The 287,538-nt window shown below is 46.3% G+C and overlaps 4 protein-coding genes, 1 long non-coding RNA gene and 3 pseudogenes across 11 annotated transcripts; 6 read left to right on the top strand and 2 right to left on the bottom strand.

Moving 5' to 3' along the window:
- The first annotated feature begins 35,338 nt into the window (after positions 1 to 35,338).
- Positions 35,339 to 70,941, top strand: ENTPD4 (ectonucleoside triphosphate diphosphohydrolase 4). Of its 4 annotated transcripts, none has more exons than XM_045852967.1 (14): positions 35,339 to 35,517; positions 41,292 to 41,390; positions 43,378 to 43,575; positions 44,085 to 44,290; positions 47,366 to 47,516; positions 48,006 to 48,109; positions 58,353 to 58,412; positions 58,688 to 58,818; positions 58,972 to 59,076; positions 60,652 to 60,818; positions 62,244 to 62,568; positions 64,629 to 64,714; positions 65,614 to 65,775; positions 66,845 to 70,941. In XM_045852967.1, the coding sequence occupies exons 2-14, from the start codon at positions 41,383 to 41,385 to the stop codon at positions 67,071 to 67,073; spliced, it is 1,932 nt and encodes a 643-aa protein (XP_045708923.1). In that variant the 5' UTR covers positions 35,339 to 35,517; positions 41,292 to 41,382; the 3' UTR covers positions 67,074 to 70,941. The 4 variants fall into 4 exon arrangements, with proteins under 4 accessions (XP_045708923.1, XP_045708924.1, XP_045708926.1 ...); XM_045852968.1 differs by having other exon boundaries at positions 58,923 to 58,997; XM_045852970.1 differs by lacking the exon at positions 58,972 to 59,076.
- A 37,645-nt stretch (positions 70,942 to 108,586) lies between these two features.
- Positions 108,587 to 205,754, top strand: LOXL2 (lysyl oxidase like 2). Of its 2 annotated transcripts, none has more exons than XM_045853134.1 (14): positions 108,587 to 108,719; positions 144,052 to 144,493; positions 151,497 to 151,672; positions 165,718 to 165,929; positions 174,000 to 174,222; positions 177,034 to 177,214; positions 183,158 to 183,309; positions 187,987 to 188,154; positions 190,321 to 190,483; positions 194,368 to 194,611; positions 199,864 to 199,979; positions 201,086 to 201,222; positions 204,168 to 204,279; positions 205,008 to 205,754. In XM_045853134.1, exons 2-14 carry the CDS (start codon positions 144,094 to 144,096, stop codon positions 205,085 to 205,087), a joined length of 2,364 nt encoding a protein of 787 aa, XP_045709090.1. In that variant the 5' UTR covers positions 108,587 to 108,719; positions 144,052 to 144,093; the 3' UTR covers positions 205,088 to 205,754. The 2 variants fall into 2 exon arrangements, with proteins under 2 accessions (XP_045709090.1, XP_045709089.1); XM_045853133.1 differs by having other exon boundaries at positions 177,031 to 177,214.
- Positions 135,309 to 135,977, top strand: LOC123828588 (annotated as a pseudogene).
- A 26-nt stretch (positions 205,755 to 205,780) lies between the features above and the next one.
- On the top strand, positions 205,781 to 206,812 carry LOC123828587 (annotated as a pseudogene).
- Positions 206,813 to 207,757: 945 nt separating this feature from the next.
- On the bottom strand, positions 207,758 to 222,076 carry R3HCC1 (R3H domain and coiled-coil containing 1). The gene is made up of 9 exons (XM_045853636.1): positions 221,993 to 222,076; positions 216,194 to 216,304; positions 215,667 to 215,794; positions 215,116 to 215,253; positions 213,761 to 214,358; positions 212,291 to 212,463; positions 210,971 to 211,041; positions 209,630 to 209,725; positions 207,758 to 208,692 (listed from the first exon to the last, which is right to left on the bottom strand). Exons 1-9 carry the CDS (start codon positions 222,074 to 222,076, stop codon positions 208,556 to 208,558), a joined length of 1,536 nt encoding a protein of 511 aa, XP_045709592.1. The 3' UTR covers positions 207,758 to 208,555.
- Positions 222,077 to 239,299: 17,223 nt separating this feature from the next.
- On the bottom strand, positions 239,300 to 252,320 carry CHMP7 (charged multivesicular body protein 7). 2 transcript variants are annotated; one of them, XM_045853225.1, is made up of 10 exons: positions 251,963 to 252,320; positions 249,554 to 249,725; positions 243,837 to 244,022; positions 243,582 to 243,715; positions 242,526 to 242,574; positions 242,180 to 242,299; positions 241,808 to 241,906; positions 241,526 to 241,586; positions 240,945 to 241,124; positions 239,300 to 240,707 (listed from the first exon to the last, which is right to left on the bottom strand). In XM_045853225.1, exons 1-10 carry the CDS (start codon positions 252,244 to 252,246, stop codon positions 240,655 to 240,657), a joined length of 1,338 nt encoding a protein of 445 aa, XP_045709181.1. In that variant the 5' UTR covers positions 252,247 to 252,320; the 3' UTR covers positions 239,300 to 240,654. The 2 variants fall into 2 exon arrangements, with proteins under 2 accessions (XP_045709181.1, XP_045709180.1); XM_045853224.1 differs by having other exon boundaries at positions 251,793 to 252,217.
- Positions 252,321 to 252,399: 79 nt separating this feature from the next.
- LOC123828344 lies at positions 252,400 to 275,808 on the top strand. Of its 2 annotated transcripts, XR_006787461.1 has the most exons (4): positions 252,400 to 252,682; positions 263,476 to 263,599; positions 273,862 to 274,047; positions 275,505 to 275,808. It is a non-coding gene; the product is annotated as an uncharacterized LOC123828344 (long non-coding RNA). The 2 variants fall into 2 exon arrangements; XR_006787460.1 differs by lacking the exon at positions 273,862 to 274,047 and having other exon boundaries at positions 252,416 to 252,682.
- Positions 253,556 to 254,472, top strand: LOC123828343 (annotated as a pseudogene).
- Positions 275,809 to 287,538: the final 11,730 nt, after the last annotated feature.

The raw sequence follows: 287,538 nt of genomic DNA, 5'->3' as shown, positions 1-287,538 counted from the left end.
CTGCCTTCAGGGGGGAAAAATCAGGCATATTCACAAAGTGGCCCTGCATGAAATCTAGGCCTACTCACAGAGCCTTGGACCTCGGTTTTCTCTGTTACCCTAATTCCTGGTATTGACCATGGTCAGTTAGGTCAGAAACTAATCTCTGGTTTTCAGGGGAGAGAGGAGGCGGGACGAGGGATAGGGGAAGGTGCACCCTCATTGAGCTTCTATTGGTAGAAGAGAAGCTAGGATCTCCCAGCACACAGAAGTTTCTTCAACTAGTTTGTTGTCAGTGGGCCCAGCCCACCTCCCCTTTTTGGGGGCGTTGTTTTCTATTAATCTATCTCTTATAACGTAAAATCTACTCTGGAGTAAACTACATATATCCCCTTACACAGCTGTTCTTCCTGGCAAATTAAGTCATTGAAGAAATACAAAGAGCAGCCTAACTTTCGCCACCATATAGGGCAGAAAGAAGATGTAGAAAAAGAGGCACTTTCTCTCTGCTGCAGCCAGCTGGAAAGCAGGTCTCCCTCCTCCGAGTGCACAGCCCAGCACAGGCCAATGGTTATAAAGCAGAGAGGAAGGAGGAAAGATAGCAGAGTACCGTGCCCTTCCTCTGATCCAGGCTCAGCTCGGAACCCCAGGACCCTCAGGTGTGAGGGGTGGGAGTGGGGAAAAAGTAACCACTCTGAGCTTCCACTTCCCTCCTCTGCCCATCCCTCCCTCCAGAACTCTAAGCCTTGGTCAGAGGACGCAATTCTTGCCCTGCTCCCTCCTCACCCCCCAGCCTCCAGGAAGGTTTGGGATGTTTGTTGAATTGTCACCTTGTGCTGTTAATTTTTTATTTCTATACAGACACACCTTGGAGATATTACAGGTTTGGCTCCAGGCCACCACATTAAACTGAGTATCACAATAAACTGAATCATAATCTTTTTTAAAAAGATTTTATTTATTTATTTTTAGAGAGAGGGAAAGGGAAGGAGGAAAAAAGGAAGAGAAACATCTATCAGTTGTCCCTGGCCCAAAACTAGGCATTTGTCCCAACCGGGAATCAAACCGGCAACCCCTAAGTTTCTAGGACACCTAACTCACTGAGCCACCCCAGCCAGGGCATGAATGGTAATCTTGCTGGTGGAGGATCTGGATTTCCATTTGCCCAAATCCACAACATCTGTGAAGTACAATAAAGCCAAGAGTAATAAAACAAGGTCTGCCTGTATCTTATCTCCCAAACTCAGTGGTGTCTATCACGAGTCATCCTTGTGCTCCAGATGAAAACTAACAGTTCTTAGATGAATAAACAAACCTCTGAGGTTCCCGCAGAGGAGCTGGGCCCTTAGGAGATGTTTCCATGCACTAGCAACACTGGGGAAGCATTTTGGAAAACTGCAACCAAGAGTTGGGTCAGTTTCTCTGTTCTACTCTGAACAATTACACCCTAGGTTGGAATAGCCCTGCAAAGGGCATTTGTGAACTGTCCAATAATTAAACAATGTTTTAGTATGGCAAACTCCAGGCAAATACATATTTGCCCCCTTCTTTAACAACTTCAATCCATGGCTGATTTAGTATCATTTATACTCCACTCATTTATTACATACTGCCCCCTGCCACAACCATGATAATTTTGAGGCAAACAAAACACATCATGTCATTTTGTTTCTAAGTATATGTGTGTCTCTGAAAGAAAAGACTCTTGGTTTTAATAACCACCTGTGTGCCATTATCAAAGCACTCCATCTTTGGGGCTGAGCCTGAAGGCTGATGAGCTCCTTTTAGACAAGCCTCTGTCCCGCCCCTATTAGCATCACACGGGATGTCAGGATGTCCTGGGGGCACTGAAACCCTGCTTCAGGCCCTCCGGCACTCTCCTGCCTTTTCCCTGGGGGGAGCAGGCCCAACAGGCTTCCTTGCACACAACAGGCTTACAGGCCAGACTGGTTTGAGATTCCAGCTTCCTCACTACCTGGCTCTGTGGCCTTAAGCAACATACCTAACCTCTGTATGCCTCAGTTCTCTGATCTAAAAGCTAAGATAATTAATAGCTCATACCTCATAGGGTGGTTCTAAGGATTCAATGTGATAAAAATAAAATGAAGCTCTTGAAATAGTACCTGGCACTTAGGAAGTACTATGCATTTGCTTTGTTTTTTAATAATTCTTTGCTTAGTACATGCACCATTTCCATGGACACCAACTATTCCCTGAATTAAGCGACAAACACCAACAACCCCTCAGACATGCAGAGCAGCGTGAGTATTTCTCAAAGCACTTCCACGCACATTAACAGGTGCGGTCTTGCCATAGTCTTCGAGGGCACCAGGCCGGGATCCGGGCAGTGCTATGCATGGAGGTGGTTCCGATTGGCCCTCCTTATGTCAGGCAGGGCTTAGAGCCAAATCAAAGCTCTAACAGCTGGGGTTGAAAGAGCCAAGCATAGAGCATCTGTGTGTTCTGTCATCACACATACAGCAAAGAACACTTAATGATGTACAAAGCATCCATACCAAGTTAAGTGAAAGAGGAAAGTTACCAAAAAGTAATTAAAATATAAACCTACTGTGCTTTTTTCCTCTTGTGCTATATTAACACTCATTACAAAGTCTAGAAAGGTAACATCAGAATATTAATGCTTGTCATTTCTCAATGGAGCAATAAAAAGTCATTTTCTTCTTCGCGGTTAGATTTTCTGAGTGCTACCTAATGAGCATGTATTACATTTACAGTAACGAAAGGTTATTGTGTTAAAACAGGATGCATAATTGTATATGCAGGGTGATTCAGTTATGTAAAAGATATATAAAAGCAGCAAGATATTATTGGGAGAGTTGAGGGTGACTTTTTCTTTATATTTATCAGGCTTTTCCAGATTTCCTACTCTGAGAGAAATATGTTGTTTTTAGAAAGATGGTTCAGCTAGGGAAATTGAGGCACAGGTGGGCAGGCAGGCTCTCTAATTCCACACGCATCCTGCCCAAACTAGAGCAGGTGTGGTCAGTCCTCCCTAGAGATGCCCTTTGGGGTTCATCCGTCACCTGTGACTAATGCTCCAGGCTGTAAGTGACTGTTGCATAATTTGAGAGTGCAGTCTCTGAGCCTCTCCTCTCATTCCTGACCAAAGGACAATGAGAAGAAACCACCGGAGGAGAAAAGAAACTGGCCGCAGGGCCCTGTGTGCGTCTGGGACGAGGGTGGGGATTCTCGGCACCTGGCCATCGGTAGGGGCAGGGAGGCCAGGCCTCAGCTGGGCCATGCTGCAGCTGGGCCTCCGCAGATTCCGAGGCAGCCACCATCTGCCCATGCCAGATGTCGGCCGTCAGGGAGGAGGTAGCCCTGCAGGCAGATGTGTCTGTAAGTGATAGCAGGCAGCCCACCTAGGCCAGATATTTGGGGCCTCACTGATCCACTTCCCCAACAAGTGCATCTGGAACAAAACCAAATAGAGGCAGGGATCAGAAAAGAAAAAGGAGAATGAAAGACAAAGTATTTCCAGGATAAAGTGGCTGGATTTGATGGAGGCAGCAGGCAGGGTGGTATGGTCTCATGGTCAAAACTGGGGTTCAGAAGCCATGGACCAGGAGTTTCTGCTTCACCCACTGCTTAGACTGTATGATCCAAAGCATGCACCGCCCCTTGCCAGGCAGTGTCCCTTCTTCAAGAGGCAAGTGTCACTACAAGGAGAAGAAGGTTTCCTTGCTCCTGGGAGGGGGCTTACCAGCACATGTCTGCCCAATACCCACAGAAAGAGCGCCTGGCATGTCCTTCCTGCACAGGCCTGTCAGGAGCCAGCTGTCAGGGCAGATGTGCAAGTGAGGAGACAGCACCCAGTCCAGTGCTATGACATGGGCTCCCGGCCTGGCCTTGCTGTGTGTGAGAGAGTGCAGGCCTGGACCCCTTCCGCACAGTCCACTCTGGGGAGCTCAGTGGCCCACGGCCACCCTCCAGCAGGCCCATGCTGCCCAGGAGGACATTCATACACCTTTCCATTGGCCTTGGTGTAAAGCGAACTTTGGGGACTTTTTTTTTCCCCAGGTGGAACAGAATCAAAGCCAAAGTATCAGTGGCCTATGGCCGTTAAAAATGTTACCTGTGGCCCTGGCAGCTCTAGAGACACTTCCAGTCTGTTTGACGGAAGTTACTTACCTGACTTTGGACAAAGGGGAGTCTCTAGCAGTGATTTCAAGACAAGAATGTGGAAAGAGAGCAACGGTCAGGATTTGGATAGTAGGAATCATTCTCCTTATCCACTAGCTTTCTAAGGTTCCTTCTTGGGTTGTTATCACTGTGTAATCCCACCAGACCCTCCCACTGGCCTCCACAGGGCTTTCCAGATGGATTCAGCTTTAGGTGTACCCTCAGGGCCCAGCACTGGGCAAGGTGCAGAGGAGGATATAACAGAGGAACTAGACTTGGTCCTGGTGGCTCCCATCCAGAGGTGTGATAAAAGTCACACCGTAAGCTGACCCTGACCAGGGGGTGGTCCTCTGTCTTAGACTGTAGGAGATACAGGACGACCACCCAGTGCCAGGCCTGGGTGCTCTGGGTGTACATTGATGTCCTCCTACAAGCAACACCAGCTGGGCCTTTTCCAAATGTACCTGGCAACACTTACATATGTTCTACCCCAAGGATAGCATAGGGCAGAGTAGCTACTGGGACCCAAAATTCACATCAACAGTATGCAAGCTACTTCTGACAGGGTGCCAAGGCAGACCTCACCCCTTCATGTCCAGCTCTCATGTGCTGGGTGCATTCTTGTAACTGACAGTATTTCTCTCTCTTTCAAAAGTCCAGTTCAAACCTTGCGCCTTCTACTCCTCAGCCATGTCTCCAACTGCTCTTCCGATTCTGAGTCAGCATTGTTATACTAGAACTGGTTAATAACTCATATTCTATGTTTCATACTTTGTTTCTATTGTAGCCCAGAGGGTGTACAAGGTGACACTTTTCTGAGCCTCGAAGCTGACAGTCTTGCCACCAAGAAAAGATTGGTGAACACCATTCTAAGTACGTGGTGATTCTCCACGGTCTGTCAGTTAACTTCCTGTTAAATGAGCCTGGGGATCACCTGCTCAGCTGCTTCTCAAATACTTAATGAGGGCCATGGCGTGTGCCACCTCCCATGCCAGCTAGATATTTGTGTTATACTGCTCAAGTCCATGTTCACAGGCGAGGGTGTTAGATAGGTCAAAGGTCTGGAGGTCTGGGCAGTTCTTACTAAATGTTAAAATGTAGCATGGTATTTTGCAGATACAGCTGTTAATCAGGATGAGCTTGACAGAAACCTAATAGGATCAAGTGTAGCCAACTGCAAAGAAGAAATCAATACGTAATTAACAAAATAGTGTATATGAGTAATGTCTAAGCCTCCCTTCCAGGAGACATTGCTGTGGGTGTGAATTCTGTCTCCTTTACTTGCTACAAGTAAATAAAACTACCTAACAACAGCCAGCCTCTTTCTTGAAGAGCATACCCCAACCAGAGAACTTCTTGAGTTCGGTAACAAAAAGATTACAATTAAAACAGTCATTATTACAAATAGCAATTTGCATAGTCAGTGGTAATTCCAGCCAGACAATGTGTGAGATAAACATCATCTTTGTGAGTAACAATTATACAAAAAACAGAAACACATCCAAGAGATATTGCAAGGCTGAAATCCACAAGCTAACTTCTTCTGGGAGAAGAATAAGCAAGCCATGAATTTTCTTTCTACTTACACATCTGGTCCCAAAACTAAAGGGTTGATGTGTTTGTCTTACTATACTGTTTAGAATGATAAGTTATGTATATCATGCATATGAAGCTGAAAAATTACATTATGTACCAAAAAGATACATCTCTATGTAGACCTCTTCATCCAAGACAGAAATATATAACTGAACAATAACTGAACAAATAATTATTCACCAGAATAGAAGTGAACTCAAGAGTAAAGTGCAAATTCTTTCCTCCTCCCCAAGTATATAGTATTTGTGTTCCAGGTACTAAGTGTGCTTCCTTCTTAGATCTGCTGAAGGGGGTCAGTTTGATTGGCAGAAGTTTGAAACAGAAACTTTAAAATTCACTTTCAGATACATAAACAAAAGTTCCATATCTGCAACATAACATTAGGTCTTGCCATACCTGGCCTAGTATAGTTTGAGTTTATTAGTAACTTAAAATGATTTTAAAATCAAATATCCAGAAGCCAACCAAGCAAAGCAACCACGGCTTCTGTTTCCAGTGAATAACTGTAGAGAATTTACACTTGAAAGGATACATTTTAAGTGTTTCAATTTATTTTCTTAAGTAGGCAAATAGTACTTGTATTGTTTCCTGTGGCTGGTCTGACTAATTACCCCCAAATGGTGACTTAAAATAACACACATTTATTCTCTTTAACTGGAGCCACAGAGGCCAGAAGTCTGAAATCAGTCTCACTGGGCGAAGTCAAGGTGTCCAGACCAGGAGGAGTACTGCAAGCTTTTAGGGGTGTGTCTCCTTGCCTTTGGCAGCTTCTGGAGGCACGCTGCATTCCTTTGTCTCCCACCCCCTGCCTCCCACCACTGCACCCTCCTCTTCCTTCCTCACATATCCTACCTCCTCCTCTACTTGTTGCCTCCTTCTGGACGGATCCTTGTATTTAGGGCACACCTGCATAATCCAGGCTAATCTCCCCATCTCAGGCTCCTTTGGTTACCATACCTGCAAGTCCCTGTTACCATATAAGGTTATGCTCCCGATCCCAGGGATTACGACAGGGATATCTTTGGCGGGGAGGATATTACTCAGCCTCCTGCACTACTCGTCTAACCTTCTCTCCAGGTGCCTTCCTTTAGAGATGGAGAAAGATAAACTCCAGACCGTGGGGCCACAATCACAGTCTTGAGTTGTGGTGGAGGCCGGTGCTGGGTTGGCAGCGAGGAACCCAAGTTTGAGTCACATCTGCCACCCCCACGGTAGGGTGGCTAGGGAACAGACAGCCGTGCTTTGAAATCCTGGTTCTGACTTATTAAACAAGTGCCTTTGAGCAAACCACTGAGCTCATCTGGGAAGCAGCCACCCTCCAAGGCCGGGTCCCTGCGATGAAGTGACTTGCTGCGTGTGGAGCACACGGCAGGGTCAGTGTTGGGAACCAGCTGCCGAACCCTGGGTGCCCTTCCCACTCCAGCCCATAGGGACCAAACGACACCTGTGGTTTTTGTTTTTTTTTTAATTTCTAAAAGTTAAAAGGATCTCACAAATATAAATTCACAAGACAATCACAGACAAGGTCAGTTCAGCCCATCCTTTGACCATTTTCCTCCTAAACTGAAAGCCAAGTTTAGGCCATAGAAAGCAATGTCTCCTCAGTCTTTGGAGGGGTGAGTGAAGTTCACATATGGAGCAGTTTTGGGTATAAAGGGTGCAAAGGGGTGAACAAAAAAGAAAAGAAACAGGAGAGAATATGGGTCTGTGGGGTTTAACAAATCAGGAAGGGTTATCAGAACCCACCCCGCCCCTGCCCCGGGGGTCCCGGTGCAGGATTTCAGCGAGGCCAGGCCTTGGAGCTCCAGGGTCCCTGTCTGTGAGTCAGACGTTATGAAGAACATCCCATCTGGCTCTGATGATGTACAAGTGGTAAGTACACATGCATCAAGATAATGTATGTGCGGCAGCGTGTAGGTGGCACTGTGCCTTATGAACTTCAGGTGGCATCATAACGGAATGTCAGGAGACACGGTCAGGAGGGGCAACAGTCTTACCTAACTCCAACACGTACATGCCTCTGGAGCACCATGGAAACACAGGTGACTGAGAAAAGGAATTTGCAACCAAATATGCAAACAGGCCACTCAGGTCTCCCAGCCTCATTTTTCCCCAAAGCACCCATGCAAACACTTCCTTCTTCAGGGCCTCAAGCTGTGTGCATTCTTACCCTGCTGCCTGGAAGGCAAGGCAGCCTGCCAGATGAGTCAGTCACTCGTCTCCAAACCTTCAGGTGTCTCATCTCAGTCAGTCCTGCAAACTCTAACACCGGTTCTTGCTTGTTTCTAAGGAAAATGGCTTTGAAACAGCTCTGTGGTCAGGGCACGGATGTGGCAGGATCAGAGGCATCCAACTCATTCTTCCTGGAGCCCTGAGACTAAGGCAAACCCCCAGCCCCCAGGATGAAACTCCAAAGGGCTGAGAAGCAGAGCACTGCCTCCCCTCTTGCTGGGCCACCTGGGCTCATTCCTGGGTGTCAGTCCTATTCTCAGGAACAAACCAATGTTCTCCTGAAGGTCAGATCTCTTGGTTGGCTTTTCTGGCTTTGCTCTAGCTGTTTCCTGGGATGGTCCTAATCCCTGGTCTTAGCGTCCCCACCTCATTAAGTAGGGTATGCTACTGATCACAACTATTTGTACTTACGCCCCTCAATCTGCAGGTAAGGAAGCTAAGGCCCAGAGAAGGGAAGTGACTTGGCAGAGGTAGCACAGGTTGTTATGTATGAAGGTCTGCGTGTCTTTGTCTCCTCAGCCAGTTCCTCAGCAACTCAGGTGCCCCAGCCTAAAGATACTTGTTGATTGGGAGGACTGACTGATGGAACACGGGACTGGAGGGTCTGGGTGGGGGAAAAGATGTCCGGCATTCCAGACTGTGAAGCAGGTGTGGGTGGGAGCCCTGGGCAGCTGCTTACCAGCTGGCCACGTGGGACAAGTTTCTTGACTTCTCTAAGCCTCCCATTCTTCAACTATAGGATGGGGCTGATGGTACCTACTCCCTCTGGCTGCAGGAGTTCATAAGATTTAATAAGCCTGATATGTTCAGTAAACACTAGCTTCTTTTTGTTGTAATTATTATTGTAATTAGGTGGGGCCAGCACAGGGCGACCAGGGAAGGCAGGGAAACAACGAAAATGTAATGGAAAGATGTGGTAAACCAGGAAAACCAGTCCCTCGCTACCACTCCGGAGGCTGGGGTCAGAGAAGGACTGGAGCAAGCGCCAGTGGGTCTGGCAGAGAAGGGGAGGGGCGCAGGGAAATGAAGCGCCCCTGGTGCTCGTGCAGAAAGGAAGACCTTTGGCTCACACACCTGCAATTAGCCTGGGAGCCCCACCCTGCCCCAAAGCAGGCAGAGCTGCCCCTCCTTGCTTCCACTCCCATCTTCAATGGGGGTGGCACTTTTAGACACCTCCGTCACAGTGCTAAGTGTTCTTGCTGAGCCAGGTTCATCTGGGAACAGAGGGGCTCAGGTCAGAGGCCATACTCAGTGTAAGTTCCCTCCTAAAAGGGGAGCTCCCCTGGCAGCTGGTGCCTCCAGACTGTCTGCCTGCGACTCTCCGACAGCTCCGGCAGGATGCTCAGAGAACGGGGGTCCCCGAGGCTCAGCTGGGCCTTGGAAACAAGACAGCCAGGCACTCAGCTGGGTGGGCCACCCTGCCAGTGGAAGTGAAGTGATGCCCACATGCCGCCTTGGCAGAATTCCCTTCTCACCCTGTGAGGATGCAGTGGCAGAGTGGTTGGTTGCAAGGAAATCGCTGAGGACATCTCATCTCTGGGCACAAAACTTAGGTGACAAAACCTAGATTAGCTCAGAAGACAGTCTCCCTGGTGGCCCTGGCTGACATGGGTGCGGTTCTTCCCAAAGTGGGGCCCTCTCCCAGGTGTCAGTCCTGTGACCAATCACAATGGAATTGCCTTCTCAGGAAAACCTCCAATTATGCTTGGGAGAGTGTGAGCTGATGATTAAGTGGAGGCAATGACCAAACCAGAGGGATCTGCCCTTTTAGTGGAGGCGGGATGAAGAGGGAAGCCAGTGAAAGGAAGGAGATTAGCTCTGAACCCCAGACTGGGGTCTGAGCTCCAGCTGTTCCACTGAATTGTACAAGCTGCGTTTCTTTTCTGGGACTTAGTTTCCTCCTCCAGGAAATGGGAACAGCAATCATTCCCAGGCCTTACGGCTGTGCTGAGGTCCAGGTGTCATATTTTCTGTAAAGGCACCTGGGGAATGAGGTACCTTCAGGCTGCACACTCATTGAAGGCTGTTATTGGCAGCTGCCCCTCTCACAGTTTGTTTCAGGTTGTTTAGAAGTAGAGGGGAGTTTGCATCTGTCAACCTCAGATGACAGAGCTTGGGACCTTCCACCCCTGCTGCTTCTGGGGACATGTGCCCTCCAGCAGAGCCCTTTAGTCCAGCAGCTGCACACTTGCTGGGAACCAAGCTGACATCCTCTGACCCGAGAGAAACCGAGCTGTCAGGGAATTGGGGCGGGCGTGCTGAAAACTGTCCCTCTGGGCAGGAGAAAGGGTAAACCTCTGAGGATCTGGTCCTGGGCTGGCCCCAGGCCACTGAGCCATTCCTGGGCTGGGCCGCACTCTCTGCTGGGCCCCCTTCCCCGCTGGATGGCCCTAAGCCTTGAGGATTCTCTGAATGTGGGAGTAAAATAAGAGAGTGACTCTACTACCTTCTTGGAGGTGCTATGTCGGCGTGGTGGTGAGGGTGGCTGAAGGGAAAACGTGTGTAAGTGAGTGAGAGAGAGAGATATGACTGTATACAGAGTCAGTGGTCAGTAAGGAAGATGGGAGAGAAAGAGAGGGGAAGGAAGAAAGGAGAGCTGGAAAGCAAGGCTGTGGGAAAGAATATCCAGAGTGCTAGATTCCGTTCCAGAGGGAAGGCTGGAGGGCTCTGGTGGGTGGCTGTGTGGGCAACCCCTCCTGTGAGGTCACTCTCCTCCTGGGGTTTCCTTAACCAAAAACGTGTACAAAGAAATTAAAGGGGCTCTTGCCTGGACAGCAGCAGCAGCCCATGCCAGTTCCTGACCCTTAGTAATAATGCTCAGTAATAGGAACAGGAGGCCACAGTGGCTCCAGGAAGCAATTATCCAAAGGAAGCTGGGTCTATGTCGGACCAAGTCTGGTAGAGTCTTGAAGCCCAACTCAGAGGCCTAGGACTACCCCAAGCCAGCGGTGCACACAGGCACACAGGCTCACGCACACACACTCAGAGGCCACTGAGATTGCTGCCACTGATCTCTGGGAGCTGGAGGAAAGGATGACTGGAGCATGACGTAAGAAGGCCACAGTTGGTGTGAATGATGAGGTAGCTCCTACGGGGCGGGGGGGTGGGGGGGTGGGGGGGTGGGGGGGTGGGGGGAGCAACGGGATAGCCCAGAGCAAGGGCTGGGCATTCATTCAGCTGAGCTAAGACATTGGCTCAGACTCTGGGCTGGAGACAGTCAATGGGACTAGCCTTTTCCTAGCTGTGTGATCTCAAGGAAGCAGCTTAATCTCTCAAAATCTCAGCTCGCTGGCTAAATGAAGATAACCATACATGTCTCAGAAGCTGTGTGCAGGCCTTATATTGTGAGGAGTCACTAAAATACTCTAACAGGACTGGTGTGCTGTGGGAACTCAGTAAGCTATTGTCCTGCAGCAGCAAACTCATTGCCATTGTGAACATTAATAAACAAATCTCATCTAAAATGGAGTCAGGAAGCTAAGGGAGCTCTCACACACCTGTCACTCAACCCACACTACAACCTCATCTGGAAATGGTACACCTGGCACCCCCAGCAGGAAATGACAGTAATTCACTACTGCAGCAAGGGAAAGAAAAGATTCCTCCTCGTCTAAAACAACTCAAACAATGGGAGACTACCACAATTCACCCAATGAAAAGTCACTGTACTTGCAATGTTCACTTCACTCTCATGCACTCTTCCTTTCCAACAGCCCCTCCCACATCTATAAAAGACCTTTCTCTCTGTGGTTTCTCTGGACTTGCACTCAGTTCATTATTAGACCACGTGTCCCGAATTGCAGTTCTCCGTTGTTCCCAAATAAACCCGTTTTGCTGGAGAAATATTTGGCTGTCTATTTGTTTAAGATCAACATTATCAGAAGTGCCCCAAGGAGAAAAAGAAGGTGACAATAATAGAACAAGGGGATTTCCATTTTTCTTTTCTTGAAGTATAATTAGCAAACAACATCTTTTTAAAATTTTTTTCAATTACCTTTATTTTTTATTATTTTTAACATATTGTATTGATTATGCTATTACAGTTGTCCCATTTCCCCCCTTCACTCCCCTCCACCCTGTACACCCTCTCCCACCCACATCTCCCCTTTAGTTCATGTCCATGTGTCATACTTATAAGTTCTTTAGCTTCTACATTTCTCATACTATTCTTACCCTCCTCCTGTCTATTTTCTACCTACCGTCGATGCTACTTATTCTCTGTACCTTTTCCCCCTCTCTCCTCCTCCCACTCCCCTGTTGATAACCCTCCAGGTGATCTCCATTTCTGTGGTTCTGTCCTGTTCTAGTTGTTTGCTTAGTTTCTTTTGGTTTTGTCTTAGGTGTGGTTGTTCATAATTGTGAGTTTGCTGTCCTTTTACTACACATGTTTTTTTAAATCTTCTTTTCTTAGATAAATCCCTTTAACATTTCATAAAATAGGGCTTGGTGATGATGAACTCCTTTAACTTGACCTTATCTGAAAAGCACTTTATTTGCCCTTCCATTCTAAATGAAAGCTTTGCTGGATAGAGCAATCTGGGATGTAGGTCCTTGCCTTTCATGACTTGGAATACTTCTTTCCATCCCCTTCTTGCCTGCAAGATCTCTTTTGAGAAATCAGCTGACTTCTCTTTTGAGAAATCCCATCAGTCTGAAGGGAACTCCTTTGTAGATGACTGTCTCCTTATCTCTTGCGGCTTCTAGGGTTCTCTCCTTCATTTTAATCTTGGGTAATGTAATTATGATGTGCCTTGATGTGTTCCTCCTTGGGTCCACCTTCTTTGAGACTCTCTGAGCTTCCTGGACTTCCTGGAAGTCTATTTCCTTTGCCAGACTGGGGAAGTTCTCCTTTATTGTTTGTTCAAATAAGTTTTCAATCTGTTGCTCTTCCTCTTCTCCTTCTGGTACCCCTATAATTCGGATGTTGGAACGTTTAAAGATGTCCTGGAGGTTCCTAAGCTTCGCCTCGTTTTTTGAATTCTTATTTCTCCATTGTTTCCTGTTTGGTTGTTTCTTTCTTCCTTCTGGTCTACTCTATTGTTTTGAGTCCCAGTTTCCTTCCCAACACTATTGGCTCCCTGTGAATTTTCCTTCATTTCTCCTATTGTAGCCTGCATTTGTTCATCTAATTTGTGACCAAAATCAACCAATTCTGTGAGCTTCCTGATCACCAGTGTTTTGAACTGTGCATCTGATAGGTTGGCTATCCCTCGGTCGCTTAAAAGGATGGGTTCTGGGGCTTTGATATGTTCTTCTGTTTGAGCCATCTCTCTCTCTCTTTTTTTTTTTTATTGGTCTGGTCATACCTGTTACGGTAAGGGGTGGAGCCTTAGGTGTTCACCAGGGCTGGGCACCCCATTCGCTGGATTGTGACATTGTATGTGGGGGCGGGGTCGAGAGGGAAAAATGGCAGTTGCTCCATTCTCCGTGGGACCTCAGTCCCTTCTGCTGCTTCCCTCAAGCAAACTAGGCCCCTCTGGTGCCAGTTCCTGTGTGGGTGGCCTTTGTGCACACCGTGGGACCTTCCAAGGACCTCCCCTGTGAGGCTGAGTGTTTCTCTATGTGCCTCAACTTCCACAGGTGTCCTCAGTGTCCCGAGGCTCTATTTCCCAGAGCTGGGATCCTGGGTTGCACACACCGCCTTGCTTTACAATCACTGTTTCACTGGGTCTACCGGTTGCCACCCCTTGGCCAGGGTCTGCCAGCTGCTGTTTGCGCACTCAGGGTCCACCCGCTATGGTCTTGTGCACCCCCAGATGCCTTACGTGCCCAACTCTCTCTGCTCTCCACACCTCGACCTGTGCCTGGCTGCCCGTTTCCGCACCTCCTACCAGTCTGGATGAATGGGTCTACTTCAGCTTCTTGGTTGTCCAACTTCCATTCAGATCAATTTTCTGTCAGTTCTGGATGTTATTCTGTTTCTAAATTGTTGTTCCAATCTTGGTTGTGCGTGGAGGTATGGTGCATCCACCTATGCCTCCATCTTGGCCGGAAGTCCAGCAAACAATATCTTATTAGCTTCAGGTTTACATCACAGTGACTTGATATTTATATCCATTACAAAACAACCCCCATCATAAGTCTAGTTACCACCTGTTAGCACATGAAGTTATTACAATGTTATTGACTATATTTGCTATGTTGTACATTACATCCCCATGACATTATTTTATAACTGGAAGTTTCTACATCTTAATCCTCTTCACCTTATATCCATGAGTCTGTTTCTGTTTTGTTTTGTTTTGTTTCAAGGGTGGGAGTTGTTTTGTAGATTCCGTATGCAAGTGAAATCATACAGTATTTGTCTTTCTCTGTTTGACCTATTTCACTTACATAATACCCTCTAGGTCCATCCATGTTGTTACGAATGGCAAAATTTCATTCCTTTTATTGCTGAGTAATATTCCATTGTATATACACACTATATCTTTATCCATTCATCTACCAATGGGCACTTGCATTGCTTCCATATCTTGGTTACTGTAAATAATGCTGCAATGAACGTAGGGGTGTTATGTATCCTTTTGAGTTAGTGTCTTTGTTTTCTTCAGACATATACCCAGTGGAATTGCTGCATTGTAAGGTAGCTCTATTTTTAATGTTTTGAGGAACCTCCATACTGTTTTCCATAGTAGCTGACCACCTTACAATCTCACCAACAGTGTACACGGGTTCCCTTTTCTCCACATCCACACCAACACTAGAACAAGGGAATTTTTCTGGTTGGGGTAGCCTGAGGAAGAATGAGTGGGTGGAAGGCCCCCTCTCTTCTATTTGGGGATTTCAAGCAACCAAGGAAGAGACCCACATCCTGGGTTGGACTTCCAGGGCCTAGGCTGCATCCAGCTGGGTGGGAATGTGTTCCATCTGACAATGAGTAACTGGGACTGGGGGGCCCCTGCTGTGGGGGTGGGGCCTCTGGTGCTCTTGAATGAGGATAGTGGTTTATCAGCCTGGTCCCCACCCAACCCCAAAAGCCTCCCCAGAATAGATAGGCTTGACTCATCAGTCTCCCTCCCATACAGCAGGTAGTTTTTAGTTTAAGATAATTGTACTCTTTTTATATTTATGCAAATAATAAATGTTTACATTTGAAAAGTATAAAAAAATCAAAATAACATTTACAATTACCCTAAGTCTTGCCACCCAAAATAATTTTAGTGCATTATTTTTTGTTTTTTCATAACATAGTTGTAATCAAAATATAATTTTATTCTTCTTTCTTGCTTAACATTGACTCATAAGCTTTTGTTAATACAGACTTTATATACACAATTTTAAAAGTTCATCTTTGATTGTAACTAGATGATGTGTTTTTATGTAATGCTTCTTCCTTGTTACACTGTATCCAACTTTACAGTAATATAAATTGTATCACATTAATATCTCTGTATGTAGTGTATTCTGTAATTTGAATTACTATATAGATTAAATCCCCCAAGTGGAACTCATATAGTTAAAAGCATGAACATGTACAAAGTGACTTATACATGTATTAGACACCTCAAAATGTTTTCCAGTTTTTTTTTTCTTATGAGTAAAATATACTTACACAAAAAATGTTAAAATAGAGAGCTAAGTAGAATGAATGAAAAAATGATTAATGATCCCACCAAAATAACAACTAAGGGCACTTCATATATTTCCTTCCACATTGTTTCAGGATTATTTTATAAATAAAATAACATTTTACCTAGTTTTCCACACTTTAAAGGAGTCTTCCAAATGTGATTTTCAAATGCTGTGCAGTGGCCATTGTGCCTGCATTACAATTTATATCTTCTTGGTGGTAATCTGGGTATCCCCCCAATGCTTCATTGTTATAAATGACACAAAAGCAGATGCTAAAAGCCCACTTCATTCATGAGGAGGGCCTGACCTTAGTGGGAGTCACAGATTCATAGATCTCTGGCACTCATGTACCTCAAGAGATTCACTCATCTGCCACCCTGCAGCTAGACTTGAAATCTTTTATATGCTCATTTTACTGATGTGACAGACTGCAGTAAAGAATGTGAGTGGCTGGACAAGTTCATAGATCTAGAAAGTATCAAATCAGATAAGAACTGAAACCTAATGTGTCGGGTCCACTGCTCCTTCCACACAAGATTCAATTTGATCATTTGTAATTCTGAAACATTCTTGTTTTTGTGGGTTTTTTTTTTTTTAGTGTTTTGAGAGCCTGGGGTGCCTAAAATGATAATATGCTCAGGTATGCCTAAGAGGATTAATCTTTTACTCAAGACCAGCCTGAGGGAAGGTCTCTGTGGGTGTGTCACAGTTGTCTGACCTTGACCTTACCCAGTCTAACATTTCCATGAAGATGCACAAAGCAGGATTACAAAAATTTCAAGGAGCACATACTTACTTAATATGCTGGATGGCAGCAGCAACATTCTAAACTCACAGACCTAAAGGATGGACCAAACTCTTCCTATGAGGAAAAATTATGATTTCTCTTCTAACCAAAAAAATTAAAAATAAAGAAAAGGAAAGGAAACTATAACAGAAAGGAGGAGAACTGAAATTTTTGAAAGTGCAGTTAACTCCCCACTCAGCGCTGGGGAACCATGAAGCACAGGGAGCCACCGAGGGCACAACTCCAGGGGGCACCATTCACAAGTACTTCAGTGAGACAGCCTGGAATACGGCTTTGGAGAAGCTGCAGTGATTTTAGGCTGTATTAATAAGACTCTAGGATTGTTAAAATTTTTTCATGACACCTGTTACAGACAGTAAGGCAGACTTTATTCAAGGGGAACTACCATAATGGGGTGTTGTAGCAGGGGGGAGGGAAGGGCTCAACTCTGAACCCAAAAAGGATGAGTGGAAAGTTATAGCCAAGGAGCAGGGTCAGACGCTGAAAAATTACTAAGAGGAAACAGTGTGGGTAACAGGGATTCCTGCTAAAACAACCTGACAGCAGTGCTGCTGAAGGCAGGCCAGGGTGCTGAGACATGGAGGGATAAGGAATCTGGTCAGAAATCAAGGGTGAGGGATTTTTGCTAAACTGACCCAACAGAATTCTTACTAAAAGTGGAGCAAGCAGAGATGAACACAGAAGCCAAAAAATCAGATGAGAAGAAAAGTGGGAGGAGACCAATTAGAATTAAGACCAGCCCAGACTCTTTGTCAGAGTCCATATTTGTACTGGGATACCGGCCCACCTGAGTGTGCCCAAAGAAAGCTAACTGGGACGACAAGAGGCCAGGGGAAAGTGTTGTCCTTATCTTTCAAAAGACATTTACTGAATACCTACTATGTGCCAGTTGAACAGTGTGGACAACAAAAACTAGATTCCTGTCCCAAAGAACCTCACATTTCAGTGTGAATATAGGAAGAGACTGAAAATAACCTAGTCTCTGAAAAAAATAAGCAAGATAATTATGATATGAAAGAAATAGAGGGAAAATGGTGGAGAGTTGGACAGAATCTGTAGAGCAATTAATGAGGCAGAAGACAATCAGGAGTTTGGAGTGTCACAGAAACAGAGAGCACACTCAGAAACTGAGGGAGAGCGTGGTTGTGTTGGGCGCTGCTGACAGCCCGAGATGAGAGCAGAGAAGAACCACAGGATTTGGCAAGATGGGTGCCATCCGTGACTGCAACACAAGAACAACTTTGGTTGGAGTACTGAGAATGGAAACCTAGTAGGAATGGATTGAAGAGACAACGGGAAGTGAGAAAGTAGAAACAACCCTTCCCGGAAGTTTTGCTGTGAAAGGAGAGCAAAGAGTAGGGTGGTAGCTACTGGAGCATATAGAGTCAAGGAAAGATACATTTTAAAGGTGGGAGGTATTAGGACATAATTATGCGCTAGTGGGAAGGATCCAGTAGAGGGAGGGAAAGTGATAATTAGGAGAAAGGGAGGATAAACGCAGACACATAATCTTTGAGCCAGCAAGTGGAGGTGGGTGCAGAGCACAGGTGCAGGGCTTGGCCTTTTATAGGAGCAGGGAGACAGAATGCTTACAAGGAAGGCATTATAACTGGAAGGAACAGAAAATGTGAGTTCAGTTGCCAGTAGGTTTGTAGACTGGGTGATAGGAAGGTGTCAAATGCTTCCATATTCTTAAGGAAGTTTGGACTGAAGGTGGGTGGGGCAGAACTCAGGTTGTTGAAGAGAGGAGAGATACAAATAACTGGCTTGGAAGGTAGGACTCCATATGGACTAGGGCAACATAGCGGGATAGTTGGGCACAGGAGAGTGCCCATCTGAGGTTTGTGCAAGTCTCAGACATTGGCTCTGGCTAGGTGAGGCTACAAATCTAAATTGGAAGAATAGGGTTTACATGGTCACAGGAAAAAATGAAGGAGTACCAGGGACTAGCTTAGCACCAGAGATGACAAGCAGGAACTCATGCTTGGCAGTTCTAGAATGTGGCTGTTGGAATGAATGAGTTCTATCCCTCCACATTCAAATTCTAAGGAGAGGGCATCTGATTGGCTAGATTGAAGCAAAGAATAATTGGACTGAAAGTCTCACCGAAACTGTTCACTGGGGGGGTGGATACTTCACCCAACAAAATTGTGATGTTATTATACAAAGAGGAAAAGGATTCTGGGCAGACAAAATCAGGCGACTAGTATGTGTCACAAATTACAGTGCAGCCTATAGATTGTGTTTTTTCTCCAGCAATATTCAGCCTCTCTAGGGCAAGCTCAAAGAAGGCGGGTCATTGGCATTGCGCTAAGTAAGCATTGTGGATTATAGTAATTAGACCTTACACATCATGGGAGGGGCCAGGGAAGTAAAAGTCCAAATTCGGAGCTAAAGGATCAGAGAAAAAACTACTTGCCAAAGCCCTGTCATGGGGCATGAGTGGGCATTTGCTGGAATCCTGGAAGCTTGCCACATCCAGCTGCTACAGTAGGACCACAAAGGACTAGCGTAGGAGCCGAGGACCAGTGTCAGATCCCCATAGCTATGGCCTCCGGGTCTGGGGTGGGCCTGGGGTCACTGTTGGTCAGCAGGCCCAGCAGATGGGAAGAGAGACAGAGAGGGGGAAGAATAAGTACAAAGTGGAACCTCTGGCACTTCTGTGCCTGCCTCTAAGTTCCCAGTATGAATAAGTCATCAATATAAAATTACGGCACAGTAAGTATAATGGTCAAAAAGACCAACAAAGGAATTTAGGGTGTTTTCAGGAGAGTGACTATAATGATGGACCATAGGATCCAGAATATGGGGATCACATGAATGGGGAGTCTCAAGGTCAAAAAAATTTTTGCACTGGGGATGCTGGAGCAAGTGAGTTGTAAGGATAAAAGATGAGTAAGTGGGAATTTGAGATTTCAGATGTGGTGTGGTAGCATAATAGTGAGAAGGAGGCCTCAGGTGGCTGGGGTGATGGAAGAGTCATTCCTGTAGATGTTGAACTTGTGGAGGGTGGTGGCTGGGAGTGGGCCACAGAGAAATTCAGTAGGCCTGGAGCTGAAGTCCTCCGTGAGGGTGTGGCGTGGCTGGCTAATCCTTAAGCACAGTAGTAAAGGTAGGGGCAGACCAAGCTTGAAAGAAACTGGAGAGTTTGAAGCAGAAGGAAGAGAGTGGTTTTTAAATGGCAATACGGAGCAAGGAGAGTTCCCACTCACTTCATGGCCCAGAGGTACCGGAAGGTGAGGGGGAAAGATAGACTGTGTCCAGACAGCCCTGCAGGGCAGCCAGTGTCCTGAAGGGGGTGCCACACTTTACTTAATGGGGTGGGAGGTGCCTTCTGGGAAGAGGTGAGCACGCAGGAGAAGGGACCTACCACTCCACGTGTGTTCCAAGAGGGCACAATGTCATAAATGTGCCCCCAGAGGGGAGGGGTAAGAGGTGAAGCAGGTTAGGGATTATATTAGGACTTCCCAGTTTCAAATGTCAGAGATCCAACTCAAACTAGATAACGCAAAGGAAAGAAGATTCAATTGCTCACATACCTGGAAATCCAGCAGGGAGGCTGGCTTCAGTCCTGGATGCATCAGAGATACAACACGTGTCCTAGGGTGCCCTCTTTCAGTGTCTCTGCTCCGCTGTCCTGGGTGGCTACTTCTCGGACAGCCTCTCCCCACACAGCAGCGCCTAGTGCCCAACAGCTCCAGGTGGACACGGTCCTTAGCACCTGCCTCTTCCCCCATCTCATCAGTGAAGTCCAGCCTGCACCCTGCGGTTAGTGCGGGGGGCATCTCTAAGTGGCCGGGCCTGGTGGGCGGAACCCACCAAAGCCACCTGCTGGCAAACACGGGAATTTGCTCTTCGCGGGAAAACTGCGATGCTGTCATCAAGAGGCCAGGGTACTGGACAGCCAAAGGCTCTGTGTTCCTGTCAGGGACTCGTCAGGGTGATGCTGAATAACTCCTGAGGCAGGGATTTAGACTTCTGGTGGTCGCTGAGGGAAACAGTGATACGAGGCATGATGGGGTTGGCACTGATAACTTCTTACGGAAAGTGGACAATCTTTGTTAGTCCTGAAGACCTGGAGCACCAGAATGGGGCCTTGGCCATAGTGCCATCTAGCGCTGTGTCGCGGCGTAGCAGAAGAAGCCAAGGAGCAAAATGGCCTCTCTCCAATGCTCACCTGAAGTCTCACCAGATTTGGTGCCAGAGCTCAAGAGATCTTGGCGCCACATTTCACAAACTCTAACCCAAAATATTGAGATATTTTGTTAGATTCGTACGAATGTCAGATTTTTCGATAGCGGCTCTGGGCAATTTGAATAACTGACGTCTTGGAGAGGGCGGAGACATAATCCACGTGGTTCCAGCGCAGAATCAGCACCAGGGTGCAGAAAATAAAGGAAAGTTTTGAGCTAATGATTACAATTAGAACTGTGTAATGAAGAAGAAAGTGTTTATGCAATGACTTGAATGCCTCTAGTCATAGATAGTATATTAAAGACTTCTATTTGGGGTGTGAGATCAAGTAGCTCCCAGATTTAAATTCCATGACTTTATAGTCGGGAAGAAGAAATAATCATCAGCCAAATAGTGCAGTGGTTAAATGCTGTCTTCAACATCCTCTCATCTCCCTTTTTACAACTCCTTTTTTTCCATTTCCAGACACCTTCATCCCACCCCTAGGAGCCCAATGCTTTTGCTAGGGGAACTCAAGAGTTAAAGATTTTAGCTTCAGTCATAGTCAATAGGCTTAAGTGATTAATGCATATTCCAGGAACTGGAATGCAAGACTACTGACTCCAGAAGGCTGACAAACCATTCAATCTCCAGCGTCAGGGGCTCTGAGAGTGATGGAGAAGGTATCTGAGCATTGTGTTCTAGGGAAGACTCAGATAAAAAATTGTTGATGAGCAAATAAAGAAGTACTAGGAAAATCACCAATTGGAAACTCTTATCCAATTAACCTTTTTTTCCAAACCACTTACCTACCCTTTCTTCTCCTTATAAAAGGGTCAGCTTGAGATAAGATGTTAAAGTTTTGGGGCCTACATAAGTCACTGTCTTCTCAGATCACAAGCATCTGAATACAATGCCCATAAAGATTCAATCCTTCTTTCTACTTATTGGTTCTGGTAGTGACAGGCAGTACGAACGCCAACCTTTCTTGTTTCACTTTCATGGCGCCTCCTGGATTCCACCCAGCTCTGCCTTTGGGTGCAATGTCCCTGCTGCAAGATTCTTCCTCTTTCCCATCCAAATGCCCAGGATCTGACAAACAGCCCACCATCCATAAACAGCATAGATGTGAGCTAACCCTGTGAATGTCAGATTTTGAGACAGTGAGCAAGGAACTATTTGAGATATAGTTCAAGGAACTATAAAGTTAATTATAAATAGTCTGTACCATGCACTTTTAGTCATTTTTATTTCTTAGCTTCTGTGTTCACTGTTAAATGTGTTTTGATAGTTTTGCCTCCTCCAATCAGATTGTTAGGAACCTCAAGCAGAAGTTTTATGTTATAATTCTCTGAATCCTCCACACAACTTGGTATTTCAGTAATAGCAGATTAGTTGATTTAAATCAAGGTGAGTAAGCTCTGTTCATGAGCTATTTTCTTCATTTGTCTGAACACTGCAGAGAACTATCTATAAACATCAGGCACTATGATGCCAACAGTGTATGGAGCTGAGTAGGACAGGGCCCCTGCTCCACCTGGGGAAATGTGCGACAGAAAGTACCAACTAAGGGCTGGGCACCATGTGACACACATTGCATCATTATCACAGTTTACTCTTCCCCCAACCACATCAGGCAAAGGTGATTAGATTTGTTTTAGAAGAAAACTAAGTCCCAGAAAATGAGAGCCAAAACTCAAACCCAGGCCAGTCTGGCTCAGTGCTGCTTATAAACAAACAAAATACAATCACAAAGCAATTCAGTTTTCTGTACGAAAATGTACTTTTTCTTTTGGGAGCCACAGGAACAAAAGGATTCTTTTTTACCCATGATTGGACCCGCAGAATAGGGCAAAAAGTGGCTAGTTCAGTCTAGGAGGACCCTGACATGGAATTCAGCAAAACCAAGGACAGGCATGGTGTGTCTTATTAGGTGGAACTCGGAACGACTCTGTCCAGACACGTGCTGGGCAGACTCCGCAGAGGTGTCCCAAACCACCCAGGGTCTGGCAGGCTGGCTGCACTGTGGTGGGGAGCCACAGCTCGGGTGCCATCTAGTGGTGAGTTTGAAGCTTTGCTATAGGGCCTGAAAAAGCATCTGGTGCCAGCATGCCTTCACGGTGGGTGAAGAGCTAAGATTCAGAGTCAGCTGTAATGTGTGGGTCCTGAAATCTAGGCCCAGAACCCATGGTAGCATTCCCCAGTCCCCAAATATTATTTGTTGCCTATGTTGCCTCAAGATCCGTATCCCTGAACTCAGTGGCCTGTCTCAGCCTACACCTTCAGCTCCCAGGCTTTCCAGGAAGAAATTTGAATGCTTTCTATACTCTTTCTATTTCTATTGGCATTAGTGTCTCTCTCTCTCTCTCTCTCTCTCTCTCTCTCTATCTATCTCTCTCTCTCTCTCACTCACACACACACACACACACACACACCCCACATGTTGTCAGGATCAGTCATCAGAGAACCTCTCCAGAGAAAGCTATTTCTAAAAACAAGATTCAGGCAGGAAAAATCCAGCAGCTTAGAAAGGCAAAGGGATGAGGATGACCAAGAAAGAAAATGCTGTTCTTACAAAAGGAACCCTCTTAAACAGAGCCTAGGAAGCTGGGCATCCTCATCAGCCTCTCAAGGTACCAGGCCACCTTCAGGGCTCCCTCCTTCTCTCTTGTCTCTTTTCTTTGCCTGCAGTGCCACATCCCAACTCCAGCCCCCCACCCCTTCCCACAGAGCAGGCTGTTGTGCAGAGCCTGAACCTGGAAAGGAAGGGAGACAGGTGGCTTCGAAGGCCCAGATGTGTGGGCTTGACCTGGTGTCATAGGCAGTGGAGAACATGCGTGACATTGCAGGGTGTGTTTTCTGAATGCCAGTGGGTGATGGAGTGTTCTCTGAGCTCACACCTGTGTTTACAATTGAGTCACCCAGTACAGTCATGCACTATATAAGTGAATAAATAATGCTATATGTTTTGTGAATGCATATATTTTTAATTTAAAATATATCTCCATTCTAGATTTTGTGGTTGGCAGGATAATCTATCTCAATCCCCAGAATCTGTGAATATGTGACCTCATGTGGCCAAAGAGACTTTACAGATGTGATCAAGGTTAAGGACTTTGAGTTGGGGAGAGTGTCTTGGATTATCTAGGTGACTCAATCTAATCGAATTGGTCCTTTAAAAGCAGAGAAATTTCCAGGCTATTGAGCTGGGGGGTGAGAGGGGTGCAGCAGGGAAAGAGAAAGAACGACAGAAGTTTCCAAGAGAGATGTGATGTTGCTGGCTTTAAAGATGAACAAAGGGGGTCATGGGTGAACCAAGGAATGTGAGCAGCTTCTGGAAGCTGGAAAAGGCAAGGAAACAGATTCTTCCTGGAGTCTCCAGGAAGAATGCAGCACTGTGGACACCCTGAATTTAGCCCAGCGAGACCCATGTCAGACTTCTGCAAAACTGTAAGATCGTTTGCAATGGTTTAAACCGCTAAAGTTGTGGTGACTTGTTAGAGGAGCAATAAAAGCTAATGCAGGGAGTCAGTCTTGAGATCTCCAAGTTTCATTCAGCATCAAAGCAAGAACTGCCTTGAGCTATGCTGACCCTCAGAGACTTTACTCTGATAGGGGCCATGTGTTTTTAATGTTGCTTGAGGATCTAGGAGAAAGGCACCGTTTCAGTTAATAATCTATTTTATTACCCCAAAACCAAAAGATCTGTGCCACCTAGTGGGCCTTTAGTGAATGTTTTCAGACTTCTCTAAGAGCTGCTTTGGGGACTCTTGGGAGTAGCTTCTGTGCCCCTCATCACTGGCTTGGGCACACTGTGGAAATAGACATACTCCCATGAGTATGTACTACAGAAAGGGCATGAATGGATTGTCTCTACCAGGAGGTATTGGCACCTAAAGAAATACTCACTGAATCAGAAGTTTGTCCAAACCTCTTCAGTGCAGTAATTCCATTCTTGAAGTTTTTTTATTTGAAATTAATTCCAAAGACACTAAATAAAATGTGCATGGAAATTTTTATAAGATTATCTATTAATGTAAAAGCAACAACAAAGGAAACAGTCAAAATTCCAACATAAGAAAATATTTAATGAATTACTATTCTGTGCCAATACAGCACCATTAAAAATTATAATTATTCATAAAATGGAAGCATAAGAAAATTTCTTATTATGCAAAATGAAAATAATATATTATAAAATAGTACTTATTCCATAACCCTTTATTGACCACATGCTATGTGACAAGGATTGTACCAAGTGCCAAGTAATCAAGGGAGACAATGTACATGTACTCTCTGCCCTTGTAGGCTGAGGTTCACCATGACTGCAAACATGTGAAATTGTCTACACACATGGAGGAGATGTAGAGAAAAATGAAGGAGGTGTTACCTTAGGGCATGGTAAATATTCTACTCAACCTTCTTCAACTGTCTTTTCAGTTAATAATCATTATATTAAAGGATAGGCAAAAGAAATGCAACACTCTGGCCCTAAGTCCCAGTGCAAAGTCAGAGTGGTAGCAGGCTCCTTGCCAAGGACACAGGGTCTGAATATCCTGGTGAGAAATACAACAAACAACAACATGGCAGGTCAAGAGGCCAGGCTCCTCCCCAGCAGGGGAGCAGGAATCCAGCTGTACACACAGGTCCTGCCGAGGTGGGGCCAGCTCTGGGGCCACACTGGAGACTGACCTGACACCTGCTGTGTATTTGGGAAACTTTCACTGCACTAGGCATGGCCCTGAGAGATGACAACACCCATCTCCACCTGTCTCCTCAGCTGCTGAGGGATTAACTATGAAAGCAGATGCTGCATTGCTCATGGTTTTGTTGCCGTTGCCTGTGTTGGGCCAGCCACAACCTCTAGGCCTGACTCAGTGTTCCTGTGTGAACAGGGGAAGGCAGGCCTAGTCAGTTTCTCAAGTGCCTTCCTAAGACCGCAGCTGTGGGAGCTGTGCTGGGCTCTCGGCCAGCTCAGATGACATCTAAGCAGTCATGGTGCTGGCCACTACCATGTAGCCAGAAGACACTTCTACAGTGGTGCCGGGATGAAGAATACTTGGAGGAGTGCACAACTCCTGAGGTCCACTATAAGGCACTTCACTGTCCTTCTTGCTCATTTCAAAGTAGCTCTGCTTCTTCACTCATCCTCCCTTCCTTCCCTCCTAGCTTGAAAAAAGAGGAGTCTTCAAAACCACAATCAGCTCCCACCTCACAGCCAACCAGATGGCTACTATGGAAAAGGACAAGTATGGGCGAGGATGTGGAGAAGACGGGACAGGACTCCCGTGCACTGTTGGTGGGTATGCAACATGGTGCAGTCACTGTGGAACACAGTGTGGAGGTTTAATGAAAAGTTAAAAATGGAATTACTCTATGATTCAGCAATCCCACTTCTGGGTAATTATCAAAAAGAACTGAAAGCAGGGTCTCAAAAAGATATTTGCACACCCATGTTCATTGTGGTATTATTCACAATAGCAAAAAATGTGGAAACAGTGAAAATCAATGAATGGCTGGATAAACTGAATGTGGTGTGTGCATACAATGGGATGTCATTCAGCCTTAAATAGGAAGGAAATGCTGACTGATGCTACACCATAGATGGGCCTTGAGGACATGCTGCTTGGTGAAGTACGTTAGTCACAGAAGATAAATACCATGTGATCCACTTCTGTGAAGTACAGAGAGGAGTCACATTCATAGAAACAGAAAGTAAGATGGCAATTGCGAGGGGACTGGAGATGGGGAATGGGGAGTTGTTTAATGGGGGCAGAGTTTTAGTTTTGCAAGATAAGGAAGTTCTGGAGCGTGGTTGCAAAACGACATTACGATACTTAACATTACTGAACTGCATACTTTAAAAGGTTAGATGGCAAATTTGATGTTGCATGTATTCTACTACAATTTTTAAAAAGTAAGGAGTCTTTCCTCCTCCTTGCACTAGCTGTTCTCTTTGCTTCCTCAGTTCTATCTCATGCCACCTTTTCTAGGAGGCTCTTTCTTCTCTTTTCTCTCAGGATTGCCACACACCACATTTGTAGGGTTGAGAGCAGACGAGAATACTGCTTATGTTTAGAGATGTTTAAGATTATAAATCCAGATAACACACAAGTAAATAAAATGTTTTATTGTTCTAACTTCAAAAATGTATCCTTGTAGCAAGAAAATGGGAAAGCGTGTAAAGCTGGGGTTTCTATAGCACAGTAAACTATCAAGGCTCTGGCCCCGTCCTTAAGCCGGGCTCTTTGCCCACCCCAGCCATTTCTGCCAGGCAGGGCAGACAGGGCCTGACAACACTCTCCTGCCCCAGGGGAGGCTTCCTCAGGTGAAGGCCTGCAGAGTGCCCCAGCAGATGTCCCTGCCAGCAGCAGGCCGTGCATTCCTGCAGTAGCTTCAGGCAGAGCTACACAGGCCTTGTGTCCATCACATGAGGCCTGGCACTTAGCCCTGCATTTGGTTCCAGGTTCTGTTGTTGCACTTTTGAAATTCTTAATAATTTTCTGACAAGGAAGCTTTCGTTTTCATTTTGCACTGAGTCTGCATATTATGCAGCTAGTCCTAGGTAGCCATCCCCTCCTGGAAGAGCTCTGAATCTCAGCCTGGGATGGGGCTGGAGGGGGCCGGGGGTGCTCCCCAGGGCCTCAGTTCCTTCCTGTCCACTCTCCCGCAACCTAGAGGTAGTACCTACTTTTCTGCACCTGCTTCTTCCAGACTTCTTTGTGAAACCTCTTTTCTTTTTTTAAACCTCTTTGAGTAGTTAACCACCTTCCATTTTACATTAAATTCTTTACATTAAAAATTTTTAATGTTAAATTAACAATTCTTTATATTAAATTCTATGTGTTCAAATAGCCTGTATGCTTTCTGCCTTTTAATGATACGGGGTTAGATAACAACAAAATAAATAGATAATGATATGTGCTACAGAGAGAAAGTTAAGCAGGAATGAACATAGAGTGTGGGGCCAAAGCAACAGCAGAAAGATGTTGGATTGAAAATTTTCATTTGACTCCTTGTTCCAATTCCAACTGAAAATATCAAGAAAACGTAAAAGTGGGGTTTGATCTGCAACACCTAAGTGGAAGATGCTTCATCCAAGCCCCCAAACTTAAGGAATTTCCTGCTAGGCCCATAAGGCAAGTAGGATCAGAACACCGCGAGGAAAGTTGTAGCTCATCTCTGGATCATCCTGCTCTCCCTCCCTTTCCAGACCACTCTCAGCAGTGACTTTGAAGGGTAGCAAGCAGACAAGTGACCTCTCTTGTGATGCTCTAGCTAACTTCATAAATGTCTCCTCTGATCGAGAAGGAAAATAATAGCATTCTCTCATTCATTCATTCACTCACTCACTAATCACTTTGCAAACATGTTCTGACCACCTCCTATGTACCAGCTCTGTACTAAGCACTCCAGAGGGTATGAAGTAGCAGACACAGTCCCTGTCTTCAAAGCGATCACAGTCCAATGGGAAAGGTAATGGAAAACTGACATGCAGACAACTAAATATTATTCAAAGCTAAAAAGAATAATGCATTGGATAAGAAAATATGAATTCCAATGATTCTGAGAGATGAAACTGTTAGCCTTACTTGAACAAGGTAACCTGTTCAATTCAGTTCAAGGAGACATTATTGAGCATGACTTCTAGAAAATACAGTGTGATTTTCAAAGAGGAATGAATTTGGAGATGGGGCAGAGAAGCATTGCAGCAGGATTGGGGTCACACCTATTTCTGCCTGTGGAAGATAAGGGAGCTACAGTCTGCTTAGTTCTGCAGGGCTTGGGAGGAACAGGTCATGGGCATACAACACGAGTTTGTTGAATTGAGCTCACATTTGCTCCAGGCAAGCAATACACAGGGGAATAAGATAGCAGCAAAGACCAACAGCAGTTAAACCGAGCACTGGCACCAAGTGATAAAGGAGAGACTCTTTTGCTTGGGAAGGTTAGGGACAACTTGACCATAACACAGCTGAGGAGCAGCAACTAGAAGGATGAGTAAAACTTTTTTTGTAGGCAGTTAAGAAAGAGGAAATTATTTCAGTCATAGGAAACATGTGTAAGACACAAATGCATTAAAATAAGGAACAAGGGGGGAAATTGGGACAACTTTAATAGCATAAACAATAAGATATAATTTAAATTAAAAAGTAAAAGCTATTTTCACTGGAAAAAATAAAACTAAGAATAAAGTAAGAAAGGATTTGGGAGCCAGCAAGTGGTAAAGTGTGTCAGAATATAAGAACCATGTGGGGTGGCATTAGGACCTGAGATTAAACAGCTGGAGGGGTCTCAGTCATGGCCTTGGGGTGTCACGCTAAGGAGGTGGGTGTGAGGCCAATCTGCCAATGACATCAAATCACCCCACTGATTCCCACAGTTGATTTGCTAGGAATTTCAACTCTAACCTAGAGGTGAAGAATGCTGGGAAGGAGAATGGTATGTAACAGGGGTGAGGAAGGAACACAGAAGCATCGAGATTCAAGGGGTCTAATCAATAACCTACTGCTTCCTGCCCAAGTCTGAATGATTTGAGAAGTGAAACAAAAACTACATGAAAATGAAAACATCTTTTTTGCAGATGAAGTTGCTTGTGAAAAGTGTCGCTTATACTTAACCCAAACAGCATGGTTCATGTGCTGACCCCGACAGTCAGGAGATGAAGGCGCTCTGCTTCTCCAGGCCCGGGCACGCTCTGTGATCCAAACGGACTCTGTGAGAGAGGCATGTTCCTCTGGGAATTTAAAGTGCTGTTACGAAAACCAGAAAAGTGTGTCCTGTCATCTCCCTCAGAAAAGTGTGTATGTATTTAATGATTCATATACCATGTGACCCCTTTAGGGTACAATTGGTCAGAATTTAGGGGTTGAAAAAAAAACCTAATTCTGGCGTTGTTTTGAACAAGTTACTTTCTCTTTCTGCATCTCAAGTGCTTGCCAGCCCTAACAAAACATCATAAAATAAGAATTCTCTTGGCCCATTCCCTGCCTTAGGGATGTTGGGCTCATAAATGACATCATGTCTGTAAAGAGCTATGATCTTCTTGAAGACAAATGCTATATAAATATATATGATTATTAGCTAGGTCACCCAAAAACTAGTCTGTGCATGAGTACTTTGGAAGTCAAACAGGACTCCTCATTTCCAAGGGCCACCCGATGCCTTTGTTTCATGATATCTAGTACCTCACAATTGCTTCCTCCCAGCATCCACATACTGCCGGGGGGCGGGGGGGGGGGGGGACAGGGTAGCCATTTAGTCTCCCTGGAATAGTGGGTTAAACATTTGGAAAGCAAAGCCAGCAGAATTCCAAGCAATTGCCACTTTGGAGGGTTTTTAGAAAGAAATCCTGTTTGGGGTTTGAATACTGATGGTTGTTCATCTGCCCTAATCCATTCATTAAGGTTCCCACATGAACAGTTTTAAAGGAATCTGGAGTTTAATTTTTTTGAAAAAAAGAAAGGGTTCTCCTATCTTATACCTGATTTGATGAGGGGAGGAGGAAAGAAGAGAAGGGGGAAGAAAAGGGGAGAGGGGAGGTGGAATGGGAAGCGCTGTTCCTAGTTTTCTCTTTTGTCTCTTAGATACCATGATTTCAGACCTTAAAAGGAAACTTGGAGATCAACCTAACCACAGAAACCACTTTGGGTTTTTTGGATTCCCTATTCCATTTTAAAAATTATATGTGGATGCTGAGGCCCAATGATGTAAACTCAATTTTCTAAGCTTACACAGTCAATCAGTAACGTAGCAGGGACGAGGACCCATTTCCACCTCCCAATTTGGTGCTGTTCACATTTAATCATTCTGTCCCTGTTCCAGTTTTAGGAGCTTGAACAAGTCATTTTGCTTCTCAGACCTCAGCTGTCTCATCCATAAAATGTAAATGAAGCCTAAACAAATGAAAGAAAAACAGCTAGGAAATATGCCCACTTGAGGTTCCTTCTAGTTTTTAATCAACTAGTCCACAAATATTTTTAAAGACCTAACAGCAAGTAATGGGCTATCCAGGCAAAAGTAATTTAAACAAAGGCTTTATTTGTCTCTCATAACAAAAAGTGAAGCAGTAGATCCAGTAGCTGGTATTTGTTCAGTGCCATGGCAGACCTGAGTAACCCCACCTGCCTATTTCATCAGGTTTAGTATTGGCTTCTTGTCTGCATTACCATCACCCTGTGGTTGTGGGAAGGCTTCTGCAGCCCAGATGTCACTTTTCCCCAAACCCTCACTTAGTACTTTAAAAATAACAAACCTGTAATGAGGTACTTTGGTCTCATTCTTTTGCAGACACCTTATTGAACTGAAGATCATTTCCTATATGGTTGATAAGAGGTTTTTGGGGGGGTTGTTTAAATCATAAATGAGAGTTGAATTTTGTAAAATGTTTTTTCGACACCGAGAGCATATGAATGACATGAATTGTCTCCTTTATTCTGATTTTAAAGTTGAACCAAACTTGCATTTCCTGCAAAAACTGCACTTAGTTAAGCTATCTGATGCTTTGTAGACATTGCTAGATTTGATTTGCCAATATTTTGTTAGAATTTTTCATCTATGTCTCTAAAAGGTATTGATATATAACTTTATTTCTTTTTTATTTCTTGGTGTCAAAATTATTCTGACCTTATATTATGAGTTAGAAAGTGTTCCCTTCTCTATTTCTTTGAAATAGTTTATGTAAGATTGGTATTTCTTTCTTTCATACATGGTTGATAAAATTTATTAGGGAACCCATCTGGGCCTGTAATTCAGGGATGAAGGGAACCTTAAAAACATAGAGCTATTTAGATTTTTCATTTTTTCTTACATCAATTTTGGAATATTATGTTTTACAAATAATCTTTCCATTTCATTTAAATTATTAAAATTATCAGTGTAAAGTTTTCCATAATGTTTTCTTATTTGTTTAACTTTTGTAGGATCTGTAGTGATGTTTCTCTTTTATTCTTGATATTCATTGTGTTTTCTTTCTTTTTCCTGACCAATCTCACTAGGAATTTATCTATTTTATTAATATTTTCAAAGAAATAACTTGTAGCTTGTTAATTTTGTCTAATTTATTTTTAAAAATTGTTTTCCTTCTACTCACTTAGGGTTTAATTTGCTTTTCTTATCCTAACTTCTTAAGGTGGAAACTTAGATCATTGACTTCTGATATTTATTTTACTAAAATATGCTTTTAAAACTATAACTTTCTTGGTAAGTACTGCTTTATCTATATTCCCTGAATTTTGATGTATTTCATTATCACTCTATTTGAAATGTTTTCTCATTCTCTTAGAACTGTGCCTGGCATAAAGTACTCAGGGGGTGGTATCTCCTGTTAGCTTGGTTGTTTTTTTTTTCTCTTGTGAGAGTAAGTAGATGGATCACTCTGACAGTTGCATTCCATTCCTTCTGAGCCTCTGCTGTTTCCACTGCCTGAAGCAATACTCCTTCATATGGGCCCAGACTTCCTCCTTCTTCAAGTTAACTTCTATTCATCTTGCAGGTGTGACCACAAACATCATTTCCTCAGAGAAGCCTTCCCTGATGACCCAGACTGATGTGGTCCTTTCATGTACTGGGTTGAATAATGTCCCCTTAAAGTTCACGTCCACCCAGACCTGTGAAACCTGTGAATGTGACCCTATTTTCAAATTGCAGATGCAATTACATTGAGAAGAGGTCATACTGGATTATAGTGGGCCCTCAATTCAATATGACCCATGTCCTTATAAGAAGAGGAATATCTGGACACAGAGACACACAGGAGAACATCATGTGACAACAGAGGCAGAGATAGGAGTGATGTGTCTACAAACTGAGGAGTGCAAAAGATTGTCAGCAACCACCAGAAAAACTAAGGAAGGATCCTCGCCTAGTCTTTCAAAGAAGCATGACCCTGCCAGCACCGTGATTTCAGACTCCTAGCATCCAGAACTGTGGAAGAATAAATTTCTGTCATTTTAATCCACCAAGTTTGGGGTATTTTGTTACAGCAAACCTAACAAACTGATACACCATGTTTCATATTTTCATCCTTCTTTATACTTTTCTTTCCATCAAATAATTATTTCTCATCAAATAATTATTACATACAAATTATCAGGAAATACTGATGGGGTAATATAATAATACTAGTCTGGCATTTTAGTGGAGGCCTCCTTAAGAGAGACTGTCATAATCTAAACCATTATGTCAAATGGTAAGGACTTTGAAGGGCACATTCTTTTGAAAGAGCATGTCAGTGGCCAACTACTTCAGCTTCTCAGAGCTAGCCTTAAGTACATGTCACAGAGGTTTCTAATGTGTAAGCCACCAAACTGGTCATTTTTTTTTAAAGCAACAGATTGCCTTAGAAGGGGCCTGAGGTAGGAGTCAGAGCCATTGTTTCTGCTTTCCTCTTTGCAGGGACCAAAGCAAGTCACTCAGCCTCTCTGAGTTCCAGATTCATTCACAAAGGAGGTGGTTTGGACTAGACAGTTCCTACAGTCCCTTGAGCTGGAACATTCTGTGGTTTTATGACTGCTATGTGGAGCAAGAGGAGAGAGACAGTATTTAGTTCTAAAGCACAAGGCTCCTAGTCACTGCTGGCCTTCTTCCATGAAGAGTATCTGAATCCAGGGATGAAACATTTCCACAAGGAAGAGATGACCCAATCTGGTGCTGGCACAGGAAGCATTCTGTGCCAGGAAATGTATAACTACCAGTGCTGCCCAAGCTTGTTTTACTTGACAAAAGTAGTGAAGTATCTCTGGTTGGGTGGCTCAGTTGGTTGGAGTGTCATCTGTACACCAAAATATTGCAGGTTTGATTCCTCATCAGGGCACATACCTAGGTTGCAGGAGGTGGGTCACATCTAGGAGGCAATTGATTGATCTTTCCTTTCTCTCTCAAATTGTTACAGAACAAACAAGGGGTGGGGGCCTGGGACGATATACTATTACCCGAAAGAAACCCCCAGGTCCATTATGTTCGCTGCCTATAGGAAAGATGTCTCTTAAAGCCAGAGATTCGTGAAATGAAGGAAATATTCGTGAAAAGGAAAGGAAATGTTTATTTAATGCTATACAAACTTAAAGTAGTGACCTAATGTCTTCATCAAATCCCAAAGCCCCTGAAAACACCCACAAACACGCACAGCCCTTCCTTCCCCCTTTGCCCAGTCTGGGGTACCGTATAACAGGAAAGGAAATAGAAGTCCATGACTCAGGCAGCCCCCGGATCTTCCCAGTACTCCGTGCCTGGCTGGTAGGCCTCCCTCAGTTCCCAGCACCCTCGGCTGTGTCGCAGGGATCTCTGCTAAAGCCGGGTGGTAGCTCCCCCTTCTAAAGCTGTGGGGTTCCTCACTCTGGCAAAGGCACATGGTCCTCTCTCCCAGGGTCATGGGAATCCCCACTCAGCCAAAACCTCGTGGTTCTCCCCACAAATCTGCGGGGTGGGGGGGGGGGGTCACCACTCTGCCAAAGCCGAGTGGCGATTCTCTGCTAAAGCCACATGGTGATTCTCTCTCGCAGGGCTACAGGAGTCCCCACTCTGGCAAAGCTGTGTGGCTCTCCCTCCTCAATGGCTGCTGCATCTGGGTTTAAATCCCTGTGCCAGTCTTCCTCTGCAGCCCCATTTCCGACTCCTCCCACACTTGGCCACACTTGCCCTCAATCTGTTGTCCATTCCAGCTTTACTGGGCTGCCATTGTGGGTCTGGGCAGATGCGGCCCCATGTCATGGAGCCAATCTTCTCCAAGCTCCCATGCAGGCACTGTAACTCAGGGGACCTGGCCCCAGTCACATCTTGGATGGGAGAGTCCCTTTCCATCCCCCTGGCCCAGAGCATGGCCATAGCTATTTAGCATATCTAAGTGACCAGCCAAAGGCTATAGGTATGTTAAATGACTATGCCATGGATTAGCTGCATAACTGCCCTGCATGTTCTTGTTCTGTGTGCCCCTTCCCCCAACTCACACCTATGGGGGAAGGGGTGAAGACATCTTAAAAACTCCTGAACACCTGAGTTCTGGACCCCATTTCAAATGCCCATTTGGGGTCCCCCCTTTTGGCTGCATCTTGTAACAAAATCAACAACAACAATAATAAAGGTAATGGAATAGACCTTTCTAGGGCTCTCATTTAAAAAATTTTTAAGTGGCTAACCTAGATGGTCACTTCCTTTTTCTGGAAAGCAATTTATTCACCTGTAACAAAAGGGGGTAAAGGATAAAAACCATGATGATTCTCAAGGTCTCTTCCAACTCTGTAACTTCAAGGCAGTTTTTCCTCAAGCTAGAGAGAGAAGCCCTGAGCTAAGTATCAGATCATGGGGTCAATCTCAGAAATCGATGTTGTTCACCTCACTGGTTCTCACAACCACTGCCTGTTTTGGGGCCATCAGCCTTCCCCAGCATAAGCGCTGATGTGGGTGATGTTTGGCTTTTACTATTTATGTGGACTTCAAGAGACTCACTGAATGAGCTTGTCTCTCAGTTTCCCCATCTGTAAAATAGGTATAGCTACTGGCAAAGTTGTAAAAATATCAAAAGTTGGGGGAAAATATCAAGCGTTGAGCAAAAATGACTAGTTCTTGTTAGGTTGTGGTATTTTCCATCATCCTTAGGAACACAAAGTAAACTACTATGTCATAAGCACATTGCGGCTCGCTGACAACCATACAACTAGGGCGGGCGGTAACCAAGCCACAGTACTAGTTACTTCTGCGACGCTGCTCTCACGCCATTCGCTGCACCAAGCTGTGCCCCTGCGATCACGCAGACGTGCGCTGCACGTAATGCCGGTCTCTCAGCACAGACCCCGCCCCGTACGCAGGCCCCGCCCCGACGTGCGCGCTCCCGGCGCGGCGGTGACGCAACGCAGGTGAGGCCAGCGGGCGGTGTGGCTGCCCGTGAGGGGCGTTGCCTTCGGAAACGGGGTCCGCGTTGCCGCCCCCGCCTCCTCTCTGTGGTGGCCGCTATGTGCTCCGCTCGCGGCTCTCCGCCCCTGGGAGCGTCAGCCGCCGAGCCAAGCGCTGCAGAACAGGTGAGGCGGGCTTCCCAGCGCAGTCTTGGGGAGGGCGGCCGGCCCAGGCTGAGACTGTTGGGCCGTGGGGCTCAGCCGGGGCGTCGAGAACCGCCGACGAGCCCATTGCCCGCGAGCCTCCCGGCTCCTGCCGCTTGTCTTGTCTGCGCCCTTGCCTGCCCAGACCACGCAGCCACATCCGGGCGCCCGGGCAACCAGTGCCCGTGACCCTGGGCGGCAGGTGCTCTCCCCCAGCCCCTAGGAGGAGAAGCCTGGCTTCGTGTTGTCGCGCCGGCTCCGATGACCACGTTGGCTTTTCCCTCTAACACGTAGTGTGGGTGGATCCGTTCCACACCGGGGAGGAACCTGGCCAAGGAGAAGGGAGATTTAGCTGCAAAGACCAGTGAGTGGTTCTCGCCGGACGCCTTATCATAACATTTACACGTTCATCGTCGATTTTGCTTTGCTCTGCTTTTACTAAATTTCATGCTTTAGATTTCTCCTTGGAAAAAATGGGCGATAAAGTCATGATGCGAACAGTGTTTCTCAGACGTGAATAATGCGTGGACACCTTTTAAAGAAACAGTTCTCTTGTTCTCTAGAATATGTACCAGAACCAGTTAGGGGAACACCGGTGCAGGGCATTTTCAGAGAACATGTATCATTGTTAGGAAAGAAAGAGATGCTTTACAATTCAGCAACTTCTGTGCTCGAAGATAAACTAGAGGTTATTAAAGAATTCTAAATTAGGGACTCAAATCCCTAGTTTAATTTCATTTTGCAGTCTTGACTCTATCCTGACGTGCATAACAACAATGCCTAATTCTCCAGCCCTGGAGAGACCTAAAAGAATCATATTCTTTATTGTCTTATATTTGGTATTATCTTATATTTGATGTTATCTTGTCTTTGTGTCAGGTTTGTTAATCGTTTTACACATTAAAAGAATTATAAAATGGAATACTAGTTTGTATAAGTAGTTTATTTCTGTATTTACTTGCTTTCTGTGTTTCTGTGACTGCTGCTTATTAAATTTGTGTTTTGCTTTCTTCTATCCCTAGAGGTAATGCATGACCTCAGCCCTTGTGTATGCAGTCTAGAGGGAAGAAACAGGCATGAGAGTTCATCCGAGCATTTATATGTTTTATTTTTATTCTCTACATATTTATTCAGCATGTTTTTTTAAAAAAATGAACATAGGTGCAGAGTGTGGGAAAACATTAGAAAGTATAACAATGTAAACTTTGCAAAGAAAAATATTGACCCCTGCCTTGAAGGAAGTGTAATGTTGAGAGCAGGACATATTAGGAGGAAGTGACATTAGTAAAGGCCTGAAACAAGAAAGATAACAGCTTGTGGGGTGGAGAAGAGACCTACCTCACTAGACCAGAAAGATGTTATCTGGGACTGAGGGGAGAACGGGGAGGTGAAATAAGATGGGATCAGTGGATGGATGGAGGTATCAGGTAGCACACAGGAAAGTAGGTGTTGGCCCCACAGGCTCCAGAAAGTTCTTCAGCTGGTCATATGTTGAAGGTAGTGTTTTACAAGAGTTGTTTCGGAAGGGTGGTGTTCACGGTGAAGGCAGAAGGAGGGTGACCTGCCTAGAGGTCTGTCTGGTGATGTCTTCTGTGGTCATGTTAGATATGTGGCTTCTTTGAGGACGACTTGATGGGACCTGAGGAATGATACCATATGTCAGCACACAGATAAGCGGGAATCAAAGTTAAGAACTTGGTGACTCCAGTCAGTGGTGATACCCTTCTTGGATGTGGCGAACTTGGGAAGTGGTGTTAGTTTTTGTCAAAGATGGTGACTGCATACTTAGACTAAATGTGTTTGTGATGACAGCCATCAGTAAACTCAGAATGTGGAACTGGAACTTGAGGAAAGTCAGAGTTGCATATTTGAGAATCTGCACAGGTGATTCAGAAAAAGTGTGACAAGAAAAAGATCTCTTAAAATGGGGACCAGAATTTTCCAAATGAATAGGGAGAGGAAGATGTTTGGGTAAGACTTAATATTGAAAAATAAATTTTTTTATTTAAAATTAAATACTTAAAAAGTATTGATCAGCGCTTGGCTGGTGTGGCTTAGTGGATTGAGTGCTGGCCTGTGAACCAAAGGGTTGCTAGTTCAATTCCCAGTAAGGGCACATGTCTTGTTTGCAGGCTAGGTCCCCAGTAGGGGGTGCTTGAGAGGCAACCCACACATTGAAGTTTCTCTCCCTCTTTCTCCCTCTCTTCCCCTCTCTCTAAAAATAAATAAAATCTTAAAAAAGAAAAATAAAATCTTTTTAAAAAGGAAAATATGGATTATAAATGCAACTACATGCATTCTTCTTAAAACGAAGAATGAATCAAATTGTTTTGATGTATTTTTCCCACAACTGAGTGCCACAGAGTATCCTTCACTTCACCTTGGCCTCTCACTCTCACAAAGACAGTTACTTACAAAAATCTACCGAAGTGTTTGTGGGTGTCTTTGATTTTTCAGGGTCCTCTTGTAACCTTTGATACTCATATCATTCTTTTTTAAAGCATCCATCGTGTCATCACACCTTTTTTTACTCAGAAGTCTAGCTCTTCCAGAGTCTTACATGTCTATGATTTTGTTTGCATATGATGAGAATTTGCTAATGTCTGTCTTACTGAATTATGCACTTTCCACCACAGGAACCATTTCACTTGGCAGGTGATTTATATTGTTTTCACTGGTTTTCTTAGGACTGTCAGTGAGAGAAATAGATGTATTTTACTCCACCAAGGAACATTGAGCTAAGGAAGGCTGCACTAGCTGAAATCGTAATGCAGTAAATGCATCTCTCTGATGATCGATGGGTCTAACACAATTTAGGTCTTTAAAAAAACATGGCATTTTATGTCATATTACTAAGACTTTGCCTCCCTAAACTTTGGAGCCAAGATTCTTGGCTGCATATACAATGAGAGTTTACATTTTAAGGTCAAATTGCCATAGTGTTTACTGCTGGGGTAATATTCAGCCATACTTTTTTCCTAAATAGAAGTAATTACTTCAGCAATTTGTAAGCTGTCCCGTTTTCTCTCTGTCCTTAAACACAAGTTTTGTAACTTACAAAAATATGTTTATCCTTTTTGTGGAAATCCTTGCATATCTCAACACAAAGTCCTAAGACAAACACCAGATTAAATAACACTTACTCAGATTGCTATGATCTTTCTAACAGTGCATCTTCTCTTTTGAAATGCATTCTCTGCTCTCCCCCTTCCAAAGTTGGCCTCTGACCTTCTGGAATCTGTTCCTATTTATCAGCCTTCATCAACTCTTCTCTCAGATCTTATAGTCCAAATAATGTAATATTGCCTTCTCTTATACTCTTGATTATTTCCTGGGTATTAGTATGTTCTCTGTGACCAGTCTGCAGACTCCTTGAAATCCAGAGTCAGGTGTGATATTTCTCAGTGCCCTTCAGTCACTTCATAGTCCTCATCATTGCATCATTAAAGGCCTTGCTTCCCCCAAGGACCTTGACTTTAGGCTGTTAACTAAAGCTTTTTTGTTGTTGTTTTTCATTTTTTAATTTTAGTTCAACTATCACAAAAAAATGTTCCAATCAGAATTCCTATATCATGAAGAGTTTTTAAGCTAGATTTTCTTTATCTGTCCTGAAGAGGATTTGATGCTGGAAACTGAAGATGTCAGTCAAAGGTAGCTTTTTAAAAATAGTTCCGTTGTTTCTTATGATGAAATTAATACACACCCTTTAAAAAATATAGACAAGCCTAGGGAACAAAATAAAGATGATCCATTATCTCACTACTCAGAAATAACTAATCACTGTTAACAATTTGGTTTCTTTCCTTCCATTTTATGTACAGTGTAAATTTTTCACTTAATATATCATGGACATCTTTCCATGTCAATAAATAGAGAGCTGCATGATCACCTTTAGTGGTCACATCATATTCTATTGCATAAATGGCCATGTTTAACTTAACTCATCCCCTGTAATAGACATTAGTTTTGAAACAGTGTTTTGCTATTATATACAATACTAGGACGAACATCTTTATACATATTTTAGTTTTAGTTTTACCCTGTTATTTTGAAGGATGAATTTCTGGAAGTATGATAGGTTGAATAGAGGGTAAGTATGTTAAAAAATTGCCATGCCTGTTACCAATATGCCCCCAGAAGATTAGTACCTGTTTAGGTTCTTCCCAGTGACCTAGCCCTCCTCCCTCCCTTGTTTGCCAAGTGTTAGCAGTCCTTAATCTCTACCAACCTGATAGTGATAAAGTCTTGTTTTTATTTATATTTCTCTCAAAACTAATGAAGCTATTTTATCAGCCATTTATTTTTCTTACTGAATTAATTTCCAGTTATCCTTGCCCATTCCAGTGTTTCTCTTATGTATTTTATTTTATGAACTTTTTATATGTAAGATATTTACCTTTTGTCACATACGTTACAACTAATTTTCCCAAGTTTTGTGTGTTTGGGAAAGGATTTTTATTTTTAAACATTCAGAAGTCTTTAACTCATGTGTAGATGTATTTTCTTTCTTTTATGGTTTGAGACACTGATATCATTGTAGAAAAGCATTACCCACTCTAAGATTATGTAAATACTTACCATATTTTTCAGACTATAAGGTGCAACCCCCCCAAAATTTGGGAGGAATAATGGTTGTTAATGCTGCTGTTGAGTTCTGTTTACATTTACATTGGTAAAATATTATTTATGTTATTAAATATTTTACCACATTTTTTGCTTCAGAATTTTTTTTCCTATTTTCCTTCTCTAAAACCTATGTGCATCTTACGGTCCAAAAAATACGGTGCCTACATTTTCATCTTACATGTTAATGGACATTTTTAATATTTAAATCTTTAAGCCATTGGAATTCTAATAAAGATAGAATGTAGTAATCTCACTATATTCAAATGCTAAAAGTAGCTTCTTTATAAAAACACATTAAAATTCATTTAAGCTCTTAGGTAATTGACATACTTTTCCTTTTTGCATAAACCTTTAAATCACAAATGTTGTTTGTCCTAAGTTTTGTGTCTGTGATACAATGTGGACACCATACTAAACCCTGAACTAATTAAAGGGATTTTTTCGCCTTTGCCAGGCAGGCCTCTGTGTGCGTGTGCGCATGTGTGTATTTCCCCCTCTACTGCATTATAAATTTAAGGGCTGGATCCATGTCTGATTCATCTTCGTATCTCCCGTTCCCAGCCATCCGTGAAGCAAACAATGGTTGTTCACCACTTGTGTGATAGGCACTGGTCACTGGGGAAACAGAAGACTAAGGGACTGTCCCTGCCAGTGAGGGGCTTGCCACGTGATGAGAAAGTCTGCCAGCCACAAGTATAATACTGCAGCCCACTACTGTGAGGAGCAAGTACTTTGGGGAGATGAAGATTAGAGTAGTCCTCACAGAGGAATTGTGGCTGACATGTGTCATGAGGATTACATAGGAACACCAACAGGTGGACCCAAAGGAGTCATTCTAGACATGCAAAGGAATGCAAGGCATTTCAGTAACTTGCAGCTTGTGTTTAATATGGCTGGAGCATAGGGTACAAATCTGTCTGCCTGTCAGGGGATGAGGCTAGAAAGATAGTCAGGGGCTAGATCAGTGCTAATGCAGAAGCTACTGCTCAACATAAACCCTTCTTAACAGCTTCAGTACAAGGATAAGGTACCAGATTTTGTGGGTTTGGATTTAAACATGCAATAGATAAAGAACATAGGTGTTTCTTGGATTGGGCCATCTTTGTGATTTTTCTTACTTCCTGGAACAGGAGGGTTCTGACTCCGGGAAGACCCCATTGTTTCTGTAATGGTGGAGGATGTTTGACTCCCAGAACACTGCCTGACCTCTGTCCCTTCAGCATGGGGAGGTGAGTAATGGTGCCTAATCCCTGCATTGGAAAACCCAAGGTTTTGGTGCCGCCGAAACAGGTTTTGAGAGGGGGAAATAATCTAAATCCCAAGTGAAAATTGTTCAGAGTTGTGCTACACTTCTATTTAATACCTTTGTTCTTTCAGGGCCCCATGGGACACCTGTCACAGAAAGAAAGTCATTAAGCCAGGTGGATTCTACAGGGTTAATGTAGTGTGTCAGAAAGGACATGTGTGTTGGCGTCTGCGAGGGGTTGTATTAAACACAGGATAACTGTCTCTAAGTCTCAGAGGTGTGGGGAAGGGGTCATAAACTGCACGGACTGGCCCAAGAGCCCACATGAACAGTAGAAACTACAAATGGAAAATTCTACTAGGTTAATAGAATACCACCTCCTTCTGTGAGTCCATAAAGCACTCTTTAAAGGGAAGTGTGTAGAAATTAAGTGTACAACCATAGAATGTATCCTAAAGTTAGCAGTTTTTTTAAGCCTAATAAAGTTTCTCTTTCCTGACATAAACTGAGAAGAAAAGTGTTTATTTGCTAAAGTGTCTCAGGAATATTTCGAGAAAAACAGAATATACATAACTCATTTATTGACTTTGTTATGAGGATGTTGTTAAAAAAATACTAATTTTCACTAAGCATCAGGGAGAAATTTGCCTTTTAATTAATTGTTAAGAAAATCTTGTTCCTTCTAAGCTATTTATATGTTTTTAATATAATGGGCAATGTGTTGGCCATGAGGATGCTCAGCCACCTATGAAGGCCTACCCGATTACATATATTCATATGTACTAAATTGTCTTTTGGTTTTATCATTCTTAAACCTGATTTTATTACAGATTTATATATGTATGTTACTGATCTCATTCTTATAAGCTGTCTCTAATATTTTGGAACAAAGCGGGATACAAATAAAATCTGCATAATTCTTTGAAGAAAGGGAAAACAGAAGGGCTTGATTCTCACTCATCTCATTTATAATATATTCATATGCTGCTTAACAAGGAGGATATGATGGGAGATATACGTTGGTAGGCCATCTCGTCATTGTGCAAACCTCACAGAATACACTTACATAAACCTAGACGGTGTAGCTACTACATATGTAGGTTATAGGTTATATTCTGTTGATCCTAGGCTGTATACCTGTACAGACGTTACTGTATAAAGCAACACAAGATTGAACCAGGCACAAGAGAAAATGATACAATCAAGGGATGCAGTAGACACGAGATGTATGAGGCTGCTGTCTTCATCACATGGGAGACTTTTTTATATAAGTAGAAAGAGTACACTCTAAAGTAATGATAAAGCCCTGACTAGCATGGCTCAGTTGGTTGGGCATCGTACTGCAAAGTGGAAGGTCACTGTTCAATTCCCAGTCAGGACACATGCCCAGGTTGCAGAGTTGGTCCCCAGTTGGGGCTCATATGAGAGGCAAGCAATCGATGTTTCTCTCTCACATTGATGTTTCTTTCCCTCTCTTTCTCCCTCCCTTCTCTCTCAAAATAAATAAAAAGAAGTCTTTTAATATGTCAAGTGATGATAAAAAATATAGTATAGTAAATACATAAACCAACACCATAGTCATTTATTATCATCATGTATTATGTATTGTATGTAATTGTATGTGCTTCACTTTATATGACCAGCAATACAGTAGGTTTGTTTATTACTCACAAACATGTGAGTAATGAGTTGTTGCACTATTATGTCACTTAAGCGATGAGAGTTTTCAGGTTTCATTATAGTTTTATGGGATCACTATCATATATGCAATCCATTGTTGACTGAAACATCATTACGCAGTGCATGACTGCAATGAGTTACGTAGCAAAATAGCAATATGGACAACACTGGGTTATAGATACCCACCGGCGGGGATGTAGGGACAGCTCAAACTGAATGTCTTGCTTTTGGATCAGTTGAGGTGAAGTTTGGAGCAGATTGCTTTAAAATCTGTTTTTTTGAAATTTCAGGATTGGCATCTCCTGTCTTTTTCCTGCTTCCTGGCATTTTAGCATCTCTCCTGTGGGGTGTCCTCGAATTCTGAATACCAATTTACGCCAAATTATTGTTATTAGTATTCTGGCTGCTGCTGTTTCACTTTTATACTTTTCTGTTGTCATAATCCGAAATAAGTATGGGCGACTATCCAGAGACAAGAAGTTTCAAAGGTAAGAGAAAAAAACATTTATTTTCAAGATGGATGTCATATATTCATTTCATGGCTTCAAGAGTTTGGGATGAGGGGGAATTTAAGGAGGCTGTGGCTACACGAAACAGATGCTGTGCTGAATACAGCAGGGCATGAAAAATTAAACTATTTGATACTGTTTAATCATTAACCACCAAATCCACATCCTAAGAGGATTTAACATAAGCTTCTTCTGTGATATCTTTAAGCTGATTTTTCAGTTATTGTTGATAGTTTGGAAGTAGTTTTGCTCTTCAGAACTTGTTTGAACTTCCTTAAAGGAATAATGACTGTATATCTGATTTAGATTATCTTTATTGCTGTCACTGGTTTTCTTCTGACTCTTTAATTTGGCAGTTGAGAAAATGGTATATTGGTGCTACTGCACAGCTTAGAAATCACTGATTTGGTATTTGTTTATTGCACTGACTCTTACGTTTAGGGTGCTTTCCTCTGTCTCAAAAGTATATGTTTATTTTTGTGAACAAGGTACTTGGCACGAGTTACTGACATTGAAGCTACAGACACTAACAACCCCAATGTGAACTATGGCATCGTGGTGGACTGTGGTAGCAGCGGGTCTCGAGTGTTTGTCTATTGCTGGCCCAGGCATAATGGCAATCCTCATGATCTGTTAGATATCAGACAAATGAGGGATAAAAACCGAAAGCCAGTGGTTATGAAAATAAAACCAGGTATGTAAGTGACAACCAGGTTCTGTCCTTTTGGCCTTTGTGGTGTCTTCCACATTTTGCCCTTTCATCCCCACAGTCATCACCCTAATTCAGAGCTCACAGCAACTGAATTGGTCTTCCTGTTTTACTTTTTTCATTTCCTTTTCTCTTTTCTATCCTCCTTGCATAAGGTGACTAACACCTTAATAAAATATCAAAAACCGTGTCTTTCTTTTGTCTCCTGCAGCATGTACCATAGTTCCTTATTCATGGTGTCTACTCACATGTTTGCGAGTTGATGTTAACTATGGAGGGATTTTTTTTTTCTATTTGGTAGCCATTGGTCTCTATCCTTAATGACAAGATAATTTCAGATAATTCATGGAAATCTGTGTTCTAATACATTGGCATATGCTTATCATTTTAAAAATTGCTGCCTCGGTATATTTCTAATCATCTAGATTATTTAATAAGGATGACCATAGAACTTAAAAGAGCTGATCTCATTATGTCCAGTTTTTAAAGATACTGCAATTTCTAAGTCAATGTGTTACAGAAAAATTGGGATGTGTCTTCCCCAGTTTAAATCAGTAGTTTTCAACCTTTTGTCTGTATCTACATCATTTCCTTGGGCAGCACCCTTCTGTAAAGAGCATTAGGAATAGAAGGTGTCAGGAGTACCTTGAAATAGGCATTTTATGTCTTGATAAGTTGATAATCACTAATGTAAAACAGTAAACCATACATCTTAGAGATTCAGCACTTTAATTTTATCTTGCCAAATGATTTAGAGAGTAAAATATTATATGTAAACAATCCAAGGAATTTATCTTTTAAAGTATTAGAGGATATTGTTAAAAAATAATTATCATAACTTATCTCCTATTTCAAAAATAAGTGAAAAGGAGCTTCAGTTTTAACATGATAGAATACCTGCCCTCATAAAACAGTTCCTAACTGCATAGACTGTGGGCCCTAGAGCCCTTCTTATTCTTCATTGAATATTCAGGCTCCGCTTCCTTCTCCGGGAACTCTGATGTTTAGGCAGCGAGGCACCAGCATAATACTCAGAAAATTCAAAAACTCAACTTCATTTTTCAGGATAAAGAGGAAACTGAATCTAAGTGTCTTATACAGGTGTTATTTTGATAGCGGAGTACACTTTTGTTAACAAAGATCATTTTTTCCTCTAAGCCTTAGTGAATGACTTAATTTTTACTTCTCTTTTTTCCATCCCTGGAATTTGTGTATCCCTAATCTAGAATTATTTTCAGTGTTAAAGTAATATTGATGAAATAAGAAATTCACCAGGATTTTAAAAACTAAAACTCACTAAAGCACCTTGCATTTCATCCAGCTTCACATACCAGATTCCATCAGTGATTAAACTACTCTCATGGAGTAGGATGAACACTTCCACACCTTGGAGTTTCCCTTTGAGAACCATAGGACAGCTACACCAGCATCCTAGGGTAAACACCAGACCCTCCTTAAAATGAGGCTTAACTTCAGTCTCTCTGATGCTGTAGGAAATGCTTTAAGTGGAAATTCAAGAACATTTTTACAGCTTTTCTCTGTCCTGAAGTATAGTCTGTCATGTATAGCATTACAGCAACACTCTAGAAATTTTCTTAATAGATTCTGGATAGTTTTGGGCTTGATGTCCATTGAAACAGTATTATATGTGGAGTCAAAAAAAGACTGGCTTTTAGTCTGTTTTCTGTTCATTGCTTTGACAAATAACTTAATTTTTCTGGGTCCATAATTTCCTAGTTTGTGAAACAGGAAGATTTGGACTTCCAGAATTCCCCTCATCTTTAATATTGTAGGCTCACTGACAAATAGAAATACTCACTTGTTACTCATTCAGCAAGTATTTGTGGAGCACATACTATTTCCTAAGCCCTGTATTAGTGCTGAGAATATACATTTGAACGAGACAGTTTGTGCCCTTGAGAAACTTGAAATTGAAAAGAGACTAGCAAGTAAATAGGTGATTTGGACAAGGCAGTGAGTGCTGCAGCTAGAAGTGAGCACAGGAGGCAAAGAGAGCTTGTCTTCAGGGTTCTGTTAGGGAGACTTCCCTCCACAGAGAAAGTAGCTCTGTGGATAAGGGGAAGTGGGTAGGGAGGCAGTGAAAGAGAAGGTTCTTCCTGGTGGAGGCAGGAGCCCTAAAGCCAGAGTGTGATGTGTTAACAGAAATTCTGTTCAGTATGGTTGAAGCCAAATGGAAGGAGTGTGGGAGGAGATACGATGGGTGAGTATGCGGGGAGTTCATGCCATTCTAGAGTTGCGCTTTATCTGGAGGGCATTGAGGAGCCCCAAGAGGATTTTAAGCCAAGAAGAGACTCCTTTGTGTTAAGGAATGGTCAGGGAATTTCATAAATGGAAAGTAGGATGTGTAGGCTGGTAGAAGGTGGAGGTATTCAGAAGAAATGAGAAGTGTAAAAACATGAGAGGAACCAAGGAGACCCAGAATGAAATCAATGAAACCCAGAACACATGCTGGAGGGAGGGAGAGGGATTTTATTCAGGATACCAGCTTGAGCCACTGGACAGCTAGAGAGAGTGGTCACTGAGATAGGTAGCAGGCAGTAAGAGCAGGTTTCCAGTGGTCATTGAGTTCAGATATGCATATGTTGAGTTTTGGAGGGCTGTGAGGACAAGCAGATGGCCTTGTCCGGTGGACAGTTACTACATACTGATCTGCAGGTTTGGGAAGGGATCTGGGTGGCTGCTGATAAGATAAATCCAAGATGTATTGATGGTGATGGCAACCACAGGAATAAGCTTGCCTGAAGAAAGTGGGAGCACATTTCCCAAGGGCAGGGATGAGCTCGTGTATAATCAATTCTGAGTGACACATAATAGGTGCTCAATGAGATCTGTGACTTTGGTGAGTGAGAATAAGAGAGAATAGCACTGAACAAAGTGTCATCATTTAAGGAAGAGAGACTGAAAGCTGTGTCAGGTGGGTGGGAAAAAACTAGGAGAGTATGGTGTATAGCTCGAATTGCTCTCAGATTAGCCACATTGAAGAAGTATAACTTACCAGCTAAAATATATACTTGTTAACAGAGGTGTCCTTTTTTGTAGGCATTTCAGAGTTTGCTACCTCTCCAGAGAAGGTCAGTGATTACATTTCTCCGCTCTTGAACTTTGCTGCAGAGCATGTGCCACGGGCAAAACACAAAGAGACCCCTCTCTACATTCTTTGCACAGCTGGAATGAGAATCCTCCCTGAAAGGTGATCCTCCATCCACACAAGGCAGTCTAGGCTGGTGGTGATGGTGGTTTATTTTCCTCCCTGTTTCCCTCTGTTTCCCCCTCCCCTTCCTCCTCTTCCATCATCATCATCAAAAGGAAGACATTAAACATTATTTTTTCAAATCTGAAATAATATCACAACTATTCCCTTAGGTAGAACTCACCAAATATTTTTTAATATGTTTATAATTGTAAGTTAATAGTAAACTATAAAGTTGTCATTAAAAAAACTGAGTGTTCATTTTATTAGTTTAAGGATTTGTAGTTTTAGGTCTAGGAATGCCATAATTCACAAAACTCTTGAAAATTTCTTCCTAAAATAAACAATCTTTTCAATAAATTGCTTTGGTTTTAAAAGTTTTCATTTTCATATAGGATATGCCAGAGTCAGAGTAGGGTTTTTTCCCTCCTTTAAAACAAAAACTTACTGTATAATATTTTGATATGTAAATTTTTTATTGTCTTACAGCCAGCAGAAAGCCATTCTGGAAGACCTTCTGACTGATATCCCTGTGCACTTTGATTTTCTGTTTTCTGACTCTCATGCCGAAGTAATTTCAGGGAAACAAGAAGGTTGGTATATTGGTCTTCACCTTAAAATTTGAGAACTGTTGCCTTAAGTCCCCCATTTCCCCCTGTGTACAATTTATTAAATTACTCCTAATATCTTAACATTTGGAAAACCATAGCCTTGAAGTAGTATAATTTTTAAATGGCAAAATTAGTTTCTTACATGGCTGGCCTTTGTATTATACAAACATTTAAGCCATTAAAAACATAATTTAGTTTGTCTTCACCACACTTGGGAAACAAATTTTGGATTTGTTGTGATAGAAAAATTTTATGTTCCTTGCCTAAGTTATACAGCTTTCTGGAATTATGATAATTACTGAGCTATTAGAGTCTTGTGTTGACTTTTTCTGTAGGAAGGGGAAATTATTCTTGACTTTGATACACTGAGAAAATACTAATTCTTTTTTCAAAGAAATAATTCTTTTGAGAGTTAAATGACAAATCAATGATACTATTTGGGGAATAGCTTGCTAGAAATGGAGAGCAAAAAGACATTTGAAAATCATCTAAAATTTTAGCAAAGACCTCCTCTTTGAAAGACACTGTAGAAAATACAAACCTGGGGCAAGATGGAGGAATAGGTGGACGCACCATACCTCCTCGCACAACCAAGATTAGAACAACAATAAATTACGGTCAGCATAACACACAGAACTGACAGAGGATTTATCTGAATGGAAGTTGGACAGCCAAGAAGTTGAAGTAGACCCGTACATCCAGACCGGTAGGAGACGACGAGCCGAGCGGGCGCAGGGATGGCGCGGGTCGGCAGCGTGCGGAGGTTGGGGAAAGTTTGGTGCGGAATCGGCGTGACAGCCATCTGGGGTGCAAGAACGCAGTGGTGATCCCTGAGTATGCAAGCTGCAGCTGCCGGACCCAGTGGGGCAGCGATTGTGGACCAGGGCAGAGCTCGCAGCCCAGGAGCCCGGGGAAGGGTCTGGGCCCAGGAGAACTGAACTGCCACCATTGATTCCCTCCCATCCCCGCTCCCGCCCCCCAATATAACGTCACAATCTAGCGACTGGGGCGCCCAGCCCCGGTGAACACCTAAGGCTCCGCCCCCCACCGTAACAAGAGCGACCAGACCGGGGAAAAAAAAAAAATTGGAGAGACACGGAAAGACATAAGACATGTGTACAACAGAGCAGATCAGTCCCCCAGGACTCATCCTTTTGAGCGACCAAGAAATAGCCAATCTATCAGATGCACAGTTCAAAACGCTGGTGATCAGAAAGCTCACGGAATTGGTTGATTTTGGGCGCAATTTAGATGAAAGGATGCAGGTTACCATAAAAGAGATGCAGGAAGATACGCGGAGGAGAGCCAATAGAGACAGGAAGGAATCTGAGTCTCAAAACAATACAGTGGACCAGAAGGAAGATAGAATCAATCAAGCAGGAAAGCATGATGAAATAAGAATTCAAAAAATTGAGGAGAGCCTTGGGAGCATCCAGGACACCTTTAAACATTCCAACATTCGAATTATAGGGGTACCAGAAGGGGAGGAGCAACAAGTGGAAAAGTTATTTGAACAAATAATAAAGGAGAACTTCCCCAATCTGGCAAAGGGAACAGTCTTCCAAGAAATCCAAGAAGCTCAGAGAGCCCCAAAGAAGTTGGACCCAAGAAGAAACACACCAAGGCACATCATAATTACATTAGCCAAGGTAAAAGCGAAGGAGAGAATCCTAGAAGCAGCAAGAGATAAGGGTATAGTAACCTACAAAGGAGTTCCCATCAGACTGTCAGCTGATTTCTCCAAAGAGACCTTACAGGCAAGAAGGGGCTGGAAAGAAATATTCCAAGTCATGAAAGACAAGGACCTACATCCCAGATTGCTCTATCCAGCAAAGCTCTCATTTAGAATGGAAGGGAAGATAAAGTGCTTCTCAGATAAGGTCAAATTAAAGGAATTCATCATCACCAAGCCCTTATTTTATGAAATGCTAAAGGGACTTATCTAAGAAAAGAAGATAAAGAAAAGACATGTATAGTAAAAGGACAGCAAACTCACAATTATTAACAACCACACCTAAAGCAAAACCAAAAGAAACTAAGTAAACAACTAGAACAGGAACAGAACCACAGAAATGGAGGGCACATGGAGGGCTAGCAGCAGGGGGGGGGGTGGGAGGAGGGGAGGGGGGGGGGAAAAGGTATAGAGAATAAGTAGCATAGAATGTAGGTTGAAAATAGATAGGGGGAGGGCAAGAATAGTACGGGAAATGTAGAAGCTAAAGAACTCATAAGAATGACACATGGACGTGAACTAAAGTGGGGGAATGTGGGTGGGAGAGGGGGTACAGGGTGGAGGGGAGGGAAGGGGGGAAATGGGACAAATGTAATAGCATAATCAATAAAATATATTTTAAAAAAAAAGAAAATACAAACCTGGGTGAAGTTCACATAATGCCAGGTGCACAGTTAATCACAATATGAGGTACAGTTTTAGGTACCGAAGGAAGATAAGGAAAAAGTATCATGGGAATTTGAAAGAGGAAGACATTTTTCTAGCTAAGGGCATCATGGAGAAAATGACATTTGAACTGTGCCTACTGAGTCGTTATAAACATAGCATACCAGAGCATGGTATAGATGGGGCTCTGAGAGAGGGATAGGAAGCACATTCCAGGCAGAAGAAATTATTTGAGTTGACACAGGTGGAAAAGGCTGCACTGTGGTTGGAGGAGCAAAACTATTGTAGTTTGACTGGATTATGGGCCTTTTGAAAGGTGTTAACAGTAGTAAAAGTTGGACAGGTCTTGGTGTCATCATCATAGGAGTGTCACTTTTTTCCTCTCCCTTTTGATTTATAATCAGACATTCATAACCAAAACAAAAATAAAAAGAGAAGCACTTACGCACAGCACACCAGGGCACCCAAGAGATCTGTTCATTTGTTGACCCCAAGTGGGTGGACTGAACCTTAGATGAGGCTGTAGAGCCAGGTGAGTGTTGGCAGGGGTGGCAGCAGACTAGCATGACCTTTCTGGCAGAGAAGGTGGAGGATGAACATGGTGAGCGAGAGTCTACCTGGACACACATGCTGCAGCTGGAGAAACCTGTTCCTGTCTCTGAGAAGACATCACAGTGACTGGGGGCAAGGGAAGAATTGGCAAAGAGAACTGAAGGAACGTGCTACCTGCTGTCTGCCACAGGATTCTTGCAAGAGGACCACCTATGGACATCTGGGACAACCCCTACTCAAGGATGCCCCTCTCTGGTCTGTGGACCCAAAGTACCAACACCTGCCCCGACTCTCTGGCTACCCTTTTTTCCCCTCTCCAACAACATTTTTTATGAGTATGCTCCCAACCTACTCAGCTCTAATAGGAGAAGCCAAGAAATTGTGCAGTAGTAACCTTCTGGAAAATAAAAGTCTCCTGTTTATAAACCTGTTGAATTGTTAGAATCAAAATAAACCAAGCTTTACCTAAATAAGACTGCTACTTGAATTGCAGTAGCAGAGGCACTTTTCATCAGACACTATGAAAAATCACAGTAATGTGGCATCACAAAAAGAAAATGACAATTGGATAGTACTCGAACCCAAAGACATTGACTGTTGTGATCTAACTGATAAAGAATTTGAAAATGTTGTGAAGAAATTCACCAAGCTACAAGAAAACTCAGGAAGGCAATGAATGATTTCAGGAATAAAATTAAAGAACAGAAGGAGTACTTCACCAAAGAAATTGAAATTCTAAAAAAAGAACCAAACAAATTCTGGAGCTGAAGAACTCAATAAAAGAGGTGAATAAAGTGCTGGAAATAAAGCATACCAGATGGAAGAGAGAATAAGTGAGCCAGAGGTTAGAAATACAAAAATGTTTCAGATAGAAGGTGAGAGAGAACTAAGATTTTTTAAAAGCGAAGAAATCCTACAAGAACTATGGACTCCATTAGAAGAGCTAACATAAGATTAATGGGCTTACCAGAAGAGAGGGAGAAAGCAGCAGAGTGTGTTTAAATAAGAGAACTTCCCAAACCTTTGGAAGGAACTTAAGTTACAGGTCTACAAAGCTGGTAGAACACCCTATTATTTCAACACAAAAAGATCTTCTCCAAGATACATTATATTAAAATTGTCAGAAATCAATGATGAAGAATTTTAAAGGCATCCAGAAAGAAAAAATACAGTAACCAACAAAGGAAACCCCATTAGGCTGTTAGCAGATTTCTCAGCAGAAACTTTAAAGGCCAGGAAAGAGTGTATGACATACATATTGAAAGTATTGAGAGAGAAAAATTGCAGGTTAAGATGACTACATCCTGGTAAAGTTCTTCATGAAGATATGAAAGAGAAATGAAGGCTTTCCAAGACAAGCAAAAGCTGAGGGAGTTCACCAGTCACTAGACCTGCCTTATGAGAAATGTGGAAGTCTTTGAGTGGAAATGAAAAGACAAAAGTAAACAAAACTCTGATTAAGAGTAAGAAAACTATTTTTTGATAACATATCAAACAATTATAGCATAAAAGTCAAAGGGAAGCATTAAAAGTAACTAGTTACTCTACTGCAATTGGTAACAGTAACAGCATAAAAAGACAATTGGTGACATAAAAATATAAAAAGGGAAGGTAAAAGGATGGATGGAACCTTTATAGGCAAGATAAATTGCTGTCAGCAAAAAAAAGGACTATTTTACCTATGAGATACTTCATGAAAACCTTGTAACCATACGTAAAAATCTACAGCAGAGACACAATACAAAACCAAAAAGGAGGCAAAACAAGTCACCATGGAAAACCACTAGTTTACAAAGGTAGAAAGAAACAGAAGGATAAAAACAGTGGAGAGGCAAAATAATTAGAAGGCAAAAGACAAAAATGGCAGCAATAAATCCTTACATGTCAGTAATCACCTAAAATGAAAATGGTTTGGACTCATCAGTCAAGAGACACTGACTAGATGGGTTAAAAATAAACAAGACCCAAATATATGCTGCCTGTAGTAGACTCATTTCATTTCCAAAGACACTCAGGCTCAAAGTGAAAGGATGGAACTTCGTGTTCTCAGCAAACAAACAAAAAGAAGGCAGGTGTAGCCATATTTAAACAAAATAAACTTCAAGACAAAAAGGGTAAGAAGAGATGAAGGTCTTTATATAATGATAAACAGGTCAATACATCAAGAAACTATGACAGTCCTGGCTGGTGTAGCTCAATGGATTGAGAACTGGCCTGCAAACCGAGGGTTTGCCAGTTCCATTCCCAGCTAGGGCACATGCTTGTGTTGCAGGCCAGGTCCCCAGTAGGGGGTGTGTGAGAGGCAAACAATCTATGTTTCTCTGGTACATTGATGTTTCTCTCCCTCTTTCTCCCTACCTTCCCCTCTCTCAGATAGATAGATGATAGATAGGCAGGCTATGACAGAAATACACATGCTCCAAACACCGAAATATGAGGCCTGTCCAGAAAAAATCCATTTATTGTTATTATAACAAGAACAGTTTGCAACATTGGTGTAACCTGGCAGCCAAGGTGAGTGGACTAGAATGTGCATACGTGAACAATGACAGCTTCACTGTACTTGTCAGTGGGGGCGGTAGAGACGCCATTGTGGAGGCCTATGTACTGTGTGGCCCTCACATTCAAAATGAGTGAGTAGAACAACAAATTTGAATCAAATTTCATGCTAAACTTGAACATTCCTCCATGGAAACTGTTCGGATGATTCAGAAGGCTACAGCTATGGGCAACTGATGATTGGCAGCTTCATCGTGACAGCACGCTTGTTCATGTATTATGTCTTGTGTAGAGTCTTTTTGTGAAACAACAAATCACCCAGGTAACTCAGCCCCACTACAGCCCAGACTTGGTGCCCTGTAATTTCTGGCATTTCCCAAAACTAAAATCATCTTTGAAAGCGATGAGGTTTCAAACTGTTGATGAGATTCAGGGAAATCTGAAGGGGTAGCTGATGGCGACTGGGAGAACTGTGTGAGGTCCCAAGGTACCTGCTTTGAAGGGAACTGAGGCATCATTGTCCTGTGTCCAATGTTTCTCGTATCTTGTGTGTTCTTCAATAAATGTCTCTATTTTTCATATTACGTGTCTGGGTACCTTCTGGACATACCTCATTTATTAAGCAAATATTAGCAGATCTTAAGGGAAAAATAGATAACAATACAGTAATAGTAGGGGACTTCAGTACCCCACAATCAGCAGTGCATAGGTTGTTCAGACAGAAAATCGGCAAGAAAATGTGACTGGACCACAGCTTAGAATAATTGACCTACCAGACATCTTCAGAACATTCCAGCCAACAGCAGCTGAATGTGTATTCTTCTCAAGTGCAAATGGAACATTTTCTAGAATAAACTATATGAATTTTAGCAAATTTTAAGAAGAATGAATCCCTACCAACTATCTTTTCTGACCACAGTGGTATAAAAATTAAAAATCAGCAACAAGAGACAAGTGAGAAAATCTACAAATATGCAGAAACTACACAATTCTAAATAACCAGTAGGTCGAAGAAATCAAAAAGGAAATAAAAATTATCTGAAACAAGTGAAAATTGGAATACAACTTGTCAGGTATTGTGGTGTGCAGCACACTCTTCTAAAATATCAAGGTGGAGGGAATAGTCCAAAACTCAATCTACAAAGCCAGCATTATCTTAAAACGAGATAAGGATTACAAGAACAGAAAACTAAACCAATATTCTGGATTAACGTAAATGTAAAAATTCTCAACAAAATATTAGCAAACCAATATCAAGAGCACATTATACACCAGGACCAAGTGAGATTTGTTCCTGAGACAAAAAGCGTTCAGTATATGCAAATCAGTAAGTGTGTAGTACATCACATCAATAAAGTGAAAGATGAAAATCACACGATCTTTTCAATAGACACAGAAAAAAGCATTTGACAAAATACAACATTTGTTTAAGAACTCTTAACATACTGGGTATACGTCAACATAATAAAGGCTGTATCACAGCTACCATTATATTCAATGGAGAAAAATTGATAGTGTTTAAGATCAGGAACAAAACAAGGATGCCTACTGTCATCACTCATATACAATATAGTACTAGAAGTCCTGGCCAGAGCAATTAGGCAAGATAGAAAAATAAAGACATCCAATTATGAAGGAAAAGATACAGCTATCCTTATTTGCTGATAAGATATATACATATATTTATATATACATATACATATACATATATATATATATATTCCCAGAATCATTCAGAAAATTGATAAATCATTGAATTAATGATGTCCATAAAGTGGACATTTTATGGATGCCCAGTCAACACACAGAAATCAATTGTATTCCTTCACACTAATGATGAAGCATCTGAAAAATAATAGCATTAAAAACAAAAATACTTAGGAGTAAATTTAACCAAGGAAGTAAAAGAGCTGTACAATGAAAACTACAAGTCTTTGCTGAAAGAAATTGGAGACAAACAAATGGAAAGACATCACATGTTCATGGATCAGAAGAATTTATATTGTTAAAATGTTCACACTGCTCTAAGCCATGTACAGATTCAACACAAACCCCGTCAGAATACCAAAGGCATTCTTCACAGAAATAGAAGAAACTGTTCTATAATTTGTGTGGAACCACAAACCCAAACAGCCAAAACAATCCTGAGGAAAAAAGAACAATGCTGGAGGTATCCCACTTCTCTATTTCAAACTATACTACAAGCCCAGAGTAACAAAAACAATATGATACCATTACAAAAAAGAGACATCAACCAAGGACACAACAGAGAGCTCAGAATTAAATCCCTGCTTATACAATCAGCTAATAAGGGAACCAAGAACACCCCGTGGGAGAAGGAGATAGTCTCTTCAAGTGGTGCTGGTTGATCAGGGCACATGCATGGGTTGTGGGCCAGGTCCCCAATTGGCATGTGAGAGGCAATTGATTGATGTTTCTTTCACACATTGAGGTTTCTCTCCTCTGCCGCCCTCCCTTCCCCTCTCTCTAAAAATAAATAAAAATCTTAAAGAAAAAAAAGGTGGAGGGAAAACTGGAGAAACACATGCAGAAAAATGAATCGGTCCCCTGTCTCATACCGCTCACAAAAATTAACTTAGTGAATTCAAAGACTTAAACATAAGGCCCAACACCATACAATTTCTAGAGGAAAAACTTAGGGAAGAAGCTCCTCAATACTCTCCTGGCAATGATTTTTTGGGCATGACCCCAAAAGTGCAAACAAGAAAAGCAAAAATCAACAAATGGGACTACATCAAACTCAAAAGCTTCTTTACAGCAAAAGAAACAGAATGAAAAGGAACCTACAGAAGGGAAGAAAATGTTTGCAAACTGAATATCAGGTAATGGGTTAATATCCAAAATATATAAAAATCACGTACAACTTAGCAACAACAAAAACAATGCAATTAAAAAATGGTCAGAAGAATGAAACACATTTTCCAAAGAGGACATCAAAATAGCCAACAGGCACATGAGAAGGCAGTTCAGTATCATTAATCATCAGGGAAATACAAATTAAAGCCACAATGAGATAATCACCTCACACCTGTTAGAATGTCATCAAAAAGATGAGAAAACAGGTGCTCATGAGGATGTGTTGTATAATATAAGGGTTTTCTTTTCATTAGTGGGAATGTAAATTGGTCTAATCACTATGGAAACAATATGGATGCTCCTCAAAGAATTAACAATGGATCTACCATATGATCTACCAATTCCACTTCTAGGTATTTCATTCCCAAAGGAAATGAAAATAGGACTTTGACACAGTATATGCACTCTTATGTTTATCACGGCATTATTCACAATAGCCAAGATATGGAAGTAACCCAAATGCCCATCAACAATCAATGGATTCAAAAGATGTGGTGCATATGCACAGTGGAATATTATTCTGCTGTGAAAAGAAGGATATCCTGCCATTTGCAACAATGCAGATGACCCTTGAGGACACTATACTAAACTACATAATTCAGAGAAAGACAAGTATGTATAATATCACTTATTTTTGGAATCTGGAAGCAAAAGATAAAACAACAACCCTGTAAAAACCAGAGTAGCCCTGGCTGGTGTGGCTCAGTGGATTGAGTGCTGGCCTGTGAACCTTAGGGTTGCTGGTTTGATTCCCAGTCAGGGTAATATGCCTGGGTTGCGGGCCAGGTCCCCAGTAGGGGGCGAAAGAGAGGCAACCACACATTGATGTTTCTCTCCCTCTTTCTCCCTCCTCCAGAGGATGGGGTTAGGGGTAAGATTGATGGTATTTAAGGGCACAAACTTGGGATGAGTGATAAATAAGCAATAGAGATTTAATGCACGATGCAGTTGACCCTTGAATATTGTTAGTTTGAACTGCTCGGGACCACTTAACAGCGATTTAAATTCAGCTGTATAATGAATATAGACAATAATATTATACATTAAGTAGGTAATATAAACATCACTGTAAGGGCAATTATAATATAATATACACATGTATCAAAGTAACACACCATTCCTACAGGAGGTTACATGTCACATTTTTTTCAGTAAAAAAAAACTGGACAGGTCTTGAATTGTCTGGCTGGGAAGTTTGGACTTCGTTCTGTAGATCAGTTGGTTCAGTAGCAGAAAATCGAGTGGGTTGAGTGCAAGAGTAGGGGCTGGAAGATTAATTAGATCTCTGCACAGCTTAAATAAGGATAGTAATGAAATGGGTAAAGATTGGATGTAGGAAATGTAAAAAGAGAATCAGATGTGGCAAATGAGTGAAAGTGAGGGATAATGGAAAGGGAAGAGCCAAGTTAACTTGTTTTTAAAATCTTGGAATTGATAGGTTTAATTTCACGAAAAGTAAAAACTCCAGTATTCGAAACAGTCTATAAATTTCTAAGGAAGACTAGCCCACCCTGGCTGGTGCGGATCAATGGACTGAGCACCCGCCTGTGGACTGGAAAGATTTACAGTTCAGTTCCCAGTCCAGGCACACCCAGTTGGGGATGTGGAAGCAGCAGCCGAGCAGTGTCTCCCTCCCTCTCTTTCTCCCTCCACATAAATAAATAAATAAATAAATAAATACCCTATGTAAATGATACAAAACTATAAATTGTAAAGTTGAGAGTTCTTGGAAAGCCACTAGGAAAAGATACATCAGTAAAAATGTGTTATTTCAGATGATGTTTTCACAGGTTGTCAGAGAATAAAATAAATGAGATGTTTGCACAGGCAGCATTTATCAGAGTTATACACAATATTTTAAAATTCTATTCTTATCTTTACCCTGTGCAATGTCTATAGGTGTGTATGCTTGGATCGGCATTAATTTTGTCCTCGGACGATTTGAGCATATTGAAGATGGTAAGTATGTTTCCAGCTAATGCATCTAACTGGAAGTTATGGCCTTTTCTGTTGGTTCTAAGGGCTAAAAAAGGAGCTAAGCGTTGTGGCACAGCTAAACATGTAGGACAGAGTGAGAGAAGCTGCTGTCTCGCACAACTTGGTTATAGTTGGGAAGAGGAGGCTGGGTTTGCTTAGAAATGTTTGAAACGCACCCTGGAAACAAGATTACACCTCCGAAGATCCCAGTTCTCTGGATTTGTTCCACACCCACAGATATGTCTCGTTCTCTGCAGATGACGAAGCAGTGGTGGAAGTGAACATTCCTGGTAGTGAAAGCAGTGAAGCCATTCTCCGCAAAAGAACTGCCGGTATTCTCGACATGGGAGGCGTGTCAACTCAGATAGCATACGAAGTCCCCAAAACTGTAAGCTTTGCCTCCTCACAGCAGGTATTATCTGTACAAGTTTCCTTCTTTTTGATTTGGTTTTATTTAACATGTTTCCGTCCATTTCTGTTTTGTTTTCTGAGTCCGAACACGTCTTTACTGTGCTTGCTGAGGTACCACCTTCTCAACCAGGAGAAAGCAGACAGGAGGAAGCCAAGGCAAAGCTCCCCTAAGCCATTTGTGTGTTCATTGAACTCGGCTGGTTTGTTTTCTGAACTCACGTGGAGTTTTTCTTTGGTATACATGTCAGTCAAATACTTGAGTTTTGTTTACATTTTCTCTTCAATTACTCTTTTCTCAACAGGGATTGTAAAACTTAAATAGAATAGCATCAGATTTCTTAAGTTACAATTGGGGAAAATACTTTTTTATTTTTTTATGGCTCTGATAGTTTTTGACTTTTCTGGAAAGTACTGCTTCCACGTTTCTGAACTCTGGTTCACTCTGTCTTTCTCTGTCCTCTCGTGCTCCCTGTCAGTGTAGTTTCCCAGTCGGCTGTGGCCTGTGTGGAGAGCAGCGGAAGGGTTTCCAGAGGTGCTCCTGATTCCCATGTGCCTTTATCACTCTCTGTCCATTCTGCTGTACACTAATGCCAAAGCCTGGTTTCCTACACTTTCCCGGAGCGTAGAGTGGTAGTTAAAAAAGACTGGTGCATCATCAGTTTGTCCTCACTAATTGTGTGTGTGGCCTTAGGCAGAGTCACTTAATTTCTTTGATCTGGTTTTCATCTACAAATGTGACTGCAAGTGCTTCTAACATAGACTTACTATTACGTTTTATAGGATAGTGTATATAATATATCTAATGCATTGCTAGGCACCTAGTGTTCTTGCAATAAATGATACATTAAACTCCTTAGAAAAAAAATTTTTTAAGGATTTTATTTATTTTTAGAGAGAGGGGAAGAAGGGAGGGAGAAAGAGAGGGAGAGAAACATCAATGTGTGGTTGCCTCTCACATGGCCCCCATTGGGGATCTGGCCCACAACCCATGCATGTGCCCCGATTGGAAATCAAACTAGTAACCCTTTGGTTCACAGCCCAAGCTCAATCCACTGAGCTATACCAGCCAAGGCAGGAAAATTCTTTGTAAATTCAAGTATTGCAATCTGTGTTTCCTACTTCCCATCCAGACATGCCTCCAGAAACTATAACAATCTGTAAAAAGTCACATTATTCCCTTCAAAATAAAGTAAAAAAATATATAAAGCAAGCTTGGAAAAAAATAGTGAAAAGGCAGGATTAAAATTTCCCATGAATGCATCATTGTGAAGAAAGCATTTTAGCATTTTGATGTTTTTTTTTCATTCTTTTTTCCCTATTCATATTTTTTTAATGTGGTTTTCATAATATTACTGTTTATTCAGTTTCATGACCTTTATTTAACAGTGCATAAGTGTGTCCCTCCATAAACTTCACTAGGATAAATTACTAAATCCTCCTAGGAGTTAGGACATCCAGCTTTTTCTGTCCCAGAATTACAAAAGACATCTTTGTGTATAGAGACTTTTCAATGTTTAGGATTATTTCCAAAGCATAGGATTCCATAAACAGATTATTAGGTTAGCAGATGTCAACTATATTGCCAACTTTCTTTATCAGTAAGCTGTAACAATATCACAGATGGGTAGTGCATCTGAAATTTCCTAAGTCAGAAATGTCACATTGATTTGGGAGGGATGCCTAGAAGGAAATACAGAAGCAGAAATTTTTGGTCCATTTAGATGAGAGTCTTTTGACGTTTTTCTTTTTAAAGAAGGTAGTTGTTTTTGTGTTGCTTAAAATATTAATTTTGTTATTCTTACATCATCAGGAAGAAGTGGCTAAGAACTTGCTGGCTGAATTTAACCTTGGATGTGATGTTCATCAGACTGAGCATGTGTACCGAGTCTATGTGGCCACATTTCTCGGGTTTGGTGGCAATGCTGCCCGGCAGAGATACGAAGACAAGATATTTGCCAACACAGTTCAAAAGAACAGGTAAAGCACCTTTTCTTGCTTAGCAGTCAAATTCAAATCCATGTCTCTCCTCCTGAAGACCTACCCAGGCAAAGCAGGAATACCTCAATCAGCAGAAGCCTGTCAGCACTGTTAGCTTTTTATTCCTCTGCCTATTGAGCTGGGAGAGGACATAGAGGACAGTGGGGTCCGGCCCTCAGCCCCGCACCCCAGCAGACTCCCAAGAAGGCTCGCTGACCCTCAGACCCACGCCTCCCTGATGGACTGGAAACTTCCCTCTCAGGACGTTAGGTAGCTCAGAGCCCCAGGTAATGCATGTTGTTTTCACTAATGTGTTTATTTGCCTGTCTTTTGCTCTGGACCACGGTGTTTTTTAAGGCCAAGTCCATCATTTCCAACATGCACTACACCACTCAATTTAATGTTGTTTTGGCTTAAAGAATACCAAGAACTTACAGGCATTTGTGAAGAACTTGGTATCAAGTCCATTTAGCTTTTTACTTTTTTCTAACTTCTTTTTTTTCTCTTTAATATGTTTTGACTAACTTAAATAAAAATGCCACTTAGTCCCCTATATTCCCCTCCCCTCGGCAATCACCATCCTGTTGTCCATGTCCATGAGTCCTTTTTCCTTTTTGCTCAATCCCTCCACCCCATCAACTCCCCCCTCCACTAGCATTCATCTGCTCTCCATCTATGAGTCTGTCACCATTTTCCCTGTTTGTTCATTAGATTCCACATGTGAGGGAAATCATTTGTCTTTCTTTGACTGGCTTATTTCACTTAGCATAATTTTCTCCAGGTTCATCCATGGTGTCTCGAAGGGTAAAATTTTCTTCTTTCTTCCATCTGAGTACTATTCCATAGTGTGAATGTCTCATAGTTGTTTTATCCACTCGTCTGCTAATGGACACTTGGGCTCTAAATTCTTTTTAAATCTTGCTAACATCAATTTGACAGCATTCTCTGGCAACTCAGCTTTATCCTATTTTTCTAAGACATCTAACCTAGTTTTCACAGGACACATTTTCACTTGTCACTTCTTTTTCACATTTCTTCCACATATAATAAAAATCAAAAAGGGGGGCTGGAAACACGCAGTTAGTGGGCACTTAGCAGCAGTGAACTAGGACAGAGAGCAGCTCACTGGCCACAGGCACTCAGTGGTGGGGACACCGGGCTGTATACAAGGAACGAAGGCGTGAGGTCACCTCACCAGGTAGTTGTTTCCCTGATTCTGTTAAGGTGTCTGCTATATGAAAGTGTGTATCACGAATCTCCAGGTGGGGCTCAAGTGTATCCTTTACTAACTTAATTATCCTGGAACCTTCTGTTGCCACAGGACACTGGGCAAGGTATGTGGTCCATAGAACACACTTTGGGAGGCATTGACTTCAGAACACAGTTTTCTGTCAGTCTCATGATCAAGTTTCTCTTTTGCCATAGGCTCCTGGGAAAGCAAACTGGTCTAGCTCCGGATACTCCATACCTGGACCCCTGCCTACCCCTAGACATTAAAGATGAAATCCAGCAAAATGGACAGACCATGTACCTGCGGGGAACAGGAGACTTTGACCTGTGTCGACAGACTCTCCAGCCTTTCATGAACAAAACAAATGAGACGCAGACTTCCCTCAACGGGGTCTACCAGCCCCCGATTCACTTCCAGAACAGCGAATTCTATGGCTTTTCTGAATTCTACTACTGCACTGAGGATGTGCTGCGGATGGGAGGAGACTACAATGCTGCCACATTTACTAAAGCTGCAAAGGTAACCTTCAGAGAGACCTCCATCTGCGTGCTTCGGGAGACTGGGGTGGACAGTGGCAGGCCTTGTCCTCCCTTCACCACTGGAGGCCCAGGTCAGAGAAGGGAGAGGAGGAGGATGGAAGGCTCTCATGCCACACGTTGGGGATCCTGTTCCCTCGGTTGGGCAAGGGGAATGGTCAAGCAGGAGCCCAGACTTCTCTGTGAGCTGACTTCTGCCCCGCAGCTGAACAACTGCCCTGGTCACCAGTGGCTCCCAGGTTGTACTGCTGCATAATACTGGGAGCATTACCTGACAGTACTTTCTGCAGCCTTCCAGGACTTCCATCTCAAGTTCTCCCTGCCTTTCTGGGTCTCTTGGGCTCCCTTAAAGGTTCCCCCCTCACACCCCTTAATCCTTGGTGGTCCCAGACTCCCACTCTTGGCCTTCTGCCTTTCGTGTTCTCGGGTGATCTCGTCCATGCTTGTTATTTGCTGCTGTCTCTCAAGGAGAGGCTGCGGTGCCGACCCCACGCAGTGCCTGCTTGCTGTCCCAGCACCACATACACCCACCGTTTCCTCCCTGGTCTGTTCCGTCTTGCTCTCAGTTAATGGTCACTGAACATCCAGTCCCCTGTCACGTGTTCATCCCTTGCTGGACACTCCTGTATGACCAAGCACGTCACTTGATGTCATATAGATATTTCTCAGCCACCTTCCTACTTTCTGTCCTAGTGTTGTCGTCCTAGTCCAGGCCTCTGTCCATCACCAGCACTATTGCAGGAGCCTCTCAGTTGGTCATCTTGTGTCTGATCTTCCTCCATCATTCATCTTCCAGCTGCTCCCAGACTGTTGTGTCAGAACACAAGTGCAGTCACCTGCCCTCCTCTTTAAAATCTTCAGTGGCTTCCTTTTCCTCCCAGGGCACATTTCAAATCCCCTCTAGAGCGTCATCTTCCCACCTGGCTCTTTATACTATAATTGCCTCAGACAACCCCTTGTTTCCCTCACTCCTGTGCTACTTGCTCCTTGTCTTGGTTCCTGGTGGACCCTGGCCTGGAGTGCCTGTCCTCTCCCTCTCCCTCCATCCAGAGTGCTGTTCCTGTTCCCTGTCGAAAGTTTCTCAGCTTCTCTGAGACTCTGTTTCTTCATCCTTTACATAGAGATTAGAATAGTAGCCATGTAAGTGCTGTGACACCTCTTTGTTTTCTCTCAAAGACAGAGTCTTTTGTAACTGTCTTTGTGTCCCAGAACCTCTCACTGTGCAACCACACACAGTGCTGCTCGGTCACAGCTGGCTCAGTGCCAACTCACTTCCAAACACCTGTGCTTGTCACATGTAGTCATGGAAGGAGACACTGAGCCATTTTCAAGAGGTTGGTGTGGGCAGTGAAATTCTCTTTAACAATCACTTCGGCAGAATTTTAAGACAAAGAACAGCATTCTTGCCCTGACCAGTGTGGCTCAGTGAGTTGGGTGTCGTTCCACCAAGCAAAATGTTGCTGGTTCAATTCCCAGTTGTGGGCATGTGCCTGGGTTGTGGGGGTTGATCCACGGTTCAGGGCAGGTACAGGGTGCAGAAGAGAGGTGACTGATCGATGTTTCTTTCTGATATAGGTGTTTCCCTCCTCTTTCTCCCTCCTTTCCCCCTCTCTCTCAAAATGTCATAAAATCTGCCCTGGCTGTTGTGGCTCAGTGAATTGAGTCCTGGCCTGAGAACCAAAAGGTCACCAGTTTGGTTCCCAGTCAGGGCACATGCCTGGGTTGTGGGCCAGGTCCCCAGTAGGGGGTGCACGAGGGGCAACCACACACTGATGTTTTTCTCCTCTTTCTCCCTCCCTTCCCCCCCCTAAAAATAAATAAATAAAATATTTAAAATACATAAAATCTTAAAAAAAAATAAGAACAGCATTCTCTGATCAGTAATATTCACTGAGTGGTCGTGTGTCTTCTTGGCACACACATATAAGTTACACTTCTGTTCTAATTGGAAGGATATGTTTCTTATGAATATGAATTTGATAAACCCTTTTTAGTGAAAAAACATTTACCCCAATGATTTATTTTGAGTAAAATTTCTTTCAGGATTATTGTGCAACAAAGTGGTCCATCTTGCGGGAGCGCTTTGACCGAGGACTGTATGCCTCTCACGCAGACCTCCACAGGCTGAAGTAAGTCGTGGACGGGCAGGCCCCGGGTGTGTTGGGGAGACCAGGCATTCAGTAGGGCCCCGGCTCGCCACACCCCGGCCCAGCCTGCCTACCTGCCTGTCCTCATCAGTCACTGCTGCTCCTCATCTGTCCTGGCTTCCTTTCGGACAAGACAGCAAACAGTTGAGCCCAAACATCCTGCTCCACACATAGTTTTACTCAGTTTTGCTGTTCTTTCCACCTGGAATTCCCCTAGTCATCCTTTGCCATTGAAATCCTGCCCGGACATCACAGTGAGGGAGGGGGCTGTCTTTTTTGTCCTCCTCTGCCCTTTCAGCCAGAGCCCTTCCTTCTCCCCGAGCCTCCAGAGCCCTCAGGTTTCTGCTGGTGTTTGTCATTTCTGCTTTGTATCTAGGTATCTGTTGCTTTTCAAAAATCCTCCCATTTTAAGTTAAGTGCATTGACCATTATTTGTTAATTACATCTTATTACTTAGCCCGATGCTTTGCCAAAAGGAAGTCTCCAATAAATATTTAGAATCATAGAATAATAGAGCTGAAAAGGATCCTCCTCTTTTTCATTTTATAATAAAGAAACTGAGGTCCCAAGAAGTTGGAGCTTGTTTGGTATTTATGGAATAAGTAAAAGATGCAATGGCAGAGGCAACATCTGTCACAGCATTGCATTTAATTACACTGAGACCAAGTTTTGTGAGCTTATTGATTTGGACAGGCAGGCTGTTGTGTGTTGTGAGACAAGGGACATAAGCCAAGTAAAGCATGCAATGGTTTGGGCTGCTCAGGGCTCCGGCTTCAGGAAGCCTGTGCACCCACACTGGCCCCAGAGGGGGCCCGTCTCCGTGCACAGTTTATCTTGACCAGTGACCCAGTGCCACCTCTGTCTGTGCTCGGTGCCTGCAGGTATCAGTGCTTCAAATCTGCCTGGATGTTTGAGGTGTTTCATAGCGGCTTTTCGTTTCCTGTTACCTACAAAAATTTAAAGACCGCCTTGCAAGTTTATGACAAGGAGGTTCAGTGGACCCTTGGAGCAATTCTTTACAGGACCCGCTTTTTACCCTTAAGGTATGGATGTGAATTTGGTAACAAGCATCAAACACAAGATGCTTTTCTTCAGTTACAATGCACCACGGCAACTGCGGCCTGCGGGTGTCTGGTGCACTGGGCTGAGGTGCAGAGTCGTACACTTTGTGCTGTCCCCCGCCCCCCTCCCAGTGGTGCTGTACCAGGGCATGATTATTCTCGAGTGCCAGTCCTCCCGACCCTGGACAGAGCATTGACTCCTGGGTTTGTGGGAGGCCTTTGTGGCTTTGCAACCCTTCTCAACACACTGTCTTTAATGCTACTACATAGGTCACACAGGAAACCATTGCACCGAAATGTTTATGAAAATACTACAGAAAACACATTTGTGGTATAGTGATCTATGTTCTTTATTAACATGTGAAATAACAAGGTTTGGCAGCAGGAATAGTGCCTTCTGTAATTTCACTGTGGTGACACATGTCATTATTTTAAGACATCTGCAAAGCACCACAGTGTGATATGAAAAGTCTGTGAGTGCCACCAGGAGCAAAGTCCCAGGTCCTGCCGATACCACAGTGGTTTGCTGGCTACATCCATGTTCCATGGAGACCCTGCATTAGTCAGAGACTGACACGGGCTCACAGACCCCCACAGAGGGACCCTGCTTCACTGGTAAATGAGATCTTAGCTTTTGGGGTTTTCCCCCTCATTTAACTGAGCTCCAAGCAATACATGGAGCTGGTTCACTGGAAAAATTGCAAGTAGTGGGTGGTACTGATCAGAAACTGGTTTGTCCCACATTGGCTTCTGAGTAACTAGCGAAACCCTCACGGTTCTACATTTCTCTGACTTTTGTTATAACCAAGTTACGATGGTGGTGACTGCTGCAGACCAGTGAGTACGCTTTCACTTGGGGCCTGGTTAGCACTCACAGCTGTCGTCTGGTAGGCCGGATTTAGAGGTCAGGAAACTGAGTCTTGAGACAGGATTAGTTTCTGTCCTCAGAGCTGCGTCCTGACCCGTGTCCTGTGCACTGTATGTCACACGCCTAGCCCGATCAGTTCTCTGTTGCCTCTCATCTGGCTTGTTTTTGTTCCCTTGTGGGCAGAGATATCCAGCAGGAGACTTTCCGGGCCAGTCACGCGCACTGGCGGGGCTTCTCCTTTGTCTACAATCACTACCTGTTCTTCGGCTGCTTCCTGGTGGTCCTGCTCGCCATCCTCCTCTACCTGCTGCGGCTCCGGCGCATTCACAGGCGGATGCTTCGCAGCGGGTCGGCCGCCGTGCTCTGGCTGGAGGAGGGCCTCCCGGCCCAGAAGATTGGGGGTACCTTATGAACCAGATGCAAGGGAGAGAGCCCGGGAAGACTGGGCTCTTAAAGGAAAAGCCATTTTTGCCTCAGGGTTTCTTCTCTTTTTGTTTGGTTTTATTTTTCCTTTCCCCTTTTGTTCCTTGAAACAAAAACAAATTCCATTGTTTGTAAAAACTCTCCTGTCCTGGAAGAATCACATTTAGCCCTGTTTTGTACACAGCTTTAAATTGAGGGTTAGGGAAAAGGGAAAATCACTTCATTTTTGCTGCATAGGATATTTGCCAAAAATTACGAAGGTTTTGGTTTTTCTTTTAAGGTATGTTCAGTTTTAAACAGATGCACTTTGATATTGGAGGAAAGCAGCAAAGGTGTTTTCTATCAGTAGAGCTAGGACCGAAGGGTGATATTTTAAGGAACCAAAAAACCTACTGAATGAAATTAAAATGCTTTTTTTTCCTCTACCTTAAAAACTAAAGAGGACGTTTAGTTTTTATTTATTGTTTAGGTCTGTCACTATATGTTTTCTTTGCAGATTTAAAAAATCAAAATCTTTTATATCCAAAAGAGAGAAAACTGGTTACCAAGAGGTAATTATTTTTCAAATTGATAGTGAAGAGACGTGAAAAATGTGAAATAATGACTAGAGTGCTGTGTGTGTGTGTGAAAATGGTAATGAAAGTGAATGAGGGATACAGTGTTCTTTTAAAAACACACACTTCAGAATTTTCGTTTTCATTTTATTTTATTTTATTTGGAAAAATCCACTACCATGATCTTATCCTTTGATCACGGTAATCAGTTTCTTCATCTTATCTTTCAGTGGCCTCAGAACACTCTGTTTTTGAATGAGCCAGAAAATTTGTGAAGTTTCACTGGTTTCACTGGTTTCAACTCAAATTACTAGAATTTGAGCTGATGGCAGCTGACAGGCACATCCGTGTTTCTTAATAATGCATCTTTGCTTGTTTAGCTGCGCTCCAGTTTCTTACAACTCAAGGTTGGTGTCCCGCCCTCCCGATTAAAAACCGCCCCAGCAGTTCATTCTGAAGATCCTGCCGTGGCTCAGTATGTTCTCTTCACCACCGTCATCCTGGGCGAGGCCGCGTGGGCACCACCACTGTGGCCCACGCTGAAAGAAGGGTCCGAGTGTCACACCAAAAAGAAGCCCACGTTTTGAAGAAAACAAGTTTGACATTTTAAATAAAAAAATTTAAAAAGACCAATGGATTGGCATATGTGAGGTCAGTTGTTTTTCACCTATTCGTTTAGTTTGGAACCACTGGGAATTCGTGCCTTTTTAAAGTTCTTTCTGTGTGCGAGCATGTGCACTGTTTAACTTCAGGAGAGTTAAATCCGTCTAGTTGGTAGCAGATGTGCATTTTGAGAACCATCAGTTGCTTTTTTAAAACATTGTTGATTAGAAAAAGAATTTAGATTCTGAAGTGCTTATGTAACCAAGGGGGGGAAAGTGGGAGGCTTCTATCTTGTTTATTAATTACTTAAAACCATGACATACTATATGTTGATGATTTAAAAGATCACAAAAATTTTTTAAGATTTTACTTATTTCTAGAGAGGGGGAAAAGAGGGACAGAAATATCGATGCAAGAGAAAAACATCAATTGGTTGCCTCTCAAATGTTCCCTAACCAGGAATCGAATTGGCAACCTTTTGATTTGTGGAGTGACTCCCAACTCACTGAGCTACACTGGACAGGGCTAAAAGGTTACAAATTTATGAAAGAAGTGGAAGTTCTATTATTCTCCTTAAAGCGAATATTCTAACAGTGAAGAAATTTTTGGTAGAATATTTGCCTCTCACATATCCGGAAGGTAGGAAGAGTTGTGTGGTGTTATAGGAACTAATGTGGCGAGTCTTGTTTCAGAGAGGATGGAGAAAAACGTGCCTGTGAAAGAGCCAACTTCTGAAGTGCTGGTCTCCAGATAGTAAATCCTTGGTCCCTGGTAAACACTGTTCTCGTCAAGACCCAGCCACAAATGACCTGTGTCACACATACCCGGACGTAGCATGAGGGTGCATGCTTCTCAAAGTCTTCAAGGGGTTTGCTCTGTAGCCTGTGGGTGGCATTAGTGGTGAAGAGGAGTAAGTTTCCACTTTAGCTTTTCTCCCACCAGTTGTTTGGAATAGGAAGGCCTGAACAGTAGAATGAAGAGTTTCAAATGCCTTGAGTATGCGATTTTGCCTTTAAAATCAAGGCAAGGATAAGCTAGCATGGGCACAGGTTTAAATAGCCCTTAATTAAGACTTCCTACCACAAACAGCTACTTATTGAATAAAGAAGGCCAGTTGGGTCCCACTCTGTACTGTTCAGGAGACAAACCCAGGGAAGTTCTGCTTTATGCCTAGCCTAGGGATCCTCTGCAAGGACCACCCACCCTCCAGAGGACATCCCCAGATCAGGGTCCCCAGGCCCAGACAGCCCTTGAACTCGCTCAGGTGCCTGTGTTCCCGCCAAGAACTCCCTGCAGCTGGCAGTTTGGCAGACTTGCTCACAGGGAAAATCTGGAAGACCCTTGAGCTGAGAATGGTGTTTCAACTTGTAAAGGGTAGTTAGAGACAAAAAGAGGGAAGAATGTGCAACAGACACTGGAGTGTAGAGCCTGAACTACCTACTGAGTGTCCCTTCACAGAAGACATTTGCTGATCCCTGTGTGAACAGTGCCATTCGAGATCACTTTTCTGATAAACCAGGAAAGCTGCCCATCCCCAATGTATAAAAGGCTATTCAGGAGGGCTCGCTGTGTTGTGTTGAAACATCTGCAGTTGTGAGATGTCACCTTGTTTTTCATCACTTTATACCACAGGAGATAAGAGACTAGGCCAGGGTGGGCTGATGTGGGAGGTGAGCCAGGGAGGAGCTCCATTCAGGAGAACTCGTGTCCTTTAAGGGCTGGCCAAAAGGGCCATAAACTGAATAGACAGCAAGAAAACGGGGGGGCCTGCTGAAAGCCTTGTCAGAGGAGAACATCTGTGTGGGGCCTCTGCTCCGTCGCCGTGTGCGCCCATTCAGGCTGCCGGAGGATGCGCCTGAGCCTATGCAGGCCATTTAGGGAAATCACGGTGGAATTACAAACATTGTTTTGTACCAGTGGTTTTTGCACATTTTCACCCTATACTGCTTGGCTCTGGGCAGCACCCCCACCCTGGGGTCAACCAAAGAGGCTGCGGGGGCTCAGCCTGGCCGCCCCAGAGGCGGAGGAGGCATGTGTTCACCACCCACGTCCCCACCTGTGCGGTGCACTCAGGTTGGCACACTCTAGATTAACAGATACTGAAGTTCTAAACTCAGGCCTACGTAGAATAGTTTTCCTCATAAAGAAGCATGTGTATCACTTGGCAAGAAACACAAAAAAGGCGAGTGTGTTTTCCCAGCTTTAAAAAAATACCAGCTTTAGGATTTTGTGCGGTAATGTGCAATGCAGCAAAACTACCTACAGGTAAATTATTTAGTTATTTCTACGTCTGTTCTTTATGATACTGAATTTTCCCTTTCAATAATAAATGATGTGACTAACCAAGGAGAATTGTTTGGTTAATAAGATTATGTTTTACAGTTAGAAATTACAAAAACTGAGGGAACCTAAATGTGCTTTATTTAAATGATGTTTTCCATATTTAAATGATGTTTTCCATTCAAGGGAAGAATAATTCCCTTTGGGGGGCTGTGGTGTCCTATCACTTTCCATTTGGGGAACCTCACCTTTTTACCCTTGCACATCAGTGGGTGTTGAGAATCAAAATGAAAGTTCATCAGTGTGAGCTTGCGTTCTGTGATTTAAACAGGTTTTTCTCTGATGTTTGAATCTTGTTACCTGTTATAGTGCTATGTCAATTCTAAATTTACTAAAATAAATTGTCTGGGTCTGACCACACTCCGAGTTGGCTGTATCTAATGTGCATGTGGTGCCGTAGCACCGTGCATGTAGTGCGGGTAGGGCGTCTGTTCGTCCTGCAGCTCAGACGCCAGATGTTCCACAAGGAGAAACACCAAGGGGTATGCCATTAAGCCAGTCTCCACAGTGAAGGCCATACCTATTAACTGTGTAGGAAGGGAGGGAGGGAGGAAGGAAGGAAAGAAGGGGGGAGGGAGGGAGGGAGGAAAACAGAAAGATGAAATGAACCAACTTCTATGTATTTTCTCTTAAATAGTGAAAATAAAAGCTGACTTTCAATTACACCATTTTCATTTCCACCTAAACTTGAAGCCAGTGGCTTATTTCCAGAGAAATATGAATCTTTTACTAATAATTCTCAAAAGCTAGGGCTTTCTCATCTGTTTGGGAATATATGTATAAATAGAGGTTTCCCAGGTGGAGGGAGGTGGGGCTGAAAATGGATGATGGAAGCAATGGAAAGGGAAGGGGACCAGCTGTTAAGAACAACAAAAATAAAAGCCCGAGAAGTGTGTGTGAGGCGAGGGGCAGCTGGACGAGACAGGAGTGCAGGAGAGGCGTGAGCACCGCAGCACAGTGTCTGGCCCCTGATGGTGGGAAGGCTGGGAGGAAACAAAGGGGGCTTCCTTAACACAGGACTTTGCACTGGAGGGTAAGGATGTGTCTAAAGCATCTAAGGACACCTAAAATTTCACTCCACTTGATTGAACAGTAAGTGCCTGTTTCCAACTATTGGCAGATCTGAAAAAGCCAATGGTTCTGTTTTTTGTTTGTTTTTCACTGATTTCCATGTGTCCCATGAATCTGGAATTCACAAGGGGGTCCTTGTGTTTTTCTAGACCCTGAAATGCTAATGGTTGCACAGAGGGGCCTGTGGTCTGGGAGCAGAGAAGTGACAGTCACCTCTGTCAGTCAGACTGTCTTCTTAAGGAACGGCCCTAAAAAGACAGGAGCAACCTTTAATCCCAAAGCCCAGCTTGTCAGACTCAGTAATTTGCCTGGGGCTTCAGGGTCAGGATGAAACCCAATCCCTCGAAATGTCTTCCCAGCCCTCTCTGCTCTGGGCGCTGGGCTGCCTCAGTCAGTGATCCTGCCTCCTCCTAAAAGCAGACTTGACCTGTGGAGGCATTTTCATGTGTTTCTTAATAAGGTTAGCTCTCCTTCCTGAATGTGTCATATCCTCTATCTGTTAATATATCCATTAAGGTTGACAAAGACCAGCCACGGGGGGACCATGGCTGCTTTGGCCTTCTATCTGTGCCCTGCACCCTTGATCCTGTTTGACAGGCAGGTTGCATCTGGGCTCCAGACTTCACGGCCACTTCAAGGTTTCTGTCAACAGCCTGTTGTATGGAAGAGGCCCAGCGAAGCCCAAACAAGAAAACCAGGACGTAGAAAGGGTTTCTGCTTTGCGAAAAACACTGAAAGCTCCCTGCAGAACGTGATGGCGATTGGCACAAAAGACAGGCTTCTCCTTCAAATATATGAACTCAACAAAAAGGAGGGGAAAGCAGATTTTTGGTGTTTTCTCCTGAAAAAGGAGTGGGAAGTTAGTTTTCGGCCTGCTCATCAGAGGACAAAATGTCATCCTAATTCCCAGGGTCAGACGTCCTCTTTCATGTACTAACTCCAGAGAGGAGTACTCACGCCGGCTTTACTTGCTCTTCTCATAGGTTTATAATCGGTAGCTTTACTGCCACCTTTCACCCTTTTTTGTCTTCATGATCATCAGTTGGAACTGGCGTTTTGGAAAACTGAGTCATCTTCTTGTTGCCTGTGAAGACATGACTTCCGAGCCAGGACGCAGGCGCAGAACCTTCTCCTCCTGAGAGTGTCTGCTCCGTCTGGTGCGCGCTGTATTCCCTAGATTATAGATTCAGAGAGACGGAAACTCTTCAGTGTTTACTGGTCTCTTTTCAGCATGTAATGTCCTTTATTTGAGTCATGACAGCACAAGAGAGAGTTTTCTGGAATTTCCTGGCTGTTCTCCGTAAGGTTCAAATGACATTTTTAAATTCTCTGCAGCCTTCTGTGGCTGAGCTGTCCATTGTGTCTGCACTGTCCCTGAGCTTTCTTGAGCAAGGGCCATTGCATGCTAACTTTCTGTGTTCCTATGTTTATAAATAATTCAATAAGGAATCGCTTTGTAGCACACAGTGCTGCCTATTTATTTGTAGTAATCAAAATCTGGCTTTTGCCCTGACTGGTGTGGCTGAGTGGTTGAGCATTGTCCTGCAGAACTAAAAGGTCACCGGTTCAATTCCTAGTCAGGGCATAAGCCTGGGTTGTAGGCCAGGTTCCTGGCTGGGGGCTCACGAGAGACAATCAATGTTTCTTTCTCTCTCCCCTCCTCCCTCTCTAAAAATAAAATCTTTTTTAAAAATCTGGCTTCTTTGTAAAATCACCTCTTTAAAACAAATGTTTTACAAACTCTAGGGATCTAAATAAAAAAAATATTTTAGTCTCCATCTTTCCAGATTGCAGTTTTGTGCAGTTTTAAAGCCACATACCATTTTGATGGGAAGAGTGAAACGAAATTCCCAGCCTCCCTCTGTCATTGGTCCACTTCCCTCCCAATGACATAAAGTTTATAAAGGGAGTGTTACATTTTCAAGCTGTATTTAGAAAAAACACAGGAGAACCAAATTTACCAAGTGCTTACTTCTTAACCCATTCAGTCTTGAAGCAAAGTGGAGGGAGACAGAATTAGGTAGTGATGGGTATGCAGCAGCATAAGATTGGTGTTTTCTGAAGCCCAGCACAGAGAAAATAGTTTTTGGATGTCAACCTTATTTTTAGCATAGCTTCAGAATTTTATTCACTCTAAATTGTCCCTAAAAATTAGTTGTTCTGGAACCCAGCCCCCAAAAGCTCAAGTGTAGGGGAAAAGGATAGATTTAGATACATCAAAAATTCAAAAGCTGAATCCTGGATGGTGGGGGATGAGAGGAGATTCTATCTATAAATGTTCCTCGTCTGAAACAAAGGTTAAAAAAGGAAAGAAAAGGAGGACTACAAGCTCTTTCACAAACCAGACTGCATAATCCCTGCAGGGGATGGTGCGCCAGAGAAAACGTTCCATGTGCACTTAAAAAGTATGTATATTCTGGAGAGAGAGAAGATGGAGGCGTGGTAGGAGGGAGCAGATTCCACTTCCCTCTACACACGGGAGAAAAACCTAGCCGATCAGTGGAGAAACAGAGCAAACAGCCAACCATATCATGACATACATGAAAATTGGACATAAAAAACTGTAGCAGACATTGAAAAACCAGACAGTAAGGAGAGTGCTTCAGGATAATAAGGGCCCAGGGATCAGCGCCAGGCCCAGGGATCAGCGCAGGGACCAGGGAGGTTGCAGCCCCAGGCCCGGCGCTCCCAGGTCTGCCAAAGGGCACTCGGGAGAGAGCAGGGTCAATTGCTCCTTCCCCAGCCAAACACAGACTGAGCAGCACCAGGGGAGGCCTGGTTGCTTGAAGGCACAGAGAAAGAAGTGAGGACTGAGAGACAATCACACAGGGGCGGTGACCACCCACACATAGTCCTGGGAAGAGTGTGCTCCAGAGCCTGTGCAACCACGGGCAGCCTGGCCGTGTGCCACGCCCGCACCCCTGAGAGAGTGTGGCTTTGTGGAAGACCCGGAGCCCACCGCCGTGAACAAGGAAAAGGCATGGATGCTCTGCCGTCTCGCCAGAGCACGTAGCCATGAACACGGGGAAGGCGAGCGCACTCTGTAGGATCCAGGGAGCCAACAGCCATGATCTCAGAGAGCATGCTTAGGAGGGCCCAGATCCCACACTCAAGGCCCTGCAGAGGGGCACCAGACTGGCTTTGGGGAAAACTCTCCGCTAGCCCTGGGGAGTGTACACAAGAGGCTGTCCCAGTGCTGAATGGGAAGGGAGAAAGGACATACCAATCGCCCCTCAGCCTGCTGAAGCCAGCAAGACCAGAAAAAATGGTTTGGCCAGTTTGAAACCAATAAGAGTTTTTTTTGTTATTTTGTCTTTTTTTTTAAGTAACTTTTTAATTTTTAATTCTTATTATTTTATACCTCTCAATTCTTTATGCTTCTCTTTCTTTTTTTCTAGTGTTATTCCTTCCTTTCTTTCCAAATTTATCTCTTCTTCCTTACATCTTCTGCTTTTTTCCCGTCTTTTTTTTTTTTTTTGGAACCGGCAAGTTATTGCATATTTGTATTATCCTTTTCTCATTATTCTTACATTTTTTATTTTAATAGTATTTTGGTATTCCTCTTCTTTCTGTATAGTCTTCTTTGCTTGGCTGGTTATATTGTATCGTTTGACAGGTTTCCCCTGTTATCTCATTCATAGTGTATTGCTAATTTACTGTCCTTCATTTGTGTTCCATTAGCACACTACTCAAGGTTCTGTACTCCCTATTCTTGTTATCTAGATCTCACAGATTCTGTAATACAATTGTTGCTCTAATACTATTGTAAATAATAGCTATTCCATACGATTGTAAATACTACACAACACCCCTCCCAGATCTTAGCTCACTTCACAGTTTCCCGAACTCTATTACTGTAGTGATTAACTCTATTCTCTCACACCCTACACCTATTTACTATTCTTTACTCTCACCTTACCTCAAAATCTGACCTCTCACAACCTCACTGCTTTCTAGATCCAACTCACAATCCTTTCTTTCCCAATAAGAGTCTTATCTTCTTTCCATGCTTTCTAAAAAGTAGTTAGTGGGGTGAAAGGTCACAGTTAACACTATACATAGCCAAAGGATCTCCTATCTCTTCTCTACTGGCTGCTAATGTAAATATCATAGACTACTCTCTTGCTGTCTTAAACCATTTTGCCTTACCCCTCTAAACGATCACAAAAAAGAGTAGGGGGAAGCTGTGAACACCAGGACACACGAAGGAGACTGCACCACTGAATCTCACAGGTATTCTATCACAGAAGTTCACACCATAAACCCAGGGAACCAGAACAGATCAATTGAAGTAGCAGAGGCTAACAAGAAGAGTCTCACAAACAATGAGAAGACAAAGAAACAATCCCCAAATGAAGGGAAAGGAGGGAGCCTCAGAAACAATGCTAAATGAAATAGAGGCAACTCAACCATCAGATATTGAGTTCAAAGAAATGATTATCAGGAAGCTCAGTGAGCTAACAATGAGCTACCAGAAACTACAGGGAAACTACAATGATCTCACTGCAAACTATATCAACATGAAAAAGGAAATAGAAATTATCAACAAGGGCCAACAGGAACTGAAGAATACAATTTCTGAACTGAAGAACACAGTAGAAGGAATCAAAAGCAGGATCGATGAAGCAGAAGATCAGATCAGTGAATTGGAGGACAAAGTAGAAAAAACACCCAGGAAGAGCAAGAAAAGGAAAAGAGACTCAGAAACAATGAAGAGTGATTAAGAGAAATGCAGGACAATATAAAACATAATAATATCCATATAATAGGGATACCAGAAGGAAAAGAAGAAGAGAAAGGGATAGAAAACCTATTTGAAAAAGTAATGATGGAAAACTTTCCTAATTTGATGAGAGAAAAAGTCACACAAATCCAGGAAACACAGAGAGTCCCAATCAAGAGGAACCCAAAGAGGCCCACCTCAAGACACATCATAATTAAAATGGCAAAATTTCAAAACAAAAGAGAATCTTAAAAGCAGCAAGGGAGAAACAGGAAGTAACATACAAGAGAGCCCCAATAAGGCTAGCAGCTGACTTCTCAATGGAAACACTCCAAGCCAAAAGAAAATGGCAAGAAATATTCCAAGAAATGAGAACCAGAGGACTGCAACCAAAGCTACTTTATCCAGCAAGGCTCTCAATCAAGATTAGAAGGCCAAATAAGAAGCTTCCCAGACAAGGGAAGTCTAAAAGAATACACCTTCACCAAACCAGCTCTGCAAGAGATGCTCAATGGACTGCTTTAAGGAAAGGAAGGGGAAAAGAGAGACAGAGAGAGGAACACAGGTACGAAAATGGCAATGAATAAGTACCTATCAATAATAACCTTAAACGTAAATGGATTAAATGCTCCAATCAAAAGACACAGAATAGCTGAATGGATAAGAAAGCATGACCCACACATATGCTGCCTACAAGAGACCCACCTTAGGACAAAAGACCTACACAGGATGAAAGTGAAGGGCTGGAAACAAATTTTCCAAGCAAATGCACAGGAAAAAAAGCCAGGGTAGCAATACTCATATCAGACAAAATAGACTTCCAAAAAAGGGCCGTAAAGAGAGACCCAGAAGGTCACTACATAACACTCAAGGGAAGAATCCACCAAGAAGACATAAACATTGTAAATATATATGCACCCAACATAGGAGCACCCAAATACATAAAGAAAATCTTAGAGGACTTCAAGAAAGATATTGACAGCAACACAATTATAGTGGGGGATTTTGTCAAAATCCCCCACTGTCAAAAATGGACAGATCTTCCAAATAAAATATGAACAGAGATATATTGTGGCATTGAACAATACCCTAGATGAAATGCACTTAACTGATATATACGAGCCCTCCATCCCAAAGAAGCTTAAATACACATTCTTTTCAAATGTACATGGAACATTTTCAAAGATAGACCACATGATAGAACACAAAACAAGCCTCAACAAATTCAAGAAAATTGAAATCATACCAAGCATTTTCTAGGATCACAAGGGACTAAAACTAGAAACCAACCCCAAGGAAAAAAACCAAAACACTCAAAATTATGGAGATTAAATAGCATGCTATTAAACAATGAATAGGTCAAGAATGAAATTAGGGAAGAAACCAAAAAGTGTCTGGAAACAAATGAAAATGAACTCACAATAACCCAAAACTTATGGGACACAGTGAAAGCAGTCCTGAGAAGGAAGTTCATAGCAATACAGGCCTACCTAAAAAAGATAGAAACTTTTCAAACAAACAACCTAACCCTACATCTACAAAAACTCAAGAAACAACAACAAAGACAGCCCAGAGCAAGCAGAAGGAAGGAAATAACCAAGATCAGAGCAGAACTAAATGACATAGAGACTAAAAGCACAATTCTAAGGATCAATGAATCCAGAAGCTGGTTCTTTGAAAAGATAAACAAAATCAACAAGCCTTTAAGCAGACTCATCAAGAAAAAAAAAGAAGACCCGAATACCCAAATAAACACAATCAGAAATAAAAAAGGAGAGATTATAACTGATACCACAGAAATACAAAGGATTGTAAGAAATTACTACAAAGAACTGTATCCCAAGAAATTTGAAAACCTAGGTGAAATGGACAAATTTCTAGAAAAATATAATCTTTCAAAACTCAATGAAGAAGAAGCAGAAAGCCTGAACAGACCAATAACAGCAAAGGAAATTGAAGCAGTAATCAAAAAATTCCCAACACACAAAAGCCCTGGACCAGATGGTTTCACAGGAGAATTTGACAAAGCATTTCAGGAAGATCTAACCCCTATCCTTCACAGACTATACTAAAAAATCCAAAATGATGGAAGACTCCCAAACTCTTTTTATGAGGCCAGCATCATCCTAATCCCAAAACCAGACAAAGACACAACAAAGAAAGAAAACTTCAGGCCACTATCGCTGAATAACATAGACACTAAAATCCTCAACAAAATATTGGCAAACCACATCCAACAATACATTAAAAAGATCATACACCATGACCAAGTGGGATTCATCCCAGGGATGCAAGGATGGTACAATATTCGCAAATCAGTAAATGTAATACATCACATAAACAAAATCAAAGACAAAAATCACATGATCATATCAATAGATGCAGAAAAAGCATTTGATAAAGTACAATGCCCATTTATGATAAGAAACACTCAGCAAAGTGGGAATAGAGGGAGCATTCCTCAACATAATAAAGGTCATGTATGAGAGACCTACAGCCAACATCATACTCAATGGGCAAAAACTAAAATCTTTTCCACTAAGATCAGGAACAAGACAAGGCTGTCCACTCTCACCACTTCTATTCAATATAGTACTGGAAGTTTTAGCCACAGTGATCAGACAAGAAAAAGAAATAAAAGGCATCCAAATCAGAAAGGAAGAAACAAAACTGTCACTGTTTGCAGATGACATGATAGTATACATAGAAAATCCTATACACTCGGCCAAAAAATGCTTGACCTAATAAATGAATTAGGAAAAACAGCAGGTTACAAAGTCAATATCCAGAAATCAAAGGCATTTTTGTACACCAACAATGAAACGGCAGAAGCAGAAATCAAGAAAAAAATCCCATTTGATATAGCAAAAAGAAAAATAAAATACCTAGGAATTAACCTAACCAAAAAGGTAAAAGACCTGTATTCAGAAAAATACATAACACTGAAGAAAGAAATCAAGGAAGACACAAACAAATGGAAACATATACCGTGTTGATGGATTGGAAGAATTAACATCAAAATGTCCATACTACCCAAAGCAATTTACACATTCAATGCAATACCTATTAAAGTACCAATGACATATTTCACAGACATAGAACAAACACTTCAAAAATTTATATGGAACCCTAAATGACCCTGAATAGCTGCTGCAATTTTGAGAAAGAAGAGTAAAGTAGGAGGAATCACAATACCTGATATTAAACTGCATTACAAGGCCACTGTAATCAAAACAGTCTGGTACTGGCATAAAAACAGGCACATGGACCAATGGAACAGAACAGAGAGCCCAGAAATAAACTCAAGTCTCTATGGTCAATTAATATTTGACAAAGGGGGAAGCAACATAAAATGGAGTAAAAACAGTCTCTTCAACAAATGGTGTTGGGAAAACTGGACAGGTACATGCAAAAAAATGAAACTCGAGCACCAACTTACACCATACACAAAAATAAATTCAAGGTGGATAAGAGGTTTAAATATAAACCATGACACCATTAAAGTCCTAGAGGAGAACATAGGCAGGAAAATCTCAGATATTTCATGCAGAAACTTTTTTAATGACATGTCCCCTAGAGCAAGGAACATAAAGGAAAGAATAAACAAATGGGATCTCATCAAAATAAAAAGCTTCTGTGCAGCTAAAGAAAACAGTATCTAAATAAAAAGAGAACCAACTGTATGGGAAAACATATTTGCCAGTGATACCTCAGACAAGGGTTTAATCTCCAAAATATATAAAGAGCTTACACGACTCCACTCTAAGAAGACAAGCAACCCAATTAAAAAATGGATAAAGGACTTGAACAAACACTTCTCCAAGGAGGACATACAGAGGATCCAGAGAGACATGAAAAGATGCTCAGTATTGCTAGCTATCAGAGAGATGCAAATTAAAACCACAATGAGATACCACTTCACACCAGTCACAATAGCCATCATAAACAAAGCAACAAACAACAAATGTTGGAGAGGTTGTGGAGAAAAGGGAACCCTAGTGCACTGTTGGTGGGACTGTTACAGGGTGCAGCCAAGAAGGGGGACCCCAAATGGGCATTTGAAATGGGGTCCAGAACTTAAGGTGTCCAGGAGATTTTAAGATGTCTCCATCCCCCCACCCAGGGTGTGGGTTGAGGGAAGGGACAAATGGAGCAGGGCCATTGAGATCTGTTTTGCATAGCAACAGCCTTGCAGCTACCCTCTGGCATGGTCATTTAACATATCTATAGCCTTTGGCTGGTTGCATGGATATGTTAAATAGCTGTGATCATCTCTGAGCCAGGGGAATGGAAGTAACTTCCCCACCAAGACGTGACTGGGGGCAGATCCCCCAAGCTACAGCACCTGCGTGGGAGCTCGGAGATTGGCTCCAGGACATGGGGCCACAGCTGCCCAGACTCATGATGGCAGCCCAGTAAAGCTAGAAGGATATGAATTCTGGCATGTGAAGCCGAGTGTGGGAGGAGTCGGAAATGAGGCTGCAGAGGAAGATTGGCCGCGGGGATTTAAAAGCCAGACTTGGCGGCCATTAGGAGGGAGAACTATGCGTCTTTAACAGAGTGGAGAACCATGCTGCCTTGAGAAGGAGAGCCATGTGCAGCCCTGAGGAGGAGAGAACCATGCGGCTTTAGCAGAATAGGGAGGACCTCAGCCATTGAGAGAGAGAACCATGCTGCTTAAGGAAGGTGAACCATGCGCAGCCCTGAGAAGGAGAGCCATGCACAGCCCTGAGTAGGTGAGCGATGCGCATCCCAGAGGGAGAGAACCACGCGGCCTGGGCAGAGTGGGGACCCCCACAGCTTTAGAAGGGGAACCACCACCTGGTTTTAGCAGAGATCCCGGTGACTCAGCCGAGGGTGCCAGGAACCCAGGGAGGTCTCCCAGTCAAGATGGAGGACTAACTAAGAACCAGAGGACTGTCTGAGCCATGGACTTCGTTTTCCTTTCCTGAGATACGGTACTCTGGACTGGGCAAAGGGGGAAGGAAGGAAGGACTGTGACTGTGTTTGTGGGTGTTTTAAGGGACTTTGGGATTTTTGATGAAGACATTAGGTCACTACTTGAAGTCTGTATAGCATTAAATAAACATTTCCTTTCCTTTTCACAAATCTCTGGCATTGAGAGACGTCTTTCCTCTAGCGGCGGACATAACGGACCCGGGGCCTTCTTTCAATAATAGTATATTGTCCCAGGCCCCCCCACTTGTCTGTTCTGTAACAGGACTGCAGACTGGTACAACCACCATGGAAAACAGTATGGAACTTCCTCAGAAAACTAAAAATGAATCTGCCTTTTCACCCAGCAATTCCGCTGCTAGGATTATATCCTAAGAACCCTGAAACACCAATCCAAAAGAACCTATGCACCCCAATGTTCATAGCAACACAATTTACAATAGCCAAGTGCTAGAAGCAACCTAGGTGCCCATCAGTAAATGAATGGATCAAAAAACTATGGTACATTTACACAATGGAATTCTATGCAGCAGAAAAAAAGGAGCTCCTACCCTTTGCAACAGCATGGATGGAGCTGGAAAGTATTATGTTAAGCAAAATAAGCCAGGCAGTGAAAGACAAATAGCATATGATCTCACCTTTAACAGGAACCTAAACAACAAAGCAAACAAGCAAGAAAAATATAACCAAAGACACTGAAATAGAGGACAGGCTGACAGAAACCAGAGCAGAGAGGGGAGGGAATTTCAAGCGAGAATGGGAAGGGTTTACAGGAACAAATGTAAAGGACACATGGACAAAAACTAAAGGAGGTGGAAATGGGAGGGAGGTGGGGAGGGTTGGGTGGGTGGGCTGGGATGGGAGTAAAGGACAGAAAACTGTACTTGAACAATTATTAAAAAAAAGTAGGAAAAAATGTAAAAAAAAAATTCAAAAGCTATCACAGCCAAAGCTAACAATGGCAGACCAACAAAGTATTTGTAGTGACTAAAATTGAAAAAGTACTAATAAGGCCCTGGCTGGCATAGCTCAGTGGATTGAGCGTGGGCTGCAAACCAAAGTGTTGCAGGTTCGATTCCCAGTGAGGCCACATGCCTGTGAGTCAGGAGGTAGTCAGGAAGGAAGCTCCCGAGGCCCTGCAGGGCTGAGGTAGAAAACATCTATACATGACAAAGACCCCCTAAGACGGCTTGTTCCTGTTTTCTGGGATAACTCTGAATCCTAGAATGCGCCTGCGCGCTACCCCTGATTCATTATAATATCATTATAATGAAATAACATTGTGGGACTCCCTTCTCCAGTAGCCAATCAAGAAAGTCATGGGAAACCACACATGCGCAGTAGCTTTGAAATCCAACTCCTTGTACCTGTGCAGGAAAAGCCCGCCAAAGACTAGCAGGGGGGCTTCTGCCCCTATAAGAATAGAATCCCCCAGCCCATGTGCCCCCTTTTTTCCTCTGCTCAGAGCTGGCTCACTCCCGTGTCCTGTGGTGTGTACTATCACTTAATAAACCTCCCCTCTTTCTTTATGCTATAAACTTTGTGTGTTCGGTTCAATTCTTTGTTCTCGATCACTAAGAACCTGGTTACCTGTGCACACCTGTGACACCTGGGTTGCAGGCCATGACCCCCAGCAACCGCACAGTGATGTTTCTCTCTCTCTCTCTATCTCCCTCCCTTCCCTCTCTAAAAATAAATAAAATAAAATCTTTAAAAAAAAAGAAAAAGTACTAATAAATATTATATAAGATTTCTTGCAAGTTAACAAGAAAAAGGAAAACAAGAGAAAAATGGGATACAGGTATTGCTAGGGTGGCTGGTGATGTGGGCTGTGAAATGTTCACAAAGAAAAATGCAGAGAACGAAGGGTTTAGTTTACTTTCCCAAGGGAGGGGAAGGGCTGGGTGCAGAGATTCCAGCCCCAGCCCCAGCCCCAGCCCTGAGGGGTTCGGGCGTTGGGCTTGTACTGGGTGACAGGGCGGCTGCAGAGCAGGACATTTCAGGTGGCCTTGCATAGGCTGCACCTTGTCTCAACGTTGTCCGGGGGTGCAGGGTCCAGTCGCTGGTGTCTGGCGTGTCCTTTTTTCATAATTCCTGGATCCTCTGTGCCTTCAGGGTGCTTCCGGTAATTTTCTAGTCCTGAGGATAAAGGCTCATCAAGCAATTAGGGTCAGTCGTGCTTCACGGGTCCAGCCAGCTCCAGGAAAGAGGTCCTGAAAAAGGGGCTTTTGCCTAATTAGATATTAATAGGTGATTCAAAGAAAGGCAAGCCCAAGTGCTTAACGAGAAGCTGAAGAAGAAAAAGTAAAACTGAGAACTTGGCGCATAGAGTCACTTTAATGGAAAGGGACAGCAGTAAATATACAACCTCTATTTTTTTAAAAAAGGAGACAAACTGAGAAAGCCAGAGCACTACATTATGTCCCTCAGAATTGCAGAAGTTAAAGTGTTGACGGTTCTATGGGGACAGTCACGTGCTGCTGGTGATGGGGTGAACCGCTGAGGCACCCGGAAGCCAAGCGGCAGCACTTTGAACTTAACTGTGCGCGAGTCCAAGAGCCAACATTCCCCCAGCAGCTCCCCCCAGTCCCCGGGCCCTAGGGGCCACAGGAGGATACTCTGCGCAGCACTGTGTGAGTTACAGTGTTGTTGGAGGCAAGCAAGCTCCCGGGTTAGTAGAATCTGACAGATGCATACCACTGAACACTGTGCAGCCTTCGGAGACAACGAGCTTGAGGTAAATACAGCAAAATGGGTGGATCTTAAAAAAAATAATGTTGAATGCATAAAGAAATGGGATCTGTAGCATAAGGCCGCTTATGGAAGTGCACACAGCACTGCATGGCGTGAGGACATGTGTATTTCAGCCATCAAACACTAACATAGATGTTATGGGGCACACAGACTGGTTTTGAAAGGAGGACAGAGATGAAACTGGGCTTATTCCAGGCTGACCAATCATACCCATTTGCCTGAGGCTTTCCTAGTTTTGTAACTGGAAAAGACACCAGTGTTCGGGCTGCCTGTCACTACCAAATCCAATAAGCAATGACAGTGATTGAATCTTTTATAGGCGCTTTATTCAGATGGCGGGCGATCCGAGAAGATGGCGGGTTCATACCCTAATAAACCATCTTGCCCTTTCTTTCCTGGCCAGATCTTTTATATGGGGGTTGAGAGTGGGGACAAACAAGGTGTGGGCGAAAGCCTTGAAATTCCAAGGGGGAGGGGTAGTCGCTTGCTTCTTCCTGGTATGGATGTCTCCAGGCAGTAATCTCTAGCCAGTGCCCCAGGAGGTCAGCTGCTTTTTCTCAGGCATCAGTTGGGCCTTATCTGTAGTTTCTGAAACAAAAAACTTAACATACACATTACTTGCTAGATTTATGGCTATTTACCTTAAGCTAAAATTTTCTAAGTTTTGAGCCCCCTATCAATTTGGGCAGTGAAAGCATAGCGTTCCAGCATTTCAGCATACCCCTCAGTTCAAGGCCCACAGGGATGGCTGGTTACCCCACCCCCAGCCAGAGTGGCAGCCTTGAAAAACCTAATTCAGATCAAAACACTTGTTTGGTAGAAACCTATCCAGCTGGCTCTCTATTCCACTCAAAGGAAGAGCCAAAGATTTCTGCCACAGCCTGTAAGGTATAGAAAATATACCTCCGAACCTCTCTAACCACTTCTAATTTCTCTCTCCCACTGCCACCACTCCAGCCCCGCTGGCCTCCCGGCCTTCAGTGACTGGCTCTCCCAGGGAGGCCCACCTGGCCTCCTACTGAAAATCGAAAGCACCTGCTCCCACTTCTACCCCTGCCCTGCACTTCCACCTCCTCTGGCTTGCTCCGTATTTGTTATGTTCCCGGTAAACCCCTCTGCTAGAACGTATCCTGTGCCTGGCTCAGGGTCTGATGCACAGGAAAGGCTCAATAAGCATTTGCAGAATGTAAGAAGAGTAAAGTGCCTGGACGGAAGGGGTAACAATGGCCTGAGAACTGAGGAGTTGGCTTAACTGTACCCTGGGCCCGGGGTGCAGGAAGCAGAGCCTCCTTATTGGCAGAAAAGAAAGTGCTTCTCAGGCAGAATCAACAGAACAGCACAATAATGGCCTCTGCAGTGCCAGGTGGGCTGTTTCACCAGCTTTATTCACTCACGTAATCCTGAAGAGAATGTCGTGCGGTAGTGCATCCTTTATCCTCACTCTGCTGGTGGGAGACAGAGCGGGGGCGGCAGCTACGCAGCGGGCGCCTGGCTCCATTGGATAGGGCAGCCACTGTCCACATCCAGCGTGGCCGGTCCCGATTGCAATAGGCCTTAACGTTACAGGGTGCAGCTAAGAGGGGGGCCCCAAATAGGGATTTGGAATAGGGTCCAGACCTTGGGGTGTTCAGGAAATATTAGCATGTTTGTGGGAAATATTAGCACAGGTGTGGGTTGGGGGAAGGGACAAATGGAGCAGGGCCATTGAGAACTGTTTTGCATAGCAACAGCCTTGCAGCTACCCTCTGGTGTGGCCATTTAACATATCTATAACATTTAACTGGTTGCATAGATATGTTAAATAGCTGTGGCCATGCTCTGAGCCAGGGGAATGGAAGTAACTTCCTCCCCAACGCACAACTGGGGGGCAGGTCCCCCAAGTTACAGCACTTGCGTGGGAGCTTGGAGAAGATTGGCTCCATGACATGGGGCCACACCTGCCCAGACTCACAATGGCAGCCCAGTAAAGCTGGAAGAATATGAGTCCTGACAGGTGTAACTGAGTGTAGGAGGAGTCAGAAATGAGGCTGCAGAGGAAATGGGGCTGCAGAGGAAGATTGGCACGAGGATTTAAACCCAAACACGGCAGCCATTGCGGGGCGAATCACACGGCTTTGGCAGAGTGGAGACTCCCGCAGCGATTGTGTGGAGAAGGACCACACGGCTGGGGCAGTGGAGAGAGAACCTCGAGGCTTTGCCAGGGTGGGGACCCCTGCAGCTTTAGAAGGGGGAACCACCACTCGGCTTTAGCAGAGATCCCAGCGACACAGCTGATGGGGCCGGGAACCAAGGGAGGCTTACCAGTCAAGACAGATTACTGGGAAGAACTGGGGGCTGCCTGAGCCACGGACTTCTATTTCTTTACCTGAGATATGGTACCCCAGACTGGGCAAAAGGGGGAAGGAAGGACTGTGTGTGTTTGTGGGTGTTTTAAGGGACTTTGGGATTTTAATGAAGACATTAGGTCACTACTTTAAGTTTGTATAGCATCAAATAAACATTTCCTTTCCTTTTCACGAATCTCTGGCATTAAGAGACATCTTTCCTATAGGTGGCAGACATAATGAACCTGGGGGGTTCCTTTCAGGTAATAGTATATCGTCCCAGGCCCCACCTCTTTGTTCTGTAACAGTAAGTGCAAAGTACACACCAGACAGATTTCAAAGGCTGAGTACAAAAACAGGAAGTAAAATATCTCTGTTTATGTTGGTTACGTAAGATGAAAATATCTTGGCTCTACTGAGTTAAATAAAATGTCATGAGTACTGTCACCTGTTTTTTACTTTTTTAATATGGGCACTAGAAACTTCTAAAGGATCTATACAGTCACATTGCATTTAAGCTGGACAGCATGGCCCTTGGAGCAGCGGTGGCGGCAGCGTCTCCGAGGCCCAGCAGAAATGCCCAGTCTCAGCAGGTCTCAGGCCGCAGCCAGGTTCTCCGAACTCTGAGCACTGAGGAGCACTGCTCTAGACCAGGGGTGAGCCGAACGTTTCTCCAAAGGACCAAATAGGAAATATTTCAGCATGGTGGGACCACATGACTTCTGTCTGAAACTTACTTCACTATGCTTTTAGAGTGGGAAATGAGTCATATTGTTACAGAACACACACAACAAGGCCCAGGGTGGGGGTGTGTGGCAATTATTGGCCAACCCAGAGATGCAAAACTGTTACAGAACACACACAGCTCCCCACATAAAAGGCCAAGGGGGGTTACAATATACCATTACCCAAAGGACCCCCACTAGGTTCAATTGTCCACCACCTTAGGAAAGACGTCTCTCAAAGCCAGAGATTTGTGAAAAGGAAAGGAAATGTTTATTTAAAGCTATACAGACTTAAAGTAGTGACCTAATGTCTTCATTAAAATATCAAAGTCCTTTTGGATACCCATAGATGCCCACAGTGCTTCCTTCTCCCCCTGCCCTAATTTGGGGTACCGTATCTCAGGAAAAGAAGTAGACGTCCGTGATTCCAGCTGCCATCCAGGCAGGATCTCTAATTAATCCAAAGCCATGTGGCACCTTCTCATGGCCTACTGGCAAGAGTTCTTTCACCCTTCTTCCAGGCAAAGTCTCTCCTGCTTCCCAGGTCATGTGGCCTAAGGAAGCACCCCAAAACCACGTGGTCCTCTTCTACCAAAGCTGTGGGGGTCCCTACTCTGGCCAAAACTGCATGGTTCTTTATGGCAAAGCTGCAGGGAGGGGGATCATCAGTCTGCCAAAGTGATTTCCCACTCTGGCGAAGCCGCGTGGTTCCCCTTTCACCTAAGCTGTGGGGGTCCCCACTCTGCCAGAAGCACATGGTTCTCTCTTCCCAGGGCTGCCAAGTCTCAGTTTAAATCCCTGCGCCAATCCTCCTCTGCAGCCCCATTTCCAACTTCTCCCACAATCAGCTACACTTGCCAGCACTCCTGTATCCTTCCAGCTTTACTGGGCTGCCATCATGAGTCTGGGCAGGGGTGGCCCCATGTCATGGAGCCAATCTTCTCCAAGCTCCCATGCAGGTGCTGTAACTCGGGGGACCTGCCCCCCCAATTACATCTTGGGTGGAAGTGACTTCCATCCCCCTGGCTCAAAGCATGGCTGCAGCTATTTAACATATCTATGCAACCAGTTAAAGGTTATAGATGTGTTAAACGACCAGGCCAGAGGTTAGCTGCAAAGCTGTGGCTGTACAAAACAGCTCTGCATGTTCCTGCTCCATGTGTTCCTTTCCCCTACTTACACCTGTTGCGGGGGAGGGGTGAAGACATCTTATATGTCTTTCTAATATTTCCTGGACACCTTGAGTTCTGGACCCCATTCCAAATCCCTATTTGGGGCCCCCCTCTTGGCTGCACCCAGTTACAATATGCAAATGATAGGGGTGGCTTTGTTCTAATAAAACTTTTTCTTTACGAAAAGCAGCTCATGGGCCAATTTGGCCCACTGGCAGGAGTTTGCCCCTCCCCCCACACCAAACCACTACACTATGCTGGGCCTAATGTTAAGGACATCCTGCCCCCAGAAAACCCTTCTCTGCCTTTCATTTCCTTCCAAAATCCTCTTAAAAGGTCCAGACCCTAATTTCTGTTTCATACTACATGTTACTTAGATGCCCCATAGGATCCTAAACCTCTTGTCCCAGCAAGAACTCTCCCTGCACTACACCTTGTCTACACACCAGCTGGAAACCGAGGTCAGAAACCTGGAATTCACTCTGTAGGGTTCCTTTCTTAGCACACTCTCTCCATCTAATCAGTCACCAGTCAAGTGTACGCCCTGCCATTGTTTTGGATATATGAGTCCAGGTGCAGCTCAGCCATTCTGTCTGGATAGTTTCCCCCCAGAGTCTGACCCAGGGCCTGAGGGGCAGGTCTGGGGCACCCCCTCCCCCGCCCCCCCAATCAGGCAGAGTCAGCCTGCTATCCAGCTGCAGAAAGAGATGTCGCCACCAGGTGGTTGCATGTGGGCACTGACTCACTCTCTTTCTGAACCTGAACTAGAAGTAGTTGTCACTATAGTTATCTGTGCCCACAGGGTGGAGTCAGGAGGCTTTGACTATAAATAAATAGCCAAGATCTCTTCAAGGGTCTTAGGGTGTGCTAACCGCAAACAAAACTAAGAAATGTGCAGAGTGTTCTGAAGGAAAAAGAAAAGTTAAGAGTTCTCATGGTAAAATGGAAGTTCTTGAGAAGAATCAGTCTTGCATTCTTAGCCTCTGGACCTGCTGGCAGGATAATGGATGCCACGGGGTCTGGATACGTGACCATTCTTTCCTAAGTTCTTCAGAGGGTCGACTATGGGGTTTATGTACCCCTCCAGGCATTGATGCACAACTGAAAAGTTCAAAAAGTTTAGGCCCTCAGGCTAAAGTAAAATAAAATCTATTCCCCATGCTGCAGCCCATTTACTCTGACCCAGTTTTGTCAGCTTGATTCTACTGACTCCCCTGTAAGTCAGCTTAGCTGTGCTGACTCCATCTTGTTTCCTTCACTCATTCTTCGGCAGAGAGCAGAAGAAGAATGTGTAGCACAACCAGTTAGCCCCCTGGATGACTGACCTGTGCTTGCCCCCAGGCTCGTCCTCTAGGCGCCTCCACTGCCTGCTCAACAAAGCGACACCTGAAGCCACAGTTCAGCATGACAGACTCACTCACCCCTCACTGTCGCATGGATGGGTCCTAACTGTGGTGGTAAGGAGTGGCAGGCTAGAGAAAAATTACTTCAGATCAACAGATCGGAAGAGTAGGTACATTGATTTCTGTGGCTGCTTAACACATTACCACAAATGGGTGGCTCAAAGCAACAGAAATTTATTCTCTCCCAGTTCTGGGGCTAGAACTCCACAGCCGAGGTGTTGGCAGGGCCCTGCGTCTTCCTAAGGCTCCGGAGAAGAATCCTTCCTGCTTCTTGCAGCTTCTGGGTGTGGCCGGCACTCCTGTTTGGCACCCCTGGTTGCGGCAGCATCGCTCCAGTCTCTGCCTCTGTCTTCTCGGTGGCCTTTTCATGTCTCTTTTGTGTCTTCAAATCTCTCCTTATCAGGACACCAGTCATTGGATTTAGGGTCCATCCTAACCCAGGGCAATCTCATTTCGGTCAACTACATCTGCAAAGACCCGATTTCCAGGCAAAGTCACATGGACAGGTACTGGGGGTTAATTAGGACTTCACATTCTTCAGGGGACACTATTCACTCTGAAACATCTGGCGATCATTTATTAAGCGTGTTAATGCTAGAAAAGGACAGTAGGAAAAGCAAAGGCCAAGAAACATAATTCAGTACCTCAGTATTACAGGAGAAAAACCATAATATCACATCACTAGACATAGGAAATGTACATGATAAAAATTCAGCATACTTGCAATAACAAAAATCTACTTGCAAACAAAGAACAGAAGGGAGCACCCTGATCCTGTTAAAGGCAGCATTGGGGAAAAGTCTTGAAGGAGGCAAGGGAGGAAGCCCAAGGAGACCCAGAGAAGTTCCTGCATGAAGGAACCTGTGCAAAGGCCCTGGGGCACTTGAGGAGCAACAGCTTGGGCAGTGGGGCTGAAGCAGAGACATCAAACAGGGGAGGAGGTCTGAGAAGTAGGGGTTTGGGAGAAGAGAACGCAGGAGTTTGTGGGCTGTTGTAAAAACTGGCTTTCACTCTCAGTGGGATGGGAAGCCACCCCAGGGTGGTACAGGGGAACTCAAGAGTTAAAGATTTTAGATCTAGTTATAGTTGATAGGCTTAAGTGGAAAGGGGTTATTCCAGGAGCTGGGATGCATGACCTACTTTACTTCAGGAGACTGACAAGCAATTCAACCTTTGTGCCCCAGGGTATCTGAGCCATTGTGTTCCAGGGAGGAAACATACATGAAGCAGATAGAGAATTATCCATCTGCAGAAAAAGAAATACTAGAACAATTGCCTCCAGACTGCAACTCTTATCTGATTAACCTTTTTTCCAAACCCCTTACCTACCCTTTTCTTTTCCTTATAAAAAGTTTGGCTTGTGATGAGACGTTAAGATGGTTTTTAGGTTATATAACCTGCTGCCTTCTCAGATCCCCAGCATCTGAATAAAGCACCCAAAGAGATTCAATCCTTGTCTTTACTTATTGGTTCTAGTAGTGACAGGCAACACGAACACTGACTTTTCCAGTTTTAGTTAGAGGGGTGACAGAATATGACCAATATTTTCAAGGCTGTGGGCTTGAAAATCAACCATTGGGGCATATATAGAAGCAAAGAGATCAGTGGGGCTCTTTCAATAATCTCAGTGAGATGACAGCAGAGGAGATGAGGGATGGTCCGAGTCTGGAGATCCTGTGGAGGCTGATCCTGTGAAGGCTGAGCCCATAAGCACTGGAGTGAATCAAGAATCAAACAGCAGGAAGAGTGGCCATACCCTTCCTGATGTGAGCAGATGTTGGGGAGAAGATCAGGAGCATAGTTGGGACAAAACACAGTCAAGATGTCACTTAGACACCCAATGGTGAGGTTAAGCACAGAGTAGGACCCAGGGGTTTGAAGAGTATGGGAGAGGGCAGGCTGGAGACCACATTTGGGAATCCGCAGCACTTAGAAGTCATTAGACCCAGAAGCCTGGTGGGGTCACTCATGGTGAGCCCTGGGGTTTTCTGGACATTAAGAAGTCATTACCATAAAAAAAATTACCTTTAAGACAGGGAGGCAATTTGGGGAAGGAGCTTGGAGTTTGCGGAGATGCTTCTGGGATGGCAGTAATATTCTAGTTCTTGAGCTGGATGGTAATTATATGGGTGTTTGCTTCTAATTAGCTTATAATGCTCATATTTATATTTTATGCCCTTTGGGGAAAATAGGTTATATGTCATAACTTTAAAAATGTTTAGATAGATAGATAGATAGATAGATAGATATCTGCCTAATGAGAAAAATGAGGAGAATGAGACTGAGGTCCAGAAATTGTTTATGTTGAGCCACAGGGAGCTGATTTTTTAAAAATTTGTCTATTATTATTTGCTATTGTTATTTTTTACTTCAGCTCAGGAACATCAGTGATTCTTTAAGAGAAAATGATTCCAATTCTCAAGGTAGAAGCTGTGTGGAGAAAGGGGCCACAATCAAAGACGGATGATGCTGCATTAGCTGGAACATCCCCACTATGGTCTCCTAGCAACCCAGGAGGCTGGTCACCTCTGACTGCAGCACTTCCCTTGGCTGGTTCCTCTCTCCACAATCACACTGAATAACAATGGAGCAACTTCCCATCTTTAGAGCACTGCACATTTCACTTCTGTTACCTTCTCAACAGTTCTGTGAGGTGGGCAGGGAAGATATAACAATTGCTTGATGTACGAGAAAGAACATCGAGATACAGAGCTGGAAGGGGACTTTGTTATCTAATTCAACCCCTTGTTTCCTGAGGAGAAAACCTGGGACTGAAACTCAAGTTGCCAGGCACTCCTGGAGCTCCACAATACAGGTCTGTTCATCTGGGGAATGTGGCTCAAGAGACTAAAGCCAGCCAAGCCTGGCATCTCCCCTGCCTCTCCTCCATCCTCCTTAAAATTGTCAAGGGGAAAAAAAAGAAAGAATATCTTGTCTTCTCTACAATTATTAATAATACTGTTTATGTGTATGGTAAAAAAGAACTATCTCAATTTTTTGTAAGATCATGTGGTCTGGGAAAATATTTGATATTAAAGCTGGTTTAAATTTAATATCATTTTAAATTATTAACAAAAAATATATGTTTTGGCTGGGTTTGCAAAAATAAGTCATGTTATTTAGCTCTGTTACAAAATTTGTCAAGAAAACTGTTTAGGTGATAATTGACTTTAAAATTTCATAAAATTGTTAAGAACTAATAAATAGATATAATTAAAATAAAAAGTTTTTGATAAGGCTTTTCAATATTAATTATAAATATACCCAAACATAGTTTTCCAAAGTCTTTGGTAATTTAGAACTTTAGGGTTTTGTTGGGTTAAATAATAAAATTTATTAAATATCTAGATATGAGTATTTTATTTAAGTTTTTTAAGGATTTTAGTCCTGACTGGTGTGGCTCAATGGATTGAGCGCCTGCCTACAAAGCAAAGGGACACCGGTTCAATTCCCAGTCAGGGTACATGCCTGGGTTGTAGGCCAGATCCCCAGTAGGAAGCGTACAAGAGGCAACCATACATTGATGTTTCTCTCCCTCTCTTTCTCCCTCCCTTCCCTTCTCTAAAAATAAATAAAGTCTTTTTAAAAAAAATATTTCATTTGTTAACTTTCAGACAAAAGGATGGGGAAGGAAGATTATCTGAAAGATCATATTTTTTAAGTATATTTAATTGATTATGCTATTATCGTTTTCCCAATTTCTCACCCTTATCCCCCCTCCACCCTGCATCCCCCAGCCCTCCAGCAACCCCCTGCTCAGTTCATGTTCATGGGTTGTACATATAAGTTCTTTGAGTTCTCTGTTTCCTATACCATTTTTGACCTCTCCCCGTCTATTTAATGCCTACCAATTATGCTTCTTTTTTCTTATACCTTTTCCCTCCTATTCTTCCTCTCCCCCTCCCCACTGAAAACCCTCCATGTGATGTCCATTTCTCTGACTCTGTTCCTGTTCTAGTTGTTTGCTTAGTTTTTTTTCTTTTCTTTTAGATTCATTTGTTGATAGTTGTGAGTTTGTTGTCATTTTACTGTTCATATTTTTTATCTGCTTTTTCTTAGATAAGTCCCTTTAACATTTCATGTAATAATGGCTTGGTGATGATGGGCTCCTTTAACTTGACCTTATCTGGGAAGCATGTTATCTGCCCTTCCATTCTAAATGACAGCTTTGCTGGGTAGAGTAGTCTTGGATATAGGTCCTTGCCTTTCATGACTTCAAATACTTCTTTCCAGCCCCTTCTTGCCTGCAAGGTCTCTTTTGAGAAATCAGCTGATAGCTTTATGGGAACTCCTTTGTAGGTAACTGTCTCCTTTTCTCTTGCTGCTTTTAGGATTTTCTCTTTGTCTTTCATCTTGGGTAACTTAACGATGATGTGCATTGGTGTGTTTCTCTTTGGATCCAACCTCTTTGGAACTCTCTGGGTTTCCTGGGCTTCCTGGAAGTCTATTTCCTTTGCCAGATTGAGGAAGTTTTCCTTCATTATTTGTTCAAATAAGTTTTCAATTTCTTGCTCTTGTTCTTCTCCTTCTGGCACCCCTATAATTTAGATATTGGAACATTTCAGGTTGTCCCAGAAGTTCCCAGAATGAAGTTTCTTTATTCTGTTCCAGTTGGATGTTTATTTATTCCCTTTGTTCCAAATCGTTGCTCTGAGTCCTGCTTTCCTTCCTGTCACTGTTGTTTCCTGAATATTTTGCTTTATTTTATTTTGGGTATTTTTAATTTGTTCTTTCATTTTTCAACCAAGCTCAATCAGTTCTGTGAGCATTTTGATTACCAGGGCTTTAAATTCTCCATCAGATAGGCTGACAATGTCCTCATAGCTGAGTTCTCTTTCTGAGGTTTTGCTCTGCTCTTTCATTTGGACCATATTTCTTTGTCTCAGTGCACCGGTCTGGTTGCTCTGGTTGACTGTTTCTTTAATTCTTTGGTTGTTCGAGTTCCATGCAGTTTGATTTTCTGGCATTTCTGGTTGTTTATTGGTTTTAGATTGATCATCATCCTCCTTTTGGCTGTGTGAGGAAGCAAAGGGTTTCTACCTACACCTCCATCTTGGCCAGAACTCCCATATTTTCTAATTGGATGAATTACCAGAATTCATGGAATAACTGGATTTATAGAAATACTGACAAATAATCAGGATAAACAAAAACTGATTGTGAGACAGAAAAACTGCAGATAATTATAACTTTTTGTTTAAAATATTGCTAATTTTTAATTAGCAATATTTTAAAGGGGTTTGCTAAAACCCCTTTTGTTTTTCAGACATAGAGAAACTTGTTTTTTCTCTTTTTTTATATTATTTATTTACTTTGAGAGAGAGGGAAAGGGGAGGAGAAAGAGAGGAGAGAAACATCAATGTGTGGCTGCCTCTCGCACGCCCCTCACTGGGAACCTGGCCCACAACCCAGGCATGTGCCCTGACTGGGAATCAAACCAGCAACCCTTTGGTTCAAAGGCCCATGCTCAAGCCACTGAGCCATACCAGCCAGGGTGAAACTTGTGCAATTTGGTAAATTATACTTTCATAAACAATATTGAGGCATTTATATTTTTCTCCCTACTTGATCTCTCTGGCATTTAGAAACTCTTCATAAGTAAATAATATTTTTCCATGATGATATATTTATGTAAATCCAAAAGGAATCTGATTTCTTCATAATAGGACATATGAAGTCGGTTTCCAATTGTGATTTTATTAAGGCTTTGACTGAAATGTCACATCTGAGAGAGACATGCCTAGACTCTACATGACAACAAAAGTTTTAAAGAATGAAAATTGGCTTTGAAACTGATAAAAGCTCCTTGGAAAAATGGCCTGGCCCTTTCCTTATTCATAAGTTTCAAGACAGTCTTTCCAGATAGGGAGTGAAGGTTACTTTTCCAAGAATGACAAGGAAGAACCTCAAGACATTTTAGGAGCCTCGAGAACTTGAGAAACTCACCCAAAGTTATAGGTATTACAGGCAAAGCCTGAAGACAACTGGATGGCTTGGCTTCTCTTCCCTGTGGGGCTAATTAAGTAAAGCTCAGTCTGAAAATTCCTTGTAAGATTCCCATGAAGCCCACAGGCAGAGCCTGTGTGATCGATGGCTGTCCCTCCCGCATTTATCTGAATAATCAGGCCACATTGAAACTGCACTTACTGCAGTAAATGAATTGGTCTTGATTTGACTTTTTAATAAAAATGAAGCTAATTTTGGGGAGAGAAATTGTGTTTCAATGAATTTCAGAATACTCTGTTATACATATTAAACTCTAGTTCAGTTAATTGCTTTATTCAGTCAATTGCTTCAAAATTTTATTTTTCACTTATGCACAGGCAAGGGCAGAACAAAGACAGTAGACCTGGTGCAGAAGGTCACCAGGGCAGAGAGCTCAGGCTCCTAACAACAGGCGTGAGAAAGAGAAATAAATAAAAAGAGGCACACAGGCAGATAGTGAAATGGAATAGTGACTCGGGGGATGACTGAGGGCCCGGGGGCTCCCCAGACACCTCCTGACTGATTGTCATTTCCCCACAGGAACCTCAGATATGATTAAAAACAGGGAACAAACTAATTGACTTTTAATAGACATGGGAGCCACATACGGTGTTATCAAACACCAAATTAACTTAAAAATAATGAAACCCCACAACAGTCTTGGTCATAGGGATAACAAGACAAATGCAGCAACAAGCTTACCTCCAGCTTTTAGGATGCCATCCCTTCAGTAGGCTGGGACTTGCTCTGTAAGTTGCCCACCCAAGTAACCTTTCCTCTTGAAAGGCAGCAACTTCGCCTGCAGGTCCCACCAACACATGCGCTCCAACTCCATGCTTTTAACCTGTTCAGGGACCCAGAAGAGAACTGTTCCCTCCTAAGGTCAACAAGCAGACAGATGAGACTTCAGTGGGGAGTAACTACTCATCCACATGTACTTCAGAATCTCTCCAAGAGATCTTTATGTACTTTTAAAGATTTTTATGTACTTATGTAGAGGGGAAGGGAGGGAGAAAGAGAGGGAGAGAAACATCCATGTCTGGTTGCCTCTCACATGACCCACTGGGGACCTGGCCTGCAACCCAGGCATGTGCTCTGACTGAAAATCCAACCCATGACACTTTGGTTCACAGCCTGCACTCAATCCACTGAGCTACACCAACCAAGGCACTCTCTCTAAGACTTTACTCACTGTAGCTAGTGAAACTGCCACCGCACTTGGTGATATTAAAAAATATCAGGACTGTCTAGATACAGCTGGCTTATGCAATTGAATTGCCTTGGACTACACACTAGCAGAACAAGGAGGAGCTCACATGGCCATTGACTCCACTCGTTTTACTAACAGTGACACCTCCACTCAGGTGGAAAGAAGCATCACAAATCGGGTAGCAAGCTACCTGACTTCAAAAGACCATCACACCCTCTCTGTGAGGGAACTAAAGATTGATTTGTATGTCTATATTCCTGGATACCTCAAAGATCAGGTCCATACTAGGAGAGATTTTTAATTTAGGTTTAGCTATTCTTTTCTTTATCATCTTGTCTTTATTGTTTCGAAGCTCTTTATAAAGCCTCGTTTTTCCCACACCAGAAAAATTGTATTTGCTCAAAGTCACCTCTAAAAAATGTATATAATTTTAACTCACGAGATTTTGTTTTACAACAGGCTCAAGTGTTTCATTCCCCCAGAGAATTCAAAGGATACCAGTAACTCCATAGAAGTAGAGAAAAATATGACAGTGGGGAATTGTAACAGGGAATAAAAACTGCACATTACTCTGACTTGCTATGAAATGGAATTAGAATAAAATGTACCAACAAACTCATAGAAGATTCATGTGTTACAAGTTTCCTTATAAGTATCTTGTAGACGTCAGCAGTAGCAGCTCCTGCTTAACCGAGGAACAACCTTGACCACAAGAAACGGGGCAAGTGTCAGCGACTCACACCCGAACCAGTAGAAGTGCCGCCTGTATGCCCTGCTCCCAGATGTCATCAGTGAAACTGCAGAGGGAGCATGGATCTACATGATGAGCACACAGGAGATGATACTGAAACCACCCGAGAGCAGAGCTGGGAAACTGTGTGTCACCAGAAATTCCTGAGTTCCCCTCTTCCCATGGCTCTCTGTCAGCTGGCTAGGACGCCTGGGGTACTAAGATGGGCTTTGAGATGGGAGTCCCCATCTTCCAGGTGGCTGGCACCTGAACAAAACTACTTTCTTGACATCAGCTCCTGCCCCTCGAATATTGCCTTTTGAAGTGGCAGGCAACAGGACCTGTGTTCAGTGGCTTGTGTAAAAAGTCAGGTTTGTGAAAGGCCCAGAAAGTGAAATTTTCCATGTCTGAGTGGGGTTACTTCCTCCTTCTGTTGGGTTGCTCGGCAACTATGTCCAAACTTGTACTGTGGGGGCAAGATGGTGGTGTTCCTCATTACCATTACCTCGGGAAGGTGGTATAGTGGCCAAACTGTGATCAACTGTACATCAAACAATAGTTCCAACATCTTATATCCACCTGGTCTTAATTTGGCCTCCTGGCCACCTGCTAGGTTTCTATTCCTGGGTCTAAATTTCTGTATTGTCTGAAGCTCAGGCTGCTGACACCAAACACCCTAGACTGGGCGGCTTAAACACCAGACATTTATTTCTCACAGTTCTGGAGCCTGGAAGTTCAAGATCAAGGTGCCTGCAGATTTGGATCCTGGCGATGACCTGCTTCCTGGCTTCCAAATGGCAACCTTCTTGCTCTGCCCTCATACAGGGGGAAGAGAGAGAGCTGTGGTCTCTCTTCCTCTTCTTATAAAGCCGCAAACCCCATCGTGGGGGCCCCACCCTCATAACCTCATCTAACCCTTACTACCTCCCAGAGGCTTCGCCCAGACACCATCACTCTGGGGCTTGGGATTTTGAGCACAGATTTAGGGAGACACAATTCAGTCCACAGTGGTGTTCCTGCCATTTTGGTGACTAGCTCTGTTGGGGTTATGGGGACTATTTTTCTGATGCATAATCCCTCTGGACCTCTTATCCCCTCCAGATATTTACAATAAGGTGAGGGCCCTGTGGGCTTGTCCTGGGCCTTCTCCCTCAGGACCAGGGGCTGGCGGGCAGAGCAGGATTCATGCCTCCCCCACTCCCCCGGGGTGCTGAACTGAGTCTGGGCATGCAGAGCCCTGTGATTGCCCTGGCTGGAATGAACAGTCAGGCTGTGTCCTCAGCTAACCCTGAGTGACCTGGTCAGGCCGCTCGAAGGCTTTCTGGGAGACGGCAAGGCTTTCCTGGGCTGCAGCCTGGAGTGAGGGCCCTGCCAGATGCCAACTCTTCATTGCAAAAAAGCTTCCGTTTTGTCTGCACCCCGCTCCCCGCCCTGTTTTGGCTGCACCTTTAAGACAAGGTGGTCAGAACTGGCAGAAACCAGATGTCTGGAAATGCTATTTGGACCAGTTTTTTTCCCCCTGTAAATAACTGTGCTAGATGAGTCTCCCTCTTAGCAGGAGACTTCACTGGTGGAGGGGGCCAGTGGGAAGTGAGATGAGCAGCAAAGTTAAGTGGGCAAAGCCTCTCTTCAGAACCTGCCCCGTATTCTGTGCCTTTGCCAAGTGTCCAGGATCCGTATGCCCAGCCATGTGCCACCAGTTCCCAGATGTCCCAGGGCTCCTCCCTGAGCAAGGATTACGCTGGTTTCCAAGGTCTGTGTCTTTTTTTCTGTTGGCACTCAGCCTGGAAAGCGCCGCCTCTCATACCCTGGTCTCACGCCCCTCCCCCACTCTCCAGTCCCTCTGCTCTCTGCTCACTGCCAGGCATTTTGAATGGAATCTCAGGCGACTTTGTATTGCTATTTACTTTCTATGCTACCTCTCCCAAATCACAGTGTAAGCCCCTAGAGCACTGTGCTAAGCTTTATTCCGAGTGCACACTCGGAGCCAGGAAGGTGTGGTGCCACTCCAGGTGCTCGGTGAAGAGAGTTCACAAAATAAGAAGACAAGACACACATGGGACGAAAATCTTTGCGACACACGTCTCTGATAAAGGACTAGTTCCAAAATATACCAAAAACTCAAAGCTCAACGATAAGAAAACAACCCGGTTAAAAAACAGAAGAAACGTCTGAAAAGATACCTCACTGGAAAAGATAAGCAGATGGCAAACAAGCACAGGAAAATCGCTCCACCCCCCTAGGCATGGGGAAATGCAAACTGGAACAGCGCGCACCCCGCCCCCCCCCCACCCCAGCACAGATCTCCGGGAAGGGCCACCCCGGGGCACGGACCGCCCAATGGGGCCGCGGACGCGGAGCCACGGCAGCTCTGTCCCCCGGTTCCCCGGTTCCCCGGTTCCCGGTGGGAGTGCAAGGTGGGACGGCCACTTCGGAAGGCAGCCTGGCAGTTTCTTACAAAATTAAACACTTGTTCCCCCTCACAGTTACTCTGCTTTAAATGTGACTTTTTGTCATTGTTTTCGTTGTGGCAAAATACACATAAAATTTACCATCTTAACTGAAAGGTTTTCTTAGGCTCTGCGGAGGAACAAATGCCAATCAGCCACAAAGTGAGGCAGTATAGCGCTTTATTGGGGTTTGCGCACCCGGGAGAGGTTTCTCCGTCCGCACGGTGGGGCCGAGAAAGCGCGCCCAGCAGGGAAGGTGGCGGGTTTTACCTCGGTTGGCTCTCTTCGTGGGAGCTGGGATTGGTCCCCTTCGAACAAAGCGGCAACAAATCGTTGGTGGTTCCTCTCGTGCCCTGGTGTGACGTCCGCCGCCATGTTCGTAGTTCAGCTGCCATTTTGTCTTACCGCGCCCATCCCGGCATTCACTATTTTAAGTGCACAGTGCAGTGATTTTAAACACACTCGGAATGTCGTGCAACCACCGCCACCGCCCATCCCCAGAACACTCTCCGACAGCGCATGACTCCACCTCCTCCAGCTTGTGCAACGGATGCTGCGGACCCATGAGCAGGAACACCCCGCTCCCCTCCGCACCTCCCCGGCACCCACCATTCTGTTTTCTGTCTCTCTGAATTTGACCATTGCAAGTACCTCAAGTAAGTGGAGTCATACAATGGCTGTGTTTTCTCAACCGGCTTATTTCAGTTTGAATAATGTCCTCAGGGTCCATCCATGTTGTAGCAGGTATAAGAATCTCCTTCCTTTTTAAGGATGAATGAATATTCCATTGCATGGAAGTACCATGTAAACTAAACATGCTCTTACTATAAAATCCAGCAGTTGCACAATCTGGTAGTTTGCCAAATGAGTTGAAAACTTATGTTGACACAAAAACCTGCACGTGAAAATTTTAGCAGCTGTATTCATAATTGCCAAAGCCTGGAAGCAACCAAGATGTTCTTCAGTAGGAGAATGAAAAGTAAAAACTGTGGCTCATCCAGACAATGGAATTATTCAGCAACAAAAAGAAATAAGCTATCAAGCCATGAAAAGACATGAAGAAGCTTTAAATGCATATTACTAAGTGAAAGAAAACAATCTTGAAGGGTCACACACTCTAGGATTCCAACTATATGACATTCTGAAGAAAGCCAACTACTCAGGAAATAAAAGGACCAGTGTTTGCCAGGTGTTGGGGGGTGGGGGATGATGGCCGGGTGGAGGCCAAGGGATGTTTAGGGCAGTGTAATTCGTCTGCACGACACTGTGATGATGGATACAGGTCATTATACATTTGTCACAACCCACAGACTGTATAACGCCAAGAGTGAACCCTACTGTGAACTATGGACTTTAGTTAATAATAATGTATTGGTATTATTTCATCAATTGTAACAATGTACCACATTAATGCAAGAGGTTAATAAGGGAAATTCGATGTGTGAAGGGGATATATGGGAGCCCACTGTATTTTCTGCTCAATTTTTCTGTAAACTTAACACTGCTCCAAATGTTGCAGAACAACAAGTGTAGGGGGCCTGGGACTATATACTATTACTGAAAGAAACCCCCAGGTCCATTATGTCCACCATCTATAGGAAAGATGTCTCTCAATGCCAGAGAGGTTCGTGAAAAGGAAAGGAAATGTTTATTTAATGGTATACAGACTTAAAGGAGTGACCTAATGTCTTCATCAAAATCCCAAAGTCCCTTAAAACACCCACAAACACACACAGTCCTTCCTTCCCCCCTTGCCCAGTTTCGGGTACCGTGTCTCAGGAAAGGAAATAGAAGTCCGTAGCTCAGGCAGCCCCCAGTTCTTCTCAGTAATCCATCTCGGCTGGCAGACCTCCCTTGGTTCTCAGCACCCTCAGCTGTGTCACCAGGATCTCTGCTAAAGCCGGGTGGTGGTTCCCCCTTCTAAAGCTGTGGGGATCCCCACTCTGGCAAAGCCTTGTGGTTCTCTCTCCACTGCTCCAGCGCGTGGTCCTCTCTCCCCCAGGGCCACAGGAGTCCCCACTCAGCCAAAACCGTGTGGTTCTTCCCCTGCTCAATGGCTGCAAGGAGGGCGGTCGCCACTCTGCCAAAGCCAAGTGGCAGTTCTCTCCTAAAGCCGCAGGGTGACTCTCTCTCTCAGGGCTGTGGGAGTCCCCACTCTGCTAAAGACGCGTGGTTCTCCCTCCAATGGCTGCTGCATCTGGGTTTAAATCCCCGAGCCAGTTTTCCTCTGTAGCCCCATTTTCTACTTCTCCCACACTCGGCCACACTCTCCCTTAATCTCCCATCCTTTCCAGCTTTTCTGGCTGCCATCATGGGTCTGGGCAGGTGTGTCCCCATGTCATGGAGCCAATCATCTCCCAGCTCCCACGCAGGCACTGTAACTCAGGGGACCTGCCCCCCAGTTACATCTTGGTGGGGAAGTTACTTCCATTCCCCTGGCTCAGAGCATGGCCACAGCTATTTAACGTATCTATGTAACCAGTCAAAGGTTATAGATGTGTTAAATGACCACGCCAGAGGGTAGCTGCAAGGCTGTTGCTATTCGAAACAGCTCTCAATGGCCCTGCTCCATGTGTCCCTTCCCCCAACACACATGTGGGGGGTGGGGGTGAGGACATCCTAAAATCTCCTGGACACCTTGAGTTCTGGACCTCATTTCAAATGCCCATTTGGGGTCCCCCCTCTTGGCTGCACCCTGTTACACAAATATTTAAAAAATGACTAGAATAAAAAGTGGTGAACTTAAAGTGACATTTACACCTCCAATCCAGCCTTACAAGAATTCTATGAGGTACTCTGCATTTTACAGGCGAGGAAACTGAGGCCCGGATAGGTTCAGTGACATGCTGGGTTCACACAGCTAGTAAGAGGTGAACTTAGGGTTCAAACCCAGGTAGCGTGGCTCCAATGACCATGCTGTTAAGCACATGTCAGCCTGTGGTGCCCTCCTCCAAACTGCTTTCATTTTAAAAGAAGAGGATATGGCGGTGTGTGTGTGGTGGTGGTGGTGGTGGGGGCGGGGGGTGCAGGGAAGATTGCGTTTTAAATCAAATTTATTCTGGAATAATTTACATAAAATCAAATTCACTGATATTAAGTGCCCAGTTTCTCGAATTTGGGGAAAATGCACACATACCAAAATGAACACCGCCACAGGCAAGACGCAGATCATTTCCATCGCCAAGCCAAGTCCCTTATTGCTCCTCCCCAGGAAAGCCCCAGGCCCCTTCAGCCATGGGCTGCTGCTGAGCTGCTGTCGGTCGCTGTAACTGAGTTTGGACCTTCCTAGACTTTCATATGAATGGATTCATACAGTATGCTGACTCCTTTGTGGCTCACTTTTTTTTTCCCCCTTCAGCATAATATTTTTGAGATTTAACCATACTGTTGCGTGTTACGAGTAGTTTATTCACCAGCGACTGATTTCTAACGGCAGGATTTCAGAGGTGACAACCCGCTCTCCGAACTGCACCTGCCCTGGCCGCGCTGCAGGGGAGGGCAGGCACCAGGCGCTGTGAGGCCAAACTGGGCCCCGAGAAGCTGTAAGCGCGGGAAGTTACTGCAAGGGCAGGGCGGCTTCCAGCCAAAGCTCTAGTCAGAAATGGCACGTTACCATGGAAAACAGACTTCCCCTTTCCTAGGCCTAACTTTCTTCTGTGCAGAACGTAAAGGATAGCCTTGCTCTGATCTCTTCCTTAGAGAAGGCTATGAGACCCTTTGAGCCCCCCAGATAAATTGTTTGTACCCTTGGACGTGCTATTAAATATAAAAACAAGCGCTTCCTGGAGAAAAGGCGGAGGAATCCTACCAGCTCCTGAGGGCACGCGTGCAGTTTGCCACTGTGCCTTCTTAGCGGATATGGCATTCCCTTGCGGGCTGGGGGATCTCGATCTGGATCTGGATCTGGTTCCAGCACTGCTGCCAACCTGCCGTGGGGCCGCGGTCCGGTCGACAGCTTTCTGGGTTTCTGGTTCCACGTCCGTAAGCCAGATGCTTGGACAGAATGTTCTCTTAAAACCTGTTAGTTTTGTAACTTGGCCTTGAAAACTGCAAACGCGCGATGCAATGTGAGATGTGGACCACGAGGGGGCGCTGCCTCCTAGGAGAAAGTGTGAATTGGCCCCAAGCAGTTCTATAAGGGGTTCCCACAAGAAGGTTGTGATAGAACCCTACAGTCCTCACATCCTGGAATGCGTTCTTAAGAAGTCACCCCTGTGGCCCTGGACGAAGAGGGGGCGGGCAAGAGGTTGCTGCCTCCCTTCCAGCTCTGCCTCACCCAGTGCCGTGCCCTCGTTCAAGGGGAGTGGAATTTGAACTCAGGTCCTCTGACTGCGGAAGCATGCTCTGAATCCACGGTGTGGTTTTGCCTCTGCAGCGGCACAGGAGCTGGAGACGCGTGGTGGCACATCTAAACTTACGGACACAAAGCCTACGGTCGTGATTTTATTTCACCTAGAGCAGAGGCCTGCTGCTTTCCTCAGGTAGTGTCCCGGGTCTTCGGTTCAATTCAACAACAGCACGTCAATGAACTACCCTGAGCAAGCCGAAGCTGAAGACTCATTTTTCTCTTGGGACGGGCATGGTAAGGTACAGAGGTACTTGCTGAGGCCTGCAGTGTGCGTCCACTGAGTACTTGCAGGACGGGTCGGGTACCCTTTAACCTCTCCAGCTTGACCACTTACCAGCTTTGTGGCTCTGAGAAAATTACCTGGTGTCTCTGAGTCTCGGCTTTCTACTCTGTAACAATTAGCGGAAACCATGTAATAGCTGCTCGATCCATGTTGCTCTCCGGATAAGCGTCCCAGTGTGTTTCATGCTGGTAAAAAGCTGTAAACAACTGGCTGTCTAACCGTAGGGAAATGATGCCCCAGAACCAGGCCGTTTTAGACTCTGAACTGTCTAGAACCATGAAAAGCACATTGGAAAATGCACACAAAATGAAATAGTTAAAAACTGAAAAAGCTGGGTACAAATACTATCTACTTTGGTTTAAAAAAAATATCCTGAAGGAAATACTCCGAAATGTTATGTGTTTATTTACTCACGAATTTTCCACAAGGAGTTTGCTTTTTTTTCCAGAATCAGGCAAAACATTATTTACAAAGTTCTTTTCATTTTATTGGTTAATGCTTTAGCAGGAAAGATAAGACTAGGAGTGGAGAGATTAGAGAAAAGTGTGAGGGGAGAGGACAGAGCTCCATTCCACTGGCTTTTTTTTTTTTTTTACTTTCATTGTTATGGCTTTAATTTCCTTTAAAAGAAAACTTTTCATAAGTTAAAATTAGCATCTTCACAAATACTAGCAGAGTCACTAAATGTTAAGACCAAAACAAAAAAATGATTAATGAAGAAGTTGAATGTTTTATTATTAAACTTGTTTTCCTGCAGGGCTTCTGCTTCACTGCAGGAGAACAGCATCAGCAAGTTAGTATATTGCTTAACTTAAGTTTGGTTTATCATCCGACACCGTAACAACTCACCAACGTTTCCTCCACTGCCAATTATTTCCAATGTAAAGCTGATTAAGTGCTTTGACCCCAACCCAGAGACTGATGTAAGCAAGTTACAGTATTACATAAGCCTTAAGATAACAATGTTACCCTTGAAATAGCGGCACATAATTTTTCTAACTAGACCAAACCACAGATAACTTCAGGAATCCTGAGTATTATAACAGTAGCCTAGCCTACAAATCATAGGGTGTTGTAAAAAAGATGCTAATTGTGTTTATCAACAATCATTGGAAAGTTAAAGGGTATTTTCTTCCAATAGCATTGTTGTAGCTTCTTTTTTTCATTGGTATGACTAAAAGTTACTATTTTAAAACTTCTGCCTATTACTGGTTTAAGACAACTATGCTGGATTCAGTTATTTCACCCTGCTTCGCTTAGGGGCTGCCATTTCCACTTCTCGGCAGATTGCAGGTGTGTCTCAGATACTCCTTCCTTCACTCGTAGGTTCTTCTGGTTCTGAAGGGCACTGGGTGTCATCTCATCAGCTGGCCATCTGCATAACAAGATTTGTTGACAAGTCCCGGATGTTCTGCAAGAGCTTCATTAATTTCTGTTACTTTTCCTGTTAGAGGAGAATAGAGTTCGCCAGCAGCTTTCACTTTCAAAAGCACCAAACTCATCTTGTTTGTTCAATTTTGTCCCAATTTCAGGAAGACTAGAGTAAACAACATCCGCCAAAGCTCCCCGTGCAAAATTGAGTATTCCCTCTGTTCCAGTACCATTTTCTATTGTTAAGCCATTCGTATTTCTCTGTGAATTTACGCACAAAGAGCAGATTGGGGCCAGTGTGCAGGCACCAGGGCCCCTGTGGACAGGGCTCGGGGGTGCGGAAGCAGCTTGCAGGCTGCAGGCGCAGGCTGCAGGTGCAGCCTGTGCACTCTACACCGTGTGCACAGCTCCACTGGCATTTAGTGAGCATTTGCTATGTGCAGACTCTGTGTAAGGTGTTGACGGCAGGTAGAGCCAAATCTGAAGGAACTGGGTATTGCTGGGCAGACAGGCGGGAGAATGGCGTGTGCAAAGGCCCTGGGTGTGACACAGGAGGCTTGGAGAACAGCATGCAGGGCCTGTGGAGGAGAGGGGAGGATGCGGCTGGGAGATGAGCAGGCTGCAGACGGACTGTCAGCTGTATGGAAGTGTTCAGGCTACAGCCTGAGGGTCCCAGAGGTACTGTGGGTTTGGGTTTGTTTTTTTTTTTTTCAGTTGAAATTTTTATTGAGGTAATTGTAGATTCACACGAAGTTGTAAAAAATAATACAGGTAGATCCCTCATACACTTTGCCCATTTTCCCCCAATGGTGACATGATGCAAAACTATAGATCAACATTACAGCCTATAGGACAACAATGACACAGAGGCAATCCACTGATCTTACTCAGATTTCCCGTTTTACCTGTACTGGTGCGTGTGTGTGTATTAAGTTCTCTATAACTTTATCACCTGTGTAGGTTATCACCTGTGCACCTCCCACTGCAGCTAAGATTTTGAACAGTTCCAACTCCACAGGAACCTTTACAGCCCCGCCCACCTCCCTCCTGCCTGTGCCTCCACTGCCCACTAGTCCAGGGGATCGATTCAGTGAGCCAGCTAAGGAGGAGGGCCCTGAGAAGACCCCATTTCTGCCTGGCAGACTTCACAGGCATTGGGGTGGGCTGTGAATTAGGTGCCAAGTTTGGGGCTTGCTAGGTTAGCTGTGGCCATGAGAATGTCCAGAGAGCCGGGATGATTCCAGTGGATTTGCAAATCTAGGGAGAAGTCTGAGCGGAGGCTGTGATCGGAAGCCCCAGGTGTGTGGGTTAGCTAGGGAGGGAGTGGAGTGGAGTGAGGGCAGAGGGCTGAGGAAGAGGGGGGGAGGGTCCAGACCTGGCTGTTGACGGTTCTCCTTCTGGGTTCAGTCTGCACAGAGGCTCACAGACTGGAGCCTTGCTTTAAAGCTGTCTCTTCCCCAAACAGCCTCCACCGCCAGTGGCTCTGACTGGTCCCAGGGATTGTGCCTTACTGGTCACTGTGGAGCCAGAAGGCAACTACTGTTCCTCCCCCAAGCCACCCCCTGGAAGGAGGGAGGGAGGCTTCAGACTCTGTTTCCCCTCCCTTGCCCTCTCACTCTCAAGCCCCCTTGGGCCTGGTAGAAGCGGTGGCCAGCTTCCTGAGACCAGAGCCTTTAGTTCACAAAGGAGAGAATGGATCCTCGGGAGAGAGAGACTTGGCAAAGGCCAGAGGTGTGATCTGCTGCGTGAAAGGAGGCTGCTGTTTCATTTTTGGAATCCATTTTCCCCTTTGAGGAGAAACCAAGGAGAGATGGATGAAAGTTTCTGAACTCCTTCATTTATCAGGTTTGTTTTTTTTTTAAGATTTTATTTATTTATTTTTGGATACCGGAAAAGGGAGGGAGAGAGGGAGAAAGAGAGGAGAGGAACATTGATTGGTTGCCTCTCACACACCACCCACCTGCCCCCTACAACCCAGGCATATGCCCCTACTGGGGATCGAACCCACGACCTCTTGGGTTGCAAGTAGGCATTCAGTCCACTGAGCTTCACCAGCCAAGGCCATTTATCAGTTTTTAATGAGTGTTTACTATGTGCCAGGCAGTGCTTGGCTCTCTGGACAGGGAGCTGGATTAGTCTCCACCTTAATGTTGGTGAGAAGAACATCACAGGCTAAAATTCAGCAACATTGAAGAGGTGAGGAGTAAAGGAACCTTCTAGAGAAAAGACTCCCCACCACCCCAGGTCCCGCCCTCCCCTCCCCAGCTTCTCAGGCTTTGGAAACCCGGGCGGGAAGAGCCTCCAAGGGCTGCGCCACTACCGCGCAGTCTCCGGACACAGCCTTCGCCCGGGGAGTCACCGCTCTCCAATTACAACAGGCCGGGCCAATGCGGCGGCCGCGCTCAGGGAGAGGGTGGGTCCGGGGAGGGGTTTGCCGTCCGACTCCAGTTAAAAGTGCCGGGAAAAGCGTGAAGAAGGTACTTCAGCCCGCTGCTCCCAGATCTCCGACCTTTCTCTCTCCAGCCACCCCCCTGCGCCCTCTGCTCAGGAAAGCGGCTCGGCGGCGTGGGCGCGGACAGGGGCCACGGTGGAAAACCTGGCCCCAGCCAAGCAAGGGCGACCCCTTCTACCAAGTAAGAGCGCTGCGCCCTGTGGCCTCCAGGGAGGGCAGCGGTTTGAGGGGAAGCGAGAGCGTCCTCGCGGGGTCTGCAGACTCCACTCCCCGCGAAGTCGTCTCTTCATTGTACTTGGGGTTCCCGGGTCGGGACGGCGGCACACATGGTGAAGGCTTTTTGCGCTGAGAGATTCGGGGTGTGCAAGGAAGCGGATGCCTCCTCCCACTCGGGCGGACCCACCCAGCCCCACCTCTCTGGAGCAGGGTCAGGCGATGCCACTGGCGCACCCCAAGGAGTGAGGCGTTCGGTTCCTTGCCCGCCCGGGGCGCCGGCAAACAGGCAGGATAGTGCCAGTCCAGGCTGAGTGTGCAATAGGTGCGCAGGGGAGGCAGCGACGGACCAGGGACACTGGGGCTGTGCTTGTGCCCGGAGCTCTGGCTTTGAGGGATGTGGGTGCGCTGGGGACGGGGATCGCACTGAGCCACAGATCTGGAAATGTTGAGTCCACTAGACTGGAGGAGGGTGTGGGCGTGGGTCACTGGGGCTGAGCCTGGGAACTCCAGTGCCCAATGCTTGGAACTGGGTTTTCTCCTCAGCCTTCCAGTAAGGTCTCGGTTGAGCGCCCGAACCCCCTGAGTTCTGTGGGTGGAGAGGTGCGCTTTGCATGCCAGGTGTGCACTCCCAAGTCACCCTGGCTAGTGCGGGGACCTGGAAGCCTCTCCTGCCATTATGACAGAGAGGCCCTGGAGTAGGAAAGAACCAGCACAAACAAATCTATGGGTCGGGTTGTGCGTGCAGGATTGCTCAGAGGTAGAGCTAGTCTTAGTCTTGCGAGATACTCCTGCTGTCCTCTGCGACGGCAACTTTTACGCAGGCACTTTGGTCACTGCGCTGGGTTTTAAGCTGGGGTTTAGCGGCACGCCTGAGGTGTCGCTGTACAGTGGCGCGGCGCGGAATAGAAATGATTGGAAGAAACGAGCGTGATTGAGATTCCTTTCTCTCTATCACCCCCACCCCCAGTAAACGTCACCAAATACCAGCGGGGGGCGAGGTGAGGGGACACGGCCGTGGGACTACGCAGGGGAAGGGGACTAACTAACTACTCGTGTCTAGGAAACCTCAAGCCCTGATGAGAGGGGAGGCGTGAGTGAGAACCGGGAACATGCCCCAGATTAATTTCGTCCTCTAAAATCTCGGAACTGTGCAGACCAGTCCAACCGTTTCTTTTTGCGGAAGAGGACAAATGCTGGAGATCAAGGCCACCGGGTTAGTCAGTGTGGATCTCGAACGCCTATCTCTTACACCACCCCTAGCCTGTCTGTCCTGGAAGACCCCAAGCCTATTTGTCATTCTGAGTGGAATTATTTGGCATTATTTATGGTCTATTGTGAACTTCATGGTCAGGGATGGCGTTTAGGAGGAAGATGAAATGTTCATTTTTCTCTGGTCAGTTCCCAGATGAAAGGATTGAGGCACTGGCTGTTGACTTAGCTAATTAGTCATCTCCCCCACCCCCTTGTCCTATTCCCCTTCCTGGTCCCTACTGTCTGTCCCTGGAGTGCCCATGAAACTTATGGCAAAATGCATGCACGCACCCCATGGACCCCTGGGGATTGAGTCTCAATGGTGTGTGCGCTCACATCTGAATCCCTGGGACTTTGTGTTCAAACGTGACGTGGTCTAAGGCCACCCAGCCGTCAGTGGCAGAGCTGACTGTGAAACCTAGGTGTGGAGACAGAGCCTGCGCTTGCCGCCTGCCTGCAGAGCGGATGAAACCCGCGGTGCCGCTTCGCCCTGTCTCCTCCACTCAGCGCTCCTCGCCGGCCCCTTCCTGCCTTCTCCCAAGGCCATCGATGGCACTCCGTGGAGCCTTCTGATGTTCCAGAAAATGCTGCATTGTTTATTTAAAATTTATTTTTCTGAAAAATTCCAAATATGCGCAGTCGTGGAGAGAAGGCCTCAGTGCCAACAGCTGGTTTTCCACCCTTGCTTTACCCATCCCTTTCTCTCTTGTTTTCACTGAACTATTTCAGAGCAAATCCCAGGCATCAAATCATTACATCCCTATGTATTTCAGCGGGATCTCTAAACATATAATATTAAATAAACATTACGAGATTATTTTACTTAAGAAAATTACCAATCATTCTTTGGGATCATTTCATACCCAGTCCATATTTAAAATGTTCCTAATTTCCCCAAAAACATCCTTTTACAGTTGATCTGAGTTTTGTTGATTTTTATAATTTATTTACATCGTATTTATTCCTTATTTGGGTTCCTCCAATCCCACTATTCAACAGCAGAACTCAAAAGAGGCAAAGCCTTAACCTTAACCACACCACCTTCTGGCAGCCGTGCGTCCACCTCCCCCTTAACTAGTGGGCTGTCTCCACGGGGGTGGGATTTCTAGGTGAGGCCACATCAGCAGCTTCAGAGCTTCCTTCCTTCCACAGTGTTGGGGTGTGAGGAGGTCTAGTTCCCCCCTTCCCGGGCCTGCCTGGATTCAGAAGAACAGCTGGTAATCACTGTTCTTCGTTTCCCTTGGGGGAAAGACCTCGAGGTCAGTCTGCATGGCAGTGTCACACAGGCCCACCTGTGCTCTGGACCCTGGGCGGGCCAGGAGGGTCAGGTGGTGTGGCTGGAGCGCGCCCTGCCCCAGGCCACAGGCCAGCAGCACTGGCGACTGGGCAGAAGAGGCAGAGCTGAGCGGATGTCTGGGAGACTCGGCCTCAGCTGCACTGTTCATCTTCTAAGTCCCCAGCTGTGTCCATGTGTTGAAGCAAGTTTTCAGACCTTGCCCTAGGCATCCCTGCTGTGCCTGCTGGTGAGCAGAGCACAGTGCATGGGTGGCAAGGAACACACCTGGTCAGGCATGCTGGCTGGTCTTGCCCCACCACCTATGTTGAGAAGCCTTTATACACCAGGACCACCCTTTCAGAACAGCCACTTGTCCGAGGGCAAGGAAGCGTCATGGTGACAGTTTAGATAAGATTTCTGCTCAGAGTTTTAAAAATCCTTTGTGTTTCCCTCAGCAGAAACAATCTACGTGGGCACGCTGTGTGTGGCAGATACAGGTGTGGAGCAAGAACTAACTCAGTGGCTAATGGCTGTGATTAGGGTCACAGCTAAGTTCTTCTTGCCCACGGCTTTTAGGTCCCCTCCCCTTGGAATACCTTTAATACTATATTATCATTTTATATGTGGATGGTGATTTGTTTTTCCATTGTTGAAACCTCTGTCAGGCCAGCAGACACAGCTGGCCGAGTGGACGCCCCATGGCAACCACTCCCATATGTCCCCTTGATGTGTTGCCAGCACAGTACTACATGTCCTCTGAGGAAATCGTGTCACTTGCCTGTAAAACGTGCTTTATGAGAAAGAAGATAACTTACATCGATGACTTGTGAACAGCTTAATTTGCTCAGCTCCTTTATATTGTCCTTGAACTTGGATCCATGAACTCCTGCCACCGCCAGCCTTGCCCAGGGACCACTGATGTCGTGGTGTAAGCAGCGCAGCCTTGCAGAGCTCCTGCAGGGCTCGAGGATCAAGGCAGTTGCTTTCCTAGATCTCTTTCTAAAGCTTTTATAGAACCAGTACAAATATAAATTTGAATAAAGTACATTTTTAAAGTAAACTCCAGCCCCCCAATAGTGTGTGTAGGCAAATGCCACCAATCCCAAGCACATATCTGGACAGACTTTGGTTTTTATCCATGAAGAGAAAAAGACTCTTCTAGACAGGTTACCTAGACTTGCTCCAGCTTGCCTGTAAGGGTATCTTTAAAACCCTTTAAGCTGCCTTGATCCCAGGTGGTCTGTCTGAGAGTTCTCTGCTAAACCTGATGTTTAGGTAGCATTTTAATGACTAAGAAGGAAAAACCTAAAATTTAGACACCAGTGCAGCCCTGTGAGGTCTTTAATCCTTTTCAGAGGTACTTTTGATTTTTCTTAAATTGATATTCCCCATGTGTATTTTTTTTCTTTCTGGCAGCTCTCAAAGCCATGCCCACCTCCCTAGCCACCTGCCAACCCTCCATCATCTGTCAGCACAATGTCAGGCCCGTACCCAGTTTTGCCCATGGCAGCAGAGTGGCCAGTTCCCTCAATGGCCTCCTTTCCCTTGGTCTTAACCCATGTGAAACCAGCCTCAGTGCTGTTTCTAGAACCAGGGTTGGTGAATTTCTTCTCTAAGGGCCAGATAGCACATATTTTAGGTTTTACAGTGCATGCAGCCTGTCCGCAGCTGGTCCACCCTGCCGTTCTGGTGGGCAAGTGGCCATAGACAGCAAGCAAAGAAATGAGCCTGGATATGTTCCAGTAAAACCATATTTCCAAAACCTCCATTTCCAGATTTGACCCATGGGCCACTCTTCTGCTCCTCTTTTATTGGCTCTGTCTTAATCTCCAGAGGGAAACCTGAACATTTCTCAGCACGACAATCCCATTTCCTCACCGTCCTCTGCTCGTTTTCCAACCGCACCTCCACGTGCCTTCACCCTACCTACTCACCCAACATTTTCACTCTTCATCTTGCAATTCTGAACCCCCCGAGACTCCCAGAACACCCTGTTCTTCCCACCCTGCTCCCCACCTATCTGTCAAACTCAAACTTTCCTTCAAAACCTGCCCTGGTAGCAACTGTCTAAAGCTTTCCTGGTTCCTCAACCCCAGTTACAGTCACTGCCTCCTAGTTCTACCTCTGTGCCTATTTCTGTACGGTTCCTGCTCCTCGAAGTGCACCGGGAACTCTTCGGGAACCCCTGTCAGATTCATCTTTGAATTCCCACCGCCTCACACTGTGCTTGGCATGTATTCGGTGCTTAATAAATAGGCCCTGCTGAACTAAAGAGTCATTTACATAGATTTTTAATAGCTTATTGAGATATAATTTGCATACCATACAATTCACCCATTTAGAGTGCTCCAGTCAGTGGGCTTTAGTGTGCTCGCAGGTATGTGCAGCCATGACCATGGTCCGTTTTAGAACATGTATGTATTCCATTGCCACAGGGAGAGACTCGTACCTTTCAGCCATTGCACCCTTTTCCTCCAACTCCCCACTCTGACTCCTAAACAGCCACTCATCCACTTTCTTTGTGTTTATTACCAATTCTGGATATTTCACAGAAATGGGATCATATAATATAGGGTCTGGCTTATTTTGTCTGGCTTATTTTATTTCATATAATGTGTTCAAGCTTCATGCATGTATATATACTTCATTTCTTTGTATGGCCAAGTACTATTCCATTGTACGCATGTGCCACATTTTGTTTATCCATTCATTGTTGACGGATATTTAGGTTGTTTCCACCTTTTGGCCATTATGAATAGTGCTGCTGTAAACATTTGTGTAAAGATTTTTGTTTGGACATCTGTTTTCAGTTCTCTTGTTTATAGAAGTAGGAGTGGAATTGCTGGATCATATGGCCGTTCTTGTTTAGCTTTTGGAGGAACTGTTTTTGTTTTTCACAGTGGATACACCATTTTACATTCCCACCAGCAACATATGAGGGTTACAATTTCTCTGTATCCATGCTAACTTTTTCCCATTAAAAAAAATTATAGAGACTTCCAGTCAAGATGGCAGTGTAGTTAAGCATGGCTCGCCTCCTTGTACAACCACATCAAAATTCCAGTTAAACTATAGCACAACCATCATCCAGAGCCATCAGAAATCAAGCTCAATGGAACTCCTACAACAATGGAATTAAAGAAGAAACTACATTGAGACCGGTAGAAGGGGTGAAGACATGGAATGGGTTGGTCCCACACCCACATGGGGCAAATAAAAATCAGGAGGAATATCTCAGGAGCAAAGGTTCCCAGTCCCACACCAGGCCCCCGAGCCCAGGGTCACAGTGCCAGGAAGAGAAGTCGCCATAACTTCTATGTTAAAAAACAGTGGGGATTGAGGCTGTGGAAGGCAGAAACTGCTGTACTCCCTGGCAGTTCCTCTTAAAGGGCCAGCACAAGGACTTACTTGGATTTACTCCCTGTGAGCTCCAGCACAGGGGCAGCAGATTGAAAGGCACCAAAGACATATGGGGAAGAACTGAATTGTCCAGCATTAGGGCAAGAGCTGTCAGCCAGCTTTCTCCCAGACAAATGCTCCCAGAGGCCAATGTTCCTTTTCTGAGCCCTCCCCCAACCAAGCCACAGAGCTGGCAGGTAGACACCATATCTGAGAAACCTGGCTCACACTGTTTCCCCCTCCCTGGTGATTCCTTGAGGCCCTGCTCCCCCCAACTTCTGGGTCCACCCAAGCTGTTTCCAGTGTCTTTTCCATATGAATACCTTATCTTGTCTCATGCGTCAGATTTTCTTCCTAAATTGTCTCCAATTTAGTATCTGCCTTCAGCAAGCCCCATACCTTTTGCTAAGTAGGCTCAGGCCTGGCACTAGCAGCAGGTGGTTCACAGCTTGGCTTCACCTGGGGACCACCAAGTCAACACAAGTAGCTTCCATTTGCAGATCACTTTGTAGCTTATGCCGTGTGACCCTAGGCAGAATACAGGCAGTGGCTGACCTTGTACGTGCCAATAGCAAATGAAGGCTCAAAATGGTAGGAGTGTGTACTCAGCCCACACGTAGGGCACACCTTGAGTATCCAACTTGGGTGATAGGGGACCCTGTGCCAGTGGACCCTACAGGACACCTACTACATCAGGACACTCTACCAAACCTGGGAGATATAGCAGCTCTACCTAATACATAGAAATAAACACAGGGAGGCTGCCACAATGAGGAGACAAAGAAAGATGGCTCAGATGAAAGAACAGAACAAAACTTAAGAAAAAGAACTAAACAAAATGGAGACAAGCAAGCTACTAGATGCAGAGTTCAAAACACCGGTTATAAGGATGCTCAAGGGACTTAGTGGGAACCTCGATAACGTAAAAAAGATCCAGTCAGAAACAGAGGATACACTAATTAAAATAACAACTTACAGGGAATCAGCAATATAGTGGATGAAGTCTAGAATCAAATCAGCAATTTGGAATATAAGAAAGCAAAAAACAATCAGAACAATAAGATGAAAAAATACGCCACCCCCCAAAAAGGAGGATAGTATAAAGAGCCTCTGCTATAAACATTTGCATCATGGGGGTGCCAGAAGGAGAAGAGGGAGGCAGGAAATTGGAACCTATTTAGGAAAACAATGACAGAAAACTTTCCTAACGTGGTGAAGGGGATAGACATACAAGTCCAGGACGTGCAGAGAGTCCCAAAAAGGCCTACCTACACCAAGACACAGTATGATGGCTAAAGTTTAAAAACAAAGAGAATCTTAAAAGCAGCAAGATAAAGCAGTTAGTGACCTATAGGGGAACTCACATAAGACTGTCATCTGATTTCTCCAAAGAAACTTTGCAGGCTAGAAGAGATTGGCAAGAAATATTCAAAGTGATGAAAAGCAAGGACCTACAATCAAGATTACTCTGCCCAGCGAAGCTAGCATTTAGAATTGAAGGACTGATAAAATCTTCCCAGACAAGGAAAAGCTAAAGAAGTTCATCACCACCAAACCAGTACTTTTTTTTTAAGATTTTATTTATTTTTGGAGAGAGGAATGGAGGCAGAAAGAGAGGGAGAGAAACATCAATGTGTGGTTGCCTCTCATGCACCCCCCACTGGGGACCTGGCCCTCAACCCAGGCATGTGCCCTGACTGGGAATTGAACTGGCAACCCTATGATTTGCAAGCCAGCACTCAATTCACTGATCCACATCAGCCAGGGCCCAAACCAGTATTATATGAAATGTTAAAGGATCTTCTTTAAGATGGTCAAAAGTATGAACAATAAAATGGCAATAAATACATATCTATCAACATTGAATCTAGAAAACAAAATAAAAAAGCAGAACAGAGACAGAATCATAGATACAGAGAATGTTTTGATGGAAGGGGAGTTGAGGGGATGGGAAAAAAGGTGATGGAATTAAGAAATACAAAGTGGTAGTTACAGTATAGTCACAGGGATGTAGAGTACAGAATAGGGAATAGAGTAGCCAAAGAACACACATGCATGACCCATGGACATGGACAGTGATGTGGGGATTGTGTCTGAGGGAGTGGGGCAGGGCTGGGTGGAGGGGGCAATGGGGGAAAAATTGGAACAACTGTAATAGCATAGTCAATAAAATATAATTAAAAAACTATAGCCATCCTAGTGGATGTGAAATGTTATTCCATTGTGGGTTTGATTTGCATCCTCCCTACTGGCTAATGGTATCGAGCAACTTTTATGTGCTTATTGGCCACTTGTATATCTTTGAGGAAATGTCTATTGAAGTCTTGCGTCCACTTTTAAATTATTTTTCCTTATTGACTAGTAAGAATTTTTATGTATTCTGAATACTAGTTTCTTATCAGGTATATGATTTACAGATATTTTCTCCCATTCTGTAGGTTGTCTTTTCTTTTGCTTAATAGTGTCTGTGTTCTTTCTCAGTTCACATCACATGTACTGCACATTTATTACCTGCTGGGCACAGGCATGAGATGTATGTTCCTCCAGGGGGTTCATGGTCTTAGGAGGAAGAGACACAGCGGCCGTTTAGTAAACACTTGATTAATATGCCCTTGCTCTCCCCAGCACTGCTGCCCTGGCTCAGAACCATCTTGACAATGCCTCTGATGCGCAGAAGTTTTTCACTTTGATGGAATATATATATATATTTTATATAAATATAAAATATATATTTGTATATAAATATATATTTTTATATATTTGTATATTTATAATTATAATATTATATTTATATTATATTATATTTATAATTATAATATTATATTTATTATATATTTATATATTTATAATCATATATTTTTAATTTATAATTTATATATAAATATATAAATATATTTATATTTTTATATTTATATATTATATATTTATATATATATATATTCATGAGTTTTGTTGCCTATGCTGTTGGTGTCTTATCTAAGAAACCATTTCCAAATCCAAACCTAACAGTGGGGAATTATAACCCACCCCACCAGTCTGTTGGCATTGTTTCTGCAAGTGCTGACCTTGACTAATACATGGATAAACAGAATGTTTGTATAAGAATCCTCAGAACTAACTTTAAAAGATGCATACTTCAACCTTCAGGCATCCCAGCTCTGGGAGATTTGCTGACCTCCAAATGTAAAGCCGGGATGACTAAGCCAGGATGATACACACGAGCCAGTCCGTTGCCTTATCAGAATGGATCCTGCTCATCTGCATGTAGAGAACTTTGTAATCCTTTTACTTGATCTCTGTTCTGTTCCCCTCTCCCTCCTTATAAAAGACTCCATCTCCACTGAGAGGGGGAGATGGGCTTTGAAACGGGAGTCTCCCATCTTTTCAGGGAGATGAGCTTGGAGACATGAGTCCCCCACCTTCCAGGTGGCCAGCACCTAAACAAACCCTTTCATTTACATTGGCACCTGTCTCCCTAGCATTGGCTTTTGAAGTGCCAGGCAGCCGGACCCTCATTTGGTTACAGGATGTCATGAAGATTTACCCTTACATTTTCTTCTGAGAGTTACTTCCAGAGTTTTAGGATTTATATTTAGGTCTTTGAACCATATTGAATTAATTTTTGTAAATAGTGTGAGGTAAAGGTCCAACTTCTTTCTTTTACATGTGGCTATCCAGTTATTCCAGCGCCTTTTCTTTTTTTTTTTTTTGCTAAAACTATTCTTTCTTCCACTGAATGGTCTTGGTACCTTTGTCTAAACTGATCATAGATATCTGAGTTTATCAGTGGACTCACGGTTCTCTTCATCAATCTATACGTCTCCTTGTGCCAGCACCACTGTGTTGGTACCTGTTGCTTTGCAGTACCTGTTGAAATTGAGAAGTGTGAGTTCTCCCATTTTGTTATCCTTTCTCAGAATTGTCTTGGCTATTCTTGATGCAGACACTGGACCACAAGGTCCGCGTCATTATGGTTGAAATGAGACATTCACACGGACTACTGAGTCCGGTGGAGGAAAAGGGACGGCATGGCTTTTCTCTCACGGGGAGCAAAAGCCAAGGCCTCCTCCACGACAGGCCTTTATTGGGTTTCTCCACCCATTACATGATGGTCCTCATTAACTATGCACAGATTTGCTTTAGGTGGTTACCTTTTATAGAAAACAAAGGAGCCAATGTTGCTAATCACATCACAGAAGAGGGATATTTGCAAATGAAAAGGCAAAAGTGGTTGAACCAGTTACACTCATCCTTGGAAGGTTTAGCATGGATTTTAGGAAGTTGCTTTGCAGTAAATGTCCTCAATTCAGGGTGAGGGAGTTTTAGCAAAAAGCAAGACTCATAGCAGCCTAGGCACATTGCAGGCCTGATTCTCCACAGGAGAACCTATCTGTGGGCGTGGGTCCTGTGCATCTCTGAGTGGGAGCTGGGACCACACCACGCAGGGTGGCCTCCCACAATTCTTAGTCCCATGTGAATTTAGAATCAGCTTGTTAATTTCCACAAAAATGTCAGCTGGGATTCTAATAAAAATTGTGATAAATATGTAGATTAATTTCTATTCTCATTTTAACAATATTAAGTCTTTCAAAAACAAACAGTATTGTCTTCCAATCCAGGAACATGCATGCTTTTCCATTTTTTTTTAGATCTTCTTTAGTTTCTTTCAATGATGTTTTGTAGTTTTCTGAGTATAAATATTGCATCTCATTTGTTAAATTTATTTCTAAGTATTTTAGTTTTTATATGATCATAAATGGAATTATTTTCTTTTACATTTTTGAATTTTTTTGAAAATATATAGAAACAGTTAATTTTTAAATATTGATCTTGCATCCTATAAACTTACTGAATTCCTTTATAAGCTCTCATAGTCTTTCAGTAGATTTCTTAGGATTTGTTATTTATTTGTGAGTAGATTCTTGTTTTTAATCTTTTTTAATTTTTAAAATAAGCTTATTGGGATGACATTGGTTAATAAGATTATATAGGTTTCAAGTATACATTTCTGTGATACATGATCTGTACGTTGCATTGAGTGCCTACCATCCAAAGTCAAACCATCTTCCCTCACCATATACTTGGCCCCCTTTATGACCTCTCACAACTTCCCTTTACTACTAAAAGGAAGTAATAATCCCTTTACTACTTCCTCTGGCAATTACCATACTGTTGTCTGTGTCTATGAGTTTCAGTTTTATATCCCACATGTGAGTGAAATGATATGGTTCTTAGCTTTTTCTGACTGACTTATTTTGCTTAGCATGATATTCTCCTCGTCCATCCATGTTGTTGCAAGTGGCAGTGTTTCATCTATTCTTAAGGCTGAGTACTATCCTATAGTATATATGTACTACACCTTCTGTATCCAGTCCTTTATTGAAGGGCACTTTGGCTCCATGTCTTGACCACCATAAATAATGCTGCACTGACCACAGGGGTGCATATATCTTTGCAGATAAATGTTTCCCAAATTTTGGGGTAGATACACAGAAGAGGGATTCCTGGGTTGCTGGGTCATAGGGTAACTCTATTCTGAATTTTTTGAGGAGCTGCCATGCTCATGTGATTCTTAAACAAAGAGCAGGTATACAGAAGGTGGATATGCAGTGTCCTGGACCAGGGAACAGCAATCCCTAAGGCAAGGTAACATGGAAGCAGGTGTCTTCTGGGGACCACAGGCACTCAGGTCACTGTGGCGAGAGCTCAGTGTTGGGGGTTGAAGCCAGTGCATGTCACACTAAAAACCGTGGAGGCACGTGGGAGCCATGCCATGCCATTCTAATAAGGATCTTAGAATCATTCTTAGAAGGAAGCCCAGAAAAGCCTTGTGATCAGCACACGTGGCATTGATCAGGCCCAGTGATAACTGAGAAAGTCTGCTTTCTCCAGCAAGAGCAGGAGCGTATAGGGCTTTGTGTATCTGGCACTGCGCTCTGCATGCCATTGTCTCCTGGAGTGATTGCCAGGGACAGCGCACCAACTGGCACTGTGTAGCCGAGCCCGGCCAGCTTTGGTGATGTGGCAGTTGGTGCTGCTGCTATTACTCACTGGGCCCCTGGAAGGAAGACAGTGTTTCTATGGACAGCAGAGTCCCAGCTCACAGGTTCTTAATGCACTTTTGGATAGCCCCGCTACCCTTCCCTGTGTAGGCAGGCATTTCCAGACAGGTCAAAAGTGTGGCTGTGGCCTCTGTACCAACTGCTCCTTCTTTCTCTGCGTTCTGGATCTAGGACTCATTGGAGGGGCTCAGGCTTGAACAATTGACTGTAGGCCCAGGTCACATCACGTAGATAAGAATCTGACCTGGAAAGCTCCTGGAGCAGGTGCACAAAGCCAAGGGCAAGTCCTGCTATGACTAATGATGTCTGAGGCACGAGAAAGCTGAACAGGAAAGGCTTGCGGAAACCATCGCTTAATAACTGGAAATGTCATCTCTTAAAACAAACAAACAAACATGTTTGTATGCTCCCTCCTGCCCCCTCCCACCCAGGATGCTCTTCTTGTTACCAAACCAATGTGGGGGTTTGTCTGCCCACCACTACCAACAGGCAAATTCTAAAGGTAGAGGATGGTGAGAAAGGAAAGGGGTTTTTATTTGGATGTTGCACGATCTGGGAGAACAGCAGACTCTTGTCTCAAAGCTCATCTCCTCAGGGAAACCCAGAGGAAAACCCAGCTGTCTTCAGCCAGACCAAAACCTAAAGCGGCACGCAGAGTTCCTTTTCTCATTTAAAGTACCATCTTTGGGAACCACAGGCGGCCACTGAGTGGTCATCCAGGCAGCTCAGCTTTTCTTCAAGCCACTGTCAGGCCTCAGGTCCCTCCTGAAACTCACTTGTGAGGCTGGTGCTGCCATTGGCCACTGTGGCTTCCAGGGTCAGAAGGTCCTGTAAATGCACCAGCCAACACATTTGCAGGATGGGTAAGAGAGCATCTTTTCCTCCCCTTGGGTTTATATATAGGTTTGAGTGTGGAAAGGGCCAGGTGCTTCCTAAAAAATATGCCCAATTAACTCCCCAAACTTCTGCACACTCCAGGGATCCCTATCCCCAACCAATCCCTTCTTTTCCCCAGGCTAGACTGACAGGTCTCTTTGGTCCAGCATCTCCCCCTGACGCCATTCTGATCTTTATGGTGCATGTGCCTGCCTTCTTTGGTCCCACCCCAATCGGGTACTGAAAGTGGGTAGGAGGGCTTTTCCTCCATCCAATTTGCTTGATAGCTTTGTGCATGCTCTGTGCAATGCTTCCGCCTGCCATCATCTTGCCTAGGTGTGGGGAATCTGCTGCGAAGAGTGGAACACTCTGCAAGAGCAGGTGGAGCGTTTGCTGGGCACTAGTTCGGTGACCCGAACACCGCAGCTCTGCCCACTGCCTGCGGCAGCCCGGCCGTATCTCGTCCAGCGGCCCCCCCTGTTTCCTGCCCTCTGCCTGCTTCCAGTGGTCTTGCCAGGCGGTCGGTATCATTCTTACCTGAACAGTTCAAATGAGCCCCGCCTCGCCACCTAGGTGTAGGTGCCTGGACCAATCCCTTATGGGAATTTGTGCTCAAGGGAGCCCATCGCTAACTCTGCTTCCTCCCCAGAAACAATGATTGGATTGCTTGCCAATTTTGCATATTATTCTGACCCTGCCTTCTGTTCTCCTGCTGCTGTCTTTATGGATTTTAATGTTTCCTTCAAAGTGGCCCAGAAATTCAGACCAGTTTGGCTCCTGACTGTTAGCTCTGAGAAACATTGTCTCTGGAGTGGGTGTGGGGGGTGGGGGGGAAGGGTGATTAAAACCTGTTACCCAAGTGGTGTGTTCAGAGTGGTGGTTGGGCCCCGGCCAACTGGCTCGGTTGGAGGGTCGTCCTTGTACACCAGAAGGTCGTGGGTTTGATTCCCTGTTGGGGCATGTTCGGGAGGCAACCAATTGATATTTCTTTCTCTCCCCCAACCCCCGCCTCTTACTCTCTCTCTAAAATCAATAAACATATCCTCCGGTGAGGATTTATGCATAAATAAATTAATTAATTAATGTTTAAAAAGAGTGGTCAGTGGGTGAAATAGCACCCCTCCTGGAATTTTTTCAGGTTTTTGCGGTTTTATAATTTAAGCAGCTACCACTCACTGAGCATTGCTGTGAGCCTGTCACTGTACTGGGCACTGGGACTTCTTACGGAAGCAGTATCAGTAGGACCCTAAGGCTCTTCTCCATTTGCAGAAGCCAGGTTTGAATCTGAGACCCTTCTCAGGTGCTGGCACCATTTTCTTTTAGTTATGATGTTATCTTTTAGTCAAGCCATGTCTCCATTTAAAAAATATTTTATTTATTTATTTTTAGAGAGAGAGACAGGGAGGGAGAAAGAGACAGAGAATCATCGATGTGTGAGAGAGACACTGATTAGCTGCCCTTTGCACATGCCCCAACCAGGGACCGGCCACATCCCAGGAGTGTGCCCTGACCAGCAGTTGAACTGGCGACCCTCTGCTTTGCAGGACGACGCCCAACCAACTAAGCCCATGGGTCGGGGCATGTCTCCATTTTCTTAGGGGTTGGGGTTGGTTAATTTGAGCCGCGTGACATCCTCACCTCACTCAGTTTCCTCTGCTGCTGCTGTAGTATTGTCTTTAAACAGCAGCACCGATTTGGGATTTCCCCTGCTACTTCTTAACCTGCTGTGTGCTGTAGAGATGAGAAAATTGGCTGTTTCTCTCTGATCTAATCCAGGAGTCACCAGCAGGCACGTTTTAAAGTGTTTGGAATTGTACCGCCAGCCTCAAAACAGCCTGGTCAGGAGATTTTGCCCAGAGCTGGAGGTCGATTGTGGGGAACCCCCATCAGTCTCAACAAATTATTCCTGACAAAGGCTGCTTTTTGGAAGCTGAAAAAAGTTCAGCTTTGTAGGCCTGCCTCCTTACGTTTAAACTGTGCTCTGTGGCCAGAAAGAGATGGGACTGAGGTGGGATCTGGGGCCAGGGGACAAATGAACCAGCCCTGGCCAAGCATGGTGTCAAAGTTGGTGGTCTTTTCTGATGAGGTTCAGAAGGGCCCTCTCATCTGCCACCTGATGCCCCGTTTTCTCAAGACAGCCTTCCTCCACAAAGGAGTGTGTGCCATGTGGGGTCAGAGAGCACCTGGACCATGTGGGGTCAGCTGGGGAAGCCCCTCTGGTGCGCCCTGGGATCTGAATGAGAGCCATTCATCGCTTCTGCTGGTGGAGCAGGAGTCTTGGTGGCCTAAGGTGGGGAGAGTCTGATGGAGCAGACAGCTCCCACCCCACCCCCTGACCCCAGATTGGGATGCCTACATCTGACAGAGAGAGCTGAACCCTGCACTCCACTGTTGAGTACACTAAGCAAGTGTCCCTTGCATCTCAGGCCACTGCTTCTGACTGAGGAGTAGCACGGTTGCTTACATGTTGCGCCCCATTGGGACAGCAAGCCAGTTACTGGGTGCTCCAGAACACAGGGTGTGCAGCAAGTGATGGGAGGAATCATTGCCTGTCCAGCAGGGGCCTTAGAAGCAACAGAGCTGTCACTCAAATCTGGAGCTGGAATCAGGCCTGCTTAAGGATAGTCCTGTGCCCCAGACAATAAGATTGGTGGTCGTGGGAAGGGGAACAGTGCTTTTTGCTAAATGCATGAATGCACTGTGCATAAATAGTGTACAATTTTTATATACACTATTTTCCCCCTTATCTGAATATACCCTTATTATTAACTAGGAATTGGTCATATTGGGCTTTTATTTTTTTTAATCCTCACCCAAGGACATTTTTTTCATTGCTTTGAGAGAGAGAGAGAAGAAAGGAGAAAGAGAATGAAAGAGAGACATTGATGTGAGAGAGAAACATCGATTGATTGCCTTCTTGTACATGCCCCAAGCAGGGACTGAACCCACAACCTGGATATGTGCCCTGACCCGGAATGGAATCCTCGACCTTTTGGTCTATTGGATGATGCTCCAACCAACAGAGCCACATCTGTCAAGTCACATTGGGCATTTTTTTTTGGACTGGGCCACAGGGTAAGGTGTCAGTGGTAAGAGGCCACAGTTAGTGATAGTGTTTAAGAATATTCTGGGGAAGTCATCAGTCATTTGATTTTCAGAAAGTTTTGTTAAGCAAGCAAGTTCTACAACACAGAATGCTTTCTTCAGGTAGATGGTGAAGTGATTCAAATAGTATTGTTTTTGGTGGGAAGAAAAACATTTGGGTAGCCCCAAAGATATTTTGAGACTTAGAGATATTTTGGGGAGCAGGCCTTTCACACCTGTTCCTTGGTTGAATGATTCCACTGTCAAACTAGTAACTTAAGAAAAGGACCCCGGAAATACCCATTGTACATGTTCTCCTTTTCCTTTTAGAAACTTCTCAGGTCAAAATTAAAGCAAGGATTTTCAAATATTCATCCACGATCAGTACAATACCATTCCTGGAGTCATAGAAATAATTATTTCTAGAATGTACTAGGAAGTTCCTTGAGTAACACATGCTTCAAAACTGAAGATGTCCTCCAACCAATGGTGTTTATCGGACAGCTGAAGTAGCACTGTTCATAGTCAACTGAGAAACTTGAGCAAAATCCAGGTTTAGAACCTCTTTTTTCCCCCTCAGCTCCAACTCCTCGCAAGGCCAGGGAGAACATGTTGAATTAAGTCCTGCTTAAAAGTCTTATTTGCAGACACTGCAAATTCCCTGGAGCCCACTCTCCCATTGAACTCTTAGCACCTGCCTACTTTATATAGCACAAGTGAAGACATCTTTTTATCTAAGTAATTAAGCTTTTCTCCAATATTTTATAATATTTGGACTAAATATTGTTTTCAAGTATGCTGTTGCAAACGATGGATCTGGGAGGAACTACCTAAGCTCATCCTTGGGAGTTCCAATGGATGGAACTGAATATAACACATTGTTTGTGGGTAGTTTTTATCGCGCGCTCTACTACCAGTCAATGTAAAACGTATAAATACGTTTCCCGCATACAATGTGATAAGAATGTCTTTAACTGCTTGGCCAGAGCCCCATGAGAAAATACTGGGAGAGATAATTGACCATCTTCCAATAAGCCACAGCCACCCTCCTCTAGCATGTGCTGGCTCTTACTCATGTCAGTCAGATAATGTACCCCCTGGATGTGATGGCCCACTCTCGGGCAAACTGTGTGAATACTTAAGACCATTCGCTGCCATGGATGCGGTTTTCACAGCATAGTCCCCCAGGTGGGCCTTCCTCCTGTGGATGGTTCCCCTGCATGCCTGGAGGGGGCTGGTGACACCAGAGCTTGGTTTGGTATGACTGCAGGAGTTGCAGAAGTGTTGGCTGTGCCGGGGTAGAGGATGGTCCTGGAATGTCCATGATGGGTGGCAGTGCAATCCCAGTGGTGTAGACTCTTCTTCAGTTGCCCATGACATTGGAGGTTTTCACAGGTAAATGTTGAGCATAGATCTTCCTGTTGTCTAAAAACTCTCCCAACTGTGGGTTCCTCCAGGCTCTTTGATGTCCTTAGAGAAATACAGCACTCTGAGAGACGACTGACAGCAGGTGTAAAGGAGAGATGACGTGTCTCCCATCAATCCAAGCATCCCCAGATGTTTAGAAGGGAGCATCTACCGTATTGGCTTATTAGAGACATAGTGCACTTCTGTTTGCTTTTCTTTCTTATTTTAACTTTAAAATTGAAAACGTGTATGACAGCTTTGCACTCTGCTTTTTTTTTTTTAAATTTTACTTTTCAATTACAGTTTACATTCAATACTATTTGTTTTAGTTTCAGGTGTATGGGGGTTAGACAATCACACTTTACAGAGTGTTCCCCCTGACAATTCCAGTACCCACTGGCCCCACACACAGTTATTACAATATAATTGACTGTATCCCTTGTGTTGTACTTTACCATCCCTATGACTGTTCTGTAACAACCAATGTGTACTTCTTAATCTCGTCACCTTTTCCCCAGACCCCGCCACCCTCCCTTCTGGCAACCATCAGTCTGTCCACGCCGTTTTTAATAAGCGCCTGGCACGTACTAGGCCAGGGGCCCACAGCAACTCCCTTTCTCTTCCCTGCAACTTCAGCAGAGAGAGAACATCTTCAGCCACCAGGAAATGGCTTGACCTAGCCTGTTTCGCAGGCGCCTGACCTGGGCGCGGCTCCAGCACAGCTGGGGCTCTGGGGAAAGGCCAGGCGCACAGTTGGCGGGCTAGTCCTGCGGGGTGGGGAGGCTTGGTCACGTAAATCATGCGTGCTGCTGGCCTCACGGGTGCGGCTGCTGCCTCAGCCACAGGGTCCGGTGCTCCTATTATGGACTGGAGAGTGAGTCCGGGGCCCATGCGCTCTGCAGTTGCCCGTGACCTTGTATCACCCATCTTCTCAGCACATGGCGCTGGGGCTCGTTCTAAATGCGATCCTCCGAGTTGCAGGCGGCCCATGCTGCCAACGCGCTGGTGAACCAGATAAGCGGTCATCCTGGACAGATCAGACCACCTGGACGGATTTCCTCTAGATCCCTCCAGCAGCTGGGGTCTTGGGCTGAGGAGGGTCTGAACTCAAGCTGAAGCTCAGAACCGAAACTGGTGCTTGAGGGGACCGGGCAAGGCCTCGGAGCTGCCGCCGGTGGTAGAATGAAAGCCCCTCATTGAAGGGCGTGGCCTGACATTTTGCCCTCCATCTACCGGAGCTTTGCTTTGGACGTTGGCTTCTTCCTACTTGATGGTTTTTCCTTTCAGAGGGCTGCATGAATTTGATAAAGCAGTAAGGGAAAGAGGAACATTTAATAGAAAAAAGAGTAACAAACATGAAGAGATAATTTTCCCAAATAGCAATACAATTGACCAGTGAGCATGAGGAAATAAAAGCCCAACTAGCAACCAAAAAAAAAAAAAGCTATGTAAGACAAAACACCTTTTTCTGCTTATCAGTGGGGAAAGGTTTGAAAACATGGCCACAGCTGGGAGGTGTGAGGATGTCGGGAGCCCGTGTCCTGCCATTGCCATGAGCACAGGCTTTCTGACGGGCAGTTAACACAGTTTTGCTAAAGTGTTCCCTTTTTTACCAGCCCTTTGCCCCAGCAATTTTACTATTAGGGATTTATCCCAGGATTATGGACAATTTAGATACAAAGATATTCATTTCAACCATCTATATAGCAGTAAAAAAAATTAGTGATAAGATGATAATGAAAATCTTGTAAAAGAACAGGCAATGAGGCATAATGTTTGTGATACACTGAGGTGTGAAGAGTGTTCACAAAGCACCATGTAAAGGATGAGTCTAATTTGAAAAAGCAAATATGTATGTGTGTTACAGAACACAGTGGGGCCTGGGCGATATACTATTACTGAAAGGAACCCCCCAGGCTTGATATGTCCGCCGCCTTATAGGAAAGACATCTCTCAATGCCAGAGATTCGTGAAAAGGAAAGGAAATGTTTATTTAATGGTATACAGACTTAAAGGAGTGACCTAATGTCTTCATCAAAATCCCAAAGTCCTTGAAACACCCACAAACACATACAGTCCTTCCTTCCCCCTTTGCCCAGTCTAGGGTACCGTATGTCAGGAAAAGAAATAGAAGTCCATGGCTCAGGCAGTCTCCGGTTCTTCCCAGTAATCTGTACTCAGCTGGTAAGCCTCCCTTGGTTCCCGACACCGTCAGCTGTGTCGCCGGGATCTTTGCTAAAGCCGAGTAGTTGTTCTCTGCTAAAGCCGTGTGGTGGTTCCCCCTGCTAAAGCTGTGGGGGTCCCCACTCTGGCAAAGCCACGTGGCTGTCTCCTCCAGTGCCACAGCTACATGGTTCTCTACACTGCCACTGCCGCCTGCTCCTCTCTTCTCAATGGCTGCCGAGGTCCCCACTCTGCCAGAAGCCCGTGGCTCTCTCCTTTCTATTTCCACAGCTGCATGGTCCTCATTCTGCAATGGCTGTGAGGAGGGGGGTTGCCACTCTGCCAAAGCCACGTGGTGATTCTCTCTCACAGAGCTCCGAGAGTCCCCACTCTGCTAAAGACCAAATGGTTCTCTCATCTAATAGCTGCCATGCCTGGATTTAAATCCTCGTGCCAATCTTCCTCTGCAGCCCCATTTCCTCTGCAGCCTCATTTCTGACTCCTTCTACACTCAGTTACCCCTGTCAGGACTCATATCCTTCCAGCTTTACTGGGCTGCCATTGTGAGTCTGGACAGTTGTGGCCCCATGTCATGGAGCCAGTCTTCTCCTACTGTAACTGGGAGGACCTGCCCCCTAGTTATGTCTTTGCGGGGGGAGGGGGGGGGAGGGCGGGTAGTGGGGGAGAGTTACTTCCATTCCCCTGGCTCAGAGCATGGCCACAGCTATTTAACATATCTATGCAAGCAGTTAAAGGTTATAGATATGCTAAATGATCAGAGGTTAGCCTCAAAGCTGTTGCTATGCAAAACAGTTCTCTCTGGCCCTGCTCCATTTGTGCCTTCCCCCAACTCACACCTGAAGGGGGAAGGGGTGAAGACATCTTATATGTCTTTCTAATATTTCCTAGACACCTTGAGTTCTGGACCCCATTCCAAATCCCTATTTGGGGTCCCCCTCTTGGCTGCACCCTGTAACATGTACAGAGAAAAGACCAGAAGGGGTATACACTACAGTGTTGCTAACAGCTACCTCTGAGAGTGGTGTTGCAAATTACTTTGTTTTACTTATGGCATTCTCCACATTTTTATCACCAGCTTGTATAACTTTGGCAGTAAGAAACAACAATAAGACTCCATAAAAGTTCCTTTTAGAAGAGAGAAGCAGCTGGGTGTAATCATTTACAATTCCCCAGAGTAAGGTGTAGGAGAAGGCCCTACTACAGATGCAAAGTATCAGGAGCACCTTCCTAGAAAGATTTAGGAATTGAACACTGGCCACTCCCACTGATCGGAGACCCCCCCCCCAAAAGATGGGTGGAGCAGTTTATAGATATGCAAATCCAGAGATTAAGTTTTTCTTTACAGGAAGAAACACTTCTAAGATAAGATTAGATGACCTGGAGGCCTCTCAGCTTCCATGTGATGGAGACCCTGGAAGGTAGTGTCACCAGATTGAAGTGAGGCTCAGCTGCCTACTGCTAACCAAAGGGCAAACTCTAGGGGCAGAAGCTGGTGAAAAAGGAAAAAGGGTTTTATTCAGATGCTGAACGATCTGGGAGAATGGGGAACTTCCTGACTCAAACCTCATCTCCTCCACAAACCCCGGCCATCCTCAGCAAGACCAAAACAAAAGGCAGTGTCCAGAATTCCTGCTCCATTTTAAAGTACCACCCTTTACAGCCAAAGGTGGCCTGCTAAGTGGCCATCCAGGTAGCTTAGCTTGTTTCTTGCTGCTGTCTGGCTTCAGGCTCCCTCCTGGAGGCTGCGTGTGGTGCCAGTACTGCCGTTGGCCGTGTGGCTTCTAAGGCTGTAAAGTTCCATGATCCAGGGCTGGAGAGTGTGCAAAGGCAACTCGAATGTTCCACCAGGCCAGCCCACTGGAGAAAGATTTCCTCCTGGAGGCTATGGGGCCACATGACCGCTGAGATTGCGTTGCCCATGGAGAGGACCCGCCAGTGCACCATCTGAGTGCAGGTCCCAAGAAGCCAGCAATGAGCAAGAGAGCGTCTCTTTGTTCCCCTGGGTTTATATTAGTTTTGGGTGTGGGACACAGACCAGGTGCTTTCTCAGAATGACCAATTACCATATTTTGCCATGTATAATGTGCTCTTTTTGGCCCAAATTTTTTAGGGAAAAAATAAGGATGTGCATTATACATGTGTAGTACTAATTCTGTATCAACATACTGTAAAATGAATTTTTATTGAAAGCTTGGGCAAAAAAAACATGGGATTGAATTACACATGGGAATGCAAGACTTTCACATGCTTTGGGTGGATCCACCTTCCAACGAATCCCTTCGTTCCCCTGGCTAGACTGGCAGTCTTCTTTGGCCCAGCAGCCCCCCACCCCCCACCCCGACCCCGTGCTGCCACCATTTTAACTTCTATTGTGCACGTGCCTGCTTTTCCCTGGTCCCTCCCCCAATCTGGTACAGGGAGAGAGTAAGAGGGCTTTTCCCCTCTTATCTAATTATCTTGCTAGCCTTTGCATGCACAGAGTAAAAACTTCCTACTGCCACCATCTTGCCCAGGGGCAGGAGAGTGTGTGCTTGGTTACCCAGGCAACATGGCCCCACCCACAGCCACCTGGATTGCTTTCCCAGGACCCACAGGGGTTTGCATCCCCTGCCCCATTGCGACCCCTTGGTTCCCTGTTCTCAGCACACTCCCAGGTCCAGATGGGATATTGGTGTCAGTGGAAGGCATGGGCTGGACTGGGTGGAGCTGCCAGGGCAGTGGAGTACAGTGGTCAAGGACACAGCCTAGGTCAGCCCACTGGCCTCGCTCAGTCCCTGGTTTGCCACTTACCATCAGTGCAACCTTAGTCAGCTTGCCCAACCTCTCTGTGCCCCATTATCTTCCGGAGGATAATAATGGTGTTTATTAAGTTAATGAATGCAGTAATACTTTCCCTTTTATCTCATTTCCAATTACTGGTGGGTTTTTTAGATAATTCTTTTATTATTGGTTCATAGCTTAATTCTACTACAGTCAGGCAACATATTCGGTGTGGTTTCACTGAATGTGGTGAGACTTGCTTTATGACCCAACTCAGGGTCCACTTGGGTCAGTCTTGCATGTAGACTGGAAGTCTGTCCCCAGTAGCTGTGGAATACAGCTGACAGAAGCTTGTCAATTAGATCATGTTTGTTGATCATGTCATTCACATCCTCAGTGCTTGGCTTCTGCCTGCACTTTTTGCCTGCTTCTACCAGTTACCGTCAGAGGTCTGTAGAATCTCCCCCTGTGATTACAGATTTCTCAGTTTCTTCCTGTTAAATCTGTCAATGTTTATTGTATACATATCGAGTCTGTGTATACAAATTAAGAAGAATTGCATCTTTTTGGTGGACTGACTCTTGCATTATCACAAACTGTCCCTTTTTGTCTACAGTAATGTTTCTTGTCTTAAAGTTGACTTTATCTGACTTTGTAAAAGTTTTCTCTTCTTAATGTGTGCATAGTATATCTTTTTCCATTCTTTTACTTTAAACCTCTGTGCCTTCTATAAGAAATAGAAAGTAATGTTATTTTATTAAATCCATCTGGCAATCTTTGTCTTTTCATTGGAGTATTTACTTCATCTAATTTAATTCTCGATATATTTAGGTTTAAATTCGCCTTCTGACAATTTTTTTTTAATTGTGACAACTGTTCTGTGTTGTTTTTTCTCTACTTCATTGCTTTAATTTAGGATTAATCAGTATTTTTTTACAATTTCACTCCCCTTCCCTGTATTAACTTTTTTAACTTTTTATGATGGTTACATAAAGATCACAACATGCACCTATTAGACTTTCTAAAGTATGATAGAAATAGTAGTTTTACCAATTCCAGACAGCGCAAGAACCATGAAACAGTGTCTATTTAGTCCCCCCCTGCCTTTTGTGCTGTTGGTGCTGATGACACATATACAGGGGGTGGGCAAAAGTAGTTGTACAGTGGTGAGTTCATGAAACAGAGTTTTTCCCCTTTTTTTATTGTTGCTGATATTACCGTTGTTCCCCATTTCCCCTCCCTTTGCCTACCTCCACCCAGCACCCCTCCCCTGGCCTTCACCCCATTATTGTGTATCCATCGGCTATGCATATATGTTCTTGGTCTAATCTCTTTACCTTCTTTTATTCCCTCACCCCCTTTCCTCTGAGACCCATCCGTCTGTTCCATGTATCCATGTCTCTGGCTCTGTTTATCATTTTATGTTGTTCATTACATTACACATGTAAGTGAAATCATATGGTGTTTGTCTTTCTTTGATTAGCTTATTTTGCTTAGCATAAGAATCTCCAGGTCCATCGTTGTAAACGGTAAATGTTCCTTCTTTTTTCACAGCCACATAGTACTCCATTGTGGAATATGCCACAGCTTTTTATCCGCTTGTCTACTCATGGGCACTGGGGCTGCTTCCAGATTTTGGCTATTATAGATAACAGTGGTATGAACATAGGGGTGCATATATTCCTTCTCATTGGTGTTTCGGGGTTCTTAGGGAATATTCCCATAAGTGGGATTGCTGGGTCAAAAGGCAGTTTCATTTTTAATATTTCAAGGAAACTCCATATTATTTTCCACAGTGGCTGCAACCAGTCTGCATTCCCACCAGCAGTGCACTAGGGTTCCCTTTTCTCCACATCCTTGCCAGCATTTGTTGTTTGTTGCTTTATTGATAGTAGCCATTCTGGCAGGTGTGAGATGATACCTCATTGTCGTTTTAATTTGCATGTCTCTGATGATTAGTGACTTTTAGCATTTTTTTTTTTTTTGCATGTCTTTTGGCCATCTCTATGTCATCTTTGGAGAAGTATCTACTCAGGTTCTGTGGCCATTTTTTGATTGCATTGTTTGTCTTCCTGGTGTAGAGTTGTATAAGTACTTTATATATTTTGGAAATTAATCCCTTATCAGATATATCATTGGAAAATATGTTCTCCCCCATTGTGGGTTCCCTTTTCATTTTGTTGATGGTTTCTTTTGCTGTGTAGAAGCTTTTTAGTTTGATATAATCCCATGTTTATTTTTTCCTTTGTTTCCCTTACCCAAGAGATATATTGGCAAAAATGTTGCTATGTGAGATGTCTGAGATTTTACTGCCTGTGTCTCCTTCTGGGATTTTTATGGCCTTGCAACTTACATTTAAGTCTTTTATCCATTTTGAGTTTATTCTTGTGTATAGTGTAAGTTGGTGGTCTATTTCATTTTTTTGTGTACATGTTCAATTTTCCCAGCACCATTTATTTTTATAATTAATTTTTTTATCCTCACCTAAGGACATTTTTTTAAAGATTTTATTTATTTATTTTTTAGAGAGGGAAGGGAGGGAGAGAGAGAGAGAGAGACATCAATGTGTGGTTGCTGGGGGTCATGGCCTGCAACCCAGGCATGTACCCTGACTGGGAATCGAACCTGCGACACTTGGTTCACAGCCCGAGCTCAATCCACTGAGCTACACCAGCCAGGGCCCTGAGGACATTTTTTCATTGCTTTTAGAGAGAGGGAAGGGAGAAAGAGAAACATCAGTTGCCTCTCATATGCACCTGGACCAGGGATCATAGTCGACAGACCAGGGATCAAACCCAAAACCTGGGCATGTGCCTGAATGGGAATCAAACCTGCAATCTGTTGGTTATGGGATGATGCTATAATTAACTGAGCTATACCAGCCAGGGCCCCAACACCATTTATTGAACAGACTGATTTTACTCCATTGTATGCTCATGCCTCCTTTGTCAAATATTAATTGACCATACAAGTGTGGGTGGATTTCTGGGCTCTGTTCTGTTCCATTGATCTGTAGCTCTGTTTTAATGTCAGTACCATGCTGTTTTGATTACTATGGCATTGTAATATAGTTTGATATCAAGTATTGTGCCACCTCCAACTTCATTCTTCTTTCTCAAAATTGCTGAGGCTATTTAGGATCTTTTTTTGGCTCCATATAAATTTTTGGAATATTTATTCTAGATCTGTGAAATATGCCAATGGTATTTTCATAGAAATTGCATTGAATCTATAGATTTTTTTGCATAGTATGGACATTTTAATGATGTTAAATACATGAACACAGTCTATGCTTCTACTTGTTTGTATCTTCCTCTATTTCTTCAATGTCCTAAGTTTTTGAGTACAGGTCTTTTTACTTCCTTGGTTAAATTTATTCCTAGGTACCTTATTTTGTTGTTGTTGCTGTTGTTGTTGTTACAATAGTAAATGGGATTGTTTTCTTAGTTTCTCTTTCTGATAGTAAATTGTTTGCCTCCATTTCATTTAGCTCTTTTTTCTGGAGATTCCTCCTGATTTTTCATTTGGGGCTTGTTTCTTTGTCCCCTGACTTTAGCTGTTTCTATGTGGTAGGTGGACCTGCTCTGACTCCTCCTCTTCATGAGGTGGCCTTATGCAGTAGGCATCTTCGTCTTGTGGGACCCAGTGATGCAGTCTCCTTGAGCTCCTGAGCTGGGTGCTCTAGGCACATCATTTGTGTGGGTTATGTGGGCCCTCCTGCTGTGATTGGGTCTTGCTTGCTGTTGGTTCCTTTGTGGTGGGGTCGACCCTCAGGCTGGCTGACTGAGAGGCTCAACCCTGACCACCACATCGTGCAAGCTGTTGTACAGGTGGTGACAGACCAAAACAAGACAAATGCAAACAAAACAAAAAACCACAACAATAACAACAAAAACAACAGCATGAAAAGTGAATCAGAAAAGGAAAGAAAATAAAAGACAAAAAAGAAAACAATAAGAGAAGGAAAATGAAAAATTATGAAAGGAAAGAAGGAAGAAAAAGTAAAGAATAAGGAAAAGAAATATGGGGGGAATAAGGAAAGAAAAAATTGAATAAAGAAAGAAAAGAGAAAAATAAGATATATGAAAGAAAACAGGAAGAAAAGAAAATGGTGAAATAGAAAAGAGCTTTCTAGACAAGGCAGTCAAGGAGGAGGGAGCGACTGAAGGGGTATTGTCCTGGTGTGCACTCTGTACCCCGGGGCCATAATGCATGTGGAAGGGCTGGCTTTGGAAGACTGTCCCCAGAAGAAAAGATGTTTGGTTTTCACAAGCCAAAGACATACTGAAGTATAGAAGGCTGCTGTATCTGCAGAGCTAAGTCCTCACTGGCAGTAAACACTAAGAAAAGGACTTCCCGAGCTGTTTTGGGTTGCATGAGACTCATTCAGGAGACATCTGTAATGCCTGTGTCCTGATGTGAAAAGATGGAAGAAACTGCCAGCAGGACCAAAACAAAACAAAACAAAACAAAACTGTAATCACGTGGTCTGTACAAGGGCAGGACCCAGTCTAAGAACTACACTGAAATTGAAGAAAGTGAAATCTACCTCTGAAACAGGATAAGAAGCAACCAGATCAGCAAATGGCAGAAAGAATTTAAGTGTCACAGTTCTGATACTCACAGGACCACCTCAAGCACCTCCCCTGCTCAGTCTCCTCGTTCCAGTGACCAGTCAGACGATGGCTCAGACACAGAGATGGCTTCGGGCTCTCAGAGAATGCCAGTTTTTTTTACCCTTTCAGATCTCACATACTGGAATAGACAGAAAATATGTTGCAGGGTTACCTGTGAAGGCCACTTTGGGGTAGTCCTTATGGACACACATCTGTTCAAGCCTTCCTGCGGCAGTAAGAAGGCAGAGGCTGAGGAGCTGGGGGAGCAGGGGCCAGAGCCTCTGCCCATCTCCACTCAGGAGCGGTGACTGAAGTTTGTGTAGAAGGGGAACACAAAATGATTTGCATTTTAGAAAAACATTACAGCAGCAAAATATTCGTTCTATTTTTAACTTGAATACCTGCTGTTCTGCCAAAAGACAACTTCTAGACTAGCTCTGAATGGGTTATTTTTCCTACTTTTTCCCAAGCTCCCCAAACTCTGAAGCCAGTGTCTAGCTTCTCAAAAGAAAAAGGAAAGACATGTACATAATATTTAAGGTGCTGAGTATTTCCTAGGAAAGCTGAATGCTGCTGTAAAGTGCTCTTAAGTCCTTGTCTTTTAAGTTCCCTTCTAATGAGTGAAACTAGGGGAATTGCAGGGGACAGAGACAGGATTTGTTGATGATAAACGTGGGTCATTTTAGTCTTTCTGTATTGAGAAGCAGTGGTTGGTGCAACTTTGAAGATGGCTGACCACACCTGTTTTCCTTCATGATAATACATTTGTCATCACTCATGAGCCTGGACTTGTCCCCAGAGGTAGCCATTAATAAATTTGAAATATTAAGGTCTTATCAAGGTTCTGATGTTCAAAACCTCACTACTGAATATTAAGCAGGAGAGACTAAGCTCGCTGGTGTAAAATACCTTGACGGAGAGATTTCTAATAAATATACAAAGAGGTGAGTGGACGTGTATGTTATATCCCGTGTCACCTCCCTCATGTGTACATTTGATGAAGAGTTCAACTTACATGAAATTTCTAAAGCAGCAAATTTCTGAGGGAAAAGTCAAGCCTCTAGGCTAAGCAATCTTACATGAGTAGAACCAAAGCTTCACCACATGTAGAGAACACACTCTATTAAAAATGTTTAATTATCTGAAAATTAAAATATACAAGCCATCAGGATGGCATAGAAAATAACAAAGGTTAGTGCTTCTTGGGCACATTTCTGAGAGGGCTCGCTGACTATGTAAATACTTGACTTTTGTTTGTGTCACACAACTGGCTGGCGACTTCCTTGGAAATCGGTGCGATTCCATTGTAGCTGTGGGTCACTTCAGCTGACCTTTGTGAAGGCTTCATGGGGTCGAGTGGTTGTCCGCTGTGTTTTAGCCGGTTAAGGTTTGGGGTTCTTTCACTACAGGGTCCAGCAGAAGTAACACCTGCTTGAGTATGGTTGGTAGGGTAATAATATGGGTTTAATAATTTACAGTTTTAATTTGAACATTTCACCTAAAATGTCACATGGTGTGCTTGAATGTGATACTGTTGTTACAGAATTACATGCTTTTGATTTTGTAATAAAAAGGGGTGTTTTTTGTGGCAGACCCTGTGTATTAAAGTAAAATTCTAATAACAGAAAAGAGGTGTGTTAATGCTGAGTGGGCTGGTTTGGGTTTGGCTTCTTTTGGTCCAGCTTTCTGAACACTGGGACGTTGGGCGATAAATCCTGGGCACAGGGCCCTTCAGCTCTAAAATCTCCATGAAAAGCCAAACCAAAGTACGCTCATTGCCTCTGTTCTAAAAGTTCACAAAAAATATTAGCACTTCATACTTTTCATAAAGAGGGAGGATTATTTGCCTACCTTATAATAAAATAACTCCGTGTGTATTTTTAAAGCTGGATTTTAAAAATTGGATGGTATAGAGAACAATAAGGAGAGCCACTTCTTATGGCCCCTGTGGTTTCGTAGTTCTTAATCTAAACTTAAAATTTTACATTCTTTTTGGAAGAAACTACAAGCCACCCTGTGCGCAGACTCCACAGCGGGCTGGACGGCTCTCCCACAGCCTGTAAGGCGTGTTGCGAGAGCCTTGGCCATTGTCACCTTCCTCCCGAGTTATTTTGAAATGATTCTTTTTTGATACATTTTGGCTGCAGTGTTGCAGTAGAATAATATGGATCATCTCTACTTCTGTATTTTTTTATTTCTACACCTCAGCCCGTTCCGCCTCTCTGCCTGTAAGATGTACTCTATATAGTCATGTACCCTGGATTAATATATTAGAAATCTTGTTTTCTACTTTTTATACTGTGGGATACTTATAATCAAAACTTTTCCTGGGTGCCCAGCCAGTGTGGCTCAGTTGGTTGGGGCATCGTCCCATGCACTGAAAGATCATGGGTTCAATTCCCAGTCAGGGTGTTGTTGGCTCCCAGCACCAAACAGAGAGGGGGTCCTGCTGTCCACCAGCCATAGGTGAATTCAGGAGGCACATGTTTGGTGAAAAAGGAAAGGAGTCTTTTATTCAAAAGCCACACAATTTTGGAAGAATGGCAGACTTCTGCCTCAGAGCCCATCCCCTCTAGAACACCCAGAGGAAAAAACCCTTACCCTCTGCCAGACCAGTTCAAGGCTGTGCCCGGGGTTTCCTTCTCCCTTCTCTCTTTCTGGAAATATATATAAATATGTATTTATATGTGTGTGTATATATATACACACACATATATACTTTCACTAGATTATTGAATAAATTTAATCTTATTAGAAAATAAAAAAGAAAACAGGACAAAGTTCACCTCAGCAGAGTTTAGTGTCTGCTGGGATGTCCCTCTGGATATGCTGGTTGTGGAGCTTGCTGGAATCTGCTCCGATGTTGTCCATAGCTGGCCACCTGGTGTGCTCATGCTGAGTCTCCTAGGAGATTCGCTGTCCATGTCTGGCCCTCAGCAACCGGTCTGAAGCTACAAGTGACTCACAGTGTGTGGCTGCCTCTGCTGGGTCTGGCTGGCTGCACATGGGAAGGACCAAGCTGTGTGCCAAGGCCAGCTTTTCCCAGCACAGGGCCCAGGGGCGGGTCAGCAAACGTCCCACGGCACTTCAGGATCCACCTCTGCCTTAACCTGCCTGCGGGTCAGCTGACTGGCTTAGTCACTGGATAGACTCAGGCTCTGGTTGAACTGGGAGGGTGGGGCCACTGCATCTCCCATGAGGGGGAGACCTCATTCAGACTTCAGGGAAGATGAGGGGTATGTTCCCTCACCCTGCAGCCACACATCTGAGTCTGTCCTGGATTTTTCTCCTGACCTTGGCAGGCGGGGCCCCTAGTAGTTCGGCAGATAGGGCCTCCAGGGCCCAGAGGATGGGCCTGCTGTGCGTCTTTCACTTTGAATGTCCCTGCTCTGGGCCACTCTCCCTTTCCCCATGGAGTTGCACTCAGCCATTCCAGGGCTTAGCAGGGCTGATTCAAACAGTCTCCCGTAGGGGTGGTGTCTGAGACCTGGCGACCTATAGGAGGGGGTGTGGACACCTCTCCTTCCCAGATGATGCAGATGGAACTCACTGGGGAGCTCAGATCTGCCCCTTCCCAAAGCAGCCAGAGCCCAGAACTCACCCCTCTGGCTCCCAAACAGAAGCCTCCTTGGGAGAAACAGTCCCCAAAACCCAGTTTCACTTGGCTTCCTGGCCCCCCATGCCACCAAACCAAGCAGGAGGAGGGCAAGAGTCAGCCCTGCTTGGCACTCCGATCTCTCCACGTGGCTGGTCACTGCAGAATGGGGCCAAAATTCTCAGCTCTCCCTGGCTCTTAAGGTGAGCAGGGCAGGTGGAAAATCCCAGCCCTGCAGTGTTTCGCTGTGCCAGGAACCCAGCAGGATGGGGCAGACTGAGCGGTTCAGCAGGTGGGGGGGAGGGCGCTGCACTCTAGGTGGCCAGATGACCCCCTTTCCCAAGCCACAGTTTAGCCACTGACTGGCTCTCTGCCCAAAGCCTTTCAAGAGAATAGAGTCTTCCATAGACATCCATGCTGGGTATAGTGAGCAGAGTCTGCCCCCCTCCCCACCCCCAAAAAACCTGAGCATGATGCCTGACCTGCCCAGCAGTCACAGTGTTACAGAACAGACCCGGCGCGGTGCAGGTGGACAATATATACTATTACCAAATGGACCCACACTTGTGCTCCGGGGGTCCCCCACCCCATACTAGGTTTGCCTTGCCTGCTGTCAGGGAAAGACATCTCTCAATGCCAGAGATTGGTGAAAAGGAAAGGGATTATTTATTTAAAGAGTTATACAAACTTAAGAGTAATCACTAATGTCTTCACTGAGATCCCAAAGTCCTTTAGAATAACCCCAAACACACAACCCTTCCTTCCTCACCTGCCCCGTCCAAGGTACCGTATCTCAGAAAAATAGAAGTCCGTGGTTCCTCTCTGCCCAAGCCTCGTGGTCCCAAAAAGACGCAAGGCTGCCGCACCATTTACGACTCCTCCCACAATTGGCCACAGCTGCCAGCATTCCTGTATATTTCCAGCTTTACTGGGCTGCCATAGTAAGTCCAGGCAGGCATGGCCCCCATGGTTTATAGCCAATCACATCCAAGCTTCCATACAGGCTCTGAAACCAGGGGGAGTTGCTTCCCAGTTACATCATGGGTTGAAGTGACTCCCATCCCCCTCTCTCAAAGCAAGGCCACAGCTATTTAACATATCTATGCAACCAGTTAAAGGTTACTGATATGGTAAATGACCATTCTAGAGGTTATTTGCAAAACTGTTGCTATTCAAAACAACTCTCAATGGCCCTGCTCCACGAGTCCCATCCCCCAGCTCAGACTTATGGGGGTGAGGACATCCTATATATTTTTTTCTAATATTTCCTGGACACCCTGAGTTCTGGACCCCATTACAGATCCCTATTTGGGGCTCCCCCTTGGCTGCACCCAGTTACAATAGGCCCTGAGCAAACATCCCAGGCTGGCGGTGTAACAACTTACGGGAGCGCTCTTTCCCTGGGATTGTGGCACTCTGTCTTCCAGGTGGACAGAATCCCCCCTGATTCCCGCCACCCAGTGCTACGAGGACTCCCCTTCTTCCTGTCTCTGTTGCTCTGGGTTGGGGATCCCTGTGTGGGGCTGAGACTCCACACTCCTAGGGGTAGAGAGTTTTGCAGCCATGATATCCTTCTAGCTTCTCAGCCACCACGCCTATGTGAAGGGGCTCACCCTTGCCACATCTCTGCTCATCCTACAAGTCTCCTCCTGGCTTCTTCTGAGCATCCTGGTTATAATATTTCAGATCAGGTACACTTCAGATGGTTTTTTACCAGTTGATTGTTCTGTAGTTTAGCTGCAAGTCCAGTCCAGGGCTGGGAGCAAGTGTACGGAGCTGGCAGCTACTCCGCAGCCCTCTTACACAGCACACCCCCCGTCCTGCCCCACACCGTTTATTCTTGCGTTACTGTTCTTTACTAATTATTATATTATTTAGTTGTATTATAATTGTAAACCTACTTTTGCCCACTCTGTATTATAAAACCCACGAGTCGTTCCTACCTTTTTTACAAGGTTGATCTTCATGTAGATTCACCTACATCGCGGCCCCTTCTGTCCCTTCATTTCTCCTGCCCCTCCACACTAACACCTTGGACCAGTTTTCCTTTGGCCTGGAGAACTTCCTTTACTATTAACGTCTTGTGGATCCTCTGATAACAAATTCTTTCTATTTTTTGTTCGCCTGAAACATCTTTTTTTCACCTTCATTTTCTCCAGCAGTTACAGAATTCTAGGCTGACTTATTTTTTTCATCCCTTTGAAACTGTCACGTCCTTGTTTCCTTGTTTTCTGTTGAGAGTTCAGCTGTTGGTCTTATTGTTGCTCTTTTGAAGGTAATGCTCCTTTTATACTCTGGCTGCTTTTAAGATTTTCTCTGCCTTAGATTTTCCACAACTCAGATGTGGTTTCTATGTAAACTATACTGCTTGGATTGATAATCTGTCATCAGTTTTGTACCCTTTTTGGCCATTATCTCTCCAAACAAGTTTTTTCCTACATTCTTTCTCTCCTCCCTTGGGGAATTCCAAGTATGTGGATGTTAGAGCTTTCTAACAATAGCGCACAGCTCCGTGCTCTAACTTGTGGAAGGAATGGACTCCTTTCTGAAAGCCTGGGGATAATCAACAGATCCCTCCCTCCCGTGTTAACCTCCTATTTTAGCTTCCCAGTCCTGGGGGCCTGCTGAGAGCTTTGAGTAATTAGCTTCCCAGACCGTGGGCCAAAGCCTTGGGACGGACAAACGCTGGAAGGCAGGTATGCTTCCTGTCTCTCTAGATTCCTGGCCCTTGAGTCCTTGCTGCCTCAGGAGCTCTCTGGTGTTTTCAAACATATGCTTTTAGAATTTATCTGCCTTTCCCAGTTGTTCTTGGCAGGAAGGTCTATCTCATACAAGCGAGTCTGCGAAACCAGAGCCATGTGACGCTTGGTGTAAATGACAAAGAGATGGCTGCTGCCCCCTGGGCTGCGTCTGGTACAGCCCAAACCCACAATAGTGCGCGGCACAAGCACATTGCTGTTTTCCAGGAATCAGAGGAGGCACTCATTCTGAATAGTAGGCTCTGGGAAGGTGTCTTTGGCGAATGGGAGGGATCATGACATCGGCTACTTGGAGGGAGGGTGGAGGGTGGAAGGAGGCACAGTTGGTCTGGGTGGAAAAAGTTAAACCAAATACAGGCAGATATGATGGGACCGGGGATGTGGGAGGGGCTGGAGTGGGGGCAAAGAGAGAAATGTCACTGGAACTGAAGCTGGGAAATGCAGATACTTGCCAAATGGAAAGGCGGCCCTGTCCCCGGTGGAATCTGGATGTTTTTATATGTGATGGTGAACTGCCGATGTTTTGGTAGTTTGGCAGTGCCCTTCTCTGGCTTTGCCTGCACTCAGTGCAACTCAGGTGAAGAACCTTAGCCATCTCTGGTTCCTAATTTTCTCTTTTGCAAAATAGGAATTGTAATCGTACCTCCCCCCACCACACCTCAGGTGGAGAAGTGCAGATGAGCTTGTGGACACAAATGTGCTCTGACGGGAAGCAAGTGTGGCCAGGGGCCATCGCAGGAGTCCTACGACTTCCAGGCCTCGTTTGTGCATCGCAGGATGGCCAGACGTTTAGTGAACCTGGAGAGCCTTCCAAAGTCCTCAGGCCTGAATGTCCCCTGAGCCCTGTCCTCTCTGCCCCAGCACCCACCCTGGGGACTGGGCACCAGGCACTGCCTGGCCCTCTCCCAGTTAGGTCATCCCTCCTGGGAAGCTCTGGGCACTTATCCAGTCCTTCCTTGATGGTGCTGGGCCATGCACTGAGGTATGCGATTAGCCTAACCCCCTGGACCTGGTTACGATGACATGTATTATGTCACCCTTTTGTTTCCCCCTACCTGTCCTGCTTTTGTCTTGGTGGGCCCCACAGCCCTAGCCTATTTCCTTTTCCATGAGACACACCTGCAGTCTCTTTAAGAGAGTTTTTCCTCTGTTTGAATTATGAAAGGGCCAAAGAGCTAAATACTTACCTCTTTTGATATGACCTGACTCGGGAACTCAGAAGCAGGCTCTATCTGGGGATGGTCCATGAACCTCTGATAGTCACTCTGGAGGAGCCAGAGAAGAAATCCTGACCCTAAGAAGTTTGTGACCCACTTGGGGACATGGAAGTGTCTGGGAAGGGTGAGAAGAATGTCTAGGTAATAAGGCCACCTGGAGGCAGAGAACCCTGGAGACTGCTTCAGTAGGGATGTTGCCCGAGGAGGTGGGGTTTGAGCTGGGCCTGGAGAATGAGAACGTGTAAGAGGCGGGGAAAAAGAGGCAGTGTGCTGGGTGCCCTCGGCCTGTCCTTTCGACCTGCTGTCCCCACCACCCACTGGGCCCCCAGTAGGCTTGGGTTTGCCCAGTAGGAAACACCAGCAAGGGATGGGGGACCGGAGGAGAGTGAGGTCAGATGTTTGTTGCTCCTCCTCTGTTGCTGTGGGGTGGCTCTGAAAGCCTTCCCTAAGGCCACAGCTCCAACCAGGCAGCCCTCTGAGCTTAGCCACTGCCTCCCCAGCCCTTTCAGCCTGGGGGTGGTAACAGCTCTTCACTATGGCCAGATAGTCTTTTAAAACACTCTCCTCAAATTAAGTCTCAGTGTGCTTTGTTTCCGGTGAGGAACCCTAGTGGGGGCAGGCGTTTTAGAGCTCAGGGAAGATAGGTGGGCAAAGAGGTGGGGTGCACAGGCCTTTCTGGCTGATACAAAAGGTGGGAGACGAGAGGAGGTTGGAGTCTAGAATGTGAAGAGCTTTAATTACAGAGCAAACGAGTAGGGAGTCCACAGATGCTGTGTAGATTTCTGTAACCTGCATCTCTCTTCTGTTCCAGGAGACTCCTGCCTGTGGCCCCAAAGCACCCACTGCCCCCTCCATGAAGCCCTCCAGCCTGAGGATGGGTATGGTGAGGTGGGAGAGCACCTGCCTTTGGAGCTCTTTCACTGTGTTCTTCTTCTTCTTCATCCACACCGTGGCGGCGCAGTACCAGGAGTACCTTGCGGGGAGCTGGCCCTACTACCCGGAGTACTTCCAGCAGCCTGCTCCTGAGTACCACCAGCCTCAGGTGCCTGCTGATGTCGCCAAGATCCAGCTGCGCCTGGCTGGGCAGAAGAGAAAGCACAGTGAGGGGCGGGTGGAGGTTTACTACCAAGGCGAGTGGGGCACTGTGTGTGATGATGACTTCTCCATCCACGCTGCCCATGTCGTCTGCCGGGAGCTGGGATACGTGGAAGCCAAGTCCTGGACCGCCAGCTCCTCGTATGGCAAGGGGGAAGGTAAATGCGCTGTGCTTTGCAACTAGTGCTGGGGTCCCCTGGAAACCCCAGAATGGGTTTGCATACGGTGAACCTGATGAAGGAATCTGCAATTACCATCAAGTACGAATTACTGATGATGTCCACCTGGGCAGCCTGATGTTTTTGTGCAAGAGGGCAGGGGGCGGAGGGGTGCCTGGGAAGGACGCAGTGACCAACTGTCCTGCTTTGCCCAGGCTTTCCTGGATTTAGCCCACGAAGTCTGGTATCCGGGGCCCACCAGTCTGGCTGAGGACTTTCGATAGGGGCTGTAGTCAGTCTGTGCTCATCTCCCCCAGCACTCCGCCTGCCTGCTGGCAGGGTCAGTCGGGAGAGCCCCTACCTTTCTCCCCATCGTCTTCCAAGGGGCTCCTCTTGCTCTTTCTCATGAAGGCAGCCCACGGGCCAGCCCTCTGGCTCCCCCCGCCTTCCTGCCCTGTCCTTCAGCACTCACGGGCTGTTTGAGCCCCGCCGGCCGTTACAGCGACAGAGTTGCTTTGGGCTTTTCTTTGGTTGGCCTATTCTTTCCTCCCCGGTTAAGATATGAGAGCAGGTGTTAAGAGCCCAAAACCTTGGGCTCAGTCCTGTTGCTGCCCTAACTAACCTGTCCTTTAGAGAAAGTGCCTATCCCCTTTGGCCTCAGTTTCCAGTTGGAAGTTGGGCTTTCAAGAATTTTTGAAAGAAGGAAGGAAGGAAGGAAGCAAGGAAGGAAGGAAGGAAGGAAGGAAGCAAGGAAGGAAGGAAATAAGGAAGGAAGGAAACAAGGATACAAGGAAGGAAACAAGGATACAAGGAAGGAAGGAAGGAAGGAAAGGAAGGAAGGAAGGAAACAAGGAAGGATGGAAGGAAATAAGGAAGGACGGAAGGAAACAAGGAAGGACAGAAACAAGGAAGGAAGGAAGGAAGGAAACAAGGAAGGAAGGAAGGAAACAAGGAAATAAGGAAGGAAGGAAACAAGGAAGGAGGGAAGGAAACAAGGATACAGGGAAGGAAGGAAGGAAACAAGGAAAGGAAGGAAGGAAGGTAGGAAGGAAGGAAGGAAGGAAGGAAGGAAACAAGGAAGGAAAGGAAGGAAGGAAGGAAGGAAGGAAGGAAGGAAGGAAGGTCCCCTGACTGGTGGTTGGGAATCGACCCACAGAGCGAAAAGGTCACCGATTGAATTCCCAGTCAGGGCACCAGCCTGGGTTGCGGGTTTGGACCCTGGTTGGGGCGTGTACGAGAGGCAACCGATCGATGTCTCTCTCACACATGGCTGTTTCTCTGCCTCCTTTCCCTTCTCTCTAAAAATAAATACATAGAACATCTTTTAAAAAACAAAGAACTTTTAAAACTTTCATAATTTATGATCCTAAGTGGGAAAATAGATAAGGGTGAAGAGCATTATTTAAAAAAAAAAAAACAACCAAGCAAACAAAAAAGAAAAACACAACGGAAGCTGAGAGTTGCCCTCCCTGAGTTGGGGCGGCAAGTTGGCTGACTGGACAGAAGAGGGGCCCAGAGTCTCGTTCTGGACTGATGGAGTGATGCCACACTGACGGAACAGGAGCCCCCGGGGGCCTGACTCGGGGCATTCTGGATTGGGGTTGGGCCAGGCCTGGGATTCATTAAACTAGACCATTGTTATGGTCCCTTCCAATCCTGGCTTTCTGTTACTCTAGAAGTTGTAGGAGAATGGAAATCTCATATCATACATGTCTCTCACTCTGTGCTATTGAATACATCGTGTCAGCGTAACCGAATTTAAGGTGAAATGCTTTTTGATGCTGAATCTGGGTTCCTTAGCAAAAACTTGAGTTAGCAGATGCTGGGCTTTTCATTCCATAGCCTGTCTCCTTTACAAAGAACTCCAGATGCTTCTCCGTGTTCACACGTCTCTATTTATTCTGCAAGTTGAGTGACTGGGGGATAACGTTAAATTTATGTTTTCTGTTCTGGGCTGTCCAAACCTAAATATTTTATAACAAGTAATTTTTAATGACTGTGGGTTTTTTCAGTGACAAGTTTATTTTATTTCTACCCAAACATAAAGTTTACCTGTCATTAGACAAGATGAGTGTGGTTCCCCCCCTCCCCCACGCTCACCTGCTGAGGAGTGGGCATGGAGTTGCTGGAGAGGCAGTGATCTGATTCAGACTGTGCCATTCAGGGATGACAAAGGGAGAAAAGTTCATGGGAGCAGAGGGATTAAAATCATGGTCCAATTGATGTTTCTTTCTCACATTGATGTTTCTCTCTGTCTCCTGCTCCCTCCCTTTCCCTCTCTCTAAAATCAAAAGTAAAAAAAAATAAAAAATAAAAGCCCTGGCCAGGGTAGCTCAGTTGGGCATCATCCTGCCAAGTGAAGGTCACCAGTTCAGTTCCTAGTCAGTACACATGCCTTGGTTGCAGGTTCGGTCCCCAATTGGGGACATATGGAAAGCAGCCAATCATGTTTCTCTCTCTCTCTTTCTCCCTTCCCCTCTCTCTAAAATCAAAACTAAAAAATGAAATAAAATCAGGGTCCATGGAAGGTACTGAATGGAGGAGCTGACGGACAGCAGCATGCTAGGACCAAAGGATTGTGGGTCTCTGCTGAGCTTGCAACATACAAGAAGCACGCTAGGAAGATGGGGTAGGGATGTGGGTGCAGGGCAGGAAGGTACAAATGGAGACAGGGAGGGGATGTGATCATTGGTAATGCTAAGGTCTAAGCTATGGCCGTGGGATGGTAGCTGATGTAGGGTGGGGGAACATCACTGGAGAGAGGAGGATGAGTGAGGACGAGTCCGAGAGGACTGGGAAGGCTATCTGTATGGTGCTGAAACCATCAGGACTTAGGAAAGAAGTGTGAAAGAACGCAAGGGAGAAACAGATGCTAACATACTTGTAACTGTCGTGTCTCCAGGACTCAGGTCATGTTGTCCCCTGAAGTGGTACTTGGCTTACATCACGAGAGCCCTTTTAAATACAAATGTATTTGAATTTCATCAGTTTAGGCTATTTAGCACTGGGGTCATAGTTAAGAACTCAGTAAATATTAGCTGATTGATGTATGTTGATGTGGGAGAGTGTGAAGAACAGTTGGCAGACGGTACTTGGCACAGTGACCAGAGAACGCGACCAAAGCCCTGGAGTGTGCTCCCACGGGCTCAGCCTGAGGAATTGGCTCTGGGTGAGCTGGGAATGCCGCAGCTGCGCCGGGCCAGTCCGAGGCCACCCCTCCGGGAGTGCTCACTGTCGCCTTCTCCTCTCAGGTGCAGGCTGTAAGCAGCGAAGGCAGGGAGAGTGCCCACATCAGCCTGGCCTGTCAGTGGGTCTTCCCTCCCAAGGTGTCTCTGAGCTCAGAAACATCATGAGCCCCAGTAGAGGGTTCTAGAGGCAACAGCTGTCCCACTTTTCTCACTCTCTGGGTGGGTCTCAAGCCACCTGAGCCTAAGATAGTGGCTTTCCTCTGTCTGTCTTTGGATCTGAGATCAGATCTGATTGCTAATGCACTCCCCCACCCCAAATTCTTCAGATCAGAGTGACAAAGCCAGCAGATGACCAAGTGAGGCCCTGAAGGTTCTAACTTATCTTTTTCTCCCTCCCTTTCCCTCTCTAAAATCAGAAGTAAAAATAACAATAATAAAATCCCTGGCCAGTATGGCTCAGTTGGGTGTCATCCTGCCAAGATAAAGGTTGCCAGTTCGATTCCCGGTAGGGGCACATGCCTGGGTTGTGCGTACAGTCCCCATTTGGGGCACATATGTAAGGAAGCCAATCGATCTTTCTCTTTCTCTCCTTCTCCTTCCCTTTCCCTTTCTCTAAAATAAAAAATAAAATAAAAAGAATAAAATTGTGGTCCATGGAACGGATGGGAATGCCCAGCGGAATGCTCCGGCATTCAAGTGGAAATTAATTTATGGTCTTTCTCTTCCAAATGGTCTGTTACTTTACTTCTCCTATACATCACCTTTCCTCAGAAGCATTTCTTAGAGTGAATGAGTGGAGAGGATAAAAGGAAGTATTGCTTCTGATTGACTGGCTTTTTATGTCCAAGGTCGGAAGCCCCAGATGCATGCCAAGTGCCACTGCCCTAGCAGCTCTGAGATGGCATCTGTGCCCTGTGCCCAGAATCACCCTGCCCCCAGCGGGCAGGGCCAGCACTGGCTGCTTTGCGTCAGGGCAGCCTAGTGGACTGGCACTTAGCAGCCAGAAAGACACTGTTGTGAAATCAGGCCATGTGAGAATACCGTACATGGGGATGCAGTCTTGGACTAAATAAAAATTTACATTTCCAACATCTAAGAACAAAATAACCAGTGAGAATACGTGGAGGGTAGAATGATGTGGGGGAGCTGAAGCTCCTTGAGAAAGCAGTTCTTCAGGGTAAGTTAGTTCCCATTTGCAGTCCAGGGGCTAATTGCAAATGCTCCTTATGAGAAGTTAGGCAGACCCTGGGAAATGTGTTTCAGCTCTGCAGGCTGCCTTTGGCTGCACTGTCCGGCTCCCATCCCCCTAGAGCGGGTAGTTCTCTCATTGCAGATGGAAAAGAGCACTTCTTCACACCACCTCTGTTGCTGCGGCTACAGGATGTTCCAAGGAAGAGGCCGTTGTCACACATGGAGGGTCTTTTCCGTTGCTGGTACTTAGCAAGACAAACACTGGTTTGTTGTTGAAACAGCAATCAGTTAGGGAGCATATGTTTCAGTGGAGCTTGATGGCTTGCAAACCGGGCCAAATTGAGAAACCAGTTGGAAAACCTCAGCCCAGATGTTTTCAATAAGCTCTTTGTTAGCCTGGATGCATCCAAAGCGCTCCCTCGTTGGGGCCCTGAACGGCCGTGGGTCACAGTGAACACAGCAGGGGCTTGATGTCCATGTCTGGAGACTGGCCCTGGGTCCTCCCTCACCTTTCAGAGCTTCGGGTGTCCTTGGTTTTCTTATCTGCTGTGGGGGTGGTTTTCATCCCCTTCTTCCTTGCATTGTGGAAATAATGGTATTTCCATTGTTTTTCTGACTTACTGGGAAGAAGAAAGGAAAAGGGAGTTTGAACATGTGCTAGGAACACAGATTATCTCACTGAATATCCATAGCAACCTGTTTGCTGGGTATCATTGTTTTCACTTTAGAAATGGGGAGCAGGCCTGTTTAAATGGTTGACAGAGTCACTTAGGCCCCAAGCCTGCGAGAGAACTTGACCCAGATTATCTGCCCCCGTTATATTGCAGAGTTCTGCATGGAGCCATGAAAAAGTGACAGGTTTGATTTTGTTTCCTTTCATTTGGTAGTGGCACTTAGAAAAATCACTTTTTGAAAAACACTGTAGCACTTTAAGTTTTTTTACTTTGAATTATAGTAAAATACACATAACATAAAGATGTGCTGCCTTTATCATTTTCCACTGTACAGTTTGATAGTGTTAAGTGCATTCACGCTGTGGTACAACCACCATCCGACACACTTTTTATTCTGCAAAACTGAAACTCTGTCCCCGTTAAGCGACCACTCCCCATCCCCTCTCCCATCCCTGGCCCCCGACTCTACTTCCTGTCGCTATGAGTCTGTCCACTCTAGGAACCTCGTGTAAGTGGAATCAGGCAGTATTTGTCTTTTTTGTGATTGGCTCATTTCATTTAGCGTAATGAACTCAAGATTCACGCGTGCTGTGCATGCGTGCATCAGAACCCCCTCCCTTTTTCAGGCTGAATGATATCACACTGTATGGATGTACCACGTTCTGTCAACAGACACTTGGGTTGCTCCCACTTCTTGGCTGTTGTGAATGACGCTGTAGGCACATGGGTGTTAATATCTCTTTGAGGCCCTGCTTTCCATTCTTTTGGGTAGATATTCAGAAGTGGGAATTGCTATATCATATGGCAATTCTATTTTTAATTTCTTGAGCAACTACCATGCTGTTTTCCACAGAGGCTACACCATTTTACATTCCCAGCAACAGTGCATAGGAGTTTCAATTTCTCCAGATCCTCGCCCACACTTGTTATTCCTGGCTTTTTGAAAGTTGCCATCCTGATGGACATGAGGAGATGTCTCAATGTGATTAACCCTCTAGCATTTTGCACAGTGAATCCTCTGCTTAGTGCAAATCAGATAAAGGCCCAGGAGGGGAGCCCACTCACACAGGGCCTCCCAGGCAGACACACTGCTACAACCCAGCCCTGCCTGCACCTGCCTTTGGAAACGTAAGGAGGCGGCTCTGTGGGTTAGTCTCTGAGTCGGCAGATGGAAACATCCAGAAGTGAGAAGAACACTGAATGGCCCAGGGTGCCAGGCTCTGGGGGTGGCCTTACAGAGTGAGTCGCCCTGTCTGAGCCAGAGCTCCATGTCTGTGAAGTGTGAATAGCAATGTCACCTTATCCTCTTCCGCAAGTGGTGGGGAGGTCAGGGGAGAGAACACATGTGGAAATACCTTTATTAAAAGCCTCAGCTACAGGATAGCTTAGACTTTCTCTGGAGGGTCCAGTTCAGCCTCTGCTACAGGCAGAAGGGGAGTCTGGCTTGTGCCATAGTCAGTGCAGCTAAAACCATCATCATCACTACCATTTTTTGGGTAACTATGGGCTGACAATATACTAGGCATGTGCCATACATCATCTCTAGTCTGCACACATTCCAGGATTCAAGTGTCATGATCGCCACTTTGCTGGTGAGATAAAAGGGCTTTGACCAAGGTTACATAGCTAAGTGGCTGAGCCAGAAGTCAAACCTAGCTTAGTATGCAGAGTCCCTGCCTTTCCCCCTGTGGCACCCAAGTGACACCGAAGCTCAACCTTGCTTTTTACCCTGATCACGTTCAATCAATCTACCATGTCCCTCTGGCAAGGGGATCCAGATAGATGGTCTAGAACTCTCTGCACTATCTTGATATACTAAAAATCAATTGATGACCACACATAGCTGCTGAGATTAGAGAAAATCTCTTTCCATGTACAACATTGGTATCCCCAAAGATCCAAACTTGCTTTGACAGAGTGCTTGGTTTCTCTCTCCTCTGCTCCCTTCAGGGCCCATCTGGCTGGACAATGTCCACTGTACTGGCAAGGAGTCGACCCTTGCAGCCTGCTCCTCCAATGGCTGGGGCGTCACTGACTGCAAGCACACAGAAGACGTCGGTGTGGTGTGCAGTGAGAAAAGGATTCCCGGGTTCAAATTTGACAATTCACTGGTCAACCATGTAGAGGCAAGTCATGTGTTCCTACTGACTTCTTCATATGGATGTCTTCTTTCCACCATGTAACTCACTTTTCGCTTTCTGATTCCAGGAAGTGTGTGTGTGAGCACTAAGGAGGGGGACCCAAGCCAATGTGATCTGGTGTGTGTGTGGGGGGGGTATTGAGGGAGGATTTCTTAAGCAGGGGATGGCATCAGTGGGGGGAGGGGCATCAATGGGGAACGGCTTGGGCAAGGTCCTGAGTCGTGGAGTTGTGGACTGGGGAATAGCAGGCCAGTACTGCTGAAGGAACTGTGCATCTGGGGGTCATGTGAAATGCAGCTAGAAAGGAGGCATGAAAGGCCTTCTGTGCTTTGCTCAGGAGCTTGCCCTTTGGACCAGTAAAACGTATTCATTATCAATTGCTGTGTAACAAGTTACCCACCCCCGACCCCTGGATTTTTCAGCTTCGCTCAACAAACTTTTATTATCTCACACAGTTTCTAGGGTCAGGAGTCCAGGGGTGGCCGAGCTGGTTGATTCTGCTCAGAGTCTCTCAGGAGGTTGCAGGCATCCTGTCTGCTGCAGCTGGAAGAGCCTCTCCTATGCTAGCTCCTGGAGGCCGTGGGCAGGTTTACTTGCTTTCTGGCTGTCAGCTGGAGCTCTCCGATCCTCTCCGCACAGTCTCTCCGCCGCTGCCTGAGTTTCCTTAAGACGTGTGGTTGTCTTTCTCCAGAGTATGTGACTCAAGAGAAAAAGAGAAGGAGCAAAACATGGAAGCCACAGTCTTTCCTAAGATGATCTCGGAAGGGCCATCCCATCAGTTCTGCTGTGTTCTATTGGTCCCACAAAATAACCAAGTACAGTGTGGAAGGAGACTGCCTGAGGCTGTGAGGGCAGGAGGTGGCAGGGCCATCGCGGAGGCTGACTACCCCAGGAGAGTTGTTCTCAAATCCAGCTGGGGATCAGAACCCTTTGAAAATGCAGATACTGGGTAATATTTATAATATTGAAATCTTATGACTCCAAGCTTCATTTCTAAATTTTTAACTTAGTGTTATATATCTTGAAAATTTTATCGTGTTATCAAAGACTGTCCAAACCATTATTTTTATTAGTTGCCAAATATTCTACCTTATGAACCTGCTGTAATGTAGTTAAACTTTCTTGCTTATTGGACAGGTATAGATCAGTAAATATAAAATTATAATACATATCATCGTTCATAATCTTTCACTGCATTTTTGATGGCATCAGTAGAATTTATGGTAAGAAGTGGAATTATGGAGTCATGGTTTCAAATGGTATGTATATTTTGAAGTTTCTCGATATGGATAAACGACCAGAGGAAACGTTTTCTAAGACGCTCATTCCCGTTGTGTAGAGAGGTGCGATTCAGTCTTAATGACGAGGCGGGAGCCGGGGTCCGAAGCAGAGCCTCCTGCTGTGGGGCCAGGCTGTCCTCTCAGCCTCTTTACGCGATCCCGACGCTGCCAGCCCAACCCCGGGCAGCATCTGGGAGCGGCAAAAGGCTTCAGACCCTGCTTCTGCCTTTATGGCTTTATTTCCGATTTATCTTTTCAACAAGTTCTCCACTTAAACAATGAAATTAGCGAATATTGATATTTATTGCACTGCTCATGTGCAGGGAACGTGGGGCTTAGGGCCAGTGGGTAGGCAGCCAAGACTTCCTCCTGAAGGAACATGCTGGATGTCACCCCCGAGGGGCAGTGGGAGCTGCCAAGAGTCCAGGCCAAGGAGCCTTCCCCATGCCTTAACCTCCAGCCGACCGTGAGGCTAGTGCTGAGGAAAGGTGACTTCATGTTGCCCTGTTAGGGCTCCGGAGGAAGCTCGACCCAGACTGGTCTTCATGTTTTCTTCCCATGACTCACATCATCTTGCTCTTTTTCATACGTTCCCAAAGCATTCTGGGAAAGGATCTCCAGCCTTTTCTCAGCTGGCAGGATGAAGCCGACACTCTTCAAATGCTGCTATTTTATTAGGAATAAGTGGAAGAGACTGTTGCAGAGTGGTTGTATTTTAGTTAGTGCTCCAGGCAATGATGACAACTTTGCTTTACCACGAAGTTTATGACTTGGGCTTTTCCAACCCGGTTTCACACTTTTCACTGCCACTCTTTGTAACCTCATGCAGAATAATCAGCACTCACATACATGTTTCCCATTTTTTCCAATGAGATTGGAAGCTCCTGAAGGGCAGGGGATCTATCTATTTCCCCATTTTATCCAATAGAAATAATACTTGGTACCTAATGGGAACAATATCTCCCCCTCCCAAATATTCTTCTTCTCAAGAATGCAGATCAAAGATCATTATCCCCTAAGGTGAAGAATCTCCCAGGGTAAAATATCAGACTAAACAGTGATGAGAGGTACATAGAAGCAAAACATTCCTTTATAGCATTGCCCTGTTTACTAGGACAATGAATGTATGTATATCATCTTTGACTGAATTCACTTTGACTGTCAAGTAAAGGTCCAGGCTTCCAGGCATAAGAAAGTCATTGACGGTTTGAAGCAAAAGAGGGTGGGCCAACATGCCGGTGGGTTTTGCCACTAAGAAAGAATTGATTCTGGAAAAGGACTCTGTGGGTATCACTTCAATGGAATGTTGGTGACTACCTCTATGGGCAGTTCTCATGCCAAGCATTTGAAGGGGAGATAAGATGGACGTTTTGAAAAGCAGAGCCTTAATTGTGTAGCATAGGCAGAGGAATGACTGAATGGATGTGTCGAAGAGTACTTATTCTGGACGGGCTGAGAGTCCATGACAGGAAACCTTGGTGCCTGTCTTTGTCTTAGACACTTGCTGGGCATTCACTGCTCGTCCATCACAGTCCAGGTGCCATTAGGAAAAGAAAATTTGGCGCTTGTCTTCCAGCTCTTATAATCTGAGAAGACAAGATACATGCCTTAGGAAAAACTGGAAGGTTATTCCAGGGTGCGGAACCTAGTTCCTAAAGAAATTTCCAGTAACCCAGAGAGGATGACCTGGGGGTGGTCATCTGAGTTGAAGAGGAGCCAATGACTTCCACAGTCTTCCAAACTCCACATTTTCCTGGAAGGTGCTCCCTCACTGTCATACAAATCTGACTCAAGGGAGGGGCCAGCCTGGGGGCTTCTGGTTCAGCCCCTGACACTCAAGAGTTTTCAGCTGTCGAGCAGTGCCAGAGCCTCTTCCCTGTGGCATGGGATGAAAGAAGGTCACGGAAGGGCCCGGATCCCAGGATGTCTGAGGAGAGCCTTTGAGGGCTGCCTGAGGGTTCTTCTGTCCCGGACTTCGAGGCTAAAGCCTGTGCTCACTGCACAACTGGCCTGATGGCCAGAGAGCTGCCCAGACCACCTACAGGGGATTTTTGTGGGATGCCAAGAAATTTCTCTGAAATACCTCATATAAATAGCCTGGGTCAGTAGCTGAAGTCATGGAATCACTCCTCTTGACTAAAGAAATGTCTGTTATTAATGTTGTTCATGGAAGGGCGAGGCATAGGTTTGGTGGATGTGCCGCTGGGGGAGTCAGGTGTACCCAGCAGTGGCACCAGGACAGCTGCTGGGCAGTCACTGTGAACACAGCGCATGGGCGCTGTGGCGTCTCCCAGCACTCCGCTCCAGCCTCTCTGTCAAGTATCAGAAATTTGCATGGAGATTAAAATGAGCGCTGATCAAATTCTTAAGAGAAAAAACTAGGAGGGATTGCTTGAATAGAGCACTATGGAGAGAGATTCAGGAAAAACCTCAGTAGGTTGAAGTAATAGGCTCAAACTGTGACATATTAGGGGTGAACTGAAGGTCCTACTTCAAGGTTCATGGGGGTGGGGGGTGGGAATCAGCCACAGAGCAAAAGCTGGGGAGAGTAACCGAAAAGTGTTGATATCCTCAGAGGCTGACTGACAGCTCAGTATAGGCCATAGGTTGATATGGCTGCTAAAAAGTGAACATAAATCAATGCATTGATAGAAGAGTTATTTTCCTAAAGTCTTTGCTCTTTGGACCAAGAAATGAGTGCAGGGGTCAGTTCTGGGCCCATCTCTTAATTGGGTCTCCCAGGGTAGGGACCAGCAGGATGGGGACAGGTCTGGAACCCACATCATATAAGGAAGTGAAGATATTGTGTCAAGAAGATTGCTGTGGGGGGAGGGACATGGCATGTCTCTCAAATGTTTGAAGTGCTGCCATAGGGACAATGCTTGTGATTTGTATTGGAGCCCAGAGTTAGGATGGATAAGGTAATGGGATGTGGATTTTAGCCCAGAGTAAAAACTCCGTCACACCGAGGGCTGGCCCTTTGCAGTGCACGGGGTTGCCCCATTCACTAGGTCACTGGAGCAGTTCAAACAGGAGTAGGATGGCTTCTGGCCAGGGCAGTCGCAGCCAGACTTCTGTGCTGGGAAGGAAACGGATTAAGGTGATCGCCAAGCCCTAAAACCCCTGTCACTCTGCTTTTATGAAAATGCACCCAGCCCATGCAGGGGGCGCCCACTGTGTTGGCAGTGTCTACCATTGTGTGAATTGGTGTCTGTCTGTCTGTCTCTCTCACACACACACATACACACACACACACACACAGAAGGGATGCCAGTAGTGTGTATGCTGTATGCTGGCCTCTCTCCCTGCTTCTTCTCTGGCTCCTTACGACCTTGGCCTTGAAAGCAAGCACAGACTTCTTACCCTCACTCTTCTATCAACACATCAGTGTGTGAGAGCCAAAGCCCTTTCTCGAATTCCCCTAGTTTGGGGCCTATACATTCAAAAGTGGCCAAGAGTGGGATGAGGTCAATGTGAAGGGTCAGTTAATGCTTTCTCTGTGTCTCAGGACCCCAGGTGCCCATGACTAGACTAGTCCAGCCTCACAGGTGTGGCCCTTCTCAGGAGCACACTGGAATTTCTGAAGCCAAGAGTGGAAGAAAACTGTGCATCAGTCTAGACCGTGTTCATCCTACTCAGGGATGCCAGAAGCATGAGTCACTAAGCCCTGGGGCCTGGCTGATGGAATTTCACTGAATGAACTCACTGCTTCCAGTGAACTCCTTCTGCACCCTCTTGGGGCATCCTCAGGGCCCCTTGACACTTGACAAATTCCCTTGTAAAGAAGGGAGAGAGCACCCCTTCTTTGTGTGAATGACCCCACCAAAGGAGAGTTCACAGGTGTGGACCCTGAGCTACCTGTTGGCCAGCAGCTAGGACACTGGGCAAGTCCACTGTCGTCTTTGAAGAGAGTGGGTTGAACTCAGACCCTTCCAGCTATGATAATCTGTACAGAGTGGCAATGGCTTCTCCATCAGAAGGGCACTGCATGCACTCATCATTTACAAGATAGTTTTAACTGTTCTGCAGGGGGGAAAATCAGATGGTTTCTGTAAAAGTACTCGCAGACTGTGCAGTTGTTCCTACCATTGCCCTACCAGCCTGGGTTCATTTCACCCAGAAAGTCAGCCAGGCAGGGTCTCAGTTCTCCCTTGTCTGGCCTGGGCTGCACCGTCGCCTCATGCTGTGTGTTCTAAGGTTTCAACCCCAGAGTTGCAGGCAGGACACTTGAGTTCCAGTCCAAGTGGAGCCTGAGACTTGTAGCCATCTGTCTAGAGTGACTGACCCTTCCAAGGGCTCTGGGCACCTCCCTGTCAAAAAGCATTTTTTTACAAGGACTGTATGTCTCAAATCTTAAAACCACAAAACCTTACAAAGAGGCAAGCAGGAACAAAAAATAAATAAATAAATAAAATAGGAACTACTGTAGGTTCCAAAGGGAGACATCTGTTTTAAACCTAGGAAACAGAGCCCCAACCAAACCTCCCAGGATGTCGAGGTTCTTTCCTGGAGAGGCTTTGTTTCCTATCGGTGGGCAGACAAATCAGGGAAAAGCATTAGATAAGGAGAGAGGACAAAGCCAGATGCCCTCTGGGCAGAGCCTCAGCTGTTTTGCACATTGTAAGTCACGCGCTCACAGAAAGGCATGTATATGTCTGGGGCCCTGTGTGGTTGCCTCAGGGGACAGGGGGGTCTTTTCTTTTTCTTCACCTCTCCACCCCTCCTTCCCGACCCACTTTTTTAAAGGCTCTTTAGCAAATGCAGTTAGGTTACCAGAACTGATTGGCAGACCCTAGGCTGTGAGATTAAGGTGTGGCCTGGGCCCCAGAGGTCCCGCAGCCTCAGGGCCTCCCCTGTGCAGCCCAGGCAGTCAGGAAGGTCCAACAGAGGGGTGGCGGGCAGAGCTGGGAGAACCAGGGCCCTGCCCCCCACATGCTCACACCTTTCTGCAAGGGTGCTGAGACCTGAACATCTTTTTCTTTTCCCTCTCTCTCTCTTTTTAAATCCTTGCCCAAGGATATGCTTATTGATTTTAGAGAGAGAGGAGGGGGGTGGGGAGAGAGATGGGAAGACAGAGGGAGGAACTTTGATGTGAGAGAGAAACATTGATCAGTTGCCTCTCATATGCACCCTAACTGGGGACCCAATGGACAGCTTAGGTATGTGCCCTGATTGGGAATCGAACCCACAGCCTTTGGCATATGGACGACACTCCAACCAACAGAGCCACCCAGCCAGGGCAAGCTTTTTCTTCTCTTAACCACAGGACTGAAGCTGTTGGGAAAATTTTAAATTCTAGGATTCCAAGTTTTTATTAGTCACAGACAGCTGCCAAATGCTTCAAGGTTTTTTTTTGTCCCCCCCCACCACCACCACACACACAGGAGCAACCTTATCTCACCAGCATCTGTGGCTTTTGAGGATGGAGGCCCAAAGCCCAAAAGAAAATAACCATCACTACAAATGCCCCACACCCCCAGTCAGGGGTTAGTCTCCCCACCAGTGAGGAGGTGCAGCAGGTCGCACCGGGTGGTTTAGGAGATGAAGGGAGGCTGTGTTCAGCTCTGTGCAGTATAGAAGGCAGTCCCTCCAGGCCTGAATACAGACCCGCTCCACCCAGGGCCACAGGAGAGTTTGTCGGCCTCCCTTGGTGGCAGGAGGAGAAATGGTCACAAGTGGGCAGTCTGTGCTGGACTCTTCAGCAAGGGAGTGAAGAGCTCCACCAGGAGCCCACAGCCTCTGAGTCCCGGCCCTGACGAGCTGGCCAGCGGTGCTGGGCCCGGGAGAGCATGCATGACATCCTGTCTGGGGCTGACATTTCTGTTTATCCAGGGCCTTCCTGTGCTCAGGCTTGCCAGCCGCCACAGTGGTTCTAAGGTGACCCATTTTCCCAACTCAAAATGGGCCACAGTGTCTGAAAAGCAAAAGGGTATTTATGCAGCTAACACAACAAAATGTGTGAAATGGTGTCCTTCCTGGCAGATCTGGGAGTTCGGCAAGGGCACACCTTTCCAAAGCATAAATACCGTCATCACTGTTTGTGAGATGAGGTAAATGATAAGTAGCATTATAAATTGTTTTAGATGAAATAAATGAGTAAGCAGTATGTACCCACACTTGGAACAGTGTGGGGTAGGTGTAAACTGGATGGCATTTTGGAAAGGGAGGGATCAATGGGGGAAGAAAATGTGACGGGCGCTCAATGGAGGGATTGGGGGCCGGGCTGGGTGGGAGGAAGCCTCTCCATCTCGGGGTCTGCTGCTGTGACCGGGGCAGGCTGTGGTGTCCAGTCCGGCTCTGCAGTGGGCCCCGGGGGTCCATTTGAGTCACCTCAGACAGGCTGGAGGGGTCAGTGCCCAGGAATCTACCTGTCCCATCCCCAGGAAGCCATTGCCAAGACAGCTGGGTACTGTGTCTGTTTGCTTACTCGTTCAGCACGTTTCAGCTGAGCCCAGGTGCTCCACCAGGCCCTGGGAATGAGGGGGTTAACGAAACTAATGGACAGTCTTATCCTGCAGGAGTTCACTGTCTAGTAGTGGAGAAAGATGATTTCACACATCATTCCTTTGTTACCATGGTGATGACGGCTCTGAGAAGCATCAGATACCTCACCTGGGAGCGTGGTGGCCTGTTGGGCCTGGCTCAAGACTTGCCCTGTCTGTGGCCTCAGCAGCCATGCTGGGTCAGGGAGCCTGGTGGCTGGAGCAGGTGTCCCGCCAGCTTCCTGCAGACAGCAGGGCCTGCCTGCTGTCCAGAGAAGCAGCTTCTGTTGCCTACCCCGCGCTTCAGGTTGGAAAATGAAACAGAGCGTCCGATTTTCCAGCAGCGTTGCAAAGCTTTTGATTTATAGAAGGGCTTGCACAGACTGTGCTTTCTCCTCTGGTGGCTCACCATAACCACCCCACCCTGCCCCGCCCCACCCTCTCTGGCCCCCCTGGCCTCCTTCAGTGAGCTGAGGAGCAGGCGTGGTGGCCATGCCTTCCCTGTCCCCTGTCATCCTCCGACACCAGTCACGGGAGGGAGAATGTTAAGGCCATTCCTACTGTGAATTCCCATTTTGATCATCAAAAGGGGGTAACTGCAGTGTAGCCAGACTCTTCTAACACAACATGCCTCATACGATTGACAAACAGTGCCCACATAGCTGCCCGTCTAAATGTGGGCTGAGGTCAGACATGCTGTGAATTCAGTTCAACAACTGTTTATTCACAGCAGATTTCGGGGGTGGGGGGGGGGGGAAGGCGGGTGTTACATAGCTCCGGTGGCAGGAGAACGCCTGGATGAAGGGCAGACATTCTCCGCGTCTGTCCGTAACTCACACGGGGAGCGTGTGTGCTGCGAAAGGAGGCAAGTGCTGCCTCGCTGTTTATTTTGCATTAAACAGAAAATGAAGGGAGTCTTTATTGAATTTTTGGCTTGGGAGCCCAACGTTTCTAGCTAAGCTGAATTCCTGTCATCGGATTTTTAGTAATTATTATTGGGTCATTCCAAAAATATTTGAAGACACACTGTGTGTCTGTGTCATTTCTGTAAATGCAGGAGGCACAGTCTGTCCTTGAAGGACTCACAGTCCAATGAGGCAGCAAAAGCCCACGTACAGGTAAAGAGCGGTGTAAGATAGTATAGCTAAGGACTGAGTGAGCGACTCAGCAAACACGTGTTGGAGGGATAAAGGAGAAGTCAAATCTGCATGGATGGGGTATTTGGCAGAGGGGCTACGAACGAGACAAGGTGGGGCTGCCTCCACCCCCCTCCATCAGCAAGACTTGCCTGATTGGTTACCTCATACCTTAGGACCTCCAACAGTTCTGGGAAGTCATTTTTTGCATGAATGAATGAAACGGTCCCTGAGAGTCGGTAGGATTCTGACAGGTAGAGAGGAGAAGAGAGAAGTGCAGGAGTTCAAAGTGTGACTTTGGAAAGGCTGTGGGAGACCATTGGCTGGAAAAGGGGAAGGGAGGGAATGAGGTAGAAGATCTGGGAGGTTGTTAACTGGGGCGTAAGGCCTGGGGGTCACAGGAAGGTTCTGAGCAAGACCCACGAAGTCACAATACTCAGCTTGGAAGAATGTGCCAGCAACCCACCCAGACTGAGGAGAAACCCAGGGCCCTCATGAAGTGACCCAATTATGGTGCCCTTCTTCTGTCCCCACGATCCACGTTCCACCTCTGACTGGGGAACAGAAGTGGGGACAGAAAGGTGGTGGAAGGACAGAAAAGGCCTTGCTGGGCAGGAGGGCTCTGGGAGTGGGGACGAGCGAGTGTGTGAAGGGCACAGGAGGCTGCTGGTCTGCTGGCTAGACAGGCCGGAGCCCCATACAGTGAAAGCAAAGAGGACCAGGGGCATCCTGGGTGTGTTAGGTTCGAGGTGCTGAGGCAGGTGTCACACTGGCCGTTGGAAAAGAGGACCTCTATCTGGAAGGCCGTTTTTTAGAATAGCTGAATAAAGAAAGCTGCAGGCTTTGAGAGCAAGAGGCAGGAACCTGTTAGCAGCAGAGGGAAGGGGCTTGCTAAGGGAGCAGAGGCTGTGCAGCGCCAACCAGTTGTGCATTCTGGTGGGATGAAGGAGGACTGGCATATCTCCATCACGGTCCTCCCACCCCAGCACCACTCCAGGGAGGACGGCTCGGGAGGGCAGGCTGGGCTGATGTTAAATTCTGACCCAGAGCAGAGGGAAGGAGGACCCTTGATGAAGACTTGGCCCTTGTGAATGTGCCTTCCAGAGGCACTCCAAGGAGTGACGTCGGCGTGGCAGTGGGAGAAGCTGCTTGGCTGGAAAAAGGGAGGAGAGGCAATGGGATAGGAAGATCAGGGAGGCTCCCGACCAGCAGCCCAGGGTCTGATGAGTCCTAGGAAGGTTTTGCATTGTGGGCTCGCTTGCATTTCTTGCTTTGCCTCCCCATGTCTTTCTCTGATGCAATCTCCAACTGGACTTTCAAAACTAGTGATTTTTCCTTGTTGCCAACAGCCCTACACTGTCACGTTGTGGAATTTGCAAGTCATTCACAGAAGCTGTGAAATATCGGTCAGGCACAGCACTGGGAGTCCAAGCTCTTTACCAGCCCCGTGGCAAGGCATGCAGGGCCTGGCCTTGCTGTACTTCGATTTTCCATTTTGGAAGCTGTTGACAATCCCTTCCAGGGCTCAGGTCCTCCCTGCGGATGTGATAAGCGCCAAGTAGGACAAATACAGAAGATTCTGTGGATTCCCTGGAGGAAGGCGTTTTGGAGATCTCAGTGAACTATTGTCTTCGGCAAGAGAGACAGCATTCGGAACTTACTTTGAATTTTAAGATGTGCCAAACGCATTACCAGCTTCTGGGTAAAACTAGCAAGTCTAGAGAGCCCTTTGTTAGAAAAGAAAAATGTGTATATGTTCTAGTGTTTCAAATTGTTTCTTCTCTTTTGGAGTTAAACTTCTGGGGGAACAAAATCCAAACACTTGTGGTTATGGAAGGGATTCCACAGCAGTGAAATAAGCAAGGAAGTGATGTGAGTCTGCCTGTGTTTTCCGACACCGGGGTCCCTGACCGGCTTACGTGAGCTCATTAACTAGCAGTGAGCGCTGAATCTGAGCCATACAGGGTTTCCCTGCAGCCCCGGGCCTGAGTCAAGAGCAGCTGGGAGACAGCTCTGCCCTCACTGTGTGCACTCGGGTCTGACTTTCAGCTCCTTTGGGCAGGCGCAGGGTGGACTTTGAATGTGTATGCACTGGGCAGGCCCCAAAGAGACCACCCAGAAGCCTGAGTCCCTGGCCCTGACCTGTGTGGGTCGGGGCAAGGACCACTCAGAGACCAGTAGTTAGGAGCCGAGAACACAAGCTAGGAGTCAGGCCTCAGTGCTCACCCTTGTTTACCTACTGATGGGCCTTGCGAACTTGGAGAAGTTGCAAAACCTTGCCAGATTTTCTTGTTTTCCCCCTGTGTTGTGCTATACCATTAACCTTCTCATGTTGCCTTGAGAATTGAGTGAGGGGATGGACGGGAAGCTCTGAGTTTGATAAATGAGGGCCCTTGTGGTCATTATCTTTCAGAGAGGCAGGCCTTGTGGTTGGGAGGAAGTCTGTCAGGGTCCAGGAAGGGGAGAGAATGTATTTTGTTGAATGAGTGAGTGAGTGAGTGAATGAGTAAGGTGGATTTGATCCCAACAGAACGAGAAGGAGCTGGTTCCATGGAGGGTGAAGAAAGACATTCCATTTTGAAGAAACAATGAATATAAACCTGCCCAGACTGCTGTCCTAAGGCTTGGAGGAAACGAGCCCCCCTGGACCTGGCCTCCACCACATGGGTGTACAGACGGACACACACTCCACACGCACAGACCCACACACAGCAGGGACACACAGCCCTGCACATCACATCGTCATGCTCACAGACACAAAAAGGCCCGTCCCACAGAGGCGTGTACAGATACACAGACACACACGGTCACCCCACGCACACACACTCAGCGAGCTGGTGAAAAAGCGAGAACGATGGCACCCGAGCCAGCACTTTCGCTTCTCCCAGCCTTGCTTCCACATCCGAGGGCCCACCAGTGATACTCCCGCTGAGGGCTGCTGTCCTGCACCAGGACGAGGGTGCAGGGCTCAGCTGGACGCTCCCACCCCCGGGCCTTCCTTCTCCTGTCGTGGCAGGGATGCTGAGGTCCACATTCCACATCTGCCCTAGCCAGCCTGTGCTCTGCCCCACGGTGGGGGTGGATGGTGGGGTGGGAGGGGAGATCTGTGAATGTAATGTGTTTGCCTGCCCTGTGAAGAAGCTGCAGGGCTGATGTTACCGCAGTAACTTTCCTTCAGGGCATTACCATTACACACTGGAATTCCAGCTGGCTTGTGAAGTGGGCGGAGGCAGGAGGGGCTGCCCCCGGGCTGGTTTAGACCTCAGCCCTTTCTCTGCGTGTCTCTGTCCACGTCTCGGTGGCACAGGTCCTGTGACCTGGATGGAAGCTGTAAAGAATGTAGGATCCCAGTGGCCAACACCAGCTTGCCACTGGCAGCTCTCCTTCCACGCTGTGTGGAAGGAACCAGGGCCAAATGCCATCACTGCCGGCCACATACTTTCCACCGCCTTGCAGGACTGGTGGAACAGGGCCTGGCTTTGCACACTGAAGCCAGTGGCGAGGAGTCACAAATCCCCAGGCACCCAAATAATGGTTCTGTTCAACTTCCTGGTTAATTTGCATCCTCCCTGGCATTTGGGTTGGGTCTCTGGGTGCCCCCTGCCAGCACCCTCACCTGGCCCCACCCCTTCCCCCCTTACCCAGCTCAGAGAGCTTCTCGCTATATACCTCAGGGGTCCCACCCTGGGTGGGCCTGGGGAGATCTCTGGAATCAGCCAACCCTCCCATCTAGGTAATGGGAGGGCAGTAGCTATAGGGCCCCTCGCTCTATTGTTTGAGGACTAAAGGAGAGAAAGCACTTCCAGCTTTACGAGGGCTCCACTCCACAGCTGTGATGCATTGCAGTTCATCGGATCTGAGTGACGATTGGGGGCTGGGGACAGTGAGGGAGCTACAAAGGGAGGTACACTTGGTCATGTTGGGCTGTGGGCGCCCTGCTAAATAATTTGGGCAAGGCAAGAGCAGGAAGTCACGGGACACGACTACAAAGACCTTTCTGGTGGCTGGCCCTGTGGAGGAATGGAGGAGGGAGCTAGAGGCAGGGACTCAGCTAGGGAGCCTTGCAAGAGCTGGTGGTGGCCCCCTGGGGGCAGGGGGCAGGGGGAGGGGTGGGGGGGCTGAAGTGAAAGATTCAGGAGGAAGTTTCCATGGTGTTTGAGGGCAGGTTGGGGAGCCTTGGAAAAACATAAACTCCGGGGTAGCCCCCATTTCTTTCCCCTAGCTTGGCCTCTCAAGGTCTTCCATTCTTCTACCAAATCCCTGGGACCGGGAGGAGGTATGGGGCAGGGATATTGCTACTCAGTGTGGGTGTGCAGGGAGGAGCACCCACCCCGCCTCTTCTGCCTCAGCAGTGGGGTCCTGCCTCTCTCGCTCACAGCCCCAGAGAGATGGGTGGGGCTGCAGGTGAGGAAAGGGCTTTCCAAAGGCCTCGAGGCTTTCGGAATCTTTCCCTTCTTTGTCACTGTGGTGTCCCCCCACCTCCTTGTCCCCAGGATGCGTCCCCCTGGGCCTCTTGTCACAGATGCTTGTGACACTATTGTCTCTGCACACACTACTTCCCTACCCCATTCCTCTGCAGGCCCTACCCGCCTCCCCCTGGGACATTCTCACTCAGAAATGCTGACCCCAGGATCCTAAGTGGTGTGCAAGGTGGCTCCACCAGCTGAGTTTCATCTGCCTGAACCCCCAGTCTCGGGAAAGATAGGCACACACACAAAATCACTCCCATGCCCACATACATGATTGCACACATATGCTAGGGAGTAAAATATAAAATCCAGATTAGTTTTCTACAGAACATAAAAATTCAGAGAACACATTCTTCTGTTATAATTTTGAGATCCTTGCCAGGGGGCTGGGATCCAGGCTTTTGAGGAGGGACATGGCAGAGGCTGCCAGGGCCCTCCGAGTCTTCTGGTGGCCCAGGTCACCCCCCTGCTCCCTCTCCTTGCGTGCCCATAGTCACCGCCCCCCCATGCAGAGTGCTTTCTAATGGTGGCCTTGTGCTGTATGCTCCTGGGGGTGCCCGCAGCCCCCTGCAGGGCCTGGGAGTGGAGGCAGTCTGCTCAAGTTGCCTCTCCATGGCTGGTCAGGAAAGTAACCTCTGTCCTTCGGTGCCTCTTCCCGCCCAGAACCTGAACATCCAGGTGGAGGACATCCGGATCCGACCCATCCTCTCCACCTACCGCAAGCGCACCCCTGTGACAGAGGGCTATGTGGAGGTGAAGGAGGGCAAGTCCTGGAAGCAGATCTGTGACAAGCACTGGACGGCCAAGAATTCCCGCGTGGTCTGCGGCATGTTCGGCTTCCCTGGGGAGAAGACGTACAACACCAAGGTGTACAAGTAAGAGGCCCCCACAAGACGTGTGTTTCTGGGCTGCGGCCGGGTTTCTGAAGGGTGAGTTCTGGTGGCAGGCACTGGGCAGAGGGCCTCCGCCAGCCGGCCGGCTGTCACAGGCAGGCCTCGCCTCCGAGTAAGTCACACTCCTGTGGGAGACAGACCCCACATGGATGACAAGGCAGAATGAGGGGAGGGTGTGGCAGAGGGGACGTGCAAGTGAAACCCCACCTCTCAGCACTGACAGCCAGCTCAGTGACGGGGGCAGAACCAGGACAGCGCCAACTAAGAAGAAATGTTTCCTTGCCCTCAGTAACCAATTAGTCTGAAAAAATCGGGAATTCACAGAAACTGTTAGGAAATTCAATCAGTTACACCAATCCCAATGAAATCTTATAACTTTGTTATAATTTCCAAAGATAATACCTCCCGGACGCGGCGGGGTGGGGGCTGGCAGAGGGGTGGAAACAATAATGGGTTTTAAAGGGGTGTCCGGGAGAGGGGCTGTACCCAGTGACAGGCTGGCAGCTGGGGTGCACTGGTTAGTGGTGGGGCCTTCCTCTCTCCTCTTAATGATGAGAACCCGTTTCCTGGGAGCTCCCGCCATGCCAGGCTCCACCCTTGGTCGTTTAGTCCTCACAGCACAAGGAAGTAGGGGTTGATTTTAGAGTTGAGGAAACAAGTCAGAGAAGAAAGCGGTAGATCTAAGGTCCAAGCACAGGTCTGCCGCTGTGGGGTCCACATTCCCACACAGTATGGACTCCCAACCCTTTCCTTTCCAGCCAGAGGGAGCCAGGACACGTGGGATGCAGCCCCAGCTCTCCCTCTGGGTCCCTGGGGTCAGGGCAGACCGCAGGTCCCTGGGCTCGGCCTGGCTGTTTTGGGTCGGTCCCCAGGCCACTGTGAGGCTGAGTGCTGGTGGCTGTGCTGCTCAGCTGGGCGGGCTCTCTAACCCCACATGGGTAACCTTAGTGGAGATCCCCACCCCAGACACCCCCCAGACATGGCCCAGACCTTCCTGTTCACACTGGGGTTCCCAACCTCTGAATACTTTGAAGAACACCTGCCAGCTGGCCGGTTCCTTAACCTTCTTAGCTTCTCCTACTGTTGGAGGCAAGAAAAGCAACTGCTCACCCAGATAGACTCCCACCTGGCTGCCCTACAGTGTCCCAGTCTGGCAGCTGCTCTGGGCCTGGGAAAGCTGCCATCGGCCCTGCCCAGGGCAGGATGGGGTACCTAAGGCTTAGGGAGATTGAAATCTCACAGGTGTGGATGAAAAGGAGCTGCATACAAAACCTGACAAGCTCAGGGGAGGCCTGCGTGCAGCCTTACAAATTCAGAGACCTAACGTAACCACATAGGATGGTGTGAAATTGAAACCTTCTAATTAAAAGCAGTCCTGTCCTAGGCTTGGATCTTCCTTGATAAAAGCCAGTCTTCGACTTAAATGAGCCTTTCTGTTGTCTCTTTACATCTAGGATAACATACCTGATAAATATGCCTTTGCAATAGCAAAGTATTTCCCTTTTTCTGGACCCTTCATTGCTACTGTTATCATGTTAATTGTTGATTATTAACTATCCTGCACTCACCTTTGTAAAAGAAGTATGTGTCGGGGCTTCCGTCAAGATGGAGGCATAGGTAGACACCCCTCGCCTCATTGTACAACCATAAGAAGGTACACAACTAAATTATAATAAAAAAACACCCAGAACTGTATGGAAGTCTGACAACCAAGATTTAAAGAAGCTATATTCATCCAGATGGGTAGGAGGGGCAGAGATGGGGAGTTGGGGCAGAGAGGACTCAGTGTGTGTGGCAGGCGAGCCAGGGGCGGAGAAGCGGCAAGGTGGCTGGCGGAACAAGCAGCCCCACACTCACGTGTGGTGGACAAAAATCAGGGAGACACCTGTGAGCGAGCCCAGCCCCAGGCCAGACGGCGCAGCCCAGGGCTCCAGTGCTGGGAAAAATAAAGCCTGGTAACTTCTAGGTATAAACCCAATGGAGGTTGGGGTGGCAGAAAAAACTGCCAGTTCATATACACACTCACCCACCCTGGGAACCACAGCCAGGACAGCAGCTGGAGGCGTGCCAGTCGCGTATGGGAAGTGGTTGAAGTGACTGAAAAAAAGGGCAGGGGCCAGTCAAGCCCCCAGCCGACAGCTGTATTGTCCCCTCTCTGACTCCTTCCCCACACACAGATAGTTGCCCCGCCCTGGTGAATACCCAAGGCTCCACCCCTTATGACTTAGAAGGTGCGCTGAAATGGACTCACAGTGGCTCTACCTAGTATACAGACACAGGGAGGCTGCCAAAATCAGGACACAAAGAAATAATGGCCCAAATGAAGGAACAGAATGGAACTCCAGAAAAAGAACTAAGCAATGCAGAAATAGCCAGCGTATCAAATGCAGAGTTCAAAACACTGGTGGTCAGAATACTCAAAAAAGATCTCATTGAATACAGCAAAAGCATAAGGAAAGAAATGGAGACTCTACTGAGGGAAATCCACAGGAAACCAACAGTGAAGGAAAGGAAGCCTGGATTCAAATCAGTGATTTGTAACATAAGGAAGAAGTAAATTTTCAATGAGAACAAAATGAAGAAACAAGAATTCAAAACAGGGAGAGTTTGAGAAGACTCTGGGACATCTCCAAAAGGGCCCACATCAGAATCAGAGGGGTGCCAGAAAGAGAAGAGGAAGAGCAAGAAATTGAAAACTTATTTGAAAAAATAATGAAAGAAAACTTCCCTAATTTGGCAAAGGAAATAGACATACAAGTCCAGGAAGCACACAGAGTCCCAAATAAGTTGGCTCCAAAGAGGTTCACACCAAGACACATCATAATTAAAGTGCCAAAGGTTAAAGAGAAAGAGAGAATCTTAAAGGCAGCAAGAAAAAAGCAGAGAGTTAACTACGAAGGAGTGCCCATAAGACTATCAACTGATTTCTCAAAAAGCAAGGACATACATCCAAGATTACTCTGCAAAGCTATCACTTAGAATTGAAGAGCAGATAAAACTGCTCCCCAGATGAGGTAAAGCTAAAGGAGTTCAGCATCAGCAAGCCCTTATTATATGAAATGTTAAAGGGACTTATCTAAGAAAATGATAAAAAAATGTGAACAGTAAAATGACAACAAACTCACAACTATCAACAACTGAACCTAAAAAACAAAAACAAACTAAGCAAACAACTGGAACAGGAACAGAATCACAGAAATGGAGATCACATGCAGGGTTATCAGTGGGGAGGTGGAGGGTGGAGAATGGGGGAAAAGGTGCAGGGAGTAAGAAGCATAAATGGTAGGTAGAAAATAGACAGGGGGAGGTTAAGAATAGTATAGGCAATAGAGAAGCCAAAGAACTTACATGCACAACCCATGGGCATGAACTAAGGTGGGGAATTGCAGGAGGGAAGGGGGGAGCAGGGAAGAAAGGGGAAAGATTGGGACAATTGTAATAGCATAATCAATAAAACATACCTTAAAAAAAGAAGTGTCTGTCATTTTACTTTTTATCCAATCCCAGAGGCTTCCCCACTTTTTTTTGCCTCCCTAATCTACCACCAATGGATTTCATGTACCTCACTTACGTCTTCTCTTTTGATTGTATTGTATAAAATAAGGTGCAAAACTGCCTTTTTCCAGAGCATTTTCTCAATCCATTGAGGTTTTACTTCCCAGCAATTGTCATCAGTTTGGCTCAAATAAACTCACAAAATTTCTGACAGGTTTGGATGTTTCTCACGTTGACAAAGTGGATTTGTCATTTGAGACTTACTGCCTCCCCCTGGAGGGCCCGGAGGACACACTGTTCGCCAGACCTGAGGAGTAGCTCTGCGAGGGGAGCCCCAGTGCCCTTGGAGGGCTCCGACCGCCCTTCTCTGTAGGCCAGACCTCACAGTGGGACTGCCGTCACCGAACTGGGACACCAAAATGCTATGGGGGTCATTGATCCTGAGGTGGTAGTGGCCAAGTGGCAGCACTGAGCCACCAAAGGCAAGGTGGGTGTGGTGATGGCATGGACAGCAGGCTCATGCTGCAATCAGAATAGCCGCCTGATGTGCACAGACCCACGGCACTGGCTGGTCAGTCATGCTGTTCCTAGGAATGAAGCATAGGACAGTCGTGTGCTGCTTAGCAATGGACATGCATTCTGAGAAGTGTCATTAGGTATGAGCCTCATAGAACACACTACCCCAATCTTGACGGTACAGCCTGCTGCACACTTTGGCTGTGTGACATACCGCCACCATGCCTGCATCGTCACTGACCGTAAAGTTGTACGGGGGGACCCAAAACAGCCCAGATTTATTTATTAAAAATTGCATATTTATTCTTAAATGTTTAAACTCCAGTCACCTTCAAAGTACTCTCCATTTTAAAAAATATTTTATTTATCTTTAGAGAGAGGGGAAGGGAAGGAGAAAGAGAGGGAGAGACACGTCAATGTGCAAGAAATACATTGATCGGTTGCCTCTCACACGCCTCCAACTGGGGACCCAGCCCGCAACCCAGGCATGTGCCCTGACTGGGAATCAAACCAGTGACCTTTTGGTTTACAAGCTGGCACTCAATCCACTGAGCCACACCAGCCAGGGCAAAGTACTCTCCTTTGATGCAATACATCTATTGAGGCATTTTTTTCCACTGCTCAAAACAGTTTTTGAACTCATTGATTTTGATGCCTTTTAGTGTTTCTGCCACTTTTTTTGTTTCATCCTTTTGAGGATTTTTTATCCGGGGAAACAACAAAAGAAAGGCCTCTCAGGGTAAGATGAGGTGAATAGGAAGGGTGGCTACATTTTTGGTCAGAAACTGCTGAACACTCAGTACAGTGTTGGCAGGTGCACTTGTAAATCGCTCTTCATGAAGTGGGCAAACACATTGGGAAAGTCTTTAAAAAAAATTCACTAAAGCCTCTCACAGCCTCTCACAGTAACACTGTCTGGTGCACTGATACAGATGGGTTCCTAGAACACTCACCTAGCGGGGGAAGCCTGTACTACAAGAGGCCCACCCTCCAGAAGATAATTTTATTTGTGGGGGGTCCCCCTTGTGTATGGGGAATGACTATAGACAGAAAGCCTACTAAATTCTTTCTTGTTCTCTATGAGCAGAAAAGCTCCAGGTCAAGTGAACAAAGTCTAACCTGAATCGTAAAAACAGAGTCAAAGCCCTCAGTCAGTTACCAGTCTGGAGCCGGTTTTCAGACCCAGAGCCCACCGAGTGAAGAGGGGCTGGGTCCCCTGGAGGGTGGACCCTGATGCACTGCCTGAAGTTCGCACCGTTTGTCTTCCTCCCAGCCTTCTGCAAAGGCACCTCGGCTCCCTTACCAGGAAAGCTGCATTAGGACAGAGGAAACAGTTGGGACTTCAGGTTGATCCTGGACACTGGCTCTGAACTGAAACACAGCGGAGACCCACGGGTCGCTGTGGCCCCCAGTCAGAGTAGGAGGTTGTGGGGGCCAGGTGACCCACCGAGTTTTGGCTCACATCGTCTCACAGTGGGTCCCAGACCCCATCCTGTGTAATCTATGTTGAAGTAAGAAATGTCCAAACCTGTAAGAATTTTTATGGATTTATTTGAGCCAAACTGATGACAATTACCAGGGGATCTGTGTGGTCTTTGCTGTGGTGGTTGTGCCCTGAAGGGTCTGGGGAAAAAGGGAAATTACCCTGACATTCCAAAGGTTGGTTATTGTAGATTCAAAAAGACAGTGGACAAACTCAGTTAAGGGAAGATTGACCTTTGTCTAGGAGATTCTAGCCTAGGACATGACTGCCCAACCGTGACCCGCTTTTAGTTAGGAAGTTCTAGTTCCAGACCATTTATGTGGCTATTTTTAGGTCTCTGAGTTTGTAGGGCCCACCATGCAGGCCTCCCCTGGCTTATCAGGTTCAGTACGTGGCCCCCTTCTCGTCCACGCCTGCTTCCACAATGCACACTTGGAGCAGACGTGCTCAGCAGCTGGCAGGGTTCCTGCAAAAGCAGGGCTCCCCTTGGCTCCAGGAGAGAGCCAGTGGGACTTGTTGTTTTTCATGAAATCTGCCCAGCCCTGTGTTCTTGCTGCACAGCCACAGACCTGGACACCTCTTTCCCAAGTGGGCTCCTCACCCATGCCAATGGCTGTCCCTAACCCCACTCCCCGTCCAATCACCAGGCCTGGAGTGGGCTACCCACCCATCCCCGTCCCCACCCCGTACCCGTCTGCAGGCCCTGGGGCCTGTCTGGCGTGGATCACGGGGCAGAGCGGGGGCCGGGGGGTGCTGCGAGACAGGAGCCTGTGGGGGTCAGGGGGATTCCTGTGAGCTGATGTAAGAGGGAGTCAGGGCTGTGGGGCAGCGGCGGTCAGGACTCTGCTCCTGGCAGAGTCGCTGTTCTCTGAAAGCTGAAGGCTGAAGGACTCTCCGAGGCAGTGGGAGCTGACGCATTCTTGCACAACTGGTACCCCCAGCACGCCCTCTGTCCTGATGTGGGTGTCATGGGGAACACGCTGGAGGTTGTGGCTCCACGTGGGGAGGGGCAGTGGTTCCTGGAATTATCCCCAGTCCTCTGGATAGTTCTTCACTCCAGGCTGCAGCCCTGAGAGCACAGGTCCTGCATTTTCCAGGACAGGCCTCTTCAAAGATTCTGGGTCACTGCACCCACAATTGTACTGGAATTATACATCTCGGTTTTGGTTACAGAAAGATATTGGTGTGTCTGTGTTCACATCCCATTCACTTGGAGACAAAGCAGGAACCCGCAGGCCTGCTGGGCCAGTGGGGTCAGGACCTTGCTTCTGTTTCCTGCAGGGGTCAGAGGGCCCTGGGAGCCCCACACTGGGCAGCCAGCAACGGTGCTGCCTGCCTCCCTCTGGCAGCTCAGGGGTCCTGACAGGCTGGGGCAGGCACACAGGCCTCAAAGAGCTAGGACAGACTGAGATGAGAGGACAGGGTGTCCTCTGCCTTCATTCAAGGCCCAGTTCAAACCCTACTCTTCTGTGAAGTCGTCCTTTGTCACCCCCACCACGGGGATCCCACCCTAATCTCATCTCTTCTGTTTCTCTTTTACCTAGTACGGTTTTATTTATTTATCTTACAAACACGGGCGTTTGTAAGCCCTTCCTGTGTGCTGGGCACAGCGCTCAGTGCTCCACAAGTAGTACTGATGCTACCTTCGAGTAGATCCTGATGCTGCTTCTAACTTGGAGATGGGGAAACTGAGGCACAGTAACCTTTCTGTTAACCAGCTCAGTACTCATTGACTGATCATTGTTTTAGAAAAAACTTTGGCTCCCCTTGGTCCATACTCTGCCTTCCATAGAAAGGATAGTGACACAGGGCAGGAGCTTCCCGAAGACTCGGTGCAGAGACAGACTCAGCCTCACTGGCTCCCGCCGGGTGAGGATTTCACCAGGGCTGTGGCTGAGCTTCGTCACCAGTATGATTTTTTCTTACCAAGCAAATGATTCTTTCATTCAGCAGAGGAGTCACTTTAGATTGTTCTCTTCACATTTGCATCCCTGGTGACCTTGTGTATCCTCAGGAGAAAATGTAATGACCCAGTGGCACTACTTGTTGACAGAGAGAAATAAAGGCATGTGACAAAAACAGGCATTTTCTAAAGGGTCCAGGTGACCCACTGTTGTGGTTTGCCCAGCCAGGACTGAGGGGTTTCCTGGGACCAGGGGTCCCGTCTCTTTCAGATCCCTTTTTGCATTTTGTATCAATGGGCCTTAGAATTATTTCACCACGCTGAGTTAGTCTCCTGTCTCCTAGAATGTAAGCTGCCTGGCGGCAGGAGGCCATGTCCCCTTTCCAGGCCCAGGGCCCAGCACAGTGCCACGCGCTCAGTGAGGGCTTGCAGGCACGCTGTGCAGGTTCCTGTCTGTGAGCCCTGCGGGGCTCCAGGTGCAGAGGCCATGCCGCCTGCCCGGCTCCTGCAGCCCATGCCCAGGAGCCGGTACAGTGTCTGGCCTGAGGCAGAGGCCCGATGCCTTGCTGTCAGAGGAATGAGGGGCGGGTTCCAGGACACTCAGGTCACCTGGCCGCGGCCCTCCCCCCCCGCCCCCCGCCCCCATCCTCTACAGGATGTTTGCCGCCCGGAAGAAGCAGCGCTACTGGCGGTTCTCCATGGACTGCACGGGCACAGAGGCCCATATCTCCAGCTGCAAGCTGGGCACACAGATGACTCGGGACCCTGTGAAGAACATCACCTGCGAGAACGGGCTGCCAGCGGTGGTGAGCTGCGTGCCTGGCCAGGTCTTCAGCCCCGATGGACCTTCAAGGTTCCGGAAAGCCTACAAGCCGGAGGTGAGGATGGGGCAGGAGTCCGGCCCTGGGGCCCCTGGGGTGGGTGGTGGCAGCTGAGGGAACAGACAAAGCCCCCAGGAAAGTGAGGGGAGCTGGCCCCCAATCAGACTGATGTTCTAGAGGACAGGAAAGTGCACAGCACCTGTCAGGGCCAGCCTCACAAATAGATGCCACCTCTCGAGTGTGACAAGCACCTGGCCCCCTGCCCCAAATCATAGCACCCCTTCCACCACCGCTGCTCCACTCTGAGACCAGGGTCCTCTCTGCGGAGGACAGATACCCCTGCAGGAGAGGAGAGCGCCTCAGTGTCGACATTTACTGTCTGCTGGATTGGAATGGGAGGGGGGCACCTTATGCTTCTGCATGATTCCCAGAGGGCAGAGTGTTTTAGAGCTTTTGGAAATGCAATACAGCTCTTAAAAGTACGTGAGATCAGCTACAAAGGTTTTCAAGCATGTCTTGGTTTATTCCATAATAGAAAGGATTAAAATTTTAAAAAGCTTTCACAAAAAAAAATGGAAAGCTGCCATTACCATGTCATCTGTTCCCACGAGTCATGTTATAGGTATGGGCACGAGCGCTTGTGCATGGGTGTGCGTGTGTGTGCACAGGCGTGTGTGTATTCGGGAGATGTTGGTGCACATCTGCTCGTGTAAATGAACGCCTCATTTCAGCAGGCTGATTTCCCAATACCAGGGAACCACCCCAGCCAGGGCGGGCTTGCGTGTCTCTAAGGCAGTGTTTTGCCTTCTCTTGAAAATCAGGAAGAAGCTTTCCTTTTTCCTTCTCTTTGTTTCTCATCTGTCCACTGAAGGGTCTCTGGGGTTTGCAAGTTCTGGAAACTGCTAACATGAGGCCAGTGGGTGGAATAGTGGGTGGCAAATAGCACATGGGTAACTAGAGGGAGGGGTAGGAAAGAGCATTGAGCATTTCTTAGGGAACGATTCCCTGTGCCAGATAAAACCCTGGGACCTCAGGATCAGCCAGTTGGCAGGGGTGAGCTCCCAGTCAGCTCTGAGCCTGGCAGGGTAAGCGGAGGGGGAAAGGTCTTGGTGGCGGCAGATGGGGCGGAGCAGCAGACCCTCCCCAAGCCTGGAAGGTTTTGTCGGAGGAGGTAGTGCCCTCCTGTCTCCTTTCCTCTCCTTGCCTGCCCTCCTGCCTTTCCCCTCTGCCCTCCCCAGTGGCCTCTCCCTGCCAACATCAATGACCTGCTTTTGGAAAGGGGGCAACAACACTCATCCGTCAAACCAGGACAGGAGACAGATAAACCAAACCGGGGGTCCCTCCCAGACTGGGGGCGGAGTGTTTGGACAAAAGAGGAGGCCTTAAAGACAAGGAGTGGCGTGGCTCCTGCAGCCCCGCAGTGGAGCAGAGGGTGTGGGAACTGCTTGCAGTGCTTCGTCACCCAGATCCCAGGCCCTACTGTTTGGAAACCCCTCTTACCGTGTGGTTTAAAGCAAAGGAATCAAGCTCATACCACGCCAATTAGAAAAGGAAAAAAGCAGGGGAGCCTGACATCATATTTTCCCTCAGTGACTCTGCCTGGCCGCTGCAGGCTGCCGCTGGGTTCTTGGACTGTCTGCTCCATGGGGAGGGGCTCTGGCATCTGGCTAGACCACTCGGGTAGGGAGGTGGGGGAAGGAAATGGGCGGAGCCAGGAGTTTTACTTGTTTTCTAAAGCTAGAAGCAGGGCTGTTGAAACCAATGGGCCTTCTACACCCACCATTGTCCCTTTTTTCTTCTCCCCCTAGTGCCAGGGTCAGAGGACTCCCTGCGATCAGTAAAACTGGGTGCTGCCACAGTTGGTGGGGGAGAGAGGTGTGGCCAAGGGGGGGGCCTCAGTGGAGGATGGAGACACAGGGTCCCATTTGATCCCGTGGCCCTCAAGGTGGCTGATACCTGTGAATGTTTAAAGACATCACCTCCAACCAGGCCTGCTTTGGCCGGACTGTCGGTGGGGGTGGGCAGTAGGGTGAAGGGCACCCTGGGCTGAGGACTACACAGGCCAGAGTAGGACAGTGACTGGTCTGATGCGATACATATTGAATGGCTGCACAGTCACCCCTTCGTCCCTCTGTGTTGGATCAAATGACAGTCAGCAGTAACTCAGAGCCTCGAAGCCTTCGGAGTACCCCACCCCAACTCGACACGCACAGGCACACAGGCATGCACCAAATTGATGCAGATTGGGGCATGTGGGCAGATGGAGTCCAGTGACCCGGGTCCCATCGAGACTGTGTGATCCAATGGGGTCGTGACGCTGGTGGAGAGCAGGTCCCACCCGGTGCAGTGGAATAGACCCCATAGGAGATAAGGCTTCCAGGCTGTTCGTGAGCAATTAGGGTGTTTAAACCAGAATCACCCACTCTGTCTGCATCTTCTGAAGAGTGGGGCCGATTTGGACTTGGAGTAGAGCCAGGGGTGACAGGAGCAAAGGGGTGGCCAGGCAGGAGCCCTGGGGTTACAGCACTGCAACAAGCCAGGGAGATGACAGTCCAGCTGGGCTCTGCAGACTTTTGGGGTTGGGAACTTCTTTCTGTAGCTCTAAAGCCTGAGGCTGTGGATGAGGGGATGGAGGGAAGGGCTGGTGGTAAGGTCCTTGAGCCAGGCATGGGTTGCGGGGACAAGGTGATGAAGCACAGTCCCCTGCCACACATAGGAACACATGTACACATCTAGTACAGTTCTAGTTCCTGGCCTGGGGGCCCGGCTCTGAGTGGGGCAGTTGGGAAGGGAGGGCAGTGGGCCATGACCGCCCGCTGATCATGCCTCAGCGCCTACACTCAGCAGAACCGTGTGTCTCTTCAGCAGCCCTTGGTGCGGTTGAGAGGCGGTGCCAACCTCGGGGAGGGCCGTGTGGAGGTGCTCAAGAACGGCGAATGGGGTACCATCTGCGATGACAAGTGGGACCTGGTGTCTGCCAGCGTGGTCTGCAGAGAGCTGGGCTTTGGGAGTGCCAAAGAAGCCCTCACTGGCTCCCGGCTAGGGCAAGGTAAGGAGTGGGGAGGATGCCCCGCTGCCCATCTTTGCAGGGATCTGGCTGGCCTGGGGCTCTCCCCGCTCTTCCTGCTCCCCCTCCCACCTCCAGCAGGTGTTCCCCTTGGAGAGTCTCAGGCCTCTCCCCGGGCAGTCGGAGCTGGAAGGGCCTTGGGGAACACAGCATCCCCATTTTCCAGATCTGGAAACTGAGGCCCGAAGAAGGGAGTAAGTTACCAAGAAGAGACAAGATATTAGCAGCCAGTGAATACTTTAATGGGGGTCTCCCAGCTGCCCTACTGAGAAACTGGAACTCTCAGGAAGATGCCCCAGGAGAGCACCTCAGGCTCATCAGGCTGTGGACCACCCTGGGCTCAAAGGAATGGCCAGGTGCTCTGACTTTTCCCCTCTGGTGCCGCCCCACATACATCCTCTCCCTGCTACCAGAGACTGGGAACAAGATGGCCCTCTCCAGCTAGTCATGAGATGCTAAGGAGAAGGGCCCTGGTTCTTATTAAGTGTCCTGAAAAAACCTTCCACTTGAGCAAAGAACCAAATATAGGAGACTCTCAAGTGGGTCACTGTGTTGAGAACAATGTTGTGAACATGACATGGCAGCAGCATCCCCTCCCGCCAAGCCGGGGGACCAATGACCCGTGCAAGCCCTGGACATTCAGAAGGAGGCTCTTCGCCCCAGACAAACTGCAGCCCCGTGAGTGCCCAGCCCGCTCCTGGAGAACTGTGGGCTGAGCAACAGGAACCCGCCCCTCAGTGTTGACCAGCAGGGAGGCCGCAGTGGCCCAGGGCTGCCGTGGTGGGGGGGCGGGGGTGGAGGAAGGAAAAAGCCATGGGTGAGTTGTGCAGTGTCCTATCCTGCGGGCAGAGGTGTTTCCATTCTGTCAGAAATGAGGCCGTTGCCCCACAGAAAGGAATGTGGTGAGGTCATAGATCACAGTCAGAGGAGATAATAGCCCAGTGGGCTGGAGAGAGAGTCCCAGGCCATCTGGTCCAAAAGATGAGGGATTTGACAACAAGCCTGAGGTCATCCCCACAGTTATGGCAGAGAAAGGCTGAAACCCCAGTCTTCTGACTCAGACGAGGTCCTCAGATGAGGACCCTTCGCACCCAGTCTGGCTCACATCCAGAACGCCTCTCTACCTTCACTCTCCCATCCCACAAACTTCCTGGGTGTGCACAGAAGTTTGGGGTCTAGGGTGGACTTTAATGTCATAGTGTGCCACTTGGTGTCCTGACAGTCCTCCTCCCTGCTCATGTCAAGCAATTCACACTTCCCTCAGATCTCGAACATTCCTACAGTTCATGTTCCTGATTGGCTGGCGTGATGGTTCGTGCTCTCCCAAGGCTGACAGGACAGCTCATTCTGAGGAATAAACAAGCACTGGGTGGCATAAACATCCCATGTCCCCTGGCCATGTGCTCTTAGTCCTAATTACTTCCCTGCCCAGCAGCTGCCAGGTCCCGAGGGCCTGCGGAACTCCGAGAAAGAGATGTTTGGCGTTTTTGGTGCTGTCCTTGAAAGAACTATTGGATGATTTAGTATCTGCTGCCACACAGGGTGGACTCAACTCTGGTGGACAAGAAGAGAAAAATCCACATTCAATGTCAAATCACAGAGCAGCTGGGGCCTGTCCCTCAGTCCTGGTTCTGACTGGTGGACCAAGTGACCACATCCAAGCGAGGGCACTGAAAGGGTGATGACTGAGAGTCAGGGTATCTGAGCCCCGGCTCCGGCCCTGTCACTGTTTGCACAGTGACTTTGAGCGACCTTCTGGGCCTCAGGATCTTTACTGGATTCATGATATTGGAGGTTCCATCTGGCTGCAGCCTCCTGTGATTCTCTGAAACTTTCCCCGGCAGGGAAGTCGTGTCAGAGTCCAGCTCTGCACTTTGTGCCATGGGGCCCCTGCACTCACCAGCATCCCAGCCGTCTGCTTGTGCACCCACCAGCCCCCTTGACCGAGCTGCATGCAGGAGGGCCTGTGTCTCTTATCTCTGTGTCCTCAGTGTTGAATCTGTGCCCAGCTCGTGGGGCTCCAGGAACATTCATTTTATGAAGAGCGAATGAACAAACGAATGGATGGGTTGCAGTTGCATAAGCAGGGTCAGCTGAGTGAACACTAGGTGAAGAAGTGTCTGCAGTCAAGACTTGCACTGTCCAACAGAAAGGCCATGCAAGCCACATGCATAATATTAAATTTTCTAGATGTAATTTTAAGTTTTTGAGTAGGTACATGAAAGAGAGAGAGAAAAGAAACAGGTGAAATTAATTTTAATAATGTATTTTCTTTACCCAGCAGATATGAAATATCTTGATTTCAACATGAAATAAATATAAATGCTATTAATGAGATAGTTGACACGTTGTGCACTAACTCATTGGAACCCAGGATGCTCTCTATACTTACAGCACATCTCGGTCTGAACTGGCCACATTGCACATGCGCAGTGTGCCTGGGGCTGCTGTATCGGATGGGGAAGCTCTAGAGCAGCAATTTGCACCCGGTGTGCTGCAAGAATTTTTAACACAAGCAACACCTGACTAATTAGTCAGGGGCACGGATCTCTTTTCCCTTAGATCAAATGAAAAAAATGACAGTAGCCAACACAATCACAGCTGTCTGGTGTGAATGAATCAAAACTATACTGATTTTTTGACAGATTGGCCAAAATAGATATTCTGGTGTGCTGCAGACCTTCAGGAATCAGCTAATGTGTGCCGTGAGATGGAAAAAGTTTGGAAAACACTGCTCTAGAGCATTGGCTTTCACCCCCTTTTGCTTGCAGCCCCCAGGGAGAGATGCACGTGACAGCGCATGCACACCGGTACAGCTGAGATAAGGTCGTGTGAATTGATGCCAATCTTTGCAACACGCAAGGCACTCTGCTATGTCCTGTTCTATTCTTCTGGCTCTTAAAACTCTGATTCTAACCTGCAGAGTTGATTGTGGGTCCAGAGTCCATACCTTGCTCCAAGAGGTGAGGAGTGGCTTTGTCCCAGCACCCCTCTCCTGCCCCAGACCGTTGGTCATCTGGGGCTGGAGCTTGTACAAGGAGGAAGAGCAGGGCCAAGGTGGAGCTGGGGAGCAATTCAGAGTCCAGTGAGAACCCAGGAGGAAGGGAGTGCTGGAGGTCAGAATGCATGTCAAACCTAGGTCAACAAAAGTGGCCAGGATCCTGCAGAGCCCACTGGGCATGCTGCAGCTGGACACCCAGGCCAGGGCCCTCCACTGATGCCCCTGGCCCTGCCCACCCTGCTGCAGGACTGGGTGGTGCAGAAAAGAGCAGGGCAAATACTGGTTTTCCCATTTCTGTGCCCTGCCCCTCTGTCCCAGGAATATGCGTGCTTCAGGGAAGCCCAATAAATATTAGATATCCTCATCAGTACCACCATCATCACCACCATTATCACCACCACCACCACCATCATCATCCTCATCCTCACAATCACCCGACAGGTTCTGTCTGATCTAAGTGGAGTCTACAGTTGCTGCTCGTTTCTATGTTCACCTTAATTCGTGAGCTGCAGCCTCTGCTCGCCCTGTTTAGGATCGGTCCTGTGTCTCTGCCTTTCCACTCTGAGTCTTTGGATGCATCCAGCCATAGTCAGCGCTGTGCCTTCATTAATGTTGTAAAACTCCAAGGAACTGGAGGCTCCATCATTTATGAATTTCCAAGGAACTGGAACTTGGTTCTTACCTAGTACCACGGATGGCTGTTAGAAGTTAATTTTTGGCCTCAGTGAGCCTAGATACTGGTGTCTACAGAACCCCATGACAGAGCCAGGGGCCCTCCCTTTGGGTTTAAAACATAGGCAGTCGCCTCCACTGTTGATTGCATCATATTACAAGACTTCGTATAAATGTCTTCCTGCCCCACGCAGTCTGACTGCTTGCTCTTTGTGGCAGGGCCTGCCTTCTTCGTGTGAGTCCCACCACCTGGCACAGGGCTGACATGCACCAGCTTTTCAGTGCAGTCCATGCGTCCGTTCGGATACTGTTTGCCAAGGCCTGGCTGGGAACACAAAGGGAACGCAGACATGGCGCCTACCCTAGTGGGGAGGCAGGCAGACATTGAACGTGAAGCAGAGTCCTCGGTAGAAGGCTGCCCAAGAAGACCCAGCTTAGATGGTGCCAGGAAGGCTTTCCGTGGAAATGGCATTGAAGCCGGGCACCCGAAACATGAGCAGGAGTTAGCTGGTGAGGACTGGGAGGAAGACAGTCCAGGCAGGGGGTCCACACAGAGGGAAGCACGTGGCTCCATGGAGCAACTGAAAAAGACATTGTGGCTGAGGGCGAGGAGCTGGCAGAGCCAGAAGGCTAAGCGGACATCAGATCCTGCAGGGCCTGCCAGGCCGTCTGGGAACTTAGGATTTTGCCATGAAGGGCAGTGAGAAGCCATTGCAGGGATTTCAGGCCAGCAGGGACATGGTCTGATTTGCATTAGAAAATCCCTTGGGCTACCGTGTAGAAATAGTTTTGGAATAAGCAAGCAGGAGAGAGGCTAGAAGCTGCTGAATTCATCCAAGTGGGAAGTGGCAGGGCTGGACTGGTGTGGTGTCAAGAATGAGAGAGCAACAGCACTCGGCTTTGGGGGAGTGAACAGAACACAGCAACGGATTGTGTGCCGGTGAAAACGGAGGCAGTGCTAGAGATGACCCAGGTTTCTGATGAGGGTCACCGGGTAGGCAGAGGGGCCCTTGCTGGCGAGGGGGAAGGGCTGGCAGGGAAACAGACTGGGGACAATCCTGCTGCTGGCAGAGAACAAAATGAGTGTCCCTTTCAAGAAGTTCTCTCTGAAGGGGACAAAAGTGGTGTGCCAGAGGGAGGTGTGGAGATCAGGAGAGAGTCGCCGTAAAGACAGGAGATTTGAGCAGGTGTTTGAGTGATGAGGGTCAGGAGGGTGGTGAGCGTCAGATGAGGCAGAAGGTCACAGGCAGGGCAGGGACAAGATGGCAGTCAATGCAGCCCAAAGCTCCTGGGAAGAACTGGACTTCGATCCGTCATGATGGGCTGAACAGAAGACAGGTTGCTTTATGAGCTGAGCTGAGCTGAATGCTGGTCAGGCTGGGAATTCTCTCTCCAGCGGTGGGAGGCCTCCCCTTGGTATCTCGGCACCTATAAGAGAAGCTTCCCGCATGCTCACCGTCAGTCATTTGCTGATTCTTTCATCTGCGCTCCCAGCTCCACTGTCCACACTTGCCCATAAAACTGGGAGGCGTGCTTGGGTGTGGCCAGCAGGGAGCACTGGCAGCAGACTGGAGGTGGGCAGCAGAGAGAGGCCGGGTATTTCTTAAAAGGTCCCTGCAGGCCACCGTGTCCCTCACTGGGGGTAACAGCTCCCATCAGGTGCTTTTCCACACTGCTCTTAGACGTCACCGCCCTCCACTCACCTGCAGGCCCAGGGCTGCTCCCAGTGGCCCCGGGCTATTAGCCCCTGACTCCAGGACTGCCCTTTGTGATGGTGTGATTTCCCTACACTGTGTTCATACCTTTATGTTAAAACCTCTTCTTCTAAGTTCCTTCAGATCATCCAGTTTGAGCATGCCATCAGTTCCCTAAAGGGACCCCGAATGGACTGGGGTAGCCACCCTTTTCTGATTCATAAAACCTGGAAGGTGAGAGTTGGGGAGGAAACCGAGGTGTCTTCTAGTCCAGTTCCTTCATTTAGAGGAGAAAACGATATTCAGGGGGCTGAGCAAGTGGGCCAAGGTCACACGAGTTTGTCCGACCCTCATTAGCCCTTGTGGGAGAAGTGGATTCTGAGACAAGGGGCCATTCTCTCCAGGGAGGAAAGGCAGGGCCGTGGAGCTGACTGTGGGAGGCAGTTGGGAGAGTTTTGAGGATAGGAGAGGCATGTTCTTATTACTTGGGACTTTCTTGCCAGTTCCAGAAACTTTCCTTTGGAAGCCTTCATGGCCCACATTTGTTTTCTCCCCCAGGGATAGGACCCATCCATCTTAATGAGATCGAGTGTGCTGGGAATGAGAAGTCCATCATAGACTGCAAATTCAACGCCGAGTCCCAGGGCTGCAACCACGAAGAAGATGCTGGTGTGCGGTGCAACATCCCTGCCATGGGCTTCCAGAAGAAGGTGAAGAGACTATCACACAGAGGGGACTATGTTACATTCAGGCCATTGAGGCCCCAGAGAGTAGAGACCAAGTGACCTCACTCTGAAGGTTGCTAGTCAGTGAAGGGGCTCTGGTGATGAACTCAGGAGGGGCTCAGGCTCTGCTGTCATCACCATTAATGACAGGGCCACCTAGCATTTTTATGTGTGCCAAATGAGAAAACTTACGTATAAGCACCACTGTCCTTGGTGGCAGATGTTGAGCGTCCACTGTGTGTCACATCCTGCACTTGGGATGTGTGGTGTGATCTCAGTTCAGTCCTTTCTGTGAGGGACACCCTTGGTGTGGGCCCTTCTAAGGACCCAGAGGGACCACAGTGACAACAGGTCTGCAAATCAAACAGGTGTGAGCACAATGCAGACAGTATTTGGGAACAGAAGACTGGATTTTGGTAATCAGAGAGAAAGAACAAGGAACCTTAATAGCAGAGACACACCTTCCCATACTGAGACAGGGGTCTCAAAAAACCTACACTGTGTCTCCTAGCTTGGATGACCTTGCCCATGAGAGTAGCCAACAGATGACTTCCTCTTTGCTGGGAGGTCTGTCCAGTCTTACCAAAAGGCCCAGTACATCTTATTTAATGTTCTTTGTTAGGCCGTGAATGTGGTCAGGTCTGTGCATCATCTGGTGGGTGGCATGGTGGCAGAGCTTCTTGAGATTTTAAAGATTGAAATCTTTAGATTGAAGCACTGTGTGATTTTAAAGATGAGCAAATACAGACACATCAGGGTGCAGGATGGTTCCCTAGCTGGGGTCCTGCTTGGATAGTGATTCTTGACCTTGTCACCAGTATGTCAAAAGCACTACTGGATGGTCAACCATAATACATCATGTGCAACTCATTGCCCCAAGGCCAAAAATGTGAACCTAATAATACTTGGCCAAGTCATGCATTTGCTCGTGGGTGAGCAGGGGTGTGGGTGAGCAGGGCTGTGGGTAAGCAGAGCTGTGGGTGAGCAGGTGTGTGGGCCACAGCTCCACAGTGGCCGGAAGGCTGGCCATCTGTGATTATCCAGCAGCATTCTAGGAGCTGTAACAGAGCTACAAAAGCCGATGTGCTCTGAGCTGGCGTGTTGTGGCACCATTCATTTCAGACGGATTGGACTTGGGTGGAGTGGGGTTTTCAACCCAAATGAGAGATCTGTGTTACAATGGGAATTGCTGAGCCAGGCCCAGCGAGGCCAGCAGAGGCACCGAACTCCCAGCACAAACAGCCCTCACCCTTTCACGGCACCCAGTTCTGGGAGGTGGCCCCTGCTCTCAACTGTAGAGCGTGGGAGAGTATTACACCTGGATCTGCCGTTTTGGCCCCTGACAAGTCACCTCTGGAAGAAATCCCTGCACCAATTCTCGCCACAGCAGTCAGGCCTCTGCAGGGCCGGGCTGGGGCCCCAAAGGCGCTGGCAACAGTACTGGACAGAAGAATTGAGACTTCTGAGTTTTATCGTTATTAGTGTGCTGGGGCTGGCAGAACAAAACACCACAGACCTGGGTGGTTTAAACAATAGAGATTTATTATCTCCTCGTTCTGGAGGCTGGGACTTCAAGATCAAGGTGCCAGCAGGGTTGGTTTCTCCTGAGGCCTCTCTCCTTGGCTTTCAGATTTCTCCCTGTCCTCTCATGGCCTTTCCTCCAAGCTTCTGCCTTTCCAGTGCCTCTTCCTCTTCTAGTGGGAGCACCGGTCATTTTGGCTGAGGGCCCCACCCATATGACCTCATCTAACCCAATTATCTCTTGAAAGGCTCTTTCTTCCAGTACAGTCACATTTGACTTTTGGGACACAAGTGGCTTATAATAACCACTCACTAACTGATTCCTTAATCTTTCTGAGGCTTCAGTTTGTCCCTCCAATAAAGGAGGTGAGAGAAGATCCCTTGAAAAACCAGTTGACTTTTCCTTGAGTGGCTGATGCAGGCCACAGACTTGGGGTTCGTCTTGTCTACCCAGTCACGGCAAGGCCAGCGGCACTCAGGAAAGCTGGTGTCAGCCTCCTGAAGGCCATGCCTCTTGCCTGTTCTGAGCCCTTCTGTCCGCTCTGAAGAGGGTCGTGTTTTCTGATGGGAATCCCAGCTAATAATGGCCATTGTTATGATGGTGTCTAATATCTCACAAGCAGTTCCAGGGCCAAGCCTTGCCGAGCACTTTCCATGAACTATTTAATTTTATTCACCTACTCAACAGCCCTGAGATGTAGATACAACATCATAGCTGCCTTTGGCTCATCTGTTTGCCAGCTGACCTCATTGACCCCTGCATCCTCTAAGTCCATAATAGGAATGAAGACGTGACCCAAGGGTCATGCTGTTCCTAAGGATTGGTCAGCTATTGTACTGTTGCTAAGGACCGTTGACCAGACAGCTTCAGTGCTGAGGATTCCTGGAGGTATGAATCCTCCAGGAATGCCTTATCCCAAAGGCATGAATTGTTAGAAGCTCAAAGGGCAGCAAGGTGAGGTATCTGGATTAAGGTCTGCAGTTTTAGAGCCCGTCCCCAGATTCCACATCTCCCTGCTTGAGCTCATATAAGTTGGTCTATGCCTTCACTTAGCGGGACTGATTATTTATTCATTCATTCCAGAAATAGTTGTGCCATACCCAACATTCCTGAGACGCTATCTTTGATATTGATCACACAGGAGAGCAGACAAATCCAGTACTGCCCTTTGGAGCTGATATTCTAACAGAGGAGACAGAGGTTAAACAAATTGTAGGGTTGTGTAATTACAATCGTCACAAATGCTAAGGAGACATATAGGTGTTCTGTGCTGGGCCCTTGTGGCTCTAAGGAAGATTGCAAGATGCCCTTCAGCAATAACCATCAGAGAACTTTGAAGACACAAAGATTTATTACTCACAAGACTGGAATCACACAGTGCGGGGCCACACAGTGAGGTCACAGGTGGAAAGAGATCACCCAGGGCTGGGGTTCCACTTTTATTGGGGTCAAGGGTGAGGACCTAGGATTCCACAAGCTCACTTTTTATTGCTGAATGTAAAATGTAAGAGAGAGAGAGAGAGAAAAAAAGTGGCCCAAATGTCAGTTATCAAAATCAACCAAAATCTCTGAAATAACCCTCAGGGAGCGGAGGGGGCCGGCTCCTCATCCAGTCGAATGGCTGGCAATGTGTTTACCTGAGATAGGCTCCTGGAAAGGGGATGCCTCATAACCAAAGCTTAAGTGAGGCACTTGCCTTATACAAAACAGAAAACCACAAGAGGGAGCTGTGGAATGTAGGGGCGCTGGCCCACAGCAGAGGAGACTGTCAGTGGGGATGAGACTGGAAGAGGAACAAGATCGGCCCCTTTATGTAGTGGGCTTCCATGTGAAATGTGTGACTTCCTGTGGGATGTGGTTGCGAGAATCGGGGAGCCATGGAAACGGAAAGGAGGACTGAGTGCCTGGAGGTCGGGGAGCAGGAATGAGGGAGACACACGGCAGGTGGCAGAGGGGAGCAGTGGGGCCCCTGGGAACCACCGAGCTGTTCTAAGCAGGGGAGTGGCAGGTCAGGTGCTTTTTAAAGATGCCTCTGGCTTGTAAGTAGAGAATGGGCTTCTCTGGACTCATGGGCTTGCTTCCATCTCATGGATACTGTGAATGACATTAACCGACAGGGTTCTCTCTTCCCTTTGAAGGGGATGAAGGCAAGAGTAGAGGCCAGAGACAGTGGTGCCTGGGAGAAGGGGAGGGAAGTGGGTGGGTTGGCGAGAGACGTGGGGGGTAAAGTCCACCAGGATGTGGGCGATCAGAGGAGGAGGATGTTGAGGATGGTTCCCAGATTTCTGACTTGTATGATAGAATCAAGCAGGCATGAGTAGACTGCAGCTTGCAGGCCATACCCATCCCTCTGCCTGTGTTTGTAAATACAGTGTTATTGGACACAGCCACGCCCAGTCACTGACTTGTCATCTGTGACCGCTTGCACACTACATGGCAGAGCTGAGTGCTTATGACAGAGGACACACGGCCCACAAAGCCTAAGATATTGACTGGCTGGCCTTTTATAGAGAGCTGGCTGCCCCGGGAGAGATGGCAGTGACTTTAGCTGACACAGGGAACAAGGGGGAGAGATAGCACATGTTTGGGTGGAGAGAGAAGAGGACAAGTTCCACTTAGGGGTCTCAGAGGTGCCAAGTGTAATTATCCAGTAGGCAGTTGGCTCTCTGGGTCTCTGGCAGAGAGCTCTGGGTGGAGAGGACGGCAGGGGCGCTGTGGGAGGGGATGAGGTCAGGAGCTGGGACCAGCCAAGCAGAGGGTGTGGTGAGACGAGGGCCTAGGAAGCAATCTGGGGAATTCTGATATTTTAGAGGCCCTGGACGCATCCTACCAAGGGTCTGATTCTAAGAGCCTCCACTGGGGACCTCATGGGGAGCAGAGGCAGATTCTGCTGTGATACTCAGTGGGGGTCTGTGGGCCTTCCGGCTATCTAGGCTTTAGGTCCCCCAGGTGCCAGGACCTGATGTGTAAGAGCAGGCTGGGCAGATGCCGGCACACAGTAGGCTCTCAGTGATGCTGTTGAATCTGACTGTGTCCCAGGCAGGACCTTGTGGCCAGGGAGAATTGGGACTGATGGCAATACGGTGGGACTTCTCCTCTCCATCCCCCTTTGGTGACCATGCCCACCTTTCTGTCCACAGCTGCGCCTGCACGGGGGCCGGAACCCCTACGAGGGCCGGGTGGAGGTGCTGGTGGAGAGGAACGGGTCCCTTGTATGGGGGACAGTGTGCGGCGATAGCTGGGGCATCGTGGAGGCCATGGTGGTCTGCAGGCAGCTGGGCCTGGGGTTCGCCAGCAACGCCTTCCAGGTGAGAAGTCCCGGGCCCGGGCCCCTCCATGTAGTCTGATCCTGCCCACCTCTATGCAGCCACCCTCCACCCACTATCTTCCGTGGACCTTCCCCAGCTGTCCAGGATGAGGAGAGCAAAGGTCTGGGGCCTGGGAGGCAGGAACTACATCCTGGCTTCGGTTCTGCCCCTCATGACTCTGAGTCCTTGGGTGGAGGTTACACACACACAGACACACACACACACACACACACACACACCCTCCATATTCCCTCGTTGCAGAATGAAGACCCGTTCACTCAGCTTTGTGCCCTGGGACTCATCCTAAGACAAGGGCTAATCTTGGGGTGTCCTAATGTGTCCTTTGCAGAGGGAAGCAGCTCAGTCCTACAGGGTAGTAGAGACCGCCCAGGCCAAGGCCCAACACGCCATACACGTTAGCTTGCTCCCTTGGAGGCCCCTCTGGCCAGAACATGTTCACAGCGGCAGGCCACGTTCTTGCATTCTCCCGCTGATCGGCTGCTATATTTCTAAGCCCATGCAGTACCTTTGTCACAGCAGCTGTGCCCTCCTCTCCCAGGTCCCTTCCTCAAAGGCAGCGACTCAGCTGAGGGCAGCCAAGCTTCTGCCCCCACTGAAAGGCGGAAGAGAAACAAGTAGCGTTTGGCTTCAAAAATTATTCCCTCTGCCCTGGCCAGTGTGGCTCAGTTGGTTGGGCATCATCCTGTGAACCGAAGGGTCATGGGTTCAATTCCCAGTCAGAGCACAAGCCTGTGTTGTGGGTTTGGTGTCAGGTCAAAGCACACAATGGAGGCAACTGATCAATATTTCTCTCCCCTCTCTCTCTCCCTGCCCCTCTCTCTGGAATTGGTGGGTATGTCCTCAGGTGAGGATAAAACAATTATTCCCTCTGGCCCCTGGACTGTGGGGAAACAGACACTTGTGGAGTAGAACAGGATCAGAAAGAGGCAGAGGCTGGGGGGTGGAGGGAAGGAAGAGACAGAAGGCTCAGAACCTACTCCCCACTGTGCTCCCAACGGCCCACGGCACAACGACCTGAGGCAAAGCAGCCACCTTTCTAGGCCTCAGTTCCCTCCCTGTGGCATGGACTGAATCCCAGGTCCACAGGATCTGGGCTCTAAACACCTTCCTCAGCTTCTCACAGAGCAAGAAAATGGCTGGAGCACCTCACCCCCACCCCGACCCTGGGCCTTGCTTTGCTAACCCTGCCTCCAGCTCCTGTGCCCAGTTGGCCCTGCTTGGGAAGGAAGTTTCTAAGAGTGAGACCTGGAGGGACCCCAGCAGTGTTGCTGGGCCTCAGTGCCTGCCTGGTGCAGGGTAAGCAGTGCATCACGAGCAGATGCTGGCACTGCTGCCCAAGCCCTCGGGGAGCCAGCCACCCGGGTCACACAGTGTCCCTGCCAATACTGCTTATGACAAGCCAGGGTCCTCTCCATTTCTCTCCGGAGAGCAGAAAAATAGTGCTCACTACAGCATATTGGCTGCCTTGTCAGCCCACTCCTAGGGCATCTGGGTCTCAGCCGGGACTGTGCGATGGGCCCACGGCTGATATCTGTCGCTGAGGACAAGGCCTGTCCCTTCTCTAGGCCCCTGTGTTCTGCCTAGAGGTGAGGGATGTATAGTCAGATTCTCTAGGGAAACAACCAGTGGGATGTATGGATATCAAGTTAATTACTACCATATGTGAATAAATTTCACCTCTTATGCCAATTCTGATCACTTACTAGTGTCTTCCTGGAGCACTGTGTAGAGAAGGATTCTGAGGTTACATTCAGGCTCAGAGGAGAAGTGCTGAGTTAGATTAGTAATGTCTGCCCTGGTCTCAGGATGAGTCAGTGTCAGTGTGGGCTGCAGGTGCCTGCCATTTCTGACCACAGCACTGAACAGCTGTTTGACCAAAGCAACCGTAGCGATGCTCCGTAGAGCAGCGGGGTGGAGGCGGGGGGCAACAGAACCCCATTCTCAGTCAGAAGACCTGGATTCTCACTTGCTCTGCCACTAACAAACTGTACAACTTGGGTAAACGATTCTCTGTGCCTCAGCCATCTCCATCTGCAAAATGGAATCATAAGACTTTGAGACTTTTGTGGAGCTGAACATTGGTAGAATATGAGAAAGTGACCACTCAAGGTGACATGCTGACCATTTCTTTTGTCGATTCTCCAGGAGACCTGGTATTGGCATGAAAACAGCAATGCCAACAAAGTGGTCATGAGCGGAGTGAAGTGCTCAGGAACGGAGCTGTCCCTGGCACACTGTCGCCACGACGAGGATGTGGCCTGCCCCCAGGGCAGAATGCAATATGGGGCTGGAGTCGCCTGCTCAGAAAGTGAGAGTCCCAGGGGGTCGTGTCCACCCTCCCCACCAGGCTCCAGGAAGGGACCAGAGCCCCCTGGTTGTTCCTTCCTTGCTAGGCCCTGAGGCCTCTGCCGTGAGCCGAGCAAAGGGGGAGAGTAGAGGTTAATTCTCGTTAAGTGAGAAGTTGGGTGCAAACGGCAAAAGGGATTCCCCCAACCCCAGCCACGGAGCCATGCCTGATGGTGGCTGGGGTGGGGGTGGGGGTGGAAGAAAGCAGGGGAGCAACCGGGTGTCTGGGGGTCTTGGGTTCAAATCCCAAATTTGCTGTAGACTACTTAAGCGTTCTTGGGCAGGTTAGTGGCTGAGAACTCCTGTTCTTGGCAGTGAACGGTGAGAACACTTCCTCAGTGGACGGTTCCAAGGTGAGTGAGCCATGCAGCTCGTGTGGGCGCCCGGTGCACGCCAGCCTGCTTTCTCCCTGCCGCTCTCCTCTGCAGACGGTTTTCTGTTTCAGGTCCTCGAGGTGATTTAGCTTCCTGGTAACCCCCAGGCACTCTAGAGAGACTGAAAATACAGAAAGGGGGGCCTCACCAGGGCTCAGAATGGCCCAGCTGGTGAAGTTTCCCTCCTGGGCTGCTGCGAGAGGACCAGAGGATGGCCTGCGGGCTTGCTGCTCTCCTGACCCCCAAGCTCCAGGCAGCCCTCCCACCCCCACCCCTGGCCGTACAAAACCACTTGCTCATGCATCAGGGAGGCAGGAGAGGCCCAGGGTTTGGCCCAGGACCCTGAGACCAGACCCTGCCAGCCACTTACTGCTGATCTCAGCAAAGCTAGTTAACCACTGTGATCTGCAGCTATCGTCATTTCTAGAAACTGAACATTCAAGTGTAACAATGACTATATGCAGGTGCTCAGTAAACAACGGTGCCGTTTACCATCATGGAGAACTAGGGAGAAGGTGAAACCTGGAGCTCAGCCAGGTCGATTCCCCCATCAGCCCCTTCTGGACTCGTACAGCATCTCCTACCCCGTGAGGCAGGACTCCGGATGCCAGCGCTGGCTGCTGGGGCAGACACCCCAAGCTACTGCGTCCTGTCTGAGAGGAGGGACAGGTTCCTCATCTTTACCAGCCCCCCCAGGGGAGATACACCCAGGCACAGAGAACCAGTCTCACTGCTCTCAGGGGCCTTTTCTTGGCTTATTAATTCATTATACTTGTAGTAGACCATTTTTTCCAAAAGGGTATTTAGATGACATAAACCTAAATAAAATTCAAGGTAGCATAAAATAAAAGCAGGTGAAAAGAAAGTAGGTATAGGCAAAAAGTTAGTGGCTTCAAATGAATCCAAGAGAGGTGAATTAAAAATATGTACTATAGAGTCTCATACAGTTACTACCGACAGGTTGTAAATTTCACAATGAGTTTCCCAGCAGCCAAAGGAAAGAGGAAAACTGTTCATTAATATAATTCACAGTATCCATGAGATAAAAGCAAACCCATGAGTCAAGAGAAGCTTGAAGGAAATTTACTATGAGGACTATGAGTTGCTGGATAAGCAATGCCCTGCACAGATTCCTCACGGCAGGCCAGAAATGAGCTTCAAGGGGCCATTGCCCAGAGAAACCCTTGTTTTAGGCTGATGGTGGCACTTGGAGTCTGCAGGGGGCAGTAGCCATTTGGGCCAGAAACACTGATGTGACTTAATGCTTTATTCAGAGAAATAAAGTCTACTCTTTAGGCATCCCCTTGTAATTAATTACCTTTTCTGAACCAGCCATTTCAGTCGCCCCAAATCTGCAAGTTCTCCCCCATCTCTCTCTCCCTCATTACTCCCATATTCACTCCATCTTGATTTCTGCCTTTCTGTGGTCTTTCAGCTCCTTCCACCGCCCTCCACTCCACTGTCTCCGCCTGTGTTCCGTGCCCGGGTCCCATGCTGCCTCACCGCAGGCTCCTCACTGGGTCCCCAGTGACACGTGCCCCCAGCTCCCTCCCCTTCCTGAGCCAGAGCCAGCGCCTGCCTCCCACGCGGGCTCCCTTCTGTTCAAGCCCTGCCCGGGCTCTCCCACAGCACTCAGTGACCCAGCTCACGCACCCAAACTCATTCCTGGCGGCCTTCTACCCCCTACCCTCCTACTGTCCTGACCACACGCCTTGCCCCCTTCACACCTCAGGGACCTGCCCTGTGCTACTCGTTTTGCCTGAAATGCTCTCTCTACCCCCATTCCTCTAATCTCTGCTCATCCTCCGGGGAAGAGCTAGAAGGTGACTGCCTCCAAGGGAGTTTTCCCTGACTTCCCCAGACTGAGTGCCCTTGTTATAATCCCCAACACATCCCCTATTTCTCCTTCAAGCTCTGGCCACAGTTGTGACCACTTAACACTGCTTCTGTCCGTCTCTCCTGCGAGAGCGTGAGGTCTGCCTTGTTTAGCAGTTCCATCGTAACGCTTGGCAAGTGGGTGCATGACGGCGTGCCTCTGGTGGGCTTCTGGTGGATTTCCCGGATCTTAAGGAGGTCAGGGCTCCATCCCACGGCAGATGCTAAGAGCACAGCCCCGGGGGCCAGCCAAGCGCAGACCCACTATGTTAAGTTTCTGATCTGGAGGCAGAGCTGGCCTCCTCTCAGGAAGAGGTAAGCGGAGGGCTGTCCACGGAGGGCTGACTAGTGTACAGACAATGAATAAGAGACTCTCAGCCCCTCTCTTAAAGTGCCCAGAATACCCGGCACACCTCCTGTGTGTGTCCTCCAAGAGGAAGGAGTTCCCGGCCCATGGGAGCCCCCAGTTCCTGTCTTCACTCCCAGCCCCACATCCACCTGTGTGCCCTTTCACATGCTCTTCTGAAACTTATAAGCAACTTGTCAGAAAATAAAGGTAGATGGACCTTGTAAATAATTTGTATATAATATTTTTTTGTGAAACGGCACATACTAGAAATGTTCAATGGAATCTCCCTTATAAAGGGAAACTTACAGTTAGTCTTTTTGTAAAGGAGTGAATCCTAATACAATTTTACAGTAAATATAGATTGTAGCCATCAGTAATTTTTTAAACACCTGCTATATGCAACATGCTAATTGAGTAAATCCATCCCATCTAAAAGATGCCCTTTTAAAACTAAGCCCTAGAGCAAGTGTGAGTGGAAACCAGAAGAACCTGTTGGGTAATTCGCAATATAACGAGCATCAGAGCCCGGGAAATATGCAGCTCTTCCTCTCAGCAATTTTACTGAAAGAAATATATTCCAAAGAAATCATTCAAGTTATATACACAGACTTACTACAGGGTGTTTACTGCAGCTTTATCTTCAACTGGGAAAAATTCCAAGCAACCAATATATCTAAAAAATATGGGGTAGGGTTGTGAATTAAATATTATGTAGCGATGTAATGAATGTTGTAATGGATATTTATTAACAAGGAAATACGTCAAGATATATTTGAAAGGGAAACAATAAACAGACTACAAATCTACATACAGCATCACCCACATTGAAAAATAGATCTGTATTGCTTCCAGAAGAGTCAGTCCAAGGAATTAAGAGGATTCTCTTTCTGGGTGGAGAGAAGATTGTTATTATTTGCCATTGTCCTTGTTATTGTTTGGTTTTTGTTATGGAAATCTCAAGCCGCTGGAATGTAGTGAAGATGATAGAGTGAATCCTCATGTACCCACCACCCGGATCACACCATTTCCAGGGGACACGCAGAGAAGGGGGAGACGAATTTGGGGTGGCGTCGCTGAAGGAAGGTGGCCTTGAGAGGGAGATCATGAGCCAATTCCAGAAGGCAATGCCAAGCAGGGACAGGGGGTGGTGGCAGGGAAGGTTGCCCCAGTTCAGGGATCAGAAGTCAAGGTCTTGGGCAGGCGTGAGGGGCCTCGAGTCTGGCCTGAGCACCATGCCGCCCTCCACAGCCGCCCCCGACCTGGTCCTCAGTGCGGAGATCGTGCAGCAGACCACCTACCTGGAGGACCGGCCCATGTTCATGCTCCAGTGCGCCATGGAGGAGAGCTGCCTCTCGGCCTCGGCTGCCCAGACCGACCCCAGGACAGGCTACCGGCGGCTGCTGCGCTTTTCCTCCCAGATCCACAACAACGGCCAGTCCGACTTCCGGCCCAAGAATGGCCGCCACGCATGGATCTGGCATGACTGCCACAGGTAAGGCCTCCCTTCATCGTCCCCAAGCTGTCCCAGCCCAATGTCCTGCAGGGCCCAATGTCCTGATGGGACTGAGAATCACAGGGTCACTTACAGAGGCCCCACGGTCCAGGGGCAGGGTTTCCCTGAGCTGGAGGGAGCCTGTGAGCTGGCCCGCCCTTTTCCGCTGCAGCTGCCCTGGCCCCTCTCCCTCCCCTGAGCCTAGGCTCTGTCCTGCCCCACATGCCTCTCACGTTAGGGAACAAACTTTGTCTGTGGTTTCCAAGTGTGACCACAGGAAATTTGTGCTCTGCAGGGAGCTTGGAAGTTCTGCAGTGATTGGACTCTGAGGTCATTTAAAAATATACTTTAAATACCAGGATATATTTAAAATATTTCTAGGAAGACAGTGGGTTTGGGGACGAGCGTTCTAGCTCCAAGAGTCATGAGGCCTGGTCTCTCGAGCGCATTGTGCCTCTAAGCAGCTGTGTGACGCCAGGCAGCTGGGCCACATCACGCAGGACCTCTCATGTCCCTTCCAGGCCTCAGTTTGTGGGTCCGATCCCAGAGTTATAAATCCTGGGCAGGAACAGAGTGAAATCCCAGAGCCAGCCCCAGCTGGAGCCAACAGAAGCCACCCCCTTCATCTCCAGCCTTCCCATTTGTTCTTTGCCTGGATTCCTACTCTAATCCAGAACGTGTGGCCCCTGCTTCTTCGCCTTCTCCTGCCCAGACCTGAGCCAGAAACAGAAGCAAGTGCACTCTTGCAAGGGATCGGAGGAGGCCCCTGCCATTTGACATGGTGGCCGCAGCGCCCCCAGGGTCCACGGAGCTGGCCCAGTGGGTGCCCATCCCTGTGCTCAGACTCCCAGCTGCACACCAGAGCTTTTGCACTTGGTCCAGCTTCTCAAAGCGAAGCCATGGGCTAATGCACCTGCTGTCAGCCGGCACCCCAGGGCCCGGGGCTGACTTCACGTTAGAATTGGTGATTTAACAGGGTCAGCAGGTACTTGTAACCATCATAGTCTGAGACACCCACGTCTAGCTCATCTCTTGGCCTCCCCCCAGCTCAAAAATTCAGGGGTCACTGTTAGGGGCATAAGAACGAACATTTCTTGACGTCCTCTGAGTGACAGGCACGGGACACCCTCACTTTTGCGGGTGAGGAAACGGAGGCTTGGTGTCTGGTGGGGAAGCCGACTCAGGCCTGTCTGAGCCCCCAGTGTGCGCTCTTTCTGCTGCCTCCACTGACCCCCCATCACAAACCTCTCCGGCTGCCTTATCACAGGACAGCTGATGGCCTCGACACATTTGACTCAGTTTGGGGGTACACTTGTTCAACTCGTTTCAAAAGACAGGACTGTGGTAGAACTTAAGGGTGCTGAGTTTCCTTTATAATACTCACTGGGTGTTCTGAAAGTCCTCGTTAGCCAAAAAATTTTTGCTCTTTGTGCAGAAGCATGTCGGTTTTCTGCAGGGTGGAAGTCGGGGATAAAAGGGAAGTCGTGACCACATTGGTGCCTGGCTTCCTTGAGTGGCACGTGGCTGCCTGGGCTCTTGGGGGCTGCCGCCGTCAGAGCGTCTATAAGGAGAAGGTAATTGCGTCTCTGCCCCACACTAGACGGTCCACCCAGACATTACTTGGCAGGAGTTTCTGTGTGACATACACTTGCTCTGCCACAAATGGGCTGTCCTCTGAGGATACACATGGTGACATTGGGGAAGCTTCTTCTGATTGCCCACCTCTGCTTTTCCTGTGGCCTATTTCATTTCTTGACTTACAGATGTTCCAGTAAATGGTGTGGGAGGGCTGTGTGGGAAGGAGTATGTGGCTGAGCATGTGTCCCTTCAGACCTCCCCTGCTGGTCTGTAACTGAGGACCTGTGACCCTAGCGTCCCAGGGAGCATGAAAGCCCCCACCCCCAGCCTCCAGAGCCCTGGGGACTTCTCGGGGCTCTGTGGGAGGACCTTCCAACAGGATGCCTGGCCCCAAAACTCTATTGGGTATCTTTGGGAGTCTGATGAAAGCTGGCCCTTCCTCCACTCAAAAAAAAATTTTTTTTCTGGGATATTTAACATCCTGATTCAGCAGATTCTGAGAATTCTGGCTCAGATTAGTGCAAATGAGGAAAACTATCCCCCTCCCAGTGTAATTGGTGCTACAATGAGAAACAGAGCTATGTTCTTTGAAAGCCCCAAAATGACAGAGATTGACCACCTCAGCCGTCTCCTCGCCACGCAGGCGAGGACAGGCTCTGCGTCATTCTCTCTCATATTTGCTATCCTTGGTGGATGATCTGGATGAGGTCCCCCTCCTGCTTCTTGTGTCCCTGGGGAGAGGTGCCAAACCTGGCCAGAGAAAGGCAAGAGGCTTGAGGGTACACCAGACTCTCAGGTACACCAGAGGTGTGTACCTGGCGTATCACGCCCCAGCTTTGACGGGCCAGATGAAGCCGGGCACAGACGCACATCAGCACACAGAGCAGTGTCACAGGGCTGGTCCGCCCACCTTGCAGCCTCTGGGAGAGCGGCTGGGAGCTGGAGCAGCAGGGAGGCGGACGTCCATCCAGCCCAGTGCCAGCCCTCCAAGTCAGGGAGGGCTTCGCTACAAAGGGGAGGCTTTTGTTCACTTTGCCCTGCCTCCCCACTGTGCAGAGCAGTCCCCGTTTTGGGTGGAAGCCCCAGAAATGTGATGTGGCCTCTGTGAGCCAAGTGCAGGCCCTTGTCACACATGTGGGCCTTTGTTCCAGCTGGGGCACTGCCCAGCACCTCGGGGAGGCAGGATGGAGTGAGCAGAAGGGTTCCTGCCCATGTGGCAGCGCCTCCTGAGCCTGGGGCATGCCCTGCCACGGGGACCGGAGTACTGTCCCACCAGAGCTGAGCGCTGGCCGGGACCTCCATTCCAGGGGCACAGGGGGCAGGCGTGAGAAAGACAGCAAGTGAAACGTCTCCTCTACAATGTGCACTGATTTCTCTGACTGGAAGTTCTGTTTGGGTCCCAGTGACCTAGGCTAGCAAAAAATATGCTCAAGCCTCTTGCCTTTCCCTGGTCTGGTTTTGTCTGTCATGGAGTATGCATCCCTCACCGTCTTCCTCCACAAGTACCGTGTCCTCGCGTGTGGGGCTCTGGAATCTTTCGGACAAAGTCCTTCCCTTGTCCAGATCACAATGAATGACCTCCTTTGAGTGTCAGTCTCCTCAGTGCTCTGGCGATTCTCCCCCAGTGAAGCAGTCCTATCTCTGCCCCATGGGTCAGTCCCCCTCCTAAACTTCCAAAGGTCCAGACACCGCATCCTGCAGAGAGGAGGTGCACCCTCGTCACCAGGACATGTGTCCCACCTTCTCTGGGGTGGAGGGGTGGAGTGGTGCGGGGGAAGGGGTGGCAGTGTGCCCCTGGGCTCTGCGGCCAGCCGGCTGGGAGGGAGACGTGGCTGGTGGGTGATGCCATACACACTGGAGAGGGAAGCAGGGAAACCCCAGGACTGCCGCTAGCGAGAACAGGGAGGCTCCAACCAGCCGTTTCACTCCCGGTGTTCGCAGGGGAAAACTGAGGTGCTGCAGCAACTCTTAAATCAAGTTTGCAGGTAGCAGGGGGAGCGGGAGGAGGTCAGCCCCACAGCAGTTTGTCTGTGGCCTCCGTCTGCGTTGTGTTTGGACAAGGAAACATAAACCTATTTCTCTTCAGTCTCTCCAGCTGGTAAACATGGTAGCAGAAGCTGTTCTCTGAAGGATGCAGACATGGTTTAGGCAATGAGTCAGACCTCATGCCTCATCTTGCTCCTTCCAGAAACCAGGAGACTCTTTCAATATCATCGCTTCAGCTGCCACAAAACGCGTCCTTGTGAATGTTCTCAGCGGGCCCCCGGCTCAGCATTATTTTACCCAGAAACCTGAGTGAGCTGGAAAGAGCCCAGTGTAGGAGCTTACGTCATTATTTTTAGCCAAGGCAAACATGGGAGGAAGAGGAAAAGAACTTCTAATTTCCTCTCTGAAAACCTACCTTTTTCATTCATTTCCCTCTTCCCTCCGTCCTGCTGCGTATGCCAGCAGAGGGAGCCTGAGGCAACCACGGGAGGCCTGGGGAGTGAGGAAGCTACCCTGGGCCTGGGGATAATCGTAGGAGTGGTAGTGGTGGCAGTAGTAATGAAAACACTCCTCCTGTTACTACAGGGAGGGTTAGTAATAAGGAGAGAGCTGACAGGTACTGCGGACCCCTCTGTAACAAGCCCTGTTGTAGGTATTTCTGCAGTTTCTCCTACTGCATCATTCCCTCTTCCCTGAGGTGACAACTCAGGTCACACATAAACAAAACAAGTGGTTCTGCTCCCCTGCCAAGGTACCCTGCCTTCCGTTTTCCCCATTTTCCACATGCCCTGTAACGAGAGAGACAGGTGTGATCTGTAGGTGCGGACTTGTGATGGACTTGTTGCAGCTGAGGACGGCCTGCCAGGCCAGCGCCACGGCAGCCCCACAGCAGCCAGGTGCCCCTGTGTATTCTGAGCCCAATGTATCACTTCCCCAGGATCTGCTGGGTTCTCTCCGCCCCCACCCCACCCAGTGAAGAGACTACGGTCATGTAAAAAGTGCACAGTCGATCAGCTGGGTTGCACAAGTGCTCCGCCGCTTCACCCCTTCCCGCAGGCTTCCAGAGCTGTCCTCCCTGCCTTTCCCATCTGCTCTGTGCAAGGACCACAGACTTCCTGTTGCTCACGCTGGCTGTGGCTGACACCCCCGCCCCGTCTCCCCATCCCGGCCTCCTGCCTGCCTGTCCTTGGGTCACACCTGGTGCCAGCTCTTCGGACTCTCCCCCTACTCCACAGACACTCCCTGTTCCCTCCTCTTTCCCTCTCTACGACATTCCCACTTTAAAAAGTTTCCAAAGACGTCGGTGAGCGGGCTGTGAGAGCCATTGCAGCAGCAGGAGAGTCAGTGGAAGCACTCAGTACAGATATCGGTGACTTACGGAGTGGACTGTGTGCCAGGCCCTGTGCCCATCCTGCAGCCCCCCCGCCACCCGCCTTCCGCATGGCGTTGTTCCCATGTAGCCAACCGGGGAGCTGAGGCTGAGGAAGGCGGGCCACTGCCCCACTCTGGAGCCCACATAAGCACCGTGGTACCACCGTGGTACCATTCGTCACCCCCTCCTCTCCCACTGGCCGCCCCTTTGGACTGCGTGACTCAAGGTGTCCCCAGAAGCCAGTTGCCATCCAGGCAGTGGCTTGCAGGCGGCAGCTGCTGCCCACACTGACCCCTGGCCCTGCCTCTCACCCCAGGCACTACCACAGCATGGAAGTGTTCACCTACTATGATCTCCTGAACCTCAATGGCACCAAGGTGGCAGAGGGCCACAAGGCCAGCTTCTGCTTGGAGGACACCGAATGTGAAGGAGGTATCTTTGTGGGAGTGCTGGGGGGCTCCAGGGGGACTCAGATGCTCTAACGGCAGTGCCCACCCAGCCCAGAGCCCAGGTCTGATGCTGGATGCTGCCACTGCTGACTCTCCAACGTGACCTTTTTCTGTGGGAGTTTTCCATGGCCACACTCGGGGCTGGGGGAGTGGGCAAGGCCTGGATCCCCCAAGAGTTATGTTGACGGGGACCAGTGGGGCCACACAGTCTCCCTGGTAAGGCCCAAACCCTTGGAGCAGACACAGCCTCCCTCTCTGGCTGCCACAGCCATTCTTATATCCCAAGGCCAAGTGCCCTTGCCCCCTCAGGCTCTTACCCTTCAAGTTCAAGCTCAAGCAGCCCCTCTGCAGTTCCCAGACTCTCTCTGCTCCCCCAGGCAGAGGCAGCACTCTGCTCACAGTGCCCCACCTGCTCTGTGATCACCTGTGGGCACACCTGCCATCCTCACAAGACAGGTCCCTCAAGGGAAGACAGGGTTTTTCTCAGTATGCCCAGTGCTTAGAGTAGTGCTCAACACTGCTTATAGTGGCAGCCTCTCAGTAAATGTGACGGCCACTGTCTGCCATAAAACCGCATAGCAAATAGGTTTTGAGCACCTACTGCCTGCGATACAGGTGGCTGGCCTGGTCAGGTCAGGCCGAAAACCAGACCCAAGCCCAGATCCAAGTGTTGATTGTCCAGAGAGAGACAAGATAAGCCCACATGAAGCCCTCGGATAAGCATGTGTTTCATTCTCAGGCTAATGATTCCTCAGAAGGGCCAGGTAGGCCAGAGTGGTCAAGGAAGGCTTCATGGAGGAGGGGACCGTGGCTGGGTCTGAAAGGAGGGCTGGGATGTGGGTAGAAAATCCAGCCAGGGAGAGAGGATCAGACACCACAAAACACAGTAGCTGCTGAGCCCTCATCAACCCAAGGGTGGGGTGCTTGGGGAAGGAAGAGAGACACTGAGGGTGGGTCTGGGGATGTCCCCACCAGTAGGGCTGGTCCCCACCAGTAGGGCTGTTTGGGGTCCTTTGTGGAAGCATGGCACAGAGGGAAGAAGCACCATGTGTGCATGGTGACTGGGACTCCTTCTGCATCTGCCTGCAGACGTCCAGAAGAATTACGAGTGTGCCAACTTCGGCGAGCAAGGCATCACCATGGGCTGCTGGGACGTGTACCGCCACGACATCGACTGCCAGTGGGTGGACATCACCGATGTGCCTCCGGGAGAATACCTGTTCCAGGTGAGGGGTGTGGGGAGGAGTTCCAGGCCCCTGCTGATGGGAGGAGGGGTCTCTTTCCCAGCGACGGGGAGGCAGCTCCCTTTCTGTGGGTGCCCAAGCCCAGGACATGTGCGTGGAGGCCAGGTTGTCTGAAGGGTCCTGCCCCAGAGGCCCGTGCAGTCGCTCAGGCAGCCTGAATCTGTGAGGCACGCAGGCTGGGGCTGGGGCAGGTGGACTGCAGACCTCCTAAGTCAGTGGCACTCAATGCACTTAAGCTCTGGTGCTCTCAGATCAAAGGTATCTGTGGCCAGATTTGTCCTCAGGCCAGGAATTGGTCCCACAAACTCAAAGGCCACCTGCACCTTTTGCTTCCTTCAGAGCTATGCCCTCACCACCCCCACCGGGATAGCTCCCGCCACCCTCGCCCTGCCTTGGCCTGTGCCATCGAGGTTAAAAGCAGTCTCAGAAAAGGCAGTTGCTCACACGTGGCCATGCCTTGCCTCTCCCCAAAATGTTCGCCTCATAAAAAAGGGTCTGCAGAGGGGTCAGTTCTCAATGCTGAGAACTCTCAATGCTTGGATCAATAGTGATAGAATGTCTGGCACCAGAGTCCGCCTGTCCAGTGACAGTGTGGGGCACTGGCCGGGGCCTCCACACACCGTGTCTGGGTGGAAGGCCAGCCCTGGGAGGAACCAGGGAGCCTCGGCCTCCCACCATCCTGCAAGTGGTCCCTGCCTGGTGGGGAAGACAGGGGCGCACAGGTGCACATGCACCTGCAGAGGTTTCCTCGCACCTTTTCCTTTTTCTCACATCCCCACCCATCTTGCTTTCCAGCCTGCCCCATGGGTGGCAAAGTAAGGGACCAGAAATGTGTCATTGTGTCTTGAAAGGCTTTCCAAGGGGCCCTTCAGCCAGCCCAGGGCCTGGCCCACGGTCCCAACACTATAGACAGCCCTGGGATGAGCCGACACCTGCGGAGAAGTGACCACAGAAGGGCTTTAAAAGTTTCCCTGGGCAATTTCAGAGGCTAGAAATCAGACAGCCAAGCACTTTTCCACCCACAAGGGCAAAACCGCAGACTTGGAGAGGCCCAACCAAAGAGGAGAGTGCTCTGCATTTTAAAGAATGAATATCAGTGTCGCCATGCACGTACACAGTGGAGGGTGGCTTGCATTTGAGGCTGCCAGTCACTTGGCTGGGCGAATGTTTGTCATTGTGTATTGTGTCCTGACAAACGCCACCTACAGAGTGACTGTAGCACATTGAGAACTGCTGGCAGGCCAGGCCCTGGGGAGCCCTGCTCCAGTGCTGTCTCATGTCTCCAGTGGTGGCCAAGCAAACCCAGGTCACACCACACATGAACTCATTATGGGCAAGTGAATGCCTCTGATTAATGAAAAAGAAAATTTCCCTCAGGGTAGACACAGAGCTGTAGTTGGGTGGGAGCCCCAGCCCTCTGCATTCTCACATGGACCCCCCCGTGCAGACATCAGTAACGCTACACCTGGCCAGGGAAGCTAGGCCAGGACCACATGGCTGCAGGCAGAGGGCCCTGTGGGCCAAGGCCCAGAGGCCAGAGCCACAAACCATAGGTCCTTGTGAGATTTAGAATCATAGAGTAAAAGTCAGATGGATAGTGGAAACCACACCTCTCAGCCCCCATCCCCAGCCCCAAGCTGGTAAAGCTGGCCCTGGTGGCCCCTGAGAGGAGCCCAAGCTACACCTGCTCCCTAGGGGTGCAGCTGTGGGGGCGTGGGGCAGGGAGCAACACAGGCCTCAGTGCACGGGGTCGTTTGCACGTTGCTCTGAGCTGTGCACAGGCTGGGGGCAGGGGACAAGGAACAGCAAAGGCTATTGGGTAGAAAAGAGATAAAAGAAATGGAAGGCCATCCCGAAGTGGGACAGTTACCAGCCTTAGCAGAAGAGACACAGTCGAAGTGGGACACAGCCTAGGGCAGATGTGGCTAGCAGAAGCAGACTCTGTCCCGGAAGGTGGCACCAGGCTGCGGCTGTGCCAGCTCTGCCTCCCCCAGCATCTCTGGGAGCCCAGCCAGCCCGCCAAAGGGTCATGCCTAAGCCCTCCTGGGGTCTTTGGGGACGAGACCTAGAACCTTACCTGGCAGGGCATTGCTCCCGTGCCCCACAGGCCCAAGGCAGTATGGTCCCCTCACACCCTGCCACACCCTCAAGGAAAAATCTGACACCCGTCCCCCATACTTGCCCACATGAACTCTGCAGATTCTGTCTCTTCCCCTTCCCCTTCCCTTTTGCCTTTCTGCTGGGTTCCTCACCTCCAATTTCCCTTTTCTGTCCACCCACAGAAACCTTCTCTCAATGATGACCCTTCCTAGTCCTGCTCTTTTGGGCCCCAACCCTTTAGCTGGGGCATTCAGAAGAAGGGGTGCAAGGGGGTGCAGTTTCCAGCAGAGCCCAGGCCCTTGGACTGGTGGGGTAGGGAGGGTTCAGGGGAAGCCCAGAGCAACACCAAGCCCCAGACAGCAGGAGGGACTGTTCCAAGTCACCCCACCAGGAACAGCGTCCAGGCTCCACCACTCAGGGCAGCCCTTCCCCCACTTCCCACAGTGCCCGTCCTTGTCCCCACCCTTTCCTTTCATGTCCTGCTCCCCAGCTCCCTTCCGTTCCTCCCACAGTCTGTCCTGTGTGCCTCCCCCACCCCCAGGCCCCGACTCCTGCCTCTCTACCAACTGCTGGCCTCCCAGGGCAGCCAGGAGAGGAGAGTCCTTCCTGAAGGCGGCCTCTGGTGGAGGTTGGGTGAATTCCACTGAGACAAACAGCAGTGCATGGATGCCTCGCTCCTCCGCCTCCTGGACCTCAGCTCTGGCCAGTCCTGTCCCTGCTTGCCTTGGAGCACTGGAGGCAGGACTAGGCCCGGCTGGGCCCTGGGCCTGGGGTGGCGGTTGGCAGAGGCACAATTCTGCAGCCAGTCTGACCTGACTCTCCCCCAGGTTGTCATTAACCCCAACTACGAGGTTGCGGAGTCTGACTACACCAACAACATCATGAAGTGCAGGACCCGCTATGATGGCCACCGCATCTGGATGTACAACTGCCACATAGGTAAGCCCCCCAGGCAAGCACAGCAGCCAGGGTGGACCCCAGGCCTGCCAGGGCTCCCTGCAGCACACCATGCAGGAGACAGGCAAGGGCCTCCCTCCTTTCTCAAAGGGCCAGAGCAGCTTCCTAGTCTGGGCCCAGAGCTCGGGGAACACAGCCAGGCTCACATGCCCATGCACAGGGAGGATGCTGCAGATACGCAGACCTAGGAGCAGATTGGGCTTTTGCAGCCAGCTCTGGCCAAGGTGGGGGGGGACAAAACCAGTGGCCCAGCACACACACCAAAGCTATTTAAAGGTGGGAGCTGAGGCCACCACCTCATCATGCACGTGGCCTCAAAACTGTGGGCGTCAGCCATTTGCAGCTCAGTGTATCATTTTTCCTCTGTTGAGAACTAGAGGCTGGTGAGCCAATGTGGCTTCTGATCACCAGAAAAGAAACTTTTCTTTGCACTGTGCAGCTGGGGGCACAAAAGGGAAGCAGAGCTTTTCCTTCTGTGGGAAAAGCGATGGCCCTCACTCTTGGTGACTATTCACTGCTCCGCTCAACTGGCAGAGTGCCTGACCTGTGCCCAGCCCCAGGGGCTGCCCCAGTGACCTCACAAACAGGTGGCCCCAGCAGACCACCTGCTGAGGGTGGTGGCTCCAGGACTCTGAGGCCAACTGTCACAGCCAGGGTGGGGCCTGAGCCTCTGGTTGCTAAACTCTGTCTCCCTGATGCCTGTCCCTCAGGTGGTTCCTTCAGTGACGAGACAGAGAAGAAGTTTGAACACTTCAGTGGACTTCTAAATAACCAGCTGTCCACGCGGTAGGGCTGCCTCTGTGTCGCCTCCCACCTCTGGGCCACAGCACATCTTTCCCAGCTGCAGTCTGACCGACGGACCACCACGCTCCGACTCACCCAGGCCAGCCCCTGCTCCGCCCGGATACTCTGCGGCCACGGCCAAACTCAGGGGGAGGGGTGTTCCCGACATTTGCAGGGGCTGCTGTCCAGAGTGAGGCTTGTCCCCAAGCCCGTGGGAGAAGTGCCACCAGCCATCTCGTCCAGGACCCCAGGTTGTCATCAACTTGTCCCATCCGAACCACAGTCCCCCAAGTCTGACACCACACTGCTCACACTGCACCACTGATAATACGAGGCCATTTTCTCCTCAGGTGCCTTGTTGGCGATCCAGTTTATCAACCTGAGGGGGGCTGAATCCCACTTCCCCTCTCTTAGGTCATTTCCAGCCAACTTGAAAGCCTAGAATGCTCTTCAGGAAACAAACCACCTCTACCCACCTCTATTCTATTCACGAATAGAAATAACGCTGCCACGTGTTTTCTGAGCGGTGAGCTCAGGGTGGGTGCTTCTGCCCCCAGGCCGTTGTGGTTCTGTATACATTTTTAGAATATCTGGTCTAGTTCTGTGAAATACATCATTGGTATCTCGACAGGAATTGCATTGAATCTATAGATTGCTTTGGGTGGTGTGGACATTTTAATGATATTAATTCTTCCTATCCATGAACATGGTATGTATCTTCTTATTGGAGATACCACTTATTTGTATCTTCTTCAATTTCTTTCTTCAGTGTCTTATAATTTTCCTAGTACAGGTCTTTTGCACCCTTGGTTAAATTTATTCCTAGGTACCTCATTTTTTTATTACAATAGTAAATGGAATTTTCTTAGTTTCACTTTCTGATAGTTCATTATTGGTATATAGAGATGCCATTGAGCTTTCCATCTGGCCACAGCCATCAAGTAAGCCGAGCCAGGTGCTTACAAGTACATCCAGGGGCTGTGGAGGAAGAAGCAGTCTGATGTGATGTGCTTTCTTCTCAGGGTGCGCTGCCGGCGTGCCGCCAGTTCTCTGTGCTCCACGGGCTGCCCGCCCCACCGGGCCCAGTGAAGCACACAGGCTGGGATACAAGGCCAAGCACGGTTAGGTCATGTATTGGATTTGTGTGAGCCGTGGTGGCTGCAAACACTCTGTTCCTAAGGGTGCAACCTATAACAAGCCTGTCTTACCATGGTGCTTACCAGCTAACATTTGCCTGAAGGCTTCAGTCTGTTGAGGAGGAGCAAGCAAGCTGGGCTCCACTGTGGGGCTCCGAGAGTCCTGAGTTCTCACTGGGTTGGTGAAGAGTCCACATACAGATTCTTTGGTTATCCTCAATGATCCATTCCATAAGGCTATTGGAAGTAATCCTGACACCAAACTGGTCCACAAGCACAGGGAGACGTGAGGGCTAATACCTGTGGGCCTGAAGAGCTGTGGCCTTGGAAAGGGCCATAAGTCCCACCACAATACTGGTGGTTCTTGCCGTGCAGCTTGGAGAAGGCGCAGTGCTCTCCAGCTCCACCGTTACTGCTAATATAAGTAATGTTTGTAAAATCCTTACCTAATAAACAATTTAGGATAGTCAAAAAATGTCATAAATTTCTGAGTAGATTTTGTATCCTGCTACTTTGCCAAATTCATTTATTAGGTCTAGTAGTTTTTTGGTTGGTGGAATCTTTAGGGTACTCTATATACAGTATCATGTCATCTGCAAATAATGGCAGTTTTACTTCTTCCTTTCCAGTCAGCTGCCTTCTATTTCTTTTTCTTGTCTGATTGCTATGGCCAGGACTCTCAGTAGTGCTATGTTGAATAAGAGAGGTGAACGTAGACATCCCTGTCGTCTTCCCTATCTTAAGGGGAACACTTGTAGTTTTTGCCCATTGAGTATGATGCTGGCAGTGGGTTTGTCATATATGGCCTTTATTATGTTGAGGTATGTTCCCTCTATTCCCACTTTGCTGAGTTTTTATCATAAATGGGTGCTGGATTTTATCAAACGCTTCTTCTGCCTCTATATGATCATGTGGTTTCTATCCTGCTGTTATTTTATTTCCATGGACTTTGAAACAAATAGTAATAGTATTTATATTGGCAGTCTAGGCCTTTGAAAATATAGCTCAAAAGCAAAACTCGCCCACCTGTGTAAGTGACTCCTGTTTCTGTTGTTGATTCTGCGGGTACTGATAACGGTGCTATAACTGGGGCCCTGGGTGACGAGGACACTCACTGAACACCGTGTGTCATCGCGGATACTTACACATACTTGAAACTTGGAATAAAAGGTGTATGATACGCGTCTGTGTTTCATTTGGATCGCTGTGCCCAGCCCCGAGCAGCAAAGTTCCCATCTCATCAGCCTAAGGGAGCCCCAGCCTCACAGGCCCACTACTGCAAGCTGGGGTCCAGTGTGGCCATAGCAGGCCTCCTTCCATGCACCCCCAAAAGGGGCAACTCCTGCCCCTTGAGAACAGTCTAAGGAGGTCACAAAACTCAACAAAAATATAAGTCATAGCCTTTCTGGAGCTCTTGCTTTTTACTGAAACTTGTCAGGAGGCACAGCAGTTGTGTCAGGACCAGAGAGACAAAGTTTTCAACTGTCCCAGGGGATCGCTACAAGGCAGGGCCTGGGCCAGCCCTGAGGGTCAGGGTGGTGCCGTGGGCCATGCACGTCTGCAGGGTTTCAGAGCTCTCCCCGCCCAGTGAGGGTGGGCGGCCAGGCCAGCCACTCTCACCCAGCCCCCGCCTCCCTTGTGTCAGCACATGCCAGCACATCAGAGGCCCTCGAAGCACCTTGGCACAACTCCATCCAAATCAAAAAAATAAGTGCACTGGGACCCAAGCCCACAAAGGTGCCTTGCATCTGTTCTTGTGATGGAGGTGAACTCAGTGGCCATTTCAGAACCCACCTTGTGGCTCTGCTCACATTTATTTTGCAAAGAGCCCTTCTGTGGCCCACTGACAGGAAACATCAGGACCTGCCCCGGGGGGCCAGGGCCATCAGCTGTGGCATCGCTGCAGCCACGCTGCAGCTCCTGGTGGCAGGAAGAACACCCAGCTCGTGAGGGGAGACACAACAGGTGTGACCTACTCCCCAAGCTGGGCAGGCTCTGTGCAAAAACGCCTTGCAGACCCAGCAGAATCCTCCAGGCCAGTCTCCTGGAGCAACCAATTTCCTCTGCGTCCTCAGGTCTAAAATGGGAGACAAACAGCACCCCATAGTGTCCCATGGTTGACCATTATTTTGAAGCAATCACATTTAAAAACCTTTAAGTTTTTATTTTTTTCTCAATTTTCTGAAAGTAGACCAAACTGAAGCTCACAACACTCCACAGTGATGCTCCACACTCCACGGGGTGCATGGCCGTTGTCTCTATAGAGGCTTGTGGGCGCACCGGCTTGTCCCGGGGGTGTCCAGCCAGGCTGGCTAGGCTGGCTGGCCTGGCTGGGCCGCTCAGGGCCTCGGGGAGGTAGGAGACTCAACAGCAGGCCGCTCTCTCTTTTTGTGTTGAAGCCCCAGGGCCCGGGCCACCAGCCTGCGGGCCACTGCTGTACTTGTCTGTGGTCTCTCCTTCGCCAGATGCAGGAGCTCTAAAAGGAAAGCCCCAAGGAGCAGGGACTTGAATTCAAGGCCACAGCCACCTCTCCTCCCACCGACACAGCAGCCTCAGAGGCCGTCAGAGACAACCTTGCTGTGCCCAAAGCATGGTCAAATGCTAGTGAGAGGGGCCACCTAGGGTTTCCGGGTTGTAACACTACCACCTGTCTGTGCCCTCCATTTCTCCACCTGCACAGGGGCATGGAAGAGTTAACCCTGTACACAACCCCCTCCCCGGCTTTGTAGGACCATTTGAGAGGGAAATCAAGTTAGGATGGGATATCTAGAGCTCTACGACCCACAAGATATTTATTGTCCCCAAGAGGAATGGAACAAAGGCCACACAATCCACAAGAGCATGGGTGGTGTCAGTGGGTCTTTTGGGTCAGTTTTGCTGGCCATTGCTTTGCAGCCACAGGAAACTGGCCTCTAAGAGCCCCCGTCATGCCTTCTGGAAGGAGAGGGGCTGTCATTGATTTGGCACCTTTGGTGCCTCTTGCCTCCCCTGGAGGGTCTGCCAAGCACTGATCCATGCCCCCATACTCTGTACGATCTGCTTACTTTACAGACAAGGAAACCAACTCACAGACATGAGGTGACTTGCTCAAGGTCAACTTAAATAAGTGACAAAGCCAAGATCACACGCAGTGCGGACTCTTTCTACCCCACTGCAAAATACGGTTCCCACAGGCTTACAGAAAAGACCACGCTTGTCCCTGAGCAGCACCCAGCAGTGGTGTGGACAGGAGGGCACAATGTCCTCCCCGTTGGGCCTTGCCTTCCCTAGGCATCCCCAGGCCTCTGGGGGTGGAAGGAGCACCACCGAGCCCAGGGCCCCAGGCAGAGAGCTGAGCGAGGGGGCCTGAAGGGCAGGAGAGGGCCCACATCTAACCGCACACACGCAGCCTCCCATCACAGCTGCTCCCGTACTTGGCCTCTGCAGGGCTTTCAGCTTTGACTGCTTGCTTCCCTGTGTGAGGGGCCGGATCTTGAGCCCTGAGAAGTCCTTGGCCAGGGCTTCAGCAGCTGTGTAAAGAAAACAGATCTGGAGCCCCCTCTCCGCCTCCAGATGAGGCCCCCTCAGGGCCCAGGAACACTCACACCAGAACCAAAAATGAATGCAGCCACTTCATGCACCCATTCAAAGCCCAGGAACAGGGCTGCCCAGATGCCACAGTGCCCTGCCCTGCCCCTACCCCACGTGCCTGCCCGGGCTACCTGTGCTCTCAGAAGGAAAGCCTGCAGAGCCCAGCGTCCACCTCTGCCCCAGGCTGCTCAGGAGCCTCCTGCCTTCTAAAGCCCCGAAGCCTCAAATTCTACCCTTTCCTCAACTCGGACCCCACCAGGGCGCACACCCTCAGTGCTCTGAGTTGTGCCTGAGTTACCTACGGGCACAGCATGTCAGAGCCGGAGGGGCTTCACATCCAAGCCACCCCTCATCACCTTCACAGGTGAGGAGACTGAGGCCAGGACATGACGTGCTGGCGCCACACAGCTTGGCCGAGTGCAGAGGGCAGCAGCTGTGGAGCACAGCCCAGGGCTTGCTCTTCTCACTGTGCCAGGCAGCCTCCTGGTCTTCCCTCCCTGACTCCCCTTCAGCTGGCCCTCTGTCTGGGGCTGGAGCCCCCACTGTGCCCTGGTCCCTCTGCTCCCTAAATACAACCCACTCCCTTCCCCCCAGGTTCTCCTGAGAGCTGAGCCCACACTAGCCATGGCCTCTCCCGGTTCCAGAGTCCAGAAGCCCTGCTGAGAGGGGCGGGAGTCACTCTCTATGAATACACCAAAGTGAGCAGTGTGACAGGGACAGCTTAGGGAAGTAGCCAAGAGGGAGAAGGAACCCTGGAGTTCCAGCCAGGAGGCTGGCTGATATCCGCTAACCTTGAACAGACCACTGACACTCTAGGGACCTCAGTCCCCCCACGTGCAAAAGAGAGGTGCCCCACTTCTTGAGGCTGTAATGAAACTATGTAAAAATGCCTGTGTTTGAACCATAAGAACTGGCCAGTATTTGAATGCTTTTGACCTACCAAAACAGTACTTTCACGTGGTCTCACTTAGTACTTTGGAGGACCTCGGGCCTGGCCTGTGACACATGCTCCATGTGCCCTGAACCCTCATGCAAGCAGGAAAGGCTGTGCGCTGCTGGTGCGGGGCCGACCCTGCTCCCTGCACTGCTGAACTCAGCGGGCTAGGTGTGCACCCGCCACCTCGACTGAATGGCTACACCGGAGAAACCAAGGGCCCCTCCATTGTACTGTGAAGCCGCATTACCTGAGGCCACGCAGGGGAAGACGCCAAGTGCATGTGTGTCGTCCACCCACTGAATCTTGAACTCCTTCTCTCTGAGACGGGGAAGAGGAGACAGAATGACTACGAAGGCAAATGGGCCAAACCTGTTCTGCTAAAGGAAGCCCCCTAACTCCAACCCTCAAACACTGTGAGCCCAAGACACATCATTTCCTTCCTCTGGGAAGCAGACGACCTCTCTGAAGATCACATGGGAAGCTGCAAAGAGACAAATACCACCCTGCTGATCGGGGGCCCATGATCCCTAGATCAGAAGACACCAGGACTAAAAGCCCGCAAGAGCACAACCAAGGGTGGAGAGGCTCCTCCTGGCACCGGCAGAGCTGGGCCGAGGGCATGGGGTGAGACTGGAGACAAGAGGGTTCTGTGGCTGGGACAAGGCACAGGACCTAAAACACGCATGTCAGTGCTGCTGGTCCTGATCGACCTCCCTCCCACCGCTCAGGAAAGCACCACTGAGTCTGCAGGCATGAGAGGCCAAAGCAGGCCCTCCCTGCACCTGGCTCCTGTGCAGCGGCCCCAGGCCAGCCACACCTTCAGGGGTCAGAAGCAGGTGAGCCCCTTACGCCCCACCCCTGCCCCTTCCACGCTCTTCCAGCTTAGGCTCCAGAAGGCCCAGGAGGGTGGCTGCAGGGCAGCCAGAAATGGGGCCCCGAAGACAGGGGCTGTTAAAAGCCTAAGTGGGAAAAGAGAATGGGGCTTCGAGAAAGGAAAATGAGCATTTAAAAGAAGAAAAAGGGAAAAGGAGAAAAGGTGAGTTGGATTTAAGGAATGTGGGGGGACAGGAAAAAACTTTGCTCAGTATGAGCCTTTGGCTCCCATCGCTACCCCCACTCTTCCCCAGACTCAGCCCTGCCCAGGGATGCTTCTGTGCAGAGGCTGGCGACCCTGTCTGCTGATGGACCGACTGGGAGGCTGGGATGTGGAGCAAGGGGGTGGGGGGCCAGGGATGGGCTGCCTTCATCCTGCAGGAGGGCCCCTCGGGGGCCTGGCGGCCTGCAGACATGCAGGGGACAGGGCGGAGGAGCTGTGTGGGCCATCAGGACCAGGTTTGGGGCCTCGGGAGCATGCCTACAACCAAAACTCGCCCTCTTCTTCCCTCTAGTGGTGGCCAGTAGGCTGAACTACCCAGAAGTCTGGAGCCCAAAACAACTGGCATCCACTTTCTGCCTTTCCTCCTGGATAGCTGGGCACCGGGGGAGGGGCAGGCAAGTGTGCCCAACAACAGAGGGATGCCCTAGCTCCTCTCAAGATTCTGCCTCCCGGAGCCTCGCCCACACTCACTGGAACTCGGAAAACACTGCCAACAGGTCCTCAGTCTTGAGCGCCGGTTCGAAGTCGTAGATCTCCACCACATGGGCAAAATTCTGCTCTCCAGGCAGCTCTTCTACGAAGGAGGATGTGTCCACGTGCACCTTCTCTACCTGAATCTCCTTCTCGGTCAGGTTGTCCGTTATCTGGGGGGAGCACGCCTGTTAGTGAGGGGGTGCTGACACAGGGCTGCACACGACTGCTCTCAAAACCACCCACAGGCCTGCAGGCTTCTGGGTGGGCTGGGGGGCAAGTGCTGGGGGAGGCTTCCCACAGAAGCCACACATGGCAGGAGTCCCTGAAAGGCAGCATGACAGCACAGTGGCCTGGAGGATGGAGAAGGGTGCATTCTGGGGGAGGGAACTGCGTTATGGAGTCCCCACTGGGTGACTGGCACTCACAAACATTGTTTCATAGCATCCTGAAAACTGTACTCTACACATCCGCTTTGCACACGGGGACACTGTAAATCAGAGCTACATAATCCTGCCAAAAGTTGTGCAGTCAGGAAGAGACAGCTGGATGTGTCCAGGACCATTCCTTCCCTCCTTAGCGATGTGACATTAAGCAAATCTTTCTGGCCATCCTTCATCTATAAAGTAGCAATAAAAGCCTCCTGCCTTCCCAACTGAACACCACAGCCAGTCTCAGGGAGGCACACAATCCAGGGAAACAAGATTTACGAGACAAAATTCCAGGCAGAAGAGTAGTTTTCATGACCAACATCTATAATCCCTCAAAAGTGAAATAAGCCAGTTGGCGAAAGACAAAAACCGCATGACCTCACTTATAACTAGACTCTGAAGAACAAAATAAACTAACAAGAAAAACAGAACCAGAGACAGGGAAACATGGAGCAGACTGACAGCTGTAGGAGGGGAGGGCAGGGGGTCAAGGGGTGGAAGGAAGGGGGAGGGACTAGTCAATGAGCAAGTATGAATGACACATGGACAACAGAGAGGGAGGGGACTGACTGTGGAAAGGGGGGGGGGCCGGGGGGCTGGGTGAAGGAGGGCAAGAGGGACAAAAATTGTGACAACTGTAATAAACCCTAAACAAACAAACAAACACAAGTCCACATTCATCCTATGTTACCCTGTGAAGGGTGCACTATCATCTGCCTGTCAGGTGAGGAAACCGAGACTCAGAAAAGCAAAAGGACTTCCCCACAGTCCAACAGCTCCTACGTGGTTGAGCTGGGACCCAAATCCACACCCCTGCCCCAGTGTCCTTGAACTTCCTCCCCTCCACTGTGTCAGTCCTGACTCCTGGGGGCAAGAACCCTGTGTGCTCCCCCCATGTGTCCTAAGCAACCCGTCATCCAGCACGCAGCCCTGCTCAGCCAGCACATGCCCCACACACCACAACCCCAAGTCCCATCCACCCAGAACTGCACCCACCTCACTTCCGCCCTCCCTTTTCTGGGCTTAAGAGCCTCATCACCTCCTGCAGCAGCTCACTGTAATCGTCCTCGGAGCAGCTGCCGGGCCCCTCCTCATCCAGGTCTTCTTCCTCCTCCTCTGCCGCCAGGCTCCTCTCCAGCTCACCCCCATTCCCCTCTCCCAAGTCTGGCTGCAGGGTAGATGAAAGCTGTGTGGCTTCCTCCAGGCTGTCCCCCGTCCCTGAGTGGCTCTCAGGCCCCGAGGGCTGGGTGCCCACTGGGTCGAGCAGCCGCTCGTTCTCACAGTGCTGGCCTGGGCCCTTTAGGTCCTCTGGTGCCTGAGTCATCAACACAGGACACTCCTGATCAGAGCTGGGGTCCCCGGCACCAGCATCTGCAGGCTCTTCCAGGTGCCTGCCAGCTGGAGCGTCAACCTGGAGCCCTGGGGTAGGGGTGGGTGTCCTTTCTTCTTGCCTGCGCAGTACCCGAGGCACATATAAAGGCTGGTCCGGCTTGCGTCCCCGATGCCCCCGGCCTGCCCGTGCCCCTCGGGGAGTAGCAGCCACTCCCTGGTTTGAGGTGGGCCAAGGACCTCGGTACTTGCTAGAGTGGGAGGCAGGAAGGCGGCAGGGGCCAGAGAGTCCATTTGTGCTGGGTGACCTGAAGCAGAAACAGAAGGGGACCAGAGCACATGTGGGGCCCACGGAAAATTACTTACTGGAGCTACCTGTTTTCAGGCACGAGGCTCTCAAGTCAGCATTAGGCAGAAACCAATGCCAAAATGACCCTTGAAAACCCCTTAAGAAGGCATCATAGTGGAGGCTGAATGCTATCTCTGAATAAGCCCAAAGCAACCAAGCTCTCCCCGCAGTGTTTAAACTGAATGAGATGGCGGAACCTTTGAATATGTACCAGGTAAATACTTGCATTTAGGGACTATGTTACTAGAAAAATATTAAATATGGTTGATTCTCAAGTTCCAGCGCATATATATGCACACACACATTAAACACCAGGCTTATAGTCAATGATAAGTCACAAGGCTTATTGTAGTGACGATAAGATCCTGAGACACACATGGAAACAGAGGCGAGTGATCGCTCAGATGTGCTTCCCATGGTCATTCCATGGCCTCTGGGTCACATGCTCCCTGAGTCATAGGCAGACACCCTCACTGATTAAACTGCTCTCTCTCTTTCCTGCTAGGTGAATCCCACAAACAATTCACAGCTACTCCACTGCTGAAACAAAAGGCAGCGCTGACTTTAAGCAACTGAGGCTGAAAACAGAGGCAGCAGTGTGGGGGCTCCTTGCCCTGAGTTCCCAACAAGCTCTCCCCTCCCAGGGGCTGACCGGATCCCTCACCTCCTGCCCACCAGGAGCCACACAGGGCCCTCTAAGGCAGCAGGATACACACCTGACGTCCAGGTGACAGATGACTGTCCTTCTCTTCCAGCCTTCCCCAACAGAGAAGCTACTCAGAAGATCAAAATGCTCTGCTGTTCTGTGGATCAGGTACCGAAGGCGACTGGAGAGTGGGGGGAAAAGCAGCACCCTGGGAACGGGCAGAGGGAGTGCTGAGCAGGGGCTCCAGATGCGGCCTCTGTGGCCGAACCCCACCAGGTGCACTCCCAGGTTAAAGGTGGCTTAACATTAGGCTCCCTCTGCCCTTGGAGTCCCAGGCTGACTGCAAAGGACCTGAGCATAAGGGTTGTCACAGGGAACAACTGGTCCTGTCCCCCCATTCCTGTGCTGGGCCCCTTAAGTCTGAAAGTTAATGTTCAGAATGACACAGGAAAAAATGTAGCTTAAAGAGGCCAGATCATTAAACTGAAAGGCCAAGGTCAGAGGCAGCTGCAGGCCAGTTACCCTGGATGCGCCAGTAGGGAAGGGAGCGGAGGGGGCGGGGTGCATCTTGCCCTACCTAGCAGTAGGGCAGGCCCCTCCAACACCCTCGCTCCAGCCTACTTGGACAGCTGCTTCTGCAGCAGGAAGCGGTCCAGCTCCTCCTGGACGCGGTGCACAAAATCATTCTCGGTCGGGGAGAGGTAGACGCCGTCCAAGCAGAGAAGGGCCAGGGTGATAGGCGGGAGGGCCTGTGGAGCAGATTGCCAGGGCCTGGATCAGAGCACGGACCGTGAGCCACCCCAACCCCGCAAGTCGGTGCTGCAAGGGTCTCTCCTCCCACGAGAGAAGCGGGGACGTGCCCAGGGCCCCGGCACAAGAGCAGCTGGGCACAGGTGGGGCTCCCCGCCCCGCTGGAGCTTGCTGCCCTGCACACGCCGGAGGCTGCTGGGCCTTAGTGCCCGAGCTCCGCGTGGTCGCCCCGGGCTCCAGGGCTCTTGGGCCCAGGTGGGTGAGTCAGGAAGGCTGGGGCCGCCCGGGGCCAGCTCAGTGGGCGAGGTCGGCCCTCCCCAGCATGGGAGCCAGAGGCTCGAAGGGCGCAGTCCGGCAGCTACGGAGGCGCTCACACCGGGTCCTCCCGCCGCACTCACCGAAAACGCCCCACAAGCTGCTGTAGCCCAGAGGATACCCAGAAGCCTGCGCGCCTCTTGGTGCCACACAAAAGTCCGGGCCTTGGCGGAGGCGCAGCACCACCACGCGACCTGGGGGAGGCATCGCAGAAGCGACAGAGAGAGTGTGATTGATTTTTTTTTTTGGGCCAGGGAGCAGTCCTAGGATCAATTATGTCCAGTAAACACTTTTGAGTGGTACCTATATACTAGGTCAGGTCGTGCAAGTATAATTTTTGTGCTTCACTGCCCTTCCTTGGCCCTCATTGATGGAACCTGCAAAGAGGTCCAACCCACATCAAAGGGTCATTTGCAAGGTGCACTAGCCTTGTGGGTAACAGGCCAGGATAGCCACTCCCATGGTGATTTGCAGGCCATCAAATTATGCGGCCTTGCTACATCCAAAAAAAACCCCTCTGGCACCTATCTTAAATAGGGCTTGTAATTCTGTCTATGGGACAGGGCTATAATGATCTAGGAAACCAAGGTTGAAATCCATCTGACTGTTCCCTGAAAGGGACTGAACTGTAATCCCTTGATCATGCTGAATTCAGAATCCCAGAAGCAAGCAGGGCCCCTAGCTGCCAGCACTGAAGACCCAGCTCATAGGACAGGGGTGGGAGAGTCTGTGTGGGCTCTTCCTAGGATCCACGAGTGAGATCCGAGGAAGAGTGTACCTCTAAAGGCCCGCTGCGAGAAAGAGGCCCGAGGACAGAAAAATGGAGAAAGATTAAGATACATTTTGTCTTCTTGAAATTTTTCCCAGAGTATTTCTAAAAAAGATGGTGCTATTATATCACATTTATGAAAACTATCTTTCCAATAGTTTTTCCAGAATAAAATGGACCCTTACTGGTGTGGTTCAGTGGGTTGGGCGTCGTCCCATAAACCAAAAGGTTCACAGTTCAATTCCCAGGTCCTGGGTTGTGGGCTAGGTCCCTGGTGGTATGCAAGAGGCAATCAATTGATGTTTTCTCTCCCTCTCTTTCTCCCTCCCTTCCCTTCTCTCTATAAATAAATAAATAAATAAATAAATAAAATCCTTTAAAAAAAAGAATAAAAAGGACCTAGACTAAAGACAAGACCAAGCACAAAGAGAGCTCAGGGAGCCAAGACATGAGCTCTTGGGAGGGGGGAGCATGATACCAGAGGAGATTCTGAAGGCTTGACCGTTCCCCTGCCCCAGCCAGAGGGGCATGCAGCCCCTGGGGCGGCCGAGGGTGAGAGGGCAGCAGGAAGGACAGGGGCACCCATTTGGGTTCTGACCCTGACAGCCCCACCCACACTCCATGCTGGCTTCACTGAAGTGGGAGCAGACCCAAGAGAATGCTACGCGTCCATACGATGACATTGCTTTGTCTGACCAGGCTTTCCTGACTGTCGGTGTGAGGCTGAGAGGCAAGTCCACCTAGCAGCTGAGGACCAGACAGAGCCTGGGAGAAATATGCATGCTGACTTGAAAACAAAGGCCCAGCTTTCTCAACAAAGTCACTGTCTCTCCTCTAAATAAAGGGACAAACCAAAAACAAGACACACCTCCACCTCTTTACAGCTGGTACGTGAGAAAGAAATTCAACACATTCAGAAACAAAGTTTTCAGAGGAAAGCTGCTCATGAACGCTATTCCTACAACAGCATCTTCTGAACAAAAAAGAAATGTTAGGCATGCAGGCCTCCACCGTGGGGTGCCTAAATAAATGGGGCAGGGGACCAAAGTTCATCTGCCCGTGGCATGTGGGGACAAACAGCAAGTGAGGATAGAATGGTCCCCATTCAAAGGAAAGTAAACAGAACAAAAAGCAGCACAAAGGATATGCAGAATTTCTACAGCAAAACATAAAGCACAGCAGAAAAAAAGAGAAAAAGAGTGTGTTGGAAGATTCTCTAGAGAGAAAAAAACGAAGAAAATTTCAGTTAGTAACTGCTTCAAATTCCCAAGGAAATCAATGAAACCTGATTTCCATGTCACAATGAAAAAACCAACAGATTGAGATGAAAGAGAACTGTCAGAGCCACAGAAAGATGTAAAAGACTCAATCATGTTTTTCATAGAAGCAGCAAAAACCCAAGCCCAGGATGCTGAAAACAAATCAGTGGCCCGAAGTAAAGGCTTGTGCAAATGAAGATAACTCCTGGCGATGTAAAGCTGGCCACGTAAACTGCAAGTACCTTAGCTTTGCGGCAGCCCCTGCAGCTGTAGGTGGTCTCCCTTACTGCAGGAGAATGGCCTGAGTCCTCGCCAAGGGCACCCAGCTACTAAGGGCAGAGTTGGAACTCACTCAAATCCAGATCTAGCCTGCCTGCAACTAAACACCACAAAATTAAGATTTTTCCATCTTTAGAATGGCCTTAGAATTGCCTTGATGATGTGGCCAGGAGCCAGACACAGAAGTCAGGAATTCAATACATTAGATGAATTGGTCAGTTGGAGAAGCATGCTAGGTGTGTGCTACAGAATTTGACCTGAAACAGAAAGTATGATTGGAAGATTATGAAAAGATTGAATGCAGGGGCATGGATTGCAAACAGTCCCATCCAAAGGGAAGGACCTACTGCCATAGTAACCCCAAATTGTAGCCCAGTGCAGCTTTCCTTGCCATGGATAGGGTCACTGTGGGTACCTGCAACTAGGGAGCCTCTGTCCCAGTGTGTCATGTCTCCTCTAAGCCCCCTCAACCTGCCTGGGATGGTAATATGAAACTGAACTGCCAACCTGTAACTGAACAAAATGGAAGTTTGGCCACCTGCTACAACAAAAGCCAAACTTGTAAGGCAGGTGCTGGTGCAGAGAGGCTTTCTTCAGGTGCCGCATGCCCTGGGAGAGTGGTGGACTCCCATCTCAGAGACCATCTCAATCTTCCTCCTCAAGCCCAGGTTCTTATAGGGAGGGGGAGAGGAGGGCTTTTTTCCTATCCAATTATCTTTTTTGCTTCTGGTGTTCCTGGGGCCGCATCCATTCATCTTCCTAGCTTTTGGCACGCTCAGTGTGAGAACCTCCCCCTGTTGCCATCTTGGCCAGTGGAGGAGAGTCGCCAGATTTCTGACTGTCACTAGTATTGTAACAAATGCAGTAACCTCAGCTGAGGTGATAAACTATTCTCTTCTTTTTGTGTTTAAGGTTAAGTTTAAAACTTCCGGCCAAGATGGAGGCATAGGTAGATACACTTTGCCTCCTCACACAACCAAAAGAAGGACAACAACAAATGTAAAAACAGAAAATAACCAGAACTGCCAGAAAATCAAACTGTATGGAAGTCCAATAACCAAGGAGTTAAAGAAGAAATATTCATCCAGACCATAGGAGGGGCAGAGACAGGCAGCTAGGGTGGAGAGGACTCACAGCAAGGCGGCAATTGGTGGAGCAGGTGGTCCCACATTTGCATGCAGATAAACAGGGAGGAATAACTGGGGAAAGAGAAAGATCAAGCAACCCAGGGTCCTGGAGGGGAAATAAAGCCTCAAAACCTCTGACCAAAAAAAACTGTGGGGGCTGAGCCAGCAGGAGAAACTCCCTGACTCACAGGAGAGTTCACTGGAGAGACCCACAGGGTCCTAGAATGTGCACAAACCCACCCACCAAGGAATCAGCACCAGAAGCGCCCAATTTGCTTGTGGGTAGCAGGGGAAGTGACTGAAAGCCAACCAAGAGCCAAACAAGGGGCACTGTTCCCCTATCGGACCCCTTCCCAATATACAGTGCCATAACGTAGCTACTTGGGTTGCTCTGCCCTGGCGAATAACTAAGGCTCCACCCCTTACTATGCAACAGGTGAGCTGAGACAAAATATATACAGATATAGATATAGATATAGATAGATATATATAGATATAGATATCCCAAATGAAAGAACATATCAAAGCTCCAGAAAAAATACAACTAAGCAATGAAGAGATAGTTAACCTATCAGATGCAGAGTTCAAAACACTGGTAATCAGGATGCTCACAGAAATGGTTGAGTCTAGTTGCAAAATAGAGGAAAAAGTGAAGGCTATGAAAAGTGAAATAAAGAAAAATGTACAGGAAAACAACAGCGAAGTGAAGGAAACTGGGACTCAAATCAATGGTTTGGACCAGAAGGAAGAAATAAACATTCAATCAGAACAGACTGAAGAAACAAGAATTCAAAAAATGAGGAGAGGTTTAGGACAACTTTAAACATTCCAACATCCAAATTATAGGGGGTGCCAGAAGGAGAAGAGGAAGAACAAGTAATTGAAAACTTACTTGAAAACATAATGAAGGAGAACCTCTCTAACCTGGCAAAGGAAATAGACTTCCAGGAAGTCCAGGAAGTTCAGAGAGTCCCAAAGAAGTTAGACCCAAGGAAGCACATTCCAAGGCACATCATAATTATATTACCCAAGATTAAAGATAAGGAGAGAATCTTAAAAGCAGCAAGAGAAAAGGAGACAGTTACCTACAAAGGAGCTCCCATAAGGCTATATCAGGTGATTTCTCCAAAGAAACCTTGCAGGCATGAAGAGGCTAGAAAGAAGTATTCCAAGTCATGAAATGACTTGCAAGAACTTACATTCCAGATTCCTCTACCCAGAAAAGCTTTCATTTAGAATAGAAGGGCAGATAAAATGTTTCCTAGATAAGGTCAAGTTAAAGGAGTTCATCATCACCAAGCCCTTATTATATGAAATGTGAAAGGGACTTATCTAAGAAAATGAAGAAGATCAAAAATACGAACAGTAAAATGACAATGAACTCATAACTATCAATAACCAAACCTAAAAAATACGAAAAAAAAAAGAACTAAGCAAACAACTAGAATAGGAATAGATTCAAGAAATGGAGATCACATGGAGGATTATTAGTGGAGGGGGGAGGGGGAGAATGGGGGAAAAGGCACAGGGAATAAGAAGCATAAATGGTAGGTACAAAATAGACGGGAGGAGGTTAAGAATAGTATGGGAAATGGAGAAGCCAAAGAACTTATACATATGAACCATGGGCATGAACTAAGGTGGGGGAATGATGGTGGGATGGAGGGTACAGGGCAGAGGGGAATAAAGGGGAGAAAAAAATGGGGCAACTGTAATAGCATAATCAATAAAATATATTTTAAAAATAAATGAGGAAGGTGCTTTAAAAAAAGAATATCCAGTTTATGTTTGTTATTAGTTAACATAGTTTTTGCATATTCTATAATCTCACATATTAGGTGGCAATTCTAATTTAAAAAGTAAAATAGATCTGTGACTTACAAGTATAAATATGCAAATATAAGAGTTTGTAAACAATATTAAAATATTAAAAAGAACTAGATTCACATTATTTTAAGATCAACAAGAGCTGTTTAAACACAGCACATAGAAAGGTTTGCTTCAGAGCTTGCGGGTCATCCCCTTGATATGTATGCATGAGAAGAAAATCATGAGTTCTGAGAAGAGGGAGTAAACATAAATTTTCCTATTCCTTCCACTAAACACATATACATGCCCTGGACATTGTATATAAGTAAAGGTAAGGAGACTCTGAAAACTGGAGAGAAGAAGGCAGACCAGCTAGGGACCTTGGGTTACAAGGAATAACAAGGTGTTAAGTTTCCTGGGTGTTTTTCATGCCTCAAATTTCCAGACGTGGATCCTGAGGAAGCCAGCAACTCAGAAATACCAGTGGACACAAACCCAACAAAATCCTCTTTTCCCTTTAGCCAAAGGTGCAAGCCAGCATGACAGAACACTTTGAGACAATAACTGCTCTACCACAGCCAGACACTTTCCCCGTCACACCTGCAAAGGCCAAGTAGGGACATAGACTCTCACCCTCACCAGACTGTATGAGGAGTCACAACCTTCCTCCAGGACGATGTCAGAGAAGGTCAAGGAGGGAGCTGGGACTTCCATGCATGCCATGCAGCGACAAGTCTGAACCCTGCCTGCAGTGTCAGTAGAGACCTCGGGAGAACTTGACCTCCACCCCGACCCAACAAGAACAAAGTGCCCTCCCCCCGCCCTCCCCACTGGAGTGCTGTCAGAGGAGGCCTTCTGGACAGTAGGACTTTTGCCACCACCCAGAGATCAAGTGGCCACCCCCACACCTGTGGTATCAGTGGAGGCCACATTGGGAAGAGCAGCAAGCACTTGTACCCATCCTGCTAAGCAAAGTGCCACAAAAGCCTAGGGAAAAGCCAGAACTCCTGCCTCACCCAGCAGATGGAGAGCCCCCACTTTAGGCAGGGAACCTAAACTTTAGCCTCCTCCTGGTGATAACAAGGCAATGCCCCCCATTCCCCTTTGAGAGTGGTGGCAGAGAGAGAGAGCTAAACCAGGTATATAAATAAGATCCAGAACCTCATTAACAGAACACCCAAGATGTCCAGGATTCAACCAAAAATAACGTGATACCAAGAAGTAGGAAGATCTCAGACTCAATGAAAAAAGCCAATCATTACATGTAAACAACAAGACGCCAGACATGTTAAATTATCTGACAAACACTTTAGAGTAGCCATGATAGATATGCTTCAACAAGCAATTACAACCACACTTGAGGTAAACGAAAAAAATAGTCTTGCCCTGGCTGGTGTGACTCAGTTGGCTAAAGTGTCATCCTGTAACCAAAAGATTGCTAGTTTGATTCCCAGTCAGGACACATGCCTGTGTTGTGCTTATGGGCTGTGGATTTGATCCCTGGTCTGGGCCCTATGATCCCTGGTCCAGGCGCATACTCTCTTGCCTCAACGTTTCTCTTGCTCCCTTTCTTTCTCCCTTCTTCTCTCTCTAAAAGGTATGAAAAAGAAATGTCCTCAGGTAAGGATAAAAAAATACTCTCAGCAAAGGCACAGAACATATAAAAAATAAAATTTTAGAACTGAAAAAATACAATTACTAAAATAAAAAGCTCAGTAACAGAACGGAAGGGGGAAAGGAAAGGACCTGTGAACCGGTGCAAAGAACTTACACAAACTGAACAGCAAAAGAGAAAATAGACTGAAAACAAAAATGAACAGGGACCAGGGGATCTGCGAAACTAAAAAGCTAACATTTGTGTCATCGAAGTCCCAGAAAGAGAAGGAAGGTGAGCCTGAAAAAGCACTTGAAGAAATGAAGGCTGAAAACTTCCCAAATTTGAAAAGCAACATAAACCAAGAGATTCAAAAAGAAAAGAAGACAGAACAAAACCACAGAAATCCAAACTAAGACACATCATTATTAAATTCTGAAAACTAAAAGAAAATTTTGAAAGCAGCCAGAAAAAAATCTTACCTTACCTACAGGGGAAAGACTATTTGAATGACAGTGGATTTCTCATCTGAATCTAAAAGGACAGGGAACAAGTGGCACACCTTCCTTCAGGTGTTGAAGGGACAGGATTGTGAACCCAGAATCCTTATCTTGTGAAGACAGACTTCAGGAATGAGTAAGGAAGGTTTTGTTGCTAGGATACCTGGCCTAAAGAATAGCTAAATGAAGTTCCGTACACAGAAAGGAAACAATAACAGAAAGAATCTTGGGACATTAGAAAAGAAGAAACAAAGATATCAGTAAAACAACAGACTTTCTCTTTTTAATTTGTATATGTTGCTTTTAGAGAGAGAGCAGAAAAGAGAGAGACTGATTGGTTACTCCACTTGTTTATGCCTTGGTTGGTTGCTTCTCGTATGTGCCCTTACAACGATGGAACCTGCAACCTTGATCTCCCTACCAGGACCAACACAGTAGATTTTCCTTCTCCTCTTGAATTTTCTAAATTGTTTGATGGTTGAAGCAAAAATTGTAACAGTGTGGTTCTAAGTGTGTGTGGAGAAAATGTTGAGTACAATAATAGTATAAATGGAGGAGGGTAAAAGGACATAAAGGGAGGTAAGTTTTCTATACTTCATGCAAACTAGTAAAATGACATCAAAAGACTGTGATAAGCTGTGTAATACCTAGAGCAACCAAAAAAAAAAAAGACCTAAATAAAAAGACATTAAAAATACAGGTAAATCAAAATAAAATTATAAAAATTGTTCAAGTAACCACAGCAAGGCATGAAAAAGAAAACAGAGAACCAGAAAACAGAGAGAACAAACAGAAAACAAAATATAAAACGAAAGACTTAGCCCTGGCCAGTGTGGTCAGTTTGTTGAAGCGTTGTTCTATAAACCAGGTCTCATGTTTGATTCCTGGTTGGGACACAGCCCTGGGTTGTGGGTTCAGTCCCCAGTCAGGGCATGTATGGGAGGCAACCCATCGATGATTCTCTCTCTCACCCCCACCCCTTCCTCTCTCTCTAGAATAATAATAAAAAAAAGACTAGACCTTAACATATCAATCATTACACTAAATATAAATGTTCTAAATACCTCAATTAAAAGACAAAGACGTCAATTAAAAAACATGATTCAACTACATTCAGTCTTGAAGAGTTTACTTTAAATATAAAAATATAAGCAGGTTGAAAATTAAAAGATAAAAAAGATATCATGTAAACATTAATTAAAGGAAAGCAAATGTAGTTGTTATATTAATTTCAGATAAGTAGGCTTCAGAACAAAGAAAATTACCTGAGGCAAAGAAAGACATTATATAATAATAAAAAGCTATAATGATAAAAGATTCATTTCACTAAGAATACATAGCAATCCTAAATGTGTACGCACAAAATGAACTGCAAAATATGTAAAGCAAAAATTCATTGAACCCTGGCTGGCGTAGCTCAGTGGATTGAGCCTGGGCTGCGAACCAAAATGTCGCAGGTTCGATTCCCAGTCAGGGTACATGCCTGGGTTGCAGGCCATGACCCCCAGCAACCACACACTGATGTTTCTCTCTCTTTCTCCCTCCCTTCCCTCTCTAAAAGTAAATAAATAAAATCTTTAAAAAAAAAAAAAAAAGCCCTGGCTGGCATAGCTCAGTGGATTGAGCTCGGGCTGTGAACCAAAGTGTCGCAGGTTCGATTCCCAGTCAGGGCACATGCCTGGGTTGCAGGCCATGACCCCCAGCAACCGCACATTGATGTTTCTCTCTTTCTCCCTCCCTTCCCTCTCTAAAAATAAATAAAATCTTTAAAAAAAAATTCATTGAACTGAAAGGAGAAATAAGTCCACAATTACAGGTAGAAAGTTTGACACCTCTCTCTCCTCCTCTCTCCTCCACCTGGCCCCACCATCAGTAAAACTTGACAGAAAATCATCAAGGATATAGAACTCAACAACACCATTAATCAATAGGATCTAATCGGCATGTGTAGAACACTCCACACAACAACAGCTGAATACACCTTCTTTTTAAATACCAATGGAACATGGTCCAGGGTAGACCATATCCTAGACCATACAACAAACCTCAACAAGTATAAAAGAATTGAAATCACACAGTATGTTGTTCTCTAACCACAGTGGAATGAAACTGGAAATAAATAACAAAAGGTTAACAGGAAAATCCCCAAACATTTGGAAATTAAACATACACTTCTACATAATTCATGAGTTAAAGAGGAAATCCTGAAGGAAATGGAAATAAATACAATGAATGGAATAAAAATTAATAGAACATATCAGACTTTGTGGGACATAGGTACCCAGTGCTAAGAAGGAAGTTTATAGCACAAGATGGGTACATTAGGAAAAATAGAAAAATCTCAAACCAAAACAAAAAAGGAGAGTAAAATAAACCCCAAAGAAAGGAAGAAAACATAAAACAAGAGTAGAAATCAATGAAATTGAAAACAAAATAAGAGGAAATCAATAACACAAAGAGCTAGTACTTTGAAAATGTTGATAAAATTGTTAAGCTTCTAATAAAATGATATGGAAAAAAAGAGAGAGAAGACACAAATTACCAATATCAGGAATGAAACGGAATATCACTGCAGACCTCACAGACATCAAAAGTGTAACTAGGAAATGCAGTGAACAACTTTGCACACACACATTTGACAACTTAGTGAAAAAATCCAGTCCTAAAAAGCCCCTTTGTCTTTCATTTATGTAAATTTTTTGTAAAGATAGACTTTTAGAAATGGAGAATAGATTAGTGGTTGAGGCAGATAGGAACAGGAAGGAAGGAGGGAAGAGGAATTGGAAGGAACATAGGTGTAACTAAAAAAAGATAGGAGGAATCCTTGTGTTCTACATCCTGACTGGTATGGGACACAGGAATTACATATGTAATAAGGTGATATGCAGCTGCACACACAAGTGTAAGTGAAACGGAGAAAATCAGAGCAAGGTTGGTCAATGGCATCAACGTCAGTGTTGTGGTTGTGACACTGTACTACAGCTTGCAAGACATCACCACTGGGTGAAACTTGGTAAAGTGTACATGAGATTTCTCTGTATTATTTCTTATCATTGCATGTGACTCCACAACGTGCTCAATAAAAAATTTGCAATTAATAAAAAAGAAAATCAAATATTTTAATTTATAAATGCAGATTAAATCTCTAATGATAAAAGTTTGAGTAAAACCAGAACTAAATGTTTAATGAAAATAAATTTGTTCTGACATTTTCACATTATCAAAGTTGTTTTATTTTATAAAACATATTATATATGTAAATAAAATTACCATATCTATAAACTGAAATTTAAAACAGTGAAAACTGGATAGTAAATGCAATTTCATAAACTAATATAACTTAAATCTAAATAATTGTAAGAAATTTTTTGTGAGCAAAAAGCCACTTTCAGATGTGTAAAACTCTGAAATTCAAAGGAAAAACCAAAGAGGTTAGAGCAGTTAAAGGAAATATAAATATGGATGCCTGCACTAGAGGTCTCACAGAAATTATTAGTATACCCAAGGAAGAAAACAAAACTATTGGAACATAAAAAAAATTAAAATGCAACAATATTTTGTTCAACTACAGAAAAATGTGAATCTACAGATTAAAGTGGTTTACTGTGTTTCAGAAATAGAATGATAGATGATGATAGATAGATAGATAATAGATAGAAAGAAAGATCTATAATGGCTGATACAGATCATGGTACAATTATTTTCCCTGGATATTGAATAAAACCCCTGTAATTGTAACAGTGGTGGATTATAACCCAACCCACCATGCTTTTGACATTGTTTCTGTAAATGCTGACTCTACTACATAGCTTGTAGATGAACAGCACGTATGTATCAGAATCCTGGGAACTAACTTCAGGGAAGACGGACTCTGGCCTCCGGAAGTTCCGGCTGCAGGAGAGCTACTGACCTTCAGTCAGTCCTCTCAGCAGAGAACTCTCAGCCCCTCCCGGGATCTCTGTCTCCTGCTTTCCCCTCACCCTCCTTACAAAACCCCTGCCTGCACTGAGATGGGCAGATGGCCTTCGGGACAAAGAGTCCCCCATCTTCTCAGGTGGCTGGCACTTGAATAAACTGCTTTCCTTCCCACCAGCCCCTGTCTCAGGAGTTTGACTTTCATTGCGGCAGGCAGCCAAATCTGAGTTTGATCACATCATGATTTAGGCATAATACAAAGGAAAAAAAGCAAATGTTGTGTGGGTTTCCCTAGCTACTCCTATGCCAGAAGAAAAGAGGACAATATCTGCGGAATTTTAAAGGGAAAATCTTATGACTAGAAAATTCTGTAAACTGAAATGGCAACAGGAAACATCTTCAAAACTCCTATGACTGTGGAAATCTGTCTCAGAAATTTGCTGAGGGAAATGGGACAGCCCTGCCAGCCTGAGGTCCAGAAGCCAGAAGGACACCGGCAAACACTGTTTATAGACAGCCTGTCACGCATCTGGCACAGCTTCAATCTCAAGGCTTTCTGGAAAATCCACAATTAACTGAAATTGTTTTCTCTAATGACCTAGTCGATCTATTCCGGAATAGATTGCCCAGACTGGTGACTTCAACAGTGTCTAGCTAATCACAAAACAAAATTCCCTCTTCCTACACTGGCATCTCCCCCCACCTCCTTCCTCTCTCCCCATTTTCTTATGTAAATCCTTCCCTCCAGCCCCCACTTTTTTACTTTGTTCATTGATATGCTTGAGGATTAGTTATAGAACTCACTAAATGGCTCTACATTGTGTTTTGACATTTGTTATCCTCCCTGGGAAGCTACTAGAAAACATAATCCAGACAACCAAGAGACGAACCAAACTAAATGACTCACAAACTGGAACATCATGAAAGAAAAGGCTTCATGACGAAGAATTAATTTGCTTAAATATTTGATTAACTGAAACAATCACAGCAACAAAATGGTATACTGATATATTTCTTGAAAGGAGGGCTACAGAATGTAAAAGCAAAAGCATCTTTAAAGAAATAACGATAGAGCAGGACAGGAACCAGAACGCATTCTGGAGTGTGGGGGAAAGAGCAAGAGGCACATGGGTCAATAAAGAAACACCCACCACATAGCAAAACATTACCCAGGGAAAACAAGAGCCTAAAAAACAGAGAGGACATAATAGAAGTAACATTAAAAAAAACTTTTGTGACAAAACCATAAATGAGATAGATTTGATTATATTACAGCCATTAAAACTGATTCAAAAAGGAAAATGTCACTCAGTGACAAACTCACACCTGGAATAACTCTATGCAAATTGATACACCACATGAAGCTTAATAGGAGAACATCAGAGGTTAGAGATACCACGTTAAATTCAGGACTAGACTGAGATATCTACTAGCACCTCTATTATTTATCATTTTTTTAGAGGCACTGGGAAAAACAATTCTGGGGAAAAAAGAGAAATGCTTTGTAAATTTCATGAGAACAAATTATCACTGTTTGTAGAATTTATTTTTTCCACTTAAAAATCCAAGACAAATCAACTAAGAAACACCTATAAGCAAGAACTGTCTCCAGAAATGAAGACCGTCTGCAGCAAAGGGTATGGGAACTACCACAAAAGGGCCTGGACAGGAAGGGGTGGGGAAACCTGGAGAGAAAGGTGGGTCTAGGAAAGCATAGAGGGGACAGGGCTGGGAGAGGCGAAGGGGCCAGAGGAGGGAGGAATGAGAGCTCCACCCCCAGTCCCCACTCTACCTGACCAGTCTCTCGCGTGCCACCGGCCGCTGAGAAGGGTCTCCCTTCTCTACTCCACTCCCAATCTCTAGTGCGTTTGTCGTCCCTCTGTTCCCAGGAGACCACTGCATCAGGCTTGCCCAGGGTTCCAGCTTCCTTAAAGGGCCAGGGTAAGGGAACCCAGATTGCATATGGGGGAAAGAAGGGTCTCCAAGGTGGGCTCCAAGGTGGGCTCCAAGGTTAGCTCAGGCTTGTCCTCATCTCAGCCTCCGATCTCCTGCAGGGACTCCTCACGGTGACGTGACTTTGCAGTTGTTTGCACACCCACCTCCAAACCCAGACCGGTGCTCCCCAGGTTGAGCGCCACCTCAGGTCAGAGCCTGTTGCTACAGTGGATCTACGGAGCATGAGGAAAGATGAATATTAAGACCTTGTAAGGCGTAAAAAGTGCCTGTCTGAAGAGTTCAGGGAAAAAAATTGATCTCCTCTATTTCAAGAAAGACAAGAGAAACATTTATTGGAAGAATACACACAAAAAATGTGGGCAATGGTTGTCTCTGAGTGGTTTGATTATGAGTTGTTTTCTTCTTTAGACTTCTGGACTTCTGACACAAATTTTCTACAATATATGTGTAGAATATGTGTAATTCTGTAATGCAAATATAAATGTATGTTATTTTTATAAGCAGAGATAATACACCTATTTTTTAATTTTCCCAAATCATTCAAAGTGGTACTGCATGCAAATTCAGTAAAACCTCTTAAACTGAATAGCTCAGCAAACGTTTTTGAAATGAGCCTCCCTAATTGCAAACTCTACAAGCTTCCAGCCTTCCCCAGTGGGGCAGCATTTAATTTACATGAACTGAGAACTAAGGCAGTGTTTATATAGCATGAGGGCCTGGGGAATCTGGGCTCAGCATTTTCATTTATTAGGTTCCTGCTACAGGCCTGGCCCTTTCCATACAACCCCATGTTGTTCCTAATGCAATCCTTTCAAGTGGTGGTTTTCAAACACAAACTTGGGCTCCTTGAATTCGGTAGATGGTAGATTGATCTGCTACTAAACAGCAGATAAAACACGGGGGGAATGATCACAGCCATGGACTCCGGCCTCTATTCCAGTAATTTCCCAACAGGCCTTAGCTGTGGAACCCTTGGTTTAAAGAAATGCCACCTTAATGTATAGCTAGCTGGGGCTGCCATAATACAGTACCCCAGGCTGGGCAGCTTAAACAGCAGAAGCTGAGTCTCCGAGCTCTGGAGGCTGGAAGTCCAAGATCAAGGTGCTGGCAGGGCTGGTTTCCTCTGAGGCTCTTGCCTTGGCCGGCAGATGGCCCCCGCTCTTGCTGCCTCTTCACATGGCTGTCCCTCTCTGCACGTGCACCCCTCGTGTCTCTTTGTATGTCTAGATTTGCTTTTCTTATAAGAACACCAGCCATGTTGGATTAGGGTCTACACTATGGCCTCATTTTAATCAGTCACCACTTTAAAATCCCCATATTCAAATACTGAGGTGCTGAGGACTAAGGCTTCAACACACACCCTTGAGGGGACACAACTTAGCCCCTGACAGTGGACCGTAGTGTGTGCACATGGCCTGCTCCGGCTCAGGCGGGTTGTCCGCCTCGGAGCTCAGCTCTGCAGCTCATTCCCTTGGACTTCCCAAACTCCCTTTGTGGACTTGAGGGTGGAGTGTTAGGAAATCACTACTTTTTATGGCTTTGAAAAAAGAGAAAATACTCAAGGAAACTCAGTATAATAAAACACCACAAATGAACTCATTTCTGTGAAAATGCAGATGGAGCTATCAGTGAATTTAACATAAAGACAGCCACATGTCATCTGACATTTTCCTCAGTCCGGCACCCAGCGTTCCTCTGCACGGGCCAGAAGAAGCTGTGACTTTTTTTCCTTATTATGTTCTCACACTGAAAGGCTAGAAACCACCCCAGGATATAGTAAGCTTTGTCCTTATATACTTATATTCAAAGATGGCATATTGAATATTTGGTGTCATAACTAGCTTATTTGACATTGGGGGAGTGGCTTATTTTTCAACATCTTTCTTCTCTATACAACAAAATTATTTTTGGTAATAGTCACAGAGTAGTCAGTATTAATCATTATTATTGTCTTGATTTGTTCTTTAGCTTAACAAAAATTTATACTTCTAAAAGAGAATAAATTTGAGTTTAAAGATATTTAAATTCAGTGAATTATTGCACCCATGAACTAAATTTGCACCTACCAAGCCAAAATACTATACCGTATACTTTGTAACTTTCACAGTTTTAAATTTTAAACACAAGTAAAACTCCAGTTGGTCCCATGGAATGACTTAATTACTGTAACTGATGCTGTTTCTTCTATATTTACAATTACTATGTTATCTTGGCTGATTTTGAACCAATTGCTTAGGGTTGGAGAATGAGCTGCACCTAAAATGAGCTTTAAGGATGCCAAACCATTAAGAACTTGCTTTCAAAACAAATGTGTGGCAGTCCCTGTATCACAGAGCTCCCTGAATGAACTTCCTCTTTTTGGACTATAAGATGCACACCACCCCCCTACCCCACCCCGCCAATTTGGGAGGAATAATGGTTGTTAATGCTGCTGTTGAGGTCTGTTTACATTTACATTGGTGAAATACTATGTTATGTATGTTACTAAATATTTTACATTTTTTGCTTCAAATTTTTTTCCCTACTTTTCTCCTCTAAAACCTAGGTGCATCTTATGATCCAAAAAACATAGTACAAAGCTTATTACAAAGAAAGTAATAAAAATGTGCCATTTGAAGCTTATATAACCACAGAATTATTTGGAACTTAGGCCAACAAATTATTTTTTCAGAGAAAGCATTTTATCACCCACATTGTTTAGCATTGTCAGCACATGGGATCATGAAAAACACACTGAGTTGTACTTTTGTTTTTACATCATCTTCTGACAAAAACTCTCTTTGTGCGGCACCTGTAAGAGAGGGCTTCCTTCCCTGGGCTCACTGGAGTGGGAGTTTTTATCGCAGAGAAGGGCCAGTTCAGACTGGGAATCAGATGAGTTTGAGAGCTAGGAGGAGGTCAAATCAACAGAACTTTATGCTGGCTCTCCTCTCCCACTTTCCAAGACACAACAGGTTTCCGGCTCCCTCTAACCCCACTAGCCACTTTCAGTTTTAGTTGGGCTTCACGGCCGCTCAGTAATCTCTAAAGTCTGAAAGATCTCAGGCTCCATCGTAGGTCGGACTTCAAGTTTATTCTTCCCCTGGTTTTCGGCTTCTCGGTAAATGGCAGTAGCATCCACCTGCTTGTTCAAGGCCACCATGTATTGGTCGTCTTTTCTTTTTTTTTGAAGATTACATTTTTTTATTTGTAGAGAAAGGGAAAGGGAGGGAGAGAGGGAGAGAAACATCGACGTGTGAGAAAACATTGATGGTTGCCTTTTATGCACCTCCAGCTGGGGACCTGGCCTGCAACCCAGGCAAGAGCCCTGACCAGGAATCAAACATGCAAACTTTCAGCCTGCGGGATGACAACCGGCCCACTGAGCCACACCAGTCAGGGCTGTATTGGTCATCTTCCATTCTTTCCTTTCCTTCCAATCTTATCCTAAGCTTTTGGGAACTTGTGGGTTCCCTCTCCAGTGCATATCTGGAAACCACCCTCTTCTGACAACCCCTCCTGCCGCTGTGTGTAGCCAAACCCTCTACTTCAGGCTGAGTTGTCCCTTTAAATTCACGTGTTGAAGCTCTAAACCCCAGAACTTAGAATGTGACTATATTTGGACATGGGGCCTTTAAAGGTGATTAAGATAAAATGAGGTAAGTAGGGTGGACCCTAATTTAATATGGCTGGTGTCCTACAAAGAGAAAATTTGGACTCAGATGCACACTTTATTGGGTTAAGGAAATTTTCTTCTAGTCTTCTATTAGTTTTTAAGTTGTATTAGCTTATTAGTTTTATTAAATCAAGAATGAGTACTAAATCTTACCTCATGCCTCTTCTGCATCTGTTCTTTGTTGTTGTTGTTGTTGTTATCGCATTAAAACCAGAGGCAGAGTCCAAGATTGGGCATTTCATTCCTGACTCATCCAGCCCCTGCTATGCAAATGTTAGTGCTGTACTAATCTGTTACTGCACTAATATTTTTTTTATTTTTTTAAGAAAGGGGGAGAAACATGATGAGCGAGAGAAACAGCAGTCAGTTGCCTCTCTCATGCCCCCAACTAGGGACCTGCCCCTCAATGCAGACATCTGTCCTGACTGGGTATCAAACTGGCAACCTTTAGGTGATCAGGCCAGTGCTCAATACACTGAGCTACAGCAGCCAGGAACTAACATCTTGGAAGTACCCTTTTTCATGATCTGAATGTTTGCATTGTCCCACACCCCACCCACCAGATTTATATGTTGAAATCCTAACCCCCAATATAATGATATTAGGAGGTGAGGCCTTTGGGAGGTGATCAGGCCATAAGGGTGAAACCTTTGTGAATGGGATTAGTCTCCTTATAAAAGAAGCTCCAGACATCTCTCTTGCCCTCTTTCCATCATGCAAGAATATGGGGGGGGGGGGCATCTGCAACCCAAAAGAGAGCCAGCCCTCACCAGAACCAGACCATGCTTACTCTCTGATCTTGGACTTCCAGCATCCAGAACTCTGAGAAATAAGTTTCTGTTGTTTAAAGCCACCCAGTCTCTGGTGTTTTGTTGTAGCAGCCCAAATTGACTAATACACCCTTCCTGTGACTTTAAGGTTCTGGAGGGCAGGGGTTGTACCTTAAACTTCTTTCTTTCCTCTACTGGTTTGTTAGCTCACACATAATGGGCACAATGCTTGGACTGGTTAACTTTCCTGGGTTAAGACATCCAGCATGAAATTTTGAATAAATAGCTGAATTCTCTTACAAAGTGTATAATCTAAGTACATTTCTATTATCCTGGGCTTACTCCTTATATGATATTCCAGTAAGCCAGCCTACATTCATTATACCTTGCAGAGGGCTAGAAATCCATTAGCTGTGGTTTGATCCCCATTGCACTTCATGACATGCTTTTGGGGGGTACCGTGTCACCTCATCACAGCATTGGTTACCTTGTGAGGGGCCTGAGTCTGGCTTCTTTGGGGAGTGCTGTGCAGCCCACAGGTGCAATTTTTTTCCTGCACAATTGATGTGCTTGTTACAAAATCTAAATCAGAAAAGTTACCTTCATTGTGCATATCAGCAAAGAAACAGGGTGAAGACTGCCCTTGGCTTCCCTAAAAATTGGAAACTGGCCGCTAGTTCAGAGGCAATTTTTGATCCAGAGTAAGCTATCTGCCAACTCAAAGAAGTGACACCGACCAGCACTAATTACTGACCACCAATGACAGGAAGTACTTTTGGAATAGTGTGGTTTTTGAGGATCTGTGTTAAGAGAAGTCAGGGGTGGCAGGTCCTCTTAAAGGGCCTGTGCACAGACATACTTGGACTCACTCCCCCTGAGCTCCAGCTCTGGGGCTGCAGCTCCAAGGCCCCAGGAATATACACAGAGGAACTGAACTTTCTGGCATCAGGGTAAGAGCTGAAGGGGAAGCTTGCCCCTAGACAGAAGTGCTGGCAGAGAACTTAAAGAAGTTAGTTCTTTTTCTGAGCTCTTCCCAGACAGGGCACCATATCTGAGTCTCCATCAGTCTGGCCATCACTGCTCTCCCCACCAGGCCTGGTGATTCCCTGAGACCCAGCCCCACCAGCTTGAAGACCCAACCAAGCTGTTTCCAGTGGCTTTTTCATATGAATGGCCTTTCTTGACTCACACTTCAGATTTTCCTAAAATCTCTCAAATAAGCAGCTTCTGGCCTCTGTGTACCCTATACCTCTCACTAAATGGCCCCAGGTCCAACACTAGTGGCTTCCAGCCTTGGTTCGCAGCTTGGCCTCTCCTGTGCACCTCCATGCCCAGCACAAGTAGCAGCCATCTGCAGATTGCTTTGTAGCTCATGCTGGGTGGTTCTGGGGAGAATACAGGAGGTGGCTGACCTTGACCTGTACCTCCAGGGAGGCTCCAGAGCTAGTGCAATTGGTAGACAGCTTCAGGCCACATCAAAGCACCACCCAACTACATCCACTAACAACACACACAAGGGGCAAACTCAGCAGGCACCAGAACCCGGCTGAAGTAAGTCCTGCTCTGTGGGGTAGTTCCCTGCACAGCTGATCCTCTACAGTAGTTGTGGCCAGTCCTTGCAGTGGACTGGGCTGGATAAATGCCTTTCATTGATATGCTAACAGCAATCAAGACTCAACTACTATAGGAGGGTGCACATGGCCCACAATAGAGGTCAGGGGACATATGGAGTGCCCAGCTCAAGTGATTTGGGAGCCCACTGGACCCTACAGAACACCTACTAAAGAAGGCCACTCTGCCAAGCCTGGGAGATACAGCAGCTCTACTAACACATAGAAACAGAGAGAGGCTGCAAAAATGAGGAGACAAAGAAACATGCCCAAATGAAAGAATAGAACAAAATTTCAGAAAAAGAGCTAAACAAAATGGAGACAAGTAATCAACTAGATGCAGAGTTTAAAACACTAGTTATAAGGATGCTCAATGAACTTAGAGAGGACCTCAACCGCATAAGAAAGGACCAGTCAGAAATAAAGGATTCACTAATTGAAATGAAGAATAATTTACAGGAAATCAACAGCAGAGTAGATGAAGCCTAGAATCAAAAGAGCAATTTAGAACATAAGGAAATAAAACACACCCAATCAGAATAGCAAAAAGGAAAAAATCCAAAAAGTGAGGATCGTATAAGGAACCTCTGGGACAACTTCAAGTGTGCCAACATTCACATCAAGGGAGCGCTGGAAGGAGAAGAGAGAGAAACAAGAAACTGAAATTGAAAAACCTATTTGAAAAAAATAATGACAGAAAACTTCTCCAACCTGGTGAAAGAAATAGACATACAAGTCCAAGAAGCACAGAGTCCCAAAGAAGATGAATCCAAAGAGGCACACACCCAGACACATTAAAATTAAAGTGGCAAAAGTTAAAGACAAAGAGAGAATCTTGAAAGCAGCAAGAGAAACACAGTTAGTTACTTACAAGGGAGCTCCCAGAAGACTTTTAGCTGATTTCTCAACAGAAACATTTCAGGCCAGAAGGGGTTAAAAAAAGTGATTAAAAAAAAAGCAAGGACCTACAACCAAGATTACTCTACCCAACAAACCTGTGACTTCGAATAGAAGAACACACACATTTTCCCAGACAAGAAAAAGCTAAAGAAATTCATTATCACCTCATCAGTATCACCTCATCAGTATTCAGCAGAGTATTAAAAGAAATGTTAAAGGTCTTCTGTAAGAAGAAAAAAAAACATAACAAATATGAACAATAAAATGACAATAAATACATATCTACTAACAATTGAACCTAAAAAACAAAATAAACAAACAAGCAGAACAGAAACAGTCTCATAGATACAGAGAACATTTTGATGGTTGGCAGTTGGGAAGATGGGTAAAAAAGGTGGAGGGATTAAGAAGTACAAATTGGTAGTCATAAAATTGTTGTGGAGATGTAAAATACTGCATAGGGAATATAGTCAATAATATTGTAATAACTATGTGTGGTGTCAGATGGGTACACGATTTATTGGGATGATCACTCAGTCATACAATGTCTAATCACTAGGGTGTACACCTGAAACTAATATAATATTGTATGACAACTGTAATTGAAAAATAAAAAATGATTAAAAAAAGAGAGAGGTGGGAAAGGACTGGGGTAACAGAATATGAAACTAGAAACCAACAAACGAAAGTTCCCCCACGAGCTCTGTGACCTTGGGCAAGTCACCTTGTCTTCAGTGTCCTCCGTGTAACACAGAGGCTTTTCTACACTTGCTGAGGCTCCTTGTGCTCTCTCTTTGGGTGTCTGTGAGTGCATATGGTTTGTGTGCAGGTGGAGATAAGCAAACACGTTTTCCCCTAAAGAGCAGCTGCAACTTGAGTAAAAATCAGGTGCTGGTGAGGAAACAATAAAACACTTTAAAAGTGGGTTGCGTGTCAGCCACAAACCACACCCAGGCTTCGTGGGGGCCCCTGTGGGTCAGCAGTGCTTCATCTGCCTCAACCTTTGGAACAGATTTGGTGGTTTTCTCCTTCCTGATGGGCCTTGATTACATTTTGTATAGTTTGAGCCAGAATATTTCGACCCCTTGGAGGAGGAGAAGGGAGGGTCTGCTCAACCAGGGGACTCTACCCTCCAGGCAGGCAGTGATCAATGGTTGCAGTTTAACCCTTACCCTTGTCTCACAGCGGGATGTCTGACTCAGGGGCCACCCAGGTCCCAGGCCTGTGGCTAAGAGCCCCTTTCGGGGAGGCCCAGGAGGTTCTGAAGCTTTGCTCTTCCTCCCACCTCCCCTAATACACACTCTCCCCTCTTCCCATCACAGCTCTCTACTGCATCCCCTCTCCCACCCCTGACGTGGCCAGCAGTGACTGGGGACTCTCCAGTCACCTTTCCAGGCTTGACATTGCTGTGGCACTGCTCTGACTCGTCATGAGGCAGCAAGGATTCAAGAGAAGGGAGGAACATACAGGGGGACACTAAGATAATCAGAACTTCTGGAGTCGTCCTGTCTGTCTGCTTCACTTTGCAGATCGGAAATGAGGGGCTGGGGTCTCCAAGGCCATATAACCAACCAGCAGGTGGCTGAGATGAAGACTAGAACTGGGTTTCCTGATTTCCAGTCAGGACCAGCCCCCACCTGACTCATTACTTTTTCTCCCTACTTGATTTCAGCAGAGTCATGCATAGATATTTTAAGACTTGTAGAAGCTTCACAAGGTTTTGAATACACAAAGAAATAACCAAGGGAAATGACAGCTTGGATGCCACCTCTCAATGAGGATGTTGCTGGGCTCAACTTGAAGTGTTTAATCTCTAAACATTCTTAGTCGTGTCTGTACCCACACGAGATCCTTGTTTCAAAAATGCAGTATCTGAACCTGGTCCCTCTAGGCCTGATCTCTCTCTATATAAGAAAACTCTCCAGTTTCCTTCATGAACCAGGTCCATTCTTTCAAGAGGGGAATCCTGCCCTGGCCATTGTGGCTCAGTTGGTTGGAGCATCATCCCAAACACCAAAAGGTTGCAGGTTCAATTCCCAGTCAGGGCACATACCTAGGTTGCAGGTTTGATACCCAGTCAAGGTGCATATTGGAGGCGACCAAGAGATTTTCTCTCTCACTGATGTTTCTCTTTCTCTCCCTTCCTCTCTAAAATCAGTAACATTTGAAAAAGAGAGAGAATCCTGATTAAGACTCTGTGCCACTCCCCACAAGGAGATTACATGCTAAAAACACAGGCACCACCAGACAGTGGCGACTCCTTATTCTCAACTGATGTAACACAAACTCAACATCTTTCAATTTCCTGTAGCACAGCAAAGAACCAGGCCAAGGCATTTCAACAAGGTCCCCTCAGCACCTAGTATCAGCCAGGGAGAGTAACATGAGACCAGGTAAGAGGCTCATCAAGTCCAGGTCCCTTGCTGTTACTGGGGGAGGGTGAGGAATGGTCAGGGATGGTGGTGGGGTGTTCCCTACTTCCTGGAGCCTCTGTGAGAATCTGGCTCGTCTTCATTCTTCTCCTTGAATTGTTTCCGGTCTGGGCTTGCTCCCAGTGCCATTTCTTGCTCAATTCACCTACTAACTAGAGCCGAAACCTAGTGCTGTGGCAGATCATCTAACCTGTTTCTACCTCTGCACTCAGCCTCAAAGCCCATCCCTCCTCCCCACCCCTCTGGGTGGCAAACACCAGGCCTGGAGCAGGCACTGAGTACACATTGGTGCCAAACTGAAATATGGCAGGATCCCACAGCCAGAGGAAATTGGGTCATTTAAACAAACAGGCAAATGAAAAGTAAATGATGGCACAGTGCTATAACCAAGGAGGCCATTCAAAGGACACAGGGCCTCCCCTTGAACTGCGTCAGTGTGAGAGCTATCAGGGAAATTGGCCAGTTTTCCACGCAGCTCAGCACTTACACTGTGAAGCTGCTCCACACTCTCCCACAGCCCCAAGTGAAAGCAAGTCAATGCTGGCACCAGGGGTTGAGAGGCATGAAGGAACAAGAACCTTCATGCAACCTAAAGGAGGGACAAGGACAAGCACTTGGGCTTTTCTTTTAATTATTTACCAGATAAAAAAGAAAAAATAGTGATTGTTTCTCTTCACCCCCAACATTTCAGTTGACCCAGGTCCCGTGGGAGAAAAGTCTGTTGAAAGGTGACTTGAGCTCCTGGCCCGAGCGAACGCTTCCCCTCCGCTCCACACCACCTCCCGCTCCACAGCACCTCCCACAGGAGGGCCAGGAACGGGCTCCAGGCAGGAGGCTTGCGCTGTGGCAGCAGTGTGGCAGTGTGGCTGTCATCTTCTCTTCTCCCTGTTGCCACAGCAGTCATTCTCTCCTGTCTGTCCCATTTCGCCATCCTCCCCCGTCAAAGCAGGAAGGATGACAGGGCTCGAGGACACAGGGACAGGTGGAGAGCAGGACCAGAGGCACGCAGCAGATCCGGCAGCAGGCCCTGATCTTCTGCTTCTATTGCACAGCCTGGCTTAGGTCATCTGCCCTGAGCAGTGGGCACAAGGCAAAATGCTTCTGAAATTCAAACAAGGAGCCTGTTGTTGTGTGCCTGGCTCAAGAAGGGGAGGTGTGTTGTTGTGTGGCTTCTTCTGATAATAGATATTGAAGTTATGTTTAAATTAATTCATGATGGGGCAAGGCGGCAATTACGCCTGTTTAAAAAAGCATACGGGTTTGGACACTTGGAGCCCTGCAGTCACCTGGGCTTTCCCACCCCCCGAGTTCAAAATTCCAAGAACAACCCTTTCTCCAGTCAGATCTTCTGCATCAGATGGAAGGGGCAGCAGCGACCACCAACCACACGAGCCCCCTCCAGATGTCATGATTCTGAGCCACTCAGGGTGTCTCTGAACACCTGGAGAATCTGACAAATGAGCCTAGAGAAAAGCCTTTTACAGTTTCCGCATAAAGTGGCAGCTGTTTGATTCTCATTCTTCTCACCAGTGGAAGTGGAGTGGGACTGTAACACGCTGTTTACCTGGCTGCACACACAGAGCACATCCCTCTAAGAAACAGCGGGTGGGGGGAGAGGACTGATTTGGATCCAGCAAAGCTGCAGCTCTGTCACCTCCACCGGCTGGAACAAAGCTGGTGGGTGGAGACAAACCTAACTGAGCCCACGGCAAGAACTGCAGGCTATGGGAGGTGACAGGTGACACGTGGAACTGTGTAGTTGTGGCACTATGAAGATGGGGAGTCTGCAGCACGCCCGCAGAAGTGTGTCTGTCCCGTAGTGAGTGGTGGCGTCCAGGTAAATCAGAGTGGTTCTCCTTCCTCTTCTCAACAAATTCTCAGAGTTTCTCCTTCAACAACTATGTACACACATACAAGCCTGGTCTCTCTTTTAGATGAGGGTCCTTCACTTGAGGGTCCTCCAATGGCTTTAGAGAGTCGGTTCCAATTGCCTTTTTGGAGATTTACTGCTTGGGACCAAACCTGCAAGGAGAAAAAATGATGAACACGATACCAGGCAGATCATTAAGATGGAAGCATCCCAGTGTTGAAGGCACTGAATCTTACTATAACTAAGGAGCCCAAAGCTCCCTTCCCAGGCTCTGGTAACCCTGGCAAATTACGTGCCTGGTCTGGGACGCATCAGCCCTGTGTGGCTCCTTTCAGTCAGAGGGCCCATGGCCACCAGCAACAAGCAACCCTGGGAATACAGCTCCATACCTCCCTCTGATAAGGACAATTTCTCAAGTTCAGCTTCAAGCTCAGCATCCGAGATCCTAGGGATAGGCACACTGTTGGTGTAAAACTTCTCATGCGGGTGATCAGGCCGATCCAAAGGTTCTTTGGTGGTATCCTGAAGAAGGATGTCCAATTCCTTCTCTAGTTCCTCGCTGTCAAAATCTGGAAAGAAAGGACAATGTGACGACACAGAAAGCCCGGGGAAGAAATGCATTTATGAGTCAAAGATGGAGGGCAGCAAAACTCAGCTCAGCTTAAAAAATCAGGTGGCTCGGAAGGCAGAGAGCACCTCAATGCACACACTCTTTTTCAGGCATGGAGCTAAGTTGCTAAGAAGGTATGTTTTGCTCACTCCACAGAACTGACCCAACTTCCTCTTATCCTTAAAGAGGCATCTTCCAGTCAGAAGCTTAGTTAGTAAGGAACACTGAAGCACGGAGGGAGGAAATGACAACTCCTTCCCAGGAGTCCTGAGGATAAGCCCCAGAGAGAGACTGATCACAGAACAAGCAAGCGAGGTCCCCTTAGGAAGGAAGGAAGAAAGAACCACCTTGTCCACTCACCTAAGCCATTGGTTACCCCGCCAGCCAGAGTCTGAGAAACTTCGTCCTGGGTGTCACACAGCTGTAAGGGAAAGCGCAGGCCTTGAACTCTGAGTGATGTCTCCATGGCCCTCTGACTTTGTATCTCAGTGGTACACAATAATGTCACCCCATCCGAGAAGCAAAGGCAGCTCCCTCAAGCTCACAAGGCAAAGAGTCCAGGTTGTGAAGAGAGGAAGTACAACACATCCCACCTGCCCCCAGGAACTTCCTCTGGAGTCTCCCTCCCAGCCTTTCCTGTACCTCTTGGATCTGATCCACGAGGCTCTCTGCTTTCTCCACTGTGACGTCCTTCATGGAGAGTTTGAGGGCTCCTACCCCGGCCTGATAGGCATTGAAAACCTAAAGAGAAGGCAGTTATCAGTGCAAATTATGAATACTGGCCAAACACATACAATATTGTTTCACCTCCAAAAGACAGTTTTGGGTTTTTTTGTTTTGTTTTGCTACCCATGCTCAATTCACCCCATGTCCACTGGGGCCCAAACTTCCCAATGCAACAGGCTCAGTCAACCATATCCCAGGCCTCGTCCAAGCAGCAGAGCCACAGTGGAGGGGATGAGAAGTGGGTGCCAGACAGACCAGACAAGTACTGGGTGGAGGGGCGGTGGCTACCATCTGATCTGTCTGCGAGGCGTAGATCCGGTCCAGGATGCCTTGAACGGTGTCCAGCTTGGCATGCAGGGCCTCGATGCGCTTCTCTGTCCGTTGTTTGGCCTTGAGAGACCTCAGTGCCTAGGGTGGCATGGAGACATGGTCAGGGTCACACTGGGCAGAACGAAGGGCCAGAGGAAGACAGCCACTCCCAGATGCTACGGCCATCCCAAGCCTCCCTCTGTGGTGCGTGGGCCACCTGCAGACTGTTGCCCTTGAGCCCCAAGTTCCTTTCTGAACTGCTAGGGCACCTGTCACTGCCAGCCCAGTGCACAGGCACACAGCTAGAGGGGAAGAAAGAACTCACCAGCTGCTTCTTTCCTGCTCGGCATGCCCGGCGGGCTTCCTCCTTACACCTATGAGACAGGGGGACAGATCGGGGTGGCAGGGTCCTGAAAAGTCCCCAAGCATAGCACTAGGTACGGTATCTCCAGACCTGAAGATCAAATCCATCCTACCCAATAGCAAGAGAAGTGATGCCTGACAGCCACTGCCAAACTCTGGCAGCAAGCTGAGATATAAGCGGAGAGAGAACCTGCTAATAAGCACCTTAAAAACAGATTCCCCTTTTGGGAGCCAGAAGATCAGAAATCAATTTCTAACACCAACAATAACTTCAGACACGTTTGGGTTTCTTCCACTGTACGATGCGGTGAGCAACTACATCTTAATCTAGCCCTGACTGGTGTGGTTCAGTGGGCTGGACGTTGTCCCATAAACACCAAGGTCTCCAGTTCGATTCCCGGTCAGGGCACATGCCTGGGCTGTGAGCCAGGTCCCCAGTTGGGGGCACACGAGAGGCAACTAAGTGATGTTTCTCTCACACATCACTGTTTCTGTCCCTCTCTTTCTCCTTCCCTTCCCCTCTCTAAAAATAAATAAAATCTAAGAAACAAAAACAAAAAACAAGTACATCTTAATCCAGTGCCTATACACCTTCCTCTGTGGATAAGTGTTTGTGTGCCCTTAGCCGGGACGCCTTGCACGGTCATGCACAGGGAAGAGCAGGAGTCCCTCAGAGGCCCCCCGAAGGCAGAGACTTGTGCTCACTACCGTGTCCCCAAGGCCCCCAGACAAGGCCCGGCTCGATCAGTGCAGCTGAAGTGGATACTGGTGTGGAGAGCATAAGCACAGAGTTAGTGGTCATAATAATTAAAATTCATTTTTCTCCTTTGTGATATTCTATGCTTTCCACGACACCTGTATTAAGCAGTGAGTAGTTTTGTAATCAGTAAAACAAACAAACAAACAAACAAACACACAAACAAACAAACAGCCTTTTTTTTACAGAGCCCACAGGTGCCAATGCTTTGCCGGCTCCGAGGGCCAGCAGGGTGGGGGTGCTCGGCTCCGGGGTAGTTACCTCTCTGCTTCCTGGGATAAGGACTCCACTTTGCGTGAGAGCAGCCGTTCACTCTGCATCAGCTGGTATACCCCAACATCGACATCGTTGACAGGAGAGACCTTGGCATGTGGCCCCCGGGCAAACTTTACAATCTGAGGGACAGGGACAAATTACTGCTGCCCATGCCACAAGGGCTGAGACCCCCCCAGGCAGGACTGCTGGTGCGCACGGCAGCATGCGCTGAGTCATGGAGTGGACGGCTCGACTGCGTACCTTTTCCCCGTTCTGCTCGAGGACTGTGACTCTCTTCTCTTTCTGCAGCTGCAGCAACACCAAGTAGAAGGTCCTCTCGTCGGGACAGGAGCTGGCACAGAGGGTGCTCAGCTCTGACAGGGCCACCACAGGGTGCGAGGAGAGAGGGGAGTTCTGATACAGACGATACACCTCCTCGGCCTTCTCCTGTTAGTGAAGGCAAAACACGCTCACAGGCCCTGACCACCGCCCCGAGACTCAGCGAGCCCCAACCCCTGCTTCCAAACGACAGTCAAGCAGCGCAAGAGCAAGGGGCACCTACCCATCCTCCCTCAAGTGGCAGCTTTGGAAAAGAAAAAAGGACCCGTGTGTTTTAATCACTGGAGAAGAGTTTGGTGGATACGGATGAAATGAGGTCCATGATGTACTGGAAGCCAGCTGTACTTGCACTTCCAACTGGGACTTTGTGTTTAGGCGTCTCCCCAGCCAACGGTCTTACAAGGGAAGGAGGTGGCAGTGCGGCAGGCTGGCGGGGCCGCAGATGAGGGCTGAGGCTGGTTCTCAGCACGGCCTGTGCAGCCCCGAACCAGCGCGTCTCACTGGTCCTCAGCTCCCTCTCTCCAACTGCAGACATCCACCTTCCCTTCCAGTCCATTTTTATGCCAACTTCCCTGCTCTGCCCATTTTATCCCAACTAACAGTGCTGCAAACAAGAATACCACTGTCCTCAAGAGAGAAGTATGGGACAAACAGGTGGGGTAGGGTTTTTGTGAGAAGTCTAAGAAATAGATTCCAAGAAACAATGTCACTGTGCTCCTCCTATGTGCAAATTACCTGCTGTCTTTGGTGAACCAGAAACACTTACTGAGGTGTGCACAGAACACTGAAGACATAGGGAAGGAATATCCAGGAGTTCAGAGGCTGTTTGGAAACAAATGGCTATTGAGCAAAATTCTGAAGGGCAGTGAGTTTGTGGGTGAGGCAGGTGGGAGGGCGTCTCGGGCAAAAAGGTGATCAAAAGAAATGGCATGGGGTGTGAGTCAGCACGGTGGCTGCAGGTCAGACAGAAGGGGAGAGAGTAAAGCACTTCCTTCTGGTACAAGGTGCAGTATCTCCCATGCTGTCCTTCATTTGGCTGCCCACGGGGAGGCACTGAATGGAAGTCACATGGTTAGACTGACAGAGGTCTAGCTGACAACTGTGAAAGGTTGGATTGTAAGAGTTAGGCTTTGAGGCAGGGAGACCATTTAGTCTAGAGGATTTGAGGGACTAAACAGGGCAATAGTAACAGGGACAGAAAAGGGATGGATTCAAACTGCATGTAGAAGATAAGGCTGGTGGTCCATGGTAACTGGGTCTGGAGTCTTGCATGACTCCTGGGTTCTGGTTTAAGTGACTGGATGGATGTGATGCTATTGGTTAACAGCAAGAATCCAGCAGGAAAAACACATTCTAAAGGAAAGACGAAACATCCCATGTTGGACAGACATGTTGGTGTGGATGCTTGGGGCACATCCGAGAAGACCCGTACAGCAGACAATTGGATACACAATCTGGAGCTCCAGGAGACGCCAGGACAGGGGACAGGGAGAAATTAAACCACAGGGAAATTCAGAGAGCGAACAATGGGCTGAAGGGAGACCAACATTTAAGAGATGAAGGAGACCACAAACAAGATCCAGAAACACTGCTCAGGGAGAACCAAGGAGAACCAACACAGTCGAGGAAACGGAATATTTTAAAGAGTGTCAAAGGCAGCAGAAGAGTCTAATAAGGTACAACCTAAAGTTTTCCTCAGATTTGACTGTCCTGTCAGATAACAACACTTACTCTAAAGCTACTGTAGCGAGAACAGGATGGCACCCACACACAAACAGATTAATGGACACAATGTGAATAAGTGATGTTAAAAACAACAGGCTATTCATTCAGAAGAAAACACATTTTTCCTCTCCACATATACAAAAATGAATACTGAATTACTGACTTTCAAATTGAGAAAATAAAAGTGTTAAATAATTTGAAGAAATTATTTTTAAAAATCTGACTAAACTTAAAGAGGATAACTTCCTAAGCAAGATGAGAAATTTAGCACCCATAAAGGAAAATTGGAGACATCCGACTGCAGAAATAAGAAAACATCTATATGGTGAAGGACATCGTAAACAGATAGCAAAAAGCAAATGAGAGACTGGGAGACAGTATTCACATCCCTAACCGTGTACACACACACACACACACACACACATAAATATATATTACACAGAGAACTCCTACAAATTAATGTAAAAGGTAAATAATTGAATATAAAACAGGACATAAATAGACAAGTCACAGAAGGGGATATATAAATAAATGGCTGGTAGGTGAAAAGACGCTCAAATCTTCTGATCTGACGAGGTATCATTTTCGCTAATCAAACTGACACATTTTAAAAGACTGATGTCACCCAGCGCTGACAAGGGTGTGGGGTGGCTAGACACTTTAATGTAGTCTTGATGAAAGTGTAAATCGGTACAAACTTTTGAAAAGTTATTTGGCAATTTCTGTTAAAATGTAAAGTGTACATATGCATTTCTAGAAATCAATTCCAGAAAAATAAAAGCAGAAATACACAGATGTACAAACAAGGCTGTCAGATAAGTATTTTTTTATAATAGAGAAATTGGAACGACTTAACTGTCCATCCACGTGGCACCTACTACATAACTGTGGTGTATCTGCAGATTATCACACAGCCATCCCCAAGAATGAGGACAATCTATATTGTGTAGGGACTGGGAAAGGTGCTCATGATATATTAAGTGAAAAGAACACAAAGCAGTTTGCAGACCAATAGGTAAAATCCATTTCTAGAAAAAAATGGTATATGTACATACACATACATGAATATATATGTATATTCATTTATTTACTGAATAAATATTTACTGAGTCTGTTCCCAAGGTCCCAGGTCCCAGGAAATTCTCCTTCTGGTAGGAGAGACAGATAATAAACAAACAAGTAAAATAAATAAAATAAATAACATTTTCGAGAAGTACTGATTGCTGTCAAGAAAATAAAATGCAAAGTATTAATATAACAGTGTGAGACACAGTCAATAAGCAAAGATATGTCTGTAAACACACACATGTGCACACACGCACATGCACACACACACGGGAAGGGAACGTACCGAAAGAGAGGGAAATGGGATGAACAGAAAGGAAACTTTCATTTCTTTGTATAATTTTTTAATATAGCAAAATCTATAGGCAATTTTTCCTTTTTTGTACATTTTTCAAATAAAAAGCTACTGCTGCTTTCTATGTCTAGACTTGAGAATATCAACTGACCTCAGAAGGTTTTCTTTGTTTTATAAAACATCCAGGTAAGACCCTGCAGTTTTAAGGAGATAAACGAGTCTCCATCCCAGGAGAAAACCAGGAAGTCTCTAAATATTAGAAAGCAGATGTCACTGAATGAGCCTGAGTATTACACGTTCTGTCTACTGACATAGACTAGGTATAGGTTTAACAGTATCATGCACCTACAGATCTGGAAGACTTATTTTTCTACCTAACCAGGATTAGATTACATTGCTACCAAATATTACCGCTGGTTTTGGAAGACCTGTGTAATTCAACTCCCACCCCATCTCTGCCTTTGCTCTCAAAGGACTGAGTCCAAAACCATATCCACGGGGATAAATGGACCTATGTCCCTTTGCCCCAGTTGGAGAACATGGGAGGTTAGACTGCACAACGGAATGGGGCTTGGCCCAGCACCACCCAAACCATTCTGCAGTTTCTGTGGGGCCTTGGCTAAGCCTTGGAGGTCAGGGCACTGGGTGGGGGAATAACCATGAAGGTGGGGGTGGAGTGCAGAGGGGGAGAGAGGTGTTCCCCTGAAGAAAAATGTGTGCTGCTCAGTCAAAACCCTGGGGGACTGGGAGAGGTGGTGGTAGATTTTGGAGACCTCCTCTCAGTCCAAGGCAGAGAGGCCTGGGGGTCTGTAGAGGTGAGGAGACACTGGAGCTTCTCTTGGGGTTTGGGAATGGGCATTCTGAGCTGACTCCAGCTGTGTGGAAGCCTCTGGGGCTATGCAAGGACCCTGATGTTGGGTTTAGTCTGGGAGTTTCAAAATAGCTATTGTCTGCAGTATACTTCCGCTAACAGGTGTTCAGTCAACTTTGCACCTTCTCTCTCCCCCCTCCTCTCTAAGGTTACTATAATGTTGTCCACAGCAGCTTTGGGGGAGTGCTGGGGCTGAAGCTGGTGTGCACTGTGTCAAAGAGAGCGTGGGAGGTGAGGAAGTGGTGACAACAAAAGCTTTGACGGGAAGGAAAGAGACAGAGCAGAGCTAGGCAAGGGCCCGGGTCCCACACAGGAGTCAAGTGGGTTTAGAGGCTGACGAAGGTGAGCACCAAAGAGGGAGATGGAATATACAGAACAGGAGGCTAATTACGGAATGGGGGCAAGCAGTGTAGGGACAGACTCAGGAGCACATGCGGAAGAGGAAGAACACTCCATCCTCCAAGCTCTGGCCAGGAAAGAGGGCTCAGGGAGGTTAAACTGGAGGAAGACAGAACCCTGAAAGCGCTGACTCAGGAGATTCGACCTTCTCCAGGAAGTGTCTGCAGAGACAGAGAGCAGAGCATGGAAGGAGTGTGTGAGTGGCTGGGAGAAGACAAGAAAACCAGGCTGTGGGGTGGCTCTGAGGGCCCTCTGAAAGCTCAGGGTTGTGAAAGCGGACCCGGTTTTGGTGACAGGGTGACCTTCTCCTGCAGGGATGGAGACTATGGGGCTGACTGAAAGTGGCAGATTTGCTGGAGTCTCTGGTGTGGACCAGAGAGCTGCAAAGTTGCTGAGAGTACTGAGGAGGGAAGCAGTCAGGGATCAGCTGCACGCCCGAGGCTGGTAGGGCGGGCAGGCCTGGGGGAAGCTGACTGACCAGGAGAGCAGGAAGGGACCAAGGGCCTGGAGGCCTCTTTGATGGAAGTGAGAAAGGGTTATAACCAGAGAGGAGAAAATATGAAGTAGTTTGTTGATTTAGGGGAAGGCAAAGCTGAAAGTCACAAGGTCCACAGGAATCCTGAGAAATTCTTGTCAGTAAATTACAGAAGGCAAAGCATTGTCTAAGCATTTAGCTTTTCATGAATCCCTACAAATACAGAAAATAATCAACTGCATGTTACTGACAATTCCTAGACAGAGGCTCACCCTTGACATAGATTGGGATGGATGGCCAAGAAGTTCATTTGTTTTTTCCATAAGATGCTCTGGTTGTGCTTAGTTGTCTTTTAACTTCATTCGAAACAATTTTGTTAGACTGTGTTGTGATAGCTGTCATGTCAGCATGTTTTCATGTGGGAGATTTTTCGCTGGACAATGCTCCACAGTAGGGCAGACCAGTTGAAGTCAACAGCAATCGAAACATTAATTGAGAACAATCAACATTCTATACAGCAGATAGCTGTCATCCTTGAAATATCCAAATCAATAAAGTTGTTGGTGAAAATGAAAAATGTTTATTTTATTTTACGGAAAAAAACACATGAACTTTTTGGCCAACCAACAGATGTCCAACTGACATCCAAATGATGTTACAAAGTACAGAATAAGGAAAGTGAGGTAAGCAATTATCACCTGTCACCAAGCAAAACAATACGTTCTGTCTCTAATGATACTTACAAGGGATGTGGAAGAACCTGTCACCACATAAAATGACACCCAGACCTCTCCTTTCCCAGTACCCACCTTCAGGAGCTCCACAGCCACTAGTACCTCCTCTGCAGGAACCTTATTATCCCCTAGCATGTTGGAGAGAGTCCACTTGAGGGGCTTCAGCAGGAAGACTCCGACCCCCCAGGAGATCCAGCTGCTGTCTACACTGGCCATGAAGTCGGACTCCCGCTGCAGCTCTCCTCGACTGCAAAGAAAGGGCACACAGTAGGCATCATGCGATGTCCCATTCCAGTCCTCACATCCCCCTCCCTCCAAGAGGAACCTGATCATCATCAACACCATTTATTAGGCGGCTACTCTGTGCCAGTTACGATGAGCAGCTACCACGTTTACGCTCCAGCTCAAAGCCTCATGTGTCGGCAAGCCAGATGGCGTCATCGGTACTTATGCTCGTGAGAAAACTGAGTGGCTGAGAAGGTGAGAGAGGCCAAATCTAACCTGTAATTTAGGTTCAAAACACAAGCTCTTTGGACCTAGTGTTTAGGTCCAAAACTTAGGACCTAAAACTTAGGTCCTAAGACTGCGGAGGCACAAGAGGACGAAGGGCCTATGATGAGACTTTCACAAATGGAGCTCAAAAGTGATAAAATGAAAATAACAATAATGGATCACTGTGAAATGCAAGGCATAAGGAAGAATACAAAGAATTCAGAGAGAGGGTTTTCTGCTCTTCCCAAGCTATGGTGGAGAGAAGACATAAGCATTTCCTGATACTGGTAGTAGTAGTGACATTCACTGAATGCTTGCCATGGGCTGGTCACTTTGTTAAGGGCTATGTAAGGAATATCTCTTGAAATCCTCACAATAAACCTAGGTTCAATAATCACCACCACTTTATAACTGGTCAAACTGAGGCTTAAAGAGGGTACATAATTTGTCCCCAGTAACAGAATTTATCCATGATCACATAATTTAGCAAGTGGCAGAAGTAGGCTTTGAGTCCAGGTCATTTGGCCCTCAAGCAAAGCTGTTAACTACTAAGCTCTGCTGATTCCAAGGAGCACAGCTTCCTCAAAATTCTCCAAGTGCTAGATGCCGCCAAAGGCCAGGATACGTCAGCACAGTGAAAGCAGCCAGGAAAGGAGAGACTGAGGTATGAAAGGCCTCTGGATCAGAAATGGTACAGGATGGTCCTGCTGCAATTAGGAAGCCCAGACTGTTCCTGTCCCTAACTGACTTCCTCAGCTACCCTCTCCCCTGCAGCCCACTTCAGGCATGAACTAAAACTTTGTCCACACTACCCTTGCTCAGAAAAGAAGTTTCAGAAACAGTTTGTCCATCAATGTCAGTCAATGGAGAGGTAATGGGGGAAGGGAGACTTTCTGATCAGGAAGACCAGGAAGCTAAAGCCAACATTTCAAACTTGACTTTCTTCTTCATTCACTGAGGGAGGCAGGAATTCACTGGCTAGACTACTCTGGGTATGATCTATACAATATGAAGTGCAACTGACTTAGAATCAGAAGACCAGGGCCCAATCCTGGCATCATCTCTGACTGTGTAACCCCAAGGAAGTTGTGTGGTCTTTCTGAGGCTCAGTTTCTTCTTCTGCCTGCTGAGTATAATTCTGTCATCTACTCCACAGGACTGCTGAGGGGGTCAGATGAAATAAAGGGGTATGCAAAGGATTTGCACACTGTGAAGTGCTGTGCATCCATCAGACATCCAGACTACTGCCTCAGGTATTCCAAAACATTGCACCTGTTGCACAGGTAGCACCCACCTACAGGACCTTCTCAGAACACCAAGATAGTAAAGCCCTCGCCATCCATCATGTATTCTGCTCCAAAGAGCCTGTGCCAAGGACAAGACAGGCCACAAACATGACCTGTGCTATGTATGGGCTGTCGGCAAGACCCCTACAACCTGGCCTCTTCCCCACTACTGCCCCCTTAGCACTTCCTTAATTCGAGAAATCTTACCTTACAGATCTTCTGGGGTAATTAAAATTTGGAAGGCCCTGCCAAATAACTCCATAATCGGATTCCAGTCCTGACAAATCATTGTCACCTCTGCCAGGCTGGCTTCTCCTGTCTCGATCTCAACTAACTGGACTATCTCATACCCTGTCAGTATCTGTCCCCAAACACCGCAACCCCAACCTCTTTCTCGTCTTCCTCTGCCTTCGCCTGCTGAGCAAACACAGGCTGCTCTGAACCAACCCGGGCTGGGCGAGGTGCACGGACAGAGAACAGGCTGGCTCCCAGAGCTCAGGGAGCCGCCCCCACCCCAGGCCCGGGCCCGCCCTCACCGCATCAGGTCCTGCAGCACCGTGGCCAGCCCCAGCGGGACGCTGCCCTTGCGCTGAAAGGCCTCCTGCAAGTCCCGCAGACGCAGGCGCACCACCCCCTGGCGGCGGCTGTGGCTCAGCACCAACGGTGCCCAGAAGCCCATCTTGCTGTCCCAGTCGGTGCTGTTCACCTCGCGACTCCTTTTGAAGGCGGAGAACAGGAAGGACATGCGCTCCTCATCCTCCTCCCACTCGGGGGGCAGTAGGCCCGCCGGGTCTCCCCCGGCCGTGGCTTCGGCCTCCCGCTCCGGGGACCACATCGGAACCCCAGCCCGGCCAAGGTGCCGAACACAAGCCTGGCCTGGCCCCTTCCGCCCTGGTTCCCTCCCGGCTTCCGTCCTTTGACCACCGCCTCCTCTGTCATTACGTCACCGCCTCCGCAGCGTGAACTGTCTCGCACAACGTCACAACGCATGCGTTGCTCTGCCTCTCTGCGCTAGGAGGCAGAATGATCACCCTATTTTTGGAGAGTGTTAGGGAGCCTGCGCCGACCCCTCCTCCCGCCGTCTTTGTGCCGGAGGAAAGGGCTTTGCGCCTGCGTGGCGCGTAGATGCGCGTAGATGCGCGTAGGTGAGCGTAGAGGTGCGTAACGCCCTTTCCGAGTTTGTGAAAGCCACGTTAGAGTCGAACGGTGACGCTTCTTGGTGTTTCAGATAGAGGGACTGCAGTCCCGCCAGGGGGCGCCAGCGTCGCTAGCGTAGCCCGCGCGGATCGCCGTGCGCTGCGCGCTTCTCAGCCACTTAACTTATTCCAGATGTTTGAACTTCCAACACATCGGTAGCTTCCTTTTACCACACTATCAACGGATAATGGGGTCGCTCAACGTCCGTGACGGGGTGTACGTAAGCTGGGTATGTAAGCTGCTACCACTCTTACCTCTGTAGACCTAAGAAATGTCCAAATCTGTCAGAATTTTTGTGAGTTTATTTGAGCCAAACTGACAGTTCCAAAATCCTAAGGGAGTAAGAAAATGCTCTGGAGAAGGGCAGTTATGCAGTTTATTTTACACGTTGGGATCAGAGGAGGAGGTGTGATAAGGAGGGTTACATGAAATCCATTGGTGGTAGGTTAGGGAGGAGGGAGAAAGCAAAGCAGGGCAATCTCTGAGACTGGGTAAAATGAAGAGACAAATACTTTTACGTTGGTGGGTACAGGACAGTTAACAACGTATACATCACAGAGATGGTATTTGGGCAGCAATAACAAATCTGGGGTTCCGGGGTCTCCTGCTCAGGTGGGAAGTTGTGCCCTGTGAGGTCTGGAAGAAAGGGGATACTCTGACTTTCAGAAGGTAGATTATTGTAGCTGCAAAAAGGCAACAGATAGGCTCAGTTAAGGTAAACATTGGCCTTTGTCAAGGAAGATCCCCAGCCTAGGACATGAGTGCTCACCATGACTCCCTTTCATTTAGGAAGTTTTAATTTCAGACCATCTCACTCAGTTACTTTCAGTCTCTGAGTCTGCAAGTGCACTGTGCAGGCCTCCCTAGAGCTTGTCGGGTTTAGTTTCGGGTCCCATTTTCATGCGCCGAAGCGTCCCTCTTTTTCCTTCTCAGTATAAATATTCTTTTGATCCCTTCAAATGGAGCTCAATTCTAATCTTCCTTGAAACTTTCTGTGTCTCTCTTCTGGTCGCGAGCAGCCAGGGCGTAGAGGGTAGTCGCAGCGGGCACAGTGGGTTGCGGGCACAGCAGGCTGCGGCTGGGTGGTAGCGTTAGCGGCAGAATGTTGACTATCAGAGTATTTACCCTAATTGGCAAGCGAGCAGTTTCCACCTCGGTGTGTGTACTGTGTGTGCTCCCTAGTACACGGGAGTGAAGAGTGAGGACTTTGCTCTCCCAACTTCTGTCCATCAACGTGAATATCCTTTACCTGATGGAGCCCACGTCAAGAACCCTTCTGCCAGCCAGAAAGCCTTGAAAGAGAAGGAGAACAACCCCTGGAGCAGTCTTATCAATTGATGAAAAAGTTGAATTGTATCTCATTAAGTTCACAGAGAGCTTTGCTGAAGTGAACAGGAGCACGAATGAGTGGAAGACAGTTGTGGGTGCTGCCATGGTTTTCGTCTCCTTCACTGCTCTCATTCTGATCTGGGAAAAGCGCTATGTGTATGACCCTATCCTGCACACCTTTGAAGAGGAGTGGGTGGCCAAGCAGACCAAGAGGATGCTTGACATGGAGGTCAACCCAATCCAGGGCTTCTCTGCCAAGTGGAACTACAACAAGAACGAGTGGAAGAGATAAGAACCCACCATTCACATATCTGAACCTCACCTTGTTCTGTCATCTCATTGCTGTTCAGCATATTTACTGGAACCTGTTGTACTGCAGTCCTGATGCTAATAAATGAGCAGTTTACTTGAAAAAAAAAAAAGAAAGAAAAAAAAGGAACCTCTGAGAGTCCCGACTTGTTGTTGATCCCTCCTCTGGGCTATACAGTTTAGCATTTACTATTCTGTGTCCTGTTCTATAGTTCCCTGAGGGGAAGTGCAATGACATATATCTTGCTATGATATAGAGTGGTGCTGAAGAAATATTTCATGAACTGAAAGTTGCATAACTTGACCCTCACCCTTTTAATATCTTAGAACCCTGTTAGAATGAGAACTCACATATATAAGATTCTCTCAACTTATGAGCAATGAACATGTGTCCAGTGTGTTAAGAATAAATTGGTTTTCTTTTTAATTGAGCCATTTAAAAGGTGAAAGGAGTTTGTTTAATGCAACCATAAAACAGTCAACAGTTGAATATTAATCTGGCCTCTGCCACTCACTGGCTGTGTGACCCTGGAGAGAATCAATCAATCAGTCAATCAATCAATCAATCAGAAGGTAGAGGAATGTTAAATGAAAACTGAGGTTGCAATCAGTAAATCCAGATGGGGGAATTCTACTAGATAGTGACCTTGTTTCTTCATCAAATAAGGGGAACAAAGAGACTTTTAATGTGCAATGTTATAGCATCTGATTTGGATCTAATTTGCACAAACAATTAAAAAAAGTCATCTGCAATAATTAGATACTTTCAACATTAACTAGGTATTTGATGATATTAGTGAATTATACTGAATATAGTGATAAGCCGGTTATGTTTTAGTATGTTTTGAAGATATATCTAAAGTATTTATGAGTGAAACTGATATTTGGGGCAGGAAGCTGGGTGGGGGACAGTAGGGAAGTATCAATATGCATAAATTTCATACTCTGTACCTTACACATAGCCTGGCATTTAGATATCATTCAGTTGTTTTAATGAATAAATAAATGACCTTGATCCCCATTCTGTTTTCATCTCTCTTAGTAAATAGCTGCAGGATCTCAGCCAGGAAGATTTTCTCTCAGTTTCCTCCTCTGTGAATTAGAGGTTTCTACACTATGATCTCGAAGTTATTTCCCTATCACCCCCTTTCTGATTATAAACTTAATAACTACTGTAGATGTATGAGTGACTGCAGGGGCTCTTCAGTTCTGGGGTGTCCAAAGAACAAAATGCCACCTAAATACCACCATATCGTGGCAGTGATATTTTTTTGCTGATGCCCCAGTTGGTTTTTGGTCAGATACCTGCACAGCCTCACTCCAGCTGTAATGCACAACATCTCAGAGGCTTCAAATACTGAGCACTTCTCTGATGCTGCACTGCTCCATGTCATCCCTCCTGCTTGTTGGGGACGCCTCATCATTTTTACAGAAATACACATGCTCTGTTACATTACCCAGTTATTTCTAGTTCTTATCTCTACGAGTCACAGCCTTTAGGACTTGGCTAAAAGAGGAATGAAACAAAAAAATACATTATTCATAGTCTAAGATTTATAGGAGAAGAAGCTGGACTTGTTAATATTCTGTTCAGGTACCACTGTGTTCTGGAGGCCTTCTCCTGCTCCTGGCTGCATTCAATGTCCTTCCTTATCTTCCCATAACCTTGTGTACCTCTCTATTATTTTTTTGTGCCACATTATTTTCTAAATTTCCATTTATGTGCCTGTCTCTCTGACTAGCTTAAGAGACTTACTGGCAGGAACAGTATTTTTAATTTTGTTTCTAGCACAGTGCCTGGCACATCTAAGGACTCAGTTTGTTGAATGAATAAAATGAATGAATTTAATTAATCAAACCATGAGTAAAGCAGCAATTCCATCAAGGCCTATTCTTTATCATAAAAACATTTAACTAAATATAATATACTAATACAATAGTTGACTTTTTTATTTGAACAACTTATTTGTTTTCTTAGCTGTTTTGAGATGAAATGCCTTTAAATTTAATTGCTTACCAAGTTGTTAGAGCAATCACAAATGTGGGAAATGCCCTTGCTTCTTTTTTCAGAGCACTAAAACCACAAGAAGCTGTTGCTATTTATCCATTCATGACCACAGTCTTTTAGAGTGACCAAATGACTTATGAAATTGTCCAAAAAATTTACCCCTTTTTAATCTCACTGTCTTTTCTTCCACTTTTCTTTTTTTTTTCTCTGTTTTCAGTCCAGCGTGTGAGTAACTTGGAAGTTGTCACTCTGTCCTAGCAACAAGTAAAAATTTGAACAAACTAAAAATCAACAACTCTTCTTAGGACCATCAGAGAATTGAGATTGAAGGGCAAACTGCTACCACAAAAAATTGGAGAGAAAGACAGGAAAATCCAGAGTCCAGACTACTAGAGCCGGGACCTACACGCAGAAACCTCCGTGCAAAGCAGTGCCAGAGCAGGCAGTTTTACTGCACTTGCTCTTTTCTTCTGTTGCTTTCTGAAACACTTCTTTCTGGTATTCTCCTTTTTCAGCAAGCTGCTTTAATACCTCAGCTTAGTGGAATTTGTGTGTTTCTTCTGCTGCTTCTAAATTTTTCTGAATTTCCTCCAGGGAAAGATTCTTCTTTAGAAGAAAAAGGGAAATTTTTGGTGTAAATTCTTTTGATCAAGAGATGAGAACCACCTCAAAAGTTTGGCTTGAGGCACACTTCTTCAGTACTTTCATCTTCATACCAGAAGTACAAACAAAGACAAGAGACTGGCAGTATATTCTATGCAGTCCACTGGCAAGGAAAGCCCCTGTTTTGTCTATGTTTACTATGGTGGAAAACGAAGTACCCAAGCCAATATTAATAATGTTGCACTCCTATAGTTCATGGGGTTTAACCTTCTTGTCCAACAATAGCAAAAATTAGTTTTTAAAACTAATTAGTTTAATTAGTTTTATTAACCTATAGGTTTTAGGTTATAATATTTACTGTCATATGTCATGAAAACTTCTGCCTCCTTGATTTATTATGATGCTTATAGACCCCGAAATACAGGACTACAGGATGCCAACAGCCAGAAATTAAAATAGAGGCAGTGAAATGATGTAACCATGGCAATGCGTTGGTTGAGCACCAGACCCAGAATGTATGCCCCTGGTTTCGGGGTAGGAAGAATGGATAACTCCCCACTCAATCAGAGCATGCTTTGCCCCTCCTCCTTCCTTCCTGTGGCTTTTCTTCTTTTTTTTTTTTATAAGAATCCATACTATTTAATTAAATACTTAAACAGTCTATCACATATAAGCACACGTGTTAACTCTACAGAGAAATATTTGGGTGAAATTCACATTGATTTATGAAGATCAGTTACTTTTGATGAGAAGAATGGAATTTGGAGAGTTTGGTAAAAGGAAATTTCATAATTTACATTACATGATTATGGATTATTTGAATATTTTTATAAGGAGAGAATACTCACGCAGTATTTGTTTTCGTAAAACCTTTAAATACACAATAAATAAAAATAAAAATTATTGTAAAGGAAAATGAAACCAACTATATTTTATTGTCTACCCCAAATCCTGGTACTTCCAAAAGCCTTCCTCTCATTTCTCTGAATTTATCTGTGCTTTGGTGTGTATCATTGTTACAAAACTTTTTTTTCTTTTTTTTAATATATTTTATTGATTATGCTATTACAGTTGTCCCATTTTCCCCCCTTCACTCCCTTCCACCCTGTACACCCTCTCCCACCCATATCCCCCCCTTTAGTCATGTCCATGTGTCATACTTATAAGTTCTTTAGCTTCTACATTTCCCATACTATTCTTACTCCCCCCCATCTATTTTCAACCTACATTCTATGCCAGTTATTCTCTGTACCTTTTTCCCCTCTCTCCTCCTCCCACTCCCCTGTTGCTAACAGGGGATCTCCATTTCCGTGGTTCTGTTCCTGTTCTAGTTGTTTGCTTAGTTTCTTTTGGTTTTGCTTTAGGTGTGGTTGTTAATAATTGTGAGTTTGCTGTCCTTTTACTATACATGTTTTTTCTTTATCTTCTTTTCTTAGATGAGTCCCTTTAACATTTCATAAAATAAGGTTTTGGTGATGATGAACTCCTTTAACTTGACCTTATCTGAGAAGCACTTTATCTGCCCTTTCATTCTAAATGAGAGCTTTGCTGGGTAGAGCAATCTGGGATGTAGGTCCTTGTCTTTCATGACTTGGAATATTTCTTTCCAGCCCCTTCTTGCTTGTAAGGTCTCTTTTGAGAAATCAGCTGACAGTCTGATGAGAACTCCTTTGTAAGTTACTGTCCCCTTATCTCTTGCTGCTTCTAGGATTCTCTCCTTCATTTTTACCTTGGCTAATGTAATTATGATGTGCCCTGGTGTGTTTCTGCTTGGGTCCAACTTCTTTGGGGCTCTCTGAGCTTCCTGGATTTCCTGGAAGTCTATTTCCTTTGCCAGAATGGGGAAGTTCTCCTTTTTTATTTGTTCAAATATGTGCTCAATCTGTTGCTTTTCCTCTTCCCCTTCTGGTACCCCTATAATTCGGATGTGGGAATGTTTAAAGATGTCCTGTATGCTCTTAAGCTTCTCCTCGTTTTTTTGACTTCTTATTTCTCCATTCTTTCCTGCTTGGATGTTTTTTTCTTCCTTCTAGTCCACTGTATTGTTTTGAGTCCCAGTTTCCTTCCCTTCACTATTGGTTCTCCGTGCATCTTCCTTCATCTCTTTTATGGTAACCTGCATTTTTTCATCTAATTTGTGACAAAAATCAACCAATTCTATGAGCTTCCTGATCACCAGTGTTTTGAACTGTGCATCTGATAGATTGTCTGTCTCTTGGTTGCTCAAAAGGATGAGTCCTGGGGGATTGAGCTGTTCTTCTGTTGGAGACATGTCTCTCTTTCTCTCTCCTTTTTTTTTTTTTTTTTTTCCCCGGTCTGGTCATTCCTGTTACGGTGAGGAGCAGAGCCTTAGGTGTTCACCGGGGCTGGGCACCCCGGTTGCTAGATTGTGACGTTGTATTGTGGGGGTGGGGGCGGGAGGGAACAATGGTGGTAGTTCCACTCTCCTGGGGCGTCAGTAACCCCCCTGGGATCCTGGGTTGCGCGCTCTGCCCTGGTCCACAATGCCACCTCACTGGGTCTGCCAGCTGCCGCTTGCATACTCAGGGTCCACCGCTGCGCTGCAATCTTGCGCGTCCTGGGAGGCTTATGCGCTCGGTTGCCTTACGTGCCCAGTTTCCCCTCTTCTCCGTGCACCATGACCCACGCCCGCTCCGCCTCTCTGCCCCTCCTACCAGTCTGGATGAAAGGGTCTACTTCAACTTCTTGGCTGTCCGACTTCCATTCAGATAAATTCTCTGTCAGTTCTGGGTGTTATTCTGCCTCTAAATTGTTGTTGTTCTCATCTTGGTTGTGTGTGGAGGTACGGTGCATCCACCTATGCCTCCATCTTGCCAGAAGTCCCCTTCCTGTGGCTTTTCAAATCTCTCTAAACTCAACACCTAGAACCTGCCTATGTGTTAAAGAAACTATTTTACTAGTACCTAATCTATTGGAGGTTTATCAGCATCTAATTGATACAAGGAAAGGAAAATACTCAACTTTCCCTGAGGTCCCTTTAACCATCCTGTCCCACCTAAGGCTAGGGGAGAGAAGCACTTGTGAAGCTCATGACCTGGAGGCACAGGCTCACTATAAGACTGAGACCTCATCATGGGTCTATAGAACAGCACCCCTTCCCCCACAACTTACTACCACATTATTATTAAGGCTTATTTACTACAGTTCCTTTTACCGCAAACATTATGTCCAACTTTCAGCCAAAAATTACAAGGCATACTAAAAGGCAAAACAACAGCAGAAGCCAACACAGTTTACAGAGACAGAGCAAACATCAGAACCGGAGTCAGATTTGTCAGGAATATTGGAATTATTAGATGAGAAATTTAAAAAAATAGATTTTCTTTATTTATTTTTAGAAAGAGGGGAAGGCAGAGAGAAAGAGGAGAGAAACATCATTGTGTGGTTGTCTCTCACATGTCCCCCACTGGGGACCTGACCCATAACTAGGCATGTGCCCTGACTGGAAATCAAAGCAATGACCTTTAGGTTCACAGGCCATTTACTCAATCCACTGAGCCACACCAGCCTGAGATAGACCAGAAATTTAAAATAACTATGACTAACATGCTAAGGATTCTAGGAGAAAAAGCAGACAGCATGCAAAAAGAGGTAGGTAACACAAGCAGAGAGATGGATATTATAGGAAAGAATCAAAAAGAAATGTCAGAGACCAAAAACACATAAGTAATGTCTTTGATGAGCTCATCAGTAAACTAGTTGAAACAATCGGTGAGCTTATTGGCATTTGAGATGAAATGCCTCTAAATTTTATTGCCTACCAAGTGATTAGAGCAATCACAGATGTGGGGAATGCCCTTGCTTCTTTTTTCAGAGCATTAAAACCACAAGAAGCTGTTGCTATTTATCCATTCATGACCACAGTCTTTTAGAGTCACCCAGTGACATGAAATTGTCCAAAGAATTTACCTGACAAAATGTCGTGGCTGGCAGACCCAGCAAGGTGGCGACTGTGAAGTCAGGCACTGCACACAAAGTGCTTGGCTGTCCAGGCCACATTCACACGCAGAAAAACCAGGTGAAATTGGGCAGTGAGACAGACCAAGCAACCCAGGGTCCCAGCACCAGAAAATAGAACCTCAGGACACTGATTGAAAACACCTGTGGGAGTTGAGGTGCAGAGAGAGACTCTCAGCCTCACAGGAGAGTGTGTTGGAGAGACCCATGGGGTCCTAGAACATACAAAAGCCCACCCACAGCGGGATTAGCACCAGAAAGGCCTGGTTAGCTTCGCTAAAGCAGCGGAAGGGACTGAAATCCCATAGAGAGAGAAGCATGTGCCATTGTTTCACCCAAGATTAAAGGTAAGGAGAGAATCTTAAAAAAGCAGCAAGAGAAAAGGAAAGAGTTACATACAAAGGAGTTCCCATAAGGCTATCAGCTAATTTCTCAAAAACTTTGCAGGCAAGAAGGGGATGGAAAGAAATATTCCAAGTCGTGAAAGGCAAGGACCTACATCCAAGATTACTCTGTCCAGCAAAGCTGTCATTTAGAATGGAAGGGCAGATAAAGTGCTTCCCAAAATAAGGTAAAGCTAAAGGAGTTCATCATCGCCAAGTCCTTATGATATGAAATGTTAAAGGGACTTACCTAAGAAAAAGAAGATAAAAAATACCAACAGTAAAATGACAACAAACTCCTATCAATAACCAAACCTAAAAAAACCCAACACACCCATGAACTAAGCAAACAACTAGAACAGGGACAGAATCACAGAAATGGAGATCACATGGAGGATTATCAGTGGGGAAGACGGGAGAGTGTAGGAAAAGGTAGAGGAAATAAGAAGCATAAATTATAGGTTCAAAATAGACATGGGGAGGTTAAGAACAGTATGGGAAATGGAAAAGCCAAAGAAATTATATGTATGATCCATGGACATGAATCAAGGTGGGGGAATGCTGGTGGCAGGAATACACAGGGCAGAGGGGAATAAAGGAGAAAAATGGGATAACTGTAATAGCATAAACAATAAAATGTATTTAAAGAAAGAAAAAGGACTTGAATTAGTTTCAAGTGTATGTTGTATACTGAAAAGCAATCACTAGAGAAGTAAAAAAAAGTAAAACATGCTTATAGAGGTAAAAAATAGAATTATATATAATATTAGATTTAAACCTATGGACACTAGAAAAAGTGATAGTCAAAGACAAGAAACAAAGAAAAAAGGCAATAAATGGAGAACCACAATAAATATGGTACATCAATCCAATTTTATAAATAATAATTTAAAACCCCAATGATCTCAATACACCTACTACAGCACAGAAACTGTCATGGTGGATAAGTACAAACAAACCCAACTACACAATGTCTGTAAAAAAAATTAAAAGTATTTAGACAGAGATAGACAAAAAGTTAAAGTTATAGAGAGAAACATACTATGCTAACAATAAAACTATAAAGGTATAATACCTATATTAATTTCAAACAAAGTAGATCAGAGTAGGGAAAATTATGAGGGAGGAAGAGGGAAAATACACAATAAAGAAAGGTCAATTCTCCAAGAAGACATAATAATCCTTAATCTCTGTGTACCTAACAACAGAGTATCAAAATAAACATGAGGCAAAAGTTGATAGAAATGCAAGGAGAAATAGATGAATTTACTAATATAGCTGAAAACTTCAACAGCCCTGTGTCAGTAATGGACAGGTCTATCATGCAGAAAATCAGTAAGGATAGCATCATTAATTATCAAGAAAATACAAATCAAAGCCACAAGAAATATACCATTTTATACTTGTTAGGATAGCTATTATCAAAAAACCAGAGTAACAATTATTGGCAAGCATGTGGAGAAATTAGAACCCTTATATACTACTGCTGGTGGATATGTAAAATGGTGCAGCATTTTCTAAAATAATAAAAATAGAATTATCACATGATGCACCAATTTCACTTCTGGGTATACACCCAAGGAATTAAAAGTAGGGATCTGAACAAATATCAGTATATTCATGTCCATAGAAACTCTAGTCACATAAGCAAAAAAGGTGGAAGTATCTCAAGTGTCCATGAATGACTAAACTTAATGTTCAGTATGGGAAGATAAAATGAGTTCTAAAGTTTGATGATGGCACTGGTTGTACAACAATGTTAATGTATTTAATGTCACTAAATGTACACTGAAAATGATTAAAATGTTAAATTTTACTTACATATATTTTGCTACAATTTTTTAAAGATGAGCTTATGCTGGAGGAGGGTGGACTTCTAATTCAATTTGACTGCTGTCCTCATAAGAAGCCACTCTATGAAGACACAGAATATAGGGAGAATATAGGGAGTGGAAAAGGAGGCGAAGTTTGGAGTGATGCTGTCACAAGCCTAGGAACATCTGGGGCCACCAGAAGCTGGAAGAGGTGAGGAGGGATCATCCCTTATAATTTTCAGAGGGACCATGGCCCTGCCAACACCTTGATCGCAGACTTCGAGCCTCCAGAACTGTGAGAGAATAAATTCTGGTTATTTTAAGCCAAAAATGTATTTCCACAAGAGTCAATAGATACTATACATAAATATATAAACCTTTTTATTTTGCCTGCACTGTTACAGACCGAATGATTGTATCCACTACCGGCAAATTCACATGTTGATGTTCTGACCCACAATGTGGTTGTTATTAGGAGGTGAGGTCTTTGCAGGTACTTGGGTTTAGATAAGACCATGAGGGCAGAAGACCCAATAATGTAATCAGTGTTTTTATAAACAGAAGAGGAGACCCCAGAGCTTTCTCTCCTCATTCACAGGCACGGAGGAAAAGTCAGGTGAGCACAGAATGAGAAGACAGCTGCCTACAAGCCAGGAAAATAATCCTTACCAAGAAGCAAACCTGTCAGCACGTTGATCTTAGACATTCCAGCCTCCAGAATGGTAAGAGATAAATTTTTGTTGTTTCAGTCTCCATGTCTGTGGTATTTTGTTAGAGCAGCCAGAGTAGCCCAAGACAGGCAGTGTGCATTTTAGAAGCCACATCGTGAATCAAGCAAGCTGCTGACACTGCACTTTGTGCAGTTACAGTCTCTTGGAGACAACTGAAAATAAAAAATGAAACACACAAAAAATAAATAGTGCAGCTACTTACATATATGATGTGTCTAAAAGGTAAAACTGAAATGAAGGATGAAGTCACAGGATTGTGAGGAGTCCTACCTGGACCTGTTCCATACAGGACTGATATACATACTATTAGTGATGTAGACTGAGACACAAGTACCAGCTTTCAAAATACAGAAAAACATTCCCAATACATGTGGTGATAACTAGGACCAATTTTTATGTTATACCTGGATGTCTTTCATGCAGATAGTTTGGAAGGCAGTGTGTTGACATTGGTAAAAAAAAAAATCTGCATTAACTATGGCACAGTGGGCCATGTTAGAATGAAGTGTGTGGTGAATTTTGTTTGTAGCTATTGGTGACTGTGTAATGTTGGCCAAGTTACTTAATCTCTCTGAGCCAGTTTCCTTATCTGCAAATCCTTTTCTAGATAAGGGTATACAAGTGTATAATAATACCTACTTCAAATGGTAACATGATATATATGAGAACCCTGCTTAACAGCAAACACAATAGCTGCACAGTAAATTCCTTTTTCTCTCTCTCTCACTCTGTGTGTGTGTGTGTGTGTGTGTGTGTGTGTGTGTGTACGTGTGTCTCACCCTCTTTCTCTCATTTCTCATGCCTTTAGGGTTAATTTTCTCATTCTTGATGGATTAATGTGGTCCAAATTGGTAGAACTTATTGGCAATTTCTGGTTTGAGGCAGAAAAGGCCATTTGGGTGCATGTGTTGGACGGGTACCTGTGGCAAGGTGATTGTTTTGGGTAATGTGGAAAAAGGTGCTTCAGCCCTGATTGGTGTGGTGCAGTGGTTGAGCATTTTCCCACAAACTGAAAGGTTGCCAGTTTGATTCCAGTCAGGGCACATGCCTGGGTTGCAGGGCCAGGTCACTGGCTGGGGGCATGTGAGAGGCAACAAATGGATGTTTCTTTCTCTCTTTTTCTCCCTCCCTTCCCATCTCTCTAAAAAGAAATAAATAAAAGCTTTTTTTTAAAGGGTGGGTCAAGCTTTCTTTTGGATATTTTTGTTGTTTTTGTCTGTATCCTGTATAAATGAAGTTACTTTATGATCTTGGCTCTGTAATCCAAGTAAGACTGAGTCATAGTGGAGTCATAGTCATTTTTTTGGCAGGAAATTATTTCAGAAAACTCCCAGTTCATTTCCCTGAGCATTGAATTACAGAAATATATGTTTTCTTCTAAAACAGAACTGTTTAGGTCTACATAAAACTGAGTGGAAGGTAAAGAGATTTTCGATACACCCCCTGCTCCCAAGCATGCACAGCCTGCACCACCATTGACATCCCCCACCAGAGTGGTACATTTATTACAGTTGATGGTCCTAAACTGACATATCATTATCTATCAAAGTTCACAGTTTACATTAGGGGTAACTCTTGGTATTGTACATTCTACAGGTTTTGGTAAATATATAGTGACATACAGACAGTAGCATACAGAATATTTTCATAGCCCTAAAGTTCCTCTGTGTTATGTATTTATTCCTTCCTCCACCCAACCCATGACAATCACTGATTTTTTTTACATCTCCTAGTGTTGCCTTTTACAAAATGTCATATAGTTGGAATCATACAGTGTATAGTATTTTTAGATTGGCTTCTTTCACTTAGTGATATGCTTTTAAGACTTCCATGTTTTTTCATGGTCTGATAGATTATTTCTTTATATCACTAAATAATTTTCTATTCTCTGGATGTACTACAGTTTGTTTATCCTTTCACCTACTGAGGGACATCTTGGCTGCTTCCAAGTTTTGGCAGTTCTGAATAAACCTGCTTTAAACATCCATGTGCAGATTTTTTGTGTGTGTGAATACACGTTTCCAAATTACTTGGATAAATGCCAAGAAACACAATTGCAGCCCTGGCCGGATATCTCAGTTGGTTATAGTGTCATCACAATGTACCAAGGCTGCAGGTTCAATTCCCAGTCAGGGCACATAACAAGAATCAACTAATAAATGCATAAATAAATGGAATAACAAAATGATCTCTCTCTCTCTCTCTCTCTCTCTCCCCCCGACTCATTTATAATAATGACTATCAGCAAACTGGGAATAGATGGAAAATGCCTCAACACAATAAAGGCCATATAATTGAAACCCATAGATAGCATCATACTCAACAGGAAAAAGAACTAAAAGTGTTTCCTTTAAGATCAGGAACCAGATGGGGATGTCTGTTTTCAACACTGTTAGTCTACATGAGTACCAGAAGTCCTAGCCACAGCAATCAGAAAATAATAAATAAAAGGATCCAAATTAAAAAGAAGTAAAACTGTCATTATTTGCAGATGACTTGATACTCTATATAGAGAATGCTAAAGATTCCACCAAAAAAACTACTGGAGCTGATAAATGAATTTAGTAAAGTAGCAGGATTCAGAATAAATATTCATGATCAGTTGCATGTTTATACATCAATAATGAACTATCAGAAAGAAAATTAAGAAAATCATACCATGTATAATGGCCTCAAAAAATAAAATACCTGGAAATAAATTTAACCAACGATGTAAAAGACCTGTACCTGAAAAATTATAAGACACTGAAGAAGATAAAAATAAAGGGAAGCATAACCATGCTCAAGGATAGAAAGAATTAGCAGTTAAAAATCCATACTTCCCAAAGCAATTTATATATTTAATGTAATTTCTCTCAAAATACCAATGGCATATTTCACAGAACAAGAGCAAATAATCCAAAAATTCACATGGAACTACAAATACCCTGAATAGCCACAGCCATACTGAGAAATAAGAACAAATTTGGAGGAATCACACTGCCTGATATCAAGCTATACTATGAGACCATAGTAATCAGCATGGTACTGGCATTAAAACAGACACATAGATCAATGGAACAGAATAGAGAGCCCAGAAATAAACCCCTGCCTTTATGGTCAATTAATATTTGACAAAGGAGGCAAAAGCATACAATAGGGTAAAGATAGGCTATTCAATAAATGGTGTTGGGGAAATTGGACATGTGCAAAAAATGAAATTAGACCACCATGTTACAGCATATACAAGAATAAGCTCAAAATAGATTAAAGTCTTAAATGTGAGGCTTGATACCATAAAAACTATAGAAGGAAACATAGGCAGTAAAATTTGGACTTTTCTTTTACTAATAGTTTTTTCTGATATATCTCCTCAGACAAGGGAAAGAAAAGAAAAAATTAACACATGATACAACATCAAATTAAAGGGCTTTTAACAAATATTTTATTTATTTATTTTTAGAGAGGGAAGGGAGGGAGAGAGAGAGAGAGAGAGAGAAAAACATCAATGTGCGGTTGCTGGGGGTTATGGCCTGCCACCCAGGCATGTACCCTGGCTGAGAATTGAACCTGCGACACTTTGGTTCGCAGCCCGTGCTCAATCCACTGAGCTACGCCAGTCAGGGCTAAATTAAAGATTTTTGTACAGCAAAGGATGCCACCAACAAAACGAAAAGACAACCCACTGAATGGGAGAAAAAAATGCCAATTATATATTGGATAAGGGATTAACATTTAAAATTTAGAAAATTCATAAAGCACCAAAATAATTTATAAAAACTCTACATGTAAAAAAAACCCCAAACCCAATTTAAAATTAGGCAAAGGACCTAAATAAACAGACACTTCTCCAAATAGAATATACAGATGGTTAACAGGCACATGAAAAGTTGGTCAACATCACTAATCATCTGAGAAATAGAAATGCAAATTAAAACCATAATGAGATATCACCTCATACCTGTCAGAACAGCTGTCATCAATAAAACAATAAGTGTTGGCAAGAATGAGGAGAAAAGGGAACCCTCATGCACTGTTGGTAGGAATGTAGATTGGTGCAGCCACTGTGGAAACCCCCATGGAGTTCCTCAAAAAAATTAAAAATGGAACTGCCTAATATAATCCAGCGATTTCACTTCTAGGTAGATATCCAAAGAAACTCAAAACACTAATTCAAAAGCATATAGGCAGCCCTGTGTTCATTGCAGCATTATTTATAATAGCCAAGCTATGGAAGCAGCCCAAGTGCTCATCAGTAGGCGAATGGGTAAAAAAGCTGTGGTACAGTCCTGGCTGGGTGGCTCAGTTGGTTGAAGCATCATCCCACACATTAAAATGCTGTGGTTTGATCCCTGGTCATGGCTCATACTTACGTTGTGCGTTTGGCCCCCAGTCAAGGCACCTACAGGAACCAACTTATGATTTTCTCTCATCGATGTTTCTCTCTTTCTCTCTCTCTAAAATCAATAAACATATCCTTGACTGATGAATTTTAAAAAACTTTTAAAAAGCTGTGGTACAAATACATGATAAGGTATTACTTGACCATAAAAAAGATCAAAATCTTACCATTTGCAACAGCATGTATGTGTTACTGAACAGGGGACCTAGCCGTGAGTGGGTCCGGCTTGGAGCTAGTCAGTAGTGTGTGGTTTCTTTACTTTTTGTAGGAAAGATTTTATAATTTGAGTCCAGGTGATTTTGAGGGTATGTTTTTTGAAGCTAAGGACAGGGAAAGAAAGGAAGGGCTTAAAGTAGAAGAAGCTACAGGAGAGAGCCCAGGCAGGGCTGATTTCACTCTCTAGAAACCTTGTAGGAAAGAAGCTAGTCTATGTGAGGCTGCTCTGGCTCACCGAGAAACAAAAGTGACCGCACCAGAAGTGAGTCAGAATGGGACTGGGATGTCAGAGGAAAGGGGCCTTTGGAGACAGGTTCAGGGGTAAGCCCAGGATGAGCTACTGCTGCCTGCTGGTCCACTGGTTGCAAGTCTCATTTTATGTTTAGTTATTTATAAAGATTTTATTTATTTATTTATTTATTTTAGAGAGAGGATAAGGGAGGGAGAAAGAGCGCAGGAGAAACATCGATGTGTGACAGAAGCATCAATCGATTGTATTTCGCACACCCCCTACCAGGGACCTGGCCCACAACCCAGATGTGTCCTGACTGGGAACCGGGTAACCTTTCACTTTATGGGGCAAAGCCCAACCCACTGAGCCATGCTGATCAGGGAAGGTGGGGTCTTTTAGAGTTTAGGAGATACATGCCTGTGGGGGAAGCAGTGGGGCAAGGGAAAGATATGCACTGAGTCCTTTGTCTTGAGGGTTTTCTCTCTCGTGCAGGCAGGAATCTTAGGGGAGGTCTCATGGGAGGGTTTCAGCAGAATATCCATCAATTCTCTAGGTGTGCCCTTTTAGGGTCAAGGTCTCCACTGGTTGGTCAGTGACAGGGCAGGGGGTTGTTAGTTATTGCATGTGGTCCTGGCATCACCCACCTGGTTTGGCTGCATTTCTGAGCCTGGAGCTGAAATACAACTGAGGCCTAGATGTTGTCTCCAGGGAAGTGACCTTCCGTATCTAGCTGTAATTTGCTCAGCTCTCTGTTTCAGTTTCTCCATTCTTCTTGCCAAGGAATTTTCCTAGTTTCTTACTATCCTGCCTCAGATGGATCCAAAGGGTATTATGCTGGGTGAAATAAGTCAGAGAAAGACAAGTACTATGTAATTTCACTTATATGTGGAATCTAAACAAAAAAATAAATGAATAAACAAAACAGAAACAGACTCACATAGAGGAAACTGATGTTTGCTAGAGGGGAGGGAATATGGGGGACTGGGTGAAAAAGTGAAGGAACTGAGAAGTACAGATTGGTAGTTACAAAATAGTCATGGGGATGTAAAGTACAGCATAGAGAATATAGTTAACAATATTGTAATAACTGTATATGGTGGTAGGTGGGTACTAGAAATATCAGGGGAAACATTTGGTAAAGTATGATTGTCTAACCACTAGGGATACACCTGAAACTAATACAAAATAATATTGAATGTAAACTGTAATTGAAAAAAAATTTTTAATTAAAGAAAAACTTAAAAAAAGAAGCTAGAAAGGGAAGAGCAAATAGACCCCAAATAAGAAAAGGAAAGATAACAATAAGGAAGATGCCTAGGGCCTTGGATGGCAGCAGCACCTGGAAGCAAACTGCCCTGCGAGGAGGAGGGGCTCTGGGGAGGCAGCTGCCCTGCAGCAGCCGGCAGCCACAAGCCCTGACAAGTCCGCTCAGGGCTCCTCTCTCCAGGCTGTCTTTGGTGGGAACGAAGGCATTGGTTAAGGCAGACCCCAGCGTGGTGCTCGTGGAACGGGAAGCCATCTTCCTTCTGGCTTGTGCTGCGGACTATATGCGAACTGTGTGTGCAGACTATAGCAAAAGATGCCCCTGCTGTGCTCAACTAGGAAAGAGGAAAACCCTCCAGAGGAGAGATGTGGGTAATGCAGTAAGAATGAATTTGCTTTTCCGGAAAATATTTTTGGTTTGATTGTTGCTTTGGGCACTTTTGTGAGCCTTCACCTACATCTTTCATCTAGAATCTGCAGACCTTAGCTTTGAAAAAAGTCTTTGGAAAGTCACACTCATATACTGTTCCTGTTCTAACTTAACCTAAGCCAGAATAAACAGAGACCTTACTTGTTCGTTTTTCTCTACAAGGTCTTCCACTGCTGTGTCTTCCTGGATGCAGCTGCTGCTGTTTGAAGCAGACACACATACACACAAAATGATTTGTGTAGTTTGCTTAATGAATGATAGGTACAAGAATAAAGGTCTCTGATCAACTTCAGAAAAAGAAGAAGGAGGAGAAGGAGGGGAAAAGGAGAAAGGAGTCATGTATGAAATAGAAAACAAAATAAACCTAAGCATAGCTATTTGAAAAGGTTAACAAAATTTATAAATCCCTAGCAAAATCCATCAAGAAAAAGAAAGGAAACACAAATGATCAAAATCAGAATAAAAGAGAGGATATCAATGACCTTTAAAGATAATAAGGGAATAGTGTGAACAACTTTATGGCAATATATTTGACAGCTCAGATAAAAGAGACAAATTCCTTGCCAAAATAACACATAGAGAAATAGAAAATCTCTATAGCACCATGTCTATTAAAGGATTTAAATTTATTATCAACCACCTCTCCCACCACATACACACACACAAATAACAAATAATGTCCAGGTCCAGGTGGTATTATTGGTAAATGCTATCAAACATTTCAGGAAAAAATAATACCAATATTATACAATTCGCAAGAAAATTAAGCTTATTTTATAAGGCCATCAGAACCTTGATCCCTAAGCCTTACAGACATTACAGAAAGAGAAAATTATAGATCAGTATCTCTCTTGAATGCAGACACAAAAATCCTTAACAGAGTGTTAGCAAGCCAAATATAGCAACATGTACAAAAATAATACATAATGCAAAGTGAAATTTAGCCCAGGAATTCGAAGACTAACATTTTGATGTTTATCAGGACCCTTTTAGGATCTCTGCTCCTTTGTCAACCTTAGGGTTATTTATGTCTCTGCTTCAGCTCTGTGTGACCCAGAACTGTCCTAAGGAAAGGAAAAGTCATGTCTTGACCCTAATGCATCTCAGGCCACTGCAGAGTGTTGCTCACTGGGTTGCACCTGTGCCTGCTGGGCTCCCTCGTGGTGCAAAGTGTCTAAAGTCCAAGGGGCGGGGAATGGGTATCCATGAGCTGGCAGGGCTGAGCCATTTAGCCCACTGACAAGGATGCAGAAAGGCCAGTGGGGAGAGAAAGTGCAGGTGGCCCAGCAGGTGCAGGAAGCCCACAAGAAAGGGATTGCAGATCCACCCCAGCAACCAGACCCACCTCACGGGTCTGGGACCCACTGCCCCTTCCCTGTTGCTCTGTCAGAGCTGGGCTGCCCCAGGCAGGAGGACAGGAGGATGGGGAGGGGAAAAATCCACACCTCTTTTTATATGATGTTTCATATTTAATTGGACATGAATTCATAAATACATGAGTATTTTGTATCTAATGGCTTTCTTTGCATTATTTCCAACAAACTCTTCAAAAGTAGCACCTTTCACTGGAGGAAACTGTGAAAAAATAACTACTAATGAATCATTGTAATGCCTATTGTGTGCCAGGTGCTATTTGAATGGAATATAAAACAAAAAAACAATTTCACACTTAGCAAGCTGACTTTTTGAATGCATAAACATGACAAACAGGACTTTCAGCCAAGATGGAGGCATAGGTAGACACACTGTGCCTCCTCACACAACCAAGATAGGGACAACAACAATTTAGAAACAGAAAAACCACCAGAACTGACAGAAAATTGAACTGTATGGAAGTTGGACGACCAAGGAGTTAAAATAGACACATTCATCCAGACCGGTAGAGGGGCAGAGTTGAGCAGCCAGGCAGAGGGGTCGAGAGTCACAAAGAGCATTGGGACCCGGCACGTAAGACCGAAGCGGGCAGACCCTGGGTGCGCAAGCAGAGGCTGGCAAACCCCGGCTAAGGGGTGGCAACCAGCAGACCCAGCGAGGCGGCGATTGTGAAGCAAGGTACTGCGTGCAACCCAGGATCCCAGCGCTGGGAAATAGAGCCCTGGGGTACTGATTGAAAACACCTGTGGGGGTTGAGGTGCAGGGAGAGACTCCCAGCCTCATAGGAGAGTTCGTTGGAGAGACCCACGGGGTCCTGGAACATACACAAGCCCAGCCACATGGGAATTAGCAACAGAAGGCCCAGTTTGCTTGGGGAAAGTGGGGGAAGGGACTGAAATAGGCAGAGAGTGGAACAAGCGCCATTGTTTCCTCTTGGACCCTGTCCCCACATACAGTGTCACAACCCAGCAACTGGGGTGCCCCATCCTGGTAGACACCTAAGGCTCTGCCCCTCATACATAACAGGTTCGACCAGACCAAAAAAAAAGGGAGAGAGAGAGAGAGAGAGAGGGAGAGAGATGGCTCAAACAGAAGAACAAATGAAAGCTCCAGAATCCATCCTTTTAAGCGACCAAGAGATAGCCAACCTATGAGATGCACAGTTCAAAACACTGGTGATCAGGATGCTCACAGAATTGGTTGATTTTGGTTGCAAATTAGATGAAAAAATGAAGGCTACAATAAGTGAAATGAAGAAAAATACACAGGGAACCAATAGTGATGGGAAGAAAGCTGGGTCTCACATCAATGGAGTGGACCAGAAGGAAGAAAGAAACAACTACACAGAAAAGAATGGAGAAATAAGAATTCAAAAAAATGAGGAGTGGCTTAGGAACCTCCAGGACATCTTTAAACGTCCCAACATCTGAATTATAGGGGTATCAGAAGGAGAAGAGGAAGAACAACAAGTAGAAAAGTTATTTGAACAAGTAATAAAGGAGAACTTCCCCAATCTGGCAAAGGAAATAGACTTCCAGGAAGTCCAGGAAGCTCCAAGAGTCCCAAAGAAGTTGGACCCAAGGAGGAACACGCCAAGGCACATCATAATTGCATTAGCCAAGGTAAAAATGAAGGAGAGAATCCTAGAAGCAGCAAGAGATAAGGAGATAGTCACCTACAAAGGAGTGCCCATCAGACTGTCAGCTGATTTCTCAAAAGATACCTTACAGGCAAGAAGGGGCTCGAAAGAAATATTCCAAGTCATGAAAGGCAAGGACCTACATCCCAGATTGCTCTATCCAGCAAAGCTTTCATTTAGAATGAAAGGGCAGATAAAGTACTTCTCAGATAAGGTCAAGTTAAAGGAGTTCATCATCACCAAGCCCTTATTTTATGAAATGTTAAAGGGACTTATCTAAGAAAAAGAAGATAAAAAACAGGTATAGTAAAATGACAGCAAACTCACAATTATTACAACCACCCCTAAAACAAAAACCAACTAAGCAAACAACTAGAACAGGAACAAAACCACACAAATGGAGAACACATCGAGGGTTAGCAACAGGGGAGTGGGAGGAGGAGAGAGGGGAAAAGGTACGGAGAATAAGTAGCATAGATGGTAGGTAGAAAATAGACAGGGGGAGGGCAAGAATAGTATGGGAAATGTAGAAGCTAAAGAACTTATGACACATGGACATGAACTAGAGGAGGGGGATATGGGTGGGAGAGGGTGTGCAGGGTGGAGGGGGATGGAGGGAGGGTAATGGAATAGCTATAATAGCATAATCAATAAAATATTTTTAAAAAATAAACAAGGAAAAAAAACATGACAAACACTGATAAGGCTAATACTTTAGGTGGGACGCTCAAGTTCCCTGAGGAAGAGACACCTGAGCTGAAACCTGATTGGGAAGAAGCCATTCACTTGCATCTTCATCTGAAGACAGAGCATCCTCCACAGAAGGAACAGCAAAGGCAGGAACCACCTGTGTCTCAGGAATAGGAGACACCTCAGGATAGGACCTCAGAAGGAAGTGGGAGAGGTGTGTAAGCACCAAGAAACAAAGCAATAAAAAAACAAACCCCTAATGTTTCATCAATTATAGGCCTATTCTCACAGGTTTTAGAAATTGATATTTATGTGAGAATTACTTTGCAGAAGACAGATGCTTACACAAGAGCTAAGATTCTTTAGTAGTCAATCTGCATCCAAAAAGACCATGCTGGGGCTTCAGATTCACAAACTTATGTCTAATTGTGTTTAAGCCTCCAGGGATGGCCTCACGAGCAGACAACACAGGTCATACAAGCTTCCTGTACCTTTGCTGAGGTGACGGGTAAACCCCAAGCTTTTATGGTAGACCACATGGTCTTTTGTACAGCATATAAGAGGTGATGGTGTAGCCACTGGCCATCACACCTTTGGTAGAGTATCAGCCTCATCATTCCCGGGGGAAGCAAAGGGGTGCATGCGTGGTCACATGATATATAGTGATTTGTTTCTGGTGGCCTAATTCCCATGGGTCTTGCCACAAGGCCTGCTCCCATAATGGCCTATGCATAATCACCCATTTATTTCCATGCCATGTAGAAATCCATAACATTAGTTCCCAGTACACTATCCAACTATCTGTGCAAATAGTTAGAGGTGGTGCTTCATTTGCAACCACAAGCCCAAAGTTCTGCCCACTGGCTATTTTGACTGCAGTGTCAAACCAGATTGTGTCTGTTTCTGGTTGAATTGTCACAGCAGTCCACATGGTGGGCTGGTCCCTGCTGGACTCACATCCCCCGGGCACCCCGTACTGCTTAACTGCTGTCACCTGTTATGTGGATGGCAACTGAATGGGAGGATGCTCAGCATGACCCTACAGGGAATACAGGGGATGCTCAGCATGCCCTCACAAAACAGCTTTTACCACTCACACTTGCAAACCAAACTTCCCCACAGTGGTCTGCAGCCACAATCCTTGGAGCACATCAATGCCCAGGATATACTCAGAATGGGGGAATACAGTGTATTCACACCAGCGGCGGGACAAATGCCCAATACTCAGTGCACAGCCTTCACCCTTACACTGAGCCCCCCCAAACCATCAATAGAGGCCACAGGCCCCAGAAACTTTTCAGTGTTTCCATATAGGAGAGTACATTCTGCCCCTGTGTCCACTAAAGCCAGGACCTGCTGGACATTTGTAGGGACCAGTAGATAGCCAATTCCACATGGCAATCTCCGGTCCCTGTCTGCCCCCTGTAGACAGGTTCCTTGGCCCTCCCCCTATTCAAATTTCCAAAGGATATTTCCTCCCTTTTCTTGGGAGATTAGCACAACCTGGTGGTCTTCCAGAGGACAGGACTGGCCTCTCAGGTCATGTACCCGGGGTTTCCCTTTGCCTCCTTCTTCTGGGGCTGCAGGAAATGTTAGTCAGCTCCCAACTGTTTCCACAGTTCTAATAAGTAAGTGTTTGGCTTCCCATCAGTTTTTTTTTATCTTCTCTAGGCCCCAAAAGATCCATCCACATCTGGGACCTAGTCACCTACATGGGGTCACTCTTTGCCTGAGGAACAGAACGGGCTCCAGACACCACCAGAACTCCTTTCTGTTGCTGCTGACTCTCCGCCTTTCCCAGACTCACCACCATCATGACATCATTAATACAGTGCCCAGCATACCAGGCCAAAATAGCCACAACGGATGTAAAAGAAGAAGAGGGGACGTAACAGTAACACCAGATCCATCATTCCTACCGTAAAGCATTTGTCATTGGGGACTTGAGTATTGGGATTAAACATGGCCTGGCACATGCCCGACTCCTGTAAGATCTGCACTAAGTCCGTGTAGGACTGCCATTTGCTCACAGTGTCTGGTATGTCTCCTGCACCTGCTCATACTGTACGAATTGTAGCCATGACCCATTCCAACAGAGAATGAGATCCCTGCCCCCTCCCATTTCCACAGCTGTTTTGCAGCCTCTGATGTAGGGAGGGGTGAGCCATGATGCAAGCCAACTTTTCCATCTCATTATGAGTGCACATAATACTGTCTACCCCTAAATCCCAAAGGCTGGAGCCATGCTACCAAAGGCTCCCCAGGGCATTGCCAAAATTGCCTTACCAGATTGACTAGTTTGTCCTGTATATACGGACAATACATCGTGTGATCAACCAAGGGGGTGGGGCCAGACGGATGCCCCCCAGGCACCATGGGCTGCTGGGATTTCATCATCTGTATCACTACTAGGCAAGCCTGCAGGAAACCCAGTTCCCATCCCCTTCCTCTTCTGAATCTGTCACTACTATCAGGGAGGGGGTCACCAGGGCTCTGCTGAGGACCCCTGCGATTCTGCTATTTGGAGGTCTTCTTCCAGGGCCTAAACCTAAGCCTCCAAGGCTTTGTTCCCTTGAACTCTAGTAACTTCACTGCATCATGAAGTGCAGTCTCCATCACAGCTCGCAAAGCTGTAAGAAACACCCACCCCACGCCCACTCTCCTTGGCCACCAGGGCACTCAGCTTCTCCAGGGTCTCCCCTACCACCTGCAGTGCCCTCTCTACCATGCTGGGTATGCCACAAACATTGGGCCAGTCCTGGGGGGTGAGCCCAAGCTGCAAGGAGCCCTGCCACTGAATACTACACACTGGTGGCAGGCCACCCCGCTAATCCCCCTCCCAGAGGTCCTGATGGCTCCACACCGTACTGCGAGGAATCCTGCTGACTACACCAATTGTCCTGCAGCTGTTCAAGGCCAGGTAAGTTCACACGATATTTGGGCAGACAGAAGAAAATACACTGAGCTGTCAGAGTACTTAACATGCCTTTATTCCGGGGTGGGGTGATACATACGTGCCACAAGCTGCAAGTTGCACCGCAGGAAGTCCAAACTCCCTAATATACTAAGTACACACAAAGCTGGCAAGGTGCCAATACTGACCTTCAGTTATATAACAGAGCTTCATTCTATGCATGTGGGCCCCTACTCAAGGTCATACGACACTGCTAAGTTATGTTTCCCTGGACATCCAGGTGAGGGAGTCTGACTGATTCCATTATCCCTACACTGGCCAAGATGGAGGCCTATGTAGATATGCTTTGCTTCCTCACACAACCAAAAGAAGCATAACAGCCAATTTAAAAACAGAAAACAACCAGAACTGCCAGGAAATCAAACTGTATGGAAGCCTGAGAACCAACGAGTTAAAGAAGAAACATTCGTCCGGAGTGGTAGGAGAGGCAGAGATGGGCAGCCAGGGAAGAGAGGACGCATGGCAAGGTGATGGCTGGCAGACCAGGTGGGGAAGGCAGTGGCTGGCAGATGGGGCAATCCCACATTCGAATGCAGATAAACGGAGGAACAACTGGGGAGTGGGACAGACTGTGCCATCCAGTGTTCCGGCACCTGGCAAATAAAGCCTGAAAACCTTTGGCTGTAAAAAAAGTTTCTCATAAGCCTTTAGCTCAAAGTAATCTGTACATCACTGAGGCACAACTTAGGGTGGCTTGTTGTAAATCTGTTATTAGACTAAAGGGGTCCATTTGCCTGTGCACATCAAAGCCCAATCAAATGTAAACAAGAGTTTACAGCTAAGAAAACAAGGCTTTATTAGGTGAGGAAATGGTGCCAAGCCTGGTGTCCCAGGTAAGCCAGTGTGCAAAGACCTGGCTCCCGGGTGGCTTCCAGGGGATGGGTTACATGGGGGAAAATCATCGGTTGTGGTGGCTAAAGGAGTTGGCATCATGGGCAGGCAGTCATTGATCATCGTATTGGTCCCGATGTCAGCTGTGGCGTTGTTTTGCCTGGTTTCATGAGAGTGTGACCCGCTTTCACCTTCCTGGGGCTGATGAAGTCAAGACGCTATCTTTAGTTGGACAGAAACTCTTTCTGTGGTTAACAGATCTAAAGATTTGTTCCTGAAGCTGTTTGATACCTTTCTGATGTCCTAAGGCCTTAACAATTAAGAAAGAAAGTGAGCAAACAGAAAGAAGAAAGGGTTGTGTTAAAGAAGTGTAGTTTCTGCGGTCTAGCAAATCCCCCACATCAGTAAGAGGTAGAAAACATCATACTTAAAACATACAGATGCCACAAAAAGAGATAAAAATAGCAACAGAATTACTAATATATATATAGATAAGTCACAAGATTCTTTTTCTTGCCCCTGATGGTTTTTAAAGAAGTTGGGAGGAGTTTGAACATGAGACAGTTTAGCTGCTCCTGTTTTTAAAAGTGCCCCTATTCCAATTTTTCCCCTTCAGTTTCCCCAGCACCAGTCCTGGGCTGTGTTTACATTTCTGATTTACCCAGAAAGGGGCCTGGGGAGAGGAAATGCTGCCTTTTTAAAAAAATTTCTATCAGACTTTGAAAAACCAACTTCCAATTTTTCCAAATTTCTAGTCATTTTTAAAAATCCTTTAAAATCTATTCAAAATATACCAATTTTTATAATTTTATTCTCAGTAATCTTTTAAAAATTCCCACCTTATTGGGAAATCTCTAATTTTTCCCTCTTTTTTCCTCAATTCTCTTGTTAATTAACCTAATGTTTGTATTAGTATTTTAGGACCTAAAATAGGAAATTTAAAGGGCTTACGATTAGTTATATTTATTCATATCCAGTTGTTTTTTCCTTCTTCTTAAGTGTAGGGCAATTGTACTTACTTCTAATGTCTGACTTTTTACAGTACCTGCAAATATCTGAAGGTAAATAGGAAGGGGTCCGAGTGGACTTTTTAAAAAGATTTCTGTTCTTTCATCTTATTACTGACTAGTTATTATACCAATATGAGGCCTCTCTAAATTATTTCAGTTTAGAACTTTTTCTAATTCGAAACATGAATCATCTGGGCAGTGACAGTAAGATTTTAAAAGTGACTCAAACCAATAAGCAAAAGTTAAAGCAAAATCTTCCAAGTGCAAAGCCTGCAGCCATCACAGGTCCAACGGTTCATTGTCAGAGTTAGCTTAAGAAAGGTGCAGAGTCCTGTCTTTCAACAGGTGTTTTCAGAACACGGGGAATCTCATGCTTGCCCCCTTGAACAAAACAAGGTTTAAAATTCCCTAAGCTTAAGTTCGGCTGCTGCCTGATGCATATGTACCATCCTGCTGGTGGAGAAAATTTGCCATCTCTGGAAGTAATAGAATCAATAGAAAACAAAGCTACTCAAAACAAGTCTTACCTGGCACATTTGCCTAAGAAACTAGTTGCACAAATATTTTCTCCTGGCAATCTAAATTTGGAAGAAAAAAAAAAGAACTCTCACTACTTCTGATTTCTACCAAAAATGCTTACCACCTGACAGTTTTGGTCAGATGTCCATGATGTGTCAGCTAAGTCCAGGGAGTTAGCTGTGTTCCGGCCGATTTGGGGGGCTAAAAAAATTAGTAAGAGAACAGATGAGCTGGGGAAAATGGATAGCTACTGGTGATGGTATGGACTTTCTTGCTGGGGTGATAAAAATGTTCTAAAAGTTCTAAATGTTCTAAAGATGGTGTTCTAAAAATGAATGTATTAAAAAGAATTGACATGTACACCTCAAATGGGTGACATATAAATAATAATCAGTTATTAATTAAGTGAATTATATCTCACTAAAGCTGTTAAGAAAAGAAATATGGAGAATTGCCATGGTCTGAACTTTGAGAAGGCCCAGCATAAAAAAAAACTGAGGAGTGCAGTGGAGCTGTGGCCAAATGATTGACAGGCTTTTGTCTGAGAGAGGGCTGCATTTTATCTTGTTTCAATCCAGGCAGTTGAACTAGGCTCAACATACTGTTTTTATTTTAATTTCTTTTTCTTAAAATTTAACTTTCTACTTTAAAACACTCCCATGTTAAAAAAATTTTACAAAAATGAACAAAATATCTTTTCCTGATCCATTTTTAATTTTTCAATTACAGTTGACATACGTTATATTAGTTTCAGGTGTACACCCCAGTGATTAGACATTCTATAACTTGTTAAGTGGTCACCCTGATAAATCTTGTACCCATCTGCCACCATGCATAGTTACTCGAATATCATCGACCATGGTCCCTGTGCTGTACTTTACACCCCCATGACTATTCTGTAACTGCCACTTTGTACTTCTTAATCCCTTCATCTTTTCACCCATCCCCACAACACTCATCCCATCCAGCAAGCATCAAAATGTCCTCTGTATCTACGAGTTTATTTCTGTTCTGCTTGTTGTTTTATTTTTTATGTTAAATTATTGATAGATATGTGTTTACTGCCATTTTATTGTTCATGTTTTTCATCTTTCTTTTGATCTTCTTAAAGAAGACCCTTTAACATGTCACGTGATGCTGGTTTGGTGGTGATGATCTCCTTTAACCTTTTCTTGTTCAGAAAGTTCTTTATATGTCTTTAGATTCTAACTGATAGCTTTGCTGGGTAATTGGGTTGTAGGTCCTTGCTTTCATCACTCTGAATATTTCTTGCTAGTCTCTTGTGGCCTGCAAAGTTTCCATTGAAAAATCAACTGACAGTCTTATGGGACCTCCTTTTTATGTAACTAACTGCTTTTCTCTTGCTGCTTTTAAGATTCTCTGTTTTTCACCTTTGGCATTTTAATTATGATGTGTCTTGGTGTGGGCCTCTTTGGATTCATCTTGGTTGGGTCTTGCCGTGATTCCTGGACTTGCATATCTGTTTCCTTCACCAGGTTGGGAAAGTTTTCCATGATTGTTTTTTCAAATAGACTTTCAATTTCTTGCTCCCTCTCTTCTCCTTCTGGCACTCCCACAATACAAATATGCTTGAAGTTGTCCCAGAGACTCTTTACACTATCCTTGTATTTTTTTATTTTTTTATCTTTTTGCAGTTCTGTTTGGATGTTTTTTACATCCTTTTCCCAAGATGCCATTTGGATACTCAGCTTCATCAATTCTACTGTTTATTCCCTGTAAAGTATTTTTCAGTTCAGTTAGTGTAGCCTTCATTTCTGACTCTATTTTTATAGTTTCTATATTCTTTATTATGCTGTTAAAGTTTTCTCTAAGTTCATTACTTTTCCCCTAAGTTCATTGAGCATCCTTATAACCAGTGTTTTGACCCTACATTTAGTAGATTGCTTGTCTACTACAAGCAATTTTGTTTAGTTCTGTAATTTTGTCCATTTTGTTTAGTTCTTTTTCTGGAGTGTTGTTCTGTTCTTTTATTTGGAGCATGTTTCTTGGTCTCCTCATTTTGGCAGCCTTTCTATGTTTGTTTCTGTGTATTATGTTGAGCTTCTGCATCTCTCAGGCATGGCAGGTGGCCTAATGTGGAAGGTGTCCTGTAAGGCCCAGTGGCACAGACTCCCCATTTACCTGAGCTAAACACTCCAGGTGCATCCCCTGTGTGGGCTATGTACACCTTCTTACCATAGTTGAGCCTTAATTGCCATTGGCACTTCAATGGGAGAGATTTACCCTCAGATAGATTGGCTTTGAGGACTGGCTGTAACCACCATGGAGGACCAACTGTACAACGGCCCACCCCATGGAGCAGGACTTACTTCAGCAGGGTTCTGTTGCCTGCTGAGTCCACCCCTTAAATGTGTCACTTGTAGAGGTGGTTGAGTGGTGTTTTGATGTGGTCTGAAGCTTTCCACTGGGTGCACTTGCTCTGGAACCTCCCAGGAAGTGCAAGCCAAGGTCAGCTGCCACCTGTGTTCTGCCTGGGAGCACCCAGCATGGGCTACAAAGCGATCTGCAGGTGGCTGCTGTGTGTGCTGGGCTTAGAGTTTCCCAGAAGAGACCAAGCTGTGAACCAAAGCCTAGTGCCTCAAGTACTGGGGTTAGGGCCACTTAGCTAGAGGCAAAGGGCACACCAAAGCAAGATGCTGCTTGTTTGAGGGATTTTAGAAAAGTCTGAAGAATGAGTAAAGACAGGACATTGGTATAGGAAAGCCACTGGAAACAGCTTTGGTGGGCCTGCAAGTTGGTGTGGTAGGGTCTCAGGGAATCACCGGGATGGGGGAAAGAGTGATAGCCAAGTTGGTGGAGACCCAGATATGGTGCCCACCTGTTGGCTCTGTGGGGAAAGGGCTCAGAAAAGAAACAGTGTCCTCTGCCAGTGCTTCTGTCTGAGAGAAAGCTGCCCTGAGAAAGCTGGCCCTCACCCTGGTGCCAGTCAATCCAGTTCCTCCCTATACATCTCTGGTACCTTTAGAGCTGCTCTCCCAGAGCTGGAGGTCAGAGGAAGTGAGTCCAAGTAAGTCCTTTGGCAGGCCTTTTAAGAGCAATGCCAGGTTTATTTCACTTAGCATAATGTTCTTCAGGTCTATCCAAGCTGTCGCAAAGGATAAAATTTTCTTCTTTTTTTACAGCAGAGTAGTATTCCATTGTGTAAATGTACCATAGCTGTTTTATCCACTCATCTACTGATGGACACTTGGGCCACTTTCAAATCTTGTCTATTGTAAATAACCCTGCAATGAACATAGACAAGTACCATATGATTTCACTCATATGTGGAATCTAATGTACACACTGAACTGACAAGCAAAATAGAGACAGACTTATAGATAGAGGATCAGGCTGACAGCTGTTGGTGGGGGTGAGGGTGGAGGGATTGAGCAAAAAAGGAAAAGAACTCACGGACACAGTCAACAGTGTGGTGATTGTGGGAAGTAGGTGGAGTTGGAAGACGGTATGGGGGATAAATGGTAATGGGAAACAATACAGTAAAGCTAAACTATTGAAAAATACAATAAAATTTTAAAAAAGGAATGCCAGGGACTTTAGCAGCCGTCTGTCTCATTCAGCTTCTCTGCTGGTTGTTTCAACTAGAAGTTATGGGAACTTCTCTCCTGGCTCTGGAACCCTGGGCTGGGTGGCCCTGTTTGAGGCTGGGACCCTCACTCTTCAGGGGCAACCTCCACAGCCAAGATATCCCTCTCAACTTTTATCCACCACATGTGAGTGTGGGACCAGCCTATTCCGCGTCTCTGCCCCTCCTACCAGTCTTGATGTGGCTTCTTCTTTATGTCCTTCATTGTAGGATTTCCCTGTAGATAGATTTTAGGTCATTCCAAATGATCGTTTCTCTGTAGTTTAGTTGTGTTTTTGATGTAGTTGTGGGAGGATGGAAGTACTATATTCACCTACCTGGCCGTCTTGGCTGAATTATATGCTTTTTAAATAGAAGCACTAAAAACTATCACCTTATTCTAAGCACTACTTTAGCAGTACAATTTTGACATGTTATATTTTCATTATCATTAATTTTGAAATATTTTTCAAGTTTTGATTTATTCTTTCAACTATGGATGAGACGTGTTGCCCAATATACCAAATTTGGAGATCTTTTTAGATATTTTTTATTAATTTACATTTTAATTTCACTTAGGTGAGAGAATCTACCTTATATGATTTCATTCCTCTTAGACGTATTTAGATGTGTTTATAGTCCAGAATGTGGCCCAAATTGGTGAAGGTACCATGTTCACATGAAAAGAATGAGTCTTCATTAGAAGCTGCACATTTGCTCTGTGAATGTTCATTAAGCCAAGGTGGCTGATTGTGTTCAGATCTGTTATGGCTTTACTGTTGTTTTCATCTAAATCAGTCAATTGTGTAGGAAGGGGTGCTATAATTTCCATTTCATTCTCTTAGTCTTTGTTTTATGTATATTTCAGCTCTACTACTAGACACATACACATTTATGATTATCAGCAGCGATTTAACCTTTTTGCCACCACAAAGGGTCTCTCTTTATCTCTGGCAATATTCCTTAAAACCAACTTTATCTGCTATAAAGATAGGTACAGCAGATTTTTTTACCCTTACTATTTGAATGTTACATCTTTTTCTTTCCATTTATTTTCAATCTATCTCTGTCTTGCTTTTAAATTGCAACTTTAATAGACAGTATATAGTTTGGTCTTGCTCTCTCATTTTTCTAACCTTTTCTAACTGTGAACTATAATGCTTAGTGGATTTACAGATAATATAATAACTGATATGGTTAAAATCTATTTATTTGATCTTCATCCAGTCTGTTATTTTATCAGTTCCTTCTTCTCTGCACACTTTAATATTGATTAAATATTTTATGGAATTGCATTTTCATCCTTTATTAGTGTTTTATTTATAAACATTTCAATTATTTATGCAGTTTTTATAGTTTACAATATATATTCATAATAGTTTATAGTTAAATTTGTTTAAAAATAGGTTTATTGATATGCAATAAACTGCAAATAATTCAAGCATACAACTTGATTTGGCATATGTATACGTCCATGAAATCACCACCACAACCAAGAAAATGACCATGCCATCAATCCCAAAAGATTCCTCACAGGCAAATGTAAAGTCCAAATATTGAGGGGGATGAAAAACCCACTGGGGTATAGGATGGGATCTGTAGTTTATGGTCATCTCTGCTTGAGGGAAGCTGAGGGTGCAGCCAGAGATCGAGGGAGAGAAGGAAAGTGAGACGGAAAGGGGCAAGAGTTACCCACTGTGCTGCATGGACCCCATGGGCCCAGCCCCTCTCAGAGATGGGCCATTCCCTGAGCTTGGCAGTGAGAGTGGGAGTTCTTCCTTGTACTGCTTCTCACCAGGGGTGCACGTCATAGATGCTTCCACAAGCAGGTGTGACCCTCACACCCTCAGAAGTCTATGACATAGCGTCACCCCAGTCCTCAAGGTCTCCTGGGGCAAAAGATCTGCTTCTGAAGTTTATGTATGAATCATTCTTTGTAGTAAAAAAACTGAACTGAAAGTCAAGTCACCTGGCTTGCAGTCCAGGGCCAGCCCTGGAGTAGCTGCATGATTCTGAGGAAGCCACTTCCCTTCCTCTCCAAACCTCATGTTACTTCTCTTGAAATAGGGGGGTTGCACTGAGGGACCTCTCAGGGACCCTCCAGCAGTGAGCCTGTGCTGGCTGACTGCAAGTCTCATGCTCACGTAGGGAATGGCCAGCAAGGGACCCGGTGACCCACACTTTGGGCTGCTGACCCTGGGGCTGCCCCCCTGCCCTGCTCAGCCTCTCCACTGAGTAGCTGGGTGACCTTCAGCAAGTCACCAAATTTATCTGTGTCTCACATTGCCCCTCAGGGAACAAGGATAATCACAGTCCCTACATATTAGGGCTGTTGTGACTATTAAATGAATCACTATGTGTAGACAATGCTGAGAGCAGAGCCTGGTACAGGGTAAGTGCTATATTGCAGAACAAGCTGTGGTTAGTGTAATCACTACCCACAAAGCTGATCCAATCAAAACCACCTCCTCCAGGCCAACAGTAACATAACGTGAGGCCTTGCCACATCATGGCCTCACCTCTGCCAGACAAAACATGGAACAATGGCATTCACTGCTGCCATCACAGCCTCTCTGGAGGTGGGCTGAGGTGAGGGTGGTGGGATCTCACAGGGCTCTTAGGTCCCTGGTCTCATCCCCATGAGACTGGGAGCTCCCAGGAGCAGCATAAACACAGGGCCCTCTGTTCCCCTCCCCCAGGGCCCAGACTGGCCCTAGTGAAGGGCTCCTCTACTCTTTGGTGGGTGAACAAGGGCTCCCTCCACAGGGATACCAAGGAGGTGAGCCTGGAGATGGCCTCAGAACACTGACTGAGGACAGTTTCCAGGCTGCAGCTCAGAAAGGGGACCTAAAGGGATTCCTGTGGTCTCTGTTGAGGAGACACAGATCAGAGTTCCCAGAGGCCATGTGCGGGGCAGAGAGCTGGAGAAGATGGCACTGCTCAGGAAAGCGACCCAGAGATGTGCAGAGGGCCTGTCCAGGGCCTGGGAGAGTGGCGGTCTGTACACACCTGAGAGGGACTGGCCCAGGCTGAGAAAAGAGCATGGGAAATGGGCGTGAGAAACCACCAAGCACATGTCCTTCCACACCAGAGTGGATAGAGCTCGTGAAAGCGTTGCTCACTAGTTACCAGAAATTAATTACTACATCCTAGTAGTTAACAAATTTAGGTCCCAAATAAGATTCATGTAGATAAGACATAAATGAAAGTTAGCCTCAGAGGAGCAAACTAATTTTTTATTTCCTTAAATATGATCAGAACAATACCCAACACTCTTCCGAAAGCCCCACCAAATCCAGCACCAGTGAAGGCACCGCCCACAATGTGGATGTGTATCATCCAATTGTAAATGACTTGGCATGAAAAATAAAATCCCCCAAACCAGGAAGAAATCTAATCAAAAGAAACAAGTTAGAAAGTGACCAACACTGGAATTAATACGACCTTAAACAATGGCTACAAATCTTTTATAAAAATTCACAAACATGTAAAAGAAAACATGAACATAATGAGTAAAGAGATCAAAGATACTGGAAACCCCAAAAGAACTAGAAAAATTTTTAAAAAGGTACCACATCTGAAAAGAAAAATACACTGAATAAAATTAACAACAGGCTAGATACCCCAGAAGAACAGGGACTGAGGGGCTCTTAGCTGGGGCTGGGGTGGCGCGCTGCCTGCAGCCACAAGGCTTGCTCTTCAAATGGAACCGTGCAAGGTGCTTGCCAGAGGGACAACTGAAAGCAGCAGGACAGGCAGGCCTGTGGCCCCACCACACTGCCACTGCCTCACTTGATATCTTGCTGCTCTTCTCCCCAACGGCTCCTACAGCACAGCTGGCCACCCTCTGCCTTGGAAGCCCCTGCCGCCCCCTCAAGGAGACCATATCAAGGTGCCCATACAAGCAGGGGTGGCCACTGCTGGGGTGGAGACCATGTGTCCTGTGGCTCTCCCAAACCCCCACGCAGCCTCCCACACGATCCTCAGAGTTTACAACAGGCTGTGCAGACTTTCCTGTCCTCCCCACTTGACACATGAAGAAGCGAGGGCCACTCCAGGGTCCCAAGGCTGGAAAGGAGCAGGGCAGGCCCCCTGTCTCCAGCTCCCATATCAGGACACATTGCAGTATAGGCAGGACTGGGGCATAAGTGGCCCCAGGTGACACAGTTCAAGTGCACAGCTAGGATTCCAGTCCCCCTGCCACCCTCTCCCCCTGCTGCCTAACCTGGTTTCCTGGTCATCACTCCCAACCTTGAAAATCCCTACTAGCAACAAGGAATTAAAACCATAATGATGTGGTAACCCACTTTCTACCTCTTTGACTGCAAAGGATTAAAGTTCATTGTAGCAAGGGTGTAAGGAATGATGAGAAAATATTCTGAGATGTTCTAAATTAAATTTAGAGGCCAAAGAGCCGGAGAAAGAGAACTCTTAATCTGTTAATGGCACAGGCTAGCGAACAAAAGATTTCTCACATTCCTGTTTTGCCTTTTGGAACTTCAGATTAATTTCCAATTGGCTATTTTCATAGATTGTTCTAGTCTTGAATGATCTAACTCCAGGAACCCCTGCTTATGTACACGTGGGCTTTCTGAACTGCTGCTTCAGCTAATACATAGGAGGGGGCATTTCCTTAAGTGGACCCTGCTGTCCCAGAGCTGGCTCTGTTACTGGACAGGGGACCTGGACCTGAGCAGGGCTGCCTAGGACTAGCAGGTAGTGTGTGGGTTCTTAACTCCATGCAGGTAAGTTTTCGCAACATGAGTCCAGGTGATATACGGGCAT

The sequence above is a fragment of the Phyllostomus hastatus genome, unplaced genomic scaffold (genome assembly GCF_019186645.2).
Source record: "Phyllostomus hastatus isolate PE091 unplaced genomic scaffold, TTU_PhHast_1.1 phas_contig_98, whole genome shotgun sequence".
Taxonomy (NCBI): domain Eukaryota; kingdom Metazoa; phylum Chordata; class Mammalia; order Chiroptera; family Phyllostomidae; genus Phyllostomus; species Phyllostomus hastatus.
The sequence above is the reverse complement of the archived record's forward strand: the minus strand, read 5'-3'. Positions and strand labels throughout refer to the sequence as shown.

What these genes read in the sequence shown, in the direction of transcription:
- LOXL2 (XM_045853133.1), top strand. Translation starts at nt 144,094, where the DNA reads ATGAAGCCCTCCAGCCTGAGGATGGGTATGGTGAGGTGGGAGAGCACC. An exon ending in CCATGGGCTTCCAGAAGAAG is followed by an intron (nt 183,310 to 187,986) that starts GTGAAGAGACTA and finishes TTCTGTCCACAG; the next exon opens with CTGCGCCTGCACGGGGGCCG. An exon ending in TGGAGTCGCCTGCTCAGAAA is followed by an intron (nt 190,484 to 194,367) that starts GTGAGAGTCCCA and finishes CGCCCTCCACAG; the next exon opens with CCGCCCCCGACCTGGTCCTC.
- ENTPD4 (XM_045852967.1), top strand. An exon ending in AGAGACAAGAAGTTTCAAAG is followed by an intron (nt 43,576 to 44,084) that starts GTAAGAGAAAAA and finishes TTTGTGAACAAG; the next exon opens with GTACTTGGCACGAGTTACTG. An exon ending in TCACGTGGAGTTTTTCTTTG is followed by an intron (nt 59,077 to 60,651) that starts GTATACATGTCA and finishes TTACATCATCAG; the next exon opens with GAAGAAGTGGCTAAGAACTT.
- R3HCC1 (XM_045853636.1), bottom strand. Translation starts at nt 222,076, where the DNA reads ATGGCATGCATGGAAGTCCCAGCTCCCTCCTTGACCTTCTCTGACATC. An exon ending in ACAGTGAGCTGCTGCAGGAG is followed by an intron (nt 212,464 to 213,760) that starts GTGATGAGGCTC and finishes TGCTCCCCCCAG; the next exon opens with ATAACGGACAACCTGACCGA. An exon ending in GCAGTGTTTTCCGAGTTCCA is followed by an intron (nt 211,042 to 212,290) that starts GTGAGTGTGGGC and finishes TCCCCGTCTCAG; the next exon opens with AGAGAAGGAGTTCAAGATTC.
- CHMP7 (XM_045853224.1), bottom strand. Translation starts at nt 252,091, where the DNA reads ATGTGGTCCCCGGAGCGGGAGGCCGAAGCCACGGCCGGGGGAGACCCG. An exon ending in GTGCTGCAGGACCTGATGCG is followed by an intron (nt 249,726 to 251,792) that starts GTGAGGGCGGGC and finishes CTTTCTTTGCAG; the next exon opens with TCGAGGAGAGCTGCAGCGGG. An exon ending in CGGGGTAACCAATGGCTTAG is followed by an intron (nt 241,125 to 241,525) that starts GTGAGTGGACAA and finishes CTTTCTTTCCAG; the next exon opens with ATTTTGACAGCGAGGAACTA.